This window comes from Anomaloglossus baeobatrachus, chromosome 6 (assembly GCF_048569485.1).
Source record: "Anomaloglossus baeobatrachus isolate aAnoBae1 chromosome 6, aAnoBae1.hap1, whole genome shotgun sequence".
Classification (NCBI taxonomy): domain Eukaryota; kingdom Metazoa; phylum Chordata; class Amphibia; order Anura; family Aromobatidae; genus Anomaloglossus; species Anomaloglossus baeobatrachus.
Window position 1 is genome coordinate 90,136,745 of NC_134358.1, and position 230,538 is coordinate 90,367,282.

The window sequence follows — 230,538 nt, forward strand, 5'->3', positions numbered from 1 at the left end:
AAAAAATACCAACTAGCTCATCTTTATTAATACCCAGCCCATGGCAGTGTCCACCTCCACCTTGCTAGTGTCTGAGTTGAAGTGGAGGTGTGTGCTCATTACTGATCCAGCCACAGGTCCATCTGTTGCATCATGAGTCCCTCTCATCTTATTGGTCCATAAAACCCTTGAAAAATCTGTCTTCGGAAATTTCTTGGTCCAGTTTTGACGTTTCCAACTTGTGTGTCTTGTTCAGTGATGGTCAGTTTCAGAGTTCGGCGTTCTTACCTCAGTGTTTCGGCGTTCTTACCTCGGTGTTTCGGCGTTCTTACCTCGGTGTTTCGGCGTTCTTACCTCAGTGTTTCGGCGTTCTTACCTCGGTGTTTCGGCGTTCTTACCTCGGTGTTTCGGGGTTCTTACCTCGGTGTTTCGGCGTTCTTACCTCGGTGTTTCAGGGTTCTTACCTCGGTGTTACGGCGTTCTTACCTCGGTGTTTCAGGGTTCTTACCTCGGTGTTTCGGCGTTCTTACCTCGGTGTTTCAGGGTTCTTACCTCGGTGTTACGGCGTTCTTACCTCGGTGTTTCAGGGTTCTTACCTTGGTGTTTCGGCGTTCTTACCCATGCTGTGTTTCTGAGCACTGAACACCTTGTACTCTCGGCTCTCCAGGGAGGTCGTAGCTCTGGGATATGACAGCACTGGAGGATAATGGACTCCTGATCGCTTCACGTTTGATTCTTCTCAAATCTTTAGATGATTCTGTGATCACGCCCCAATATCTTTGCAATGTTAATAGTGCTGCATCCCTTTGTAAGACTTACAAAAAAATACTCAGCTCTTGTGCATAAGGGGGTTGAATCAGTAATTTAGGTCCATATGAAAATACCAATACTATTAAAGACCCGTGATATTTAGGGCCCTGTTAGAGACTTTGCATTGGGGCCCACCAGCTTCAAGTTACGGCACTGACAGAAATTTGCTGTGTCCTTGACGGCGGACAGTGGCTATTCTCTGATCATGTGAGATCGCTTGTTTTATGGTATTTAAGGACCTGTGGTTTAAGATTAGCACAATAGTCCCTGAGGAAGCAAGAATATTATCAATGAAACATGTATTGGGGATTATGTATCTCTGGCAACCAGGCTAGGTGCATTATACTATGGGTGACAGTGACTTCTCAGCCACACATGTGAGTTAGCACGTTAGGAATGTAGCTTTGTTTTGATCACTAATATTTTGAATTCCTACCCTCCCTATGGGCTCTTTCAGACGTCTCTGCACCATGATGTATCTAGAGACCAGAATGCACAGACCAGAATGCACAGACCAGAATGCAGAAACCAGAATGCAACTACTGGAATGTAGGGACCGGAGTGTATAGAACAGAATGCAAAGACTGCAATGCAAGGACCAGATTGCAGGGACTGTACTGCATGGGCAGGAATGCAAGGACCGGAATGCACAGACCAGAATGCAGGGACCAGAGTGCATGGACTAGCATGAAGGACCGGAAAGCACGGACCAGATTGCAGGGACTGTACTGCATGGACAGGAATGCAGGGACTGGAATGCTCGGACCAGATTGCAGGGACTGTACTGCATGGACAGGAATGCAAGGACCGGAATGCACAGACCAGAATGCAGGGACCAGAGTGCATGGACTAGCATGAAGGACCGGAATGCACGGACCAGATTGCAGGGACTGTACTGCATGGACAGGAATGCAGGGACCAGAATGCTTGGACCAGAATTGAAAGACCAGAATGCTCGGACCAGAATGTAGGGACTGGAATGCACGGACCCGGCCAGAGCCAGACAGCCCTATATATTTCTGTGGGGCCGTCACACTCAGGTCTGGAGATGCAGCGCTCTGTTGCATGGCGGTTTGTACACGGATGGAGCACTGTCCTGAAAAAAAATCTGGGTTTTCTTGACAGGTATTCTCTATGTATATCTAATATAGCTAATATATAAAGCTGAGTGTATGTGTGTATGTATGTCCGCTAAAGGAATCCGCACTGTTGCATTTACAATCACATTTTCCAAAGACGTCTCATGTGACTCAGAGAGCGTCGTAGACTATGTTTTGACGGGAAAATGTAACCCCGCGCTTTACAGTTACTCTCCAAAATCCTGCCTCCATTAAACTGAATGGAGGTGGGAGCTACAGGCTATTAATGGCAACTGTCAGTGGTTGCTATAGGAACAAAATAAACTGTTAGTATAAGAAGCTTATGTGTGAGGTAATATGATGTCGGTGGGGAGACTGATAGAGACAGGCAGAAAAAGACAAACAGAGACACAGACAGAGACAGACGTGGAAAGAGGCAGAGACAGACGGGCAATGAGGCAGTCCTGGAAAGAGACAGACGACGAAAGAGACAGACAAGGAAAGAGACAGACGGGGAAAGAGACAGACCTGGAAAGAGACAGACCTGGAAAGAGACAGACGGGCAAAGAGACAGACGGGCAAAGAGACAGACGTGGAAAGAGACAGACGTGCAAAGAGACAGACGTGCAAAGAGACAGACCTGGAAAGAGACGAGGAAAGAGACAGACGGGGAAAGAGACAGACGTGCAAAGAGACAGACGAGGAAAGAGACAGACGTGCAAAGAGACAGCCCTGGAAAGAGACAGCCGGGCAAAGAGACAACCGGGCAAAGAGACAGCCAGGCAAAGAGACAGACGTGCAAAGAGACAAACGAGGAAAGAGACAGATGTGGAAAGAGACAGATGTGGAAAGAGACAGATGGGGAAAGAGACAGACAGGGAAAGAGACAGACGGGGAAAGAGACAGACGTGCAAAGAGACAGACGGGGAAAGAGACAGACGAGGAAAGAGACAGACGGGGAAAGAGACAGACGGGGAAAGAGACAGACAGGGAAAGAGACAGACGAGGAAAGAGACAGACGAGGAAAGAGACAGACGAGGAAAGAGACAGACGGGGAAAGAGACAGACGGGGAAAGAGACAGACAGGGAAAGAGACAGACAGGGAAAGAGACAGACGAGGAAAGAGACAGACGAGGAAAGAGACAGACGAGGAAAGAGACAAACGAGCAAAGAGACAGACGTGCAAAGAGACAGACGAGGAAAGAGACAGACGAGGAAAGAGACAGACGGGGAAAGAGACAGACACACACATAGAGACAGACACAGAGATAGAGACGGATAGAATTATACAAATACAGACAGAGACATAGACACAGACAGAGAAAGGGAGAGAGACGGAGACACAGTTACTATCCCGGCAACGCCCAGGTACTACAGCTACTGCTAGTATATATAGCATATATATATATATATATATATATGGAATACTTAGTACACACAGACACACGGAAATAACAAGGAGGACCGCACCACCGGCTGCCTGCAGGGGAGGGCAGGAAACAGAGTGGACGCGTCCAGCTGAAAGGTGATTGGTCCGGACAGTGTAGGGGCGGAGTGTGATAAAGTGCTCCCGTTCCGGGCCGCCAGTCTGTTTCCGTCCTTGCTCGGCTGCGCTCCGCTCCGTCCTCAGAGATGTCGCAGAGTGATGAGCTGGGGAGAATGGCGCGGGAGGCAGAGGGAAAGTCTCCGGAGGACTCCCCCGAGGAGCCCCGGCCTCAGCGCCGCCGCCGCCCGCCCTCCCGCTATAGCCCTAGCCCGCCTCGCCCGCCTGCTCGGAAGAAGAGAGGCGCGGGCCGCTCCACAGGCGCCGGCAGTAGCAGGGTCCTCTTGCCCCTCCGTTATGCCGGGGCGGAGCGTGCAGCGAGCACTCCCCCTGCTGGAGGCAGCGCAGACCGCGGCCGGGTCAGACAGCGGGTGTGTGAGCCCCGGAGGCAGCCCACCGCCTATCAATACAGTATATGGCCCCCTCCCCCCGCTCATGGGCCCACAAGCCACGAGCCAATGGCGGCCACTCCACCCCCGCTGGCCTCGGAGACTGCAGCTGGTGAGTGATTTGTGGGGTGCCACTGCTTTGCTGTTGGGGTTTGTTTTAAAGGGAACCTGTCAGGTCCAATATTCACTCAGAACCACGAGCGGTTCTGGGTGCATATTGCTAATCCCTGCCTAACTGTCCCTGTATACACCAGCATAGATAAAGGGATCTCTAGAAAAAGGATTTCTAAAGATCTTTTATCGTATGCTAATGAGCAAGCGGACTAGTCCACTGGGCGTTGTTTCCCTTGGTAGTCGGCCCCATTTGGATGTTAGTACACCCCTGTGGGCATGCTAACATGCTAATGAATGTGCAGTGTCAGAAGATGGTGTCACTCACCTCTCCGCTGCCTGACGCTGGATTTTGTCCCGGAGTTTCGGTCATGTGCACTACTTCAGTTTGAAGCCAGGACACGTACACCCGGCTTCATAGTGCGCATGACCCAAACTCCGGGGTCATCTGCACCGAGCCGAAATCCAGCATCAGATGCATTGACAGCGGAGAGGTGAGAGATCATCCTGTGACGCTGCGTATTCATTAGCATATTAGGACGTCCATAGGGATGTACTAACATCCAAATGGGGCCGACTAGCCAAGGGAAGCAACGCCCAGTGGACTAGTCCCAGTGCTCTTTAGCATACGATAAAGGATCTTTATCCTTTTTCTAAAGATCCCTTTATCTATGCTAGTGTATACAGGGACGGTTAGGCAGGGATTAGCAATATACACCCAGAACTGCTCGTGGTTCTGGGTGCATATTACACCTGACAGGTTCCCTTTAAGATCTGTGATATAACGTTTTGTGTGTGAGCAGGTGAGGACCCCCGGGGGGCAGTGCTGGACGGGTCAGGGGGCTTTTTATAACTGGCTTTTATTGTGGAGTTGCCCAACTAGGTGTTCGACTATCAAACCCTCCTCTGTATAAGAATCACTCCTAAAACACAGGAATCTACCATAACATTAAAACCACCCACCCCCGTATTATGGAGGTCACGATCTTGGTGGGGATCCCATCATATCTGGGATCGAGAGGATCCTACAAGTCCTGTGGTGTGCAATTATGGCCTCCATGGATCAGACCCACAGATACTCCTTGGAGTCAGGACACAAGGTTTCCTGCAGAGCATTGGGCCGGAGCATCACCCCGCCTCCTCCGTCAGTGGTCCTGGTGCCGTGTGTCCCTGGTGGGCAGTGTGAAGACTCGGCCCCGGCTACAGTGAGCAGCGCTCCTCTGCCATGTGACGCCCTCCACTTCAGGGCAGCCTAAGGTATTGGGCTCAGGGAGGTAAAATAAAATGTAATAAATGCCTCCGAGACCAGAGCCCCCCTCCATACAGCACTGCTTTACTTACCGGTAGAGTGGGTTCAACATGCGGCACGGAGTATCATGCGAGCGCTGCAGACAATCAGTGGCAGCGTTCACATTTTATCCAGAAAGTTGTAAATTATGAATTAGTGTACAGTTATATTATCAAAAGAAAACATAGCCACACTCAAACAAAAGTAACTTAAAAAAGGTACAAATCAAATAATGAACAAGGTACAAATAAAAAAGTCACTATTGTTACTCCAAAAAAATAGAATAATGAATCGGGAGCACTGATTCTATAGGAAGTTTGGGACATCCCCGTTAAAGAGAACCTGTCAGGTCCCATATACGTTCTGACCTACAAGCAGGGTGATGTGTGGCCTAGTAACCCCTTCCTACCCATCCCTGTGTTGTAATATTGTGTAATATGAATGTATAAAATTATGTTTTATAACTTACATGTTCCCTATATAAATGATCAGAGGGTCTAGTCCCCAGGGCGTCGCATCGCCCCATGGGCGTTTGCATGCTTTCTGTGGTATCACGTCCCTGTGGGCATGATACCATTGATTTACATGCGCATCAGCACCTTGAGATCCTGCGCATGCATGCTTGCCAATCCCGCAGCCTTGTTATCCGGGTGCTCACTTCTCAGCTTCAGACGTGCTCTGCGCATGCTCAGAAGACTCCTGCGGTTACGGTCATGCGCAGTGCGCATCTGAATCCGAGAAGCAAGCACCCGGATAAGAAGGCTGCAGGAATGACAAGTGCGCATGCGCGGGATCTGAAGAAGCGGACGGTGACGTCGGTCATGTAAATCCATGGTATCACGCCCATGGTGCAATGATACCACGGAAAGCATGCAAACGCCCATGGGGGGATGCGACGCCCAGGGGACTAGACCCTTTGATCATTTACATAGGGAACATGTAAGTAATAAAACTTTTTTATACATTCGTATTCCACAATATTACAACACAGGGATGGGTACGAAGGGGTTACTAGGCCACACATCACCCTGCTTGTAGGTCAGATCGTATATGGGACCTGACAGGTTCCCTTTTAGGATTCCTGATCCGGCCGTGCTGTTTGCCACTCCTATCTCCGGACCTAACAGGTTGAAGTATCCACCTTACACGTCCTGTATAACGGGGGCGGCTGTTTCTTCTGCCAAAGTCTTCAGTTATTATTGGATAAAGGAATGGACCCTACAATGTGACGGCTCTGCTCCTATCACCAAAGTAAGGCTAAGTTCACATGTCCTGTACTCACCTGTTACAATGCATCTGTTGGGAAACTGATTTCTGACAGATCAGTTTTTTTAACATGGGAGTCTATGACCAACGGATCTGTTAACGAATTGCTATTTAAGGCCGCTTTACACGCTGCGATATCGTTACCGATATCGCTAGCGAGCGTACCTGCTCCCATCGGTTGTGCGATACGGGCAAATCGCTGCCCGTGGCGCACAACATCGCTCAGACCCGTCACACATACTTACCTGCTGAGCGATGTCGCTGTGGCCGGCGAACTGCCTCCTTTCTAAGGGGGCGGTTCATTCGGCGTCACTAAGCGGCCGCCGCGGAGATGAGTGGGACGTAACATCCCGCCCACCTTCTTCCTTCCTCATTGCCGGCGGCCGCAGGTAAGGTGAGGTTCCTCGTTCCTGCGGTGTCACACAGAGCGATGTCTGCTGCCACAGGAACGACGAACTACATCGTATACGCAGCAGCAACGATAATTGGGAATAGGGGGGATGTCACCGATGAGCGATTTTGCACATTTTTACGACAATGCAAAATCGCTCATAGGTGTCACACAAAACGACATCGCTAAAGCGGCCGGATGTGCGTCACAAATTCCGTGACCCCAACGAGATCGTGTGAGCGATGTCGTAGCGTGTAAAGCGGCCTTTAGCCACCTGTTGTAGTTGCATGTGTAACGGATCCGTTTTTTTCTTAATTGATCTGTTACATATTGGTGATAAATAGCAATCCGTTAACAGATCCGTTGCCCGTGGACTCCACATGTTAAAAATGAATCCGGCCGACATCCGTTATTTAACAATGGACAAAAAATTTGTGTTTGCAGAACTTCTTTGCAAACGGATCCGTGATAACAGATGACTGCAAAACGTGATCCCAGCCTAACATTAGGTGCACGAGCACTAATAGGCGACAGTTCTGCTGCGGACCCTCTCCTTTTCTGTTCGGCTCTTTGCTCCCCACCTGTCACCACAAATGTCCGGTCTCGGAGCTCCAGAACTGTGCTTTAATGAAACAGTAAATTATTTTGATTCACCTGATGCCTGACATTTCCCACCCCTGACAGGGGCCATTGTCCCCGGATAATCGGTGTAACCCACCTGTCAGTAATGGCTGATGGTGTATATACAGATATGGGGAACGTTAATTATTGTGTCTGTGATTCCAGGACTAAAAGCCCAGAAATTAGAACTGAAAAACACCATATACTTTAAAAATGGAGACAGCTACAGAGGAGAATGGATGGATGACCGGAGGCACGGTAAGGGGTACTTTGCACGTTGCGATATCGCAGGTGCGATGTCGGTGGGGTCAAATCGAAAGTGACGCCCATCCGGCGTCGCTGTCGACATCGCAGTCTGTTAATCCTTTTACATGCGATTAATGAGCGCAAAAGCGTCGTTATCGTATGATCGGTGTAGGGTCCGACATTTCCATAATTTCGCTGCAGCGACAGTACGATGTTGTTCCTCGTTCCTGCAGGCAGCACACATTGCTGTGTATGAAGCCGCAGGAGCGAGGAACATCACCTTACCTGCATCCCGGCTGCAATGAGGAAGGAAGGAGGTGGGCGGGATGTTTACATCCCGCTCATCTCCGCCCCTCCGCCTTCTATTGGCCGCCTGCCGTGTGACGTCGCTGTGACGCCACACGACCCGCCCCCTTAGGAAGGAGGCGGGTCGCCGGCCAGAGCGACGTCGCAGGGCAGGTAAGTGCATGTGAAGCTGCTGTAGCGATAATGTTCGCTACGGCAGCAATCACAAGATATCGCTGCTGCAACGGGGGCGGGGACTATCGCGCTCGGCATCGCAGCAGAATGGACAAAGCCAAACAAGCCGACATCTCATAAGCTACTGTGCTGGGCTATTTTATTTTCTTACTATGGGGCTAAGATGTGACAAACAGGTAGATGCAAACTACCTGCCTGTTCTGCCCAGCACCGATCATTCTCGGCACAGACCGTTCCTGCCGGTGACTTTGCAGCCTCTGCGGATGTCACATCTACAAAGCAGTAGCTTGTCTTCTGCTCTGCCCTATTGATGGGGCAGGACTGCTGACATGCTGATTGGCCACCAGCTCCACGCTCCCTAACTGCGGACCACTGACTGTCAATAAGCATGATATCACCATTCACACTCCATCAATAGAGCCGGATGAAAGAAGAAGAAGACCTGCTCTGTTAAGCAGCAGAATCACCGGCAGGAGCGGTCCGTGATGATTCTGAGCCAAGCACCAGGTAGATAGTTAGCAACTACCTACCTATTAGTTCTTAGGCCCATAGTAAAAATATTCCTGGACAACCCCTTTAAGGGAATTTTAGCTTAACCACCTCCTTTTAGAACATATAAACCAATTCACACAAAGAAGAATCAGAAACAAGACGTAAAATAAGTAATCTTTATTATGAAAGAATGTTAAAAAACAAGATGAGGTGTAGTAACAAGTAAAGTGCACAAGATGGCGTACCAGAACAGAGGAGAAAAAAAGTGTCCAGTTTTAAAGGAACGTGATACATGCCAAAAGCTATACTATATCACCCAGTCACAGTTCAAATTAACATGTAAATCAGAAAATAGAAAGACCCTGTGACAGGGGAAAAAATCAGAGATGGCACAAGTGAAAACAAGTAAATAAACCAAGGACCACTTACCACTGGTATGGCGCCAGATCCCACCTACGCACGTTTCGGTGCAAGCCCTCGTCAGGAACAGCAGAAGATTCCAGCACTATTGTTTCCCAATCCCTAGGGTTCTTCAGAACTGGGCAATGAATGGAGACCAAGAAAGTTTATATCCTATAATTTACCTCCTTACATGCAATGGGCTTTACCAATCACAGTATCTAAGGTGTTTGATAAAGGCCAAGGCCACCATTCCTCCATGATGTGAACGTGGGGTCTCCATTGCTATGCCGGTTCACCTTGTAAGTTAGGTATTTTGTATAAATGCTGTGTGTACAGTCATGGGCAGACGTTTTGAGACTGACAGATTTTGCCTTTCTGCTTCAGTGTTTTTAGATATTTTAGTCAGATCATGCTGGAAAAAGTATAGTTCATCACCACGTTGCTCTTGGAGGAGGTTTTTATCCCATTCTTTAGTCATTTAGTCATTGTAGTGCTCTTAGGAAAAATTATGAGTGATCCTACTCCATAGATGAAAAGCCTCCACACGTGAATGGTCTCAGAATTAGTGATTAGCCCAGATCAAAATAAAAAAGAAAGCAAAATGGGGATTAAAGGGAATCTGCCACCAGGTTTTTGCCACCTAATCTGAGAATAGCATAACCCAAGGAAAGAGGTCCTGATTCAAGCGATGTGTCACTTACTGGGCTGCTTAGTGTAGTTTTGATAAAATCACTGATTAATCAGCAGTAGTGTAATGTCCTGGATGTGGATTCACTGGACCGTGCACCGGCTCCCCTGGAGAGGCAACCCGGAGCTAACCCCTATACAGGGACTGTCCGATCACCCCACCAGAGGGCCTAGATGCACGGTAGCCGGAACACTAGGGGTACGGGACCAGAGTCCTTCAGGGATCTTGTACGGGATTGTCTCTGAGTCCAACAGGCACCGTAGAACTTGTAGAGCTGTAGGGGGAAAAAGCGCAATAGGGTCTTACCCGGTATAAGGGTAGAGAGACAGAAAGAGGTACACTCACCTGGTAGGGTTGTGCAAGTCACAACTCCTTATGATCGCATGTGAGTGCCTTTTTGTGGTTTAGCAGCAGCCCCGGAAAGCAGTATATAATATATAGGTCAGGTAAAGAGAAAACCAGTTTAAATGCCGCGCTAAAAACCACTGATGCTGTATATGAAAAAGATTTCCTTTATTTCATAATTCTACGCGTTTCAGAGACATCTCTGTCTCCTTCCTCAGGAAAAGAAATCATATTACAAAAAAGGGGGCATCAGAGCCTATATATATATATATATATAAGATATGGGCTCTGTTGCCCCTTTTTTTGTAATATGATTTCTTTTCCTGAGGAAGGAGACGGAGATGTCTCTGAAACGCGTAGAATTATGAAATAAAGGAAATCTTTTTCATCTACAGCATCAGTGGTTTTTAGCGCGGCATTTAAACCGGTTTTGTCTTTACCTGACCTATATATTACAACAGGCACCGTAGGCAGGATGGATGACAGGGACCGGATACAGGTACCGGGAAGGAACAGCAGACGGGGTCCGGGTCCAACGAGACGTGCAGGCTGATGTTTCCCAGGTGAGGTCGGGAATCGGTGACGGGGTCAGGCTGGCGGAATCCTCAGCAGACAGTCACCGGGGAACTTCCTGACAGGACCGGGTTAGAGTGGCAGGCGGGCTCTGCGGAAGAGACAGGGTTAAGCGAAGGCAAGGCACAAAGGGACCTGAACACCTAGCTCTGGGAACACGTTGATCAGGCACCGCCCACATGGAAAGGAAGTCCTAATATACCCTGTACTTGTAAATGACCATATCCTGTTTCCAGGACGCTGGCCCTTTAAGAAGCGGTGAGAGAGCATGCGCCCTAATGCGCATGCGCGAGGCTCGTGTGCCGGAGACCAGAGCAGAAAGCGGTGCAGGATATACAGGGGGACCAGACAGTGTCCTGGGTCGCAGGTGGACGCCGGGACCGGCGTGCAGGAGGCACGGAGGACACAGAGGAGGGAGAGTGAGGAGAGAAGCCGCGGGCAGAGGGACCGGGAACCGGAGCGGTGAGTGACAGACGGCGCCGGGACCCGGGGAGCGTGACAAGTAGATTATCATTACAGGACCACTTGGTGTGCTGCCAGGTAGTCCAGCATATTCTTGAGCTCTGTGTATAACTACTAGATGTACAGCAGAGAAAACATTGATTTTATCAAAATGACAGCAAACAGCTCAGTAAGTGACACATTGCTGGAATCAGAGTCTCTGTCTTTACATTATGTTGCTTTCAAGTAGGGGAGCAAAAACCTGGTGATAAATTCCCTTTAAAACAGGACAATTATTCAATAGGATTTTGAAGGGGAAGAAGATAACGCTATTGCTCAACATGGCAAATATAAAGCTTATACCCAAGGGAGGGAAGAGCCTGAAGGACCCTTCCAACTATTGACCAAATGATTAATAAATCAGGATCTTAAGATACTGTCTAAATTGATGGCTAATAGGCTGGCGAGGGTTCTACCGCACATTATTGATTCTCCCCAAACAGGTTTTGTGAAAGGACGGTCAGTGGTGACAAACGTGAGAAAGGTGATACTGGCGATAGATGCGATTAATGGTGATGGGGTGGGTGGAAGGGGAGATTCAGCCGTGATCACATTAGATGCGGAAAAGGCATTTGACAATGTCAGGTGGTCATGGCTGGAAAGGTTTTAGATCTCATTGCTCTACAGGGGGTCTTTCGCAAATCTGTGAGGGTTCTATATGCTAACCCACAGGCGAGAGTCTGCACTCCGGGATTTCTGTCTAAGGCCTTCCCACTAATGAAGGGGACCAGACAGGGGTGCCCGGTGTCCCCCTTACTGTTTAATTTGGCCATAGAGCTGTTATCGAGATGCCTAAACAAGGGAAGTTGGTTCGATGGGATTGATATTGGAAACAAAAAAATACACACAGCGTTATTCGCGAATGACATCATTTTGTTCATGAGTAACCCTCTAGACCAAATACAGGGAGTCCTTCAGATGATAGAGATATTTTGGACGTTTGTGGGGTTTAAGCTCAATAAAGCTAAATGTGAAATATTGTTTTTGGGAAAGAAGGGGGGCAACAAAAGACAGGAGGGGGGAGATAGACTTCGTGGTATACCAGTAGCAAAGTCGGCCATTAAATACGTGGTGCAGATAGGCAAGAGTACGGAAACAATATATTCTCTCAATTACTCTTCACTAATTGGAAAAATAGACCAGGAACTACACAGGTGGGTCAATCTGCTGCTGACATTGTTGGGTAGAAATCACCTAATAAAAATGATAAGCTTTTTGCAGCTGCTTTTTACCCACTCCAGACGATTCTGTTGCTTCTGAGACTTACCGATATTAAAGGGAACCTGTCACCAGATTTTTCCCTATGAAACCAAAAGAATCACCTTCTGCAGCTCCTGGGCTGCATTCTAGGAAGGTGCACCTCGGCCCTGACTCCCCTTTTAGACCCCAAAAATAACTTTATAAAACTTGGCCCTTAGGTATGCTAATTACCTTTGTGGGCCACAGGGGCTGGCTCATTTTCTGCTCGGTTTCCCCCCTCCTGCCTCTGATTGCCAGCCTCCTTCCTTGATTGACGGGATGATGCCCTCCGTCATCCTCCTCGTCGCATTTTCAAATCTCGCGCCTGTGCAGTTAGGTCTGCTCGCGCAGGCGCAGTTCACCCTGCCATATCTCGGGCAAAGCGCCGGTAAACTAAATGCGCAGGCACGAGATTATGGGCGGGTACTAGGATGACGCTGGTGAGGTCATGCACAGCAAACGCCTCACCAGCGTCATCCTAGTACCCGCCCATAATCACGCGCCTGCGCATTTAGCTCACCGGCGCTTTGCACAAGATATGGCAGAGTGAACTGCGCCTGCGCGAGCAGACCTGAGGCGCGAGATTTGAAAATGCGACGAGGAGGATGACAGAGGGCGTCATCCCGTCAATCAAGGAAGGAGGCCGGCGATCAGAGGCAGGAGGGGGGGAACGGAGCAGAAAATGAGTCAGCCCCTGTGGCCCACAAAGGAATTAGCATACCTAAGGGCCAAGCTTTATAAAGTTATTTTCTCTATCGTTTCATTGGGGGACACAGGACCATGGGTTATGCTGCTGTCACTAGGAGGCTGACACTAAGTAAACATAAAAAAGTTAGCTCCTCCCTAGCAGTATACACCCCGAGCCGGAGGCGGGCTCAGATCAGTTTTTAGCTTAGTGTCGTAGGAGGCTGATGTGGGCCGTCTCGGCCCCCGTCAGCCATGTATGTTTTTGCGCTTTTTTCTTTTATTTCGGCGCCGCTCATCACTCTCATACCTGTCGTCTTTGTCTCTGCAGGTATTCGCTTCACTCATCCTCCGCAGCCCTGTGGGTACCACTCCCCAGGGTCGCAGGGGCTTGAGACTTCGGGCCCTCTCCCCCGTCCGTCCCCGTGGTACCACTCCCGGGGGTGCGCGTGTGGGCAGGTTGTTTTGTGGGCACCCCTGATTCGCCCTGCGGTATCACCCCAAAGGGCGTACAGGGGAGTACAGCAGGGATGGAACCTCCGCAGCGTGTGTAATAGATGGGGCCCTGTCACGCTGCCTTCTCCTGAAAGGGGGCTGCTACCCCCATCATGATGTCCACTACCCTGTCTCAGCACGCTCTCCCCCGGAGCCTTCCTGGACGAGCAGCGCTGTACACAGGCAGGGCAAGGGAGCCCTGCCTGCACCGCATCCATCGCTGGGCCGGCGCCGCCAATTGCAGGTAGGACCGACCTTTCCTGCACTTTCCCCCGGCCCTCTCCATAAATTTAGTCCCCGGTCTCGGCCTAGTCGCTCCTGCGTCCTAGCCACGCCCCCGCTGCAGCGCTATTGGCCGCCGGTCGTCTCCCTCTGTATCCTCCCACTGCTCTGCCTCCTGGCTGATGGTGGGGGCTGTGAATCCTCCGGTTTTTCGCGCCGGAATCCTGCTCCTCCCCCAGCCTCCTCCAGCGTCCCCTCGCCATTTTAGCCTGCCTGTGGTCCCCTGAGGCTGCAGCGCGCCGGCGTTCTGACTCTTCTGGCCAGCTCTCCTGGACTTCCCCTTCTGGACTGGTGGGCAGCACGCAGGACCTGGGTAAGCTCTGCTCCTAAGGAGTAGCCCTCACTAGGCAGCATTCTCTGAGTTTAGGGACGAGTTAACCCTCTCCTGTCTCCTTCCTAGCAGCCACCAGGGAGAGTACCTGTTTTCACCATGCCTAAGGCTAAGCCCACCCAATCCAAGCAGGCCCCCTTTGCACTATTTTTTGCATGCTCCTCCTGCAAGTCCAAGTTTTCCCAGGGTCAGGACGCCCCACTATGCTCCGTCTGTTCTACAGACACGCAGCCTCCGCAGGACTCCGCGGCCGACGCTTCTGATATCGCAGACGCCACAGCGCCATATGCTGCAGGGCCCTGCGTCCCGCCCCCCCCGACTGGCTAGCGTCCCTGTCCCAGTCCGTAGATTCCCTCTCTGAGGCTTCTCGGACCATCGCGCAAGCTCTGCGCCTGCTGCCGTCGCTCGCCCAGATTCCCGCAGACCCGGCGCAATCGCCTCCGGAGCAGGTGAGCCCCGTTACAGGGTCCTCCTCTGCTGCTCAAAAACGGACCCGCCAGGTCTCGTCCTCAGACTCTTCCCAGGTTTCACCTTCATCCCCAGGTCCAGACCGTCAGTCCTCCAGGGAGGTTTCTGACTGCTCCGATGATGATTCCGATGCGGCACCCCTGCAGGACTCAGAGCAGGCGGCTGATATTCGGCGCATGGTGAATAGCCTGATAGAAGCAGTGAACCAGACCTTGAAGGTACAGGTGGACCCCGTCTCCTCCCAGAGCACCCAGGTCTCGTTTAAGCGGGTGAAGCGGGCCCAGAACACATTCAGCGGACATCCAGAATTCGCTGAGTTACTGCGCAGCCACAGGCAACAGCCGGACAGGGTATTTACCAGCGGTAAGTCCATCGATTTGCATTATCCTTTTCCTGAGGGTCTTCGAAAGGATTGGGCAGGCTCCCCTGTGGTCGACCCCCCAATCTCCCGCCTGTCTTCTCACACAGTCCTTCCACTCACTAACGGTACGTCTCTCAAGGACCCTACGGACTGTACTATTGACAGGTTAGCCCGTTCCGCCTTCGAGGCAGCGGGCACATCCCTCTCTCCGGCCTTTGCCTCGGTTTGGGTTGCGAAGGCCCTGATGTCCTGGGCGGACACGCTACGCTGCGGTCTCCGCGCCATTCCGGCCAATCCGGACCTGGTTCCCATTGCCTCGCAGATTTCTCTCGCGGGTGAGTACTTGCTCAATGCAGCCCTGGCGTCTGCAAGTTGCGCGACCCAGGCCGCCAGCAACAATGTGGCCATCCGTCGAGCCCTTTGGCTCCGGTCCTGGAACGCGGATGCGGCCTCTAAGAAGTCACTAACTTCCCTGCCCTTCCTAGGGGAGCGTCTCTTCGGAGATAGGCTGGACCAGTTGATCTCCGATGCTACGGGAGGAAAGAGTACATCTCTCCCCCAATTGCGCCCCAAGCGCTTCCAGAATCGGCGCCCCACCGCTCGTTTCCGGCCCTTTCGCAGCTTCAACTCCAATCCCCAGCCGCGGAAAAGCCGCTCTCCTCCGAGAGACAGGAAGACCCCGTCATTCAAGACCAATCCCGCCTGGCGTTCACGCCCCCGCCAGTCCACGAGATCCTCTTCTGGTTACCACCGACGTTCCTCCAAGTGACTCGCGGTCGGCGCGCAACAGCGCCAGACTTGTGGGAGGGCGTCTGTCTCGTTTTCAGCATGTGTGGATCCCCCTGACCGCCGATGCCTGGGTCAGAGAGATCATCACATCAGGCTACAAAATAGAATTCGAAGCAAAGCCACCGAGACGTTTTTTCCTATCTCGCCCTCCCGAGTCTCCCGCGCGGGCTCGCGCGTTCTTTCACTCCATAGACTCCCTCCTCCGAGCCGGAGTCGTGGTACCAGTCCCTCCCGCAGAGCGTTTCAAGGGGTTCTATTCCAACCTTTTCGTGGTCCCCAAAAAGGACGGCTCTGTCCGTCCCGTCCTCGACCTAAAGCTTCTAAACAGGTCGGTGAGGCCTCGGCCGTTTCGCATGGAGTCACTCCGGTCCGTCATCGCGTCCATGGAGGTAGGCGAATTCCTGGCATCGCTGGATATTCAAGACGCCTATCTTCACGTCCCGATAGCCACCTCTCACCAACAGTTCCTCCGCTTTGCGATAGCGGAAGATCACTTCCAATTCACGGCTCTTCCCTTCGGCCTCGCATCCGCACCCAGGATCCGCACCTTTACGAAGATCATGGCTGCTGCCATGTCCGTTCTGCATTCCAGGGGTGTCATGGTCATCCCGTACTTGGACGATATGTTGATAAAGGGCTCTTCCTTCGAGGACTGTCGTCTTGGGGTTCAGGTCACGATCGACACCCTTTCACGGTTAGGGTGGCTGATAAATCGGAAGAAGTCCTCTCTGACCCCGGCCCGTTGGATCACCTTTTTAGGCATGGTATTCGATACCATCCAAGGGCGAGTTTTCCTCACACAGGAGAAGATGTCCTCCCTACAACGAGGCCTCCGCGCTCTCCGGCGTCAGCGCCAAGTTTCCATCAGGTTCGGCATGCGAGTCCTCGGTCGTATGGTGGCGGCAATGGAAGCGGTACCCTTTGCACAGTTCCATCTCCGGCCCCTCCAGCTGGCCTTGCTGAAGAAGTGGGACAGATCTCCCTTTTCTCTGGACCGCAGGTTTCATCTCTCGCCGGAGACCCGCCACTCCCTCCGTTGGTGGCTCAATCAACGCAACCTCGCATCAGGAAGGTCTTTCCTCCCGCTCCACTGGAAGATAGTGACCACCGACGCCAGTCTCCAGGGCTGGGGAGCAGTGTTTCGGCATCACACAGCGCAGGGCCGATGGTCACCGAGGGAGAGTTGTCTCCAGATCAACATTTTGGAGATAAGAGCCATCCGGCTAGCCTTGCAGCAGTTTCGGCACCTAGTACAGGGTTGCCCGGTCAGGATCCAGTCGGACAATGCGACGGCGGTGGCGTACATCAACCACCAAGGCGGCACAAGAAGTGTCGGGGCGATGCGAGAAGTCAAGAAGATTTTGCACTGGGCCGAGTGTCATCACTCCCTGATCTCAGCGGTACACATCCCAGGCGTGGACAATTGGGCGGCGGACTTCCTCAGCAGGGAAGGTCTCGCCTCCGGAGAATGGTCCCTCAACCGGGAAGTCTTCAACCAGATCTGCGACAGATGGGGAGTTCCGGACGTGGACCTAATGGCCTCCCGGTTCAACCGTCAGGTTCCGCAATTTGTAGCGCGGTGCCGCGACCGCTTGGCTTTAGGAGTCGACGCCCTCACCCTGTCATGGAGCCAGTTCAGTCTCCCGTACATCTTCCCTCCGCTCCCTCTAATTCCGAGGGTCCTCAAGAAGATCAAGGCGGAAGGAATACTGGTCATCCTAGTGGCTCCGGACTGGCCCAGGCGAGCATGGTTCGCGGAACTAACTCAGCTCCTCGCAGACGTTCCGTGGCGCCTTCCAGACTGTCCAGATCTCCTGCAGCAGGGACCTCTTTTCCATCAGAACTCACAGGTCCTAAATTTGACGGCCTGGCCATTGAATCCTGGGTTCTAGCTAAGGCTGGTTTTTCCTCAAGAGTGATTCAGACAATGATTAGGGCCAGGAAGCCATCTTCATCAAAAATTTACTACCGCACGTGGAAGGTTTTCTTCAGGTGGTGTGAAGAGCATAATATTTCTTCTCCTCTCGCCTTCTCCATTCCTTCCCTATTGGCATTCTTGCAGTCAGGCCTAGATGCGGGTCTCTCGCTCGCAACACTAAAGGGCCAGATATCGGCGTTATCAATCCTGTTTCAGAGGCCACTGGCCGCTCGTTCACAGGTTAAGACCTTCATCCAGGGAGTGGCCCACCTGGCACCGCCGTACCGTCGGCCTCTAGAGCCGTGGGACCTTAATCTAGTCCTAGGGTCACTTCAGGGCCCCCCATTCGAGTCCTTGCGAGAATCTTCCCTTTCTCACCTGTCTTGGAAGGTGGTGTTTCTCGTTGCCATCACTTCTATTCGCAGGACGTCAGAGCTGGCAGCTCTCTCTTGTCGTTCCCCTTTTTTGATTTTTCACCAGGACAAAGCGGTTCTCCGGCCAGATCCCGCTTTTCTTCCAAAGGTGGTCTCCCCGTTCCATCTTAACGAAGAAATCGTTCTTCCGTCCTTCTGTCCTGGCCCCTCTCACAGCTTGGAGAGGTCCTTGCACACCCTGGACCTAGTGCGTGCACTTAGAATTTATGTCTCCAGAACCGCGCCGTTCCGTAAGTCAGATGGTCTGTTTGTCCTTCCTTCTGGTCCCAAGAGGGGTGAATCGGCATCCAAGGCCACAATTGCCAGATGGATCCGTTCCGCCATATCAGAGGCCTATCGGATTCGGGACAAGTCTCCGCCGCGGGGGGTAAGGGCGCACTCTATCCGTGCAGTGGGAGCCTCTTGGGCGATTAGGCATCAGGCGTCGGCCGACCAGGTCTGCAAGGCCGCCACCTGGTCTAGCCTGCACACCTTTACTAGGTTCTACCAGGTTCACACCCAAGCATCGGCAGATGCTAGTTTTGGGGGAAAGGTCTTGCAGGCAGCAGTTGCACACCTGTAATAGGGTGGCAGCATTCAATTATAGTGCAAGCCCGCCGAGGGAGGTTGTTGTTTTCTTCCTATCTGCGGGTTTTCGGGATTCCCACCCAGGGACTGCTTTTGGACGTCCCATGGTCCTGTGTCCCCCAATGAAACGATAGAGAAAGTAGGATTTTTGTGTACTCACCGTAAAATCTCTTTCTCTGAGTCTTCATTGGGGGACACAGCACCCACCCTGCTTGGTTTTTTGGTTGTTCAATTGCATTTGCCTGCTATTTTTCAGCGGTCTTATGTTCATAGACCTCTTGTTTGCACGGCTGCATTGTTTTAGTTACAACTTGTTTTTATGTATGGTGATTCTGGTACTCCTCCTACTGCTTGTGCACCAACTGATCTGAGCCCGCCTCCGGCTCGGGGTGTATACTGCTAGGGAGGAGCTAACTTTTTTATGTTTACTTAGTGTCAGCCTCCTAGTGACAGCAGCATAACCCATGGTCCTGTGTCCCCCAATGAAGACTCAGAGAAAGAGATTTTACGGTGAGTACACAAAAATCCTACTTTTTGGGTCTAAAAGGAGAGTCAGGGCCAAGGTGCACCTTCCTAGAATGCAGCCCAGGAGCTGCAGAAGGGGATTCTTTTCGTTTCATAGGGAAAAATCTGGTGACAGGTTCCCTTTAATAGACTGACCAGGGCTTTTTCTTGCTTTCTGTGGAAGGGCGACTGGCCTAGGATAAGGGGCCAAAAAATTGATGCTACTCTTGGAAAAAGGGGGGGGTTAAATTGCCCAACATTAGGGGGTACAATTTGGCATGCATAATGCGACATGTAATAGATTGGTTGAGGAAGACGAACCGACATTCAGATTGGGAATTGGAATCAGAATTTTGTAAACCATGCGATTTGGGATCCATCATGCACTCGTCCATACCGAACCTGCTGACCAAAATAAAGCGGTCACTGGTATGCAGAGACACAGTGAGGAAAAAATGTGGGCTGGCATGGCGAGGCTCTAAATTTCTGAACATTTGGGCTCATCCAGATTCTCCACAAGGACTTGAGAATAAGCTTTTTCAGGAGTGGAGAGAAAAGGGGATAAGGGTACTTAAGGACCTAATGCACGAAACGGAAGTAAAGTGGTTGACATGCGACAAGCTACAAGACAGATATGGCTTGGGATCATTTCAAACCATTAAATTCGGGTAGTTGAAACGGGATAATGCTCAAATTACAGAATATTTCAAAGGAATTTGGGGTCAACCATCTTTGTGAAAACCAAAGTCAGTCTCAAAACTTTTGGCCATGACTGTATATAAGTATAGACAACGGGTCTAAGCCCCTCAGGCGTGCTATCACTGCAGCAATTGACTGTGTTCCACTCAATTTTTTATATATAGAGAAATTCCAAGTTATTTTTTTTTATTGGTATTTTAGGCATAGGCACATACATCTACAAAACACCTCAGGGCATCTACCAAGGAGACTGGATCCATGGGAAGAGGAGCGGATATGGCACATATGATGGAAAATTGCCCGGCTCTGCAACATACATTAGAGTTTATGCTGGGAACTGGAGGAACGACAGGGCAGATGTAAGTTATTTCCTTTTGTCCAGGACACATATGAGTTGACGACAAATTCTCGTAATTCACTTCTGTAACTCAGAGCAGCTTCAATGTGACTGATGGAGATCACTGACTGTGTCTAAAGGCCCACATACACACTAAATCATGGATATACAGACCATAAAGAAAGAAATACAAGGTGGCCATATAATCACTAAGGTGTATGGAGCCGTGCACAGACTGACCCAGTGGACAGAATTAGCTGAAAATTGGTACAGTGCCTTGCGAAAGTATTCGGCTCACTTGAATTTTTCAACCTTTTCCCACATTTCAGGCTTCAACCATAAAGATAAAAATGTTAATGTTATGGTGAAGAATCAACAAGGAGTGGGACTCAATTGTGAAGGTGAACGATATTTATTGCTTATTTTAAACTTTTGTAAAAACTAATAAACTGAAAATTGGGGCGTGCAATATTATTCATCCCCTTTACTTTCAGTGCAGCAAATCACTCCAGAAGTTCATTGAGGATCTCTGGATGATCCAATGTTGTCCTAAATGACTGATGGGGATAAATAGAGATGAGCCACCTCCTGGCGTTCAAGTTCGGTTCGGTTCGTCGAACGGAGGCTCCGTTCGACGAACGTTCAACGAGCTGTTTGACGAACCACTCTAACCCCATTGAAAACAATGGGAGGCAAACACATAAAAACACATCATAAATGTACACATACAGTTAATAAACATTGCCATAACACTTACAGGTCCCCGCGACGCGTCCTGCACTCTGTCTCCCGCCGCTTTTCCTTCCGATAATCACTGCGTCCTCCCGGTAACCAGCACTGATGATAGGACCAATCTTGACGTCAAAATAGCATGTGACCAGTCACGTGTCTATTATCTCATTGGCTACATACTGGTCACATGGCTAGACGTCATGCTAGGTCCTGTCAGTGCATCTCTCCGGTACGCGGTGATCGTTCCAGCATCTCCGTGTACCGGCGAAATGCTTTGGCACATGGTCGGCTTCCCCGTCCATGCATGTGGGCGCTCTTTACAGAGTCAGCCCACATGCAAGGACTAGATGCCACAGCCGGTGAATTGCGGCATCGGGAATCACGTGATCGGAGCACCGTTGCTATGGTAACCCGCCTGTCAGCGGTGATGTCACCGCTTACAGCACACAGCTTCTGCTCACTCACTGAGTGATTAGACTGCACGGGAGCAGCAGCGTCTTCCTCCCATGCAGTGCTGTCTGATGTAGCAGAGCTGCATGGGTTGAAGGAGAAAGAAGACAGAAGAGCAGGATTGTGCAGGGCTGACAGGGAATAATAAACTTGGAGTCTCTAATGTGTCTGTGTATTTATTTCTATTAAAGTATTTTTTCTCTCTGTGGTGTCTTTTTTTTAACCCTTTATTGGAGATTCTTAATAGACGGGTCAAACTTGGCTGACATTAAGAATCTCTGGCTTAATACTAGCTAGTAAAACAAAGCTAGTATTAACCCATTATTACCCAACAAGCCACCCGGCTTCAGGGCTGCTGGAAGAGTTGATACAGTGCCAGATGATAGCGCTTCTATGAAAGCGCCATTTTCTGGGGCGGCTGCGGACTGCAATTCGCAGCAGAGGCGCCCAGAAAGCTCGGGCTAACCTGTGCTGCGGATTCCAATCCCCAGCTGCCTAGTTGTACCTTATATGAAGAGAAGGTATGCACACCAGTGACTATGTAAGGGGAATATATGAAAAGCAGAAACTGCTGTGTGAATACTGACATGAAAAATCCAATAGCTATATGTAAGAGTGAAAATATGAAAAATGGAATCTGCATTACTGCCATGAACATTATGAATAAAGAGAAATTTAGCTATTGAACTGATCAATGCAACAGAGCCCCAACACTACGCCAAAGTATTTCTCTACGTTGGCGTCCCTAGCTAGTGTGTGTCCTCTCATGCGTTTAAAAAACTTACCGTGTATGGGAAGCTGAGACCCAGGCTATATATGCGTATAATGTGGACTGGCAAGGTATGGGTGGGGCCGGGTTCACAAGCGAAAGACTACAAATCAATCAAGAAATAACGTCTGGAACACCATTCTGAGTCTGAACTGGGTGCAAAAACCTAAAAAATCTACAATATATGGAGAGAAGGTATGCACACTAGTGACTATGTAAGGGGAATATATGAAAAGCAGAAACTGCTGTGTGAATACTGACATGAAAAATCCAATAGCTATATGTAAGAATGAAAATATGAAAAATGGACACAAAAATGGGGCGGAGCCTATGTCGATTTTTTTTTTTAATTATTTCATGAAATAATTAAAAAAAAGGGCTTCCCTATTTTTTTAGTTCCCAGCCGGGTACAAATAGGCAGGTGGGGGTTAGGGGCAGCCGTACCTGCCTGCTGTACCTGGCTAACATACAAAAATATGGCGAAGCCCACGTCATTTTTTTTGGGGGGGGGCAAAAAAACTCCTGCATACAGTCCTGGATGGAGTATGCTGAGCCTTGTAGTTCTGCAGCTGCTGTCTGCTCTCCTGCATACACTAGTGAATGGAGCATGCTGAACCTTGTAGTTCTGCAGCTGCTGTCTGCTCTCCTCCATACAGACAGCAGCTGCAAAACTACAAGGCTCAGCATATTCCATCCAGGACTGTATGCAGGAGTTTTTTTGCCCCCCCAAAAAAATTACGTGGGCTTCACCATGTTTTTGAATGCTAGCCAGGTACAGCAGGCAGCTACGGGCTGCCCCCAACCCCCAGCTGCCTATTTGTATCCGGCTGGGAACCAAAAATATAGGGAAGCCCTTTTTTTTTTTTTTTTTTTAATTATTTCATGAATTTCATGAAATAATAAAAAAAAAATGACGTGAGCTTCGCCCAATTTTTGTGTCCAGCCAGGTACAACTAGGCAACTGGGGGTTGGAATCCGCAGATCAAGGTGCCCAAGCTTTCTGGGCACCCCTGCTGTGAATTGCAGTCCGCAGCCAACCCAGAAAATGGCGTTTTCATAGAAGCGCCATCTTCTGGCGCTGTATCCAACTCTTCCAGCTGCCCTGGTGACGGGTGGCTCGCTGGGTAATAATGGGGTTAGGGCTAGCTGTATATTATCAACTGGCCCTAAGCCCGAAATTCATGGTGTCACGCCAATATTAGACATGTCCACCATGAATTTCTAGTACAGATAAAAAAAAAAACACACAGAAAAATATTTTTATTAGAAATAAAACACAACACAATTAGTGACTCCATCTTTATTGAAATAAAGAACCCCCCTCCGCAGTAATCCTGGGTCAAGGGTCCCGCGCCATCCAATCCGGATCCAATATCATCTTATCGGTTTGCTGGAAAGCAAAGCGATCAGATGATGTGTCAGGTTCAAGGGAATGAATCACATGACACAGCAGCTGATTGTATAAACGGCTTTTATACAATCAGCTGATGCATCAGTGCAAAAAAAAGGTCTGAGAGAAAGAAGAGAGAGAGAGAGAAGATAAAGAAAAGAGAGAAAGAGAAGAGAGAGGGAGAGAGAGAAGAGAGAGAGGGAAAAAGAAAGAGAGAGAAGAGAGAGAGAGGAGGAGAAAGAGAGGGGAGAGAGAAAGAGAGAGGTGAGAAAGAAAGAGAGGGAGAGAAAAAGAGAGAGAGTGGGAAAAAGTGAGACTGAGAAAAAGAGATATAGAGAAAAAGAGAGAGAGAGAGCAATGCAGCCTCATTCCGTGAACTGCTCCGATTGTAAAGGTGTGTCCCGTGGCTCACAGCTGATGTCCGGCTCCTCCCCTCAGTACATAATTAAATTAAATTATAAATAAATAATAATTATAATTTAAAATTAATTAAATTTTTTACCGAAAAGGCCAGGACTCGAACTTGTGAACTAATGCTTCTTAGACCGGAGCTCTATCCATTGAGCCACTAGCTCTAATGAGAAACATAGGCAGATTTGGTAATCTTGACGTCTACATTGCAGAGTGCAGTCTGGTGACAGCGCGGCTCACTTCAGGTGCTACGTGGAGAGGACACAGATCGCTCCCTGTCATCTTCATGTAGCAGTGCTGACAGTGTCGTGTGGATTACTCGGACCTGGATTGTTGCTTGGGGATTTTGATAAAAAGGTAAATGAGGTGTTTTTTTGTCTTTTATTCCAAATAAAGGATTTTTCGCTGTGTGTGTTTATTTACTTTCACTTACAGTTTAATCATGGAAGGTGTCTCGGGGAGACGCCTGGCATGATTAACTCCTTATTACCCTGATTGCCACCGCACCAGGGCAATTCGAGATGAGCTGGGTAGAGTCCCGGGACTGCCGCATCTAATGGATGCGGCAATTCTGGGCAGCTGCCTGCTGATATTGTTAGGGTGGTGGGCTGCCCATAATGTGGTGCTCTCCATCCTGACAATACCAGCCTCCAGCCGTGTGGCTTTATCCTGGCTGGTATCAAATATGGGGGGAACCACATTTTTTTTTTATTTTACTGCACGATATAGAGCCGCCCGCCGGCGGCTGTGATTGGTTGCAGTGAGACAGCTGTCACTCATCGTGGGGGCGTGTGTGACTGCAACCAATCATGGGCACCGGTGGGCGGGGAAATAACTAATTGAATAATGAAGTAGCAGCCATTTTCAAAAGAAGAAATGCCGCTGGAGATTTGTGACAGCCGTGCAGCAAGGCGCCCGTGATTGGTGAGTAGGAAAGAGAGAGGGATTGTGCTGGGGACGCAGGACGCATGCAGATACGCAAGGTGCGCACATACTTACTGTGAAAAGCCACGCTTTTGGTGCTCGAACGTAACTCGAACTGCCGAACTTTTAGCAAATCGTTCGAGTTCGTCGAATGACTCGAACACCCCCCAAAATCACTCGAACATGAAATTGGCGAACCTCGAACATCGCTCATCTCTAGTGATAAATGTAATCCACCTGTGTGTAATCTAGTCTCCGTATAAATGCACCTGCTCTGTGATAGTCTCAGTGTTCTGTTTAAAACACAGAGAGCATCATAAAGACCAAGGAACACAACAGGCAGATCCGTGATACTGTTGTGGAGAAGTTTAAAGCCGGATTTGAGTACAAAAAGATTTCCAAAACTTTAAACATCCCAAGAAGCACTGTGCAAGCGCTCATATTGAAATGGAAGGAGTATCATACCACTGCAAATCTAGCGAGACCCGGCCGTCCCTCAAAAATTTCATCTCAGACAAGGAGAAGACTGATCAGAGATGCAGCCAAGAGGCCCATGATCACTCTGGATGAACTGCAGAGATCTACAGCTGAGGTGGGAGAGTCTGTCCATAGGACAACAATCAGTCGTACACTGCACAAATCTGGCCTTTATGGAAGAGTGGCAAGAAGAAAGCCATTTCTCAAAGATATCCATAAAAAGTGTTATTTGAAGTTTGCCACAAGCCACCTGGGAGACACCAAACATGTGGAAGAAGGTGTTCTGGTCAGATGAAACCAAAATCAAACTATTTGGGCACAATTCCAAACGATATGTTTGGCGTAAAAGCAACACATCTCATCACCCTGAACACACCATCCCCACTGTCAAACATGGCAGTGGCAATATCATGGTTTGGGCCTGCATTTCTTCAGCCGGGACAGGGAAGATGGTTAAAATTGATAGGAAGATGGATGGAGCCAAATACAGGACCATTCTTGAAGAAAACCTGTTGGAGTTTGCAAAAGACCTGAGACTGAGACGGAAATCCAAAACATAAAGCAAAATCTACAATGGAATGGTTCACAAACAAACGTATCCAGGTGTTAGAATGGCCAAGTCACAGTCCAGACCTGAATCCAATCGAGAATCTGTGGAAAGAGCTGAAAACTGCTGTTCAAAAACGCTCTCCATCCAACCTCACTCAGCTCCAGCTGTTTGCAAAGGAAGAATGGGCAAGAATTTCAGTCTCTCGATGTGCAAAACTGATAGACACATACCCCAAGCGACTTGCAGCTGTAATCGCCGCAAAAGGTGGCGCTACAAAGTATTAACTTAAAGGGGGCCAAATAATATTGCACGCCCCAATTTTCAGTTTATTACTTTTATAAAAGTTTAAAATAAGCAATACATTTTGTTCAACTTCACAATTATTTCCCACTTGTTGTTGATTCTTCACCAGAACATTAAAATTCTTTATCTTTATGTTTGAAGCCTGAAATGTGGGAAAGGGTTGAAAAATTCAAGGGGGCCGAATACTTTCGCAAGACACACTATGTATGCTATTCAAGGCATGGGGAAACGGAAGGTATCTTAAAAAAATTCTGTATACTAAAACTCCCCACCAGGTGAAAAAATGGTGCTTCCCTATCGCATGGACACCGCGTTCGCCTTATCTTAATCCTTGTGATTTCTGGTTGTGGGGACACTTGTGTTTATCGAGGAAATGTCGACACCGTGGCTGACATCAAAGACCGCATCATTTTGGAAGTGCGCAGCATCCACCAGACATGTTACACGCAAGCGTAGAGCATGTTCTGCATAGGATGAACATGATCACCATGCATAATGGCGGCCATATTGAACAGTTATGCTGGTCGGTGGAACAATTGGGACATCTCCAATTATCGGCACACGGTTTTTGGGACGCTCACTCACTGTACAGCGCCACTTTTTCACCTGGTGGGGAGTTTTGGTATACAATTTTTTAAAGATGCCTTCCATTTCCCCATGCCTTGAATAGCATACATACCAATTTTCAGCCAATTCTGTCTGCTGGGTCAGTCTGCACACGGCTCCAAACACCTCTGTAATAGTGGCCACATCCCTGTAAAACTGATAGGGAAGGCTTTTGTCAAATACCTTGTTCAGCCAATTCTGCCTCTAGGTGGCACTACTGCATGCCACTCATCCAATAACGTGACCCCCCCCACCCCCCCAGGGCTCCGTGATCTCTGAGATACGGGGATGTCACGTCAAGTTCCAGTTGACCCGACATCACCGAGTCAGCCCCAGTCTTCCTGAGTGACTGGACTGTGTGCGGTGTTTCACTGCACTGCAGAACGCTGCAAGCAGGAGAGATGCTGGGCTGTGACGAGCGGTAAAAGGCTAGAGATAGAAGGAAAACAAGCAAGAAGGAAAGTGAATTTCAATGAAAGCCCCGCCATGATGTACAAGCACCTGTTCTTGGTTTGAGCAGTCAGTCTGTGCTGATAGCGTTGATTCAATAACGCTGCCAATTTCCCTCCCCTCTTTCAAATAGCTATACCTTTTTTTTATTGTTCCACTGACATAGACATATGCGAGCTTCTTTTTTTTTTTTTTTGCAGGAGGATTTTTAGTTATAAATGACATGATTTATTATATAAGCTTCTCATGAGCCAGATCAGACACCCCATACTTTGCACTGACGAGGGGCAAGCACCCCGAAACACCGTGTCTGAAGACTGGCTTGCAAAGTCTCCTTAAAGAGAATAGTGTTCCCCCGTGGTCCCCACAAAGCTTCTCATGAGCCAGATCAGACACCCCATACTTTGCACTGACGAGGGGCAAGCACCCCGAAACACTGTGTCTGCAAATTGGGATTCTGATCTGGCTTATATATCCTAGGTCATATGCAAAGGATTGTTAAAAATCCACATTTGACTTTTAGGATCGCTACTTCCAATAGGTGGCGCTGCGCTAGAGTTTGTCTCCATTCCGGGAGAGTGAATGAATGATTTATTTTAACATATAAAATAAGGGAAAATACCAAAAATGTTCCAAGTGCGGTGAAAGAGTGAAAAAAAAAACCTCACAATTGCGTCATTGTTTTTTTGGGTTATAATTTGCGGTGTTGATTGTGTAGTATAAATGACCTGACAATACAATTATCCTGATCAGTATTATTACCATAATACCAAACTTATATTGTTGTTTTTTTTTTTACTATTTTAGTAACTTAAAAAAATTTGATTTGTGTCACTATTTTTCAAGCCCTGTAACTTTATTATTTTTTCATTAATAGATCGGTGTAGGGACTTGGTTTTTCTTTGTCGCTACTAATTGGGAGACCCAGACAATTGGGTGTATAGCTACTGCCTCCGGAGGCCACACAAAGTATTACACTTAAAAGTGTAAGGCCCCTCCCCTTCTGGCTATACACCCTCCCGTGGGATCACGGGCTCCTCAGTTTTCATGCTTTGTGCGAAGGAGGCACACATACATGCATAGCTCCACTGTTTAGTCAGCAGCAGCTGCTGACTATGTCGGATGGAAGAAAAGAGGGCCCATACTTGGGCCCCCAGCATGCTCCCTTCTCACCCCACTCTTTGTCGGCGGTGTTTGTTAAGGTTGAGGTACCCATTGCGGGTACGGAGGCTGGAGCCCACATGCTGCATCCTTCCCCATCCCCCTTCGGGCTCTGGGTGAAGTGGGATTTTACCGGTCTCCAGGCACTGAGACCGAGCTCCATCCACAGCCCCTGGAGACTCTGCTGGATATGGAGCTGAGTATCGTCAGGGACAGGCCCTGCTACGTCAAGGTACTCTGTGTCCCCGTATATATTGCGCCCACACCGCAGCATTGCTGGGTGTGTTAGTGCGCTGGGGACAACAGCGCTGCGCGCTGGTGCCATTCCTATCTACAGCTCTGCTGAGAGGGGACATGTATTGAAACTGCCGCGCGGCCGCTGTTGTCAGTTTTTAGCGCTGCGGCGCGGCTGGGACTTGTGGTGCGCCGGGGACTTCCGCGCTGGCCGTGCATATATGACGGCCGCGCTTATTACTCGAGTCCCCGGCTTTTTGCGGCCTAGTTTCGTTTCGTTCCCGCCCCCAGGCCTGCCAGTCAGGGGAAGGGCGGGACGCTGTACAGAATGTCAGCGCAGAGGGCTGGAGTCTGCTTTGCATACTCCAGCCCTCACACTGGGCACAGTGGGACGCCAGTTTCCCGCACTTTGTTTGAGGCACGCCCACGGTCCGCCCCTCTTCACAGGACGCCGGCAGCCATTCCTGTGTGCAGTCTGAGCTGGAGAGAGGAGACTGGGAGACCCAGACACGGGATTCTGGTGCCCACACACCCGCTTTTTAGCGGGCGGTAAGCTGCCCTCAAGGGCTGACCCCCACTGGTGCCGAAGTGTATATTTGTATTTTATGCTTGCAGCTATACATTGCACTGTACGGTCGCGGTGATTCTCTCCTATATACCCTCCTAGATTACTCAGAGGATACAACAGCATGTCGACCGCAAAAAGCAAAGGTGCCAAGGCACAGGCTTTCTATGCTGCTTGTACCGCATGTGGGGCTGTTCTACCGGCAGGTTCCACTGATCCCCACTGTGTGCAGTGCTCGGCCCCTGTGGCACTTGCTCGGCCGGGGCCTCTGCTGGAGGTGACCCAGGCAGAACCTCCTGTGAATACTGTCCAGGTGACAGGGACGGAGTTTGCAGTTTTCGCTGACAGGTTGTCTGTGACTATGACTAAAATTCTTGAAACATTGCAGTCTAGACCAGTAACTCAGGCCATGGGCACTGTTAACTCATTGCTCACTGGTCCCCCTCAGTTGGAACAGCTCCGGGTTCCGGGGGTGTCACTTACATCCCAGGGTGATGGCTCTGACACGGACGACAGTCCCAGACAGCCTAAACGAGCTCGCTATGAGCGGCCCTCAACTTCATCACACTGGTCAGGGTCCCAGCAGGGCTCTCTGTATGATGAGGCGGAGGTAGCTGATCAGGATTCTGATCCTGAGACCGCTCTCAATTTGGATACACCTGACGGTGACGCCATAGTGAATGATCTCATAGCGTCCATCAATAAAATGTTGGACATTTCTCCCCCTGCTCCTCTTGTGGAGGAGACAGCTTCACAGCAGGAGAAATTCCATTTCAGGTATCCCAAGCGTAAATTAAGTGTATTTCTGGACCACTCTGACTTTAGAGAAGCAATCCAGAAGCACCACGCTTATCCGGATAAGCGTTTTTCCAAAAGGCTTAAGGATACACGTTATCCTTTTCCCCCTGACGTGGTCAAGGGCTGGACCCAGTGTCCCAAAGTGGATCCTCCAATCTCCAGGCTTGCAGCCAGATCCTTCGTTGCAGTGGAAGATGGGGCGGCACTTAAGGATGCCACTGACAGACAGATGGAGCTCTGGTTGAAATCCATCTATGAGGCTATCGGCGCGTCGTTTGCTCCAGCATTCGCAGCCGTATGGGCACTCCAAGCTATTTCAGCTGGTCTTACACAGATTGACACGGTCACACGTACATCTGCTCCGCAGGTGACACCCTTAACCTCTCAAATGTCTGCATTTGCGTCTTACGCGATTAATGCTGTCCTAGACTCTACGAGCCGTACGGCAGTGGCGTCCGCCAACTCCGTGGTTTTACGCAGAGCCTTGTGGTTAAGAGAATGGAAGGCAGATTCTGCTTCCAAAAAGTGTTTAACCAGTTTGCCTTTTTCTCGTGACCGACTGTTTGGTGAGCGCTTGGATGAAATCATTAAACACTCCAAGGGTAAAGATTCATCCTTACCTCAGCCCAGGCAAAACAAACCTCAACAGAGGAGAGGACAGTCGGGGTTTCGGTCCTTTCGAGGCTCAGGCAGGTCCCAATTCTCCTCGTCCAAAAGGACTCAAAAGGATCAGAGGAGCTCAGATTCTTGGCGGACTCAGTCACGCCCAAAAAAGACAGCCGGAAGACCCGCTACCAAGGCGGCTTCCTCATGATTTTCGGCCTCCTCTCTCCGCATCCTCGGTCGGTGGCAGGCTCTCCCGCTTTGGCGACATTTGGCTGCCACAGGTCACAGACCGTTGGGTGAGAGACATTCTGTCTCACGGGTACAGGATAGAGTTCAGCTCTCGTCCTCCAACTCGCTTCTTCAGAACTTCTCCACCTCCCGACCGAGTCGATGCTCTGCTGCTAGCGGTGTCCACTCTAAAAGCGGAAGGAGTGGTGACCCCCGTCCCTCTGCAGGAACAGGGTCACGGTTTTTACTCCAACTTGTTTGTGGTGCCAAAAAAGGACGGGTCATTCCGTCCCGTTCTGGATCTAAAACTGCTCAACAAGCACGTAAAAACCAGGAAGTTCCGAATGGAATCCCTTCGCTCCGTCATCGCCTCAATGTCTCAAGGAGATTTCCTAGCATCTATAGACATCAAGGATGCTTATCTCCACGTGCCGATTGCTCCAGAGCACCAGCGTTTTCTACGCTTCGTTATAGGAGACGAACACCTTCAGTTCGTAGCTCTGCCTTTCGGGCTGGCGACAGCCCCACGTGTCTTCACCAAGGTCATGGCAGCAGTAGTAGCAGTCCTGCACTCGCAAGGTCACTCTGTGATCCCGTATTTGGACGATCTACTTGTCAAGGCACCCTCTCAAGAGGCATGCCAACACAGCCTGAACGTTGCGCTGGAGACTCTCCAGAGTTTCGGGTGGATCATCAACTTTTCAAAGTCAAATCTAACCCCGACCCAATCGCTAACATATCTTGGCATGGAGTTTCATACTCTCTCAGCGATAGTGAAGCTTCCGCTGGACAAACAGCGTTCACTACAGACAGGGGTGCAATCTCTCCTTCAAGGCCAGTCACACCCCTTGAGACGCCTCATGCACTTCCTAGGGAAGATGGTAGCAGCAATGGAAGCAGTCCCTTTCGCGCAGTTTCATCTCCGCCCACTACAATGGGACATTCTCCGCCAATGGGACGGGAAGTCGACGTCCCTCGACAGAGACGTCTCCCTTTCTCAGGCGGCCAAGGAATCTCTTCGGTGGTGGCTTCTTCCCACCGCTTTGTCGAAAGGAAAGTCATTTCTACCACCATCCTGGGAGGTAGTCACGACAGACGCGAGTCTATCGGGGTGGGGAGCAGTGTTTCTCCACCACAGGGCTCAAGGGACGTGGACTCAGGAAGAGTCCACCCTTCAGATCAATGTTCTGGAAATCAGAGCAGTGTATCTTGCCTTACAAGCCTTCCAGCAGTGGCTGGAAGGCAAGCAGATCCGAATTCAGTCGGACAACTCCACAGCGGTAGCATACATCAACCACCAAGGTGGAACACGCAGTCGGCAAGCCTTCCAGGAAGTCCGGCGGATTCTGACGTGGGTGGAAGACACAGCATCCACCATATCCGCAGTTCACATCCCAGGCGTGGAAAACTGGGAAGCAGACTTCCTCAGTCGCCAGGGTATGGACCCAGGGGAATGGTCCCTTCACCAGGACGTGTTTCAGGAGATCTGTTGCCGCTGGGGGATGCCGGACGTCGACCTGATGGCGTCACGGCACAACAACAAGGTCCCGGCTTTCATGGCACGGTCTCACGATCACCGAGCTCTGGCGGCAGACGCCTTAGTTCAAGATTGGTCACAGTTCCGGCTACCTTATGTGTTCCCACCTCTGGCATTGTTACCCAGAGTGCTGCGCAAGATCAGGGCCGACTGCCGCCGCGCCATCCTCGTCGCTCCAGACTGGCCGAGGAGATCGTGGTACCAAGATCTGTGGCACCTCACGGTGGGCCAACCATGGGCACTACCAGAACGACCAGACTTGCTGTCTCAAGGGCCGTTTTTCCATCTGAATTCTGCGGCCCTGAACCTGACTGTGTGGCCATTGAGTCCTGGATCCTAGCGTCTTCAGGATTATCTCGAAAGGTTATTACCACCATGAGACAGGCTAGAAAACCATCCTCCGCCAAGATCTACCACAGGACGTGGAAGATATTCTTATCTTGGTGCGCTGCTCAGGGAGTTTCTCCCTGGCCTTTTGCATTGCCTACTTTTCTTTCCTTCCTGCAATCCGGGTTGGAAAAAGGTTTGTCGCTCAGCTCCCTTAAGGGACAAGTCTCAGCGCTATCTGTATTTTTTCAGAAACGCCTAGCACGACTTACTCAGGTACGAACGTTCCTGCAAGGAGTTTGTCATATCGTCCCTCCTTACAAGCGGCCGTTAGAGCCCTGGGATCTGAACAAGGTTCTAATTGCTCTCCAGAAGCCGCCTTTCGAGCCTATGAAGGATGTTTCCCTTTCTCGTCTTTCACAGAAAGTGGCCTTTCTAGTAGCGGTCACGTCTCTTCGGAGAGTGTCCGAGCTAGCGGCGCTGTCATGCAAATCTCCCTTCCTGGTGTTTCACCAGGACAAGGTGGTTCTACGTCCGATTCCTGAGTTTCTCCCTAAGGTGGTATCCCCCTTTCATCTCAATCAGGATGTCACATTACCTTCCTTGTGTCCTCATCCAGTCCATCAATTTGAGAAAAGTTTGCATTTGTTGGATCTGGTCAGAGCACTCAGGATCTACATTTCCCGCACGGCGCCCTTTCGCCGCTCGGATGCACTCTTTGTCCTTGTCGCTGGTCAGCGTAAAGGGTCGCAAGCTTCCAAATCCACCCTGGCTCGGTGGATCAAGGAACCAATTCTTGAAACCTACCGTTCTGCGGGGCTTCCGGTTCCTTCAGGGCTGAAGGCCCATTCTACCAGAGCCGTGGGTGCGTCCTGGGCATTACGGCACCAGGCTACGGCTCAGCAGGTGTGCCAGGCGGCTACCTGGTCGAGTCTGCACACCTTTACCAAGCATTATCAGGTGCATACCTACGCTTCGGCGGACGCCAGCCTAGGTAGACAAGTCCTTCAGGCGGCGGTTGCCCACCTGTAGGACAGGGCCGTTTGATGGCCCTATCACGAGGTATTCTTTTACCCACCCAGGGACTGCTTTTGGACGTCCCAATTGTCTGGGTCTCCCAATTAGGAGCGACAAAGAAGAAGGGAATTTTGTTTACTTACCGTAAATTCCTTTTCTTCTAGCTCCAATTGGGAGACCCAGCACCCGCCCTGTTTTCTTAGGGATTTTTGGTTTTTTCGGGTACACATGTTGTTCATGTTGAATGGTTTCAGTTCTCCGAGGTTTCTTCGGATTGAATTTGTCTTTAAACCTGTTATTGGCTTTCCTCCTTCTTGCTTTTGCATTAAAACTGAGGAGCCCGTGATCCCACTGGGGGTGTATAGCCAGAAGGGGAGGGGCCTTACACTTTTAAGTGTAATACTTTGTGTGGCCTCCGGAGGCAGTATAGCTATACACCCAATTGTCTGGGTCTCCCAATTGGAGCTAGAAGAAAAGGAATTTACGGTAAGTAAACAAAATTCCCTTCTTTGTCTGGCGAGCTGACTTTTTCTATAAATAATTTTGAGGTACATACTGTATTTTGATCAACTTTTATTGCAATTTTGGCATTTCTAATTTTTTATTTTTTTTTTACCACATGGATTAAACAATCTTGATAAATCTGACTTTTAAGAGACACTGCAATACCAAATACAGTGGGTACGGAAAGTATTCAGACCCCTTTAAATGTTTCACTCTTTGTTTCATTGCAGCCATTTGGTAAATTAAAGAAAGTTCATTTTTTTCTCATCAATGTACACTCTGCACCCCATCTTGTCAGGAAAAATCCAGAAATGTAGAAATTTTAGCAAATTTATAAAACAAGAAAAACTGAAATATCACATGGTCATAAGTATTCACCCCCTTTGCTCAGTATTGAGTAGAAGCACCCTCCCTTTTGAGCTAGTACAGCCATGAACCTTCTTGGGAATGACGCAACAAGTTTTTCACACCTGGATTTGGGGATCCTCTGCCATTCTTCCTTGCAGATCCTCTCCAGTTCTGTCAGGTTGGATGGTGAACGTTGGTGGACAGACCTTTTCAGGTCTCTCCAGAGATGCTCAATTGGGTTTAGGTCAGGGATCTGGCTGGGTCAGTCAAGAATGGTCACAGAGTTGTTTTGAAGCCACTCCTTTGTTATTTTAGCTTTGTGCTTAGGATCATTGTATTGTTGGAAGGTGAACCTTCAGCCACGTCTGAGGTCCAGAGCACTCTGGAAGAGGTTTTCTTCCAGGATATCTATGTACTTGGCCGCATTCATCTTTCCTTCAATTTTAACCAGTCGTCCTGTCTCTGCACTGAAAAACACCCCCATAGCATGATGCTTCCACCACCATGTTTCACTGTTGGGATTGTATTGGGCAGGTGATGAGCAGTGTCTGGTTTTCTCCACACATACCTTTAGAATTATCACCAAAAAGTTCTATCTTCGCCTCATCACACCAGAGAATCTTATTTTTCATAGTCTGGGAGTCCTTCATGTGTTTTTTTACAAACTCTATGCGGGCTTTCATATGTCTTGCACAGAGGAGGGGTTTTCCTCGGGCCACTTTCCCATAAAGGCCCGACTGGTGGAGGCTGCAGTCACAGTTGACTTTGTGGAACTTTCTTCCATCTCCCTACTGCATCTCTGGAGCTTAGCCACAGTGATCTTGGGGTTCTTCTTTACCTCTCTTCTGAAGGCTTTTCCACGATTGTTCAGTTTGGCTGGACGCCCAGGTCTAGTAAGAGTTCTGGTGGTTCCAAACTCTTCTTCCATTTAAGGATAATGGAGGCCACTGTGTTCTTAGGAACCTTGAGTACTGCAGAAATTCTTTTGTAGCCTTGGCTTGATCTGTGCCTTGCCACAATTCTGTCTCTGAGCTCCTTGGGCAATTCCTTTGACCTCATGATTCTCATTTGGTCTGACATACATTGTGAGCTGTGAGGTCTTATATAGACAGGTGTGCGCCTTTACAAATCAAGTCCTATCAGTTTAATTAAACACAGCTGGACTCCAATGAAGGCGTAGAACCATCTCAAGGATGATCACAAGAAATGGACAGCATGTGACTTAAATATGAGTGTTTGAGCAAAAGGTCTGAATACTTATACCATGTGATATTTCACTTTCTCTTGTTTAATAAATTTGCAAAAATGTCTATATTTCTGGGTTTTTTTCTGTCAAGATGGGGTGCAGAGTGTACATTAGGACTCATTCAGACAACCGTTCCGTTTGTCCTGGTCGGTGTCTGTTTCTTCAGCGCTCTATTGGGAGACCCAGACGATTGGGGTATAGCTACTGCCCTCCGGAGGCCACACAAAGCACTACACTAAAAAGTGCAAGGCCCCTCCCCCTCTGGCTATACCCCCCCGTGGTATCACGGGTTCTCCAGTTTTAGCTTTGTGTGCGAAGGAGGTCAGACATCCACGCATAGCTCCACAGATTTTAGTCAGCAGTAGCTGCTGACTATTTCGGATGGAAGAAAAGAGGACACATATAGTGTCCCCAGCATGCTCCCTTCTCACCCCTGGATGGTGTTGTAAGGTTGAGGTACCTATTGCTGGTACGGAGGCTGGAGCCCACATGCTGCTTTCCTTCCACATCCCCCTGAGGGGCTCTGAGGAAGTGGGATCCTGCCGGCCTCAAAGCTCTGACGCCGGGCTCCATCCACAGACCCATTTGAACCTGCTGGATGTGGAGCTGGAGTACCGTTCAGGGACATGGCCCTGCACCATTACAGGTACTCTGTGTCCCCGTACACACAGGCACAGCACACTCCAGACTTGCTGGGTGTGCTAGTGCGCCGGGGACAGTAAAGGGTTACAGTCACTGCAGCTTTGCTGAGTGACTTTGTGTTTTGGGAACTACCGCGCCGGACGCTCCGGGAGCGGCGGCGCGGCTGGGACTTGTAGTTCGCCGGGGACTGGGCGCCGACCGCGCTTTTACGGCGGCGGCGCTTATAACTCCAGTCCCCGGCTTCTGCGGCCTAGTGCCGCTTCGTTCCCGCCCCCTCCCTGTCACTCAGGGAAGGGGACAGGCGCTGAGCAATCAGCAGCGCCGAGGGCTGGAGCCTTTTTACATGCTCCAGCCCTCTCACTGCACTCTGTCGGACGCCGGATTCCCGCTCTGCCTTGGGGGCACGCCCACGGCCCGCCCCTACTCACACGAGCTGGGGAAGAAGCCGGCAGCCATTACTGCAGAGCTCGGGGCACCAAGGCAGGACAGTGGCGATCATACACCCGCTTATAGGCGGGCGGTAAGAGGCACACATAGTGCTGACCACGATATAACTGCAGTGTATACATGTGTTGTTTTTAACTACATAGGTCGCTATATGCCCGCTTGGGGAGCGACACATCAGCAGCAGGAAAGCAGGTGTGCTAGAGCACAGGCTTTCTAGGCTGCTTGTTTTGCACGACTGAGGTGTTCATTTGTGTTTATGCTGATATGCTATACATTGCACTGTACAGTCGCTAGTCTTAGCTATATTCTCCTGGAATGGCTAGACTACAGCAGCAGAAAACCAAGGGTGCTGGGGCACAGGTTTTTTTCTATGCTGCTTGTATTGCATGGGCTGCAGTGTGCATTTGTACTTGTGCTTGTATGCTATACATTGCACTGTATGGTCACTCTTCTGGGCTATATTCCCCTAGATGACCAGTCTACAGCAGCAGAAGAGCAGAGGTGCCAGGGCACAGGCTTCTATGCTGCTTGGATTGCATGTGCTGCAGTGTTCATTTGTACTTGTGCTTGTATGCTATACATTGCACTGTAGGGTCACTCTTCTGGGCTATATTCCCCTAGATGACTAGTATACAGCAGCAGAAGAGCAGGGGTGCCAGGGCACAGGCTTCTATGCTGCTTGTATTGCTTGTGCTGCAGTGGTCATTTGTACTTTATGCCTGTATGCTATACATTGCAATGTACGGTCACCAATCTTGGCTATATACTTCTAGATAGCTAGTCGGCAGCGGCAAAAAAAAAAAAAAAAAAGCAACACAGTTTTCAGTGCTGTTTTTACTACATGGGAGGCTGTTCATGACACCGTCCCATTGTGTGCATGCTCCCCTGTAGCACGTCGTCTGCCGGGGTCTCTAGCACGTCGTCTGCCGGGGCTCTACTAGTTGTGGCCAAAGAAACCTCCTGTCAACCCTGTCCATGGACAGGGACGGAGTAGTCATAATATAGAGACTTGCACCCATGGGCAATCTACTTGAACAAAAGGCAGCTCTTCAGGGCTTTGATACTGACATCGCTCTCAATCCGGATACACCGGGTGGTAACGCCATACGGAATGATCCTATACCGTCCACCAATGGAAGGTTGGATCTTTCTCCCTCAGCTCCCCCAGTGGAGATAGGAGACGAACAGGAGAAGTTCCTTTTCAGTGTCTCACGCAGATATTGAGTATTTTTCTGGCCACGCTGACTTCAGAGAAGCAGTCCAGGAACACCACGCTTACCAGATAAGCGTCTTCTCCAAACGTTTTTAGGATACACGTTATCCCTTTTTTCCCCTGACGTGGTCAGCGCTGGACCCAGGGTCCAAAGGTGGATTCTCCAATCTCCAGGCTTGCATATAGAGCCATAGTTGCACTGGAGATGGGGCTTCACTTCAAGATGCCATTCACAGACAGATGGACTCTGGTTGAAATCTGTCTAGGAGGCTATCGGCGTGTCGGTTGCTCCGGCATCCACAGCCGTATTGGCAACCTAACCTTTTCTGCTGTTCTTGCGCAGCTGACCTTGAGCAGGGACATCTGTACCGCAGAGGCGTCCGTAACCCCGCAATGTCTGCACTGCGACTTACCCTGTTAATGCTGTCCTAAAAGTACAGTCGAGGTTTCGGTCCTTCCCAAGCTCCGGCAGGTCCCAATTGTCCTCGTGCAAAAGGGCTACAAAACCTCAGACGGCCTCAGATTCCGGCCGGGCTCAATCTCGCCCAAGGAAGGCGGTCGGAGGAACCGCTACCAAGGCGGTCTCCTCAGGACTCTCAGCTCTCTCTCTCTCTCTCCGCATCCGCGGCTGATGGCAGACTCCCCCGCCTTTGGCGACATTTAGCTGCCACAGGTCACAGACCGGTGGGTGACGGACATTGTGCTCACGTGCACAGGACAGTGTTCTGTTCTCGTCCTCCGACTCCATTCTTCAGAACGGCCCCACCTCTCCACCGAGCAGATGCCCTGCTGCAGGCGGTGGACGCTCTAAGAGCAGAAGGAGTGGTGATCCCTGTCCCCCCTCAGGAACGAGGGCGAGGGTTTGTACTCCAATCTCTTTGTGGCTCCAAAAATGGACGGTTCCTTCCGTCCTGTTCTGGTTCTGAAACTGCTCAACGAGCATGCGAACGCCAGGCGGTTCCGGATGGGATCCCTCCGATCCGTCATTGCCTCAATGTCTCGAGGAGACTTCCTTGCTTCAACAGACATCAAAGATGCCTATCTCCACGTGCCAATTGCTACGGAGCACCAACGTTTTCTACGTTTTGTGATAGGAGACGAACATCTTCTGTTCGTAGCTCTGCCATTCAGTCTGGCGACAGCCCCACGGGTGGGCACCAAGGTCATGGCAGCAGTGGTAGCAGTCTTGCACTCTCACGGACACCCGGTGATTCCGTACTTGGACGATCTACTCGTCAAAGCAACCTCCCTCGAGGCATGCCAACGTAGCCTGAAGGTTACGCTGGAGACTCTCCAGACTTTCGGGTGGATCATCAATTTGGCAAGGTCAAATCTGTCTCCGACTCAATCACTAACGTATCTCGGCATGGAGTTTCATACTCTATCAGCCATAGTGAAGCTTCCGCTGAACCAGCAGCGTTCACTGCGGACAGAGGTGCAGTCTCTCCTTCAAGGCCAGTCGCACCCCTTAAGGCGCCTCATGCACTTCCTAAGGAAGATGGTGGCAGCCATCGAGGCAGTTCTCTTTGCGCAGTTTCATCTGCGCCAACGGCAATGGGACATTCTCCGCCAATGGGATGGGCAGTCAACCTCCCTGGACGGGAAGTCTCCCTTTCCCTGACGGCCGAGGACTCTCTGCAATAGTGGCTTATTCCCACCTCATTGCCATAGCCCCCATCCTGGGCAGTGGTCACGACAGATACGAGTCTGTCAGGGTGGGGAGCAGTTTGTCTCCGCCACATGGCTCAGGGGACGTGGACTCAGCAGGAGTCCACCCTTCAGTTCGATGTGCTGGAAATCGAGGCAGGGTATCTTACCCTATTAGCTTTCCAAAAGTGGCTAGAAGGGAGCAGATCCGAATCCAGTCGGACATCTCCACAGCGGTGGCATACATCAACCACCAAGGAGGGACACGCAGTCAGCAGCCTTCCAGGAAGTCCGGCGAATCCTCATGTGGGTGGAGGACACAGCATCCACCATATCCGCAGTTCACATCCCGGGCGTAGAAAACTGGGAAGCAGGCTTCCTCAGTCGCCAGGGCATGGACGCGGGGGAATGGTCCCTTCACCCGGACGTGTTTCAGGAAATCTGTTGCCGCTGGGGGGGGGGCCGGACGTCGACCTAATGGCGTCTCGGCACACCAACAAGGTCCCGGCATTTATGGCACGATCGCGCGATCACAGAGCTCTGGCGGCAGACGCCTTAGTGCAAGATTGGTCGCAGTTCCGGCTCACATATGTGCTTCCACCTCTGGCACTCTTGCCCAGAGTACTGCGCAAAAATCAGATCCGATTGCAGCCGCGTCATACTCGTCGCACCAGACTGGCCGAGGAGATCGTGGTACCCGGATCTGTGGCATCTCACGGTCGGCCGACCGGGGTCACTACCAGACCGACCAGACTTACTGTCTCAAGGGCCGTTTTCTCCATCGGAATTCTGCGGCCCTGAACCTGACTGTGTGGCTTGTGTGTCCTGGATACTAGCGTCTTCAGGATTATCCCAAGGGGTCGTTGCCACCATGAGACAGGCTAGGAAGCCCACGTCTGCTAAGATCTACCACAGAACGTGGAAGGTTTTCTTAATCTGGTGCTCTACTCAGGGAGTGTCTCCCTGGCCATTTGCATTGCCTATCTTTCCTTCCTTCCTACAATAGGAGTTAGAAAAGGGCTTGTCGCTAGACTCCCTCAAAGGGCAAGTCTCAGCACTATCCGTGTTTTTTCAGAAGCGTCTAGCACGTCTTTCTAAGGTGCGCACGTTCCCGCAGGGGGTTTGTCATATCGTACCCCCGTACAAGCGGCCGTTGGATCCATGGGATCTGAACAGGGTTCTAGTTGCTCTCCAGAAGCCGCCTTTCGAGCCTCTGAAGGAAGTTTCCTTTTCTCGCCTGTCACAGAAGGTGGCGTTTCTCGTTGCGATCACATCGCTTCGGCGAGTGTCTGAGCTGGCAGCTCTGTCATCCAAGGCTCCCTTCCTGGTGTTTCACCAGGACAAGGTAGTGCTGCGCATCATTCCGGAGTTTCTCCCTAAGGTAGTATCCTCGTTTCATCTTAATCAGGATATCTCCTTACCGTCCTTTTGCACTCATCCGGTTCACCGGTATGAGAATGATTTACGTTTGCTAGATCTGGTGAGAGCACTCAGAATCTACATTTCACGCACGGCGCCCGTACGCCGTTCCGATGCTCTTGTCGCTGGTACGCGCAAGAGGTTGCAGGCTTCTAAAGCCACCCTGGCTCGATGGATCAAAGAACCAATTCTGGAAGCCTACCGTTTTGCAGGGCTTCCGGTTCTTTCAGGGCTGAAAGCCCATTCAACCAGAGCCGTGAGTGCGTCCTGGGCGCTACGACACCAGGCTTCGGCTCAACAGGTGTGCCAGGCAGCTACCTGGTCGAGTCTGCACACTTTCACCAAACATTATCAGGTGCATACCTATGCTTCGGCGGATGCCAGCTTAGGTAGAAGAGTCCTGCAGGCGGCAGTGACATCCCCGTAGGGGAGGGCTGTTTTGCAGCTCTAACATGAGGTATCTCTTTACCCACCCAGGGACAGCTTTTGGACGTCCCAATCGTCTGGGTCTCCCAATAGAGCGCTGAAGAAGAAGGGAATTTTGTTACTTACCGTAAATTCCTTTTCTTCTAGCTCTTATTGGGAGACCCAGCACCCGCCCTGTTGTCCTTCGGGATTTCTTGGTTGTTTGCGGGTACACATGTTGTTCATGTTGAACGGTTTTTCAGTTCTCCGACGTTATTCGGAGTTAATTTGTTTAAACCAGTTATTGGCTTCCTCCTTCTTGCTTTGGCACTAAAACTGGAGAACCCGTGATACCACGGGGGGGTATAGCCAGAGGGGGAGGGGCCTTGCACTTTTTAGTGTAGTGCTTTGTGTGGCCTCCGGAGGGCAGTAGCTATACCCCAATCGTCTGGGTCTCCCAATAAGAGCTAGAAGAAAAGGAATTTACGGTAAGTAACAAAATTCCCTTCTTTTTTGCAGACTTACTGAGAAGGACATCTTTTCAATGTGTTTTGAGTAGGATCGGATGGCACAGGAAAACACTTCCGTGTGCATCAGTGCTTACAAAAAACACATCGGATGCCATATGTCTGTTCCGTTAATATGGAACATGTCCTATTCTGTTCCATAATTGCGGACCGTGACACAATACAAGTCAATGGGTCCGCAAAATCCCCAGAAGCCGCATGGAAGCATTTCTGTCAGGTGCCCCTGCAGTCTGTGTTCCACTCCCGCAGTGGCTCACTGCAGTGCGAGCAGCCGCGAGGATGAGGATCGCTGCCGTCAGGAGGTTAGCTAAGTTCTTTACCTGTGTTGATGGTCTCCGCTGCACTCCTGATGTCAGCGCTCATCACTGACTTCCATTGCTGCTCGCAGCGATATCACCTCAAGTCTCGCGGGAGCTTGTGACGTCATCGCTAGTCACGTTCTCGGGCTGCCCGCGAGCCTTGCGGTGAGATCGCAGTGGTCATTGCGCTGACGTCACTTCATCACCACAGGTAATGTAGCTAGCTAACCTTATCACGTCAGCGCTTGTTATGCCCTGCAGTGACCTGGCCTGACCTAATGATATTAGCTCAGGTCACTGCACTGCTCTCCCAGCCAATGGGGAACATTCTGTTCTTCATTGAGTGGGACAGTGAGTATTGTATGGATCGTCATGGGACCCCCTTATTGAATTATGCCAGACCCAGATTTGTTTGTTTGGGTTTTTTTTGGTTTGTCTTTTCAATAAATTGGTAAAAGAGTGAATGTGTTGGGGAGTGTTTTTTCAAATAAATTTTTTTTTGTTGTCTATGTTTTTTTAATACTGACTGGATTAGTGATGTCGGGTATCTGAGAGACTCTGTGACATCACTAACCCCAGGGCTTGATGCCAGGTTACATTACACAGCTGGTATTAACCCCTTATATTACCCTATTTGACACCACACCAGGGCAATGGGATGAGCTGGTGCGAAGCTCCAGGATTGGCACATCTAATGGATGCGCCACTTCTGGGGCGGCTGTGCCCTGCTATTTTTAGCCTGGAGTGGGTCCATTAACCGTGGACCTCCCTAGTATGAGAATACCAGACCACATCTGTCCGCTTTACTTTAGCTGATGATCCAATTTGGGGGGGGACCCCCACTTTTTTTGTTTTAAATTATTTATTTAATTAATATAACAGCGTGGGGTGCCCTCTGTTTTGGATTACCAGCCAAGGTGAAGCTGCCAGCTGTGGTCTGCAGGCTGCAGCTGTCTGCTTTACCCTAGCTGGCTACAAAAGATAGGGGGGACCCCACGTCATTTATTTTAATTAATTATTTTTTGGCTAAATAGAAGGCTAAACACCCTTTAGTGCCACATGAAAGGCACTAAAGAATGCAAGATTACAAAATGCAGGAGAGTGGAACATTATATATGTCTTTCTCATCTATCTATTATCTATCTATCATCTATCCCTCTCTTTCTTTATCCCTCTATGTCGCTATCTATCCCTCCATCCTTCTATCCATCCCTCTATCTATCTATCTATCCCTCTGTCTATCTATCCCTATCTATCTTTCTAGCTGGTTCTGGGTTTTTTTGCAGTCCGCAAACAAAAACACAAGGCACACAGACCGTATACGGAAAGGAATGGATACAGATATCACATGGATGCATCCATGGAAAAACAGGATCGTTTTTTGGGGACCGCAAAAACAGGACGGTCATGTGAATGTAGCCTAAATGAGAAAAAAAATAACTTTTTTAAATTTACCAAATGGCTGCAGTGAAACAAAGTGTGAAAAATTGAAAGGGGCCTGAATACTTTCCATACCCACTGTATGTATATATTCACTTTTTTCCAGTCTCTATTGGGACCGTTTGTACCATATACAGTAATGCTACAGCCCTAATTCCAAAAAGTTCTAATAATGTGTGAAATGTAAAGAAACCAAGAATGTAAATATTTGGAAATCTCTTACAGCCATGTTTTATTTTTTTTTCAGAACATAGAACAAGTGTCTTGGGTTGAATCCCACTAAGGACAATATCTGAAATAAATCAAAAGAGGGCCACTTGATGAGTAAAGGCAACAACTCTACAATTGAATATAACCAAGAAAAAAGAGTCTTTCAGTTTGCCAAGTAGCAAATATACCCACACAAGCCATATTATGAAAATATATATAAATATTTATTATAGAGGCTGTAGGGGAAAAACAGTACATCCCCGACGAAGCACACGGAGCGAAACACGTGTTGGGACGTTTGGTCCCCACGTGTTACCCGGGCCCTCGGCGTCATATCCTCCTGGTAGGTTTGCTCGGCTTTTGCTAACAACTGGTTGTGCCATTTTGGCCATTTCTACTTTCTTTGAGCTGTGCCTGCCTGGTGTGACTCTACTATGGTATGTCTGCCGTTACTCAGTAGAGACTTGTTCTCCTGAATGAATGCTTGGGACACGTGGGGTTTTCCCCTCCAGCACTAATTCCCTTGGTCCTATGTTCATATATGTATGCCTATGTACTGTTTTTCCCCTACAGCCTCTATAATAAATATTTATATATATTTTCATAATATGGCTTGTGTGGGTATATTTGCTACTTGGCAAACTGAAAGACTCTTTTTTCTTGGTTATAAGGACAATATCTGCAAGAAGTTTATATGCTCTCCCTGTGTTTGCATGGGTTTCCTTCCACACTCCGAATACATTCAGTACTGATTGGAAACTTAGATTGTGAGCCCCAATGGGGACAATCTGTAAAGCGCTATGGAATTAATGGTGCTATATCAATAAATAAATTGATGGTAGCAATACATCTGTCACAAAGAGATTTTTGCAGGCATCGCCAACTGTCATGGCGGCGTCAGGATCTGTAGAAACTACAGATTCCGGCACTCTGCCTACTAACTTCTGTGATTGGGGCAGGGAGAAAATGGCGTCGACCCACAGGCTTAGGCAGGCTTGCAAGAGTTCATCTTTGCTGGCTACTTGTTACTTTCTTTTATCACATGATGTAGGGGAGCCTGTCACGTTCGCTCTCCTATGTATGCTGGCTGGACTATTTTATTAATGTCAGCTATATTGTACCTATACTGGTCTGGTGAGGTGTTGTTCATTATTGCTGTGAGCGGTTGTGGTGTTAACCCATGTTGTCTTTTTGTTGCTGCCTTACTGATCTTGCTTTTCTCTTTTGTCTTATTGTTTTTTTCCTGTGAGTTTGCAATTTGTCTGAGTTTTAGTTTTCCCCGGTCTGTCTTAATCTGTGTTACCATCACACTCCTGCCCCTTCCTTCCCTGTGGGAGGAGGCAATAGATTAGCTCTGGTCAGGAGAATAGCCAGGCACGGGACTGAGGCATCTCCAGCATTAGGGGGTAACCCCGAGGTTAGGAATAGCCTAGGGTCCCCTAGCGTGAGGGACGGCATAGTGTCTCTCGCTATGCTGCAGTCACATTGTGACAGCATCTCAAATAGTTGAGACAGAGCTTAACAAAATTCTCAAAAATAAGTGGGACTAATGAAGAACAGCTGGAGGGTCAGTTTTCAAATAAGTAACATGACTATGTATAAAAAGAGAGCATGTGAGAGAGGCAGAGTCTCTCAACAGCAAAGGTAATCAGAGGTTCACCAAGTTTTAGACACTGGTTCACACATTGGTTAAGAATTTCAGATAAATGTTCCTCAATGTATAAGTGCAAAGGACATGGAGAGGCTTCTGACGTATAAATGTGTGAATTGTGGTTTCTGTCTCTTTGCAGGGATATGGGATTTACTACTACTCGAAGGATGAATACTATGAAGGAGGCTGGGTGTGCGGTCAACGGAGCGGATATGGCAAGATGAATTTTGCCAATGGCGACATCTATGAAGGAGAATGGCGCAAGGACAAGTATTCCGGACGAGGGATGCTTTTTTATGGTATATTATGATATCATACAAACATTATCACAAGCTCACAGGAACAAACCCATTATGATTTCAGAACACAGAATCAAACAAGGGACAACATGAAATGAAGACAAAAGTAGATTTACTTACCTGTTAAAGTCAGTTTGGGTCAGTACAGTTCTGTCTCCTATCATGTTCCTGAGGTCTCTGTCTTATTTGTGGTTCTTTGCGCTGTACAGTAAGGGGAAATTCACATATCTGTGACTGCCCGATCATCTGAGTAGGCCTTGCAGAAAGAAATCTATGTGCCTCCTGCCAAAACAACCCTGTTCAGATGAACGGAATATACCGTATCTTCTGGCGTATAACACGACCCCCAGATTTGTGGAAAAATAAAATGGAGTCCATCTTATACGCCAGTGTTGTCTTACCGTGGGGGGTCAAGGGTTGTGGAGCGGGGTCACAAGAGGCAGTGGCGATGCTGATGGGGTCTGTGCCTGGCAGCGGTGGTGGAGCGGGGTCACAAGAGGCGGTGCTGGTGGGGTCTGTGCCTGGCAACGGTGGGTCTGTGCCTGGCAGCGGTGGTGGAGAGGGGTCACAGGAGGCAGTGCCGGTGCTGGTGGGGTCTGTGCCTGGCAGCAGTGGTGGAGCGGGGTCACAGGAGGCAGTGGCAGTGCTGGTGGGGTCTGTGCCTGGCAGCGGTGGTGGAGTGGGGTCACAGGAGACAGTGGCGGTGCTGGTGGGGTCTGTGCCTGGCAGCGGTGGTGGAGAGGGGTCACAGGAGGCAGTGCCGGTGCTGGTGGGGTCTGTGCCTGGCAGCAGTGGGTCTGTGCCTGTAAGCAGAAGTTGAGCTGGCTGTGTGGAGCAGGCAGATGTCCCAGATGCTCTGACGGTGGTCCGGGCTTCAAAGAAATGTCGTCTGAAGCAGCGCATGTGCAGATGGGCTCTCACCTGAGAGCTCTGTCTGCAGGCGTGCTGACTCCGGGTGGCATGATTTGAAGCCAGAGTGTCTGGGATATCCACCGCACAGTCACCGCAGCTTACGCTACCAGCACAGCTAGCTTGCCGCCCGTACGGTGAGGCAGCCGGCTGCCCACACGCACAGAGAGCCACCTAAACAGAAAGTCAGCCGCGTGCACTCACAGACAGCCACCAGCCAATCGGAAAAATACGGTACGGTACCTAATTATGCGCCCTATAAGACGATACCCGGGATATAAGATGACCCCCGACTTTTGAGAAGATTTTCAGGGGTTGAAAAGTCGACTTATACGCTGGGAAACACGGTACTTTCAGTAAAATTAATTCTATTTTTTGTCTATATCTAGCTAACAAGGATATCTATAAAGGCTTCTGGAGGAAGGGGATGAAGCATGGACCTGGGAGGTTCTACAATGCAGACACAGGCAAAATCTACAAGGAAGTTTGGTCAAAAGTCTTCCCTCCGTCTGGGACTCTGGATTTTGGCCGGAGAAACGCTCCTAATACCAAGAAGCCTATTCCTAAGGTAGTATATACACTTATAATGAGACTGAACCAGCCTGCCAAATATATACTGATGGCGGAGCGTACAGCTACAATTTACCATCTGTAGTACAGGATTAGCACCAGAACTTCCTATAGTCGTCAATTTCATAGCCTAGGATTTTCTTTAAACAAAACTTATATCCCGACCGCTTGTAGGGATACAACAAGTTCTTTGCAGGAGGCGACAATCCTGCTGTAGTGAGCGAAAACCGCAAATCTGAGGCCGGGTTCAGACCACTGTATTTCACGGCCCTATATACAGACCACACCACCCCAACAAACTGCTTGTCAAATGGATTGTAAAATATGGCCATCTGAGCGCAACATAAGGGTAGAGTCACACTAGTGTATGGCATACTGCTATAACCAGGTATGCACTCCCCGTGCTGCGGTGGTCGAATCATAGGATGGACTCCACATAAACCTGGCAAAAAGGATCGGCACTCGCACATATCTTTGCTGCTTCTTTTCTTTTTATTTCAAGCCATAAATATAAAAGGTGCAGTACAGTGACGCGTTTCGATCATAAAGAATGACTTGGTTTGAGAAAGGTCGTTCTTTATGGCCGAAACGCGTCACTGTACTGCACCTTTTATATTTATGGCTTGAAAGAAAAGAAAAGAAGCAGCAAAGATTTGTGCGAGTGACGATCCTTTTTACTAGTGTATGGCGTGATGCAGGAGCATCGGATTTGATACGCTAATGACCCTTGGCTCAGGCTCTGCTGCGAGTGTGAGCCGAGTGTCATGTGACTGTGACCCGATCCTGCAACCGGATCACAGCTACGGAGGAGAGGGAGGGATTAATCTCTCCACCTCCTGCATTGTCAGGCTGTGTGTATATTGGATTGCACTTGGATGACATCCGAGTGCAGTCTGATGTTTCACTTGCACCTTTAGACTTGTATGGGTGCGAGTGATCCGAGACTTGCAGACAATTGGAGCATGATGCGATTTTTTTTTTCCTCAGTCCGATTAGGGCTGAGGAAAAACTCACAGATGTGAGCTGCTGTATTGTCTTAAATGGGGCCCGAGTGCAGTGCGAGATTTTCTCGCATTGTACTCTTGCAAGTCTTATGCCAGCGTGACTCTACCCTAAAGGGTGCTTTACACTCTACGACATCGCTAGCTATAGCTAGCGATGTCGTGCGCGATAGCACCCGCCCTCGTCGCTTGTGCGATATGTGGTGATCGCTGCCGTAGCGAACATTATCGCTACGACAGCGTCACATGCACATACCTTGTCAGTGGCGTCACTGTGACCGACGAACAATCCCTCCCTCAAGGGGGAGGTGCGTTCGGCGTCATAGCGACGTCGATGCCATGTCACTAAGCGGCCGGCCAATAGAAGTGGAGGGGCGGAGATGAGCGGGACGTAACATCCCGCCCACCTCCTTCCTTCCGCATTGCCAGTGGAGGCAGGTAAGGAGATGTTCGTCGTTCCTGTGGTGTCACACACAGCGATGTGTGATGCCGCAGGAACGACAAAACAACATCGTAACTGCAGCAGCAATGATATTAAGGAAATGAGCGACGTGTCAACGAGCAACGTTTTTTCACGTTTTTGTGCTTGTTGATCGTCGCTCATTTGTGTTACACGCTACGATGTCGGTAACGGCGCCGGATGTGCGTCACTAACGACGTGACCCAGACGATATATCGTTACCGATATCACAGCATGTAAAGCCCCCTTAAGGGACAGACTACCTATAGGATCAGCTCACACGGCTGCACACTGCCCTTCCAAGATAACTACAGTAGGTGTAGAGAAGAATGATTTACTTGTAACTGACTCAAATATATTGTATGCTGTAGTGTGTCACTAAGCGCAGTCCCTTCTTTTTTTAAGGGGAAAGCCCATCACCAAAAAGAGTCGTCAAAGAAGCAAGAAGTGCACTTGTCAAAAAGGAACTACCTTTCTTTGTAAAGGAAAATCACAGAACCCTAAAGAAATCTACCTCTCAAAAAAGAAAAATTGTGAAAAACTGTTAGAACTTGGGCTTACTGCCTAGAAAGTGACATTCTGTCCTAAACTGTGATCATCCTGTAGAGTTTATACCAATAGTTTAACAAGGGCGAAAAACAGCAACTTTTCTCTTTCTTCGATCTGCTGCAAGTTAAGAATATTTTAGTCCGTTTACTAACACGTTTCATTATAAAATACTTTTTTTTTTTTTCTCACTAAAAATTACACTGAAAACAAATTAAAAACATAATGTTAAAAAAGAAAAAGAAATGAGTAATAAAATCTGGCTCACACCTTGGGCATGATAATGGCCCCCCGATGTCACCCAATAGAGGTATCCATATCTCAAACATTCATTGCTAAGATGTGTCCATCTCGCTCTGTCCTCACCATAGAAACAACCAAGTGAGCCATGGTGGGTCTGAAAATTTGATAAATAAAGCAGAGCCACCACAGCTACTTCCGAAGTAACCACCGCCTAAGACTGATATTCCGTTCTTTTACCAAAAAAAAACTCAAACCGTTCCCTGATCATTGTAGGGTTAAATTAACTATAAACACGATTTGCCATAAGGCAACTAGAGGTACCCTAACTAAAGATCATTAAAATATAAAGCTTTTAATTACCATTAAAAAGATAGAAAGGGTTGAGGTATTAATAATATCGATTCCTCATATAGATTAAGGTATCAGTTGGCCAACTTATTATATTGTATTCCTATATAATTATTACTTACTACCCATATATATGCTGATTCAAATTCCCAGCTATTAGTCTGCCTGACATGTTTCGCCATGATTGGCTTCATCAGGGACTAAGGCTTAATCTATATGAGGAATCAATAATAATTGTATTACCTTACCTTTTTGGCCACGGACTGATTATATTGTATTCCTATATAATTATTATTTACTACTCTTATATCTGCTAATTAAAATTCCCAGCTATTAGTCTGCCCGACATGTTTCGCCATGTTTGGCTTCTTCAGGGACTAAGGCATAATCTATATGAGGAATCAATAATAATATTATTACCTTTTTGGCCGCGGACTAACTGATTATATTGTATTCCTATATAATTATTACTCACTACCCTTATATCTGCTAATTAAAATTTCCAGCTTTTTAGCCTGCCCGACATGTTTCGCCATGATTGGCTTCATCAGGGACTAAGGCATAATCTATAAGAGTATTCAATATTATTATTACCTTACCTTACCTTTTTCTGTCTTTTTAATGGTAGCCATTAAATTGTGAAATATAAGTTATATTTTAATAATCTTTAGCTAAGGTACCTCTAGTTGCCTTTGAGCAAATCATGTTTATAATGATATTCAGTTCTCAGACATGAATGGCGGAGATTGCAGTACTGCTATAAATGTGTTTTCCTACATGTCCTATCTTTGTGCATCCTGAGTGGACACATAGCTACTAAAAGCAATGATATCGCATTCTTTGGTCATCTGAACACTGAGAACTGTTACCGGTTGACACCGTCAAGTCACTCATCCACAAGAGTAATAATGGGTGAATACGCCTACGTTTATTGTATTAAAAGGATCCATGCAGTTGGCAAGATTTTTTAATGCAACACCTTTAAACAAAGCCATGAATGTACTTATTACTTTACCAACAGCTTAGCTGAGGCCGTGATTATCCTGTACAGCAAATACCAACAATTTAGTAAAGAAAAAAGTGCCAGCACTTTAACGTGAAGCCATGGGCATTCTGTACAATTCCTATAGACAAACCACAGAACCCATGACTGACCAGGCTTCATGGCAAGTAATATCTGAAGCCATAAATATGTTATTGATCTTATATCATCAACTTGTTTGTTTGTAATAATGTTAATAAAGCAAATAAATCCATCCGTGTCCTTGTGTATAAAGTTTTCTACATTGACTGTTACTTTATGGGCCAATTCCTGGGACATTCACATGTTCCTCTTCCAACATGGTGTACTTAATCCTGTGCACTATATGTCCTATTGGGGGCCTCTATGTTGGAGAAATAGGACAGAGACTAAGAGCAAGGATGAGATCTCACCGCCACACAATTACAGACAAAAAAATCCATTTACTTGTGGCCAAATATTTCTGTGCTCCAGGACACAACATAAACCATATGAAAGTTGTCATATTAAAAGGCAACTTCAGATCACAGAGCCATCGCAGGGTCTGGGAATACAAGTTCATCACAATGTTTAGCTCTGTGAACACAGGACTCATCCTGTCAGGAGGATTTATGATACATTACAAAATCTGAGGAGTATGCTCCAGAGACTGATGGCAAAGGCCTTTGATCCTACATGGATATTGGGACAATAAAACTCTCACACCACTAATCAAAGCTAATTAAGGATTCACTTTCTAAGCTCAGTGTTTGTTTATTTAAATTACCTTTTACTATGTATCCCTCTGCTCTGTTTTGTGTATATTTTTGTGTTTCTTCAGATATTTTGTCATACCATGCCTGAGGAAGAGACCTGAGATGTCTCGAAAGCTTGTTTCTTTGTCGCTCCATTGGGAGACCCAGACAATTGGGTGTATAGCTTCTGCCTCCGGAGGCCACACAAAGTATTACACTTTAAAAAGTGTAACCCCCTCCCCTCTGCCTATACACCCTCCCGTGGATCACGGGCTCCTCAGTTTTATGCTTTGTGTGGAAGGAGGCACACATCCACTCATGCATTCTCATATTAGTTATGTTGGTTGGAAGAAAAGAGGGCCCCCACGGGGCCCCCGGCATGTTCCCTTCTCACCCCACTACGTCGGCGGTGTTGTTAAGGTTGAGGTACCCATTGCGGGTACAAAGGCCGGAGCCTCATGCCGTCTCCTTCACCATCCCTTAGCGGCTCTGGGAGAAGTGGGATCCAGAGCGGTCATCCATTTACTGGGACCGTGCTCCCTCCGCAGCCCCTGTGGGAATCTGCCGGACCGGAGTCTATTCAACCTCAGGGACCGGGCCCTGCAACTCAAAGGTACTCTGTGTCCCCATTGGGGACTGTGCAGGGAGCGCACCTTCTTCCCGGACGCTGCGGCAGCTGCTGAATTGAGAAGGCCGGCGGACTTCCGCGCCGACCGTGCCTGCTTGTCGGGCGCGGTCTCAAATTTAGTCCCCGGCTTCATCGCGGCCTAGTCGCAAAAATCCCGCCCCCGGGCCTGCCTGTCAGGGGTAAGGGCGGGACTGCCGACCTGACGTCGGATGTGAGGGCTGGAGTATCCTGCATGTTTCCTCCCCCCTCACTGATCACTGTGGGGACCCCAGATTCCCGCACTTTCCTGGCGCCGCCCACGGCTCCACTCCTCTCCTGAGAGCTCCGGCAGCCATTTTTTGGCATTCTGCCGGTGGAGGATTCTCAGTGAACAGCTCTGCAGCTCCGGGGGACCTAAGGCAGGGAATCTGGAGGACACACACTCCGCTTGTTAGCGGTCGGTAAGCCACACCGGTCACCCGGTGCTGGTCCCCCTAGGGTGCCGGAATAGATACGTATTTATATATATATATTTCTGTTCGGTCGGGCTGTATACCCTTTTTTGCCCATATACCCTCAGTGATCATTCTCCTAGGAGACAACAGCATGTCGTCCACAAGGAGCAAAGCTGTTAAGGCACAGGGTTTTTTTGCGGCCTGTACCTCTTGTGGGGCTATGTTACCTGCGGGTTCCACCTACCCTCACTGTGAGCAATGCTCGACCCCTGTTTTGCTTGCTCAGCCGGAGCCTCGGTCACTAGTGGGCCCCTCGGCTCATGTAGACCCCCCTGCTCCCCCTGTCCAGGCGGCAGGGACAGAGTTCGCCTCTTTTGCTGAGAAACTCTCTGAGTCACTTTCACAATCCATGGCTCAGTCTATGGACAAATGGTCTGCCAAGCTGCTAGAAGCTTTGCAGTCCAGACCGGTCCTTACACAGGCCCCGGCCCCTGTTGGATCGTCGCCTCCAGGCCCCTCTCGGTCCGCGCCGCAGCGCGCTCCCAGGTTGGGCCCTAGGTCTCACGTGGAGGACTCCTGCCCGGACCACAGTCCTAGACCGGCTAAGCGGGCTCGCTGGGAATCTTCCCCGACTTCTTCACGCTGCTCGGGTTCCCAGCTTGAGGACTCTCTGGAGGACGAGGCGGACGTCGCAGCTCAGGGTTCTGACCCTGACGTCGCCCTTAACCTTGATACACCTGAAGGGGACGCCTTAGTGAATGATCTTATCTCGTCCATCAACCAGGTGTTGGATCTCTCTCCCCCGCCTCCTACTGTAGAGGAGTCGGCGTCTCAGCAGGAGAAACACCAGTTTCGGTTCCCCAAACGTACACGTAGTGCGTTTTTCGATCACTCTAACTTCAGAGACGCTGTCCAGAAGCCCAGAGCGGTTCCGGACAAGCGCTTTACTAAGCGCCTCACTGACACGCGTTACCCCTTCCCCTCTGAAGTCGTTAAGGGTTGGGCTCAATGTCCCAAGGTGGATCCTCCAGTCTCTAGATTGGCGGCTAGATCTGTGGTATCGGTTGCAGATGGCTCATCGCTAAAGGATGCCACTGACAGGCAGATAGAGCTCCTGGTGAAGTCCATCTATGAGGCCACGGGCGCGTCTTTTGCCTCGGCCTTTGCAGCCGTGTGGGCACTCCAAGCTATCTCAGCTTGTCTGGCTGAGATTAATGCTGTCACACGTAATTCTGCTCCGCAAGTTGCGTCTTTGACTTCTCAAGCGTCAGCTTTTTCTTCCTACGCCATGAACGCAGTCCTAGACTCTGCTAGCCGTACAGCTGTGGCATCCGCTAACTCTGTGGCAGTCCGCAGGGCCATGTGGTTGCGGGAATGGAAGGCAGACTCGGCCTCCAAGAGGTTCTTAACCGGTTTGCCGTTTTCTGGCGACCGCTTGTTTGGCGAACGATTGGATGAGATTATTAAGGAATCCAAGGGAAAGGACTCCTCCTTACCCCAGTCCAAACCTAAGAGACCTCAGCAACGGAAAATACAATCGAGGTTTCGGTCCTTTCGTCCCTCCGCCAAGCCCCAATCCTCTTCGTCCAGCAGGCCGGAGAAAGGCCAGAGGAACTCCTATGCGTGGCGGTCCAAGTCACGCCCCCAAAAGGCCGCAGGAGGCACTGCCTCCAAGGCGGCCTCCTCATGACTCTCGGCATCTCCTAGCCGCATCCTCGGTCGGTGGCAGGCTCTCCCGCTTTGGCGACGCCTGGTGGCCACATGTTCAAGACCGATGGGTGAGAGACATTCTGTCTCACGGTTACAGGATAGCGTTCAGCTCTCGTCCTGCGGCTCGTTTCTTCAGAACCTCTCCGCCCCCCGCTCAGGCCGACGCACTTTTTCAGGCAGTGGACGCTCTGAAGACAGAAGGAGTTGTGATCCCCGTTCCCCTTCAGGAACGTGGTCGCGGCTTTTACTCCAACTTGTTCGTGGTGCCAAAAAAGGACGGATCATTCCGTCCCGTTCTGGACCTCAAGCTACTCAACAGACATGTGAGAACCAGACGGTTTCGGATGGAATCTCTCCGCTCGGTCATCGCCTCGATGTCACAAGGAGACTTCCTAGCATCGATCGACATCAAGGATGCTTATCTCCACGTGCCGATCGCACCCGAACATCAACGCTTCTTGCGTTTCGCCATCGGGGACGAACACCTTCAGTTCGTGGCATTGCCTTTCGGCCTGGCGACAGCCCCACTGGTTTTCACCAAAGTCATGGCATCCGTCGTGGCGGTCCTACACTCTCAGGGCCACTCGGTGATTCCCTACTTAGACGATCTCCTAGTCAGGGCCCCTTCTCGGGTGGCGTGTCAACACAGCCTTACCGTCGCTCTGGCGACTCTCCAGCAGTTCGGGTGGATCATCAACTTCCCGAAATCCAAGTTGACACCGACCCAATCACTGACTTACCTCGGGATGGAGTTTCATACACAGTCAGCGGTAGTCAAGCTACCGCGGGACAAACAGCTTTCTCTGCAGGCAGGGGTGCAATCACTTCTTCGGAGTCAGTCACACCCCTTAAGGCGCCTCATGCACTTCCTGGGGAAGATGGTGGCAGCGATGGAGGCAGTGCCGTTCGCGCAATTCCATCTACGGCCACTCCAATGGGACATTCTCCGCAAATGGGACAGGAGGTCGGCTTCCCTCGACAGGAATGTCTCTCTTTCCCTTGCAACCAAGACGTCACTTCAGTGGTGGCTCCTTTCCAATTCTCTATCGCAGGGAAAATCCTTCCTACTCCCAACCTGGGCTGTGGTCACCACGGACGCGAGCAACGGACGCGAGCCTGTCAGGGTGGGGAGCGGTTTTTCTCCACCACAGGGCTCAGGGAACCTGGACTCCGATAGAGTCTTCCCTTCAGATCAATGTTCTGGAGATAAGGGCAGTGTATCTAGCCCTATTGGCTTTCCATCGGTGGCTGGAGGGCAGGCAGATCCGTATCCAGTCGGACAACGCCACTGCCGTCGCATACATCAACCACCAAGGCGGCACTCGCAGTCGTCAAGCCTTCCAGGAAGTCCGGCGGATTCTGCAGTGGGTGGAAGCCACAGCCTCCACCATCTCCGCAGTTCACATCCCGGGCGTAGAAAACTGGGAAGCAGATTTTCTCAGTCGTCAGGGCATGGATGCGGGGGAATGGTCTCTGCACCCAGAAGTGTTTCGAGAGATCTGTCGCCGCTGGGGAACGCCGGACGTCGATCTCATGGCGTCACGGCACAACAACAAAGTCCCGGCATTCATGGCACGGTCTCAGGATCACAGAGCTCTGGCGGCGGACGCGTTAGTTTAGGATTGGTCGCAGTTTCGACTGCCTTATGTGTTTCCTCCTCTGGCGATGCTGCCCAGAGTGTTACGCAAGATCAGGTCCGACTGCCGTTGCGCCATTCTCGTCGCTCCAGACTGGCCGAGGCGGTCGTGGTACCCGGATCTGTGGCATCTCACGGTGGGTCAACCGTGGGCGCTTCCAGACCGCCCAGACTTGCTGTCACAAGGCCCGTTTTTCCATCTGAATTCTGTGGCCCTCAACCTGACTGTGTGGCCATTGAGTCCTGGCTCCTAGCGTCTTCAGGGTTATCTCAGGATGTCATTGCCACCATGAGACAGGCCAGGAAGCCAACGTCCGCCAAGATCTATTACAGGTCTTGGCAAATCTTCTTATCCTGGTGCTCTGATAACGGTTTTCCTCCATGGCCGTTTGCCTTACCCACTTTTCTTTCATTCCTTCAATCCGGTATGGACAAGGGTTTGTCACTCGGCTCTCTCAAGGGCCAAGTATCGGCGCTCTCCGTATTTTTTCAAAAGCGCCTAGCCAGGCTTCCGCAGGTCCGCACGTTCCTGCAGGGAGTTTGCCACATAGTCCCACCTTACAAGCGTCCGCTGGAACCCTGGGATCTTAACAGGGTGCTAACGGCTCTTCAGAAACCACCTTTCGAGCCGCTGCGGGATGTCTCTTTATCACGTCTTTCGCAGAAGGTGGCCTTTCTAGTGGCAGTTACATCACTCCGAAGAGTGTCTGAGCTTGCAGCGCTGTCATGCAAAGCCCCCTTCCTGGTGTTTCACCAGGATAAGGTGGTTCTGCGTCCGGTCCCGGAATTTCTCCCTAAGGTGGTATCTCCTTTTCATCTCAATCAGGATATCTCCTTGCCTTCATTTTGCACTAATCCAATTCACCAATGTGAAAAGGATTTGCACTCTTTGGATCTGGTGAGAGCACTCCGGCTCTACGTGTCTCGCACGGCGCCCCTGCGTCGTTCAGATGCGCTCTTTGTCCTTGTCGCTGGCCAGCGTAAGGGTTCGCAGGCTTCCAAGTCAACCTTGGCTCGGTGGATCAAGGAACCGATTCTCGAAGCCTACCGTTCTTCTGGGCTTCCGCTTCCTTCAGGGCTGAAAGCCCATTCTACCAGAGCCGTGGGTGCGTCCTGGGCATTGTGGCACCGGGCTACGGCTCAGCAGGTGTGTCAGGCAGCTACGTGGTCTAGTCTGCACACTTTCACGAAACACTATCAAGTGCATACCTATGCTTCGGCAGACGCCAGTCTAGGTAGGCGAGTCCTTCAGGCAGCGGTTGCCCACCTGTAAGAGGGGGCCGTTTCGGCTCTTTTTATTGAGGTATTCTTTTACCCACCCAGGGATTGCTCTTGGACGTCCCAATTGTCTGGGTCTCCCAATGGAGCGACAAAGAAGGGAATTTTGTTTACTTACCGTAAATTCCTTTTCTTCTAGCTCCTATTGGGAGACCCAGCACCCGCCCCTGTTCCCTTCGGGCTGGTTGTTCTTTTGTGTACACATGTTCATGTTGAATTGTTCTTTTGGTTCATGGTTTTCAGTTCTCCGAACATCCTTCGGATTGAATTTACCCTAGACCAATTTATAAGTTTTCTCCTTCCTGCTTTTGCAGCAAAACTGAGGAGCCCGTGATGCACGGGAGGGTGTATAGGCAGAGGGGAGGGGTTACACTTTTTAAAGTGTAATACTTTGTGTGGCCTCCGGAGGCAGAAGCTATACACCCAATTGTCTGGGTCTCCCAATAGGAGCTAGAAGAAAAGGAATTTACGGTAAGTAAACAAAATTCCCTTCTTTATAACATCATCATATCTTATTTTAGATAGCCATTAAAAGGTATCACAACTACAAAATTTTAATTTTATTTCTCTCACTGAGAGCAATCAATCATTTTTCAACTGGCTAACACGGTACCAAAACCTTTTTCTTTTAACTTTATGGGCCAAGAAACACCAAGGTTTAGAATTGGGATCGAGCAAAAAGATTTGCAGATCTCTGATCCAACGGCTACAACGATAGTCTGTGGCCGCCACACTAGACCCTCCAAGCCTCTTACGTGGCATCCCTGATACTTTGGAATTTGAAGGGTTGACAATAGACTATTTACGATTAGAGATGTGTGGAGCAAAGAAAGTTTGGGTTCGCCAGGTTCAGCCAGACTTTAGATAAAGTCAAGTTCAGGACCCGGGCTTGACCTGAACTTGATCCCAGAGCCCGAACCTCATTGGAAGTCAAACATCGGGCGCTTCGGCCCTCCGTCTACAAACAGCATTTCCGAGGGACAGAGAGGGTTTTTTTGTACACACTACATCTGAAAATGTTATTTTTAACCCCAGTGACAGTCATTCAGAGACTGCAAGCAGCTCGCACTGGGCCAGCTTTCGAGTGTACCCGTGCACTTCGATGCTTGATCGTGTGGTAAGCATGCGTAAAGGATTCGAAATCCAAACTCCAAAATATTATTTTTTTTTCTTCAAAGTCATTGTTAGGTATGAACTCTGAACTTTACAGTTCGGGTTTCCTTATCTCTAGTCACAATGCAACAATGACATTGCACCTGGTCTATAAATTGGATGTCCCAGATAGGAGGACTTGCTTGACTCTGGTCTTGCATCCACAGACTACTGACCAGCTTGTGGACCGGGGTCCTTCAAATCTTTTAGCTGTACTCTAATATTTGTGATTATGTGCTGCCCTGCCTGCTTATTGAATTACAGCTGCACCCTTTGACCAGCACCCCTACTTCTCTGGAGAGCTCTGTTCTCCATGCCTAAAGAGATTTATTACTGCATGTGTGTCACTTTTATGGTGGAAAAGAAATACACGCCCACATAGGGTGAAAAAGCATAGGACAGAGGAGGTTACGAGGAGGTGACTGAACTGATCAGGTTGTGCATGACATAAATCCATTATATGCCAATACAGCTGCTGGAGTCACATCCACGGATAGAAGAAAATCTTCATCTGCAAATATATTGAGGAGTAAAAGAAGATGGACGTTTTTGGGTTGACCGCACTGCTGCTGGATTAGTAGTCGTTCCACGCTGTGGTAGTATTTAATAGTAGAACTGTTGTCTATTTTTTTTAAAAGGAGTTTGGCACGAACTTGAAACACAGGAGGCCTTAAATAAAGGGATAGATTTCCCAGGATATGGTAGATGCACCTCACTGGCGTAACACAAGTTATCAACAGGAGCGCATTCAGCATCTATTACATCCTGGGAAATCTATCCCTTTATTCAAGGCCTCCTGATGAACCTGTGAGGCAGGAGAATTGCGTTGAGGCTACGATATGGCATCAGACTTCTCGAGCATCTCTGTTATTATATGCTGCACATGAATTGCACATCTAAGTTAATAATAATTTGGTGTATTAACACTATTGGAGCAGTCACTGACTATATATAGTCACTGAAGTAGTTGCCAACTTATCAACAGTATCATGTTGAGGTCAGGAACCTGGTTGTTTAGTGGGGGCCAGGAGTATAGAGAGGTTCCTTGTTTTGCTTATTAGGATAAGGCCTAGGACACATGGCGAGAAAAACAGATCAAGTGCAATGCGATAAAAAATCGCATTTCACGTGGACCAATATTATTCTATGGGGCAGCTCCCATGAATGATTATTTTCTCAGCCCTAATCAGACCGAGAAAACAATCACAGCATGCTGCGGGTGCAATGCGATCCTGTTACACTCGCACCCATACAAGTCTATGGGGCAAGAAAAAAATCGCACTGCTCTTGTGTTACACTGGTGTAATGCGAGTGCACTGCAAGAATCGCATCAGCCGGCAACGCAGGAGATAAATCCCTCCCTCTCCTCCACAGCGCTGGCCCTCCCCTCCACAGCACCGGCCCTCACCTCCGCAGCACTGGCCCTCCCCTCCCAGCGCCGCCCCTCCCCTCCGCAGCTGTAGTTTGATCGCACGATTGGACCACAGTCGCATGACCCTCACATGACACACTGCTCCCGCTGTGCTGCGAGCATGAGCTGAGTGTCATGCGAGGACTCGCACATAACCTCGTGTGACCTCAGCCTTAGTGGTGTACTGGTATGCACATGGTGAAATAGAGACCGTTTCAGGGACTCCGAGTCGACAGTGAGTGGGGGCGCCATTTGCACTACCTACTTTAGCTAAAATACACATAAGTAGCAGTCCTCCCCACCTAATACTAACCATTCTTATATGGAGATCAAAGAGTGAATAACAGTGCAGGAAAATATATGGCAACAAGGGGGTTAAGGTACTTAAGTGAAGTTAGGGTATGGTATATAGGGTTAAAGTAAGTATGCAGTGATCTTGGGTAATGCAGGTGTCCCAGTATACAGGGGGATGGAAGATTCAGGGGGATTTAATGCAGGGGATAAAGGTAGTTAATTCAGGGGTTTCAGATACACTTAGCCCATTATGCTCATCATCCGAGGATGATCCCCGCCTGGTGCCGCCGGTGGTCAAAGAGAAATAAGCATGTGACCCAGCAAAAATGGGGGAGTGTTCAGTCCAAGGTGATGCGGACAAAGTTAATATTTATTGTTTTTTCCACCAACCACTGGCCAATACTTATCCCCCCCATCTGGGCTAAGGGCTAAGATGGCTATTGGGGGTGTGTTCACTGCCAGGTGTGGGGGATGCTATGATGTATCTCTGTTAATAGAGCAACTGTCCAAGGAAAAATCCTCCCCCCAGCCTTTGGGGAGAAACTACATATATTGTCATGTCATTGCCATTGTTAACGTATCTGCCTATTCCAAAGTTGTCTTTTTCCAAGTTTGACTGGTCAGACTCTGGAATGGTTTCACCCTCACAGTTTGTAGGTCGGCCCACATCATTATCCTGTGTACAATCCTTACCCTGCTAGTCTTTCTGTTCCTCTCCCACACCTTGCTTCTGCAGGGTTTAAGTATGCCTGGCATGATGGGACTGCCAGGAGCCACAACCTGTTGTTGGGTCTTGCCCCATAATTTCTTTGAGCACCTCCTTCTTTTTTTGGTACCATTGTTAGAGATGAGATGTTCTCTCTCAGGGAGAGTTGATCGACAGGGGTATATCTAAGGTAGTTGAAGATTCAAAGTAAAGACCTACACAGAGGTTGTCTTTTCTAAATGTTTCGTTTATTTTGTTAGGAGCTTACCCTTTTATAAAGTCAATATTATATCGTGGTGTGGCATTCTTTAAGCAGAGGCACGACTTGCATCAGACACTTCTATAATCTTGATTGAAGTATGGAGCGTTGCTGAGGTTCTTCCATGGATAGATATGTAGGTCTTTACTAAGCAGGTCAGAATTTTTTGAGTAGAGAGTGATGTCATCTTGCCTAAGTTGACTGCGGGAAGGAACACTGTCTAACTCTAAAGCGGGCTTTACACGCAATGACATCGCTAACGAGATGTCGTTGGGATCACGGAATTCGTTACGCACATTCCGCCTCATTAGCGACGTCGTTGCGTGTGACACCGCAGGAACGACCGGTAGCGATCAAAAATAGTCACCATATCGCTGATCGTTGTCCAGTCGTTCCTATCCCGATTATCGTTGCTGTTGCAGGTACGATGTTGTTCCTCGTTCTTGCGGTAGCACACTTTGCTATGTGTGACACCGCAGGAACGAGGAACCACATCGTACCTGCAGCCGCACGCAATGAGGAAGGAAGGAGGGGGGCGGGATGTTCGTGCCCATCATCTCCGCCCCTCCGCTTCTATTGGGCGGCCGCTTAGTGACGCCGCTGTGATGCAGCACGAACCGCCCCCTTAGAAAGGAGGCGGTTCGCCGGCCACAGCAACGTCGCTAGGCAGGTAAGTATGTGTGATGGGTGTAAGCGATGTTGTGCGCCACGGGCAGCGATTTACCCGTGACGCACAACTGACGAGGGGCGGGTACGCTCGCTAGCGATATCGCTACCGATATCACTGCGTGTAAAGCCCGCTCAAGGCTAAGGCCACACGGGGATTACTGCGAGTGCTTGCATGACACTCGACACAAGCTTGCATGACACTCGGCACACGCTCGCAGCACAGCAGGAGTCGAGTGTCATGCGAGGGTCATGCGACTGCAGTCCGATTGTGCGATCAGACCACAGTTGCAGAGGGGAGGGTCGGCGCTGCGGAGGGGAAGGTCGGCGCTGCTGAGGGGAGGAAGGGATTTATCTCCCTATCTCCTCCGTTACCGGCTGATGCGAGAATCGTACTGCTCTCGCGTTATACCGATGTAATGCGAGTGCAATGCGATGTTTCACTCGCACCCATAGACTTGAATGGGTGCGAGTGGAACAAGATCGCATTCCACCCGCAGCATGCTGCAACTGTTTTCTCTGTCCGATTAGGGCTGAGAAAATAATCGCTCATGGAAGCTGCTCCATAGAGTAATATTGGTCCGAGTGGAATGTGATTTTTTTATGTGGACAGGAAGGTTAATGATTAATAAGTTATAGAATTAGGTCCGAACCCAGCGCCTTCTCTCTTCTTGCTTCATTTAGATGACGTATCCTACTTCATCCATTCAGTGTCTCTCATTGCACTCCTGTGCATGAGCGGGTGGTATCGGACCTTCCCTCGCACCTGCACTTTACAATACTTCACACTGCTCTAGGCAGGGCACAAAAAAGTGCACGTGTGCAGGAACGCAATGGAGAACACTATATGGATGACGTAGGACAAGTCATCCATATGAAGACAGAAGGCGCCGGATCCAAACCAACAACGCCCATCGTCCCGGAAGCCAAGAGGTGAATATAATAAAAGGTCTTTTCTATATTATGCAGATAGGTTGGGGATTTATATACAGCATTCTAGAACTATTTATAGTTATTTCAAAGATGGGTCCAGCAATATCTTTTCATGACCAGTTCTTTTCTCATTATTGAGAAAACAGTGTTCCAACTTATATGCAAATATGGCTAAAGAGCTATTTGTAGATCTGAAGTCTCTGTCGATCCAGTTTTATTCCCCTCAAAGCGCCGCCTCATGCTTGACTGACAGCCTCTATGCTGTGTGACCTCAGGGGCAAGGAGCAGTCAACCAAGCAGCAGGAGGTCGGCGCTGGATCGGAAATAGAGCTGGAGTGATGGAGGTTTCAGATCTACAAATAGGTCTTCAGCCTCATTTGCATATAAATTCAAACACCAATTCCTCAATAATGGAGGAAGAAGCTGGCCATGTGTATAGGTATTGCTGGACCTACCTTCAAAACAACTAGAAATAGTTTGGTGTGGCAGCGAGTGTGACTATAGTAACTTGATGACATCATAAGTAACAGTGGTGATGTCACTGCTTTTAATTCTAAATGCTTAGCACTGGCAGAGTTCAATACTGATAATTACTGATTGTGACTAATGTGAGAGAAAATAGAGACATGATCCATGACAATCTTTCAAATTTGAGTTATCATTTTCAAGAGACAGCCTCTGAAAAAAAAAACCAACACAGGAGTAAAACTATAGAAAGCCTCATTTGTGGCAAACTAGTCCACTTTGCTCTTTAAATTTCCCCATTTCGCCTTTATTATTTCAAAATGTCATTATATCCGATCCTCATCCTCAATGAATCATGAACTTCTCCATGCACACAATGGAGACGATTTATAAACTTGCCTATCGGTCATTGGTTGCTTATAGTAACCAATCACAGCACAGCTTTCATATTTCAAAAGCACTATTAGAAATAAAAACTGTGCTGTGATTGGTTGCTCTGGACAACAATGTCCGTTTTTTTAGACCATTTCATAAATCATCCTCTTTTTTAGTCGACAGAGTGACTCCTCATACTCACTGTATATGTGACTAGGGACGCTTGGATTGGATGTGACCTATTAGGTAAAAATATTTTACCCTTTCTTGGTAACTAGAGTGGCGAGGAGCGGTAGTCATGGGTGAGGGACTGACTCCGGACTCCATGGCACACTACAAGAAATACCTAGCCCTGGCTGGGTGTGTAGACGTTTGCCATGCAGTCTGGGAACCCGGGTAGGCCTCATACTGCCGCTGTTGTCAGCTGGCCAGGACCGGATGATGACGCATGCACAAGGAGCCAAATTTCACTTTAAACCAGAACTCTTTACTGGACAGTTCAGTTTTATTCACAACCTCACATTCCAGATAGCAGGATAGCAGACACATATTGTCACAATGTTAGTTTGGGAAAGCGAGGGACAGGGGGCTCCTATGCTGTCCCTTATGCTAGGGGACTCTAGGATATCCCCCACCTCCACATTACTCCTAATGGTGAAGATGCCAGAGTCCCATGCCTTTCTATTCCCGTGATAATTACTATTCTAATACTCCCCCCGTCTAGGGAGGGACAGGGCAGGAGTGTGATGATAAACAGATAAGGATAGACAAGAGTACATCAAAACTCTGACACATTTCATACACAGGAATGGACAAAGAGAGACTCAGGAGAAAAATAAGAGCAGGAAGGTAGCAACAAAAAGGACACAAGGGTAAACTCCACAATCGCACACAGCAACATGTATCACACCAGATAGTGTGTCACCACACCTACCCAGACCAACTAAGACAAACAATAGCTGGCACTAATGGAAATGTCCAGCCAGCATACAAAGGAGGAGAGTAGATGTGATTGGTTCCTCCACATGTGACCAAAGATGACTCACAAACAGACCAGGAGAGATTAAAGGCCCCGTTACACGTTACGATTTATTTAACGATATGTCATCGGGGTCACAGTTTCTGTGACGCACTTCCGTCATCGTTAGCGACATCGTTGCGTGTGACACCTACGTGCGACTCTGAACGATCGCAAATAGGTTGAAAATCGTTGATCATTGATACGTCATTCAGTTTCAAAATATTGTTCGTCGTTTGGTACGCAGCAGACATATTGGTACGTTTGACCCCCTGCAAACGACGAATAACATCCACACGACCGCCTTGGTCAAACAATATATTGCTGAATGATGTTGCGTTGTTTGTGAGATGTGTACGTGTGACCGCTACTAAACGACCTATGTGCGATCTCGGCAAATCGTAACTACGATCTGGGCGTGTCACATTGCTACTGAGATCGTCAGATAAATCGTAGCATGTAACGGGGCCTTAACTCTTGCTAGACTGCCTATGAACTACCAATCTGTTGGTTGATGCCAGAGTCAGCCTGCACGGATTAAAGACCGCATAGAAGTTATCAGGCAGAGTGTCAGAATCAGTAGCCTGAACAGATCCCAACGCCGCCATGACAGTCGGTGAAGTTTCTGAAAATCTCCGTGTGACACATCTTCCAGCACGTTATCAGGCACAGTACAACTTCCCTCTGGGTTGTGTTCTATCAAATTCTGCTGGTGAGTCCCAGTGCAACCCAGGCCAGAGTTATGGGGGTGTTACACGCAGCGATATCGCTGGTGAAATCACCCGCCCCCGTCGTTTGTGCGTCACGGGCAAATCGCTGCCTGTGGCGCACAAAATCGTTTGGAGCCGTCACACAGACTTACCTGCCTAGCGACGTCGCTGTTGCCGGCGAACCGCCTCCTTTCTAAGGAGGAGGTTTGTGCGGCGTCACAGCGGCGTCACTAAGCGGCCGCCCAATAGAAGAGAAGGGGCGGAGATGAGCGGGACGTAACATCCCGCCCACCTCCTTCCTTCCGCATTGCCGGCGGCCGCAGGTAAGCTGTTGTTGTTGTTGTTGTGGAACGATGAACAACCTGCGTCCTCCACAATCAACGATTTTTTTTAAAAAGGAACGACGTGTCAACGATGGACGATAAGGTGAGTATTTTCCATCGTTAATGGTCGTTCCTTGCTGTCACACGCAACGGCATCGCTAACGATGCCGAATGTGCGTTACGGAATCCGTGACCTTGGCGATATATCATTAGATACGTCGCTGTGTGTGACAGGGCCTTTACAGTGTACACCTTTCTTGCAGTCCCACATCCAGTCTCTTCAGGGGTCCAATAATGATTGGAGTAAAGTTTTGCACCCCCGAATGTCTATCAGGAAACCACTCCATCAGCTGACTATGTTCACATGTCAGTTAAGGTTAACCCGGCACCTAGACAGTTAACCCCTTCATTACCTATGATGTACCCATACATCATGGTTGGGAAGAGGTTCCCGACCTATGATATATGGATACATCATGGTGATCTTACGGGGCACAGGAGTTGTGGCCGGACGATTGCTCCCAGACATCAGCTTATATTACAGCTGAGACTCAGCTCTCACAGCAAGGAATGGTACCATCACTGACCTTGGTTGCTTAACTCCCTAAATGCTGTGATCTATAGCAATCACAACATTTAGGGGCTTGGAGAGGGTGTGTGCTCCCTCCTCTCCCAACCAATCGGGGCTCCTGCGACATGATCACGGGGGCCTGATCATTGTCATGACAACCTAAGGTCTTCATGACCACCTCCAGGTCATCCAGCTATGGCAAGCCTCTGAGATCCTGCCATGAGCACAATCTCAGAGGCTTGTGCAGCACTGACAAGTATAATGTATTGCACTGCTGCTGCATAGAAATACATTATATTAGCAATCAGAGCAATAAAAGTTGAAGGTTGTTGAAATTAAGCAAATTTTTAACATTCTTATTTATTTTGAGGCGGCAGAATGAAGTAAGGGCTTATAAGAAAGCCGTGGAGACACCATCACGTGTTTCTCAACGCTGCCAGAAAACTAGCCAGGTCTTTCACTGGGAAGGAACAACCACGGGAAGGGCAGTCTCCAGTCAAGGAGACCACCTATGCCAAACATGGTATCCATCCACAGACAGCCGTTTCGGGGTAATTACTGACTGCCCTTCCCGTGGTTGTTCCTTCCCGGTGAAAGACCTGGCTAGTTTTCTGGCAGCGTTGAGAAACACGTGATGGTGTCTCCGCGGCTTTCTTATTTGCATATTACCCAGGAGGCATTGCTCTAGAATCACTGCGTTGAGAAACACGTGATGGTGTCTCCGCAGTGGATATGTTGATCTCCCTAAGGTCAACAATGCTTGCTTATGAAGTAAGGGCTTGGCTGGGTGGTGTCAAGGATAGGGCAGAGTTAAGGGTTACTCCGAGGCAGCGGATTTCGCATACAGGGGAGATTGTCATATCATTTGTAGTGATAAATAAATTGGATAGGGAACAAAGAGGAATGGAATATTCAATTCTCACAGAGAAATCTGTAGATAAAGATGTTGTGTCTGATTCCAGCACCTGCTGACATGCCGCTTCGAAAGACTTTCAGGAGAATTGAAGCCCTATGGAGGGACTGGGATAGAAGAGCTCAAAAGTCAGGACTACGAAGCACTGTGTACAGTGTCAATGGAGACGAGTACACGGGGGAATGGATGGATAACCTAAAGCATGGTAAGGCTGGATATCTCATTCACATATTAGTGAATGATGGACTAAAGCCTGCTTTACACCTTACAATTAAGCATACGATATCGTATGCGATGTGACACGCCTCCATCGTATGTGCGGCACGTTCAATTTGTTGACAGTGTCGCACAAACGATTATTTGCCGTCACACGTACTTACCCTTCCATACGACCTCGATGTGGACGGCGAATATCCACTTCCTGGAGTGGGAGGGACGTTCGGCGTCATATGGCAGCCGGCCAATAGAAGCGGAGGGGCGGAGATGAGCGTGACGTAAACATCCCGCCCACCTCCTTCCTTCCGCATTTCAGGCGGGAGGCAGGTAAGATCTGTTCATCGTTCCCGGGGTGTCACACACTGTGATGTGTGCTACCTCGGGAACATTGAACAACCCGACATACAATTTTTAGCAAATGAACGACGTGTATGCGATGAACGGTTTTACGTTCAATCGCAATCGCACGTACCTGTCACACGCAACTACGTCACTAACGATTCCGGATGTGCGTCACTTACGACGTGACCCCGCCAACACATCATTAGATATGTTATAGCGTGTAAAGCCCGCTTAATAGATTCAAGCAACCATATTTGCCCACATTTACCTTAGGCATCCATGGTTATGACTACGATTAACTAACTAACTGTGACTATATCAGTGGTCGTAACCATGGATACCGAAGGTCCTGCAATGCCCTGAACATGAGGTAAGCGACATAATGAATCAGAAGAACTATACTACATTTCTAATTAGAGGTATTTGCTAATATTACTATAATTACACCTACTACATATTGGGATAGTATCTTGGAAATGGCAATAACCCTTAAGTGTTGGTATTAGCCCACAATGGGAGGGATTAGTTGATAGGGAAAGAAACAGTTCCTTCTAAGAAGTTAGTGCAGACCCAGTAAGTAACAGAAAAGGACATATTGTCTGTCGAGGCCGTATGCAGTGGGTGACTTGTTGCAGACGGAGGAAAGAGACCAGAATGGAGATAGCGTGATCCTCAAGTCTTGGCTGGGACAGCGAGAGGCAACAACAGTAAGGCTAGACTCCGACCCTTGAATGGAGTGGCCCCAGACTGAAGGAGCTGGAGGACAGGACTCTAGTGACCAGGGCATTAACCGTCAAGGTAACAGGTTAATCCCAACTGACGTGTGACTCTAGTCGGCTTACCCTGATGGAATCTCTCCCAAATGTCTGAAGAGCATAGTCGCTGCTCCAACATAGTGACAAAACACTCTTACCCCCCGATTTACGATAAAAACAGACATGGAGCAGTAGAAAGAGAAATGACTTTCATGAACTCTACTGTTGAGGTGGACTGTGTTGCATTGGCACTCACAGGAACAGTAGGAATGGAGGCAACCCAGTGGAAACAGACCGTGCTTGAAACTGTGGTGTACAAATTAAACGATTTGGAAGCGATGTTCGCCCCATCACTTGTGTGAAATTGTGGTATATAGTACAAGCTATCGCAAATTGTAGCTTCAGGTCTCCAAGGAGAACTAAAAGATAAAAGGAAAAAAAAATAAAGGAAAAATAAAATCGAAAACGTTTGTCACCCCCATTTTCTCATATTAAAAAAACCCTTTAAATATACATATATGTGGTATTTCCAAGTCAATAAAAATCTAATTTATCAAAGTCTAAAATTACCATAATTGAAAACCTATACATAATGAGTTTTAAGCAAAGATAAAAATAATCTTTATTTGAATTAAAAAAAAAATGATAAAAACAGATAAAAGAGAAGGGGATAGACACAATGAAATTAATCCCTCCACAGGAAAATTGGTCACATATACAAAGCAAAAGAGACGCAGAAATACACGTGGTATGAAAAAGAAAAAAGAAATAAATGTGGGGAGATACTATATCTCTCAATTAATGAGACCGAAAACAAATGCAATAAAAAAAAAATCAAAAAAAAAAAACAATACACAGTGTTAGCCACTAGAGGACTCTGCAGTAGCTAAAATCCAACTGTAAAAATATACCTGTTGTCTGGCTGCTAGAGTGCAGGGAGCAAAGGACCTGAGGGATTAATGGTCACCCTGAAAATGCTATTTATTTTACCCGCTTCACGGTTTCCGAACCCTGAAACAGTTAGTAGTAACAATAGTATGAACATACGCACGCATTATGTTCATTTTCTATAGCAGTTTCGCAGAGCTTTTTCAGTAGGAAACTGCCTGAAAAAGATATCCTGTGCATTATATGATGAGTGTTTTCTCTTTTCTTCGGATTTATTCTTTGCATTAATTTTGTCTTTTAACTGCCATTTCAGGCAAAGGCGCATGTATCTATAAACAAGTCAATGCCATCTATCAAGGAGACTGGATTTGTGGGAAGAGGTGTGGATACGGCACGTACTCTGTTAAATCCGCCAGTACTGGAGAATACATCAGGGTTTATGCTGGCAACTGGTCTAATGACAAGAAACACGTGAGTTGCTACTTTATGTCCTATCAGATACAGTACAGGCCGCTGCTGTAGTATGATGAGCCGATAGGATCAGTCCAGGATGGCGGCCATATTTAGATCTGATGTCAGCATGAGAGCAGAATACAAGAGAGTATATGAACATAACTACAGGACACAGAGGCTTCCCTATCTGTGACATGCAAATATCACTGAATGTCAATTTCGTCTCTTTGCAGGGATTTGGGACTTACTACTGCTCAGAGGGTGAATACTATGAAGGAGGCTGGGAGTGCGGTCACCGGAGCGGATGGGGAAAGATGATATATGCCAATGGCGACATGTATGAAGGAGAATGGCAGAAAGACAAGTACTGCGGACAAGGGATACTTTTCTCAGGCAATGCATATTAATGTGCTGGCATTATTACAGTTTGCTAGAAAGAAAGTAATTGTGATTTTAGAAGATTGGTGCTAATTGTGGCCCCAGCCCTGCTGGACAGAAACCCAGGTTATCATCACTAACACTTGTGTCTCTGTATGATCAATCGCTGGGACACTGCACCATCTACCAGAAGCGTTCTTCACTGAATGACAGTCGACCTTCAAAAACAACAACAGAGATCAGAGAGATACCTCAGATTTCAGCCACTTAACCCCTCAAATGCAGTGGTCAATAAGGACGATGCATCTAAACATAGCAATTACAATTTTTTTTTTCATTCTTTCTCTCCTGACCAGGCTGGGACTGGCCCACAGGAGAAGCGGAGAATCCTCCAGTGGGCCCATTGGCAGTAGTATGTCACCTATCCTCCCAACATGATTAGTAGTTGGCACAATACACTTGTTTCACTATGTAGAGCAAAACGAAGCATCTCCTCATTAATTTTACAAACTACCCGGTATAATATTATATAGAATCATAGAAAAATTTGTGAATGTAATATATGCATGTAGTTGATCAGTGGGCCCCCAGAGTCACTGTTACTGGTGGGCCCCTGCCGCCCCAGTCTGACACTGCTCCTAACACATCAGCTTTGAATAGAGAGGATAATGTCCCACTTTGCACTATTAACCCCGGGGCGCATATGGAAATAAATGTACGTCTGTGATAAAGTTCTGCATGTATAGAGCAAGTCCATGAGCCGGGCCCACTCGACACACAGGAAACGGAGTCCAATTTCTTACTAACTGATAAGAGAAAAACTGATGAAAATTGTATAGGACACTGATGAAAACCAGATGATACTGACGAAATGCACTGAAACACTGTCTGATACACTAGTGTTCAAAATAATAGCAGTTCAATATGACTAACCAGATTAGTCACTGTTTTTGGTATAAATTATATTACCACACTTCAAACAATTCACCAGTTGGTGCAGTAGATGCTTAGAAAACCGCATTCATTATCTGCAGGATTTTGAGTCTGTGTTTGAATAATTAATGGAAAAAGGGGGTGCTCAAAATAATAGCAGTGTGGAGTTATATTAGCGCGGTCAGTCATTCTGCGAAGAAACCGGTGTAAATCTAGTGGCCCTTATTTAAGAGTGAAGCTGGTACATGTGTACATGCATTTCAGCTCGAAAGCCTGAGAAGTATGGGTCGTTCGAGACATTGTTCAGAAAAACAGTGTACTTTGAGTAAAAAGTTGATTAGAGAGGTTAAAACATATAAAAAAGTGCAGACAATGATCGGTTATTTAGCTAAAATGATCTCCAATGTTTTAAAATGGAAAGCAAAAACAGACATGGAAGAAACCGGAATACGACCATGAATGGAAGAATAGCCAGAATGGCAAAGGCTCAGCCAATGCTCAGCTCCAGGATGATCAAAGATAGTATCAAGTTACCTGTGAGTACTGTGATAGTTAGAAGACGCCTGTGTGAAGCTAAGCTATTAGCAAGAAGTCCCCGCAAAGTCCCACTGTTAAAAAAAAAAAGACATATACTGAAGCGGATACAATTTGCCAAAAAATACATCAATTGGCCTAAAGAGAATGGAGAAACGTTTTGTAGATTGCTGAAAGCAAAATTGTTCTTTTTGGGTCCACAAACTGCAAATGTGACGCCCTGACACCGCTAGGTGGTCAAAGAAGAACATACACCCTCACACAACACCATCCCACACTGGGTTTCATCAGCCACAAAACCCTAGCCACCCCCCTCAGGGTAGGAAGGACACACCAGTGGGCGGGACCAGGCGGATTGGGGGCACCCACCTAGGGGTCTTGAGGTTCCGGGGGAGGGGAACAGTTAGTTCAAGTTGAAGTCAAGTCAGAGTCTAGTGCAAGTCTAAGTCTGAGTCAGACGAGTAGAGTGGAGGTCAAGGCTTAGCCTAGTGAAGGGTAGTCAGGGTAGTGGCCCTGGTTTACTGGCTACGTGGCAAGCAGTGGACCATGTCCAAAAGCAACGGGAGTCCTGTCGCGGAAAATCCAGAGTGGACTGGGACAGGGTTGGAGCCCGCCGCTACCAACAGCGGAGATCCGGTCCAGAACCGTGCACAGGCGGGGTAGCTGGACCCTAGTTAGAAGACGGTTGCAAGCCCCTTCTCTAATTAACCAGGCCGGGAGCAAGATTCCAGACGTTGTTCCAGAGTGTTAGCCCAGATAGAGCAAAACGGCAGCCCACCGTGGGGGATAGGGTATCCGCAACAACCCACTGAGATCCCAAGGGTCAGTTTTCACGGGCACATCTCCCAACCAAAAACAAACCGGGAGTGGACTTCCCCGTTCCATACGAGGTCCTCTAAAATAAAAGGAAAATACAGAGTGTCAGAGGAAGGGACATTGGTACACCAGCCAGGTGTGGGAACCGTATACACCCTGAAGCGGCAGCCGGCCACTGACACCTTCGTTTACCAGCAGACTCGTGTGAATTTATTCAATCGTGAGTACACCAACGCCCCCTGGTCCGGTGCATCACCACCAACTGCCATCACCTCCCGTGATATGGACACTAAGCCCCGGGGCATCCACCACTACCCACGGAGGGGTTAACATTCAGCTGCCATTCCATCGCCCTCGGGTGCTCCCCAACAGCAGCGGTGGTACTTCATCTTACCACACACTGTGGGTGGCATCACGAAATATCTACAACAACTCCCTGTACATATTACACCCCTTTTTATTTGAGTGTCCGCACGACCCCCGGGTCCGAAGACCCCTCGAGCCACTGCGGATCCGGATCAGAGCAGCTCGGCTGCTGGCACGTGAGCAGCACACAGAGAGTTCGTCAAACGACCCCCAAACTCTGAATGTAAGTCACAGGACACTCTGAAGACAGTGATGCATGGTGGTGCAAGCATTATATGGGCATGTTTCACTTGCTATGGTGGTGGGCCTATTTACCACAAACCAGGGATCATGGACCAGTTTGCATATATCAAAATAATTGAAGAGGTCATGCTGCCTTATGCTGAAGAGGAAATGGCCTTGGAATGGGTGTTGCAACAAGACAATAACCCTAAACGCACCAGTAAACAAGCAAAATCTCGGTGCCCCACAAAATTGAGGTTATGGAGTGGCCAGCCCAATCTCCGGACCTTAATCCAATAGAACACTTGTCGGGTGACATAAGAAATGCCGTTTCTGAGGCAAAGCGGACAAATGCAAATACATTGTTGGCTGTAGTCAAAGCATCCTGGCCTGGAATAACAGGTGACAGGAGCCAGAAGCTGGGTGACTCTATGCAACATACTGTAGATGTAAAGCCATTCCAAAAAACTGTGGTCATACAACTAAATATTAGGTGAGTGATTCACAGGAATGCTAAATCCTAAATAAAAAGAGGACAGATTCTGAGTATATAAAGACAAATGCAGACACTGCTATTTATTGGAACAGCCCCATGCTCATTTTGATATTTTCTGTAAAGTAGTTAAAAATTATATACATTTCTCTGCATGTTTTGATTTAGAAAACAGTGTGCAACGTTCCCAATGCATGGAAACTGCAGCTATTATGAAGATTTTGGGCTTAGCTCATGTTTTCATACACACTGCTATTATTTTCAACACAACTGTAAATGAAGAAAAATGAAATGTGAATGAGGCCTTATTTGTAGTTCAGTGTGGATTAGAAATATAGACCAGATTTTGCTATATCAAGTCTGCCAGAAGCAGGAGCGGACACAGAAGACCCAGTACAAGAACAGTATATGGGCCGCAGTCCAATAATACATCTGTGACCGAAGCTGCTTTGGAGATGGAAGTGATCTCCCTTACTTCTACGATCTCTGTGCACCTATGGTTTGCCCGCCCCTGGCCAGAAGCACATGGAACACAAGCCTGTTTGACAATCTTTCTTTCGGATTTCACCTTTTAAAATGCAATGGTGAAAGCTATGGGAAATCTGCATGTAGTGCTTGTAGATTTTGCCCGAGTAAAAAAAAAACAAGTCTTTGTGGCCCTAGCCTTTTATTTTATGTATATTGACAGCTAACAGCCGCTATGAAGGTTCCTGGAAAGAGGGAATGAAGCATGGACCTGGGAAATTCTACTACATGGACACAGGCAGAATCTATGACGGATATTGGATGAAGGACATTGCTAAGTGTGGGACTTTAGAGGACACTGTCGGCACAGAAGCTCCTGACACTGGAAAACTTCCTATTCCAGAGGTAATGTAAGGCTGGGGTCTCACTAGGGTATAGCATCCGGTGCAATGCGCTTGTGAGAATCCAATCACAGAGGGAGGTGTCGTGCAATGTTCAGGTCCACACTCGAGGGGTGCTGCATCGGCATTAGACTTTGTTCACATTGCAGAGTCCACAAGGCAACCTGAGGTCTCCTAGTCGTTTAGCCTTAGCTGAGCTTCGACTGAGTATTTTCTACTCCTTTCCAGTCCTGCAGGAGTTAATTCCTGTGGAGTGGTGTGTGGCTATTGGAGACTCAGGTTGCTAATTCCTATTCAGATGTCTCCTCCCTATTTAAGCCTGAGGTGCCTGTTTGTAGCCGATTATAGCTTCAGCTTATACTCCTGCGATTCCAGTCTTATTGCAAACCTATTTGTGGTGACCTGTAGTTTGCTGTTTGAGTAGTGTGGAAGTTTCCCTGGTGTGCGTTTACTTCATTCCTTATACCTTATTCCCTCCTGTACACGTATCATTTCTTGTTTGTGTGCAGTGTCTACGTGTTTTGTTTTTTCCCGTCTGTATTATTTGTGAGGTTTGTTACAGTGTGCCCAGCCCGCCCTAAGGGTGTGGGAGAGTGGGAGTAAGAACAGGGCTCAGATAAAAGTCATTGTCACACAAGGGCTCAGACCGGGCTACCATCAAGCCTACCTCTGAGATTAGGGTACAGCACAAGGACCCCAGTCTGAGCGCTAGTATAGGTGTCCCTATTTTGTCATTTTATACCCAGTGATAGGAGAAGGAAAGATTAATTTCTGCATCTTCTCCATTGTCAGCCTGTGCATATATCGCACTGCACTTGGATGTCATCAGTGCAATCCAATGTTTCACACGCACCCATAGACTTATATGGGTGTGTAAGATCCAAGATATGCTGCCAATCACAGCATGTTGCAAATATTTTCTCAACCTGATTACAGATGAGAAAAAGAAAAAAAAATCACATATCTGCTCTGCCTCTTTGAATAACATTGGCCCACGTGCAATGTGATTATTTTTCTCGCATTCCACTTGTGCGAGTTATACGCTCATGTAAGCGAGGCCTTAAAGTAAGAAACTGAAAGCAGCATAGCGCACCATATCTGTATTATAGGTTCATCTTTTGTCCCTCAGCAGTCCTACTGACTCCAAGCTGAATCCTATCTTTAAGGATGGGTAGAACCGCACTGGGTCTCTTTATTTTCTATAGGATTTATTCACACAACTGCTGGCCATACTCCGTTAGGAAAGTACAAAAAGAAAAAACCCTAAAGCCCTATTCATTATTTTTGTGCGTGTGTCTGCGTGTGCGTGTGTGTGTGTCTGCGTGTGTGTGAGTGTGTGTGGGGGGTGGTAGTTTAAGTGACTTTTTGTCTTAGCGTATGTTGCACCAAATTCTTGAACAGGTCACAAATACGGTAGTTCATAAATTTTGCAGAAATGCCCTGAGATGCCCCAGAAATGCCTTTTACACTTCTGTGAAATTTTCAACTTTTAGAAATGTTGAAATTGATGAATTATCCAACAACATATAGAAAGCTTTGCACAAACATAAAAAAGAAACAACAAAAAACAAGCAGATAAAATAGGTTAAGGCTAGGGTCACATGATAGTTTAAAGAAATTGGTCCAATTTTCATCCAAAGAAATAGGTCCGATTTTTTTCTCACTTGTCATCTGCGTGCAATCTGTTTTGTTCTTTTCAATTAATTAATTACAGGACTATTTACAGTGTCTAGTGTTGAGCGGACCCGGATCTGAAAAATCGGGATCCGCACGGTTCGAGGTTCCGATCAGAGTCCGACCAGTACCCGGGATCCGGGGTGCACGATCCGGATCCGTTTTTTTTTTGGTTTTTTTTTTTAATCTCTCTCTCTCGTCCCGGATCCGACTCCCCATTCATTTACATAGCCGTGGATTCCGGAACGGATCCGGACTGCGGCGTCAACCCGATCCGAATCCGTAGGACCCGGATTATAGCTGATCCGCTCAACTCTAACAGTGTCCTTTGTTGAAGAATTGTCATTTCAATGACTTGAATGGATACGTTCAGTCCGATTCCCGAGTCAAATCACAGCAAGCTGCAATTTTTATTTTTACACTTGCCGATTAGATATCAGAAAAAAAATATACTATTCTTCTCTGTCTCATTGAATAAGATCGGTGCATACCTGTATTTCTTAGTTTGCACTCGCACAATTTACCGTATTTTTCGGACCATAAGACGCACTTTTTTCCCCCCAATTTTTGGGGGAAAGTGGGGGGTGCGTCTAATGGTATGAATATAGGGTTGCAGGGAATGAGGGTGCTGCGGTGGAGCGGGTCATCGGCGGCACGAGCAGGCTATAGCAGCCTGCGGTGACCACGTGGGCCCGCTCATTACATATGCACACCCATCATCCCGCCCATCATCTCTCAGTGCTGAAGCCGGCGCTGCAGGTGGGCAGGATGATGGGCGGAGGGGAGCGCGCACATTAAACAGCCGGGCGTGATCACCCCTGGCAACTACAGCCTGGAGTGATCATGTGCGGCTGTATTCACTGCTCCCCGTGCATCATCATCAGCGCGGGGTGCAGTGAATCAGTACGGCATACTCACCGTTCCCCTGCAGCACTGCGATGTCCTCCTGTCTGTGCCGGTCAGCTGATATGTGTAGAGAGCGGTGAGCACAGCGATGACGTCATCGCTGTGCGCGCAGCTAGTCATGCAGGTCAGCTGACCTGCAGACGGGAGGACATCGGGATGCTGCAAGGAAGTGACTGGTGACGGCTCCACACTCCAGCGGCGCTGCTGCCACAGAGAGGGGGAGAAGCAATGCTGCGTGGAGCGAGGAACGGTGAGTATAAACGTTTATTTTTTTTTGTGTGTGATACAGAATACATACCACATACCACGATGGGGTTATTTATCAGGATGGGGGTATATAGCAGGATGAATGTATATAGCAGGATGGGGCCATATGGCAGGATGGATGGCGATATATAGCAGAATGGGAATATATAGCAGGATGGATGGCGGTATATAGCAGGATGGGAATATATAGCAGGATGGGAATATATACCAGGATGGGGGCATATAGCAGGATGGCAGTATATAGAAGGATGCCAGTATATAGCAGGATGCCAGTATATAGCAGGATAAGGGCATATACCAGGATGGGGTACATATACAAGGCAGGAGGATCATTACCAGGCTGAGGTACCTTAGTAGAGAATTTGGGTACATTACCCCCATAACAGTGTCAGCAGCAGATCCTCGCCCCATAACAGTGTGTCATGACCACATTTTTTTGCTTAAAATTTTATTTTCCTATTTTTCTCCTCTAAAACCAAGGTGCGTCTTATAGTCCGATGCGTCTTATAGTCCGAAAAATACGGTATATGGTGGTATGAGGGCCCAAGTTTAAAAAAAAACAAAACAAAAAACAAATGAACATCACCAAAAACTAGACAAAAAGAAGGTACAAATGCAATAAAGAATGGCCCACTGAGAATCTACTGTAATTTCAGCCACCAATATTATTATTATTTTTTTTAAGGTGAAAGTGGCTGACCCCAAGAGTGTCCTTGAAGAAGCAACAAGATCACTCACATCTACAGGACAGAATATCCCCATCACTTTGGCTCAAAGTATGGGCACACTATTGGACCACTGTTATCGAGAGTGAACTGAATAAATTTTCGTAGAAGTAATACCAACACCCTCTATGCAAAGAGAAAAAAAAAATGCCTAAGTAACTCAGAAGAAAAATCATACCGACAGCTCGAATGTTTTAAATAACTGCAATAAAAAGGAAAACCATCCATGTCTGTACATAACACTTTCTACACTGACTGTTACATCTCAGCACATCAAGGTTTGCAATGGTCTGCTCCACTTCTCTACAACTAAGATGGAAAGTAATGAAGTAATAGCATATATAAATAACATCGGACAGGGGTGGGCAATTAATTTTCCAGAGGGGCTATTTGAGAGTCAGTGACTCGTGTGGAGGCCCCAACCAATAGGCTGAAATTAATTCTGCTCAATATTAATAAACATATATTGTTTTATATTAATATTAATTGTACTTACTTAATATTGAGGAGAAATAAGTGTGCTGACATCCCCCCAATATACTGTACACTATGAGCCTGTACACAGCACCCCCTATACAGTGTGTCCACCCATATCCTGTCCACCGCCACTAACTTTAGAACGGCAGCAGCTATAGCATAGAAGTGGTGTCTAGGTATAGTAAAGTAGCCATGCGTTACGCAATGAACCACCTATAGCGCCACCTGGTGGAAAACAACGGAGTTAGCATTTTTATTTCGAAAACGGAACGAGATAGAGAAAAAAAAAAGTGAATTACAAAGTTGTAGGGCATCATCAATTCAATACGAATTGCTGCGTTATTAATGTGCATGTCACTTCTTTCCCGCAGGTACCTGCGGTTTTTGACATAGATAATGGTAAAAATCTGCAGGGACCAACTTGCGGAAAATCAGTGGTAAATCCGCAGCAAATCCACACAAAATCTGCGGCAAACCATGGTAAAACCGCATGCGGATTTCGTTGTGGTTTTGGTGCGGTTTTTTTTACTGCAGGTGCAGGATTCTTTAAGAGGGTCCGTTCTAGTGCAAACATAGCCTAACTGTTAGTAAAACACTGTTGAAAAAACCCCCAAAGAGTCTGTGTCTGTAAATCCCCAGCAGAATAATCTTTGCAAGAGGACCTAAGCACAGGGATGGCTTGCACACGCAAAGTCAACACACCCACCGGGAGCACCACCACCAACTCTTCCACCTTGCTTTATGGAGTGGACCAGGAACAGGCCACCAAAGGAGGCCTGCTGAGCTACTGCGATGATGGCCCCACGCCCTCTGCCTCTACACATAAAGGCTATGTGCGCACAGTGCGTTTTTCGCGGCGTTTTTGGGGTGCGTTTTTGGCCTCAAAACTGCAGGTCTTTGCTTCCCCAGCAAAGTCTATGAGTTTTCATTTTTGCTGTCCGCACACATCTGTTTTTTTTACCTGCATTTTTGAGTTAAAAAAAAAAAATGGACATGTCAGTTCTTTCCTGCGTTTTTCTGCGTTTTCCCCCCATGCAATGCATTGGAAAAACGCAGCAAAACGCAGAGATAAAAAACGCACCAAATCGCGGCAAAAACGCATGCGTTTTTTCGACGCAGGTGCGTTTTTGTGCGTTTTTAGCGTCCAAAAACGCACAAAAACGCAGCGTCAAAAAGACGCAGTGTGCGAACCTAGCCTAAGACAACAGAATGTTCATCAGCACACCACTACATCCAGCAGCACCATCTGATACTGTATTAGCAGGAGGCAGCGTTTCCACAGCTTGATGTCCCATGTACTGACTGATGGGTCTTCCACAGTTAACATTTCAGTTGACTCCCTCCCCCCGCTCCCCTCTTAATCATGGCCCCAGTACTGACAACAAAGAATATAGAAACAGAGTCATATTCCATTATTCCTAACTATAGTATTCAGCCGTGGCTGTCTACTTTAACCCCTTCAGCCCCCGGACACTTTCCGTTTTTGCGCTTTTGTTTTTTGCTCCCCTTCTTCCGAGAGCCGTAACTTTTTTATTTTTCCGTCAATCTTGCCATATGAGGGCTTATTTTTTGCGGGACAAGTTGTACTTTTAAATGAAACCATACGTTTTACCATATAGTTTACTGGAAAACAGCAAAAAAATTCCAAGTGTAGAAAAACTGCAAAAAAAAGTGTGATGGCACAATAGTTTTTGGGATGTTTTATTCACGGTATTCACTATATGGTAAAACTGATGTGTCGCTGTGATGCCTGAGGTCGGTGCAAGTTTGTAGACACCAAACACGTATAGGTTTACTTGTATCTAAGGGGTTAAAAAAAATTCACAAGCTTGTCCAATAAAAGTGGCGTACGTTTTGCGCCATTTTCCGAAACCCGTAGTGTTCTCATTTTTTGGGATCTATGGCTCAGTGACGACTTATTTTTTGCGTCTCGAGCGGTCGTTTCTAATGGTACCAGTTTTGCACAGATGCTACGTTTTGATCGCCTGTTATTGCATTTTGCGCAAAACTTGCGGTGACCAAAAAACGTAATTTTAGCATTTGGAATTTTTTTGCCACTACGCCGTTTACCAATCAGATTAATTGATTTTATATTTTGATAGATCGGGCATTTCTGAACGCGGCGATACCAAATGTGTGTATATTTATTTATTTTTTTAAGCCTTTAATTTTCAATGGGGTGAAAGAGGAGTGATTTGAACTTTTAGGTTTTTTGTTTTTTTTTAAAACTTTTTCTTTTTTATTTTACTAGTCCCCCTAGGGGGCTATAGCGATCAGCAATCCGATAGCTCTGCACTATCTGCTAGTCACAGCTATACAGCTGTAAACAGCAGATACGGTCACTTCCTGCTTCACTGGCCTCCGGGCCAAGTGAAAACGGAAGTGACTCGTCATAGCTGATGCCGTCATCACATGACCCTGTGCTACCATAGCAACCACAGAAAGTCACGTGATCACTCACGTGACTTCCGGTGGGGGCGGCGGTAAGTAAAAATCGTGACCGCGCGTATATACATCTCGCTGCCAGACTTTGGCAACGAGATGTAAGGGGTTATTGTTACGGGTGGAATGTGATTCCACTTGTAACATGCAGGCACACATCAGCTGTTGAAAACAACTGATATGTGCGCCGATCGCCGCATCCTGCCCGCGGCAGGGGGCAGGGCTTAACGGCACATGCTCCATGACGGAAAGATCCGTCAAAGGTCGTGAAGGGATTAAACAATAATTCTTTCAAACTAAATGATTCGAGACCCCGGGACACTCCGTTAACAGCATCGGGGGGGTCCCTAAAGTTGATGGGACGGCGGTAGCAAGGCAAGATGGCGGACAGTCAGTTTGATCCCAAATCCAACTACGATCTTTTTAACTGTTGCAGTTGTGGTGTACGCTACCGTAGTTGTCATTTAATCTCAGTAAGGGGATCTGTGAAAACAGGCTATTTAAAAAAAATTGTTGCTCTATGGGGGGAAAACTCTACTAATCTTGGCTGTGTGTTCATGCAGGGGCACAATGATTGTATTGACCAGTCAACTGCCCACACTTACACAACCACCACCAAAGGCCCGTCTGGTGACAGCAGTGACTGATGCATAGCTCTTTCCTTGATGTCTCCAGCATTGTTGGTGGCCATCATTTCTGCTCAGTGTGAAACGACTTTAATCAGTGAACAGAGCTGAGGCCCACTGGTGGCTCGTCCGGCAGGACGATGACGCCTGTGACTGGTGGTGTGGTCAGGTACCTTTGCAGCTTGTCTAGCACACAGACCACGCTGATGTAGATGGTTTTGAATGTCCCTGGAGTTGTGTGGCATTCATCATGCAGTTCTGAAGAGCATTGTTCATAGTGAAGCGGTCAACAGTGTGGGATGTGGAAAAAGGACGGTCACTTCTATGCCTTTTTGTGACTCTTCCAGTTTCTCTGCATCTCTGTTGCAACCTGCTGATGACACTCTTTGACACTAAGCTCAGTGGTCACTTCTGTCTGAGAACATCCTGCATGAAGCCTCACAATTGTGAGGTACTGGTGATCAATTGTTAGGTGTCGTGTTGGTCTCAGGATGTCAAAATGTGTACACCATGATGAGGAGGACTGTTGAATACCAATTGTAATTGAATATATTACATAAATAATTTCCCAAGCAGTATTCGGCTAAAAATGTTGGATACTTTATTAGAAAAATTTGACATACAAAATACACCCATAGACATAATAAAAGACAGATACAGTACTGCTAGAAACCAGGAGGTGGCAGGTTAATTGTACAATTCTACGGACATGACCACGTATGGCAACCAATATAGCACAATAGTTGTATTAGTGTGCAAGAGTAGGTCAATGAGCCTAAGGTTGCAACCCTATTTTGTATAAGTCTAGGGACAAACTGTGGTGATATAAATTAAAAATGTATAGTCATACAAGAATATAGAAGTAATTATGGCACATATATTTGTAAATAGAATGTGGGGTTTTAATTACAAGTAAAATATATCTTTGTACCGTGTTAGCCAGTAGAGATAAAAAAATTGTTTAAAAGAACTGAAGTCCTCAGTGGTTGATACCTTTTAATGGCTAACTGAAAAAATGGTAATAATTGCAAGCTTTCGAGACTACTCAGGTCTCTTCATGCCTGATGAAGAGACCTGAGTAGTCTCGAAAGCTTGCAATTATTACCATCTTTTCAGTTAGCCATTAAAAAGGTATCAGTCACTGAGGACTCTGTGTTTTAATTAGTGTGTTATATAACAATGCATAACCAGTGCTCAACTTGTATGACTATATATTGCAGGTTAAAGTGTGCAAGGCTTAGTATAACTACTTTATAGATATAATATATTTAGCATAGTGCATAAAGAAAGCCATTGCATAAATCACCCTGCAAATATATAATAACAGTTGTCCAATGAAAGGGTTAAAGCAACTTACACAGAGAGTAGTCCTGCCACGTCTGGTCACCTCAACATATGTTTCAACAATGATATCTTCATCAGGAGGTGATATCCTATGCTAAATATATTATATCTATAAAGTAGTTATACTAAAGCCTGCTTAAGGCCTGCGCCACACATCCGTGCCGCCGGCACGTGTTTGTCATTTTTTACACGTACCGGCGGCACGGAGACATGTACAGCAATGCTACCCTATGGTAGCAGGCACACACACGTAAAACCACACGGAACGTGTGTCCGTGTGCGTTTGTACGTGTGTGCGATTTTCAAAGCGCTGACATGTCAGTGTTTTCTCCGGCAGCACGGGTGTTACACGGCCCGCACCCGTACCACACGGGTGTAGTGTGGATGCGGTCCCGTGTGACACGCGCCGGAGTAAACACACATGTCAGGGAAAAAAATAAAAAACATTAACTCACCTTCTCCAGCCCTCCTGTCTCTGCCGCTGCTGCCTCTTGCTGCCGACCGCCGCTCATTATTCTCATTGAATATTCACTTCACTGCCTGGCAGCAGCAGCAGCGGGGAGACGGGAGGGCTGGAGACCGAGGATCAGCACCACGGACAGCAGCGCGGACAGCAGGAAGGACCAGGTGAGTATAATAATTACCGGTTCTACGTGTGCTATCGCGGATAGCACACGTAGAACACACGTGTCACGCACGTACCAGAGACACGTACTTACCTGCACGCAACACGCAGGGGAAATACGTGTCTCTCGGCACGTGCGTGAAATTCACGTGAGTGTGGCAGAGGCCTTACACGGTACGACCGATTGTGAAATTTCACAATCGATCGTACCCGCCCCCGTCCTTTTTGCGTCACGGGCAAATCGCTGCCCGTGTCGCACAAAGTCAGTAACCCCCGTCACACATACTTACCTCTCGTGCGACCTCGCTGTGGGTGGTGAACGTCCACTTCCTGGAGTGGGAGGGACGTTCGGCGTCACAGCGACGTCACACGGCCGCCGGCCAATAGAAGCGGAGGGGCGGAGATGAGCGGGACGTAAACATCCCGCCCACCTCCTTCCTTCCACATAGAGCCGGCGGCGGCCGCGGGAAGCAGGTGAGCTGCTCATCGTTCCCGTGGTGTCACACGGAGCGGCGTGTGCTACCACGGAAACGATGGTCAACTAAATTAAACGATATTATGGAACCTAGCGAGCAGTACACGACTCACGATTTGTGAGCGATACTGCGTCGCTAGGAGGTGTCACACAGGCCGGCATCGCCAGCGATGCCGGATGTGCGTCACAAAAACCGTGACCCCGACGATCTATCGCACGATAGATTGTCTGGTGTAAAGCAGCCTTAAGCCTTGCACACTTTAACCTGCAGTATATAGTCATACAAGTTGAGCACTGGTTATGCATTGTTATATAACACACTAATTAAAACACCACATTCTATTTACAAATATATGTGCCATAATTACTTCTATATTCTTGTATGACTATACATTTTTAATTTATATCACCACAGTTTGTCCCTAGACTTATACAAAACAGGGTTGCAACCTTAGGCTCATTGACCTACTCTTGCACACTAATACAACTATTGTGCTATATTGGTTGCCATACGTGGTCATGTGCGTAGAATTGTACAATTAACCTGCCCCCTCCTGGTTTCTAGCAGTACTGTATCTGTCTTTTATTATGTCTATGGTTGTATTTTGTATGTCAAATTTTTCTAATAAAGTATCCAACATTTTTAGCCGAATACTGCTTGGGAAATTATTTATGTGATATATGCTGTATAAGTTTATAGGCTATTGCTTTTGAATAAGAGGCATTTGTACTCAATTGTAATTGAACCCTGAAACTTATTGCATGATTCATGGGTCCAACACCTGCTGTGAATTTTGTCATTAACCCCTTAACGACCGCGGGCAGTAAAATTACGTCCTAAATGACATAATGTTACTGCCCGCGGTCCTCCGGCGGCAGCATGCCGCGATCAGCACACATCTCAGCTGATTTTCACAGCTGAGATGTGTGCCTGCTAGGCACGAGCAGAATCGTTATCTGCTCGTGCCGATTAACCCCTTATATGGCGCTGTCAATCTGTGACAGCGCCATTATAAGCGCGATCGCGGTAAAGTTATACTTACCGCCCGATACCGGAAGTCACGTGACGCGATCATGTGACTTCCGATAGTTGTCATGGTAGCACAGGGTCATGTGAGGACTCCTGTACTACACCTGACTTGCTTTCACTTTCGCTGTGCCCAGCAAAAGCGAAAGAGAGCGTATCTGCTGTTTACAGCCTTGTAGCTGTGATCAGCAGATACTGCAGAGCGATCGGAATGCTGATCGCAATAGCCCCCTAGGGGGACTAGTAAATTAAAAAAAAAAAAAAAAAGTTAAAAAAAGTTTTAAAAAAAAACAAAAACCTAAAAGTTCAAATCACCCCCCATTCGCCCCATTGAGAATTAAAGGGTTAAAAAATAAAAAATATACACACATTTGGTATCGCCGCGTTCAGAAACGCCCGATCAAAATATAAAATCAATTAATCTGATCAGTGTACGGTGTAGCGTCAAAAAACTTCCAAACGCCAAAACGGCGTTTTGTCGCCACAACTTTTGCGCAAAATGCAATAAGAGGCCATCAAAACGTAGCATTTCTGCAAAAATGGTACCGTTAAACGTCAGCTCGAGACGCAAAAAATAAGCCGTCACTGAGCCATAGATCCCGAAAAATGAGAAAGCAACGGGTCACGGAATATGGCGTAAAACGTGCGCCACTTTTTTCGGACAAACTTCCGATTTTTTTTAACCCCTTATATAAAAGTAAACCTATACATGTTTGGTGTCTACGAACTCGCACTGACCCGAGGCATCACACCCACACATCAGTTTTACCACATAGTGAACACAGTGAATAAAATATCTCAAAAACCATAGTGCTATCACACTTTTTTTGCAATTTTTCTGCATTTGGAATTTTTTTGCCGTTTTCCAGTACACTATATGGTAAAACTGATGGTTTCATTTAAACGTACAGCTCGTTCCGCAAAAAATGAGCCCTTACATGACCATATTGACTGAAAAATAAAAAAGTTACGTCTCTCAGAAAAAGAATGGCGAAAAAAAAAAAAAAGGAAAGCAAAAAAAAAAAAAAAAAAAAAAAAAAAAAAAAAAAAAAAAAATCGGCGGTCGTGAAGGGGTTAAACTCATTAGAGAACAGCAAGTTGTGTAAAAAGTACTGAAACAGTGGACATGTGTATCCAAAAGTTTAGAGAAGGTCACATTAAATTCACCTGAAAAGGTTAGAGGGCATTTTAGGATGTAATTTACTCAACCTCCATGGCCTGTATGCACGCTCAACACGCAAGACTCCATTGCTGAACAAACAGTATGTTCAAGCGTGTATAAAAAATTTGCTCAACAACATTTAGACAAGCCTGTGAAATACTGGGAGAATATAGTCTGGTCGGATGAGACACAAATTGAACTCTTTGGATGCCATAATACACACCATGTTTGGAGGCCAAAAAGCACTGCATATTGAATCACCACCAAAACACCATACCAACAGTGAAGTTTGGAGGTGGGAACATTGTGTGGAATTGATCTTCAGCATACAGCACTGGCAAACTTCATATAATTGAAGACAGGATGAATAGACAAATGTAACAAGACATTATGATAAAAATCTATTGCCATCTACCAGGATGAACATGACACAAGAGTTGACATTTCACCAAGACAATAATCTCAAACACATAGCCAAGGAAACTCAATTGGTTTGAGAGAAAGAAAATGAAAGCCCTCGTTACACGCAACGACGGATCTAACGATATATCACCGGGGTCACGGAATCCGTGACGCACATCCGGCATCGTTAGTGAAGTCGTTGCGTGTGATAGTAAGGAACGACCGTTAACGATGGAAAATACTCACCTTATCGTCCATCGTTGACACGTCGTTCCTTTTTTAAAAAAAAAAATTGTTGATTGTTGAGCACGCAGGTTGTTCGTTGTTCCCGAGGCAGCACACATCGCTACGTGTGACACCTCGGGAACAACGAACTGCAGCTTACCTCCGGCCGCCGGCAATGCGGAAGGAAGGAGGTGGGCGGAATGAAACGGCCGCTCATCTCCGCCCCTCCGCTTCTATTGGGCAGCCGCTTAGTGACGTCGCACGAACCACCCCCTTAGAAAGGAGGCTGTTCGCCGGCACCAGCGACATCGCTATGCAGGTAAGCATGTGTGACGGCTCCAAACGATTTTGTGCGCCACGGGCAGCGATTTGCCCATGACGCACAAATGACGGGCGCGGGTGCTTTCACCAGCGATATCGCTGTGTGTAACACCCCCTTAAAGCTTTTAGAATGGCCCAGCCAATCACCTGACCTGGAGCCAATAGAAAATGTATGGAAGGAACTAAAGCTCATGAGTTCACAGAAGAAGCCCATGGAGCCTTCAGGATCTGAAGAGTGTTTGTGCAGAAGAATGGCCAAAACCACACCTCAGCAATGCACACCACTAGTTTCCCTATACAGAAGGAGTCTTAAAGCTTCATCGCCATCAAAGGCTTTTGTACGAAGTATTAAATAAATTTCAGTAAGCGTGTGCAAAACTTTTAGCATGTACTATAGGAAGCAGACACATGGACTTAGCAGAAAAAAATAATTTATTTTTTTAAGACGACTGACAACTTTTTCATACACATTATTAAAATGGTGGACTGAGGAATTGGCTTGCATTCATCTCGAAGGTGCTCTGGGTCTCTTTACACCAGATTGAGCCGATGCCATTCACCCAAATTCTGCACCAGTGACCCATACATGATGTGACTGATATTGGGGAGGTACTGGGTCTGCTGAGCGCCCCTTCTGTATACTGGAGGCACGGGTTCCTGAACACGAGACAATACATCTGTATGACGCTGAGCAGCACTAGACTTGGCACAGAGCTACTCCGCCGGCGTCACACTCAGTGGTTCCACCGAGTTATAGTGCTCTCCCAGTCCATAAGCGTGGCGCATATATCTGAAAATACATGAAGTTTCCATTATAAATCAAAAAAATTTAATACTACTGAACAATAAACCCCCATGGATTCAACCCACTTTCCTGACCAGAGAGTTTTCACTGCCATTTTTACTTTTCGAGCCATAACTTTTTAATTTTTCTGTTGACCGACATTTTTTTTTTTTCTTTTAATAAGGGACCAGTTGTCCTTTTAACGGACACTATTGAATAAACCGACAGTGTACCACTCATCTACAAGATATGCCATTAAAGGGATCCTGTCACCAGATTTGGGCCCTATAAGCTCCAGCCACCACCAGTGGGCTCATATATATAGTATTCTAACATGAAATAATATAATATAATATATAATAGATATCTATATCTATATATCTCTATCTATTTATCTCTATCTATATATCAATATATATCAGCCCAGGCCGCTGTGTAGAAATTAAAAATCACTTTATAATACTCACCTAGGGGGTCGGTGTGGTGTAGACTGGTCAGATGGGTGTCTCCGTTCTCCGGGACCAGCACCTGCTCTTTTGGCCATCTTCGTCCTCCATCTTCTAATGCCTGGGTGCATGACGCGTCCTACGTCATGCACTTGCGCCAGTATTGAGGTCCTGCGCAGGCGCACTACAATACTTTGATCTGCCCTGAGCAGGGCAGATCAAAGTGTGCCTGCGCAGGACCTCAATGCCGGCGCAAGTGCATGACGTAGGACGCGTCATGCACCCAGGCATTAGAAGATGGAGGACGAAGATGGCCGAAAGAGGGAGGTGCTGGTCCCGGAGAACGGAGACACCCATCTGACCAGTTTGCTTCACACTGACCCCTAGGTGAGTATTCTAAAGTGTTTTTTTACGTTCTGTATATAAGAGCAAACTGGTAATGGCCGCAGCTTAAAGGGCCCAAATCTGGTGACTGGTTCCCTTTAAGGTTTAACATGATACTGCCATATCAAATGGCTATGTATATTTTCTTTCACCCTCTTCTCTTTCCCTTCTTAACCCATTCCTGACAGCCAACTTTTGCTTACTTTCGCTTCACGTGCCATAACCATTTGTCACTCAGCAAAGTCATAAAAGGGCTTGTTTTAACATGGGATGAGATGTTGTCACGCATGCGTAACGAGTTTGGGAGAGTGAGTAGAAAGGGGGGCCCCTGCCGCTTACCCTCAAGCTAGGGAGGGACCCTGAGCTGACCCTCAACCAGGAATTATGCTTGAAGGTAGCAACATCTGAGCCCCCAACCTCTCCCTATCTCCTGTCCTGGCCCTGACAGTAATGCCCCTCCTCGCCCACCACCTAAGAAAACACACCGGGATGGAGAACCCGAAAACCCCCCACCAAAACAAACAGAAAAGGGAAGGGGGGGGGTAATAATTTAAAAAGATACAGCATACAATATATACCCCAATACCTTAGTTCTGAGGTTTATATTGAAATGTAACAATCTCCTTTACAGTTGGGTTTTATAGCAGTACCAAGCTGGTAGTGATGGACGCCTTCACCGGGCCGCAGGCTCATATGGCAAGATTGACGGCTGCATTTAAAAGTCAGTGACAGGCGTCAGCTCCTGAGCACACAATACGCATACACCTGCTATACCTGTATGGCAGACATTAGGAAGGACTTTTTCTATTACACAAGCGCATTTAAAACATAGCGGGTCATAATGGTGATAAGACACTTACAGCACAGTGATTGGACTGTTCGGATACTCTTCCCCAATGATAATAGGCGAGACGTCTGCCTGGATGACTTCTATGGGAGTCTGCAGTATGTGCGACAGCGCCCGAAGCTTCAATAAGGGCAAAGAAAGACACAAATTTCATTTAAATCGTTATAGTAGATTAATATAAGCAACATGATCTGAAATCAAAACACGTCAACCGCTCCGGATATCTAGAGTTATCCTACAGACGAAGCGTGTGAGCGGGTAAACCACGGACAACGGAGGAAATATTGGGCTCCCCATTGTGAAAAGGATAGGAGAGCGATTAAAGGTTGTCAACTACATTATTAAAGGGGATGGAAGGTCTCTGCTTTAAGGAGAAGAGGGAAAAATTTGGGTTTGTTCAGTTTGCATTGGGCACAGGTGTATTTATACCTGCATGACATCTTTTCAAAAGACCCAGGGTAGGAATTATTCCTTCCAAAAAAGGACTTTACTATGGACCTGGGGACATTCATTATATGTGCAGAGGAAGGGAGATTCAGACGTCAGTATAGGAAAAGGATTGTTTAGTTATGGTGCTTTCATATTATGCTAATGGAGATGAGCGGACCCGTGGAATTGCAGTTTGGTGGGTTCAGCCGGACTATAAAATTAAGATTTGTTTGGGACCTGAACCCCCTCACTAGTTGGGCATTTTGAGTCTTCGTCTACATGCAGCCAGCCATAAACAGAAAGCTTTCAGAGACAGGGGTTTTTTTTTTCTGGGGTCTGGTGCACACTACAAGCGATCACGCTGTGGTTACCCCCAGTGCCAACAGTTCAAACACTGTAAGTGGCTCGTTCTGTGCCGAGCACCGAGCGTACCCGAGCACAACAATGCTTACGCAAGTGGTTTGCAAAAGGTACAGCACCCGAACAATGGTTTGCATAAGTAAAGTTTGTGTTTGGTACGAAGACCAAACACTACACCTCAGGTGTTAATGCACTACACTCGAGATGGGATAGTGTGGTGCACTTGTATACCAAGTACAGTGACCCCAATTCATTACGACTAGTAACCTACGAGCTGGTCTTGACGAGGGAGCGTGTTGGAGTCAGACGCTCCCAATTCATTAGGAGGTGCACAACTCTATGGATCAGTAGTGTCCGACAAGTGGCGAGTGCCTCACTACAAGTCTTACTCCAGTCAGGAACTGGCGTAAGATTATGGGCTGAAGGAACACCACAGCTCGTCATGAACTACACATTAATTTTGGCAGAGTTGGGCAAAACTAGAGAGGACATGCCACATTATTTATGCAAAGCTGTTGCACAAAAATTTTGACTTTTCAAAAAGTATTTGACTCCAGAATTATGGTGTAAGTGCTTTGATGAATCACGGCAGCATTTACCCAAAAGGTAACACTTTGGACTTTTTCTTGTTTTCTAGCAGTGTCTGTCTTTCTTTCCTGGGGTAGATCACTGCATTGTCCTAATTTATGGGGCTATTCAATAACCATTACAGATGACCTGTGCAGTCCGTCTGACTTACTGTAGATTGGAGTTTGTATATAACAATTTCTTTATACTAATATAAAATATATACACACACATAAATATATTACAGTATATCCCTCCTTCTCTTTTTGACCAAGAGATGAGGACCTCAAGAACATAGACTAAGGGTGGCTTTGCACACTACGACATCGCAGGTGCGATGTCGGTGGGGTCAAATCGAAAGTGACGCACATACGGCGTCACTTGCGATGTCGTTGTGTGTAAATCCTAGATGATACGATGAACGAGCGCAAAAGCGTCGTTATCGTATCATCGGTGCAGGCTCCGACATTTCCATAATGCCGATGCAGCGACAGGTACGATGTAGTTCCTCGTTCCTGCGGCAGCACACATCGCTGTGTGTGAAGCCGCAGGAGCGAGGAATATCTCCTTACCTGCCGCCGGCGGCTATACAGAAGGAAGGAGGTGGGCGGGATGTTTACATCCTGCTCATCTCCGCCGCCATTGGCCGCCTGCCGTGTGACGTACCTGCAGCAAAGTCCGCGTGCACATTGTCCCGAGGGCACATAACCCAATATTCCTGTACCGCCTGTATGGTGAGGAGGGTTGCTGCTGTGTGTGTGTGTGTGTGTGTGTGTGTGTGTGTGTGTGTGTGTGTGTGTGTTTTTAGGTAAAGCGGGTGGATATGTTACTAGGGAATGGTGGGTTTAATGGTGTATTAGTGGCGTTTTTATGTATTGACATTGTGTATAATTTAGTATATGCATTTCATACTGATTCGTATATGTATTGATGTGCTAGTATTACATTGTGAATTAATCATGGCTTGGTTAGCGAAATAAACTTGTCATATTTTATAACAGTGTTGTGAGTCTGTGCATGTATGGGAGACATCAGGAAGGGCAAAGTAACAGAAATATTAATTTTCTCCCCTTTTACACTTACCTCTAGCTGTCCTCCCCATGCGGGTGTGTTTGCCACTTCAGTGCAATATTTCTCAAATTCATCTGTTTAACAAATAAAAATATAGTTGTAATTTGCTGCACAATCCAACAAATCTCTGTTTCTGTAATAACAGCAGTTTACCCATACACCACCTTATCAATCGTTCTACGAGCAGCAATCTACAGTTTGCATGTGAACTGAGAAACACAAATCAAGCACATACATCAACCACAAATGTTGACATATAATAAGTGAAGTTTGTGTTATACGTTATAATAAGTGCCAAATATCAAGGACTAGTGTATGAAGACCAAATCGGGAAGCAACAAGAATAAATTCACCGGAAAAGAAACCGACATGAGGTCTAATAAAATAAAATCACAACTGTAAATGCAAAAGAAAAACCAGAATAAAAAAGGTAAAAATTCACATGAACAAGATTATATACATGTAGGTGATGCACGAAAATAAATAAATAACACCAGGTAATAATGCACACTTCAAGACATCATAAAGATGAAGAAATTAAGATGGCACGCCGAAACATGCGTCGGGGTCGGTGATGCACGTATACATTGGACATCTACAGGTAACCTGTGTTACTTATGCACATTATCTCTATTTGCATTAGCATTAGTGGAATTACTTTATGATGTCTTGAAGTGTGCATTATTACCTGGTGTTATTTATTTTCGTGCATCACCTACATGTATATAATCGTGTTCATGTGACTTTTTACCTTTACTCTGGTTTTTCTTTTGCATTTATTAATAAACATTTGTGGTTTTATTTATATTAGATTTCATGTCCTTTTCTTTTTCCAGTAAATTTATTCTAGTTTGCATGTGAGCTGAAGTGCTCAAACTGATGCAAACCGACCTCCCCCCTCAAAAAGAATATATAATATATATATATATATATATATATATATATATATCTCCTTTGTCATTTTTGTAGCTGCGCTTTTTAAAATAGTGTTTAACATTATAAATTTAACAATTGATTTCAATTTTTTTTTTTTATTTATTTGAGCCCAAAGGGGGAGTGGGGACTTAAGTGTTATCGCTTGTATGGTGTACTGTCATTGATTGGTACTGCAATTCAGCCTACCTAATTTCTCCCATTTAGAATATTATGATGGAAGACATCGGCCTTCAGTAAGCACCTGGTGAACAGAACAGCCAATGGGTACCCCATGATCTCTTTGTGGGATAACGGTCAGATAGTGATAGGGAAGGGGGGGGTGGAAGAAGACTTCCCTGTGGAATGATAACTGTTTAGATGCTACAACTTAAGGGGTTAAACAGTGGGCAACAGTAATCTCTATGGGTGCAGCAGGTTGCATAATACAGCCCCCTCTTGCCGTGTATGGAGCCAGCACAGATCTCAAAATGCTTCCCTACTGAATTTTCATAGAATCGTAGAATCATAGAATGGTAGAGTTGGAAGGGACCTCAAGGGCCATCGGGTCCAACCCCTTGCGAGTGCAGGCTTTCCTAAATCCTCCCAGCTATATGTTTATCCAGTTTCTGATTTCCATTGATGCAGAGCTCACCACCTCCCATGGCCGCCTGTTCCACTCTCTGACTGCCCTCATTGTCAGAAAGTTTTTCCTAACGTCTAATCTGAATCTCCTTCCTTTAAAGCCCCCGTCACATTTAACGACTTACCAGCGATCCCGAAAACGATGCGACCTGATAAGGATCACTGGTAAGTCGCTGGGAGGTCGCTGGTGAGATGTCACACAGTCAGATCTTATCAATGACGCAGTAACGATCAGCGACCTGCATAACGAAGCATTGGGACTCTGTTAGGAGGTCGTTGGCAGGCGTCAAACACAGCGATGCGTCCTGCCCGGCAGGACATCACCTTTGAACAAAATGGTCAAGAACATTCAGCAACGACTAGCGATCTCACAGCAGGGGCCTGATCACTGGTAGGTGTCACACATAACGAGATCGCTGGCGGGATTGTTGCTGCGTCACAGAAACGACGACGCAGCAACGATCTCGTTAGCGATCTCGTTGTGTGTGACGGGGCCTTAAGGTTCATCCCATTGCTTCTTGTACTTCCTTGTGCTAATGAGAATAGGATAGTTCCCTCTGCACTGTGACTACCTTTCAGATATTTGTAGACCGCTATTGTCTCCTCTCAGCCTTCTCTTTTTAAAACTAAACATCCCTAGTTCTTTTAGCCGGTCTTCATATGACATGGTTTGCAGACCTTCTACTATCTTGGTTGCTCTTCTCTGGACTTGCTCCAATATAACTTTTTCTTGAATTGGGGCGCCCAGAACTGTACACAGTATTCCAGGTGGGTTTCTGTACAGAGGATGCTGAGAAAGGTTTGAGTAGAGTTCTAAAAACGGGTATTATCAAGACAGAATATGTAAGGCACATGCCAGGATATGTCACATGTACAGCAGAAGTGGGTCTCTCCAATGGGACTTGCATCTATCTCATGAATTGGTCCCTGATGCTCATTGCTGTCGGTGAAGACGAAGTCAGAACTTCTTCATTTCTATGGGAATTCCAAAACCTCTTCTCTGTTGTGGGTAAAATGTTTGAAGGGTTTTTAAGGGATACTATTATGGAATGTCTCAATGTTAATAATTGTTTAACTCCATATCAACATGGATTTATGAAGGATCGCTCCTGTCAAACTAACCTGATCAGCTTCTATGAGGATGTAAGCTCTCACATGGACCGAGGAGAATCATTGGATGTCATTTATCTTGACTTCGGTAAAGCATTTGACACTGTCCCACATAAAAGACTGCTAAGTAAAATGAGAAAGCTTGGGCTCGGGGAAAATGTGTGTAGATGGGTAGGTAGCTGGCTTAGTGATAGAAAACAAAGAGTGGTTATTAATGGCGCATACTCAGATTGGGCCAGGGTTACTAGTGGGGTGCCACAGGGGTCTGTATTGGGCCCCCTACTATTTAATATATTTATTATTGATCTGGTGGATGGTTTACAGAGTAAAATATCAGTATTTGCAGATGATACAAAACTATGTAAGGTAGTTAACACAAAGGAGGACAGTTTGCAACTACAGATGGATTTGAGTAAATTGGAGAATTGGGCTGAAAAATGGCAAATGAGGTTTAACACAGATAAGTGTAAGGTTATGCACATGGGAAGGAGAAACAGATGCTACGATTACTTACTAAATGGGAAACTGCTGGGGAAATCAGACATGGAAAAAGACTTAGGCATCTTAGTCAATAAGAAGCTAAATTGGAGTGCCCAGTGTCAGGCAGCAGCCACCAAAGCAAATAGGGTGATGGGATGCATTAGAAGAGGTCTGGGGGCACGAGATGAAAACATCATTCTCCCTCTGTACAAATCACTCGTCAGACCACACTTGGAGTATTGTGTGCAAGTGTGGGCACCGGTGCTCAAGAAAGACAATACTGAACTTGAAAGGGTTCAGAGGCGGGCTACTAAAATAATAAATGGAGTGGGTGCATTACAATACACGGAAAGGTTATCAAAATTAGGTCTATTTACTCTAGAAAAGAGAAGACTTAGGGGAGACCTAATAAATATGTACAAATATATCAGAGGGCCATATAGAGATCTCTCCCATGATCTGTTTGTACCAAGGACTATGACAAGAACAAGGGGGCATTCTCTACGATTGGAGGAAAGAAAATTCCTACATCAGCATAGAAGAGGGTTCTTCACGGTAAGAGCAGTGAGGCTCTGGAACTCTCTTCCTGAGGAAGTGGTGATGGCCAACTCACTGAATGAATTTAAGAGAGGAATTGATGCTTTTCTTGATAGCAAAAGTATAGAAGGTTATAAATAGCATAATCTTACAGGTAGATAGAAGAGCGACCAAGATTATTAGAGGAATGGGTGGGCTGCAATACCAAGACAGGTTATTAAACTTAGGGGTTATTTAGTTTGGAAAAACAAAGGCTTAGGGGGGATCTAATCACAATGTATAAACATATGAGGGTACAGTACAGAGACCTTTCCAAAGATCTCTTTACACCTAGGCCTGCGACTGGAACACGGGGGCATCCGCTACGTCTAGAGGAAAGAGGGTTTAATCATAATCACAGACGAGGATTCTTTACTGTACGAGCAGTGAGACTATGGAACTCTCTGCCGCATGATGTTGTAATGAGTGATTCACTACTAACATTTAAGAAGAGCCTGGATGCCTTTCTTGAAAAATATAATATTACCAGTTATGTATATTAGATTTTATGACAGGGTGTTGATCCAGGGAACTAGTCTGATTGCCGGATGTGGAGTCAGGAAGGAATTTTTTTCCCCCATTGAAGCTTATTTGACACATTGTGGTTTTTTTGCCTTCCTCTGGATCAACATGTGAGGCTACGGGTTGAACTAGATGGACTTAGAGTCTCCCTTCAACCTTAAGAACTATGAAACTATGAAAGCACTGCAGAGGCCCCCCATTTTTGAGACAGATTGCGATCCCATTGTGGAGACCAGGATCTGATCTACCTTCATAGCATGTCATCAGGTTGTATGAGCTGGGAACCAAGTTCTTAGGTTTGCTTTATCTCCTACTGTCTCAGATAAAGGTTTACCGGACCAGCTACATTTTTTGCAACCAGAAAAGACAGCAGGAAAAGCTTAATAAGCAAATACAACTTATTGTACAGTAGTGTATTCCATTTTACTAACAATTCAGTTCTTTAAGCTTTTCTGAAAGCCAGTGGTGGCTGAGATCCAGAAGTTAACCCGGGTGATCTTCGTACATATACCTATGACAAATCACAGGGTCAAAACCTTCTACTCATTACCCTGCCCAATCTCTCACCTGGAGTGTACATTTCCCCTGTGGTTGAATTGGTTAGAAACGGTAAGAAGTCATTGCGGTGGCTCAGCATGTATTCTGCAGTTTGGCGCCTGAGACTTGTCAGCGTGATCATATTATCGCGTTCCTTCAGCTGGTGCTCGATAGCTTTGTACATGCAGTGACCATCCGATGGGATCTCCTTAATCTGCATCTGTCTCTGAGATAAAATATGGGCGAGTTTCTGATTTTCCAGGTGCCGAGCGCCGCTCAGGTTCTCGATTTCAGCCTCAGCGATTCGCTCATCCCGTTCCTTTTCCAGGGCGGCTTTTTTCTCCTATGATAATTGGAAAATAAAAGTGTGAACATTTTAAAGATGCTGCAGAGATCACACACACTTGTGTAGGTTAGACGGTCACATATTAAAGGAGCATTTACATGAAGTATGGGGGAATAATGCCCAGGAAGGATCATTTCAAAATTCCAAATCAGGGGTCTAGAAAATACCTCCCATATCTGCCGTCATTCAGATGTCTCCAATGCAGGGACTTTACTGCTGTGTCTGCAAAGTGCATTAGACGTCTAGTGTTATTTTGCATACATAGTAGTAAAGCCTCATTCAGGTATCCCCGCACAGCAGACATCTGAATGAGGCTTTACACTGACTGAGCAGAATAGAGTCAGTGGTCGGAGCACAGCAGAGGAACGATTACACTGCAGTGACGCCGGTGCTGAGCACAGGTAGGAAACCTAACATTGAACTACCAATACCAGCCTACCGAGCTGTTCTCACGGGTGAAAGAAGTCACTGCCAAAGTCCTGTACTCACTGCTCAGAGCACGACTACAAAGGACTTCCAGTGGAGAGAACACGTAGTGGTGATAGGGGTAAATTTAAAAACTCAGGTCTTGGCTTAAAATAAATAAATGGTGCCTGGCTCTTCCCACCACTTTGAACTTGACAGCCCAGGGAGCAAGAGCAGTTCATAGCGGAGGCCTCATGTTCTGGGCATTGCAGGACCTTAGGGAGACCACACATATAGGGACAGTTAGGTGGATGTTAGTGGTCATAACCATGGATAACCAAGGTTTTGCAATGCCCTGCACATGAGGTAAGAGACACAGTGAACCAAAAGAACAATACTACATTTCTAATTGGAGGTATATAATAAATAATAATAATAATAATAATAAAAATAAAAATAATGTTAAATACCTCCATTTAGAAATGTAGCATTGTTCTTCTGATTCACTATGTCGCTTACCTCATGTGCAGGGCATTGCAGGACCTTAGTTATCCATGGTTATGACCACTAGCATCCACCTAACTGTCCCTATGTGTGTGGTCTACCTAAGGTCCTGCAATGTCCTGAACATGAGGTAAGCGACATAGTGAATCAGAAGAACTATACTACATTTCTAATTGAAGGTATTTGCTAATAATATTATTGTGCCTACTACAGTTTGGGAATAGGATCTTGGAGATGGGACTACCCATTAAAAAGAATCTGATTTGTTACTTCACTACTTTCTTGCATCTGTTACAAAACAAAAATCACATCACCTCTCACATTAGGTGGACAAGCAGCACCAAATATTAATGTATTTATTACATATAGACCCAAAGAAATGTGCAGATCGGACATGTTGCCATCATCTCACCCTTCTCTTCTGGGCTTTGGATACGCGCATCTGCTGACCCGGCACATTGTTTCCCAGATCTAAACCGGAGACTCCATTCGTGACACTGATCACCTGAGACGACAAAGGTTACATGTCTGAGCGTTCATCCACTGCTCCGCATAAAATAGCATACAAACCACTGACTGATGACTGGCAGAGGTATCCACGAGCGATAAAACCTGCACCTCCCCGAATTATCGGTACAGGTAAGATTTACAGAATCTTGGTAAATTTAGCAGCTGGGAAGCCTGAGGGTTAAGACCACTTTATTACATGGTCACCTATTCATCCACGAAGACTCAAACACGGTGTTTGAATGAAGCAATGGCTACGCACTCCGCACCGTTCCACTCACTGTAGGAGACTTCTGTGGCCATCAGCCCCATTCTTGGGGTTAGTGAGGGTCCCTGTGAGGAACATTTAGCGGTCAGACACTTGTCACCTATCCTGTGTGTTGGGGCTCTTTCAGACGTCAGTGATCATCAGTCCAGTCTCGGATCACAGTGCACGGGCAGGTAGCACGTCACCAGATCAGAGCAGGACATCCTCAAATACCGTATATGAAGCTGCCACACTTGGGTCGGGAGATGCACGCCCAGCCGTGCACTATGGTCCGATATTGGACTGATGATCACCAACGTCTGAAAGAGCCCTCAGTGATAACTTAATGTGTTGAGGCTACCACAATGGATGAACATCGCGTGATCCTGCCAACCGTGTAAGGTGACAGCAGATGAAGGACTAGATATCAAACACTGTTCTACAGCCAAATTGGTTTAGAGATGAAACAGTTGATCTCAACTAATTTTGTGGGGCTGAAAAGTAATATGACTCTTAAAATTTGGTGACTGGCTCTAAGTTGCAAGATCCAGACTTGGTTGTAATGACCTGACATCTTTTATGCAGGCTTCTAGAAAAGAAGGGAATTTTGTTACTTACCGTAAATTCCTTTTCTTCTAGCTCCTATTGGGAGACCCAGACGATTGGGTGTATAGCACTGCCCTCCGGAGGCCACACAAAGCAATTACACTAAAAAGTGTAAGGCCCCTCCCCTTCTGGCTATACACCCCCAGTGGGATCACTGGCTCACCAGTTTTAGTGCAAAAGCAAGAAGGAGGAAAGCCAATAACTGGTTTAAACAAATTCACTCCGAAGATACGTCGGAGAACTGAAAACCATTCAACATGAACAACATGTGTACCCGAAAAACAACCAAAAATCCCGAAGGACAACAGGGCGGGTGCTGGGTCTCCCAATAGGAGCTAGAAGAAAAGGAATTTACGGTAAGTAACAAAATTCCCTTCTTCTTCGGCGCTCCATTGGGAGACCCAGACGATTGGGACGTCCAAAAGCTGTCCCTGGGTGGGTAAAGAAATACCTCATGTTAGAGCTGCAAAGACAGCCCTCCCCTACGGGGAGGCAACTGCCGCCTGCAGGACTCTTCTACCTAGGCTGGCGTCCGCCGAAGCATAGGTATGCACCTGATAATGTTTGGTGAAAGTGTGCAGACTCGACCAGGTGGCTGCCTGGCACACCTGTTGAGCCGTAGCCTGGTGTCGTAATGCCCAGGACGCACCCACGGCTCTGGTAGAATGGGCCTTCAGCCCTGATGGAACCGGAAGCCCAGCAGAACGGTAGGCTTCAAGAATTGGTTCTTTGATCCATCGAGCCAGGGTGGCTTTGGAAGCCTGCGACCCTTTGCGCTTACCAGCGACAAGGACAAAGAGTGCATCCGAGCGGCGCAGGGGCGCCGTGCGGGAAATGTAGATTCTGAGTGCTCTCACCAGATCCAACAAATGTAAATCCTTTTCATACCGATGAACTGCATGCGGATAAAAGGAAGGCAAGGAGATATCCTGATTAAGATGAAAAGAGGATACCACCTTAGGGAGAAACTCCTGAATGGGGCGCAGCACTACCTTGTCCTGGTGGAACACCAGGAAAGGAGCCTTGGATGACAGCGCTGCTAGTTCGGACACTCTCCGAAGAGACGTGACCGCTACCAGAAAGGCCACTTTCTGTGAGAGTCGAGAAAGTGACACATCCCTCAGAGGCTCGAAGGGCGGCTTCTGGAGAGCAACAAGGACCTTGTTTAGATCCCACGGATCTAACGGCCGCCTGTACGGAGGTACGATATGACAAACCCCCTGCAGGAACGTGCGCACCTGAGAAAGTCGTGCTAGACGCTTCTGAAAAAACACGGATAGTGCCGAGACTTGCCCTTTAAGGGAGCCGAGCGACAAGCCCTTTTCCAACCCAGATTGCAGGAAGGAAAGAAAGACAGGTAACGCGAATGGCCAGGGAGATACTCCTTGTGCAGAGCACCAGGATAAGAAAATCTTCCACGTTCTGTGGTAGATCTTAGCAGAAGTGGACTTCCTAGCCTGTCTCATGGTGGCCACGACCCCTTGGGATAATCCTGAAGACGCTAGGATCCAGGACTCAATGGCCACACAGTCAGGTTCAGGGCCGCAGAATTCCGATGGAAAAACGGCCCTTGGGACAGTAAGTCTGGACGGTCTGGTAGTGCCCACGGTTGGCCGACCGTGGGATGCCACAGGTCCGGGTACCACGACCACCTCGGCCAGTCTGGGGCGACGAGTATGACGCGGCCGCAATCGGATCTGATCTTGCGTAACACTCTGGGCAAGAGTGCCAGAGGTGGAAACACATAAGGGAGCCGGAACTGCGACCAATCTTGCACTAAGGCGTCTGCCGCCAGAGCTCTTTGATCGCGAGACCGCGCTATGAAGGTCGGGACCTTGTTGTTGTGCCGAGACGCCATTAGGTCGACGTCCGGCACACCCCAGCGGCGGCAGATTTCCTGAAACACGTCCGGGTGAAGGGACCATTCCCCTGCGTCCATGCCCTGGCGACTGAGGAAGTCTGCTTCCCAGTTTTCTACGCCCGGGATGTGAACTGCTGATATGGTGGATGCTCTTTCCTCTACCCACATCAGAATCCGCCTGACTTCCTGGAAGGCTTGCCGACTGCGTGTCCCTCCTTGGTGGTTGATGTATGCCACCGCTGTGAAGTTGTCCGACTGAATTCGGATCTGTTTTCCTTCCAGCCACTGCTGGAAGGCTAATAGGGCAAGATACACTGCCCTGATCTCCAGAACATTGATCTGAAGGGTGGATTCCTGCTGAGTCCACGTCCCTTGAGCCCTGTGGTGGAGAAAAACTGCTCCCCACCCTGACAGACTCGCGTCTGTCGTGACCACTGCCCAGGATGGGGGCAGGAATGATCTTCCCTGCGATAATGAGGTGGGAAGAAGCCACCATAGCAGAGAATCCTTGGCCGTCTGAGAAAGGGAGACTTTCCTGTCTAGGGAAGTTGTCTTCCCGTCCCATTGGCGGAGAATGTCCCATTGAAGTGGACGCAGATGAAACTGCGCGAACGGGACTGCCTCCATTGCTGCCACCATCTTCCCTAGGAAGTGCATGAGGCGCCTTAAGGGGTGCGACTGACCCTGAAGGAGAGACTGCACCCCTGTCTGTAGTGACCGCTGCTTGTCCAGCGGAAGCTTCACTATCGCTGAGAGAGTATGAAACTCCATGCCAAGATACGTTAGTGATTGAGTCGGTGCCAGGGTTGACTTTGAAAAGTTGATGATCCACCCGAAAGTCTGGAGAGTCTCCAGCGCAACATTCAGGCTGTGTTGGCATGCCTCTTGAGAGGGTGCTTTGACAAGTAGATCGTCCAAGTAAGGGATCACCGAGTGTCCCTGAGAATGCAAGACTGCTACCACTGCCGCCATGACCTTGGTGAAAACCCGTGGGGCTGTCGCCAGACCAAATGGCAGAGCTACGAACTGGAGATGGTCGTCTCCTATCACAAAACGTAGGAAACGTTGGTGCTCTGTAGCAATCGGCACGTGGAGATAAGCATCTTTGATGTCTATTGATGCAAGGAAATCTCCTTGAGACATTGAGGCAATGACAGAGCGGAGGGATTCCATCTGGAACCGCCTGGCGTTCACATGCTTGTTGAGCAGCTTTAGGTCCAGAACAGGACGGAACGAGCCGTCCTTTTTTGGAACCACGAAGAGATTGGAGTAAAAACCTTGCCCTTGTTCCTGCAGAGGAACAGGGATCACCACTCCTTCTGCTCTTAGTGAGCACACCGCCTGCAGAAGGGCATTTGCTCGGTCGGGATGTGGGGAGGTTCTGAAGAACCGAGGCGGAGGATGAGAACTGAATTCTATCCTGTACCCGTGAGACAAAATGTCTGCTACCCACCGGTCTTTGACCTGTGGCAGCCAAATGTCGCAAAAGCGGGAGAGCCTGCCACCGACCGAGGATGCGGAGGGATGAGGCCGAAAGTCATGAGGCAGCCGCCTTGGAAGCGGTTCCTCCGGTTGTTTTCTTGGGGCGTGAATGAGCCCGCCAGGAATCTGAGCTCCTTTGCTCCTTCTGAGTCCCTTTGGACGAGGAGAATTGGGTCTTGCTGGAGCCTCGAAAGGACCGAAACCTCGACTGCCACTTCCTCTGTTGAGGTTTGCTCGATCTGGGCTGGGGTAAGGAGGAGTCCTTACCCTTGGACTGTTTAATGATCTCAGCCAATTGCTCACCAAACAGTCTGTCTCCAGATAGTGGCAAGCTGGTTAAACATTTCTTGGAAGCAGAATCTGCTTTCCATTCCTTTAACCACAAGGCTCTGCGCAAAACCACAGAGTTGGCAGACGCCATTGAGGTACGGCTCGTAGAGTCCAGGACAGCGTTGATAGCGTAAGTCGCAAACGCAGACATTTGCGAGGTTAGGGACGCTACTCGCGGCACTGCTGGACGTATGATAGAGTCCACTTGTGCCAGGCCAGCTGAAATAGCTTGGAGTGCCCACACGGCCGCGAATGCTGGAGCAAACGACGCGCCGATAGCTTCATAGACAGACTTTAACCAAAGGTCCATCTGTCTGTCATTGGCATCTTTAAGTGAAGCCCCATCTTCCACTGCAACTAAGGATCTAGCCGCAAGCCTGGAGATTGGGGGGTCCACCTTTGGACACTGGGTCAAGCGTTTGACCACGTCAGGGGGAAAGGGATAACGTGTATCCTTAAGACGTTTGGAGAAACGCTTATCTGGATAAGCATGATGTTTCTGGACTGATTCTCTGAAGTCAGAGTGGTCCAGAAAAGTACTCAATTTACGCTTAGGATACCGGAACTGGAACTTCTCCTGCTGTGCAGTTGCCTCCTCTGCAGAAGGGGCTGGGGGAGAAATATCCAACAGTCTATTGATGGCCGCTATAAGGTCATTTACCATAGCGTCACCATCAGGGGTATCTAGATTGAGAGCGGTGTCAGGAGTAGATTCCTGATCACCCACCTCTGTCTCCTCATACAGAGCCTCGTCTCGCTGAGACCCTGACCAGTGTGATGACGGCGAGGGTCTTTCCCAGCGAGCCCGCTTAGGCTGCCTGGGACTGTCATCCGAGTCAGAGTCTTCAGCCTGTGATGCCTGGGACCCCCGTGAAGTACGGATTAGTTCCAACTGAGGGGGAACCGGGGAGCATAGACACAGCAGTGTCCATGGTCTGAGAAACTGGCCTGGACTGCAAGGTTTCCAGGATTTTTGTCATAGTCACAGACATCTTATCAGCAAAAACTGCAAATTCTGTCCCCGTCACTGGGGCAGGGTTCACAGGCGTCTCTGCCTGGGCCACTACTACCATAGACTCTGGCTGACGAAGTGGCACAGGGATTGAACATTGCACACAATGGGGGTCATTGGAACCTGCCGGTAGATTAGCCCCACATGCGGCACAAGCAGTGCGTACCGCCTGTGCCTTGGCACCCTTGCGTTTTGCGGATGACATGTTGTTGTCTCCTCAGAGCAATGAGGGTATAAGCCAAGAAGCGACTGTACAGTGCAATATAAATATATATGGTACAGAGAAAAAATTGTTGAGACCAAGAGCGGGAAACTTGCGCCCCACTGTGCCCAGTGAGAGGGCTGGAGCATGTAAATAAGGCTCCAGCCCTCGGCGCTGCCTATTGCACAGCGTCTCTCCCTTTCCCTGATTGACAGGGTGGGGGCGGGAACGAACCGTAACTAGGCCGCAAAAGCCGGGGACTAGATTTATGAGCGCTGCCGCCGTAAAAGCGCGGGCAGCGCGAGTCCCCGGCGCACTACAAGTCCCAGCGGCGCCGCCGCTCCCGGAGCGGCCGGCGCGGTAGTTCCCAAGACAAAAAATCACTCAGCTAAGCTGCAGTGACTCTAACCCGAGCGCGCAGCGCTAGTGCCCCCGGCGCACTAGCACACCCAGCAAGCCTGGAGTGTGCGTGGCCTGTCTGTGCGGGGACACAGAGTACCTGAACGGTGCAGGGCCTTGTCCCTGACTGTACTCAGCTCCTCCAGCAGGGTCTCTGGGTCTGTGGATGGAGCTCGGCCTCAGGGTTCGGGGGCCGGTAAGATCCCACTTCCACAGAGCCCCTCAGGGGGATGGGGAAGGAAAGCAGCATGTGGGCTCCAGCCTCCGTACCCGCAATGGGTACCTCAACCTTACAAACCGCAAGTGGGGTGAGAAGGGAGCATGCTGGGGGCCCTATATGGGCTCTCTTTTCTTCCATCCGATAGAGTCAGCAGCTACTGCTGACTAAACAGTGGAGCTATGCGTGGATGTCTGACCTCCTTCGCACAAAGCAGAAAACTGGTGAGCCAGTGATCCCACTGGGGGTGTATAGCCAGAAGGGGAGGGGCCTTACACTTTTTAGTGTAATTGCTTTGTGTGGCCTCCGGAGGGCAGTGCTATACACCCAATCGTCTGGGTCTCCCAATGGAGTGCCGAAGAAATTGCGTATTATTTTATCATCATTATTGCATTGTTAGTAGCTAGTCTATTACATCATCTATTTCGTCTATTGAGCCTTAGGAATTCTATCATCTCAAACAACTTAACTCTGATGACAATCTTAATTACAGTTGAATCACCTACTTTTTTAAATGCTCTCTGTGTAAGGTTTACATTTTTAGGATTTCTTAGCATATTGACATTTTTATATTTGTTTTTTTTCCCATATATGCCTCGTTCTTGCATTAACAAAATGGATCGTTTTTGCTGCATATGTGGAGAAGTCACTTTTACATCACAAAAGGTGAAACTTGACTACCATGACAAGAAAAGGATATAACCTGTATTTTGGCTGCAAAATAAAACATGAGGACGACAGTCGGGCTCCAGTCAATAGCAATAGACATACATCACATCTTATCCAGTTGTTTGCATGGGAGGAGGTAATTTATGCAATTTGGAATCCCAATCTGGAGAGTGACAATCATTCACGCTACCAATTGCTATTTCTGCATGGCGCCCTCCATTAGGAAAGACGACGTGAACAGTATCCAAACATTCCATCTGTAATAATACGCCCAGTACCAAATACAAAAGAACCGCTGGTTCCAAAAGCACAAGAAACATTATCAGTTTAGTCAAGTGAGGAAGAAGGCACTTTATGTCATGAAGTATCTTTCTTTCACGTCCCAGACTTTCTGTCAGCAACCACACCTTTGTGTTATGGTGTGGTTGCTGACAGAAAGTCTGGGACGTGAAAGAAAGATACTTCATCCGAACGATCTTTTTAGAGATTTTGGATCTGCCCAAGAGTAATGCTGAGTGTACCTTCACACATCGCGAGATCGCTGCTGAGTCACAAATTCTGTGACGCAACAACGACATCGCCAGCGATCTCGCTACGTTTGCCACATAGCAGAGACCAGGCCCCAGCTGTGGGATTGATGGTCGTGTCGGATTTATCTGGACCATTTTATGATCATCGAGGCCCTGCTGGACAGGATGCACCGGTGTGTTTGATGCCTTACCAACAACCTCGTTGACGACTCAGATCTCAGAAACGTACAGCCACGTAGGCATGCAACAACCACCGAGATCGTTATACAGGTCACTGTATCGTTGCTGCGTCGTTGGGAAGATCTGACTGTGTGACATCTCACCAGCGACCACGTAGCGACTTACCAGCAATCCTTGTCAGGTCGTATCGTTGTCGGGATCGCTGGAAAGTCGTTAAATGTGACGGGGGCTTTCATTGTTCTGCACCCGTGATAAAGATCTTGGCCAATACTTCTTCACGGAGGGCGATCTTGTGGCATGCAACAACATCAATAGTTTAATGGAAGCTCTGAAGATAAGCCATAATCTAGAGGAATGGAGGCTCTTAATCGGTTCATCCAAAACAAGCCTAGTAGCCATCTTTCTGTATAACGGGAATGCGCTACCTCAAAAGTGAGTATAATCGTTTATCTTGTTCACTGGGTGCGGCGCCCGGGAGCATAATAATATGCACCAGAATGGGGACATAAAACCATTTGGGGCCATTATGGTGCATTTTATACCAAGATGGGGCCATCTATACCAGGATGGGGCCATGATGAGGATATATACCAAGATATAGCCATGATAGGGTCATGCATCAGGATGTTGTGATGATGGAGAGATATACCAGGATGAGGCCATAGATAAAAGGATGGGGTCATGATGGGTACATACATACCAGGATGGGGCCATATATTCCAGGATAGAGCCATGAAGAGGCCATACACCAGGATGGGGGACATTTACCAGGAAGTGGCCCAGGATGGGGGACATTAGTACAGGATACGAGTCAGTACTACAAAATGAAGGGGGGGGGGGGGGGGGGGCGGCAACTCGTATGTCTTTATAGGATTTAGATTGCTACAACGGCCCATACATCTGACCAACATGTGTGGGGGTGCCCAGGCTCAAACTTTGCACAGGGGACTAGCGGACTCTAGTTATGCCACTGAGAGTAGCACAGTATGGATGTCACAAGTTCCGGAGGAGAGTACAGTTTAAGATTTTTATTTTTTTTTAGGCAGTAGAGAACCCCTTTAACCATTCTCAGCCCCATTGACTGAGCAACAGTGCTGGCACATTACTCAGTGAGAGACATATTGCTCTCCCATTTGCTCATCTTATGGGGTTCAACACATTGCTGGCCTAGGCTTCATCAATGTTATGTTTGGACACTGGTGACCATTTCAGCCTCGTGTGATGACGGCTCGTCTTGCAGCAATATGTGCGCTAATAACCCTCTAGTATACAGTGATCATACATAACAGATGTGACCCAGTGTGTCCCGTTCCCTCCTTGCTCACCTCCGTTTCGTCTCCCTGCTTCTCGGACAGATCTGTGACCTCCTGCTTGTGCTTTTCCTCCAATTCAGACTCCATCTTTGCGATGTCTTCAGTCAGCTGTTTTCTTTTCTTCTTGTCATTCTTAGGAACAGAGTTTTTCATGCCCTGAATTTTGGCTGGAGGAGAAAAAAAAATAGTGAATAAATGTACAGAGCCGAGTATACAGAATATATTACAGACAGGATCATTGGCTGAGGTGTTTTTCTGTAGCACTGCACTGAGCCTCGCTCACTTTCTAGGATGTCAGCTTATGTGGATTTAATGCCACAAGGATAGGCCACATTCACATGTTCTGGATTACAAATACTGAGGTAAAAAAGCCCTCAAATACTCAGCGTGTGCACGTGGCCGAAGAATCAGTCAAAAAAAGCACAGAGGACTGATACTAGATAAATTTCTCGGTCATCCACCGCACCATTATTGCTGCACAGACTGGCACACCTGCCAGCCTGAAAATCCCCTCATATTCTACTCCAGCACTGACACTCTGGGGGCTCCTGCTGTTCCCCCTCGCGCTCCACTCCACCACCAATGCTCTGGGGGCTCCTGCTGTTCCCCCTCACGCTCCACTCCAGCACTGACACTCTGGGGGCTCCTGCTGTTCCCCCTCGCGCTCCACTCCACCACCAACGCTCTGGGGGCTCCTGCTGTTCCCCCTCGCGCTCCACTCCAGCACCGACGCTCTGGGGGCTCCTGCTTTTCCCCCTCGCGCTCCACTCCAGCACCGATGCTATGGGGGCTCCTGCTGTTCCCCCTTGCGCTCCACTCCAGCACCGATGCTATGGGGGCTCCTGCTGTTCCCCCTTGCGCTCCACTCCAGCACCGATGCTATGGGGGCTCCTGCTGTTCCCCCTTGCGCTCCACTCCAGCACAGACGCTCTGGGGGCTCCTGCTGTTCCCCCTCACACTCCACTCCAGCACCAACGCTCTGGAGGCTCCTGCTGTTCCCCCTCGCACTCCACTCCACCACTGACGCTCTGGGGGCTCCTGCTGTTCCCCCTCGCACTCCACTCCACCACCGACGCTCTGGGGGCTCCTGCTATTCCCTCTCACGCTCCACTCCAGCAACAATGCGCTGGGGGCTTCTGCTATTCCCCCTTGCGCTCCACTCCAGAACCGACATCCTGGGGGCTCCTGCTTTCTTTGTGTGACCAATGCTATGCATCCTTGTTAACGCCCATTAACAATTGTGAAGAGTCGGGTAAAGTGCCAAAATTGGTGCATCTAATGAATGTGTCACTTCTGGACCATACCAGCCTGATAATACCAGCCCCCAGCTGTCTGCTGTACCTTGGCTGGTTATGAAAAATAGGGGGGACCCCACGGTTTTTAATTTAATTACGGAAATAATTATTAAAAATAAATATATAAAGCATGGGGTCACCACTATTTTTTTTTTATAACTAGTCAAGGTACAGCAGACCATCGGGGGTTGCAGTCCACAGCTGCTACTTTATCTCTGTTGGTTATCAACAAATGGCAGGAGCCCACTTCATTTTGTTTCCTCTATTTATTTGGCTAAATAGCTGTACAAGCTATCTTTGCACATAAAAACCCAAAATAGTAATTTCAGTACCATCCGTTCCCCCCCCCCCACCCCCCGGTACTTGTAACACAGATGCTTCCATGTACTGTATGTATTTCATCCATGCAACCAAAAATAAAAAAACCCGAAATGGACGTCAGTGTCATCCCCACGAAGACACGCATGTGGTTCACACAGACCCACGGATTGTGGGAAGAAACACGGAGGTGTAAAGATCCCCATTGATTTTAATTAGAATCCGCATGAATACAAACACCAACGTACAGGAAACACAGCCGCATCGCACCTAACACGCGGCCGTATTCCACCTAGTACACGGATGTATTTCTCCTAGTACACGGCAGTATTACCCCTATTACATGTATGTATTTCTCCTGGTACACGGCCATATTCCCCCTATTACATGTATGTATTTCTCCTAGTACACGGCCGTATTCCCCCTATTACATGTATGTATTTCTCCTAGTACACGGCCGTATTCCCCCTATTACGTGTATGTATTTCTCCTAGTACACGGCAGTATTCCCCCTATTACATGTATGTATTTCTCCTAGTACACGGCAGTATTCCCCCTATTACATGTATGTATTTCTCCTAGTACACGGCAGTATTCCCCCTATTGCATGTATGCATTTCTCCTAGTACACGGCAGTATTCCCCCTATTACATGTATGCATTTCTCCTAGTACACGGCAGTATTCCCCCTATTACATGTATGTATTTCTCCTAGTACATTGCAGTATTCCCCCTATTACATGTATGTATTTCTCCTAGTACACGGCAGTATTCCCCCTATTACATGTATGTATTTCTCCTAGTACACGGCAGTATTCCCCCTATTACATGTATGTATTTCTCCTAGTACACGGCAGTATTCCCCCTATTACATGTATGCATTTCTCCTAGTACACGGCAGTATTCCCCTATTACATGTATGTATTTCTCCTAGTACACTGCAGTATTCCCCCTATTACATGTATGTATTTCTCCTAGTACTCGGCAGTATTCCCCTATTACATGTATGTATTTCTCCTAGTACACTGCAGTATTCCCCCTATTACATGTATGTATTTCTCCTAGTACTCGGCAGTATTTCCCCTATTACATGTATGTATTTCTCCTAGTACACGGCAGTATTCCCCCTATTACATGTATGTATTTCTCCTAGTACTCGGCAGTATTTCCCCTATTACATGTATGTATGTATTTCTCCTAGTACACGGCAGTATTCCCCCTATTACATGTATGTATTTCTCCTAGTACACGGCCGTATTCCCCCTATTACGTGTATGTATTTCTCCTAGTACACGGCAGTATTCCCCCTATTACATGTATGTATTTCTCCTAGTACTCGGCAGTATTCCCCCTATTACATGTATGTATTTCTCCTAGTACACAGCAGTATTCCCCCTATTACATGTATGTATTTCTCCTAGTACACGGCAGTATTCCCCGTTACATGTATGTATTTCTCCTAGTACACGGCAGTAATTCCCCTATTACATGTATGTATTTCTCCTAGTACACGGCAGTATTCCCCCTATTACATGTATGTACTTCTCCTAGTACACGGCAGTAATTCCCCTATTACATGTATGTATTTCTCCTAGTACACGGCAGTATTCCCCCTATTACATGTATGTACTTCTCCTAGCACACGGCAGTATTCCCCCTATTACATGTATGTATTTCTCCTAGTACACGGCAGTAATTCCCCTATTACATGTATGTATTTCTCCTAGTACACGACAGTAATTCCCCTATTACATGTATGTATTTCTCCTAGTACACGACAGTAATTCCCCTATTACATGTATGTACTTCTCCTAGTACACGGCAGTAATTCCCCTATTACATGTATGTATTTCTCCTAGTACACGGCAGTATTCCCCCTATTACATGTATGTACTTCTCATAGCACACGGCAGTATTCCCCCTATTACATGTATGTATTTCTCCTAGTACACGACAGTAATTCCCCTATTACATGTATGTATTTCTCCTAGTACACGGCAGTATTCCCCCTGTTACATGTATGTATTTCTCCTAGTACACGGCAGTATTCCCATTACATGTATGTATTTCTCCTAATACACGTCACTCAGTATCGCTCCTAGTACACGGCCGTATTTCTCCTAGTACACGGCCGTATTTCTCCTAGTACACGGCCGTTTTGCGCTCACCCTGCAGCTCCTTCTTCTCCTTGCGGTGCCGCCTGACCAGCACTGCCTCCTCCGAGCCGCCGTCCTCGTCCTCCATGCTGGCCGGCACACCGTCACCTTCCGCACATCCCTGCACTGACGATATTTACAGGTATGACATCACCACATGCCTGTCACTGCCCCTCAATGAAACAGCCAATCACCGTTCGTCGCCGAAAAACCTTCCTACTATTGGTCAAACGTGCACAGAACGTTCTGATGACACATGATCACACGTGACCTAGATTCACTCATGGGCAGACCGCTGAGAACGCTACGTAATATGTCAGTGCCGAGTGGAGAGGAATCACCGGCGGCCATTTTTGATGAGGGCATAGCATAACTGCTGAGGTACAAAATGGTAACTAATCTTATCTGTGCACTGCAATCCTCACAAGTCCTGGAGCTCTGAGCAGGAGGTTTATTCACTGCACCTTGTTGCATCCTTGATAAATATATGTGTTTGGCCTCATCTGTGGGTATCAGGATGTCACGACTTGTAAAATAGTGAAGTAGAAAGATTGTTGCGGGTAAAATGCTTGTTCTTGAGCATTTTTAGGGTATTTTTTATATGTTCTTATTGGTGCAGGTCAGTGTGTGCCCCCTGCCTGCCCTTTGTAGGCGACAGTCACATAACTAAGCAAAGCACAACTAATAATAACGTAACTGATGCAAAACCCCCAACTGTGACCCGAAGAATGTGTGGAGCGCCTCACCACCGCAATCCTAATATTACACGAAGCCCCCTCTCTAACCTCGCCTCCGTCCTTTATATTCGTCCGCACAGAAATAATCGTCCCACACAGAATCATGCCTCTATAATACCCACAACAAATAGTATGATACCTCCCACATCACCCCAATGCAGTATGATGCCCCCCACATCACCCCAATGCAGTATGATGCCCCCCCATCACCCCAATGCAGTATGATGTCCCTCACATCACCCCAACACAGTATGATGCCCCCACGTCACCCCAACACAGTATGATGCCCCCACGTCACCCCAACGCAGTATGATGCCCCCACGTCACCCAAACACAGTATGATGCCCCCACGTCAGCCCAACACAGTATGATGCCCCCACGTCACCCCAACACAGTATGATGACCCCACGTCACCCAAACACAGTATGATGCCCCCACGTCAGCCCAACACAGTATGATGCCCCCACGTCACCCCAACACAGTATGATGCCCCCACGTCACCCTGACACAGTATGATGCCCACACGTCACCCCAACACAGTATGATGCCCCCACGTCACCCTGACACAGTATGATGCCCACACGTCACCCCGACACAGAATGATGCCCCCACATCACCCCAACAGAGTATGATGCTCCCACGTCACCCCAACAGACTATGATGCCCCCACATCACCCCAACACAGTATGATGCCCCCACGTCACCCCAACACAGTATGATGCCCCCATGTCACCCCAACACAGTATGATGCCCCCACGTCACCCCAACACAGTATGATGCCCCCACGTCACCCCAACACAGTATGATGCCCCCATGTCACCCCAACACAGTATGATGCCCCCACGTCACCCCAACACAGTATGATGCCCCCACGTCACCCCAACGCAGTATGATGCCCCCACGTCACCCAAACACAGTATGATGCCCCCACGTCACCCTGACACAGTATGATGCCCACACGTCACCCCAACACAGTATGATGCCCCCACGTCACCCTGACACAGTATGATGCCCACACGTCACCCCGACACAAAATGATGCCCCCACATCACCCCAACAGAGTATGATGCCCCCACGTCACCCCAACAGACTATGATGCTCCCATATCACCCCAACACAGTATGATGCCCCCACGTCACCCCAACACAGTATGATGCCCCCATGTCACCCCAACACAGTATGATGCCCCCACGTCACCCCAACACAGTATGATGCCCCCACGTCACCCCAACACAGTATGATGCCCCCATGACACCCCAACATAGTATGATGCCCCACAACACCCCAATACAGTATGATGCTCCCATCACAGTATGATGCCCCACATCACCCCAACACAATATGATGCCCCTCATCACCCCAACACAGTATGATGCCCCCACATCATCCCAGTACTAGTTGACCAGGTGGGAGGGGCAGAGAGTGGAGAGTCAGACAGTTGGTCAGAGAGAGTGAAGGTGGACGTGAGGAGACGCACTGACTTGGAGTGAACAGTAACCTGGTGCCCAGGACGGTAGTTGCCGGTGGAGTAAATCCGGAACTACGCAGCAACAGGGTACAGGACCCTAGGTCAGGCAGAAGCTTCAGGCAGGTCTCACCTGCACAGTGAGGGGACCATCAAGGACCTCGCTGACCCTAAAAATCCGAGATTCAGTATCAAAGAGAGAGCCGGGGACAGGACCAGAGACTCCAACCCCACAGGGTTCACGCTACCGTCATACAGACAGCAGTGGAAAAGACCACCGGATGGGGACCCCCAGTTGCTCTACGCCACGGGGATCCACCAACCAGAGAGAGGTGCAGCGGAAGAAGGCGCCAGATTACTAATTGGCACTGGGACAAAAGGGACCTGAAGGTGAAACCAGCCGGCCTCGGGTGACAAATTACCACCAGTAAGTGAGTAAAGAACCAGTTGCACTGAACCCTTGTGTGGACTACCTTCTTCCGACACCCGTCATTACACCTATCCTCTGGGGCCTGGCCCTGCTTGCGGAGGGTCCAACATCCAGGCTGCCATTAACACCAGCCCCAGTAGTGAACATTGTGCAGCGGCTGCTCCATCTACATAGCCGCAAAACAGCAAGTGGTGTCACGTGTGAACTTTATTCAACAATCCCCTGAAAATATTCCCCTTTTCAAAAAGCACCCAGGGCATGGAACCGGGCAACGGCCACCAAAGTGATATTCCCCAGTTATACGCTGCGCGGGACCGAGTACCCCATAACCCTGGGCGACACATATAGGAAGAAACCTATCACTCCAGGGCAGCGGGTGGGGAGAAGATGCCGGGGACCGAGAAGTCTGCATATATAGGAAGAAACCTATCACTCAAGGGCAGTGAGTGGGGAGGTGAGCGAGTTGGGAGGGCCGCGAGTGGGGAGGGCAGTGAGTGGGGAGGGCAGTGAGTTGGGAGGGCCGCGAGTGGGGAGGGCCGCGAGTGGGGAGGGCAGTGAGTGAGGAGGGCAGTGAGTGGGGAGGGCCGCGAGTGGGAAGGGCCGCGAGTGGGGAGGGCAGTGAGTGGGGAGGGCCGCGAGTGGGGAGGGCAGTGAGTGGGGAGGGCAGTGAGTGGGGAGGACAGCGAGTGGGAAGGGCAGCGAGTGGTGAGGGCAGCGAGTGGGAAGGGCAGCGAGTGAGATTGGCAGCGAATGGGGAGGGCAGCGAGTGGGGAGAAGCCACCAAAGGATCCATTTGTCTAACCAGTCTATAGTGCGGCTCTGTCTCCGAGCGGATTAAACTATGTTTTTTCTCTGAAACATCGCAGAGTTAATCCTACCTGGCTGAAATCATAGTCACGGTCTGATACATGCCGCCTGTGGATTGGGTCTTCCCTTTAATAATAATTTTAAAATCCGCATGGACAGAATTTCTCTCCACCCCCCCACGAATAAAAAAACAATGAGTTATTTTTATTCATTATAAAGCCATCAAAAATAAAACCTGCCAAAGACAAGCCCTCAAAACACTTCTATGTCTTGCGAAATGCAGAGATGAAGAAACAAAAAGGTTTTATGAGGTTAATACCCATCATAATATAAGGAAAATAATTGTGTGGGGCTTCCAGCTTATCACAAACAGATGGAAGATGTTTCTTCTTACTGTTTAGCACGGTATCTGAATTCCTCCCAGACCTCTCCATTGCACATCTGTTAGCAGCCATGACACGCAGCAACCCTAGTCTATACCGAGGCAAGAAAGAATTTCAGCAGTGGGGTCTACTGTAAATAACCCGCCCCCAGTCTACTCAGACACATGTAGTAAATGTACATATAGAAGTAGTAATATGGCTGTATAGGCGCTTGTCCGTCAATAAAAATTATACCTTTTTTGGAGCTATCTGATGTGCCAGTGATGTGAAATCTAGTGTAGAAGCCCTATGTAAATCAGGCTGGAGGTGCATTGAGGGTGTGTGAATAAACGTGAAAGAAACAGACCACACCCCCGGTGCACGCCAACCTGATTTACATTCAGATCGCTATAAAAAAAAATATAATTTTTATTAGGCTACAAGCGCCTAGACAGATATACCGCTACTTCCCTTTACCAAATGTTCCGCATTTACCTTATATCTACTGGTCTCAGTATCCTTAAAGAGCTTGTCCCATACTTTTACATTGATGGTCCATCCTTAGGTTAGGTCATTCATGTCTGATCAGCCGGGGTCCGACAACTCGCACCCCCGCCGATCAGTTGTTATCAGTGGCGGCAGGCAGCCGGAAATGCTCAGTTCCGGAGCTGATCCGTCTTCTGACAGTGGCCGTGGCCGGGTACTGCACATCCGCCTCATATTGATCTGAATGAGAAGCAGATGTCCAGTACCAGAAGACGGAGCAGCTCCGGAACTGAGCATTTATGGCTGCCTGCTGCTGTCGCCAGGACTGAGAACAGCTGATCGGTGGGGATGCGGGTTGTCGGACCCCGGCTGATCAGACATTCATGACCTTTCCTAAGGGGTACTTTGCACACTACGACATTGCAGCTGCGATGTCGGTGGGGTCAAATCGGAAGTGACGCACATCCAGCGTCGCTGTCGATATCGTAGTGTGTAAATTCTTTTTGATACAATTAACGAGAGCAAAAGCGCCGTAGTCGTATCATCGGTGTAGTGTCCGACATTTTCATAATTTCCCTGCAGCGACAGGTACAATGTTGTTCCTCGTTCCTGCGGCAGCACACATCGCTGTGTGAGAAGCCGCAGGAGCGAGGAACATCAGCTTACCTGCGTCACCGTGGCTCACGCCGGCTATGCGGAAGGACGGAGGTGGGCGGGATGTTTACGGCCGCTCATCTCCGCCCCTCCGCTTCTATTGGCCGCCTGCTGTGTGACGTCGTTGTGACGCCGCACGACCCGCCCCCTTAGGAAGGAGGCAGGTCGCCGGCCAGAGCAACGTCGCAGGGCAGGTATGTGCGTGTGAAGCTGCCGTAGCGATAATGTTTGCTACGGCAGCTATCACAAGATATCACTGCTGCGACGGGGGTGGGGACTATCGCGCTCGGCATCGCAAGCATCGGCTTGTGATGTCACAGTGTGCAAAGTACCCCTTAGGTTAGGTCATTCATGTCTGATCAGCCAGGGTCCGACAACTAGCACCCCCGCCGATCAGATGTTATCAGTGGCGGCAGGCAGCCGGAAATGCTCAGTTCCGGAGCTGCTCCGTCTTCTGACAGTGGCCGTGGCCGGGTACTGCACATCCACCTCATATTGATCTGACTGAGAGGCAGATGTCCAGTACCAGAAGACGGAGCAGCTCCGGAGCTGAGCATTTATGGCTGCCTGCTGCTGCCGCCAGGACCAAGAACAGCTGATCAGTGGGGATGCGGATTCTTGGACCCTGGCTGATCAGACATTCATGACCTTTCCTAAGGATAGGCCATCAGTGTAAAAGTAGTGGACAACCCCTTTAAAGGAAATCTGTGAGTAAGAATTTCCATAGGAAAGCAGAGGTAGCGCAGGATGGGGCAGGTTCAAACATCACCAAGCATCGGCAGCAAAGAACGTTATGATTGGAAATATTTTGCCGTGCCCTATCCTGCCATCAAAAAGTAAAAAATATTAATACTTGTGCAAATGTTGGCATAGATGTCATTTCTACTGCGTAAAGAGCCCAAAAAATGCAACAAACTTATTATGAGCCCCCTCCTCCATCCGGCTGTAGGTGTGAGACTGGCACAGGAAACTCCAGTTTTGATAATTCCACTCCCCAAAGGGTTTTGGTTTATGGAATTTTTTGAACCAGTGAAATTTTCTTTAAAATATGGTGATCCCAATTCATCAACGCTTATCCGCCAGGAAAACCAGAAAAGTGATGGCAGTCAGATCATATGAATTTTGGCTTACCCAAAATATTGAAAAAGTGGACGAGCGTCTGATGAGTGGTCTGCGCCTCCGTATGTCCCTGCTGGAGTAGGACTTGTGGCACAGAGAACGCCCCTTATGAATGTGACGAGCATCGCTGTGCCACAAGTCCTACTCCAGCAGGGACACACGGGGGCGCGCACCACTCATCAGACGCTCCTGAGTCACTAAAACGCGTGTGCCCTGGACTCCACTCTGCCCCCTCATCAAGACCAGTGTGAAGAGCGACCTGTGCTGATGACAACCTGCAGTAACCCCCAGTCCATTATACCGCCCCCCAACCCGCTCCCCCTCTACTGATGTACCCTCACCCATCCTTGTAGACTGTGATCCCTCGTGGACAGGGTCCTCTCTCCTCCTGTACCAGTCTGTGCCTTGCATTGTTCACAATTAGGCTGTGTGCCAACACTGCGGGGGGGGGGGGGGGGGTTTTCACATCTTTTTCATGTGTTTTTTCTTGCAGATATTAATTAATACTGCAAGGAAAAACACATCCCAGCAAAGTCTATGAGAATCCTGACTTGCTTTGCATATCTTGTACATTTTTTCCTTGCAAATTTTGGTGCAGAAAAAAGAAGCAGCATGTCAATTGTTTCTGTTTTTTCCTGCGGATATAATCCCTGCAGTGCTGGTGTGCTGCCCCGTGCTCGGCTGCAACCGAGCCGCTCGGGTCCAGACCTTCAGTGGGTGGCTCGAGGGTCTCCGGACCCGGGGGTCCTGCGGTCACTCCGACCAAAAAGGGGTTGGTGGTTTGGGGACGTATGTGTACAGCCAGAGCTGTGTTTTAAGTTTGGAACGCCACCCACTGGATGTGGTGAAGGTGGATACCACCGCTGCAGTTACGGGGTACCCGGGGAAGATGGTAAGCAGCAAGTTGTTAACCCCTCCGTGAGCAGGGATGGTGGCCCCGGGACCCGTTGGGGGTGTTTTGGCGGTGCAGGGAGATGGGCAGCCGGAGGGCACTAGTGTACTCACTATTAGAATGAAACACTCGAGTCTCTCGTAAACCAAGATGATGGTGGTCGGTGCCCGCAGCTGGGATCCCCCACTTGGTTGGTGGTCTCTGCCTTTCTCCTGCACCTGTCTGAACTGTTGGGCTGCCTGCTCTTGCAGCGTCAGGAGTCCGCTCCCCGGCTTGTGGATATCGGGAGAGCCCGTTTGCCCGCAGACGCTGGCCCGTGGGATCTCTGAGCCTTTGCGGTGGCTTTCTATCCCCCTCGTTGGGCTGTTGTCTTCTATGAGGGACTTTGGGTGGGAAAGGACCTAAAGTCCAAACCGCAAACAGTTAATTAACTCAGTCCAGTCGTTTCTAGACCTCGTTTCAGGGTCTGAGTACCCCCTCTTGTGCTCTGGTTTCCGAGTCGGTTCCCCGGGTCGGTACCGGCGGGCCACCACCCTGTCCCAGTCCACCACGGTTCCACCGAGCCGTCTTCCCGGCTCCTGCAGGCAGAGGCCTCCGTATATCTTCTAGCCAAAGGTGCCTGGGCTCCAACCCCGGCACCTGTCAGACTGTCTCTACTTCACCTCCAAAACTAATCAGACGTTTTTCCCACCTCAGGCTCTCTGAACTCCTCGGTGGGTGTGGCCAACCACCTGGCTCCGCCCCCTGGTGTGTTCATCAAGCCCTGAGGGAGGTGACTAGGGTTTAGGCTATGTGCGCACTAGGCCGTTTTACCTGCGGATTTGCTGCGGAAATTTCTTGAGAAATGTCTGCAATCTTTGTGCAGACATTTCCCAGCCAGTCCTATGAGAAAAAAAAATAGCTGTGTGCACACTGCGGATTTTTCTCAAGAAATTTCCTTGAGAAGATTTTCTTGAGAAAATTTCTTGAGAAAATGAGCATGTCAATTCTTTTCCGCAGGTACAGCCTGCAAAATCCGCAGGGAACAACCTGCGGGAAAATCGCGGCAAATCCGCGGCTAATCCGCGACAAATCCACATGCGGATTTACCGCGGATTTGGTGCGGATTTTTTCCGGAGGTCCGGAAATCTTCCACTCCCAGAAGTTTCTCAAGAAATTTTCTTGAGAAACTTCACATTTCTAGTGCGCACAAAGCCTTAATGTGGTTGGCTGGTGTTACCTAGTTAGGGACTGGTGTAATGCGGGGCCCTATCTGTGACTACCTGGCTAGTCCAGGGCGTCACACTCGATCACTACAGTGGGTTATATCTGTCAGTGCTGCACTCACAGCTCTGACACTTCGCCTCACGCATCCGGCATGGTCTGTGAGGCGATCCGTAGCTCAGTATCTCAAGGTCGTCATGGTGATGACCCAGGGTTGCTATGGCAGCGATCGGGACCCTGTGATCGCATTACAGAGACCCCTCTCCATGCCTCCTGAATGCTGCAATCGCATTGATCACAGCAATCAGGGGGTTAAACAGCAGTGCTGGCAGTGAGAGCAGGGTCCCCTGTGATCGCCATGACTAAAAAAAAAAAAAAAAAATGAATGGAGAAATTTCAGAAAAAAAACACTTTAAAAAATCTGCAAAAACGCATTTGATGTTTGTTTGGTGCAATTTGTGGCCATAATCTGCATGCATTTCCTTCCCCAGCAAAGTCTATGAGAAATCAGAAAGGCTGTGCACACGCTGCTTCTTTTTTGTCTGTAGTTTTGGGTGCAGAAAAAAGAAGCACCATGAGTTTTTCCCTGTGTTTTTCCATTGCATATAGTGAAAAAACACACAGGCAAAAACCTTATGGGCAAAAATGCACCGAAACTTGTCAAAAACACATGCGATTTTGCTGAAGAAACAAAACTGCAGTGTGTGCACATAGCCTAAAACTGACTGTTTTTTACTGCTGCGTTTTATCTGCAGAAAATCTGCTACGTGGGCACACACCATTATTGTATTTGTCCATGTATGCCCCCTTTCATATTGGAATAAATGGTGCTATAATAATAAAAAGTATATTCCAGTTGTGGCATTTTTGGCATTTTTTTCATAGACTTCTCCATGGGAGTTGAAAAATGCATGTACAAAATTCTAATAATCAAATAGAAAAAAATAATCCCATTATAAAGTATGCTGCCCATTTTAAAAAATGCCAAAATGCCCTTTTTGTAGCAATGGCCCAGACTGTGGCTAGGAGGTGGTCTGGGGCGAGTGGGGGACGTCTCGCCGGCGTCTCCTCCCCCCTCTCCTTGTGATTGCCAGCCCTGTGACATGCACATCATGAGAAGCAGCCTCTTCCCTCCCCTCTGCTGGAGCTGCTGCAGTCATGGCTGCTGATGGGATTGATGAACGCTCTCCCCTGATCTCTCCACATTCTGGCAATGTCACCCCTACAGCCCCTCCATACAGCCAGGAGAGCAACCTGCGGGGTAAGCCCAGGCTTCATCCATGTGTACCCTGTGTGTGTGTATGTGTCCTCCAATTCCCACAGGAGGGAGGTGGTGCTGGACTGAATCACAGCTCTGGGTCCACACTGCAGAGGCTCAGGATATTGCAGATCTGATGCTTTGTTTCCCTGGGATATAAGTTATACCCCAAAACCATCCATTGGGTCCTATACAGCACCACCCCCCCCCTAATACTAGGGGGACGCAATCTGTACCCTCCATGAAGATGCCCTTTAATCATGGGATACAATGTATTTGCTTCTTGCTATATGTGTGTTACTCAACTAAATCTGCAGAAAGTTAATCCCTGTAACGAGATTTACCAGCCAGGAACAAGTCCCAAACTAGACCCACCAAAGATTAGTCCTATTAGGTCGGCTGATGATTACGGATGGGGATTTTCCCTCAATACTTCAGTCTAGGATAATTGTGTTTTACAAGTTGCTACAAATGAAAAACTATATGATGGAATGTTCTGCAAATATATAGTATCATTGATGGACGTATGATATATAAATATGGCTGAAACAAAGGAGCACATGGGTCGCTCGAACTTTTGTCATGTAGTCCTTGTGGCCGTAACACATGGGGCTGTCCATCTTTTGTCTCACTGTGTATATAAGGCAGCATGGGGCGGCTTGTTGACACACAATTTACACTTGTGTGTGTGTGTATGTATGTATGTATGTGTGTGTATATATATATATATATATATATATATATATATATATATATATATATATATATATATATATATATATATATATATATATATATATATATATATATATATATATATCACACACACCCCATATATTCTGTACAGTGTGTTTGTATATATTTATACAATTTTTTTATGTGTGTATTTTCATGACCCTTTTTTTGTATACTGTTGTGCAACACATAAGATTTTACAACTCTCCTTTGACCTTGTTATTCCTGTGTCTCCTGTCTGGGGCTAAATTCACGTCACAGCAGTACGTTCACACTTGAGTTTTATGATGTGGATTTTTGAGAAGCTTCAACTTCAAAATCCACATTAAAAACCTCTTCAAATACTTCCTGTTCAATTCAGCAAGAAAATCAACCTTTAGTGCACATGGAGCGATTATTTATTTTTTTTGTTTTTTTTTTCTCCATGTGTTTTTATTATTAATAATAATATAATATAATTTATTTATAGAGCACCATTGATTCCATGGGGCTGTACATGAGAAGGGATTACATACAGAATACATATACAAGTTACAATAGACAGACTGGTACAGAGGGAAGAGGACCCTGCCCTTGTGGGCTTACATTCTATAGGATAATGGGGAGGAGACAGTAGGTGGTGTGTTGGTTGGGCGGAAGCTCCGGAACGGTGTTGGTTGGGCGGGAGCTCCGGCACGGTGTTGGTGAAGCAGCGAGGGCATTGGAGATTATAGGCGTTTCTGAACAGATGAGTTTTCAAATTACATTTGAAGCTTGCAAGTGTAGCAGATAGTCTGACGTGTTGAGGCAACGAAATCCAGAAGACAGGGGATGCTCGGGAGAAGTCTTGGAGGCGGTTGCATGAGGAGAGAAGAAGATCTTGGGAGGACCGGAGGTGACGTGTTGGAGTGTAGCGGGAGATCAGTTCGGAGATATACGGAGGAGACAGATTATGGACTCCTTTTGTAGGTCAGTGTTAGTATCGGATACGGTGGAGGATGGGGAGCCAATTGAGGGATTTGCAGAGAGGAGAAGTGGGGTGGTATTGAGGAGAGAGGTGGATCATTCAGGCAGCAGAATTAAGGATGGACTGCAGAGGTGCGAGGGTGTTGGCAGGGAGGCCACAGAGGAGGATGTTGCAATAATCCAGGCGGGAGATTATGAGGGCATGCACTAGCATTTTTGTAGATTGAGGGAAAGACGGATTGTGGAAGTATTTTTGAGTTGAAGACGACAGAGTTTCTGCTTCAAAAATACTCCAAGCAGAAAAAATGGCCCGTACACAAAAACAGGGTCATGCCCTGTGCACACAGTCAGTTTTGGGTTCAGTTTGTAGCCCTAAACTGCATGCATTTCCTTCCCCAGCAAAGTCTATGAGAATTCAGAAAGGCTGTGCGCACTTTGCTTCTTTTTTTTGCCTACAGTTTTGGGTGCAGAAAAGAGAAGCAGCAGCATGTCAATTTTTTTTGTGTTATTTATTGCGTTTTTCCATTGAATATAGTGAAAAAACGCATGGGTAAAAACGCACTGAAAACACACAAAAAAACATGCTTTTTTTTGGCCAGAGGGTGCATTTGTTGCTGAAGAAACAAAACTGCAGTGTGTGCACATAGCCTAAAATACATTTTTTTTTTTTTTTTTTTTTTTTTTTTTTATGGATTTTTCAGCCAGAAAAGTCCCCTATATAACCGAACATAACTTAGGCTAGGTTCACATTTCCGTTGTTTTGCCTCAGTCACATGCGTTGCTTGACGCTTGTGACTGATGCGTTGTACACTGGATGACAAGAATAAGAATTCATTGTCGGATTCCGTTGTAAAAAAATGAGAGAGAGAACGATCAGCTGATCGCTCACAGAAGGCGGCCGCCGGGTGATCAGCTGATCGCTCACAGAAGGCGGCCGCCGGGTGATCAGCTGATCGCTCACAGAAGGCGGCCGCCGGGTGATCAGCTGATCGCTCACAGAAGGCGGCCGCCGGGTGATCAGCTGATCGTTTGGCCGCCGAGAGATAGCATGCGCAGCGGAATCAAAAGGATTCCACTGCTCAAAATAACGCTACTTGCTGCGTTCCTGCCGCCCGACGGGCGGCGGATGCAACGCAGCATCATCAGTCACAATCCGCCGCTCATACAAGTCTATGGGAACAACGGAATCCGCCAAACTGATTGTGTGGTTTATCAGAGCGGCGGATTGTGACTGATCATAAACAACGGAAATGTGAACCTAGCCCAAAGAGTATTTGAGTTAGTTTTTAATGTGAATTATTTAGCAGAATCACCTAAAATTCCATGTAAACCTACCCATACACTGTGTAATTATTACCACTACTGTATCTCTACCGTGTGCTTTCAGGCCTCATTCAGACATCTGTTTTAATAGGAAAGTGAGGGGTTATACATGAAAAAAAAAAGTGCTATGTTTTTTTTTTTGGGGGGGGGGGGGGGGGGGGGTTTGTAATTTTTTTTTATTTTATAAGCAATATTTCTATTTTCAATCAGTGATTTTTCTTGTGTGTAAACGGATAAAATATTTAATAAAAAAAAATTATATATAGCGGCCAATGCGACAGTTGTCACTGTAAGGGCACGAACACATCAGCGGTATAGGTGTACAGGGCAGTACAGTACAATACAGTTCACAGACAGTGTGGCAAGCCCCGGTCACATACTGTCACATGCTCCGGTCACATGACCACATGTGCCCGGAGCTTGCCAGTGAACTTTAATGTACTGTATTGTCCTTGTGCCGGATCTGCGAGTGCGGCAGGAAAACGCTGATGTGAAACCAGCGTAATGATGTTATTTTGGAGCAAGACAGAATAAGGCAATTAGATAGATCTATCTAATTATATTCCAAAGTTTTTCATACCCATCACAGTTTGTAAATAGATGGCAGTCGGGTGCTGGCCGTTATTTTTATAGGCCCAAAGACGTGTCTGGGTGATTGTGATCAGTGACATTAAAAACAGACATATCACGTGAACAGCACTGTATATAATGGGTATATGTTCTATCTGTGAAACACATAGGCTATGTACGTGAAAAATGAAGTCTGAATTTGGCCTTACAGTAGGGCCGCAATGGTCAGATATGCACTGGATTTTCCTGGAGAAAGGAACCGTAGCACAATTGTGTGTGAGCGGTCACAATGTGAGAAATCAGCCGCGTACATTGATGTGTTCGTTCTCCAGCGTGTTTACTTATGCCGCTTATTATCTCTGCATTGATTCCACACCGGCTGGTGCACATATTGCTGCTGTGATAAATCATCGCAGACTCTTCAGTGATTTGTGCACAATGTATGGGGTCAAGCTGCAGATTCAATTCTTTGATTTGCAAAATGTGAAATGTGCGGGGACCCTAGCGGGCTAAATCGACATGCTGCACACTTCAGATCCAGAGTGCTGGTGAGTTTAAGCTGTGAATGTCTTTAAAGGGATTGTCCACTACTTTTTATATTGATGGCCTATCCTTAGGATAAGTCATCAATGTCTGATCAGTTGGGGTGTGATAGTCCGTACCCCCTGCCGATCAGCTGTTCTCGGAGCTGGCAGCCGGAAATGCTCCGTTCCAGAGCTGCTCCGTCAACTAATAGCGGCCTGGTACTGCACATACACTCCTTTTCATATCAATAGGAGGTGGATGTGCAGCGCCCCTGAACCTGTCAGGGCACTACAAGGTACTGCATCCTGTCACAGATGCAGGGCCTACCCCCAGGGACCTGGAAGACCAGTGCCGGTAACATAAACATCCCCAGTTTCCCTCTCCCAATCAATGGTGACTGACTAGTCTGGGACCCAATGGATGGCCACCCAGGGGTGGAGCCGATACAGTCCATTAAACAACAACCGGGGGGTAAGGAGAGAGACGGCAGAGTGAGTAGAGACAGTTGTAAGAGACAGATGTGTCTTCAGACGGGGCCGTATAGCAGTGAGCTAGCTGGTGAAGGAGAGAGGTTAACAGGGAGGGTACGACGAGGTACCCCTGGAACTATAGCACCGACGGGGCACAGGGCCCTAGGTCAGGCGAACGCTTCAGGCTACCTGACAAATACCTGCACAGTGAGGGGACCATCCAGGACCTCACTGACCCAAGAATCCAGGGCATCAGGAGTAACGAGAGAGCCAGGGACCAGAACAGAACACCGACCCTACAGGGTTCACTCTACCCTCCTTACGAATCAGAGACGACAAACAGAAGGGGACCCCTAGACGCTCCAAGCCACGGGGTTCCACCAACCAGTGACAGGTGCAGGGGAAAGAAGCCACCAGGTTACCACACCGGCACTGGGACAAAAAGGACAGGGGTCGAAACCAGCTGTCCTCAGTGAACCAGCATTACCACCACTGTGAGTAAACACGAGTTGCACTGCATTCCCATCGTGTGGTCTCTCTTCTTTCCACCCCAAACTCAATCATTCACTCCCTGGGGCTTGGCCGTACTTGCGGAGAGCCCAACATCCAAGCTGCCATCACCACCATCCCCAGTAGCAATAGACTGTCCAGCGGCGGCTCCATCAACCTAGCCGCAACCTGCAAGTGGTGTCACGACATAAACTTTCTAATCTCCCCTGTATATAACCCCTTTTCAAGCAACCCCCAGGGTCACAGAACCGGGCATCGGCCATTGCACACCCGTGACACAGCATCCCTGTACATATACGGCCCGGGACAGAGTACCCTATAGCCCTGGGGTGAGTCAGATGTACAGTACGTGGCTGCTATAAGTTGACGGTGCAGCTCTGGAGCTGAGCATTTCCTGCTGCGGCCGCCAGCACTGGACACAGCTGATCAGCGGAACGAAGGAGTGATATCGGTCAACAGCCGATCAGCCATGGATGACCTATCCTAAGGATATGCCATCAATGTAAAAGTAGTGGACAAACTCTTTAAATCTCACACCATGCTACTGCAAAATACAGCAGGTTTTCAATCCGGAAATCTAATGCATTTTATGTGGAAATGTACTTAGGCCTTATTCATATTTAAACACACACGTGATAAAAAGGTCCTGGTGTCATCTGTGCCTCCGTTTTTACCATTGGTGTTTTTCATGGATGGATCTATAAAAATATAAAGTTTCTCCTATACTTTTTCACTGGCAAACTTGTACGGCACATGGATGGCGTCCGTGCGCTGTGTCTGTTTGTCACGAAACCATAGACTTGTATTAACCCTTGTCGTCTGTGCTGCTGGGAAAAAAAACAGGCCTGTCTCCATGTGTTTTGCATGGATGCACAGCCCATTTAAAAACGCACATAGTAATATAATGGGTATGTGCTGTATATGTGAAAAAAAACCAAAACAGCACATGTATTGGCAGCACGGATGTGTGAATGAGGCCTAACAGGGCGGGTTACTGTGTGGGAGACTCTTGTTTCAGAAGGTTCTGCAAATGAACCTTCTATTATGTTCATGTGAATGGAGTTATTCTAGCAGCATGTTAATGGATTGTGACATGGCTCTGCAAACAGGATCTTTCACCAAATTTATCATGTCGAGGTCGAACTGGATGTAGGATGTTTACGCCACATGCACACAGCGAGTATTTGGTGAGGGGTTTTTTTACCCGAGTATTTGTGGCCAAAACCAGGAGTGGCATAATCAGAGGAAAAGTTTAAGGCCGGTGTCCCACTTGCGATTGCCTCGCATGTATCTTGCGCAAGTTTCGCGGGGCATCACCCGGCACGCACTCACATTCTACTCACAGGAGCAGGCCGGTTACATGTGTGTCGCCCTGGACAAGCCAGGGGCCACAGGTAACACCACCACCACACCCCACACTCCCTGTAGGCACATCGAAGTCAGAACACAAAATCCTTGTTGCCTTCCCCAGGGGCTGTTGTCCACACCAGGGGGTGGAGCCAGGTGGTTGGTCTCCACCCACCAAGGAGTTCACAGTCCTGGAGGAGGGAAAACACAGGCAGTTAGAGTTTGGAGGAGGAAGTGAGAGGAGAGTTAGAGTTAAGCTAGGGAAGTGGAAGGAGTGAAAGTGAGCAGGAGTGAAGTGGCAAGAGAGCAGACTGAAGTGAGTCCGGGTGTGTGGCCCGGACAGAGCAGCAAGGTTGGCAGACGGTGGTGACCGTCTGCAGTGGAGGCCGATTGGAGTCTGTCATAAGGACCGTGGACGGGTGGTGACCCGGCGGTACCGGACCGGCATACAAAGAGAAGCCAGCACCATTGGCAGGGGCCTTTCGGATCCCGGCAAGGCTTGGAGTCGCCGTGAATTTGCCAAATCCGTTAGTGAAGGGGACCTCCGGGTTTCCAAACAGCCAAGTCCCGATAGAAGGCAACCGTCCAACCGTGAAGGGGAGACACCGCCAAGGGCAACCGTTTCCCAGGGCCAGCGCCTGCGGGCAAAAGGGGCTCCTCCGGCCTATATCCAAGTCGGGGAGCGGGTTACCGGTGGGAACCCATCGCTACCAACATTGAACTTAGGTGCTGGGAGAGACAGTCATCACCAACCTACAGGGAAGAAGCAACCGCAGCCGTCCGAGGGACCCGTCCATCCAGCCGCTTGTTTTACTGTGAACTGTGTCATCATCATTGGGCTGAGTGAGTACCTCTGTGCCGTGCGGCACAGCGCTGCCCCTGCGACCCTGCACCTCATCAGGCCCCGCAACCCGCCTGCTGTCCCCCCTACCCACGGAGGGGAGAAATAACAACTCAGCTGCTCCCTGTCACCGCTCCCGGGATCCCCGTTCAGAGCAGCGGTGGTGTCCACACAATCACCACAACCGTGGGTGGCGTCACGGACAATAAATCCTTAAAACCATTCCCCTTTTCACTCACGGGCGAGGAGCGCCGCTCGAGTCCCCGGGATCCGGCCCATCGCTCGAGCCACCGAGCAGCAGCAGCCGGACCCGAGCAGTGGGAGAGCGCAGCGTCCCCTCCTCCGCCCGCGACACATGCATCTCTATGCAGCCGACCCGCTCCTGTGAGCAGAGTGTGAGTCCGTGCCGGGTGATGCCCCGCGAAACTTGCGCAAGATACATGCGAGGCAATCGCAAGTGGGACACTGGCCTAATAGAAACACAGGCATTTTTTGGCTTAAAAATATTGAGGTAAAAAACTCACCAAATACTCATGTGTAATAATCACTGCAAAGCAAAATAAGTTTTTAGGTTTGTTTTTTTTTTTTTTTTTTTTTTTTAAATTTCCCCTCTCTGATGCAGAGATATTAACTATCAACTTAGGAGGTGACAAATACTTAATGTCCAAGTGGATGTTATTAGATATTTTTCAATTTGGTGTGTACTTCTTCTCTCTGTATGAGTTGCCCAATCATAAACAAACAGTAGAAAAATAAAAGCACGCCTCACATTAGCTTGGAGCAGGCTTCCCAGTGTGTAAAGGCCACTTCACACATAACGAGATCGCTAACGACATCGTTGCTACGTCACAGTTTTTGTGACGAAACAACGACTTCACCAGCGATCTCGTTATGTTTGACACATACCAAGGATCCGCCCCCTGCTGTGAGATCATTGGTCGTTGCTGACTGTCCTGGGCCATTTTTGGCTCATTGGAGTCCTGCTGAGCAGGATGGATCTGTATGTTTGACAACTACCATCAATCTCGTTAACGACCTAGATGAGAACTTAGTGTGACACGTAGGCGTGTAGTTGCGTCACCTTTTCCGCACCAATTGGTTGGCGCTGAGAACAATACTGTGTTCTGATTGGGTATCGCTTCATGCTTTGTTCTTTTTTGAGCCTTGCTTTGAGGATAGAATCTGCAACTACACCCGGATTAATTTGTACTTTGATCCGAAAAGCAAGCAAGCAACCGGGAACAAAGTTGCCTTCTAGGCCAGCCACCCAATCAGAACGCAGTATTGGCCACCAATCGGAGCGGAGGGGTGTGGAAAACGCAACGCATCTGCACGCCTACGTGGCTTACAGCATCAAACACTACGCCCCTATTTGAGGCCTGAATTGTTACATACATGCTGTGTGACAGGGTCCCAATGACCAACGAGATCGTTATACAGGTCGCTGCATTGTTACTAAAGTCGTTGGGAAAACTATGTACCGCCCCGCGGCCTCGGCTGCGACCGCCGAGCCGCTCGGATCCGTGCTCGTTCTGCGGGCCGTGGCTCGAGCCTTTCACGGACCCGGGGGTCACGTCGCTCTGCAAGGGAAGTTGGCGCCACGCGTGAGGGAATGCGGGGATTTGGCCTTGGGATGGTTATTCGTGACGCCACCCACGGGTTGTGGTGACGCGGGCACCACCGCTGCGGTAAAGGGGAGGGACTCCCAGGAGCGGTGTAAGGGGCGCAGCTTTGGGTGTTAACCCCTCCGTGGGTAGGGGCGGTGTGTCCCGGGGCCCGGTTCCGGGGAGATGATGCAGGGCTGCGGTGCGGTGCCAGATGGCACTGTCGTACGCACGATTAAGTCACCAGTAAACCAAACGTGGTGATAGACGGGAGGCCCGCAGCTGGCTGCAGTTCACTAGACGGGTTGGCAGAGTCCACCGTTCTCCTGCACCTAAGTGTAAGTGGACCACGGTGCCTTGGCACGGGTGCTCCGCTCCCCGGCGGGTATGTCGAAGGAGCTCCTTTGCCCGCAGGCGCTGGCCATCGGATCTATGGCCTATGGCGGTGGCTACTATCCAGTCGGGTTGGGCTGTTGCCTTCAATCGGGACTTTGGTGGGAAAGGACCCCAGGAGGTCCAGACCTCAATCAGTTAATTCGACTATGGTGGTGGCCTATAGCCTAGTCAGGGTCTGAGTACCCTTCCTGGTGCTCCGGTATACTGTTGGCTCCCTGGTTCGGTTCCGGCGGGCTCCAACCCAGTCCTGGTCCCTACGGTTCCACCGGTCGTGTTCCCGGTCTCCTGCAGGCGGCCCCTGCCGTCTGCCTGCCTGACTGTTTGGGGCTCCGACCCAGGCCCCGCGCAGAACTGTACTCGACTGCACTCTCCACTGTACTGTACTGAACTGTTACTGTGACACTTCTGTCTGGTTTTTCCTGCCTCAGGCCAGCAGACTCCTCAGAGGGAGTGTCTTTCCGCCTGACTCCGCCCACCTGGTGTGCCTGTCTAACACTAAGGGAGGCAATCACTACTTGTGATTGGCGGGTGTTACCTTCCTAGTGTGGGGGTGGGGGTGGTGTATGTAGTGACCTGTGACCCCTGGGGTGTCCAGGGCATCACAATGACTGTGTGACACCTCAGCAACGATTTAACAACAATTCGGAAACTGTGACGTAGTAATGATCTCGTTATGTGTGACTGGACCTTAAGATATGATACAGCTCTGATCTCCTGGTCTAACCTCCTGCATGATTAGAAAAGTGCTGGGAGATTAGAGCAGATGACTCGCAAGTTTCCTAGAAGGTCACTTAGAGTACATTCACACGATCAGGAATAGCAGTGTTTTGGACGCATAGTGTTTTCGCTGTGTCCAAAACGCTGCGTGGTACAGTACAAGCACAGTGGATAGAATTTATAGAAGTCTCCTGTCCACTGTGCTTCTTTTTTTTTACGCAGTGTAAACTGACATCCGGCGCATCTTCCTGAACTAAAGCATGTCAACTTATTCTTGCAGAGAGGCGAGTGTTCTCAGCGGGGAGAACACAGGGAAAGCCTGCAGCGCCCAGTATCCTAATCGTGGGCACGGACTGCTGCGCTCTTCTGCGGAGAAAACTCGCTTCTCTGCAGGAGAAGACACGCTGCATCCAGAATGCAGTGTGTGTGGATCGTGGGAATGTAGCCTTAAAGAAGTGGTTCACCCATATGGTTCACCAATATGATACTATTGTATATTAGATTTTATGACAGGGTATTGATCCAGGGAACTAATCTGATTGCCGGATGTGGAGTCAGGAAGGAAATTTTTTCCCCATTGGAACTTGTTTGCCACATTGGGTTTTTTTTTGCCTTCCTCTGGATCAACATGTTAGGCTACGGGTTGAACTAGATGGACTTAGAGTCTCCCTTCAACCTTAAAAACTATGATACTATGATGATATTTATTATTGGCCAGATCAATATTCTGTTGAGAAACAAGGTTTCTCTCAAGTACCTTGTGTTGCCAATAGTGCCTGTGGTGTGATCGGCGCTATTGTGCTCCCCTCATCCCTATTGTGACCACCCCCCCCCCCCCTTCCCCCATGCAACGTGACCTCAGAGATCCAGTGATGTGATGTCACGTCAATTCCTGCTCCCCCGGCATCACGTTACTGGGCTGTATGTGGAGTTTCACCAGTCCTCACAGCCCAGTGTGTCTCCTGATTGCGCGCTCTGCAGCGAATGTGGAGGGAGGTGCTGCGCCGTGATGCTGGGCTGTGATGAGCCGTGAAAGGCCGCCTACAGCCAATCACTCGCAGAGACTGGAGCCGGCTGCGGTGATGTTCTGCGGTGACATCACCAGATCCTCGAGGTCACGGAGCCCGTAGGTCAGGGGATGGGGAAGAGCGGAGTCCATTAGCTCCGCTCACAGGCATTATTGCCAATATAAGGTATTTGAGAGAAATATTGTTTCTCAACATAATATCGTTGTGGTCAGTAATGAATATGGGTGAACCACCCCTTTAAGGCTTGCTCTCACTTGTGTATAAAATAAATAAATCAGTCCCATTGTCATCCAAAAGAGTAGGATGAGTGAAATTCATTTGGTATTTCATGTCATACCAGTTTTTACATCCGTATCACATGTTGTTTTGTTTGGGTTTTTTTTTCTGTATTCTTCTCTCAGCAACTATTATTCTACAATAATTTACAGGACCATTCCAATGTTTTATACTACACAATGGTAATGCATCCTTAAAGGGAACCTGTCACCGGATGTTTATAATACTCAAGTCAGTGCGGAGCAGGCTGGTCGGTTGGGTGTCTCCGTTCTCTGGGTCCGCGGCTCCTCTTTCAGCCATCTTTGTCCTCCTTCTTCTGAAGCTAGTGTGGATGACGCGTTTTACGTCATCTACATTAGCTGACATTGCGGTCCTGAGTAGGGCAGATCAAAATATTGTAGTGCGCCTGCGCAGGACCTCAATGTCTGCTTGTGTGTAAGATTTAGAATGCGTCATCCACACTAACTTCAGAAGGAGGACAAAGATGGCCATAACAGGAGACGCAGTCCCGGAGAACGGAGACGCCCATCTGACCAGTCTGCTCTGCACTGACCGTTAGGTGAGTATTATAAACATCCGGTGACAGGTTCCCTTTTTAACAAAAAAAAAAAAAAAATGGCATACAGTTTGTGTGCCATCGTTTTTTTTGTTTTTTTTCTCTCCTCACACCCATTGTTTTCTATTGGCGAGTCTGGACCAATATATGCAACAGTATGCTGCAGTTTTTTTTATGACAATTACAGTTAGGGAAAAACTCGCAGATCAGCACAGACACTGAGTCTGAATAACGTTGGTCCGAGTGCAATGCAATTTTTTTTTTTTTTCCTTCCTCCTCACGTTGCACTTTTCAAGTCTAAGGGTACCGTCACACTTTAGCGACGCTCCAGCGATCCTACCAGCGATATGACCTGGTCAGGATCACTGGTGCGTTGCTACATGGTTGCTGGTGAGCTGTCAATCAAGCAGATCTCACCAGCGACCAGTGAACAGCCCCCAGCTAGCAGCGACGTGCAAGCGACGCTGCACTTGGTAACTAAGGTAAATATCGGGTAACCATGCGCTTGGTTACCCGATATTTACCTTTGCTACCAGCGCACACCGCTTAGCGCTGGCTCCCTTCACTCCTAGCCAGGGGACACATCGGGTTAATAAGCAAACCGCTGTGCTTATTTACCCGATGTGTAGTCTGGCTACGTGAGCAAGGAGCCGGCACTGGCAGCGTGAGAGCGGCGGACGCTGGTAACAAAAGTAAATATCGGGTAACCAAGAAAGGGCTTCTTGGTTACCCGATATTTACCTTGGTTACAGCTTACCGCAGGCTGCCAGACGCCGGCTCCCTGCACATTCAGATCGTTGCTCTCTCGCTGTCACACACAGCAATGTGTGCTTCACAGCGGGAGAGCAACGTCCAAAAAATGAACCAGCACTGTGTGTAATGAGCAGCGATTTCACAGCAGGGGCCAGATCGCTGCTCAGTGTCACACACAGCGAGATCACTGATGAGGTCACTGCTGCGTCACAAAAACCGTGACTCAGCAGCGATATCGCTAGCAATGTCGCTATGTGATAAGTACCCCTTATACACAAGTGTCAGTGAACACTTATGCTGAGTTTAGCTGTGTCATACTACAAACCCTTCTATTGGCTCTCCTCCTCTTAGCACTGCCAGCTTTGCTGTATTACCCCTCCCCCACACACTGCCTGTCTGGAGATGATTCACACTTATGTCTTTTGTTCTCACATCAATTTGTAGTCTCTCTGCAGTGAGATCAGAGTATGCTACTCCTGTGTGAGATATAACAGCCTGCTCTGCTCTATAATGGCTTTATCTGAAAGGTGTGAATCATCTGTGCTCTCCTCCCAGCACTTTCTAATCATGCAGGAGGTTAGACCAGGATATCAGGGCTGTATGATTATTTTGATTGCACAAATCTACCAAAATAAGAAGCAAAATAATTCAACAACAAAATGTTTTATGTTTCACTCTGTGGCAGCTGTTACATCTTGTGTCCTGTTCAATATGAAAAATTTGGTAAATATCCTTTTTAAGGACAATTACAGTAACAAATCTGTCAAATGTTATTTCAGCCAAATAAGCAAAACGGATATCTTTCTGGCAGTTATGTTTCACGGACCCAACTGTATTGAAAAGAGTAGTCAGCTGCACTCTTCAATACAACTGTACACAAAACATATATGCTATACACATGGATCTATATATCCAATGTATCAGGATAATCAATGCAATGTTCCTCAAGCAAAGACTGTAAGATTGTTAGAAACGATTAAACTATACTTTTTGTAGCTTTAATTCTGAAATTACAATTTCGCTGTGATTGCTCAGCTTGGAGAAAGTTAAACTTGTTGGTTTTGTCTGAATTCAGGCTTCTTTTTCTGTCTTTCTAGAAATTCCCATAAAAAAATTAGGTTGTGCTCACACATAATGGTCAATTCACATCTTCTGCATAGCTTTCCTCAGGAATACTAATAAAACGGCAACCTGTTCCACAACTTTGCATGATTTGCAGGTAAAACCCTAAGGGCATGTGCCCACGGGACTATTTACCCACGGATTTTGCCGCGGAAAACCTGTGGATTTTTCTGGATTTTCCCGAAAAATCCGCAGGTTTTAGCATGTACAGACACTCCCCATGTTACCCTATGGGACATGGGGAGTGTCTGTGTCCACGATGCGGATAGTGCGGCTGCGGAATCTCCTGCGGATGTCCCGCACCCGCACATAACTGCATGTCAATTATTCCTGTGGAATTACCTGCGGAAATCCCGGCCCTCCACTATGGAGATAGAGGCCGGGATGTCCGCAGGTAATTCGCATGCAAGTCCGCAGGTTTACCGCTGCTAGATCGCTGGCATCCCGCAGCTAAAAATAGCTGCGGATCGCCGGCGTGCAGCTGCGGGAAACGTGGCCGTACCTGCGGATACATCTGCAGGTGCGATCGCCCGTGGTCACATAGCCTTACTGAGCCACAACTTGTGTACACCTGAAAGTATTTGCACATGTTTAAAGAGGACCAACCACCAGGATTTTGCTATATGAGGTAAAGGCAGTGCCACAGAGACACTAGGATGCTGATTGCAGGCATACCTGTTATAGAAAGATGTGATGCTTGGTTGAGGAAATATCTTTAATCAGAGTTGCAGAAAAGCATTGCGTTGATTGATGGGTGCAACATGGGTGGTTGTTTGTGGGTCGGGTCCTCACGTTCATTCCTCCTCCTCCGGCGTCCTCCTGGATTGCCCCCTTTCTTTTCTTTATTTGAATATCGCACCGCCATTGCTGTTGTTGGTAGCGCGTGTGCATTGACACATTACTCAAGTCTTCATTAAAATGGCGCTGGAGTTTGCGTATATATGTGTGTACCACGATCTCCAGCGCCATGTTATTGAACACAATGTGGTGAAGATTGAGAAGAATCGCGCGTGCACAGATTTCTTTATTTTCCATCTGTGCACGCGTCTGATGTAAGTGAATGGAGGTCTTCATACACCATTTATATTTTCCAGTAAAAGGGCATTTAGCAATCAGTAAGAAATACAGCATCTTAAATTTTTTTAGTGAATCCCGCATTGTAAAGCCTTGATGACCCCCCACCGCCCCATCCTTCCCGGCATATTTGTGGTGGATATCAGAGTGTCTGCCTTTAATTTCTGGAGTGAGCCCTTAGATTTGCCTTGGGCTGTGTTCACATGCTGCGTTACTGCATGCCGATGAAGCCAGATCCACGTGCTGGGACAAAGTGACACATGAATTGGCAAGTAAGGCTGTAGGCATCCTTCAGAGTTGATGAGATTTTCTTCTGTGTTTAATCAGGGTCTGTTTTCATAATTGTGATATTTCTTGTATGTAGGAAAAAAAACAAACGAAAACTAACCCATCTATTACAATGTTAAATACAGACAGCACATGGATGGCATTGTTGGATGGGCGGTGGGGTGAGGCGGCAGTGGTGGCAGGTACTGCTGTCCAGCTGTGATGCAGCCCTAGAACACCTCTTCACACTGCATCTGCCTCTCCAACGTAGGGGAAGGGTTGCTGGGACTTGTGGTGCAGGGGACTTGCTTTCAGGCCGGAGGCCAGGGTTCGATCATTCTTTAGGACCTCCTTCCGGCTGCAGCAGGTCCCTTTACCCCCAAGACACCACACAGACTGAATTCTTCTTAACCAACAACATTACTTTACTTAACAGATTGTTATACAGCTTCTCATCACACCAGCGGCGGTCACATCTCTCTTCGGTTACAGTGGTCACAACAGTACCTTGAATCATTGCTTCAGTCATGCGCTCCAGTACCCCGATGGGGTTGTTGATAGCAGCCGGAGTCGCACTTAAATTGCCGGCCAGCCACTTCCCCGGTACTCGGGCCTCCGAGCCCCTCATCCCCCTCACCCATGTTCGTGCTGCTGAGCAGGATCATCTAGTCCTTCAGGTCACCCATCGTCCCACCCACAGGGATTTAGCTGTTAGCTATAATGGGGCCTTCTTGATCAGAACTCTTCTGCCTGGCTCTGTCAGGACCTACTCCCGTCACTGGAGACCACTGACCTTCCGTTGTTGAGGGGGTTCTTCGCGTATTCGCCAGAAGGTGGCCCCATCCCAGTGGTCCAGACTTCACGTGCTCGGGACGTGGTTACACCAGCCCAACTCTCACTTGGGCCCCACGGGTCCAGTACCAGGATCTTTCCTCACACCTCTCTCCGATATGGGCTCTCTCTCCTATTTGGATTCTCCTGACTCCTACTGTGTGTTCCCCCTTTTTGTGCACAATGCTCCTCCACACTAACCCTTTACTGCTTAGCAAGCACCAGGGAAGTGGCTGAGCACACCATGGCCGTTTACCCATAACACAAACACACATATGCAGAACATTACAATACACAATGGATTTGCAGGTCTGGGGGGTGGGCCGAACCTGCACCCCCTCACACCATGAAAATGAAAATCATGGACCTATAGAATTGTATGAGTGATTTTGATCCATGATTTGGATAAAAAAAAAAATATGGACATTTCCATGTTTTTACGCAGACACACGGACATGTGAACAGCTCCATACACTATAATGTATAAAAACAAAAAAATAATTGAACCCTTAGACCTAAGCCACACAGCATGAAAATCGTTATGAAAATCGGTGCAAGTGAAGTGTGATAATAAAAAAAAAAAAAAAAAAAAAACGCATTCCACTCAGACCAATATTAGCCTGTGTGTCAGCACATATGTGCGATTATTTTCTCAGCCCTAATGGGACCGAGAAAACAATCACAGCATGCTGCGGCTGTAATGCGATCATTGTTTCTCTCGCACCCATTCAAGTCAATGGGGCGAGAAAAAAATCGCACTCAGTGTACCGCGAGTGCAGGGCGAGAATGGCAATAGCCGGCAACGGAGGAGAGGGGGAGATAAAGACCTCCCCTCCTCAGAGCCGGCCCTCCCCTCCTCAGAGCCGGCCCTCCCCTCCTCCTCAGAGCCGGCCCTCCCCTCCTCCTCAGAGCCAGCCCTCCCCTCCTCAGAGCCGGCCCTCCCCTCCTCAGAGCCGGCCCACCCTCTGCAGCTGTGGTCTGATCACATGATCGGACCTGAGTCGCAGGGACACTCGCATGACACTCGGCTCTGCTGTGCTGCCAGTGCGAGCCGAGTGTCATTCGAGGGGATTGCAGTAATCCCCGTGTGGCCCCAGCCTTATATGAAAATTGGTGTTTGAATAAGGCCTTAGTGTCCCTGCAAACTCCCGACGGGTTACATGCAGCAGCCTCCCAGTGGGATCCCAGCCATAGACAAATCCTGAATGTGTAAACTTTCCTCAAGGCAACGTTGACAGACTTGTTTCAGAAATGTTTGAAGCATAAAACTAGGCCAGTCATCTAAATGGGGTTGTACTGGCAGAAAGCGCATGGTTTGCCAAGAACGTATCCTTATTATTACCCAAACTCTCAGCAATTATGCAGCATGTGAATTTACTAAATATTGAAGTTACATACCAACAAAGTTATGAAATTCTGGAATTCACAGGATAGATAGACATAATAATGAAAAAATGGAAACACAATTTTCAAAACATCTTGATTTATTTAACATCTAGTATGAACATCACACGGAGAAATCCACCTCACTTCCACTCATTGGCTGCGATCAGTGAGGTTATTAATGGCTGTCTGAGGACTATTCTGCCACACTAAATGCACTTGGGCATGAAAATCATCAAGATCCGCTGCTGGCAGCTCCCTTTGCAGTTGCCGGTCAATGATGTGCTTGATAGGAGACAAGTCTTAAGACCCTGCAGAATATTTTATCATGTTTAGGGCACCCAGGCTGTTCACAGTAACATGAGCTACATGCAGCCTGGAGTTAGTCACCCTTAAAAAGCCGTTTCTAGGACTCTGCAGAAACTGCCAAACCACTGACCCCACAATTGATCCATTCTGTATTGTGAGTGAAATTAGATGGTGCTTACCAAGCCAAAGTTGTCAAACCGTGTCTACACACCACATGCCATCAGAACATATTTACATGATATTCGGCTTCAAGCCAGACATCCGGATACTGGTGTTCCTTCACCTCATGCCGCTGTTCTGAAAGGGGTTTCCCCACGAACAAAGTATATTTTGATTAAAAAAACTTGGAATAATTTCACAACTGGATGTGTACCGCCCAGGGCTATGGGGTACGCTGTCCCTGGCCGAATACGGGGATGCTGTGTCACGGGTGTACTGTGGCCGTTGCCCGGTTCCGTGACCCTGGTGCTTTTGAATAGGGAGATATTTATAGGGGATTTGAAAGTTTGTATATCGTGACGCCACTTGCGGGTTGCAGCTAAGTAGAGGCACAATTTATGGCCGCTGGTGGTGATGGCAGCTGGGATGTTGGGCCCTCCGCAAGTAGGGCTGAGCCCCAGGGTGTAGATTACGGGGTGTGGCGTGGAAGAACGGAGACCACACGACCACATGGTTTTTTACTCACTGAGATAGGCTACGCTGGACGGCTGGTTCAGACCTCTGGTCCCTGTAGCCCCAATGCTGGAGTGGTACCCTGATGGCTTCTTTCCCTGCACCTCTTTGTTACTTGTGTGGAATCCCGTAGCTTGGAGTGTCTGGGGGTCCCCTCCTGTTTGTTGTCAGGCTCTCGTCCGGACGGCGGGCAGTGTGAACCCTGTCGGGTCGGAGTTATGCTCCGGTCCCTGGCTCAATTGTTACTGCTGGTGCCCTCGGATTCTTGGGTCAGTGAGGTCCGTGAAGGTTCCCTTTCTGTGCAGGTATTTGTTAGGCTGCTTAGATCATCCACCTAACCTAGGGCCCTGTGCCTCGTCGGTGCTTTGGTTCCAGGGGGACGCCTTTGTAACCTCTCTGGCAACCACTCTCCTGTACTCGTCAGGTCACCATTACACAACCCCATTTTTAGACACGTCAGTCTCTTTCACTGGTCTCCACCAACTGACTACTCTCTGTCTCCTCCCCCCCAGTGTGTTGGCTAGTGGACTAGATCGGCTCCACACCTAGGTGACCATCCATTGGGTCCCTGACTAGTCAGTCATCCCTATCTGGGTGAGGGAACTGGGGATGTTATGTGTGTAGAATGGTACCGGCATTGAGTTTTCAGGTCCCTGGGGGTAGACCCTGCATTGGTGACAGGATGCAGTACCTAGTAGTGGTCTGAAGGGTTCAGGGGTGCTACAGATGTGTTTAAACAAATGTTCCTGTGCTGAGATAATTTGTATAAATCTGCCCCTGATATTTACTGTGTAATTGCTGTGTCTGACCGTACAGTGACATCGTCTGATCATACCACATCTCCTGGGCATGGGAGGAAGCAGGAGTATACAAACAGGAAAACATGGGATCACTGCTGATTTCTTCCTGTGGTGCAAAACATTTCACTTCCTGTTTTTAAATATGTTTTACCTCACAGAAAGCAGCAGCTGTAATCCCACAGTCCTTTACTCTTTTGCCACTGATCAGACCATGTTCCTGTATGGTCAGAGACGAAAATTAGGGTATGTGCGCACGTTGCGTTCTGGCTTGACAAATAATCTGCAGCGTTTTGTCACTGCATGTGCATTTCAAAAAACATCCAAAATGCTGCGTTTTGGATGCATTTTGAATGCAGATTTGATGCGTTCTGGATGCTTGCTCTCCCACAGACAGAGAGGGAAAAGCATCCAAAACGCACAAACGAAGTGACATGTTGCTTTTTAGAATCCATCGATTTTTGTCAGTCAGTCTAAGTTTGAAATTCAAGTTAACTGGAGTCAGTCAGTGACAGTGACACGCCGTGGAGAGAGTTGAAGTCTGTGCGTAGTGCAGGTAGCCAGGGTAGTGGCCCTACCCTGGCTAGGTGGCAAGCAGTGGACCGTGTCCAAAGGCGATGGGAGTCCGGTCGCGGGAGATCCCAGAGTGGATTGGGACAGGGTTGGAGCCCGCCGGTACCGACAGCGGAGATCCGGTCCGGAAACTGTGCACAGGCGGGGTACCTGGACCCTAGTTAGAAGAGGGTTGCAAGCCCCTTCTCGAATTAACCAGGCCGGGAGCGAGGTTCCAGACGTTGCTTCAAAGTGTTAGCCCAGATAGAGTGAAACGGCAGCCCACCGCGGGGAATAGGGTATCCGCAACAACCCACTGAGATCCCAAGGGTCAGTTTTCGCGGGCACATCTCCCAACCAAAATCAAAGCGGGAGTGGACTTTCCCGTTCCAGACGAGGTCGTCCAAAATAGAAGGAAAATACAGAGTGCCGGAGGAAGGGACATTAGTACACCAGCCGGGTGTGGGAACCGCATACACCCGGAAGCAGCAGCCGGCCACTGACACCTTGGTTTACCAGCAGACTCGTGTGCATTTATTCAACTGTGAGTACACCAACACCCTCCGATCTGGCCCGATGCATCACCACCAACAGCCATCACCTCCCGTGTTCTGGACACTGAGCCCCGGGGCTCATTCACCCCTACCCACAGAGGGGTTAACATACAGCTGCCATTCCATCGCCCCCGGGTGCTCCCCAACAGCAGCGGTGGTACTCCACCTTACCACACACCGTGGGTGGCGTCACAAAGTATTTACAACAAATCCCCTGCACATACATCGCCCCTTTTTTATTTGAGTGTCCGCACGACCCCCGGGTCCGGAGACCCCTCGAGCCACTGCAGATCCGGATCCTAGCAGCTTGGCTGCTGGCACGGGGGCGGCACACATACAATGGTACCTAGCTAGGGTCGGACCAATAGATGGTCGCCTAGAGGTGGAGCCAGTCAAGTCCACTAGTTGACCAGGTGGGAAAGGCAGGCTGCGGTAAGGATGGAGAAAGACAGTAATGGAGTAGGAGTAAGCTTGCGAAGGTGTGGAGATGGACTGTCCTGTAGTGAGCAGTAACCTGGTGCCCAGGAGGGTAGTTGCCGGTGGAGTACTCCCAGAAGTACGCACTGACTGGGTACAGGACCCTAGGACAAGCTCCAGGCAGGCCTGTTAACACCTGCACAGCGAGGGGACCATCAAGGACCTTGCTGACCCTAAGAATCCGAAGACTAAGTAGCAAAGGGAGAGCCGGGACCGGACCAGAGACTCCTACCCCACAGGTTCACGCTACCGTCAGGCGAACAGAAGTGGAGAAACCACCGGACGGGGACCTCAGTTGCTCTACGCCATGGGGACCCACTAACCAGAGACAGGTGCAGAGGAAGAAGGCACCAGATTACTAACTGGCACTGGGTACAAGGGAACCTGGAGGTGAAACCAGCCGGCCTCGGGTAACCAGTTACCATCACTGGACAGTGAGTAAAACCAGTAGCACTGAACTTTTGTGTGGACTCCATTCTTCCAGCATTTGTCATAACACCTACCCTCTGGGGCCCGGCCCTGCTTGCGGAGCGCCTACCATCCAGGCTGCTATCAACACCAGCCCCAGCAGCGGACATTGTGCAGTGGCGGCTCCATTCACATAGCCACAACACCACAATGGTGTCACATGTGAACATTAGAATCCCCTGTAAATATACCCCCTTTACACAAAAGGGCCCAGGGCAGGGAACCGGGCAACAGCCACCACCGTGACACCCTCCAGATGTGCACCGCCTGGGCCCAAGTACCCCGTATCCCTGGGCAACACAAATACACCAATAAAATCCCCTTGAAATTAAAACTATATAAAAAAAAATAGCAAAACCCCATATGCTAGTATTACATAATGATATTTAGCAGCCGCAGCGTGCAGCATGTAACCACCACAGGTAATCACTGGCCCCCTAGAGTGCTTAACCAGCAAAATAAACCATGTCACGTACGCTAATCCCCCCTGAACACTCGTAATCTGGAGGAAATGCTGACTTGGAGGAGGACGGCTAGCTGATTCATAAATGTGACATGTATAGGTTTTCTTTTACCCCCCCGATCGTCCCTGCAGGGGGATCAATGAGTCACGTGAAACCCAAGCCATCTCCAAATCATGACTGCATCAACATGTCACTTTTTACATGATGGCTTTATTTACACAGTGAGGTTTTTTTTTTTTGCTTCAAGATGGCTTGGAACAGCAAAGTTTTGTGATGAACTGTCCCACAATAAGACACTACACTTTTCTGTTAGATCACAAAAAGCAGAACTTTTTTTTTTTTTTTTTTCCCAATTAAAGGGAATCTGTTTGCAGGATTTTGCTATTGAATCTGAGAGCAGCATAATGTAGAGACAGAGACCCTGATTCCAGCAATGTGTCACTAAAGGGGGCTTTACACGGTAGCGATATCGCTAGCAATTTCTAGCAATATCGAGCGTGTAAGTACCCGCCCCCGTCGCGCATGCGATTGTTTGTGATCGCTGCCGTAGCGAACATTATCGCTACGGCAGCATCACACATACTTACCTGGTCGTCGTCGTCGCTGTGACTGCCGAACAATCCCTCCTTCAAGGGGGAGGGACGTTTGGCATCACAGCGACGTCACCTCAACGTCACTAAGTGGCCGGCCAATCAAAGCGGAGGGGCGGAGATGAGCAGGACGTAACATCCCGCCCACCTTCTTCCTTCTGCATTGGGGCCGGCGGCAGGTAAGGAGACGTTCCTCGCTCCTGCGGTGTCACACATAGCGATTTTTGTGTTTGGGACAACCTCTCCATGGTGAACGATTTTCACCATTTTTGAGGTCGCTTAAGGTCGCTGGTCAGTGTCAAACGCTGCGATGTCGTTAATGACGCCGGATGTGCGTCACTAACAATGTGACCCCGACGATAAAACATTAACGATATCGTAGCGTGTAAAGCCCCCCTTTACTTGACTGCTTGATGCAGTTTTGATAGAATCCCTGTTTTTCCTGTTGCAGGTGTAGAAGAGCTAAAAATGCTGAGTTGTATGTAACCTCGCCCACACCACTGATTTGGGAGCTACCTGTGCATTGTCAACAAGCTGCTAATCAGTGGCGGGGATGAGGTTACACAGATTATCTGGACTGTGCTGCACAAGATATGTAGTCCAGCAGTGATATTCTGCTGATAAAAAAAACCCCACCATATTAAAACAGTACACAGTTTAATAAGTGACACATCCCTGTAATCTGGCTCTCTCCCTCCTACATTATGCTGCTCTCAGATTAAATGGCAAAAACCTGCTGACAGATTCCCTTTTTTTAAATATTTTTCCCTCTTTCAGATACTAATGTTACGGTGCCCCAGGCGTGCTTTTGATTCTCCAGTTGTGTTCAGTGCTGGTGGTCATAGATGCCAAGTACCGTACGTCAGTCCCACAGTTCAGATCTTCTACATGGGCAGTGGAGTCATCCCTGGTAATGTGGTCTTTTATCAGATTTGTCTTAAAGGGATTTTCCCACAAAGTTACTTTTTAAAGTTCATTTTAATAAATACATCTTGGAATATGTTTCCACAATTGGATGTGACTAAAAAAATTGTTCCTGTGCTGAGATAATCTTATATATGTTCCCCTGCTCTGTACTGTGTAATGTCCGTGTCTGACCATACAGGGACATGGTCTAATCATACCACAGCTCCTGGGATGGGGAGGATGCAAGAGTATACAGACATTACAGCACAGGCTCACAGCTGATTCTTTTTGTGAGGTAAAACCTTTCCCTACTTGTTTTTTAAAAATGATTTACCTTATAAAAAAAAAAAAGAGTAATTTCCGATCCTGTGCTGTCCTGTCGGTTTGTCCTTTTTTCTTTTTTTTTTTTTTTTTTTTGGTTTGACCTTCCTGCCCAGGAGCTGTGGTATGATCACAGCATGTTCCTCCTGTACGGTTAGACATGGCCATTACACAGCACATAGCCGGAGTTCAGGTGAGCGTACCGGAGATCAGCCCGGCCTGCAGCTGTCATTAACTGAACCACAATCGCCAGGAAATCAATCACTTGGCACTCGTGGTTCAGCAAGTTCCTTCTAACTTCATGATTTATAGCCACAACCATTGGTAAAACGCCTCTATAGTGGAATTAGTATAAATAACGGGGAAGAACAAGAGGGAGGGGGGCGGGAATCACTATCAGAACCCAGCCCAGCTATTAGCTGCTGCCAATCAAAAAACTGTTCATTTTACAAGCTTTACTTGCTTGTGTTTCAAAACCTATACATCCAAGCTGACAACTAAAGGTATGTATAGAATCTGCCTGATAGTGCCAGTATAGCACTGGCTTTCGGTTATATAGGAAAATCCTGGTGGGTGGTGCGCTTTAAGCTTCATGCACTTTCCAGAAGACTTTTTCATCAGACATCTGTGCAAAACACTGCTATTCGTGTGACATCTGGATAGCAGTCTGACAGCATGAGCTGGTATACTTACCTGTCTCCGGTGCTGCTCTTACTTCCGCACTGAGTGCAGTGAATATTCATGAGTATAATGAGCGAGACCCAGAAGTACCAGCAGTACTGGAGACAGGTGAGTATAATTTTTTTTTAATTTTATGTGACCTGTGTTTGCTCCTCTATATGTCACCCTGATGTCACACGGATCATTTCAGTGTGCGGTCTGTGTGACACCCGTGCTGCAGGCAGAAAACTGACATGTCTCCGTGTGGAGCACACGGACACATGAGTGCTCCATACAGTCCATGTCAAAACACAGACGTGTTCGCAGGACCATTAATTTTAATGAGTCTACGTGGGTACGTGTGAAACTGGATGTGTGAAAGAAGCCTCACAGACTGGATTACAAGGCAATGCTTATGTAACTGATATCACAGGATCCATCTTTCCAAATAGGTAATGTCACAGCTCCTCCCCCTACCTGCAAAGCGATGTTTGGTCAGATGATGTTTCTATTCAAATAAGGCCTGAGCCATCAATTGCTGTTAATGTCCATGTGCCCAAGTGGGAAGTAGGAGCCTAATATTAAGACGAGTGAATAGTTTGAAAATTGCAAGAGAAAATATATATTGTGCCATGAATATGTTTGCAAAAAAACCCTAAAACATTAGCAAAGGTCCTGTTTGTATCCAATAGGTAGTTTTCTATCGAACGTCTTCCATTAAGCAGGGCAGCCATTTTTTCTTTCCTTAGTTGGTCTCTCTGTAACTACTTTCTCTGGAGGAGTATTTGCGGCTGATTGTAAGGGGGTGCAGGGCTCAGCCCACCCCAGAATTGCAGACTGATTGTATTTCCTGTGTGGTATAATTTTTTTCTGTAAAACGTGTTATGGTAAACTGCCACAAGATGGCCACGGTGTGCTTGGCCACTTCCCTGGTGCTGCTAGGCAGGAAGGCGTTAGTGGGGTGGAGCACAGGGCATAAGAAGCACAAGCAGACAGGAAATGACCGTGTCCCCCAGAGTAGCAGAGAGATGCCACACCTGTAGGAGGTGAAGCCCCTAGGAGAAGAAATTGGGACCCTCAGGGTCATTTCCCGGCACCGGACACGTGGGGCCCTGGTTAGAGTTGGGCTGACCGAACTACGTCCCAAAAGGGTGAAGTCCAGACAGCCTGGATGGTGGCTGCCACCTGGCATATACCCAACTAATCCCCTCTCCAGGCTGAAGGTCAGTGAGCTCCACAGGAGGAGTAGGTACTGACAAACTGGGACAGAAGATAACCGTCCCCAGGGACCCCCCTCACGGCTTATAGCTAATCCCTGTGGGTGGGAGACGGACCCCCGAGTGGACTAGATGACTCTACCTGACAGGATAAAGATGAGGGGATGGGAGAGGGGGCTCTAGGAACGGCGTACCAGGGACGTGGCTGGCTGGTGAATTGTATGTGGCTCCGGTTGCTAAGGGCAAGAGTCGCAGTGGAGCGGATGTCCGAAGGACTGTATATGCTGAAGTTGGTATTCTCTGTAACGTTGAATATCGGTGCCCGCCATTGGTGTGATACAAGCATTTGGAACTGTTTGATAGTAAAGAAACGGTTAAAAAGAATACAGCTTCTGTGTGGTGGTTGGGGACACTGAGGCATGCTGCAGTTGTAGCGCCCCATGGGGCAGGTACTTAACCTACTCGGTGCCGGGCCGTTGTGGCGATGTCATGGGTGGCCTTGCCCGGTTCTGTTGCCCTGAGGCGTACAGTAAATGGAGGGGAAATCTGGGTGTGTGGGGAAAGTTTGTCCTGACGCCACCTGTGGTATACGGCCAGTGAGTAGCAGCCGCTGCAGAATTCCTGGCAGCCGGGATGGTGTCGCTCCCCACAGGCAAAGCGGGCTCCGGGTGGATAATGGGGGTTGCCAGTCCCTTGAAAGCGCCATAGCGTGGGGTGACTGTGTTGCTAATCAGAGTCTGAGTCAGCAAATGCGGTTCCAGGTTCCTTTTTTACTCACTGATTTAAAGCTGTGCCCAGGTGCTTGTCTCTGCCGTTGTGGGCACCGGTCAATCCCAAGCAAGTGAGGGGCCACCACCGGTGTTAGAGAAGAAAGAGAGTGAGAGTCCTATTTCTAGGGTGTCCCCCTTGGAAGTTAAAAACCCCGGCTGAGCTCCCGCTCCAAGCACTGGGCCCTGTGTAGATCAAAGAGTTCCAGAGGTGTCTTGTCAGAACTATGGTCCCGACTCGTCTGTTTGTGCGATTGTGTTGCACCTACTTCTACCCCCAATGGTGCCCGCCCGCCCCCTGGCGGTTGCCCTAGAGACTAGAAATTCCCTTGTCTCTGAATGGCCACCCCCCCGTCTGCCCCAAAACTGCTCCCCAGTGGGAAGCACCTGATTGTATGTAAGGTGAAATGTGAAAACACCGATGATTAACCCCCCTTACCTGAGATGGATACCGCACCTTAACTGAGGTGCAGTACCTTGTGGCGACCAGAGCCTCAGGGGCGCCACACAATCAGCAGTTGGGAAGTGGCCCAGAAGGAGAGTAAGGAAGTCCTGGCTTACAGCCCGCAAGAGTGTCCCGCACCACAAATCCCAGCACCCCTTCCCCCTTCATTAGATCTGCATCACCGCCGCTGAACACTAACCCAGGGCTGCGCTGCAGCCTGAAGGCAATATCTGCCACGACTCCTGGAGCACCCCGCTGCCCATCTAACATGATGCTCTCGTCTCCTAAGACTACAGAATAATAAGCCGTCTCACACCACTGACTGCAGATACTACATTTACACAGTGGATCAGTATTTGGCCATTTATCCGCTGTACTGATGGTGCGGTGTCACTTTTTGGCTAAATGCCTTGTTGATCGCTGTGAAAATTGCAGACTGTAAGTAATTGTGCGTCAATCAATCTCTGTCTGGGTTTCTGTCACTGATTTCTTTGTCGCTGAGTTAATTTTCTGGCTGAACGTCTCCGCCATGCAGAGGCAGCTGACTACACTGGATTGTCTATTCCAGCTTATGCGGCTGCATTTTGCTATGAAAGTAAAGATTCAATCCTGGCACCGTGATCACAAGAAATTATTTAATGAGCCCTGAGGATAATGCTGAAGTTTATTCTCCCTTGGGGGGGGGGGGGTGTCACATGGCGGATAAGCTTTCTCTCGGGGTCCAGCGGCGGCGGCGAGGAATAACACAGCAGATGTATTCATCCTCCATATCCTATTTTATGTCCGACTGGAGATATAAGAGCAGAATGCCTGACATCCTGAACGTTTAGTCTCTGCCCCTGCTGAGGCTTCTTAGAAGACATAAGTCTAAAGGGGGCTTTACACGCTGCGACATCGCTAATGCGGAGTTGTTGGGGTCACGGAATTTGTGACGCACATCCGGCCGCATTAGCGATGCTGTTGCATTTGACACCGATAAGCGATTTTGCATCGTTGCAAAAACGTGCACAATCGCTAATCGGCGACATGGGGGTCCATTCTTAAAAATCGTTACTGCAGCAGTAACGAAGTTGTTCCTCGTTCCTGTGGCAGCACACATCGCTGCGTGTAACGCCGCAGGAACGAGGAAGCTCTCCTTACCTGCCTCCCGGCTGCTATGCAGAAGGAAGGAGGTGGGCGAGATGTTACGTCCCGCTCATCTCCGCCCCTCCGCTGCTATTGGGCGGCGGTTCAGTGACGTCGCTGTGACGCCGCACGGACTGCCCCCTTAGAAAGGAGGCGGTTCGCCGGTCACAGCGACGTCGCCGGACAGGTAAGTATGTGTGACGGCTCTGGGCGATGTTGTGCGGCACGGGCAGCGATATGCCCGTGTCGCGCAACAGATGGAGGCGGGTACCCACACTAGCGATATCGGGACCGATATCGCAGTGTGTAAAGTAGCCTTTAGTAAAGGATCTTTTATGCAGCTGTTTTATGGATTTCTAGTACAACGGCCATAGAGATCAACAGGTTTACTCTGTACCTTCATAGATCAAGTTTTACATGTTGCCCATTAGACTTGTAGCATGCCCGGTTAGTTGCCGCAGGTCGGTAAGTGTGGACCCATTGTAAGTCATTGCAGAAGAGCAGATCTTGATGAAATTGTCAAATTCATTATTAAAGTGGGTTTTCTTTTTTAGAAAACTTCTTCCCAGGCACACTTCTGTAGAAAAATAAACTGCTTCCTCACTCTACCCAGGTCCAGTTTTGTGTCTCCACTACTGCTCTTGGTCTGTTATTTGGCTGGCAATTAAGTCACTGACAATTCTGCATCTAGTAACTGAGGCCAGTGAGTCGGGCCTTCTAGTTTACCAGAACCACTGGGTTCTCTGACTGACTGCAGCGCTATTGTCACACTGGGTACTGGGATGTACCAAGCGAAAGGAGAGGGAAACCATGTGTCTAGGGAAGGGAGATGGAGACCCTCTGACCAAACCTACCGCTGGCCCCTGCCTTCCCTCACCACCCTAGATAGGTTCTGCACCTATGCCCCAAGCCGGAAACCTGCCCCTGGTTGAGCCTGAAGTAGGCCCTAGGTAGGAAACAGCTGGAATGAGTGCTAGTCAACCCCACTAAGCTCTAATAGAATGCAAAGAGAATACACGCAGGGGAGAGTAAACAAATACCTTATCCCCAGATGACTCTGGGAGAGGAAATGCAACAAGTTTCTCCAGATGAATACGGGCTGACTGCTTGCACTGAAGACTTGCTAAGGGTATTAGACCTCTCACCAGCACAGAGTAAGGAGGAATGAGGGTATTTAAAGACACAAAGGGAAGTGCTAAAGATTAACAGCTGCGAAGGTCCTAAAGAGAAAGGGATAAACCCCAAGCTGGGAAAAGTCTAAGAGCAGCTTGTGTATCCAAACCCTGCAATCCTCTACAGCCAGAAACTACAGGAGCGTGTGTCAAGCGTGACTCACCTGCGACAGATGTTGACATGTTTTAGTCAAACAGCAGAGAATGGTGCGTGTGCTGCCGAGCTCAGTCATTGGCTGTAGTGCTGTCAATGTGACGTTGTAGCCAAGCAAAAGACTGGCGGAGACTTGGCACACACACGGGGAGGATGTTTTTGCATCTTCGGGCAAATGTTTCCTGGAAACCCCACTTAAAGATTAAAAACGGAAACCATCATGTTGGTATGAACAGGGCCTAACAGATGTGAGAATAATGGTGAGAGCTGTGCCCATGGAGATTGGACTTCTCCTAATACTTCACCTCACAAAGTGCAGCACACTTTACAGTATGTAGATGCCATAGATGGGACAGTGTGTAGATGCCATAGATGGGACAGTGTGTAGATGCCATAGATGGGACAGTATGTAGATGCCATAGATGGGACAGTGTGTAGATGCCATAGATGGGACAGTGTGTAGATGCCATAGATGGGACAGTGTGTAGATGCCATAGATGGGACAGTATGTAGATGCCATAGATGGGACAGTATGTAGATGCCATAGATGGGACAGTATGTAGATGCCATAGATGGGACAGTATGTAGATGCCATAGATGGGACAGTATGTAGATGCCATAGATGGGACAGTATGTAGATGCCATAGATGGGACAGTGTGTAGATGCCATAGATGGGACAGTGTGTAGATGCCATAGATGGGACAGTGTGTAGATGCCATAGATGGGACAGTGTGTAGATGCCATAGATGGGACAGTATGTAGATGCCATAGATGGGACAGTATGTAGATGCCATAGATGGGACAGTATGTAGATGCCATAGATGGGACGGTGTGTAGATGCCATGAATAGCTACATAGTGTTCTACTATATGATCCGTCCTGTCACTGAGATTATGTGCAATGTAAACAGTGCAGCTTCTTTGCGCTTTGTTTTTTTTTTTTTTTCTACAGTATGTTTTTCTGGCATTATTAGTGGGGGACATTTTGTGAAGGCAATTCTGCCGGTTTTGTGCCATTTGCATTTTGCCAGATTTTCGCTCTTTTTCTGAAATGTATTGTTTAGGATAAAATGGGGTAGTGGCTTTTATTTAGCCCTCAAGGCAATTGATTGTTAAAATGTTTTTCTGCATAAATGGGATTTAGATTTTCCTTTTTAAAGGAGTTGTTCACTACTAGGACTACCCCTTCATATTCCACGTTTGTCCCTGGTAAAATTAAGCCTAAACTCTCTGTGGACGCTGCACCGGGATTCATGTTCCAGGGGCTCGTGAGACGTCACATGAGCCTCTGTCCAATTAGCGCTGGCTTCTGTCTCTCCACCTTCAGACAAAATGATTCAATAGGAAGTGGCGCTGTGACTGCTGTTCACTTCCTGTTGATTCCCCACCTTCAGACACTGGAGCAATCAACAGGAAGTGAACAGCAGTCACAGCGCCACTTCCTATTGATTCATTTTGTCTGAAGGTGGAGAGACCGAAGCCGACCCTGATTAGTCCTGGGGCTTGCGTGACATCACAACCTCACGAGAGTGTCGGGAACGTGAACCTGGGCACCACTGGAAGGGCATTGATACGGTAGATGAGTATAGACTTCATTATTTTACCTGGGGAAGTGTGAAATAAGAAGGGGTTGACCTAGTAGTGGACAACCTTAAGAAAAATTAACTGACTTGACCCAACTGGGACATCTTGGTGCAATACCCAACCTCATGTAGGAGGATTATTGCCGCCGTACAGCAGTAAGATCACAGATGATGTTTGGGTGTCCCAATATGTGGGCCCAACTTGTTATAAAACGACACCCTCTGGCTCAGGTGGAGCGGCTTTGGCCATGAGGGCATAGTACATATGAGGCTGGATTCATTATTGAACTGGCTGGTTGGTTTTTTTTTTTTTTTTTTTTTTTTTTTTTTGCTCCTTGTGCTTTTAGGTATGCTAGTGTGACGCCCTGGACTAGCCAGGTAGTCACAGGTAGGCCCCCTGCACAAACACCAGCCCCTAAAAAGGTATCAACAGCCAACCTAAAAACCCTGAGTCGCCCCTCTCAGGTCTTAACGTTCACACCTGGGGCGGAGCCAGGCAGTTGGCCACGCCCTCCGAGGAGTTTGGCTAGCCTGAGGCGGGAAAAACACACTGATCTCTTAGGGAAGCAGAGTAGAGAGGAGTAACGTCTGTCAGGGATCTGGGTAGGAGCCCGGAAACCCTGTGGCCAGGAGGCAGACTGTGGAACCGTCAGGGACCGGGACAGGGTACTGGCCCGCCGGTACCGAACCGGGGAACCGAACGGAAACCGGAGCACCATGAGGGGTACTCAGACCCAGTACGAGGCCCAGAAGCCACTGGACAGAGTCGAATTCACTGATTGGCATCTGGACTTTTAGGTTCTTTCCCATCCAAGTCCCGACAGAAGGCAACAGCCCAACTAGGGGAGAAAGAAAGCTACCGCCCAGGCATAGAGATCCCTCGGGCCAGCGTCTGTGGGCAAACGGGCTCCCCCGGCATCCACTAGCCGGGGAGCGGACTCCCGTCGCTGAAGCGAAGGAAGTCAGCATTCTACTAAAAAGGTGCAGGAGAAAGGCGTGGACCACCAACCTGAGGGGCAAAGCGCAACCGGCTGCGGGCACCGACCACCATCCTTTTGGTTTACCAGAGACTCCGGTGTATTTATAATAGTGAGTACAACAGTGCCCTCGGGCAGCGCATCGCACCGCACCATCCCGCCCGCACCTTCACGCCCAATCGGGCCCCCGGGGCCACCAACCCCTGCCCACGGAGGGGATCAACACCAAGCTGCATAACACCGTCCCCGGGAGCCTAGTCAACGGCAGCGATGGTGCCCACTCACTCACCACAACCCGTGGGTGGCGTCACGAACTTAACCCCCCAAACAACCGCGGCCCCCGGCCGTGAACCTCCCCACCGAACACCACCCCTCACGTAACGCCAGCGTCCCTTCAGAGCGATGTGACCCCCGGGTCCAGGAGGAGCTCGAGCCACCCACCGACGAGCACGGATCCGAGCGGCTCGGCAGCCGGCCGAGCCCCGGGGCGGTACACTGACACTAGCACAACGCAAGGAAAAAATGGAATGTACTCAGACCCATGTTGTTCTATCAGACAGGGCAGATCTGCGATGCGGTGTGAGAAACTTTTTTTTGGATGAAAATCAGATATTATATATTTTTTTTTTTTTTTTTTTTTATGCACTAGTGTGAGTGTGCCGCCCCCATGTCAGCAGCCGAGCTGCTCGAGGGGCGTCCGGATCCGGGGTCTCGCGGCCACTCGAATGAAGGGGGGTATTTACAGGGGGGAATGGTATATTGAGAGTACGTGACGCCACCCGTGGTGTGTGGTAAGGTGGAGTACCCGGTGGTGATGTAGTGGACAGCTAGGTGTTTAACCTCTCCACGTGTTGGGGGGGGATGCCCCGGGACTCGGTGATGGTGATGGGGACGTGCCGTTGGGGAGGTAAGGGTCACTTGTGTACTCACTCAGTCCAATAACGCTGACACCGACAACTTCAGTAAACCAAAGTTCTGGACACCGCTGCCACTGAGGGGGAGCACGCCTGGGTCCCGTTTCTGTTGGTGTTGCCTGTTGATCTGTGACCTTTTCCTTGGAACCTTGTTTCTTTCTAGTTGGTACCTGTAGCTTGAAACTAGTCGGGTCCCGCTCCCCAGTATGGCTGAGGGAGCTTGCTCTCGGGGTTCACGCTTGCGATTTCTTGGACCGTATTTGTAGAAAGTCCTATCCCTCTCGTTGCGCTAGTACCCCGATTTTTGGAGCGGGTGGAGAGTGGATCTTGAAGGCTACGTTCTCGTCGGGTGAATTGTCAGGTTGCCTGAAGCTACTCCCTGACCTAGGGTCCACGTACCCCGTTGTGCCCTGGTGCCAGCTCGGTGATGGTACAAGGCCACTGGCTGTCCTTCACGACAGTGCCGTGCCCCTTGTCATGATCCCCTACGACCGGAGGTCCAGCTCTTACCAGGCCCAGACCAACGTCTGCCACCTAGTAGTTCCAAGGAGCCCAGCTCCTAACCTCCTCTCTCCTTCACTTCCAACACTGCACTGGCCTACTTCTGACACTCTCTTGACCTCCCCTTAACCAACCCCCCCCCCCAAGTGGGCGACCCTATTCCACTCAGGTCGTCTACTGGTGTGTCTGGTGGGTGTGGTGCAGAGTGTTCCTAGGATTTTGACTAGCTGGTTTTGGTAACACCAATTGTTAGGGACCCGTAACAAAGGAGCAGGTGGATATTGCACAGAAGGGCAGATTGCAAGGGCAATTACAATGCCCTATGACGACCTGATAGGCAAGTTTTCTTGTGCACATAGTTCATGAACTACTTGTGCCGTATTTGAGAACTTGACAAGAAAACTTCAACGAATATAGAACAAAAAAAGTGATTAAAAAACAAAAGACCAACCTGTGGATCTGGTGTATGGTTTTGGAGCACATAGAAAGCCATGGATTGGCGATCATTGTCTACACAGGCTGTGATATGGGGACAGATAAGATTTCCTGCATTGTTATTGCCTCAGGTCATGTTCACGTATTTAGTATTTGAGTTTTTTTTACCTCAGTATTTGTAGCCAAAACCAGGAGGGGGTGATAAATACAGCAGTGGTCCCATGTTTCTATTATATTTTTCCTCTGATTGTTCCACTCCTGGTTTTGGCTACAAATACTGAGGTAAAAAACTGAAGGTGGCCTTACGTGTACCCTCACACCATGCTCCAGTGTATGTATAGTGCTGTTAAATAGAGATAAAACTGTGCAAAATCCAAACGTATAGTCAAGCAAAGGCTGTGGTAAAAGCATTGGCTGACACAGACAGAAAAGGGCCCCTGTGCAAAAACTGTATAGGGGCCCTTTTCAGTCCAATAATGCATCAAAATCCACAATTCCACCTGTTTTGGAAGTACAAATGGGGGCCCCCAACCTCTTGGTTGCACCAATGAGAAGTCTGTGCTTGGGTGACGGATATTATCCCAAGCAGCATATAGATGATAAATGTGTGATCATATTAACTGCTGACACCCGCTCTGATCATAAGTGGGCCCAAAGTTGTCTGTGATAGCGCATTGGGCAACTGACCATCTCTATGGACATCAAAAAAGTCTGTGGAGCCTCTGTTAGGAGTCTCAACACAGAAACCAGCCAGATATCCCTCCGGGAAGGACCCAGCCAAGGGGTGGCTCTTTTTAGGAGACCACCATAACCACCATATTAAGTGGCCCTTTTAGTCAATATCCAACTTTTTGACAAGTTTAAAGATATGACAAGGGAAATACCAAGGCCAGGTATCCATCCACAGACAGCTGTTACGGAGTATTGCCCCTCATCAGTGTGGAGCAGGATTCTGGAGTAGGATTCTTGTCATATCTTTAAACTTGTCAAAAAGTTGGATATTGACTACAAGGGCCACTTAATATGGTGGTTTTGGTAGTCTAAAAAGAGCCGCCCCTTGGCTGGGTCCTTCCCGGAGGGATATCTGGCTGGTTTCTGTGTTGAGACTCCTAACAGAGGCTCCACGGATTTTTTTTCATTTGCATATTTCCCAGAGGGCAATGTACCTAGGATTTCACTGTCTTGAGCGCCCTCGCTGGCTGCCGGCAGTGTTTTCTCTGGCTGGTCTCCTCGAGATCAGTGATTGTTTGATCTCTATGGACAGTGATGTATGGCGCCCCTGAGGCTTCAATCACCAAAGAGTATTGCACCTGCCTTAAGGTGCAGTACTTATCCCGGGTAAGAAGAGGTTAATCGCTGGTGTCCATAGCTTACACAACATCCTGTGCTCATGGCTTGCACAACACAGTCAGCCAGCAGTTACACAACACAGGTGGTCACCATAGCAATAGGTTTTTCCCGGGCAGGCTGAGTTATTTGGAAGGTGGGGGCTGACTGGAGAAGTTACAGAACACACAGGAAATCCCTTCAGATCAGTCTTAGACGCAGGAGAAGCCAGGCCGCTGAGGGGTGTGCTTTACAGCTCCCCTCAGAAAGACCGCCTGGGATGAGTGCTTCAGAGCTATCCTGGAGAAGGAGAGTGCCAGGACATCATGGTCTCGTAGGACCATGGCAGTGGAGGGGCGTGATTCAGAGCTCCCCTCGTTAGGACCGGGCAGACTGGGAGAAACAAGAGAAGACTGGGTGGAGCTGGTGAGAAAAAGGAGCAACATGGTAACAGGAGGGTGGGCCCCAACAGCCCCTTCGGGACCGCTGCAGTCAGGGTGCAGAGCCTTAGGGTAGAATATACTCCACATTGGACTAGCAGAATCTTCAGGGAAGGGGAATTTCATGTCCCATTGCCCACCACCACAGAGATCCCGGGGCACAGCAGCATATAGAGACAGGAATCAAGACCATGATCGGGCCCATAATTGTTTCTCTCTGCCTGCGAACGAGATGGTAACTAAAGCCAAGGACACTGGGGTCCCCAAGTAGCTTCACGCTATGGGGATCCACACTACAAGGCGCAATGAGGAAGGTCTCACACGCTCCACAACACCAGTGGTGACCTGTGAGTAACAGACCTGGACCTGCAACCGCTGCCTCATCCTTTTTATTACCGTCGCCCCGCGCTTCGGCGCCAACGACCCCCCCCCCTCCCCTACCTGTCGCCACTGTCCTCCCTGGGGCTCGCTCCACCTGTGGAGAGCTGGACTATCTGAGCTGCGGTAACATCAGTCCTGGAGGGGAGCAACATCTTGCAGCGGTGTCTAATCCCTGACCATGCACCGTGCAAAGCAAAACCCCCCATCCCCCTTGCACCCTCTTTTCATGGAACCGACGGGACCACGGAGCCGGGACAGGCCAGTCACCGCAACTCCAAAATGCCACTGGCCCTGTGAAGAGTAGCCCTGCAGACCCCGTGGGGCACTACAGATTGAACAGGGGTTAATAATAATAATAATAATAATAATAAATGAATTCATTTATATAGCGCCAGGGGCGTAACTACCGCGGTCGCAGAGGTCGCGACTGCGACCAGGCCTGACAGCTTTTAGGGGCCCGCTCTGCAGATCAGCAAGCAGCTACTTTTTGTGAGAGGAGCTGCGCTGATATGGTGCAGACCACACGGCTGCTGTATGACCCGGCCCTCTTCCCCGTCATCACACACGGCAACAATGAAGAAGCGTTGAGTTGCATGTGCAGCTCCACGCTTCTTCATTCTCCCTCTGTGCCTGCGCACATTTTTTTTTTTTTTTTTTTTTTTTGTAAATCCGTGCATACCCGGTGGAGCTGCCAGCAGTATACAGGGAGCATGGGGGAGCTGCCAGCAGTATACAGGGAGCATGGGGGAGCTGCCAGCAGTATACAGGGAGCATGGGGGAGCTGCCGGCAGTATACAGGGAGCATGGGGGAGCTGCCAGCAGTATACAGGGAGCATGGGGGACTGGCTGCATTATACATGTGAGGCCTGGGGGGCTGGCTGCATTATACATGTGAGGCCTGGGGTGAATTATAATATATGGGAGACTATGCGGTGAATTATAATATATGGGAGACTATAGGGTGAATTATAATATATGGAGAACTATGGAAGTGTATTCTAATATATGAAAGGTTATGTGGGACCCTTTATACTATATGGAAGGCTATGTGGGTGCCATTATAGTATTTGTAGAACTATATACAAGGGGGGACAAAGATACAAGCAGGGGATGGGAACGTCTTGTGCTGAGGAAAAAGGGCTCTTTCCCTCAGCACCCGGCTTTCCCATGCTCTGCTGTACATCTCTCAGCACCCGGCTTTCCCATGCTCTGCTATACATCTCTCAGCACCCGGCTTTCCCATGCTCTGCTATACATCTCTCAGCACCCGGCTTTCCCATGCTCTGCTATACATCTCTCAGCACCCGGCTTTCCCATGCTCTGCTGTACATCTCTCAGCACCCGGCTTTCCCATGCTCTGCTATACATCTCTCAGCACCCGGCTTTCCCATGCTCTGCTGTACATCTCTCAGCACCCGGCTTTCCCATGCTCTGCTGTACATCTCTCAGCACCCGGCTTTCCCATGCTCTGCTGTACATCTCTCAGCACCCGGCTTTCCCATGCTCTGCTATACATCTCTCAGCACCCGGCTTTCCCATGCTCTGATGTGCATATAGCAGAACATAGGGAAGCTGGGTGCCGATGACAAGATGGATATCAAAACATAGGGAAATTGGGTGCTGAGGGAAAGAGCCAAGTGTCAACATCATTATCCCATACCCCAAGTGTCGGTGTACGTAGAGGGGGGGCCCAGGTCCGAACTTTGCACCGGGGCCCATCAAACTCTAGTTACGCCACTGTATAGCGCTATTAATTCCACAGCGCTTTACATACATTGGTCATACTGTCCCTATTGGGGCTCACAATCTAGAGTCCCTATCTGTATGTCTTTGGAGTGTGGGAGGAAGCTGGAGACCCCGGTGGAAACCCACGCAAACACGGGGAGAACATACAAACCCCTTGCAGATGTTGTCCTTGGTGGGAATTGAACCCAGGACCCCAGCGCTACAAGACTGCAATGCTAACCACTGAGCCACCGTGCCGGGTTGCCCACAGATCATGGATCTTGTGATCTTTTGGGCTCCAATAGGTCAGAATTTCAGCTATTATGTATTCATCCATCTTGGGGTGAGGAAATATAGATCTTTATAGCACAACTCCAATCTATTTGTCTGAATGTGTGGGTAGATTACAGTATAAGGCAAAATGTAGCAGCAATAGATGTTATCCAATCATTGAAAACCCATGTAATGCATTTCGGGCTCACGAGATGCATTTATGAAATATATTTGTATCTTTTACAGTGAATTTATTCCGAAAAAGTATTTAGGAAAAGGACCTCCAAATGTTAGCCCGAGTAAGGCTGCAGGCCGAACAGCAATGTAAGAGGATGCCGTCTCCTCACATGTGGGGTTAATAAAGTTAAAGCTTCCCTGACATTCACTGGCGTCCAGCTGTGGGCTACTTTTCTGCCTAGCTGCCTTTGTCAGACTAGGAATGATTTAGGGCTGGACAGACAAGCTAATGTGTTCAGAAGAAACCCATAGCCTGCTCAATATTTGTGCAGAATATCCCTATTCATCCATTTATCTATCTAATATAATTTTTTTTTTTTTTTTTTTGGGGGGCGCAGTGGAGTACCACTAATAGACCATTTGGCGACTACGACTACTGAATTTTGAGAAGGGGGGAGAGAGGCAAACAAAGAGGACACCCACAATCCGTTTTGTCATGGGTGACAGTCATGTGGTTTCCGGCAATAGAAGGTCACAGCATCTGGCTTGCAAACTGCTCTTTGACTTTCTATTGTTCCTGCTGTTAGTATTCATTGTACTAGATAGCTTTCCTGCTGGATTTTCATCTATTCCCCTTTAGGACCCAGGGGAGCTAAACTTACACCATTTTTCTTTATGGCAATTTAGGATCCACGTTTCCAGTAAATTCCTCCATTTTTGGATCTATCTTGTGATTGTGAAATCAGAAATAAATTTCAGTACAGGACCTATTCATCTGAATGGTAACAGAAAGGTCATTTTAACATTTCTTTAGCCTCCTTTCTGTCCGCTATTAGTTTTTAAGGCTGCTTTCACACTACGTTTTGTTTTAGCATGCGTCATGAACGTTTTTTTTTTTTTTTTTTTTTTTTTTGCTGCAAAAGCGGATTCTGTTTTTGCAGAGAAAAACGCATGTGTTATTTTGCAGGATCCTGTCACTTGAAGTTTATGGGCGGGCATTAGAGTCATGTGATCGGGAGTGAGGGGAACTGAACGAGAGACTGGGAGCCGGCATCTGACAGCTGCGGAGGCTCGCAACCAAGGTAAACATCGGGTATACTTGCTTGGATACCCGATATTTACCTTGGTTACGAGCGTCTGCAGCTGCTAGGAGCCGGGCTCCCTGCACACGTAACCAAGGTAAACATCGGGTATCTAAGCAAATTACCCGATGTTTACCTTAGTTATGAGCCGCCACAGCTCTCAGGCGGGGGAGAGAGGGAGAGAGGGAAGGGGGAGAGAGCTGATCACGCCAGGCTGGTTTCTGGGCATGCTCAGTAGAGCAAGCAGGATCCTGTCTATCAGCACGCCAGCGTTCACATACGTTTACGTGCAGTATAGTCAGGATCCAGCAATTTGCAGTATTTGAACGCAGCTCAAAAACGCTACAAGTAGCGTTTTTGAAAAAGTTAAACTGCAAGTCGCTGGATCCTCACTATAACGCACGCAAACGCAGGTGAACGCATGTTGACGCGAGTCCATTGCAAATGTATTGAAATGAAAACGCATTTGCACTGGATCCGTTTTTGCGTTTAAAAAAACGTTCAGGACGCATGTTAAAAAGACGTAGTGTGAAACCAGCCTAAGCTGTAACAAAAAAAAATCTTCTGCACAATTTTTTATGGGAAAAAAAACAGATAGCAAATGGATTCAATATAATTATTGATTTATTATTTTTTATTTTTTAACATTGATTACTATCCAAAAAGGATAATCACTGATTCGATTATCCATCATCTGATAGTTGTTTTTTTTTTTTTTTTTGTTTTTGTTTTTTGTTGTTTTTAATCGGTGTGCATGCTCATAACACTACAGGAGTTCAGAGGTACTACTAGAAAAAATAAAAACACAAAAAAACAGATTAATTTTAAATAGAACAAAAATGGATGCAAATTGTAATCCTAAAGTGTTTTGTTTTGATAACTGATCCGCTTTTGTCCTAAAAGGGTAGAGAACTGGCAAAAAGATTGTGCTGGATTATGTTGTTAAACAGAAAACAGCCATACACATTGGTGAACCATGTAAGAAGTCAGGGAGTGTTGTGTGTTTTTGGTCTTTTTTTTTTTTTTTTTGTGTACCCCTCCCTCCTTACTGGGTTAGTAATGGGGGTGTCTGACGCCTCTCAATTACTAACACCAGGGCTTAATGCTGTTTTGTGTTTTTGAACAATTCACAACCGACAAACTCCAAATACATTTCCCCGATTGCCAACGCACCAGCACAATCTGGAAGAGTGGAGGCGAAGTGCCAGAATTGGAGCATCTAAGCAGGGGTCGGGAACCTATGGCTCGCGAGCCAGATGTGGCTCTTTTGATGGCTGCATCTGGCATGCACACAAAAATCTTTCAATAACAAAAATCCCGTATTTTCTGGTGCATCTTACAAACTACATATGGCTTACCGGACAGTGGTGGTGGCGTAGGTTTGGCGATACTGTGGGGTGTCGCAGCGGCGAGCCTATAGTAGCCGGCGGGCTGCTTTGAATCTCCCGCAGTTGATGAGATTGACTTTAAGAAATTGGCCGCTGAGGCAGCGCATGCTCAGATAGGACTCTGCAGCCATTTTCTTTAAGTCCATTGCGTCGATCTGCGCATGTGCCGCAGCCATTTTCTTGAAGTCGATTTCATCAGCTGCAGGAGGTTCAAAGCAGCCTGTCTGCAGATCAATGGCGCCCGCCGCAGCCGTGACAACCCACGAGCCCACAGCAGTATTGTCGACCCTCTGCACACTGACCCTCTATGAGCTGCGACACCCCCTCCTCCGTGACCGCAATTTTGCCTACCCTGCCTCCTGGGACCTTCTGAGCCGATCCACCACCGCCGCATCCCCCTGGGGAGTTTGGCTCTCACAAAATTACATTTTAAAATTTGTGGCGTTCATGGCTCTCTCAGCCAAAAAGGTTCCTGAACCCTGATCTAATGTGATGTGCTACTTCTGGTAAAGCTGTGGGCTGGTATATTTAGGCTGAGAAGGGCCCAATAATCATGGACCTTCCCAGCATGATATACCTTTTGCTGCTTATAAAGAAAAAAAAAAAAGGGGAATAGTATTTCTACTGATCTTTTATCGTATGCTAATGAGATCGAGGACTAGTCCCAAGGGTGTTGCTTCCCTTGCTAGTCGGCCACATTTACATGTTAGCACTTCCATAGGGGTATACTAACATGCTAATGAATGTGCAGCGTCAGAGTATGATCTCATTCACCTCTCCGCTGCCATCGCCACCAGACGCTGGATTTCGACTTCAGTTTGAAGCCAGGATGCGTACACCCAGCTTCATAGTGCGCATGACCAGAACTCAGGGGTCATCTGCACTGAGCCAAAATCCAGTGAGGGGCGGCCATGGCAGCGGAGAGGTGAGTGAGATCATCCTCTGCCGCTGCCCATTCATTAGCACGTTAGCACACCCACAGGGGCGTGCTTACATGCTAATAGGGCTGACTAGCAAGGGAAGCAACGCCCTTGGGACTAGTCCCCGTGCTCATTAGCATATTATATGGGATCTTTAGAAATCCTTTTTCTAAAGATCTCTTTATCTATGCTAGTGTATACAGGGACAGTTAGGCAGGGATTAGCAATATACACCCAGAACTGCTCGTGGTACTGGGTGCATAATTGACCTGACAGGTTCCCTTTTAATGAGTGAGTTTGAACCTTGACTATGATCAGATGGACATGTCCCATGGTCTGTTTTCTCCATGAAGAACACTGATGGAGCAAGTACCTGAAACGCCGACATCTAAACCAGGCCTTAGATGTATAAAAAGTAGTTTTCATTCAAAACTCATTGTCACGTTATTTAGAATGATTACAGGGATCTTGTATAGAGACTCGTCCCCAAAAGAGCGATCGCACTTACGGAGTGACATCTATCAGCTTGGGGCCATTTTTTAGGCATCGGTTGGTTGCTGCTGTGCTTCTGTTAATTAACACTTCCCTTCCATTATTACAAATTAAGAGACTTCACCAAGGATTTAAGAAAATTAAAAGATTAATTAGTGAAATTCTTTCGTTTGTTTGATTTTCACGCCCTCCTCGGAGGAAAAAAAAATGTAATGCTATGGAAAGCTGTTATTGATTGATTTAGGGGTTTGAGCTATGGACCCCTGCACCTCTTTAGTTCGTGGAGTGGATGGAGAGCTGCCTTTTTCTTAGATTTATTACAAGAAGTAAATGCAAACCTCTTTTAAACCACATCCATTTATGACTTTGGGCTTGGGTTTTAAAGGGAGTTTGTCAGCAGGTTTTTGTCATGTATTCTGAGAGCAGCGTGATGTAGGGGCTGAGACACTGATTCTAGCTTTGTCACTTAATTAGGTTTGTGTTTCAATAAATAGTATTTTCTCCAATCACCCTCCACGATAGCACAACAGAATCCATGCTGTCGTGGAGGGTTCTTAGAAACCGAATTAACGGTAAGAATAATTCTATTTTATCAGCAGGATATCATCATGACAGGACTAGGTGTCTCGTGCCTCCTAGTTAGCTGCTCTGTGTAACCTCACCTCTACCACTAATGAGCAGTTTGCTGATAATATACAGTGTACACAGCTGCCAATAAGAAATGTGGGCGGGGTTATACGCAGCTCAGCATTCAGAGCAATGCTAGATTTGTAGCAGAGAAAGTAATTTGTATCAAAATGACAGCATGAAGGCAAGCGTCACCTCTTCGAAATCAGGGTCTCTGCCCCTATTTTATGGTGCTCTCAGATTACATAGAAAAGACTGGTGACAGATTCCCCTCTAAAACAGTAAAATTAAAGGTTGTTGTGGCTTAGTTACACCATTATTGCTTTGTGTCCATCTATCTGAAATGCCTAAATTGAATATACGTCCCGACACACTGAGGTTGCAGCCACATTGTGGCCAAGGTGCAACACAATGCGTCTGAAAATGACAGCAGCTAAAAGCATGTCAGGTTTTTTCATACTTTGCGGGCTCAGTCTTGACCATAACGTCTGAATACAACCTGACGCTGTCAGCACCTAGTTGATGTTTCAAGGGGTCTTCCACCCCAGGGCAATGTTTCAATACTAACTCAATGTTCCCCCTTAGGGTAAATGCTGGACTTTTTTTTTTCTTTGTGCCGAAAATCTACTGCTTTTGATAATTCGAGTAAATTCTCTGTGATTTTTTCATGAAAACATACTAAATGTGTGTTTTTAAAGATGCTGTTTAACTCTTCCCTATATGTTTTTAAAAGGAGTGTGTAAAAATGCAGTCAAATGTGCATCCAGACCGCATAAAAACGGAAAACTTAAAGGGAACCTGTCAGGTCCAATATGCACCCAGAACCAAGAGTAGTTCTGGGTGCATATTGCTAATCCCTGGCTAATGGTTGATTTCTAAAGCTCGTTAATCATATGCTAATGAGCGAGGGGACTAGTCCCTTGGGCATTAGTTTCCCTAGCTAGTCTGCCCCATTAGCCTGTAGTCGTGCTAACATGCTAATGAATACGCAGCGTCAGAGGATGATTTCGCTCACTTTGCCGCCCGACATTGGATTCCAGCTCAGTGCATATGACCCCTGAGTTTGGGTCATGCGCACAATGAAGCCGGGTGTACTCGTCCTGGCTTCAAACTGAAGTAGTGCGCATGACCCAAACTCTGAGGTTTTGCACACTGAGCCGAAATCCAGTGTCAGACATGATGGCAGCGGAGAGGTGAGTGAGATCATTCTGTGACGCTGCACATTCATTACGGCTAAGTTCACATTTCCGCTAAAATCTATCAGTCACAATCCGCTGCTCTTGTAAACAGCGGAATCCGTTTAGCGGATTCCGCTGCTCCCATAGACTTGTATGAGCAGCGGATTGTGACTGATGATGCTGCGTTGCACCCTCCGCCCGACTGATCAGTCGTGGAACGACTGACCGCCGGGCGGGGGGAACGCAGCATGTAACGTTTTTTGAGCAGCGAGATCCGTCGGATTTCGCTGCGCATGCTCTCTGGCTCCCTGCACACGTCACCAGCTTTGGTTGGTTACCCGATATTTACCCTGGTTACGGTGCAAGGAGCCAGTGCTAAGCGGTGTAGGCCCGTAACCAAGGTAAATATCGGGTAACCAAGGTAAACATCGGGTGCTTTGCTGTTACCCGATATTTAGGCTGGTTACGTGTGCAGGGAGGCCGACACTTCCCCGCTCGGCCCCGCCCCCTCCCGCACTCCGCACATGTATGTACACACACACACACACACACACCTGTCCCCAGCCATGCAGACAAGCACTGACACCCTCGTCTGGCCCCGCCCCCTGCTCGGCTCCGCCCCCTCCCGCACTTTGCATGTGCACACACACACATACATACATACATACATGCACATACACACACTCACTCACACATACACTCACCTGTCCCCAGCCATGCAGACCGCAGCACTTCTACTGACATCCTCAGCGCCTGGCCCCGCCCCCCGCTCGGCTCCGCTCCCTCCCGCACTTTGCATGTGTACATACACACATACATACATACATACATGCACATACACACACTCACTCACACATACACTCACCTGTCCCCAGCCATGCAGACCGCAGCACTTCCACTGACATCCTCAGCGCCTGGCCCCGCCCCCCGCACACAACGGAATCCGACAAAGAATTCTGTTCTTTGTCATCCGTTGTACAGCGTTGAACAGCGCATCAGTCACATGCGTCAAGCGACGCATGTGACTGATACAAATCAACGGAAATGTGAACTTAGCCTACCATGTTAGCACACCCACTCGGGCCCACAGGGGTGTACTAACATGCTAAGGGAGCAGACTTGCCAGGGGAACTAACGCCAAGGGGACTAGTCCCCTCACTCATTAGCATACGATAAAAGATCTTTAGAAATACTTTTTCTAAAGATCTCTTTATCTATGCTAGTGTATACAGGGACAGTTAGGCAGGGATTAGCAATATGCACCCAGAACTGCTTGTGGTCCTGGGTGCATACTGGCCCTGACAGGTTTCCTTTAAAACAAACAAACAAAACAGTGAAAACGCAACATTCAGAGGTACATTCTATTACTTTAGTGTAGACGCCTTCAGAAAAAGAGCAGCATTTTTGCATGTGGAAATGTGGCCTAGCAGTGTGTGCTATACAGACTATTAGGATTTGTCTTTGGTAGCCGGTTAGAGCTATTGTCATGTGACCACTCATGCGATTTCCCTAGTTGTGGTCATGTGCCGACTGGATTTTCTCAATGTTCTAGGTTGTGATCTGCTTCTGTCAATAGAGCATGCAGAGAAGAGGATGAGATGCTAAACCACACATGACCACAAATGTGCAAATCAAATTAAGGCTATGTTCACACACTGCGGTTTTTTACCTGCGTTTTTGGTCCGTTTTTGCTGCAAAAATTTCTTGAGAAATTCTTGTAACCTTTCTGCAGACATTCCCCAGCAAAACCTATGGCAAAAAAAATTAGCTGTGCGCACACTGCGTTTTTTTCTTAAGAAAATTCTTTCAGTAGATTTTCTTAAGAAAAAGAATGAGCATGTCACTTCTTTTCTGCAGCTAACTGCGTTATTTGCCATAGATAATTGGCACAATAACGCAGGGAGCAACCAGCGGTAAAAACGCACCGAAAACGCGTCAAAAACACAGGTGCGTTTTTGGTGCGTTTTTTTAACGCAGGTGCACTAATCCTTCACTCTTAAGAAATTTCTTAAGAAAAATCATTTTTCTAGTGTGAACATAGCCTAAAGCACTGGAACCAGCTGGCTGTCACGGGTGACACAGTTCCGTGGTGTCCAGCTGTAGAAGGTCACAGCATTTGGTTACACAAACTGCTCCCTGACATTCCATTCTTCCTGCTGTGGTGTAAATGGCATCCTATGGATCTTCTCTGCTTTGGATTAATCCCTTTCCTTTAAGGATTCCGCGGATATCCTCACCTTTCAGCTGCTAATCATCATCACTTCTCCGTGTGTCCTTAAATACCCACATTTCCCCTTGGTGTTTGCTGATAGTTATATTCCTATACAGGCCTTGGATGCAATATTCCTATACAGGCCTTGGATGCAATATTCCTATACAGGCCTTGGATGCAATATTCCTATACAGGCCTTGGATGCAAGAAGTCTGCTTGTATTAATCTGAAGAAACGTTGTTTGTTGCTGTTCTTCTCCCTGAGTCGTCTTGGAGAAAAGTTATTCTTTCACTTCCCCCTGTTTGTGCTCCCTGTGTCTTTTTTTAGAGCATAGTGGGGTTGACTAAGTGCTCATCCCATCTGTTCTTTACCTGGGACCTAGGTCAGGGTAAGTCAGGTTCAGCTCTCCTGATTGGGACATAGGTTTCCCAGCTATCTAGGGTGGTCAGGGGTCACCATCTCCCCCTACCCTAGACACAGGGTTTACCTTCCCTGTTGCCGTACGCGTGGCACTTCCCCATACATAGTGTGATACTCACAGAGGCGAATCCTACCAGTGTGTATGTTACACAAACTGCTAAAAATTTGCTCTAGTTTGGAAATTACATTTTAAGTATTGAAAACCAATGCATTAGGCTGGGGTTGAGGCACTTGTCTGGAGTGATTTTCACACTACTCCAATGCATTCTTAAAGGGAACCTCTCACCACGTTCTCGGCCTATAAGCTGCGGCCACCACCACCGAACATGCTGTATATAAGAGCTCAGGCGGGGGGGGTATAACATAAAAAACACTTTATAATACTTGCCTAACGGTCGCGCTGTGGGCTTTATGGGCGTCTCCATTGTCCGGTGCCGGCGCAGCCTCTGTTGGCTTTCTTTTCTCTGCCTCTCTGTTCCAAAATGATGCCCCTCAGCAGATTTGTTTCACTTGAACACTCGGAGAACCGTGCATCGTCCTCGTCACTTTCTGTTATTGAAGCACTGGAGCTCTGGGAAGCAGAAGTTCATCGCCTGTAACAGTTGGGTCTGATGCTTCGGCTCTCCAGCGCTGCGGCTCTCCTATGCTCCCAGGCTCCAATATTAGGAAGGAACGTCGCGACTGCAGAGTGAGACTGTGCAGAGCCGGGCTGCAGCTGTCACATTTTCTGTGGGAACTTACTTTTATGGTGCAGCCATGTTATAATTGGCCAGCATCATAGAGTAGAAAAAGCACACGCCCACAGAGAGGTCATGCGGTATACTCCCCAGCTAGTTGAGGGAAAATTTGCAAAATTTATATAATCAGGGGCCATAACTTTAGAATGGAGAAAATGTGTTCCTAGATCAGTGGTAATTGGAGGAGGTACTGAGTAGAGATGAGCGAACCGGTCGCGGTTCGGCTCGCCGAACGGAGCTCCCGTTTTTGAGTTCGGTTCGTCGAACGTTCGACGAACCGAACTCGAACTGCATAGGAAACAATGGCAGGCAATCACAAACACAGAAAAACACCTAGAAAACACCCTCAAAGGTGTCCAAAAGGTGACAAACAACTCACAACACAACACAAACACATGGGAAAGTGACAAGGACAAATTCTCATGTGAAAACAAAACAGCGTTACGAGGAAAAAGAGGACGAGACACAGATATAGGCATGGCACGCCCTTCTAAAATCATGTAAAACACCGCAAGGTGACTCCAAGCGGAGTCTCCCTTTTTTCAAAAAATTGGGCCACACACACACACACCCACCCCTTCAGTGGCAGCAGTTGTGCCCCAGTTGTACACTTCACAGCTAGATTTGCATCAAGCAAATTCAAAAATACGCCATACTTAAAGGAGTTATCCGACATACACTCCAAAAAAAATTGTAAGCTAATCTATGCTGTATTGTCATGTAAATCACCCCTACATTGTTATTTTTAGTTTTCTAACTTTTGTTCCTCTTGAATTCAACCTTTATTCTCTGCAGCTCTTGTTTACATTCAGCTCCAACAAACATGACAATTTCCTGTATTCTTGGTTGCCAAACCTCAGTCAGAGCTGACACCGCCCAGCCTCAGTGTCCAGAAACGCCCCCTGCCCGGCCTCAGTGTACAGGAACGCCCCCTGCCCGGCCTCAGTGTACAGGAACGCCCCCTGCCCGGCCTCAGTGTACAGGAACGCCCCCTGCCCGGCCTCAGTGTACAGGAACGCCCCCTGCCCGGCCTCAGTGTACAGGAACGCCCCCTGCCCGGCCTCAGTGTACAGGAACGCCCCCTGCCCGGCCTCAGTGTACAGGAACGCCCCCTGCCCGGCCTCAGTGTACAGGAACGCCCCCTGCCCGGCCTCAGTGTACAGGAACGCCCCCTGCCCGGCCTCAGTGTACAGGAACGCCCCCTGCCCGGCCTCAGTGTACAGGAACGCCCCCTGCCCTCCCTCTGCACACTCATTGGCTGTCAGTATTCTGCCCAGCACCTGACCTCTCTGCATGTGACAGAGCAGAGATCCAGCTTCTCTCATCTGTGACACAGCAATCAGCTCACATCCCATCCACAATGGTAACAGAAAGAGTTGTTACATGTTCCTCACCCCTTATGGATAAATGAATACTGTGTTAGGCTATGTGCGCACGTTGCATAAATACATGCAGTTACGCTGCGCTTTGTAGCGCAGCGTAACTGCATGCGTCCTGCGTCCCCTGCACAGTCTATGGAGATTGTGCAGGGGCCGTGCGCATGTGGCGTTTTAGAGCGCAGCGCTTCGGCTACTGCCCGAAGCGCTGCGTTCAAGAAGTGACATGTCACTTCTTCCGTGCGCTTTGCCGGCAGCCCCTGCTCTGTCTATGGGAGGAGCTGCAGGCAGAGCGCATGGAATCTGTTTTTTTTTTTTTTTTTTTTTTTGACTACGGACATTTCTGCAGCGATTTAAAGCGCACATGTGCTCTTCAGATCGCTGCAGAAATTTCTGCAGGGCTAGTACGCAACGTGCGCACATAGCCTAAGGCCCCTTTCACACGTCAGTGATTCTGGTACGTTTGTGCTTTTTTTTAAACTTACCAGAATCACTGACATACGCAGACCCATTATAATGAATGGGTCTGCTCACACGTCAGTGATTTGTCACTGCACGTGTCTCCGTGCAGCGTACCCGCATGTGCGTGATTGCTGCACGGAGACATGTCCATTTTTTTCTGGCATCACTGATGTTCCACGGACCACGCAGTGGTGTGATCCGTGAAACACGTGCCAGAAAAAAACATGCTTTTAAAACAAAAAACATTTTAACTCACCCGGCGTCCAGCGATGTCCTCTGCAGCCCGTGCTGCTTGCTGCTTCTGAGCTGGCTCATTATTGTCGCGCATATTCATGATGCGCGACACAGCCGACCCGGAAGCAGCTGCTGCGGGGGTCACCGCCGGCCGGATGCTGCACCGCGGGAGTGATCAGCACCATGGAGAGCGGGAGCGCGCACAGGTGAGTTGTTTTCTAAGTGCAATCACGGGCCACGGAGAACGGAGCCCGGATTGCACTTAGACAACCCACGTGTGCCGTGATTCACGGCACACGCAGGGACATGTGCGTGTTTTACACGCCAGTGAAAAACGTCACTGTTTTTCACTGACGTGTGAAACGGGCCTAAGGCAGACTATATATAGCACCCAATGTGAGTCTATAGTAGATGTATGGTACGTGTGTGTGTGTGTGTGTGTGTAGATAGATAGATAGATATATAGTCTCCAGGCTTATCCCTCTGTGTCACTATATGAATTGACACATAGGGCTCCGAAGGTGGAGTGTGCAGATTGCATACGAGTGGTCACATGACCATTCATTCTGACTGTCGACAACTGTGTCTGCTGCATGTGATGTGAGGATTCACATATCTACACTGTGTAGCAGCAAGCAAGATATAGTGCGATAATAATAATAATCATCATCCTCTACAATAAAATATAGTTACTGCAGATTTTTGTGAAAAATCTTGACCACTATTTTTTCCTTGGGCTACATGATATTTTGGTCATGCTGTCATACATCACAGCATGGCTATGTCACTACTAGCATGATGCAGGTCTGTGAGGTGGCTTTCATTTCCGCACTGTCTCGTTCACCGTCTGTCTCGTTCACCGTCTGTCTCGTTCACCGTCTGTCTCGTTCACCGTCTGTCTCGTTCACCGTCTGTCTCGTTCACCGTCTGTCTCTAGCTTTCCGTCTGTTTTCTTTCCCCGTCTGTCTCTCTCTATCCGTCTCCCCGCTGACATCTTATTACCTCTTATACTAACACTGTCCTTTTGTTACTATAGTAACCAATCACAGCTGAGATTAATAAACTGTAGTTCCAGGCTCCATTCACTTTAATGGAGTCATGTTTTTTGGAGAGTAACTGTAAAGCGCAGGGTTAAATTTTCCTGTGAAACCGTAGTCTACGACGTTCCCTGGGTCACTTGGGTCATCTGTGCAAAAAAAGTTATTGTAAATGAGAGTGCGGATTCCTTTAGCGGACACACACACATATATATATATATATATATATAATCTCTATTTATATATTAATTTTGTATTTATTTACTTAAAATTGAAAGATATATACAGTTGTGTACCGCTCATGGCGGCAGACCGCGTTGCTACTAAGAGACCTGTGAGTCAGGGGCCCAGTTCCAGGGCCTGCACTGGACCCTCCTCCGTCCTGTATTGCACGTTCAACTGAACGATAAATGCCAATATAATTGAAAGCAATGATCTGACGGCTCCCTCCTCCATTATTCTCCCTGTGCTTATGAGCTTTGATGTCTCAGTGCAGAGGGCACAATGATGTCACTTCAACGCACCCTCTGCAGACCAGTGCCGAACATTCAGGACACCTGCTGCGAAGATTGGAGCAGCGGGAGAATGGGGAGAGATGAGTAATTTTTTTTAATCATTAGCTGGGGCAGCCATTATACTGTTTTGATCTGTATAGGGGCCAAAATATAGTTTGCTGGGCTGTATGAGGGGGACATTATAGTATTTGGATGTCTATGTGAAGCGCATTATACCATGTGTGAGCCATTATAAAATGTGGTGGGTTGTGTCGGGGCTATCATACTGTGTTGATGAAACTGTACTTTGTGGGTTGTTGAAAATGGAGGTTCACGAAACTTTGCGTCATCTTTTCAATCAGTCAGTGTAGGGGTAAACAGCCCTCTTTTCAGAGTATCAGAGGCTATTGTTGGGCAGAACCAGGCCCTGGATTCCGGATGTGTGATCAGGATCAGGCACTTGTGAAATTAAAAATTATTAGTAAAGTAAAAAAAAAAAAAAAAAAAAGAAAGCGCTTCATACTGACCGAGGCTCCGTTGCAGCTGTACACTGCTCCCGTGGCTTCTCCTTCACTTGCTGGGCTGCTAATTACTGCTCATTCATATGCACTGCTTTCCCCGTCCTCCGGCTGTCCTGTCTCCTGTGATTGGTTGCAGTCAGACGCACCCTTAGCGTATGTGACAGCATCTGCCTACAACCAATCACGGGCGCCAAGACGGTTGATGAGCGGGAAAGCAATTCAACTCTGCGGATCATTATTGTGGTATAAAACGCATAAAATTTTTCACTGTGTTTTTCTCCCATATTATGACACCAAGAACAGAAAAAGCATATGGCTACAGTATGCAGCCCCCAGCCATGCGCTTATCTAGCCTGTGTATCCAAATAAGAGGAACTGCATGCGGCTTTTTCCTTGATTTACAAAAATAATTTAAAAATAAACGAAATTCAGTCCCCCCGAATTTTGGTACCCTGGCATGATAAACCACAAAAGCTGGGGGCTGGTATTGTCAGGCTGGGGAGACCCCTATTTATTGAGCCGCCCCGTGCCTAAAAATAGCAGCCTGCAGCCACTCAGGATTGTCACATCCATTAGATGTGACAATCCCAGCACTTTGCCACCGCCCCATAGCAACCAGGAAGAGCCAGGTAATCAGGCTAATATGAAGTTAATCACAGCCCACAGCTGCCTCTAAGCCAGATATTAATCGTCAGGGTCTATGAGACACCCCCCCCCCCCCTTAGTAATCTGTAAGTGACAGTAAATAAACACATACACCAAGAAAAAACAGTTTTTTGTAATTAAATACATCACCCCCATAAGCCTCTTGATTAGGCTATATTCACAGGACTGCCCCGTTTTTGCGGTCTGCAAAAAAATGGTCATGTTTTTTCACGGATGCAACTGTGTGGCATCCGTTCCGTTCTGTATATGGTCCGTGTGTCATCTGCGTACCTTCCTATTTTTTTTTCATACTGCAAAAAAACGGAAGCAGCTAGATAGAGGGATAGATAGAGACAGATAGCTAGAGGGATAAATAGAGGGATGGATGAATGAATCAAGGGATAGATAGAGGGATAGATAATAGATGAGAAAGACCAATATAATGTCCTACCCCCCCCCCCCCGCATATTCTAAGCTGGCACCCTGTAGTGCATTTCATGTGGCACTAAAGGGTGCTTAGCCTTGTATTTAGCCAATAAATAAATAATTAAAAAAAAACGACGTGAGGTCCCCCCTATCTTTTGTAGCCAGCTAGGGTAAAGCAGACGGCTGCAGCCTGCAGACCACAGCTGGCAGCTTCACCTTGGCTGGTAATCCAAAACAGAGGGCACCCCACGCTATTTAAAATTAAATAAATAATTTAAAACAAAAAACGTGGGGTCCCCCCCAAATTGCATCACCAGCCAAGGTAAAGCGGACAGCTGTGGTCTGGTATTCTCAGACTAGGGAGGTCCACCATTATTGGACACTCCCCAGCCTAAAAATAGGCTACAGCTGTCCCAGAAGTGGCGCATGCATTGGATGTGCCAATCCTGGCGCTTTGCCCCAACTCATCCTGTTGCCCTGGTGCGTTGGCAAACGGGGTAATATATGGGGTTGATGCCATATGTGTAATGTCACCTGGCATCAAGCCCTGGGGTTGGTGAGGTCAGGCGTCTATCAGATACCCGACATCACCAACCCAGTCAGTAAGAAATAAAAAATAGACAACAAAAAAAGTTTTATTTGAAAAAACACTCCCCACATTCCCTCTTTCAACAATTTATTGACAAGAACAATCCAATCCGGGTCCGGCGTAATCCAATAAGGGGGTCGCACGGCGATCCATACCATAGTCAATGAGACTCCCAGTCAATGAAGAACAAAATGTTCCCCATTGGCTGGGAGAGCTGTGCAGTGACCTGAGCTAACATCAATAGGTCAGCCCAGGTCACTGCAGGGGATGCCGAGCGCTGCCATCAGGAGGTTAGATGAGATCATTACCTGCAGTAACGATCTCCTGCTCTCCTGACGTCAGCGCTGTCACTGACTTCTATGCCTGCCGCGTTCTACGCAGTATCGCGAGAGCCCGTGACGTCACTGCTAGTGACAGTCTCGGGCCGCCCGCGAGACGGGCAGAGAAGGCAGTGACCGCGGTGACGTCAGGAGGCAGGAGATCGTCACAGCAGGTAATTATCTCATCTAATCTAACCTGCAGCTACATGTGCAGAGAGCAGGGAGCCACGCACACTGTTTAGCGCTGGCTCCCTGCTCTCCTAGCTACAGTACACATCGGGTTAATTAACCCAATGTGTACTGCAGCTACATGTCACAGTGCACAGAGCAGGGAGCCGCGCACACTGCTTAGCGCTGGCTCCTTGCTCTCCTAGCTACAGTACACATCGGGTTAATTACACGATGTGTACTGCAGCTACATGTGCAGAGAGCAGGAGCCGGCGCTGGCAGCGTGAGCGGCGGAGGCTGGTAACTAAGGTAAATATTGGGTAACCACCTTGGTTACCCGATGTTCACCTTGGTTACAGCTTACCGCAGCTGCCAGATGCCGGCTCCTGCTCCCTGCTCGCTTAATTTCGTCGCTGTCACACACAGCGATCTGTGCGTCACAGCGGGAGAGCGCCGACCAAAAAATGAAGCTGGACATTCAGCAACGAGCGGCGACCTCACAGCAGGGTCCAGCTCGTTGCTGGATGTCACACACAGCGACGGGACGTCGCTGCAACGTCACAGAAAATGGTGACGAAACAGCGACGTCGTTGTCGCTGTGTGTGACACCACCTTTAGCAGTCAGTGTCCCGCTCCCTGCCAGCCCCGCGGTGTGAGAAGCTGCTGATACTGCGGGCAGACACTGACATTGTAGTGCGGGCAGCTGCGGGGCTGGCAGGGAGCGGGACACAGACTGCACGGGCAGTGATGACAAGCAGCGCTAGTCATCCCCGCGGCTGCACGCACTGCAGGGTGAGAAGCAGCTTATACTGCAGAGGGGGGCAAACACTGACACGCTGCAGTGCGGGCATCTGCGGGGCTGGCGCGGGACACCGACTGATGCGCACACACACAGGTGACCCATGATGACACAGACAGCGCGCACGGGGGAGGTGGGGGAGACAGTTCCCAGGGCGTCAGGCAGTAAACATGATAAAGCGCTGGGGACACAGCGCTGACAGTGTATCTGACAGCAAGTGTTCCTTGCCTTATTGAACTGGACACTAAATCGGCTGGAATTCAGGGCGCACGTAGCTGGGCACAGGAGGCGGGGGAGGGAGACTACGGAGTGTGTGCGAGGTTGTGGCCAGAGTACGGGGTGCAGGGGAATGGGTGGGAGGGTGCAGGGAACGGGGGCGGTTACTCCACGCACTGTACAGCCCAGCAGGGAGGCGACATGCTGTTCCAGATTTGCATGTCAACATGGCCCTGCCCATGTAGACATGAAATGACCGGAAGCAGCAAAATCGCGGCAGGAGCGGTCACATGACCACTCTGAGAGGGGCTGACAGCAGGGCAGGTAAGTGCTCTTTATCTACTTACCTGCCCCAATGTAGCCCAATAGTGTAATAATGAAAAAAAGTCAAAAGAAGCCGGATAACCCCTTTAACCGTCCCCAGGATGACACCGGGGTAGGTAGCAGTGTCTTTCCTGATCCCAGCTCTGTTCATCTTGGATCATTTTTAAAAAACACAGCAAGCAAGGGTTACTCCAAGCGGAGTCTCCTTTTTTTCCAAAAATTGTGCCCCACACACACCCACCCATTCAGTGGCAGCACTTGTCCCCTAGTTGTACACTTCACAGCTAGATTTGCATCAAGCACATTCCAAATCCACAAGCATTTACTCTCCCCAGGATGATACAGGGGTAGTAAATTCCTGGTGGATCCATGACTTGTTCATTTTGATGAACGTCAGTCTGTCCACATTGTCACTGGACAGACGCGTGCGCTTATCTGTCAGCACACACCCAGCAGCACTGAAGACACGTTCAGAGACAACGCTGGTAGCTGGACACGACAAAATCTCCAAGGCGTAACTGGAGAGCTCTGGCCATTTTTCTAGATTTGAAGCCCAAAATGAGCAAGGCTCCATTTGCAAAGTCATGGCATCGATGTTCATTTGGAGATACTCCTGTATCATCCTCTCCAGCCGTTGACTATGTGTCAGACTTGTTGTCTCTGGTGGCCTTGCAAAGGAGGGTCTAAAAAAATTATGAAAAGATTCCATAAAATTGCTGTTACCAGCACCAGATATGGTGCTACTGGTATGGGTAGACTGTTGAAGATGACGAGACCGTCCCATGTTTGTCAAGTTACAACTGGGAGAATCACTCCCTGCACCTGCACGGTTGTTTGGTGGAAAAGCGGATCTAAGATCGAGTAACAGCTTCTGCTGATACTCCTGCATACGTGCGTCCCTTTCTATGGCTGGAATTATGTCACAAAATTTGGACTTGTACCGGGGATCTAATAGTGTGGCAATCCAGTAGTCATCATCACTTCTAATTTTGACAATACGAGGGTCATGTTGGAGGTAGTGCAACAAGAAGGCACTCATGTGTCTTGCGCAGCCATGCGGACCAAGTCCACGCTGTGTTTGTGGCATAGAGGTGCTACCCGTTCTTTCTTCCTCTGACATCTCCCCCCAACCTCTTTCAACTGAAATTTGACCAAGGTCTCCCTCATCCGCTGAGTCTTCCATGTCCATGGACAGTTCGTCCTCCATTTCTTCATGTTCTCCTGCACCTTCCTCAACATTTAGCCTGCTACTATGCGCCCTTGTTGATCCCTGTCCCCCATGGTCCCATGCCTGCCGCGTTGGTGATGATGAACGTCTGGACCTTGGTGATGTTGTTGTCCCTTGCGCATATGAATCCTCCAGTAGTTCCTCCCCCTTCCTGTTGTCCCACCCCCTGACTCCGAATAGTGTTTAGCGTGTGCTCCAGCATGTAAATGACTGGAATTGTCATGCTGATAATGGCATTGTCAGCGCTAAACATATTCGTCGCCATGTCGAAACTGTGCAGAAGGGTGCATAGGTCCTTGATCTGAGACCACTCCATCAGGGTGATCTTCCCCACCTCTGCATCTCGTTGGCCCAGGCTATACGTCATGACGTATTGCACCAGGGCTCGGCGGTGCTGCCACAGTCGCTGTAACATGTGGCGAGTTGAATTCCAGCGTGTCGGCACATCGCATTTCAGGCGATGAACCGGCAGACCGAAAGACTTCTGGAGCGATGCAAGTCGCTCAGCTGCGGCGGTTGAACGGCGGAAGTGAGCAGACAGTTTTCGTGCCCTGGTCAGAAGGCCATCTAGGCCGGGATAGTGTGTTAAGAATTGCTGGACAACGAGGTTCAACACGTGAGCCATACAAGGCACGTGTGTCTCCTTGCCCAGGCGAAGGGCCGCACCCAGGTTTGCAGCATTGTCGCACACGGCCTTACCAGGCTGCAGGTTGAGTGGAGACAACCATTTATTAAACTCGGACCGCAGAGCTGACCACAACTCCTCAGCTGTGTGACTCTTATTCCCAAGACATGTCAAGCTAAAGACCGCCTGATGACGTTGCGCTCTGCTGCCAGCATAGTAATGAGGGGTGCGTGATTCCTTCTGCGCAGTGAGAACGCTGGTGGCCTGACCAGGCAGGCTTGGGGCGGAGGTGGAGGACACAGATGAGGTGGAGGAGGCAGAAGCAGTGGCGGAACTTGGACAGACAGAGGATTGACACACAAGTCGTGGGGACGGCAAGACTTGTGCAGCAGACCCTTCACCATCTATCACCATAGTTACCCAGTGTCCAGTCAGCGACATGTAACGTCCCTGTCCATGCTTACTGGTCCAAGTATCGGTGGTGAAATGCACCCGTTCACACACAGAGTTTCTCAAGGAAGCAGTGATGTTGTGTGCGACATGCTGGTGTAGCGCGGGCACGCCTTTCTTAGAGAAGTAGTGGCGACTAGGCATCTGGTACTGGGGCACAGCGACAGACATAAGGTCTCTAAAATCCTGTGTGTCCACCAGGCGGAAAGGCAGCATTTCGGTAGCCAAGAGCTTACAGAGGGATAGAGTCAACCTCTTAGCTTTGTCATGGGTCGCAGGAAATGGCCTTTTATTTGACCACATCTGAGGGACAGAGATCTGGCTGCTTTGTGTAGACGGTGTTGAGTAGGGTGTCCCTGGAAAAATGCAGGTTTGTGAGGAAAGTGCAGGCGGAGACATGATGTTGCCTTCATCCAACGTTGGTGCTATCGATGTCTGAGACAGCTGTACACACTCACTTGTTTCCCCTTCCAAACCAACTGACTACCTACCAAGCAAACTGCCTGTTGCGGTTACAGTGGTGGAAGTTGTGCGTGGAAAACCAGGTGTGACAGCTGTCCCCACAGTCCTAGAAGATGAAGAGCGCGCGGATGCACTGGAAGGGGCAGGCCGTGGATAGTTCGCTCCGCTAGGCCGCATTGCAGCACGGTGAACTTCCCACTGGGACCTATGATATTTATTCATGTGACGATTCATGGAAGAAGTTGTCAAACTGCTGAGGTTTTGACCTCTACTAACAGAATCACGACAAATTTTACACATCACATAATTTGGGCGATCTTTTTCTATGTCAAAAAAGGACCAGGCTAGGCAAGGCTTAGAGGGCATGCGACCTGCTGAGCCCCCCCGACTAGTGCTCAGAGGCAGAGTGGTGGCTGATGATGCAGTTGTAGACGTGCTACCAGTGCTCCGACTCTGTCCAGGAAGGCGCAAGGTAACTTCGTCGTCGGTTGCATCCTCCTCCTCCACCGCCTCTGTTGACCTCCTCGAGTGCCTGACTGGGGGTTGACAGTAGGTGGGATTTAGAACTTCATCATCAATTGTTGTGTTTGCACTCCCCTCCCCCTCAGACCGAGCCTCTTCTTGCCCTGACCGAATATTTAAGTTGTCATCCCAATCTGGTATCTGCGTCTCATCTTCATCAGTATGTTCCTCATTGTCTATAACCACAGGTGTTACAGTTGGTGAAAAAGGGTCAACATTATGCTCAGAAACTTGGTCCTCACGGCCTGAATCAGAGTCACAAAGGTTCTGGGCATCACTGCAGACCATTTCCTGGTCTGTACTCACTGTAGCTTGGGAGCAGACCTCTGATTCCCAGGCTATAGTGTGACTGAACAGCTCTGCAGACTCAGCCATCTCAGTTCCACCATACTGTGCAGGGCTGATGGAGACTTCAGAGCTGGGAGAAAGCAAGTTTGATTGGGATGACAACTCAGAGGACTGGTGTTTTTTGGATGCGGTATTTGAAGTGGCTGAGAGGGCACTTGTTGGACCACTTGAGATCCATTCAAGCATTTTCCTTTTTTGGCCATCATCTACCTTTTGTTCCTGTTGTTCGTGTCCGTAAAAAAGGGAGCACATCGGATTCTCCATGGTAAGTAGTAGACATCTTACTTTTGCTGGTAGATGGTCTATCTTCAGCAGATGATAATGGAGCTTTGCCACCTTCCCCACGGACAAACCCTTTTTTTCCTTTTCCACCACGCCTCTTCCCCTTTCCACCAGCATCTGTCATTTTGCCACTCATGTTGATTGCGACAAGATTGTGCACTGAAAATGTGGTAGTAAAAATTGAGAGGTGGTGTAGATTGCAGTGGTGGTCTAGCTTTATTAACAGCAGAATAATAAAGAATAAATATCCCTGACAATGCAACTATGGCCCTTAAACTGGCAGCATAAATTGCTAGTATAATGGCTTAGTAACAATGAGTTGGAGTGTGCAATGCAGGCAGACGTGCTGCAAATATCTTTGCACTAGTGGGACTATACAGAAGTCCAATAGCCACGTTTATGATGCCACTAAGTTCACTCAGTGTTTGCTAGTATAATGGCTTAGTAACAATGAGTTTGAGTGTGCAAAGGGCAGGAGGGTACAGTGGCAGGGTTGTGGGTCTCTGGGTAGAGGAAAGGAAGCCTGCCTTTCTATCCCTCCTAATGGGGAAATGCAGCGAGGAAATCCCTGACCTTAGCTACACAGACGCTGTCATCTTGTGTAGCTGTTAAACTCTGTTTTCAGGACCTGTCACCTATGGCTCTGACCCTGCCGGTATGAGCCCTTAAAAGGACTGCTAGCAAGTGCTATCCCTATGCTTTCCAGCGCTGTGTATGGAGCGTATACAGCTGTATCGGCGATAGGAGCTGCGCCAGTGATGACTGACACCAAGGACGCAGAAGAGATAATGGCGTCCGGACGGGCAGATACTCGTTTTTATAATGCAGGGACATGTGACATGGACATCCTATCACACATGCCGTTGCTTCTCTGGCTAAAAGTCCACTTAGCTGTGTGTGTGTCTGGGATTGGCTGACATGCTGGCCCTCCCCACTACACGCGCGCGCTTAGGGAAGGAAGACAAGGGAAAAAAAAAAAAAAGGCGATCGCCATTATCCAAACAGCAGTGATCTGAATGTGCTGTTCCCGCACACTATACGCTGAAATGTCATAATAGTGTGAGTCACAGAGTGACTTACACTATTACAGCGAAAAGCCAGCTAGGCATTAGCTGGGTTTTTTGCTGCTAGAACCGTTCTTGAACGTATCTAGAACTATTGAGCTTTTGCAAAAAAGCTCGAGTTCTAGTTCGATCTAGAACAGCCCCCAAAATCACTCGAGCCGCGAACTGGAGAACCACGAACCGCGCTCAACTCTATTACTGAGTTATAGTAAATGAAAAAATTACAGTGAAAAGTCCCCTTTCAAATTGATTGCTAACTGTAATTCTAAGTTTGCCAAAAAGAAAATCTGTCTCCCCAGAAATACACACGACAATTTGGGTATGCGCCCATGATCTGGCTTTCACACGTTGAGGATGAGGACACAGTATAATTTCCTTGCAGAGACACTAGTGTCCTTTGCAGGAGAACACCGCATCCAATCCGTACCCACAATCGGGATTACTGACGCAGTGCATTTTCACTGTGTTCTCCCGCTCATATGTGGTGTGACCACCATTTTCCTCACACAGTGCAACACATCTCTTTCACATAGAGTTGATCAGGTTGTAGATTGTGGTCTGTGGATTGTTGCTCCACTCCTCCTTAAATGCCTGTGCGAAGTTGCTGGATATTGGTGTGATGCCCCTGGACTATCGGGTCGTCACAGGGTATTGCACAATCTGCCCTCCCGTGCAGTATCCACCTCCTTCTTGGTTTAGCATCCCTAACTACATGGTGTTGCCTACATCAGCTAATCAAATCCTAGATACACTCTGCACCATACCCACCAAACACCCCAGTGGACGGCTTGAGTGGAATAGTTGCCCACCTGGGGGGTTGGGGAGGGAGGTCAGGAGTGTCCTAGAGGAGAGAGTTGAGTCTGAAAAGTGAAAGTGAGAGGAAGTCAGGAGTGGGGCTCTTGGGAAGCAATCTAGGTGGCAGACTGTGGACTGGGCCTAGAGGAGCTGGACCCCCAGTCGCAGGGGATCGTGACAAAGGGCACGGATCTGTTGAGGACAGCCAGCGGCCTTGCATCACCACCGGGCTGGGTCAAAGCCACGACTGGGTACGTGGACCCTAGGTCGGGGAGTAGCTTCAGGCAACCCGATAATTTACCCGAGGAGAACTGAGCCTTCAAGATCCGTTACCACCCGCTCCAAAATCGAGGCATTAGCGCAACGAGGGGGATAGGACTTTCCAATTCAAAACGGTCCAGAAAATACCAAGCATGAGCTCTGAGAGCAGGCTCCCACACTTAGCCATAGTAGGGAGCGGGACCCAGCAAGTTTCATACTACCGGGACCACCAAAGAAGTAGACTTAGTGCCAGGAGGCAGGTCACTGATCACCAGGCAGCACCATTGGGGACGGGACCCAGACTAAGCTCCCCTCAGCGGCAGCGATATCCAGAGACTTGTTTGACCAGTTGTCGGCGTCAGCTTAATGGACTGAGTACCAAAGTGACCCTCTTGCATCCTACGGCACTCCCCTACCATCACTGAGCGCCGGGGTATTTCACATACCACGGGTGGCATCACAAACTCTATAATTCCCCTTGTATATAAATCCCTCCTTCATTTGAGTGGCTGCACGACCCCCAGGTCCGGAGACCCGCGAGCCCTGCGACTCTGGATCCGAGCAGCTCGGCTGCTGGCACGGGGGCGGCACATTGGCAGGAACTTGAACATGCGGTCATATATGCCACTGCAGAGCATCAAAAACATGCACAATGCATGACATGTCCAGTGATTATGATGGATATACAAGTACTGGAATGTTTTCAGCCTCCTTGAATTGTGTACAGATCCTTGCAGCATGGGGCCGTGCATTATCAGCTGCAACATGAGGTGGTGGATGAGGCACAACAATGGCCTCAGGATCTTGTCACAGCATGTAATGTGCATTCAAAATGGCATCAATTAAATACACCTGTGTTTGTTGCTCATGACCGCACCACCACCATAGGCTCGATTCACAATGTTGACCTCAGCAAACCGCTCCCCCACATGATCCCATACACGCAGTCTGCCATCTGCCCTTTAGAGCGAAAACTGGGATTTATCTGTGACGAGATCTCCTCTCCATTGTGCCAGATGCCATTGAATCTGAGCATTTTCCCACTCTGGTCGGGTACGACAATGATCTGCACTCAGGAGGAGACCCCGATGGGGACAACAAGCAGCAGACGAGCTTCCCTGAGACGGGTTCTGACAGTGTGCAGAAATTCTTTTGGTTATGTGCTGATTGTTGCAGCAGCTGTCCGGGTGGGCGGTCTTGGAGGTGACTATGCTGGATATCGAGGTCCCGGGCTGCTGTGGTCACACGTGGTCTGCAGTTGTGAGGTGTGTTAAATGGACTGTACTGTCAAATTCTCTGAAACGCCTTTGGATGCGGCTTATTATAGAGAAATGAACATTCATGTGCCGCCCCCACGTCAGTAGCCGAGCTGCTCAGATCCGGATCCGCGGTGGCTCGAGGGGCGTCCGGACCCGGGGGTCGTGCGGCCACTCAAATGAAGGGGATATTTACAGGGGATGGAGTATCTACAGTTCGTGACGCCACCCGTGGTGTGTGGTAAGGTGGATTACCACCGCTGCAGCTGGGAGTACCCGGTGGCGATGGATTGGACAGCCAGGTGTTTAACCCCTCCACTGGTAGGGGGGATGCCCCGGGACTCTGTGATGGTGACAAGGACGTGCCGTTGGGGAGGTAAGGGTCACTTGCATACTCACTCAGTCCATAAAGCTGACACCGACAACTTAATAAACCAAAGTTCTGGACACCGCTGTTGTTGAGAGGGAGCACGTTTGGGTCCCGTTCCTGCTGGTGTTGCCTGATGATCTGTGACCTTTCCCTTGGCACCTTGTTCTTCTTAGCTGGCCCCTATAGCTTGAAACTAGTCGGGTCCCGCTCCCCAGTATGGCTGAGGGAGCTTGCTCTCAGGGTTCACGCTTGAGATTTCCTAGACCATTTTAGTGAAAAGTCCTACCCCCCTCGTTGCGCTAGTACCCCGATTTTTGGAGCGGGTGGAGAACGGATCTTGAAGGCTCCGTTCTCGTTGGGTAAATTGTCAGGTTGCCTGAAGCTACTCCCTGACCTAGGGTGCACATACCCCGTCGTGCCCTGGTCCCAGCCCGGTGATTGTACTAGGCCGCCGGCTGTCCTCCACGACAATACCGCGCTCCTTGTCACGATCCCCTGCGATCGGGGTCCAGCTCCTACTAGGCCCAGACCACCGTCTGCTACCTAGTACTTCCAAGGAGCCCGGCTCCTGACCTCTGCTCTCCTTCACTTCCAACACTACACTGGCCTACTCCTGACTTCCCCTTACCAACCCCCCCCAAGTGGGCGACCCTATTCCACTCAGGCTATCCACTGGTGTGTCTGGTGGGTGTGGTGCAGAGCGTTCCTAGGATTTTGATTAGCTGGTTTTGGCAACACCATTGGTTGGGGACACGTAACCAAGGAGGAGATGGATATTGCGCAGAAGGGCAGATTGCACAATACCCTGTGATGACCTAATAGGCAGGGCGTCACACAGTCAGCAGCCAATTGCTGCTCCCTCAAAATTGCAATGTCTGTGGCATTGTGCTGTATGATGAAACACATTTTAGAGTGGCCTTTTATTGTGGCCAGCCTAAGGCACACCAGTGCAATAATCATTCTGTCTAATCAGCAGCTGTGAGGTGGATGGATTTTTTTTCGGCAAAGGATCAGTGCTTACTAACGCAGATTTACACAAATTTGTGAACATAGAAAAGTCTTAGATCTTTTGAGTTCTGCTCGTGAAAAATGAAAGCAAAAACAAGTGTTGTGTTTTTGTTCAGTGTAAATAAAATGTGTATTTAAAGAGTGAGCGCTTATTAGTCAAAGTGTTATCAGTGTCTGCCCACACAGCCCTGCAGCTTGTACTGAGCAGTGAGAGATCTCAGCAGCAGCAGGGAGGAATGACACTGATGAACTGCGTCAGAATGGGAGGAAGGTATTGATCTTTCATAAAGGATTTTACAGCTATTTTGATGTTTTCAGAGTAAAATATCATCCTGGGGTCTAGGGGATGTGAGTATTATAGTATGCAACTTGTATTGTGAAGTCAGGTGATGGATGTGGTCTAATATAATAATACATCACCTCTAAACCAGTCCTTTAGTATAATAAGATGACTGCTGCAGGGAGAAGTCTCTATATTTGATCTCCCTTTCCTTGTACTCCAGTCACTGCGTTCTTCTATTCCTCCCTCCGAGCTGCCGGGTTCATCACCTTCCTCTCTTATGTCACAAAATTCTAAAATGATTTTAGCAGATGATCGCCCGAGTCTCTATTGTCTGCCTTCCACCCCCGCTGACGATAATGGCATGTGAATTCTTGTCAGTTTAATAGACAGGCGGCAATGTGATTTATATTCAGAGAGGAGGGAAGGACACAATGGAGATCCAAATTTATTTTTTACTACAAATGCAGCAAAGGGTTTTTGTTCCCTGTTTTTGATGAAAATGAAGTTATCACTTTAAATGTTTTTTTTTTTTTAATAAACTTTTTTTTTTTTTTAAATTTTATTTTTTTACTCTTTTGAGATCTCTGCTTGTTGTGGGTAAATGGAAATATTCTAGCTCCTCTTCAAAACATTTCAAAAAATGTCCAAAGATATTTCCACTCTCTTGTGTTCTGAATGCTAGCTCTTAGGGGTACTTTGCACGCTGCGACATCGCTAGCTGATGATAGCGATGCCGAGCGCGATAGTCCCCGCCCCCGTCGCAGCTGCGATATCTTGTGATAGCTGCCGTAGCGAACATTATCGCTACGACAGCTTCACATGCACTTACCTGCCCTGCGACCGTCGCTCTGGCCGGCGACCCGCCTCCTTCCTAAGGGGGTGAGTCATTCGGCGTCACAGCGACATCACACGGCAGGCGGCCAATAGAAGCGGAGGGGAGCAGGACGTAAACATCCTGCCCATTTCCTTCCTTCCTTCCTTCCGCATTGGCGGTGGACGCAGGTAAGGAGATGTTCCTCGCCCCTGCGGCTTCACACACAGCAATGTGTGGTGCCGCAGGAACGAGGAACAACATCGTATCTCCTATTGGTGCGACATTATGGAAATGACCGACCCTACACAGATCGCTGATTTACGACGCTTTTGCGATCGTTTATCGGCGCATCTAGGCTTTACACGTTGTGACGTCGTTACCGGCGCCGGATGTGCGTCACTTTCACTTTCATCGCAGTAGCGATGTCGCAACATGCAAAGTACCCCTTAGGCTATAATTGCATCCAGTTTTGTATTCTCTTGTATTTTCAGCTTGTAAATGCAGAGGTTAAGTGGGGTTTACAGCCTGGGAAGATTAGAAGGATGACAAAGTGCATTGGGTGGTGCATTCATAACGGATATCACAACAATGTTCTAGATTTGGAGTATATTATTATTGTTGTTGTCATCACAGACGACCATTCTTTACTGTAAGAGCAGTGGTACGAATTATTATTTGCTATATGGGTAGTGAGACTAAGGATTTACTGTATGAGCAGTGTGACCAGGCGTTCTCTACCGTAGGAGCAGTGTGGCCAGGCGTTCTCTACCGTAGGAGCAGTGTGGCCAGGCGTTCATACAGTAGAGAACGCCTGGCCACACTGCTCCTACAGTAGAGACCGCCTGGCGACACTGTTCATACAGTAGAGAACAGTGTGTCCAGGCGGTCTCTACTGTATGAACAGTGTGTCCAGGCGGTCTCTATTGTATGAACAGTGTGTCCAGGCGGTCTCTACTGTATGAGCAGTGTGGCCAGGCGTTCACTACTGTAGGAGCAGTGTGGCTAGGCGGCCTCTACCGTAGGAGCAGTGTGTCCAGGCGGTCTCTACTGTATGAGCAGTGTGGCCAGGCATTCACTACCGTAGGAGCAGTGTGGCCAGGCGGTCTCTACCGTATGAATAGTGTGGCCAGGCGGTCTCTACTGAACTCCTGGTCACACTGCTCGTACAGTAGAGAACTCTTGGTCACACTGCTCTTACTCTACTGTACAAGCAGTGGGACTATAGAATTCTGTACCACACGATGCTATAATGGATAATTCACTGAAGAAATTACACGGCCTGCTTTAGGCCTCTCTTAATAAATAAAATATTGCGCATTATTAGTACAAGATTCTTGGGATGTGGTGTTGATCCAGGGAATTAAACAAATTGTAATATCTAGAGTCACCAAACAATTTTTTTTCTTTAACGTGGGACAATTGGCATCTGCTTCATGTGGTTTTTTACTTCCCCTGGATCAACATCCGCCCGGTTATTATTGACACTATATCACAGCTGTGCAGATCCTTGCACCCTATACACTGCCCCTACGGCTACATCTCCTTTCTCACTGTGTTAGGTCTTACTATATTTTAGTGGCCCACAGGAACCTTCATTTTCCCAAGTGTCCACCAAAAGATACCACTCACTAAATGTAAAAGGCTTCATGTAGTTCACTATTTTATGATCTGTGGTGGCACAACAGAAATTCTTTCCATTTTCAATATGAATGGCTTTTTTTCCCCTTATCCTTATTTCGTTCTGCCTCTATCCAGTCCAAGTTAAGCATTGCCTTGAGTTGAGTCACAATCACGCCCACTCTGGAAACTTTCCAGTGCAATTTTAAACATGGGCTTGATAGGGTTGTCCATTAATTGCACAACTCCTTCTGAATTGCAATATTCCCCTTTTATAAAATAACGAACCTATACTCTCCTCCAGTGTCGTTCCTTTTAGAGCACTGACTGTATTGGCTCTCCTGGGGCTCACATGACATTATTATGCAATGTGAGTTGGTCACTGGTCGCTTCACTTACTTCAGAACAGACACCCGGTATAAATGAGCAGTGCTGCAGCTCTTAGACTTTTTCCAAGTGTACAGTCATATGAAAAAGTTTGGGCACCCCTATTAATGTTAACCTTTTTTCTTTATAACAATTTTGGTTTTTGCAACAGCTATTTCAGTTTATTATATCTAATAACTGATGGACTGAGTAATATTTCTGGATTGAAACGAGGTTTATTGTACTAACAGAAAATGTGCAATCTGCATTTAAAGAAAATTTGACCGTTGCAAAAGTATGGGCACCTCAACATAACAGTGACATTAATATTTTGTAGATCCTCCTTTTGCAAAAATAACAGCCTCTAGTCGCTTCCTGTAGCTTTTAATGAGTTCCTGGATCCTGGATGAAGGTATATTTGACCATTCCTGTTTTACAAAACAATTCCAGTTCAGTTAAGTTTGATGGTCGCTGAGCAAGGACAGCACGCTTCAAATCATCCCACAGATTTTCAATGATATTCAGGTCTGAGGACTGGGATGGCCATTCCAGAACATTGTAATTGTTCCTCTGCATGAATGCCTGAGTAGATTTAGAGCGGTGTTTTGGATCATTGTCTTGCTGAAATATCCATCCCCTGCATAACTTCAACTTCGTCACTGATTCTTGCACATTATTGTCAAGAATCTGCTGATAGCGAGTTGAATCCATGCGACCCTCAACTTTAACAAGATTCCCGATGCCGGCATTGGCCACACAGCCCCAAAGCATGATGGAACTTCCACCAAATTTTACTGTGGGTAGCAAGTGCTTTTCTTGGAATGCCGTGTTTTTTTGCCTCCATGCATAACGGCTTTTTGTATGACCAAACAACTCAATCTTTGTTTCATCAGTCCACAGGATCTTCTTCCAAAATGTAACTGGCTTGTCCAAATGTGCTTTTGCATACCTCAGGCGACTCTGTTTGTGGCGTGCTTGCAGAAACTGCTTCTTTCACATCATTCTCCGATATCGCTTCTCCTTGTGCAACGTGCGCTGTATTGTTGACCGATGCACATTGACACCATCTGCAGCAAGATGATGCTGCAGGTCTTTGGAAGTGGTCTGTGGATTGTCCTTGACTGTTCTCACCATTCTTCTTCTCTGCCTTTCTGATATTTTTCATGGCCTGCCACTTCTGGGCTTAACAAGAACTGTACCTGTGTTCTTCCATTTCCTTACTATGTTCCTCACAGTGGAAACTGACAGTTTAAATCTCTTAGACAACTTATTGTATCCTTCCCCTGAACAACTATGTTGAATAATCTTTGTTTTCAGATCATTTGAGAGTTGTTTTGAGGAGCCCATGATGCCACTCTTCATAGGAGATTCATGTAGGAGAACAACTTGCAAGTGGCCACCTTAAATACCTTTTCTCATGATTGGATACACCTGCCTATGAAGTTCAAAGCTCAATGAGGTTACAAAACCAATTTAGTGCTTTAGTAAGTCAGTAAAAAGTAGTTAGGAGTGTTCAAATCAAGAAATTGATAAGGGTGCCCATACTTTTGCACTGATCAAATTTTGTTTAAATCTGGATTGCACATTTTCTGTTAGTGCAATAAACCTCATTTCAATCCAGAAATATTACTGAGTCCATCAGTTATTAGATATATGAAACTGAAATATCTGTTGCAAAAACCCAAATTGTTTATAAAGAAAAAAGGTTAACATTAATAGGGGTGCCCAAACTTTTTCATATGACTGTATGTTATGTCTGAAGAAAGTGAAGGTGAAGCGGACGTTAATTAGCTGCAGGGTTCATGTGATATAATAGCGTGAGGCGACCCCCGGGAGAGTCCGTGCTGAAATCCCCAAAAGCACCGGAGGGGAGTACCAGCTGTTATTTTATATGGGAAATATAGAGATTGCAAACTTTTTCTGTGTAGTGGTTAACCCCTTTAAAGTGCTTCATCTACGATGATTGTTGACATTGTATTATTAATAGTTGGTGTAATTCCAGAACAAATCGGTAATTCTTGTTGCTGCTTATTTTTTACCAAATATTGACAGTCCCTTTCCTCCAAATGTTTCTTTGCAGCTGAATTGCCGCCTCCGTATACAGCAATCGTCAGTCCAGATGCCAGTGGTGTTCCCGTAATCAACTGCCGTGTGTGCCAGTCCCTCATTAATCTGGACGGAAAGCTCCATCAGCACGTAGTGAAGTGCACGGTCTGCAATGAAGCTACGGTAAGAGGAATGCTACATCGGGGGGGAGCTAATTTTTTTCAAATTTTATTCACTAATTGACATTTTTGCTTTTCTCTTGTATCTGTCTTATAAACATTTCCAAGAACTACTTAATAAAAAACAAGCCGCACCAAATTGGATGGCATGATTTTATGTTCATTACCATTGTTTCTGGCAAGTGGTAGCAGTACTGCATCACAAAGCAATGTTTGAGCTGAGCCATTGAATTTCTGTGAAAAGAGTAGTTAAAATTCCTGTATGCCACTTAGAGGTTCTCTACTACTAGCACATCCCCTTCTAATTCCACAAGTTTCGCCCATATAATATAAAAAAGCCTATAAACACCTCCGTGGCCAGCGTGGTTCCAGAGGTGCTGGGGTCATGTGATGTTGACATGTCACTGGAGCCCCATGTGTGGCGCCCCTGAGGCTTCAGTCGCCACAGGGTACTGCGGCTAATCAACCCGAGTACGGAGGAGGTCGTTGCCGGTAAACCACCCATAAAACACAGTTAGTTGCGCTTACACTGGGACTGGGTTAGGGTAGGGTCATTTGGATGGTCACCACAAGGTATGGGACGTCCCACCCACTAGTTCAGCAACACTGAGGAGATAGACACGGACACTTGGAGAGTGTCAGAAGGGAAACCAGTGAGGAGAGAAGAGAACACTGTCGCTGGGGAGAGAGCTGCGCCATAGCTCCCTCAGGACCGAGCGCACAGAACAGGGTGCGGAACCCTAGGCTGGGTGGGTATGTCAGGTCCCTCCAGCAGAATCCGCCGGGCAGAGGATTTCAAGTCTTCTAATGCACACAAAGTGCCCTGGACACTTCAGCATATAGAGAGAGGAGTCGTGACAAAAGAGCGGCACCAGTAACGGACTCGCGCTGCCATACGGGACAGGAATGGAGTCAATCCAAGGACTTTGGTCCCAGCGTAGCTTCAAGTCTCAGTGACTCGCACAACACAGCGCAAGGAGCAAGGACTCAAACAGAAAAACACCGGTTCTGACCTCCGAACTATCCAGGATCGGCTGTAGCCCATGACAACCGAGTCTGGCAGTCCAAATGCGGTGACATCTCAGTTAGTAAAGAACTTTGATTGCAACCCCTGTGTCACTCCCTTTCTTCATCACCTGCAACCCTGCTCTCCGCTGAAAGAATACTACTACTACCAACCTCGCTGTGGGCCTGAGCTCTGACTGTGGAGATCTATACCAACCTAGCTGCGCTACCATCTACCCCCAGAGGAAAACCCTTTGCATCGGCGGCTCCTATGTTAGCCACAAACCACAGGTGTCGTCACGAAAACAAACTCTATCCTCCTCTGTAAATAACCCCTCCGTCTTTATTGACCCCACCGGGGTCACAGAACCGGGCCTGGCCGCTGTGTGATCCCACCCTGCTACATCGGCTCAGTGACGAGTAACCTGCCCCAGTCCCGTGGGCGCGTCACATGTCCAATCAGTGCCGGCTTCTGTCTCCCCGCCTTTGGACAAACAAGTCAATCAACAGGAAATGAGCACTGCGGCTGTACCTGCAGAGTTTATTTTGGGTATCTTACACATTTTGCGTCCACCTTCCTGAACCCCTTAAAGCGCCTAACCCTCAATTCTGAAAATCAAAATTTCTGCTGCAAGTCAAATCCTGGTCAATTTAGCTGATTAATAGTGAATGAGTTATTTTAGGTTTATTAACAGTAAAAAAAAAAAATATAAATAAAGCTGCTTTCCACCAGAAACAGTGCCACACGTGCTCACAGGTTGTGTATGGTATTACAGCTCAGCCCCATTCACTTCAGTAGAGTTAAGCTTCAAAGCTCTGCCACAACATATCTCGCCTACCTTGACAAGCTTCAAAAGGAACCTGAAGACCCGCCTCTTCCGACAAGCCTACAACCTGCGTAACCCTCAGTCTGATATAATGCCGCACAACCAGCTGTACCTTTTTTCCTACTGTATCCTCACCTATCCCTTGTAGACTGTGAGCCCTCGCGGGCAGGGACCTCTCTCCTCCTGTACTGGTCTGTGCCTCGTATTGTGTATGATTATTGTACTTGTCCCTATTATGTATACCCCTTTCACATGTAAAGTGCCATGGAATAAATGGCGCTATAATAATAAATAATAATAATAATAAAAGCCACACATACATTATGGATAAAGTGGGATTGTGTCTAGAAGGAAGTAGTCAGACCTATAACTGCTGAAAAGTCTAAGAAAACCCTCTGTACTTGCCACAGTAGAGATTTGATTCCTGATATGGATCTGTCATCTGTCTTGCTATTGTTTAATTATGTAAGCAGGATGAAGAACAATTTTGTGTGACCGTGCACCAGATTTAGGCTGGGGCGACACGGCGGCTCGGCGTGCGACACAAGTAGTGTGGCAAAAGATTGCTGCATGTGAGTGCTACATTACAGCAAAGTGCAAGTGAAAGTCGCTAGTTCTGACTTTTTGTGACTAATAGTAATTATTGTACCATGCAGATCACAATGCGTCTCCATATAATTGCATTCTGCTGTGATGTATCAGAGGCATACAGTGATGTCTGACAGTGTGATCTGTGTCACTGCTAAAGTTGCTGTTTGCTTCAGTCTTATTCTGCTTACAGACCACCCTAAGGCTATGTGCGCCTGTTGCAGATTTGGTGCAGAAATTTTCTGCATCAAATCTGCACAGTTGGGTAGAAAAACGCACCAAAAAACACACGGTTTTTTTCTTTACGAAGTAAATGTGAGGAAGAGCTAAAAAATGCAGGCAAAAACACACCAGGAATTGACAGATTATTTTCTGCACCAAATCTGCAAGGAAAAAAATAAGCAGCGTGCTACACACATACAGTGCCTTGCGAAAGTACTCGGCCCCCTTGAATTTTTCAACCTTTTCCCACATTTCAGGCATCAATCATAAAGATAAAAAAATGTTAATGTTATGGTGAAGAATCAACAAGTGGGGCACAATTGTGAAGGTGAACAAAATGTATTGCTTATTTTAAACTTTTGTTAAAATTTAAAAAACTGAAAATTGGGTCGTGCAATATTATTCGGCCCCTTTACTTTCAGTGCAGCAAACTTGCACCTGAAGTTCATTGAGGATCTCTGAATGATCCAATGTTGTCCTAAATGACTGATGATGGTAAATATAAGCCACCTGTGTGTAATGAAGTCTCTGTATAAATGCACCTGCTCTGTGATAGTCTCAGTGTTCTGTTCAAAGCGCAGATAGCATCATGAAGACCAAGGAACACAACAGGCAGGTCCGTGATACTGTTGTGGAGAATTATAAAGCAGGATTTGGTTACAAAAAGATTTCCAAAACTTTAAACCTCCCAAGAAGCACTGTGCAAGCAATCATATTGAAATGGAAGGAGTATCATACCACTGCAAATCTACCAAGACCCGGCTGTCCCTCAAAAATTTCATCTCAAACAAGGAGAAGACTGATCAGAGATGCAGCCAAGAGGCCCATGATCACTCTGGATGAACTGCAGAGATCTACAGCTGAGGTGGGAGAGGCTGTCCATAGGACAACAATCAGTCGTACGCTGCACAAATCTGGCCTTTATGGAAGAGTGGCAAGAAGAAAGCCCTTTCTCAAAGATATCCATAAAATGTGTTGTTTAAAGTTTGCCACAAGCCACCTGGGAGACACACCAAACATGTGGAAGAAGGTGCTCTGGTCAGATGAAACCAAAATCGAACTTTTTGGGCACAATGCCAAACGATATGTTTGGCGTAAAAGCAACACCGCTCATCACCCTGAACACACCATCCCCACTGTCAAACATGGTGGTGACAGCATCATTGTTTGTGCCTGCTTTGCTTCAGCAGGGAAAGGGAAGATGGTTAAAATTGTTGGGAAGATGGATGGAGCCAAATACAGAACCATTCTTGATGAAAACCTATTGGAGTCTGCAAAAGACCTGAGACTGGGACAGAGATTTGTTTACCAAGAAGACAATGATCCAAAACATAAAGCAAAATCTACCATGTAATGGTTCACAAATAAACATCCAGGTGTTAAGGCCACTTTACACACAGAGATAAATCTGCGGGAGATCTGTGGTTACAGTGAAATTGTGGACAATCAGTGCCAGGTTTGTGGCTGTGTACAGATGGATCACTATGTCCATGATTTCACTGCAGCTACAGATCTGCCAAAGATTTATCTCTGCGTGTAAAATGGCCTTTAAAATGGCCAAGTCAAAGTCCAGACCTGAATCCAATCGAGAATCTGTGGAAAGAGCTGAAAACTGCTGTTCGCAAACGCTCTCCATCCAACCTCACTCAGCTCCAGGTGTTTGCAAAGGAAGAATGGGCAAGAATCTCAGTCTCTCAATGTACAAAACTGATAGACGCATACCCCAAGCGACTGCAGCTGTAATCGCAGTAAAAGGTGGCTGTTACGTCCCCACCGGAGTCTGCTCCAGCGACTTCTACTCCGATCACCAGGAGACGCCTTGTTCCTGCCGTGGATAGTGCTAGTGATGAGAGAGGAGTCGATGCCAGCGGCGCTGGTGGGCGCAGGCTCCGCTCATCCACTGTGCTGGGTTTCCTTGGGATCAGCAGTACCACTGGCTGACTGTAGGCGGCGTGTGTCTTCCAGCTGAAGTACAATCATTGCTACAACCAATGGGAAGACACCACACCCTTCTTATTTCCCCTCCTGTCTGCTGAGATAGTTCTGATTTCCTGGCTCCTGTCCCGCCCTGTTCTGTTTAGTGATTCTGGTGTTCTGACTTCTTCTTGTTACCTGATTACCCTTCTGCCTGCTGTTTATGTACCTAGCTGCCCAATCCGGATTTGACCTCTGCTTTGTGTTCTGTTTACGTCCTTGCCTGCCGATTCTGTCCCTGTTCTGCAATTCCTGGTTTGACCCTGCCTGACGATTACTCTTATCAGACTGCAGCCTTCCACAGGTAGTGATCTCCTTGGGCCCTGTGTAATTCCAAATCCCTGTATAGGGGTTAAAGGGTTTCAGGGTTCTGGGGGTCCTGCTTGGTGAGTGGCTTCCCTCTAGTCTGCCCATTACATCCCACCTGAGTGTGTGGTTCCAGGCAGGCGTTACAGTGGCGCTACAAACTATTAACTTAAAGGGGCTGAATAATATTGCACGCCCCAATTTTCAGGTTTTTTTTAATTTTAACAAAAGTTTAAAATAAGCGATAGATTTCGTTCAACTTCACAATTGTGTCGTCCTTGTTGTTGATTCTTCACCATAACATTAAAAGTTGTTATCTTTGTTTGAAGCCTCAGATGTGGGAAACGTTTAAAAAATTCAAGGGGGCCGAATACTTTTGCAAGGCACTGTAGCTGCCATAAAGATCAACATGCAGATTTGTGACAAATCTGTAATAAAAAGGCATCAAAAACGCACTGTGCGCACACAGACTAATTGTTCTGAAAAGCGTCTAGAAAGAGTTAAAATAGAGAAAAGTTGCTTATTTTCAAAAACGGAAACCAATGGCAATGTTGGTGTAAGTACACTCCTCAATACTGAAAATGCAACACACGGATGGTAAAGTAGTGGAATTATGGAAATCACAAGATGGATAAACATGTTCATGATATGAAAATGATGGGGGAGGGGGAAAGGAAACTAAATTTTCAAAACCTCTCAGTTTATTCAGTAAGGTGAAGGTGACCATGTGCGATCAGAAACTTTGGGATTCAGTGCAAAACCAGACTTTTATTTTTTAATGAGGAATAAGTTTATATGTGCAGAAATCCTCACAATGTTGAATACACTTGGGCAGCACAATATATAATCATCAAGATCTGCTTCTGGCAGCTACCTTTTACTTCTCAACCAAATATGCCCCAGACTTGCTTGATGGGAGATAAGTCTAGAGACCCTGCAGGTCACGGTAGCACATGTAGACCACGCAGGCGGCTCACGGTAACACGGGTCTGTGACGTAATGATAGGATTGTTCTACCACAATGAATGAACTTCGTTCAGGTAACCATTTGATAACCTTATTGATAACAGCCACGGTCTGTAAGTGCGGGGATTTCTGGGTGCGGAACTCCTATTCCATAGTGAATAAATTTTAATCTTTTTTGAAAAATGTGTTTTCCTCTTTTTTCATCATTTGCAGACAATAATATGTCTTTCCATCATTCCTTAAGTTTTCCTAAAATGGATACAACACGTCCATGGAAACCTGTTTTTCATGTGAATTGAGGCCTAAGACTGTAGCCATAAGGGCCACAGCTGCCATAACCATTGCTTTGAGCACTTGTTCTCAGTCTCTACTAGTTATTACCTCTTTATTGTCATTTTCTCATCAATTAATGTTGAATGTGATTATGTTTTAAAAAATTTTTTTTTTTTAGCCCATCCTATTCCACTATTTTATTCCTGTGGCATTCTCTTTGTGAATGTTAGACCACACAGAACCAGCCTTATGTATTATACGGCATTGTGTGATTTATGTATTGCTATACATTTATAATGTAGATGTATTCTTGTGTTTTTTTTCTTGTGTTTTTTAAAGCCAATCAAAACCCCTCCCTCAGGGAAGAAATACGTCCGATGTCCTTGTAACTGTCTTCTCATCTGTAAGGATACCTCACGGCGAATAGGATGCCCACGACCTAACTGGTACGTACAACTTCAGTCATCCATATGCTCAGTCTCCAAAAAAACAGATATGACCAAGAGCACCAACCCAATGATAGGAGATGGTGTGTGTGCAGGATAGGGGCCGCCGTTCACTGGGAGTAATGTGGATTTCTCTCTATAGCAGACGTATTATTAATCTGGGTCCGGTGATGTTGATTCCGGAAGAGCAGCCGGCCCAGCCCGCACTACCGGTTCAGCCAGAGGGCACCAGAGTGGTTTGTGGTCACTGTGGAAATACCTTTCTGGTAAGTTGAGGACCCCTGTGTATGATATGAAATGCCAAGTTTACACCTCACAATTTTAGTAGATTTAGTTATTCAGATTGAGAATTTCCACTATAAACATAAAAATATTAATAAATCAGAACATAACATTGGTAGGGAGCTTTATTTTGGTTAGAGATATTTGTAATTTTCTTTTGGCAGTTTTATAGTTTTGCTTTTCCTGTTATTTTTTTTAAAAAATTACCAAGTTTACTTGTCAATAATGATGGGCGAGCATGCTCAGCACTGCCCTTTAGTCAATTGTGCATCAGGGTGCTCAGGTACTCGTGGTGCTCAGCCGAGTATCAAGGGTGCTCAGATGTATCTGTGTCGCCCATGTGTAGCAGTCGCCTCAGGGACGTCACTCCACCTTCTGGGACGCTACAGGGGCTCCACTTGATTACCGCTGGCAACAGGTATGTCTGGTTATTTACATCTGAGTCGTGCCGCCACTCTGTTTGCGATCAGGGCTGTAGGTGATCGCCACTGCAGTTTAACGAGCGTCTGGGGCTGATGGAATCTGCAGTCAGGTGGTGTGGCCTCCCGAGAGTGAGGCTGGCCCTCGGGGCTCGGGTGTATGTGTGTAGAACAGGTCGCAAAATAATTCAGGCTCAGTCCGAAGTGTCTTGCAACTGGTTTTTACTCACTTTCAAATGCCAGGTATCCTTCAGGCTGGCATAAGAGTAACTGTTAGCTCGCCTTCCTAGCACTTCTTGTTTCGAATAGCCCCTGACTTGAAGTACCATGGGACTCATCCAGGGAAATCGCTACTGCCTTTTCTCCCCATTTTTGGCCCATTTTCTGGCAGCGTGGACCAAGGAAGATGGCTCCAGGCTCGATCCTCCTTATGGGCTCCCTCGTTGCTGCTGATGCTCTGACTCTAGTTGGTTGGTGTGGGACTTGTGGTCCCCACACCGGTAGGTTTAGTAGGTAGTTAAACTTGAGCCTACTTCGGGAACCTGTTTCCCCTGCGTGCCTAGCTACCAGGAGTCTCTGTACACGACCAGCTGACTTCCTCAGTGTCTTTCTGACTAACTGGCTTCTTCAGCGTCTTTCTGTCCAACTACTGGTAACCGTTCTCCCCCGCCAACAGCCACTACACATGCAGGGTCTAACTAGCGTGTCTGCTCTCCGCTTCAGACTGGCTCCCTCCAGTTCCTCTTTCTCACTGCCACTGCAATCTAGCTCCTAGCTTCTCTACCGCACCACTAGCTGAGCCCCATCTTGGGTCTGCCCAAGGGTCCCCTCTATGGTGTGTGAGACCTGGTTACTATGTGTCTGTGTGTACACACCCTATTTCAGCCTTTGGATTACCTGAAGGTACTGACCCAGCATGGGTGCAGTACCCAGTGGTGCCTGACCAGGTCAGGGGCGCCACATATAGTTCATGAAACATTGAACACAAAGCACAGGCTCGCTTCACAGAATGTGTGTAGTTTCCCCAGGGCCACTTGCAGTCTCTGGTTCTCACTGGGGGTAAAAATATATTTTTGGATTATTTTTTTTTTTATGTACTTTCCGGTGAGTTCTACTTCAATGTACAGTAGAACCTTGGTTTACGAGAACAATCCGATCTGGGAGTGTGCTCGTAAACCAAGTTACTCGTCTATCAAAGCAAAATTTCCCATAGGAAATAATTGAAACCCAGACAATTTGTTCCACAACTTGTGCAATGTCCCATCCTGGTCCCCTATTGTGCCATTCTACCTACACACACACACACACACACACACACACACACACACACACACACACACACACATATATACATATATACATATATACACATACATACATACATACATACATTATGCTCACCTTACCCTCTGTTCCCTTGGCGGCCTACTGGTTCTTGTAGTCCGCAGATATGTGTATCCGGTAACCATCACAATGATGCAGGATCTTCCGCTGTCAGCATCAACATCATACGCATGAGCCGCTTGCCTCAGATTTGTCAGCGCGCTGCCTTTTGAGAAGTGCTGACAGCGGAAGTTCCTCCATTATTGCGATTGGTTACCAGATGCACATACTGTACCTGCGGACTACAAGAACCAGGAGGCCAGCGAGGGAACTGAGTGTAAGGTGAGCATAACATGTGTGCGTTTGTGTGGACTGCAAGAGCGGGTCAGAGTGCGGTGAAAGTATGGAAGCTAAAGTGTGTGCGGTGAGTATTTGCTCTTAAAGCAAAGATTGCTTGTAAACAGTTACAAATTTACAGCAAGCTTTGCTCATATAGCGAAATACTCGCACACCAAGTTAGGCTAGTTTCACACTTGCGTTGTGCAGCATCCGTCGCATTGGGTTGTGTAACGGATGTAACGGATGCGTTGCATATAGTGGCACAACTGATGCGACGGATCCTGCAAAACAACGTAACCCGTTGAACCTTTTTTTTTTTTTCAGCAATTTACTCAACTGAGCATGCGCAGTTGTGTAAAGACTGTTCCATCACAGGAATCCGTCAAATGGCGGATTCCGCTGGATTCCGCCACCATAGGCTTCCATTATAAAAATAACGGACGCCGACGGAATCCAGCACATTGCGGTTTTTTTTTTACGCTCTGGGAAGCGCAGAAAAACGCTACATGCTGCGTTCTTTCCACCCGGCGGATGCAACGCAGTGTCGGCCAGCGGATGCAACGCAGGGCCATCAGTCGCAATGCGTCGTCCATACAAGTCTATGGGAAGCAGCGGAATCTGTTAACGGATTCCGCTGTTTTCCAAAACGGCGGATTGCGACTGAAGGAAAAAAACGCAAGTGTGAAACTAGCCTTTCCATTGTATCTTTTAAAAGAAAGAGAACAAAAAAAAAGCAAACATCAATGTTTATGGTGTGAGATGCATGACCCACATGTATATGAAGAGCAGGGGTCCCACAACCTGCCGGTTACCACATCCGGTGGTAGAATATTTGTGGTTACAGAAACAGTCGAGCACAAGTGAGGCTCTTGCCTATCAGACATTGGTGGCATGTCTTTTCAATATGCTATAGACCTCCAAGTTGGGACATGCCTTTAACTACAAGGTAAAATTAATTCCTTAAAGAACTTGTCCTTATTCAACAAACGTTTTGTCATATGCTCGGTTATATGTAAAAAAACAAACAAACAACCCAAACCAACAGTTTTACTCGCTCTCCCAGGGTCCAGCGCTGCCGCCATGGTCACTGATCGGCTGTAGCGGTGACATCAGTTGTAGCCATCAGTTGTAGCCAATCACTGAGCTCAATGACTGCTAATATAAAGGACATGAAGCACTGAGCTCAGTAATTGGCTGCAGAGCTGATCATGTGACATCAGCACTGCAGCCAATCAACAGAGACCAAGGTGTAGCACTAAACCCAGGGAGGGGGAAGTAAAGATCAATTTGTATAGTTTTTTTTTGTTGTTTGTTTTTTTTTGTTCTACACATAACTAAGGATATGGCAAACATTTTGAAAAAGTATAAACCCTGTAATTCTGTCATTGATAAGTTTTCTAAATGGGACTTTCCTTTAAAATGCTAGGCCATGATGTGTGATGGGTAGTGGAGGTCTGAACGCCTGGGGAAGGTGCTGTGACTAGATCTCCCATCACACATAGAATGGGCGATCCCAAGCGGGAGACTTCCCTCTCTATAGGGCTTATGTACCCGAGTCGTCATCGGATATTGAGATGCTTCACGAATAGTAAACTAGATGAGGCTAACGTCTTCACCATATCCCAAGTAGTAGTGTGCAGAGCGTTCGGTGGGTGCTGTTTCCACCTTAGTGTAGTTTTTGTGAATCTCATACATGCAAATTCTAATCTGAAGAGCTTTTTATTATCTAAAAATAATTAAAACAAGCTCAGAGACCTCCCTGTAATCTATGGGGAAACCAGCAATAAGGCCTTAATTTCCCTGCAGCACAACCAGAAGGGAATGTACTCATTACTTGGTGCCCATGTAAATCAATGAGTTGTCTGTGCAATGCAGATAGCATAGGACGGTCAGAGACAGGGGGATGGTGTCTGTACCTGCTGTCCGCTCTGGCCAAGGCATGAGATATCTTCTATTATTTCAGAGTCTTTTAACCCCTTGCATCAAGAGTATTTTCGCACAACCTATTTGGGTTAGTTGCACGTACACCAAGTGCTGGCTGTGCTACACAGATGCCACCCACCCATGACTGCTGCAGTTAGGCCTATTCTGAACTAATAAAAAAAAAAAAAAGTCAAAATTGATGTCTTCTTTGCCCCGCACTTCCCCAAAATAAAGGACATTAAAAGCTAATTTTTTTTTTTATCTGCCTCAAAATCGTCCCAATAAAAACTACAGTAAGGCCTCAAATAGGTCTATTAAGGAAAAATTTAAAAAATTTGGCAACACAAACTAAATTATTTATATATATATATATATATATATATATATATACACCATATATATATATATATATATATATATATATATATATATATATATATATATATATATATATATATATATATATATATATATATATATATATATAATATTTTATATTTTTTTAAGTAGTAAAACCTAAAACCTTGTAAATTTTGCATTATCGAAATTAAATCAGCACCTCAATAACAAAATTCAGGCCAGATTTGCTGTACTCAAACTTTCTAAAGACACCACTCCCACTCAAAAAATAGCATTTTTTTTTCTTTCTCCCCTTAGATAGATAGATAGATAGATATATGTATGTATATGTATGTATATGTGTGTATATATATATATATATATATATATATATATATATATATATATATATATATATATATATATATATATATATATATATATATATATATATATATATATATATATTTATAAATTTTTACATTTATCTGTATATGTGGTAAGCAGCATTGAGTAGGCCTGCACCCTCTTAGTTCCTGAAAGGGTGTTATTAGGCTGGTTTAATTTAGTTAACTGTAAAAAAAAAAAAAAAAAAAATTGGCATGGGTTCCCCATATTCTCCCATTATTGGTAAGCAGACAAGGTGAAGCAGACAGCTGCACCCTGGTTTAATCAGGCTGGGAAGGTCCATGGTTATTGTGCCCTTCCCAGGCTAAAAATAGCAGTCTGCAGTCACCTCACAGTTGGTGCTTTCATTAATTGAGCCACTTCTGGCGCTTTCCCCTTCTCTTCCTGATTTGCTCTGGTGCAGTGGCAATCGGGGTAATGTTTTATTTTGGTTGATGTCAGCTGTGTAATGTCAGCTGGTACAAAGCCAAAGGGTTAGTAGTAGAGAGGGGTCTATCAGACACCCCATTACTAACCCGGTAAATGTAAAGTTAAAAAATTACACACAAGAAAAAAGTTTATTTGAATAAAGACTCCCCCACACTATATCTGTCCCTATCACAAATTTATTTAAAGCAAATAAAACAAAACTGGAAAATCCGGAGTAATCCATTGTATAGTCATCCCACAAACTCCCCAAATCCAACAAAATGGGGAGGGACCCCACAGCTTTTTTTTTTCTCTTTACTTCCAGCAGCAACCTGGGAGTCGGAGATGTGTCCAGGCGTCCTACCCATGCAGTTTTCCGGCCTGCCCTTTAGCGGGGTCTGCTGGAAAAATGCTCAAGTTCCCCACTTTCATTATACTCTTTACTATAATCTAGCCCATCTGAACATTGGACCTGCTCCATTCGAGTAACGAGCACTTTAGTGCTCACTCATCACTATTGCTAGGTTAAATTAAATGGTACCAATAAAAAATTCAGTTTGTCCCCCCCAAAAAAAGCCCTTTATAGATCCATGTTAATAGAAAAATAATAGATTCTGCAGATAAAAAAAATATAAATAAAAGGAAAAATGCATCTAGTGGGATGGAGTAAGTAGGGATTTGGAGATGGACGACCCATATCTGTACAGGTATTTTTATGTCCATAGTGTTTGGATCGTATTCGAACTGGATGATTTGAGATGTCCCTTCTATCACAAGATCACTTTCTCATCCAGAGATAGTTTTCACCTCTAAACTCAACAAGAAGTTGAGCTCTAGTAGAGGAGGGTGGTGCGGTATTATTATAACACCGGACTGTTAGATGGGACAAGATTTATAAAAGTGCCAACTTCTTCTGTCTTTTTTGTCCACCAGTCATTGACCCACTTTCTCCAAAGCATGGGAAATGTAAGCTGCTCATTAAACTTTGGGAAATAAATTATTTTTGTCTACAATCCTCCTTTTGATGTTGAGATGAAAAATAAACCAACTTTCTGTATTTTCTCGATTGCAGTGGATGGAGCTGAGGTTCAACACTTTGGCAAAGTGCCCGCACTGCAAGAGAATGTGAGTATGATGGAGCAGCGTGCCTTGTGGGCTATGGGGAGAAATCCAGACGTATGGAGACTGTCACTAATGTGCGAGCAATTCTCAGTATTAATGCGGTCACAATGCAGTCATATGAGCGGTTTCATCATTAGCTTTATTCATACTGTTTGCCTTTTTTTTAACTCCTAATCTTCTTATGAATGTGGGTCAAAATTTAAGAAGTTCATGTAATCCAAACTGAAGAAACAAGTGAATGAACCTAGACGGCAAGACCTATTGTGTAGCCGAGGTTATAGCTTTTACCCATAGGAAATCAGTGAGTTGATCTCCACTTTAAAGTTATACGTTCGAGATTGATGACTTTCTAAAATATACTGTGGCTTTCATACATCTTAAAATGAAAAGTTATGTACCACATTACAATGACACCTGTGAAGAAGTGGGATATAATGTAAAACTGTGCCACATCCCAGCTGGGTGGCTGTGGGGTTGCAGGGCAGCAGATCCGTCAGAATGCCCAGGCTGATATTGTCCACCATCAAAATGCTCCAAAAAGTGTGTGTGATGTGCACACTGTCATGATTCTCCTGTATTCCCCGTGAGCCAGGGTGGCCTAGTGACTTCACGTATGAGATTTCCATAGTTGCAGTCATTTGCCAAATAGATTCTCCTACGCTTCTGGACATTGACAGAAGCAGAGGAGAGACAAGTCAGCACATAACTGCAACTATGCAAAATCATATACATACCGTCGTGTGACCGCCCACTCTGACGGGGAATACAGGAGAATCCTCACAGTGTGCATATCACAGAGACATAGTAGTAGGACAGTCCACAGTCACATAGAGTGACTGCAGCCTTTTCTTCTCAGCCAAAAAGAACTTTTAACATGCAACCCCCTGGCATGGCACCCCAAATGTTAACCTTTTTTCTTTTATAACAATTTTGGGTTTTTGCAACAGCTATTTCAGTTTCATATATCTAATAACTGATGGACTGAGTAATATTTCTGGATTGAAATGAGGTTTATTGTACTAACAAAAAATGTGCAATCCGCATTTAAACATAATTTGACCGGTGCAAAAGTATGGGCACCCTTATCAATTTCTTGATTTGAACACCCCTAACTACTGTTTTACTGACTTACTAAAGCACTAAATTGGTTTTGTAACCTCATTGAGCTTTGAACTTCATAGGCATGTGTATCCAATCATGAGAAAAGGTATTTAAGGTGGCCACTTGCAAGTTGTTCTCCTATTTGAATCTCCTATGAAGAGTGGCATCATGGGCTCCTCAAAACAACTCTCAAATGATCCGAAAACAAAGATTATTCAACATAGTTGTTCAGGGGAAGGCTACAAAAAGATGTCTCAGAGATTTAAACTGTCAGTTTCCACTGTGAGGAACATAGTAAGGAAATGGAAGAACACAGGTACAGTTCTTGTTACGCCCAGAAGTGGCAGGCCAAGAAAAATATCAGAAAGGCAGAGAAGAAGAATGGTGAGAACAGTCAAGGACAATCCACAGACCACCTCCAAAGACCTGCAGCTTCATCTTGCTGCAGATGGTGTCAATGTGCATCGGTCAACAATACAGCGCACGTTGCACAAGGAGAAGCTATATGGGAGAATGATGTGAAAGAAGCCGTTTCTGCAAGCACCCCACAAACAGAGTCACCTGAAGTATGCAAAAGCACATTTGGACAAGCCAGTTACATTTTGGAAGAAGGTCCTGTGGACTGATGAAACAAAGATTGTTGTTTGGTCATACATAAAGTCGTTATGCTTGGAGGCAAAAAAACACGGCACTCCAAGAAAAGCACTTGCTACCCACAGTAAAATTTATTGGAGGTTCCATGATGCTTTGGGGCTGTGTGGCCAATGGCGGCACCGGGAATCTTGTTAAAGTTGAGGGTCGCATGGATTCAACTCAGTATCAGCAGATTCTTGACAATAATGAGCAAGAATCAGTGACGAAGTTGAAGTTACGCAGGGGATGGATATTTCAGCAAGACAATGATCCAAAACACCGCTCCAAATCTACTCAGGCATTCATGCAGAGGAACAATTACAATGTTCTGGAATGGCCATCCCAGTCCCCAGACCTGAATATCATTGAAAATCTGTGGGATGATTTGAAGCGTGCTGTCCTTGCTCAGCGACCATCAAACTTAACTGAACTGGAATTGTTTTGTAAACAGGAATGGTCAAATATACCTTCATCCAGGATCCAGGAACTCATTAAAAGCTACAGGAAGCGACTAGAGGCTGTTATTTTTGCAAAAGGAGGATCTACAAAATATTAATGTCACTTTTATGTTGAGGTGCCCTTACTTTTGCACTGGTCAAATTTTGTTTAAATGCGGATTGCACACAAGTTTGGACACACCTCATTCAAAGGGTTTTCTTTATTTTCATGACTCTAAAAATTGTAGATTCACATTGAAGACATCAAAACTATGAATAAAAACATGTGGAATGAAAATACTTAAAGTGTGAAACAGCTGAAAATATGTTTTATATTCTAGGTTCTTCAAAGTAGCCACCTTTTTGCTTTCATTACTACTTTGCACACTCTTGGCATTCTCTTGATGAGCTTCAAGAGGTAGTCACCGGAAATGGTTTTCCAACAGTCTTGACTGAGTTCCCAGAGATGCTTAGCACTTGTTGGCCCTTTTGCCTTCACTCTTCGGTCCAGCTCACCCCAAACCATCTGGATTGGGTTCAGGCCTGGTGACTGTGGTGGCCATGTCATCTGGCGTAGCACCCCATAACTCTTCTTGTTAGTCAAATAGCCCTTACACAGCCTGGAGGTGTGTTTGGGGTCATTTTCCTGTTGAAAAAATAAATGATGGTCCAACTAAACGCAAACCGGATGGAATAGCATGCCGCTGCAAGATGCTGTGATAGGCATGCTGGTTCAGTATGCCTCAAATTTTCAATAAATCCCCAACAGTGTCACCAGAAAAGCACCCCCACACCATCACACCTCCTCCTCCATGCTTCACGGTGGGAATGAGCCATGTAGAGTCCATCCGTTCACCTTTTCTACAAAGACACGGTGGTTGGATCCAAAGATCTCAAATTTGGACTCATCAGACCAAAGCACAGATTTCCACTGGTCTAATGTCCATTCCTTGTGTTCTGTAGCCCAAACAAGTCTCTTCTGCTTGTTGCCTGTCCTTAGCAGTGGTTTCCTAGCAGCTATTTTACCATGAAGGCCTGCTGCACAAAGTCTCCTCTTAACAGTTGTTCTAGAAATGAGAAGGTGTGTCCAAACTTTTGGTCTGTACTGTATATATCTATTTATATCTATATAGATAGAGAGAGAGAGAGAGAGATTTATACAGTGCTGGCCAAAAGTATTGGCACCCCTGCAATTCTGTCAGATAATACTCAGTTTCGTCTTGAAAATGATTGCAATCACAAATTGTTTGGTATTATGACCTTCATTTAATTTGTTTTCAATGAAGAAAAAAAAAATTTGTCATAAAGCCAAATTGGATATAATTCCACACCAAACATAAAAAGGGGGTGGACAAAAGTATTGGCACTGTTTGAAAAATCATGTGATGCTTCTCTAATTTGTGTAATTAACAGCCCCTGTAACTTACCTGTGGCACCTAACAGGTGTTGGCAATAACTAAATCACACTTGCAGCCAGTTGACATGGATTAAAGTTGACACAACCTCTATTCTGTGTCCTTGTGTGTACCACATTGAGCATGGAGAAAAGAAAGAAGACCAAAGAACTGTCTGAGGACTTGAGAATCCAAATTGTGAGGAAGCATGAGCAATCTCAAGGCTACAAGTCTATCTCCAAAGACCTGAAAGTTCCTGTATCTATGGTGCGCCGTGTCATCAAGAAGTTTAAAGCCCATGGCACTGTGGCTAACCTCCCTAGATGTGGAAGGAAAAGAAAAATTGACGAGAGATTTCAACGCAAGATTGTGCGGATGGTGGATAAAGAACCTCGACTAACATCCAAACAAATTCAAGCTGCCCTGCAGTCCGAGGGTACAACAGTGTCAACCCATACTATCCGTTGGCGTCTGAATGAAAAGGGACTGTATGGTAGGATACCCAGGAAGACCCTACTTCTTACCCCGAGACATAAAAAAGCCAGGCTGGAGTTTGCCAAAACTTACCTGAAAAAGCCTAAAACATTTTGGAAGAATGTTCTCTGGTCAGATGAGACAAAAGTAGAGCTTTTTGAGAAAAGCCATCAACATAGAGTTTACAGGGAAAAAAGAGGCATTCAAAGAAAAGAGCACGGTCCTTACAGTCAAACATGGCGGAGGTTCCCTGATGTCTTGGAGTTGCTTTGCTGCCTCTGGTACTAGACTGCTTGACCGTGGGCATGGCATTATGAAGTCTGAAGACTACCAACAAATTTTGCAGATATATATATAATATATATATATATATATATATATATATATATATATATATATATATAATATATATATATATATATATATATATATATATATATATATATAATTATATGTTATGGTGGTGGACAGGATATGGGTGGACTCACTGTATATATATTTGTTGTTTTTTTCTAAACTCAACACAGATTTGACTTCTGGTTTGTTCCTTAGTGTGTGGGGGTCTAAGATGGCAGAAATGGATTGTGGGTTCTGTTGGAAACACCGATTGATCAGAGATCACCTCTGTACCACGCTGCAGAATGTTACCGCTATTCATTGTTCGTTCATCTAATGCATTTTTGCTGTGCCTATATTATGCGTGTTAATCTCTTGAGTCTATTAGGATTATATTAGATTGGTGAGATAAGTTGATGGATTTACTGTATATAATTGTTTTCTTATTTCTAGATCATCTGTAGGAAGCGCATTACCCCGCAGACGCTGCTGTGCCTACATCACTATGGGAATGATCTGCATTTTTATAGGCGTTGGTTTAACTGTAAGTCCTATACATCCAGTGTGTGCACACATTACTGTATGACGAGATGCAAAGCTGATTTGATGGAAATTTTGAACATTCTGAAACCTTTACATTATCAATGAGTCTATCCCATCAGATGTTCTGCAGACCCATCGAGGAACATTGTTTTTTTTTTTGTTTTTTGTTTTTTTTTGTTCTTTTTCTTTTTTGCAGCCTTGGCACCAGATTTTCAGAACTGATGTGATCTCATCTGGTTCTGTTGCTGGTTACATAACTGTTCCCACTGCTTTATAGAGTATTTCTAATTACATATCGGAAAATTCTTTATTTCTTTGAAAAATACAGCTCCTGACCAAGACCAGATTCTTCTGGAACAAAACCCTAATATCCTCCGTATAGTGACACAAACTTTTTCCACTACAGTTTTTGCTACATGTCTCAAAAGGATATTTCATACAACACATTTCAATTTATTAAGCAATTGCTATTTTTCCCTGATTTTCCAAAACGGTCGATGCAAATATGTCAGTATACTGTTCACAATGTCTCACGCAACGAGTGTGTCGAGCGTCTTCTGACCAACCGAGGTCTGATACACAACGAAAAAAACACACCTAAACACCACAGACAATGGGGAACACCGCGGAAACAATAACATGGGTCCTAGCACTAGTGAGAGGGTAGGTGGGCACCTTCTAACTTCGCTTGCAGCTGTCCCTGCCCTGCTAGCCAGTTCCTTTACATTCTCTGCAACTGTCGGCAAGCAGCACCTGGAGTTCCTGAGAAACCCTATAGAGGCCCTAACTAGTGAGAGGAGGGTGAGGTTCACTAGACCCACCACTGCACTAAAGAGACAAAAGGGTAGGGGAGACAAACAAGGAATAAAGAAAAACATGGAGAAGATACAACTTCTGGAATATCCACAGCAGCTCCTTCCACCAAGGCGGCTTTCATAGAAATGGTTTGTATAGTCAGCAAAGCTTGCTGGGAGACCTGGCTATTTAAGCACGAAGGGTGTGTGTCTACAAAACAGGTGCAACAGACTGCTGGAGAAACTGCCAGCAGAAAACTGACATTAACCATTTAGGTACTGAAGGAAACAAAACCACATTTAAATGTGGATAACCCGATAAAGGTGAGAGGTTGTCACTAGAGACTAGTGACAAAAACAGGGAGACAACTGTGACACAATGACAACCAATAAGAGTATAAATCACATTTTATCTGGCAAAACCTCCCGATAACAGTATTTTTTTTTCTTCAAAACTAAAAGAAACTCAAACTGCACTGTTCCAAATTATTATGCACATCAGAGTTTCCAAACATTTTTATAGGTTGTACAGAAATGAAAATGGACATTTTTTTTGAAATTGCAGCATTCAGAGGTCACATTTACTGAAATCAAAAGTTTTCCCAATTAAAAACATTTTAACAACCCAAGTTACATGCTAACATAGGACCTCTTCTTCTTTGATATCACATTCACAATTCTTGCATCCATTGAACTTGTGAGTTTTTGGTTAGTTTATGCTTGAATTTCTTTGTTGGGTGTCAGATTTGCCTCTTAGAGCTGTTGCTTTGATGTGAACTTACTCCCACCCACATAGATCCTTTACCTGAGGATACTCCAAAGGTTCTCAATAGGGTTGAGGTTGGGGAAGGCAGGTGGCCACACCAAAAATGTATCTCCTTTTATGTTTACAGCAGCCAATAACTGGGAGGTTTTCTTTGCATCATGAGATGGTGCATTGTCATGCATGAAGACTTTGCTGCTGATGGCATGGTTCTTCTTTGTATATCCAGGAGCAAAGTGGTCAGTCAGAAACTCTATGAACTTTGCCAATATCATTTCCACATCTTCACTGACCCCAAATGGCCCTTCCAGCTCTTTCTCCATGATTCTGGCCCAAAACATAATGCCACCACCTTCTTGCTAAAGTCATAGCCTTGTTGGGATATGGTGGCCATCCACTAACCATCCACTACTCCATACATCTGGAACCTGCAGGATTTCATGGCACTCATCAGTAAAAAAAAAAAATGTTTAAATAGTTTTCATGTATGTCTGGGCCCAGTGCAACTGTATCTGCTTTTGAGCACTGTTTTGGGGTGGCCAAACAGTAGGTTTCTGCACAACTGCAAGCTTCTGGAGAATTCTACACCTTGAGGTTTGCTGGACTCAGGAGACACCAGCATCTTCAGATACTGGTTTGCTGCTTTATAATGGTATTTTAGCAGCTGCTCTCTTAATCCAAAGAATTTGTCTGGCAGAAACCTTCCTCATTATGCCTTTATCTGCACAAATCCGTTTGTGTTGTGTATCGGCCACAAATGTCCTCTCAGTACGATGATCATGCTTAAGTTTTTGGGAATTATCTAATGTTTTCATAACTTTTCCAAGGGAATGCACAATTTGATGCTTTTCGGCAGCAGAGAGATCCTTTTTCTTTCCCATATTGCTTGAAATTTTCTGAAGTAGTCTTCCTTTAACTGGACTCATCTTGCAAACTAATTATCACAGGTGTTTGACATTGAGATTGATTTCAGTGATCCAAAGAACCCTGAGACACCATACCATCCATGAGTTTTTATTTGAAAAAAACCCCACAAATTATAGCTTTGACACTTAAATTTAATTTACATAATAATTTGGAAAGTGGTGTATTAGTGGTTGGCACTAGGGAAACCCCCGAGAGGGCTGTATTATTTCTGTGCCTAGCCGGTCTAGCATAGTGAATGGTGCGGTTTCTGTATCCGTGCACCAGACAGAACAAAGTCCAGGTTGATTTCCGGGTTTCCAAATGGCTGAGATGACATAGACCTATAAATTGTCACATTGACTGAATATATGATGATAAATTATATTACCATAAAGAATTTATGCTGGCGCTGACAACAGGTTTATTCCAAATTAATAAACATAGGTTCCTATATTTTGGACTATGTACCATCGGCAATCCCTGTACAGTCACAAACCGGGTTTTGCTTTTACTTAGCAGCGTTTTGCTTTGGTTTCTAGATGCTGACATGCACTAATAAGACCTATATAGAGAGATTGTCTCATAAAGACCCGTAAACTGTACCACATGGAAAAAATAGAGAATGCTGCATTGTATCTGAATGACCAAACATGAGCCAGAGTATAAGGCCTCGGTTCCACTTGCGTACAGCTTCCAATGCGAGCGCATCAGAAGCGATATGCTAATGACCCTCTGCTGCGTGCGTCAGCCGAGGGACATGCAACTGTGGTCCGATCTTGCGATCATATCACAGCTGTGGAGAAGAGGGAGGGAGCACTTTCTACCAATCTCCTCTGTGGCCTTTTTTTGCGCACATCATACTGCACTTGGATGACATGTGAATGCACTGCGATGTTTCAAATGCTCCCATAGACTTGTATGGGGGTACGTGAGCCGACACTCTGTGCAAAACGCAGCATGCTGCGATTCTTTTCTCATGCCGGTATGGCATAAGAAATCAATAGCAGATGGACACTGCCGCGTAGTTTTGCACTGGTGCGAGTGCCATCTGATATTTTATTGGATTGCACTCGTCTGTGCAAAACGCAAGTGGAACAGAGACCTAAGGCTGTGTGCCTACAATTAGCGAAAATGCACTGCATCCAAAATGCTGCAAACCCTGAGTCCAAAACGCTGTGTTGTACAATACAAGTACAGTGGATGGATTTATAGAAATCTCCTGTCCACTGTGCCTGTAGCGTAAATTGACATGTAGCACGACTTTACGAGCTGCAGTATTGTCAATTTATGCTGTGGAGACGCCAGAGTTCTCCGCAGGGAGAACAAAGCTAAAATCCATAGTGGCCCAAACCCTGATCGTGGGCACAGGCTACTGTAGTCTCCTTTGGAGAACACTTGCATGTGCGCAGTTGAAGACACACACTGTCCAGGATGCAGCGTGCCCAGATCATGTACACCCACCCTAAGTTGGTACATTTGCACTGCATAGAGGCATGTTCACACTGTGGCCATTTCACAGACAAAACCTAAGAAACAAAATAAGCACATACCCTGCTGTAAAAAGTAATAGCACATATAAATAACATAGGGTTCTTAGTACATACTGTTTCTTTTAACGAAAAGTGTAAAGCCATTCTTCTCAATGCAACAAGGTGTACCCCAATCGGGATGGTCCCTAATCTAATTTTAAAACATCAACTTGGGTCAAATGAGATTAATATGGATGGGGGGGCAGAGCAGGACCGGGGCCTTACTATATGGATACCCCACCATAGGAAGCTACATAAATTTAAATAGGAGGGGGACATGCTCCTGTTTGTACATAGGAATGGACTAATATATATGTGGATTCATCTGTGTGTTGTGCAGAGACCTGAATAATATACCTTTTTTATATGCTGTAAACCAGATTTTTTTTGCATTGGGTTTGTGCATTGACGACACAAGCAATGCGCAACATATTCAGAGATTTTATGGAAAGAGAAAAATAATTTGGGGATAATTTTAATCTAAAATCTCCAATTGGTGTATAATAAAGGATAGAGGCTGATGGTCACTGTCAGGTTTAGTACATTGATTAGTTACATATAGGACTTTGCACTACATGGACTGATATGGATTTACAAGACCGCTTCCAGTAATCACAGGGCTGCACTGACTATGTACTGGGAATCCTCCAAAGATTGACACCAGTTATGGAGAAGGCTGTAGAAAGGGGGGAGGCTGCCCTGCGATATACTGGAATAAGAATCTGGAGGCTCTTTGGGGACGTATACGTCTAGTGGAGGCCTCAGATGTCACAGTGGTATCGGACACCCAAAGGCCTACTGTAAAAACCAAAACGGTACATTACATACAATTTTCGTTTTATTGCTGGATCTACCTGGTCAGATGAAGGCCAAAATTACATTTATTACCTCTGGGCTAATGTAACCCCCAGACAGAAAATTGCTCCTGTGCAAGGACAATATATGGGCCTGTTGCTGCACAAAAGCTCATCAAAATGTACAATTCCTCCAGCTTTGGGGGTAGACATGGACCCCCATCCTCTTGGGCTCCTGTGCGGCTTCACCAATGATGTGTCCGCCCCTGATGTAACCCCATCGGCACCTTTTTATAGTGTTACACGTTTAATATACAGCTCTAGCAAAAATTAATAGACCACTGCAAAATTGTCAGTTTTTCTGATTTTTCTCTTTTATAGGTATATTTCTCTGACGCCTCATTGGGGGACACAGGACCATGGGTGTTATGCTGCCTATCCATAGGAGGACACTAAGTAGATGCAAAAGCATAGCTCCTCAACTGCAGTATACACCCCCTGGCCGGGCCAGGCAACCTCAGTTTTGGCTTAGTGTCTGTAGGAGGCACATCTTTCAAGGTTTTATTTTTTGAGGGCGACTGTTTCCTTTTGGGACCGATCTCCCAATACCATCAACGGGCGGGAACGCGGAGTGTTGCCTCCACGTACCCCCTCCTGCGACGCTGGATCCTGGGCTGCCTTTTACTGGACGACGGGTCTCACAGACACCGATTTTCCAGAGCCCAGGGCTGAGGCACAATTCCTCAGCCCCTCTTTGCAGGCTCTGAGTTGAACATGGCACCTGTGTGGCCGGACACAGCAAGCTGACTGCTATTTCCACTGCCTGGACTGAGGCAGTGTTGAGGTGAGATCCCCCCTGACTGGTTTCCCAGACAAAAGGAGAAAAGACGGTGCAGGGAAGGCTCCAAGGACTACTGAATTTACAGTATTTGAGAATGTCCCTTGCTGATTGCAAGGAGGAGAGCCCCAGGGATCCTGAACACACAGTGTTAATTTTTCTCTAACTGCGTGCTGGCTGTAGGAGGGGGGAGGGGGGGGGGGGAAGTCACACTGTTTATTTGCTCTGCTTATTTGCTCTAGCTGAGTGCTCTGATTGCAAGAAAGCCGGCAGATATAATCCACCGGCGACAAGCTGTGTGCTGACTGGAGGGAGGGGGAGAAAAACTCACAGATGCTCCCTTCCCGCCGTTTTTTGCTACTGACAGCAGGGGGGCACACTGACTTCTTGGCGCTCTTTTAGCGCTAAGCCCCGCCCCCTGTGGGCCGCGATAAGCCTCGCCCCCAGGAAAGCGTGCCAAGTTCTCCACAGAGCTTACTCCTTCCTGAGGACGCAGGGCCATCGACTGATTCTGGTGAGGTACCTGCTTCACTTGTAGCTCTGCTGAGCATTGCTCCCCCTCCTGGCATACTCCTGTTAGGAACATGCAGAATTCTAAGGGTACTAAGAGATTATTCAGCCTGCACTGCCTGCCACGCTGAGCTAGCTCTTCTCTCTGTGAGTCCTGTGCCCCTATAGCCCCCCAAGACCCCCCCGCCACCACTGCCGCAACAGTCAGTCCAGTTACTAGGGCTCCCAGCTCACCGGAATGGGCACAGTTTCTGTCCCAATCCATCGAAAAACTGTCACAGAACCTGGTGCTGGCTATGCAATGTCGTCCTCTACACCCTTCTGGGTCCGTGGACGGAACGCAGCCTGAGGATACCCCTATGGAGGATCCTTCTGAGGTAATCCGGGCACATGCTTCACCGGTTGCAGGGATCAGGAAAAGAGCACATGGCCGGGTATCTCTAGCACTCTCTCATGGCCCCCATGGCTCTCCTTTGGGAGCACACAGGGCAGGCCCTCCCACACACTCCACGGCTTCTGAAGAGCTGGAGGAGGGAGAATGCTGTTTGTACCAGGAGGATTCCTTGGTTTCATCCTCCCCAGATGATCAAACTGCAATAGACTCCCTTATAGCAGCAGTCAACCAAACTCTGCATGTGGAGGATCCCCCATCCACTACCACTGACAATGCGGTCTCCTTTAAGAGGGCAAAGAAACCCCAAAAAAGTTTTCGCTGATAACCCAGTTTCAGGATATCCTCACCGAAAACTCATGGATGCCCGGTACCCTTTTGCCTCACCTGCCCCTAAGGGCTGGCCCGATCCGCCCTCGGTCGACCCCCCCCCCCCCCGGTCTCCCGCCTTGCCACAAGTCAGGTCTCACGCTCCTGTCTTTACCTGATGGTTCCTCCATCAAGGACCCGACAGACAGACAGGTGGAGCACCTCGCCCGCTCTGCCTTTTGAGGCTGCGGGTTCCTCCCTCCCGCCCTCCTTTGCCTCTGTGTGGGTCGCAAAGGCGATCTCGGTCTGGGCAGAATCCCTTAAGACTTCGCTTGAGGAATCCCAGTTCACTCATACCTTCACAGAGGTAACAGCTCAAATTGCCGCTGCGGCGGAGTACCTCATGCAGGCCTCCATGGACGCTGCTACCTGCGCAGCGTTTGCCGCCTCAAATACCATAGCCATCCGTAGAGCTCTCTGGCTCCGACAATGGCGAGCGGACTCTGCCTCCAAGAAGTCTCTCACGGGCCTTCCCTTTTTTCCAGACCGATTTTGTTTGGCGAAAGTCTGGACAAGCTCATTTCTGACGCCACGGGAGGAAAGAGTACCTCCCTCCCCCAGCTGAAGTCCAGGACGACCTTCACCAGACGTCCACCGTCCTCGTTCCGCTCCTTCGGTACTCATTGGTTGGTCGACATCCCGTGCTGTCCCCGCCACCAGCCGCGGACTACGCAGGGACCGACCTTCTCAGCTCTCCCCGAATCCCACTTCGTCATGGCAGCCTAGACCGAAACAGTCCAGGACTAGGGAGACTCGTCCACGACGTTTAACCCCCTCATGACTCCTTCGGCGCCCCGGAAGACACACTCATTGTAGGAGGTCGACTGCGGCTCTTTCAACACATCTGGGCTGCCGCCTCAGACGACAAATGTACGTACGGAGATTCAGAATGGAGTCCCTAAGGTCCATTATTGCATCCATGGTTGAAGGGGAATTCCTCACCTCCATAGACATCGACTCGTACCTGCACATACCCATCGCCCCAGATCACCAAAAGTTCCTCCGCTTCGCAGTTCAGGACTCCCACATTCAATTCGTAGCTCTACCCTTCGGCCTTGCCACCGCACCAAGGGTCTTCACCAAAGTCATGGCGGCCGCCATGAGCGTCCTTCACGCCAGGGGAGTAGTCGTTCTCCCTTACTTGGGAGGCCCCCTCCTTCCACGACTGCTCAACCAGCGTACAGATCACTGTGGACACCCTATCCCGCTTAGGGTGGCTAGTGAATCTAGACCAATCATCCCCGATCCCATCACGATCCATCACCTTCCTGGGCATGTCCCTGGACATCCGTCGGGGGTTGATCTATCTCCCCCTGGACAAGGCGGTCGCTCTTCAACGAGCGGTATGCTGCCTTCTACGTCCTCCGTCTTGTTCCATTCGATTCAGCATGAAGGTGCTCGGCAGGATGGTGGCGGCTATGAAAGCAGTACCCTTTGCTCAACTGCACCTCCGCCCACTGCAGCTAGCCCTTCTAGCGGCCTGGGACAAGAGCCTCTTCTCCCCGGACAGACATCTTCACCTGACTCCTTCAGTCAGGTACGCACTCCGCTGGTGGCTTCGGTCCTCATCCCTATCAAAGGGGAGATCTTTTCTCCCAGTGAACTGGCTGATCCTGACCACGGACGCCAGCCTCCTAGGCTGGGGAGCAGTGTACCGGCACCACACTGCTCAAGGACGTTGGACGCCCCAGGAGTCTTCCCTACCCATAAACATCCTGGAAATCTGCGCGATCTTCCTCGTGCTCAGGGCGTTCTGCCCTCTGCTAGCGGGTCGTCAGATTCGAGTCCAATCGGACAATGCGACAGCTGGGGGACACCTGCAACAAGGCAATTTATCTAGAGGCCCACAGGATCTTCAGCTGGGCCGAATCGACGGGGTCAGTGATATCAGCGGTACACATACCGGGAGTAGAGGACTTGTCAGCAGACTTCTAAGTCGCCAAGGCCTGGCCGCCAGAGAGTGGTCTCTCCACCCAGAAGTGTTCCTACACATCTGCACTCGCTGGGGTACACCAGACGTGAATCTAATGGCCTCAAGGTTGAACGCAAAGGTACCCGCGTTCATAGCCAGATCACGCGATCCGCAGTCCATCGGCGCGGATGCTCTAGTCTGCTCCTGGCACCACTTCCGCCTACCTTACATTTTTCCAGCTCTACCTCTGCTGCCACGGGTAATCAGAAAAATCAAGGCAGAGGGAGTCCCGGTGATACTGATAGCACCGGAACGGGCCCAGGCGCGCCTGGTACACCAAATTAGTACAAATGCTCGTAGACTTACCGTGGCGCCTTCCAGACATCCTAGACTCGCTGACCCAAGGGCCCATTTCCCATCAGAACTCCAGAGCCCTGAAGCTAACGGCATGGCCATTGAGACCTGGGTATTAACAAGAGCAGGATTCTCCCCCACTGTTATCTCCACCATGATCAGTGCCCGAAAGCCTGCTTCATCCCGCATTTACCACCGTACGTGGAAAATCTTCCTTTCATGGTGCAGGGAAACTAAAGTCCAGCCTCTGCCTCTGGCCATCCCCAGAATTCTCTATTTTCTACAAATTGGCTCTCAGTTCCCTTAAAGGGCAGGTCTCAGCGCTCTCAATCTTCTACCAATGCCGCCTGGCTCAAAAACCGCAGGTCAAGACCTTCCTCCAGGGCGTTTCCCATCTAGTTTCCCCGTACAAACGGCCGCTGGACCCATGGGACCTCAATCTCGTTCTGGACGGTCTCCAGAGGTCCCCCTTTGAACCTCTCAAGGAATCCTCCCTGGCTCTTCAGTCCTGCAAGGTGACGTTCCTGGTGGCAATTACGTCCATCAGACTGGTTTCGGAGCTAGCAGCACTCTATTGCCGCGAGCCTTTTCTGATTTTTCACCAGGACAAGGTGGTTCTGCGCCCCCTTCCAGATTTTCTTCCAAAGGTTCCTACCCCGTTTCATTTGAACGAGGACATTGTTCTGCTTTTCTTTTGTCCACACCCAGTTCATAGGGTGGAATGGTCTCTGCATTTGTTAGACCTCGTCAGAGCTCTCACATATTACATATCCAGGACAGCCCCCTTTAGGAAAACAGACTCTTTGTTCATCATTCCTGAGGGGCCTAAGAAGGGACAAGCAGCTTCAAAGGCTACTCTGGCTCGCTGGATTCGCTCTGCGATCCAGGAAGTCTACCGCTTGCAACTCAAGCCCATTCCTAATGGGCTGCGGGCTCATTCCACACGAGCAGTTGGCGCTTCGTGGGCCATTCGGCATAAGGCTTCAGTGGAACAGGTGTGTAAGGCTGCGACCTGGTCTAGCCTACATACGTTTTCAAAGCATTACAGAGTCCATTCCCAGGTTTCAGCTGAGGCAAATCTGGGTAGGGCAATTCTGCAAACGGCAGTAGAGCACCTTCTCTCAGTAGGTGCTCCAGGCTGTCTGGGACTGGTTCCTAGTCCTTGGATTGCGTTGTCTTGTTTTTATTTTTCCCACCCATGGACTGCTTTAGGATGTCCCATGGTCCTGTGTCCCCCAATGAGGAGTCAGAGAAAAACGGATTTTTGTGTACTCACCGTAAAATCGTTTTCTCTTAGCCATCCTTGGGGGACACAGCACCCACCCTGTTGGGCCTTGGTTCTCTCAGTACCTTATTTGGTTATGACACTTTTTTTTTTTTTTTTCTCATGTTCCTCTGTTGAGAAGTTTTTACTGGCTTTTTCTCCTACTGCTTGTGTACTAAAACTGAGGTTACCTGGCCCAGCCAGGGGGTGTATACTGCAGGGGACGAGCTATGCTTTTGCATCTTAGTGTCCTCCTATGGATAGGCAGCATAACACCCATGGTCCTGTGTCCCCCCAATGATGGCTAAGAGAAAACAATTTTACGGTGTTTTTGAGTGAAATGTAAATTGTTCTTTTATTCTATAAACTACTGACATCACGTCTCCGAATTTCCAAGTAAAATATTTTGTATTTTCTGAAAATGAGAAATGGTCAAAATAACAAAACAATGCATTGCTTTCAGACCTCAAATAATGCAAAGAAAACAAGTTCATAATCATTTAGAAACAACAATACTAATAATGTTTTAACTCGAATAGTTCAGAAATCAAAATTTTGTGGAATAACCACAGCTTTCATGCATATTGGCTGCTTTCCACCAATCTTTCACATTGCTTTTGGGTGACCTTATGCCACTCCTGGTGCAAAAATTTAATCAGTTCTTTGTTTGATGGCTTGTGACTATCCATCTTCCTCTTGATTACATTCCCGAGGTTTTCAATGGGGTTCAGGTCTGGAGATTGGGCTAGCCATGACAGGGTTTTGATGTGGTGGTTCTTCATCCACACATTAATTGACCTAGCTGTGTGGCATGGCGAATTGTCCTGCTGGAAAAAAACAGTCCACAGAGTTGGGGAACATTGCCTGAGCAGAAGGAAGCAACTGTTTTTCCAGGATAAAATTGTATGCGGCTTGATTCATACGTCCTTCACAAAGTTTAATCTGCCCAAATCCAGCCTTGCTGAAACCTCTCCAGATCATCACCGATCCTCCACCAAATTTCACAGTGGGTGCAAGACACACTGGCTTGTACGCCTCTCCAGATCTCCGTCTAACCATTAGACAATCAGGTGTTGGGAAAAGCTGAAATTTAGACTCATCCGAGAAGATTACCGTACTCCAGTCCTCTATGGTCCAATCCTTATGGTCTTTGCCAAACTTCAGCCTGGCTCTCCTATGCTTCTCATTGATAAAAAGCTTTTTTCTAGCTTTACATGACGAGCCCTGCCTCTAGGAGCCTGTTAACGACTTTTCTTGCCGTGCACTGTACCCCAGCTGCCATTTGTAGGTCACTTGATGTCCTCCTGCAGTTACTGAATGACATTCGAATAACATGACGTTCATCCCGATCAGTGGAGAGTCGCTTTCGCCCTCTGCTGGTCTGTAGCTTTGTTGTCCCCAATGTCTGCTGCCTGACCTTGTTGTAATGGACTGCCATCTTAGACATTTTAAGAATGGAAGCAACATGACGCTTACTGTATCCCTCTGCTAGTAAGGCCAGATTTGAACCCTTCTTTTCCTCACTCAAGACTTTTTTTTTTTTTCTTTTTAACTCCTTTTGGCATGGTTTTTTTTTTTTCATTTCATATTTTTTCATTCCCATTATTTTTGGGATATTACTAACACTTGTTTTGCCATCCAGCTTAACCTAATGCAAGAGGATTGGGAAGACCACAGAAGTGGTCTTTATACTTTCCCTCGTTACATAAGATTTGGTTCAGGTGATCACCTAATTATGAGGTGTAATCTGGATGGAATCAACTGACACTGGAATGGAATGGCTGTCAGACATGCAGAGAAGCTGTTTTTTGTAAAACCGGGTAGTGGTCTCTTAATTGTTGCCAGACATAGATATATATAAGTGATGAAACGTGGACATTAAGGACGTGTGTGTGTGTGTGTGTGTGTGTGTGTACGAGTATTGAGTATTACGAGTATCGTATTGCAACGCATTTTTAAAGCTGCCAGACTATTAATTTTTTTTTATCATAACTATGTTTTCTGTTGCTTTCAGGTCGGCACACAAGACTTCGCCAGACGCTTCCACGCCACATACGTCTCCTGGGCGGTCGCTTACCTCTTAGGCCTAGTTTGTCTTGTCCGGGCTTGCTACTGGGGAGCCATAAGAGTCAGCTATCCAGAACACACATTTGCATAAAGTTGTCTAGTTTGTAGCTTCATGCGATTTGTCATCGAAACATTCTGGGTATTATCTTTATTTTTAACCACTATACTGCTGGATTTACCTCAGAACAGGACCCTGAGCGTTTTCTGCCTGGAAAAGGGAATGTCCTCCCTGGTGTGTGGGGTGTTGTCATCATGCCTGACTTGTAGACCAGGGGCAGTGCCCGTTTGCACTCGTGCCGTCAGCTGCTTCCACCACAGCTTGTTTTTCGGGTGTGGGATGTGCCGGTGCTATGGGTGCAGGTATATGAGACACACATAGGCCATAGGTCGACATTCCATTGTCATCTCTCCCATTATAACCCTTTGGCTGTGGACCTGCAGGCTGGTGTATGTCGGCCGCTGCGGCTGGAGCTTACAAGGACTTGTCCTTCATCATAGCTGCTGGGAAATCTAGGCCAATGTGAAGGTTTACTCCATATTCATGATGTCTCCTGACAGGAGGTAGTTGTACATGAGCTGAATACCATTGCACTACGTAATATGCAACTTAGTTTTGTCCGCGCTGCTAGATTTTGAAGCTTTGAATATCTCGCCTGTGTACACGTTCCAGCATCCGTCCATTGTCCTGTTATTTGCTTCCTGTGTGTTATATTTTAAGCCGTTGTTTTCCCCTGTTATGTTCCATCTGTGCCATGAGTATTGTACGGCCATACAAGAATAATTCCACATTTCTACCTGTTTACACTGCGACTCTAACTCTATGGTTGGGCTCGGAGTCTGTGACCGATTGGGGGGGGGATACATGCTCCAGTTAGGTATACAGCCCAGAGCGGAGATAGCTTCTGTATAGATCGGTGATCCCTGTGGTATCTGTTAGCAATGGTCATAGGAGTAAATTTAACTATTAAATGTGTATTCTGAGGCCTTACTGTTTAGAAGTAGTTTTTTTTTTTAAATAATCATTATAGGGTTATTCCCAAAATATTAAGTTGATAAATTACTGATTGTTTGTAATCTGACTTCTGGGACCCCCTCCCGTGCAATCTGAAGATCCGGTGTCCTATAATGAATGGATTGGAGGTATGCATGCTGATCGCCACCAGTCCCAGACAATGAAGAGTGTAAAGTCGAGCATGCGCACCTCCACTTAATTAATTGTCTACAGGACTGCTGGAGCAAGAGTGCAGAGTCGAACATGTGCACCTCCACTCCATTCATTGTGTATGGGACTGAGGAAGAAAGCTAAGCATGCACACCTCCACTCCATTCATTGTCTACAGGACTGCTCAAGAAACCAGAGCTCAGAGTCAAGCATATGCACCTCTACTCAATTCATTGTATATGGTACTAACACATGGCAAAGTCGAACATACACATCTTCATTCCATTCATTGCCTACAGGACTGCTAGAGAAAGCAGAGTTGAGCACCTCCACTCAATTCATTGTTTATGGAACTGACCAAGAAAGCCAAGCACAGGACTGCGTTGAGCATGCACATTTCTACTCCTTTCATTGTCTACAGTACCACTGGAGAAAGAGAACACAGGGTTCAGCATGTGCACCTTTTGCTCCAGTTAAAACTGCTCCGCAGACCCCAGTCCCAGAGTCACAGTGGGTCCCCGTGATCAGAACCTCAGGCAATCACATGTCTTGTGGATAGGGAAAACATAATATTTTGAGAATAACCCTTTGAAAGTGCAATTTTGTTTTACTAGTTCCAGGACATAATTGCTGCTACTGAGGATGACAAATTCATCTAACTTTGCGCATTTGGATCAGGCGTGGACAGAGGATTTTCTGGACCCTGGGTAGTTACTCTTATGTGCTCTATACCATTAATAATACTTTAAATGAAAACCGAGCATTAAAAAATAAAACGTGTTCTAGTTTTTGGAAACCTATTTGTACAGCTCTCATAAATTCTAATGGGGATAATATATCTGCCTGCAGTGAGTGCCCACACCCCCCCTTTAGCGGTGGTTTTACGCAGCCTGCTTTTTACAGTTTATGACAAAAAGCACTAATGGAGCTCGAATCCACCCCCATTAATCTATGGTGTAGTTCTTACATTTGCTGTCGGAGCCGTAAGCAATACCTAAATACATGAGTGGTCAGTCTGCTCCTGCTCTGGACGGTTTTTAGATTAGGATCTTCTGATGCCAGTCATTGCATTTTGCTATTGCTGAAAATATCACTGCACCAGATCTGTATAATAAGGTATACTTCCATAAAAAAAAGTGTAATTACTAATATGGAAATCAGGCAACCCCTATTGTGTACAAACTGAAGGAGACAATTAACATTTAATGTCGATTTTCCTGACATTTATTTTAAGGCATATCTGCAATCAATATAATTTACCGATCGTGGAGCATCACATTTGATAACTGTTATCCTGTTCCTCTGTTATTCATCCTAGAAACTTCTGAATAAATTGATAAATGGGTGTCACCATTTACTTTATCAGTCTGTGTCCTAACCCAGTTAAAGCTGTGTCTGTGCACTGAGCCTACAGTATAAAGCGGGATCCTACAGTGTTCTGCATACTGTTTTGTTTTTTGTTTTTTTTTCTTTCTAAAGGGGTTGGACAACCCCTTCTCAATCTTTGTTTTCTCCCCAGTAAAGTAACGCCTATTCACGTCTCCGGTACCATTCCAGCTGTGTGGACACCGGCCCTCCCAGGGATTGTGTGATATTACCTGCAGGGATCAGGTGACTTAATAATCAATGCTGACTTCACTCTCCCCGCCTTCAGACAAATCAGACATTTGAAGGAAGTGAGAGCTGCAGCTGTCATCACCTCCTCTGGATGTCCATTATGTCCGAAAGAGAGGAGAGTATAGCCAGTAATGATTGGCCCCAGAGATCGCATAACCTAATGTCACACAATCCCTTGAGAGCCAGTTCAGACATTGTTGGAATGGTACTGGAGGCGTGAATAGTTATTATTTTACTGAGGGGAAGTATAGGGATTGGGAAGGGGTTGTCCGAATAGTGGACAACTACTTTAATCTATCTCGAAGTTCAGCAGAATAGACTTTCCTACATAGAAGACCACTGCAAAGAAACATATCTTCACAGTGGATCCCTATGGTGGGGACACCTTCGGCATACCTCCTGAGGATACTTGCCCGATAGGGTGCACAGACTTAGGGGTACTTTACACGTTGCAACATTGCTAGCATCAGCTAGCGATGCCGAGCGCGATAGTACCCGCCCCCGTCGCACATGCGATATGTGGTGATTGCTGCCGTAGCGAACATAATCGCTATGGCAGATTCACACGCACATACCTGCTCGGCGACGTCGCTGTGACTGCCGAAATATCCCTCCTTCAAGGGGGAGGTGTGTTTGGCGTCACCGCGACGTCGCTAATCGGCCGGCCAATAGAAGCGGAGATGAGCGGGACATAACATCCCGCCCACCTTCTCCCTTCCGCATTGCCTTCTGGACACAGGTAAGGAGATGTTTGTCGCTCCTGCGGGTTTACACACAGCAATGTGTGGAGCTGCAGGAACAACAAACAACATCGCACCTGTGGTCGACTCGACATTATGAAAATGACCGACGCTACACAGATCACCGATGTTCGACGCATTTGCGATCGTTTTATCGTCGCACCTAGGATTTACACGTTGCAATGTCGTTACCGGCGCCGGATGTTCGTCACTAACGACATGACCTCGACGATATTTCGGATGCGATGTCGCAGCGTGTAAAGTACCCCTTAGTATGGACCGAATACTAATTTTAGAGAATCAGCGTGAAGGCACATAGCCCTAATAATAATACACTATTGGTTATTTTCTAAATTTCTTGGAGGAATAACAAGGGAATTTCACAATGCATAGTTATATTACAAGATGGTCTGTAATTGTTAAGTCATGAGAAATAGAAGTCTTTATCAAAACATATCAGGAGAGGAGACAGATCTTCTGCCACCGTTCTTGTATTGGATATCCCTGCCTGACTGGTTGGTCTTTTGACCCATGCTAACTGCTTCATGAGCAAAAATTAAAGTAGTTGACTCAGTTCGGGAGAGCCCTGCTCTACAAACAACGGGCAGCATGAAGCGGACACTGGCTGTGTGTGTGTTATTCTGAAAGCCTTGGCGTTCCAGAGTAAGCCAACTCTGAAAAGATGCGCAGGGACACATCCTCTGACTAGTCCCAAGAGGCTGGTCCCTAGCAGCTACTCCCAGCCTCTCTGCCCATGACTGACAGGTCTTTCCTTATACACCCATAGTGTGACACCTGTCAGTCTATGAACAGGGATCAGGAAGAAGCCACGGCGATCGGCCTCTTGGTCTAGTCATCTGAGATGTATGGTCCCCAGCCGGCATCTCCTAGTATATGTTCTCTGAAATGCCACAGTTTCAGTGTAAAACTTACATGGCTGCAATAATGCAACTAGTGCTGTCTATGTGCTGCCTGTGGTTTGGTTAGCGTGAATCTCATGACAGGTTCACTCTAACATCTCGATTACATAATTTTATTACTATCCTTAGTTTGGCATCAATGTTATTTTCAGCTCATTGAACCGTAGTAGATGCCACTTATGGCTTCTGGTATCTAACAGGAGCTTTAAAAAATGTTTGAGACCCAAACCCCTGTTTTTGTTTTTTTTTTTGTTTTTTTTTGTGCTATTGTTGCATATCGAAAACTAACCTCACAAGAGGAAGAGCTAAAAAAACACTACTTCCCTCCTGACTTAAGTCAACCAATAAACTGTTGTCCACAAATTGAGAAAAGCACCTTGCAGCTACCTTTTTTAAAGAGGTTGTCCCCTACTTTTACATTGATTGCTTATCCTTAGGATAGGTCATCAATGTCTTATTGGCCGGGGTCCGACACCCCCCATCCCCACCGATCAGCTGTTCCCGGTCCCGGCAGCAGCCTTAATGCTCAGCTCTGGAGCTGCCTTGCCTTCTGTGGTACTGCACATCCGCCTCCCATTCAGATCACTAGGAGGCGGATGTGCAGTGCCCCGGTCGCTATTGGAAGACAGAGCACCTCCCAGAACTGAGCATTTCCAGCTGCTGCTGCCGTCGCCAAGAACAGCTGATCGGTAGGGATGCCAGGTGTCAGACCCTGGCCGATCAAACATTGATGGACCTATCTTAAGGATAGGCCATTAATGTAAAGGTAGTGGACAACCCCTTTAAAGGAGGTGTATTACCAAAGGTCACAACACAAACTGTATACATTTCTTAGATCTTAGACCTGTTAGAATAGTAATAAAATCTTGATGTATAATCCTCCATTAAAATGTTCATCTTAACAACCATACTGACAGAGATTGTCAAAGTAAGTACACCTCTCATCAGATCTCTTACCTCTTTTTGATAATGTATGCAGTTTTTCTTGTCAAATTTGGGGACAGACCCATACTAAGACCTCTAGGCAGGTTATATTACATGCAGGTTTAAGTTGGCTGAACCTCCTCAATATCTGGTTTGCATCGGAGACTCTCGATTATCCCTGAATGTTGGCTGATGAATTCAAATACGGATCCTCGTGCATTCAGGGGAGCTGAGCTGCCGGGCAGCGGCTTTCTCCTTTGTTGAAAACGCATAAATGCTGACCCGAGAAACATTCCTGTGAATGTGGTAGTTGTGAGAGAAAGTTGACGGCTGAATGAAGTTTCTGTTGACGGCTACCCGAGGGTATATGAGCACCTTTTAGCTATCTGGTGCTTTTGGACTGCCATTCCTCACTACTTAAAGGGAACCTGTCAGGTCCAATAAGAAAATATAAAACTGTACATCTAGGTTAATAGCATTATGTAACCTCCACAGTACTGAAACTGCGGCACCCGGGAGAAAATGAACTTCATTTCTCTCTGGAGCCGCCAATTTTAGTTAAATAGGCATGCCTGGAGGAATTACGGCCACAATTGAGAGTGGCAGCTGTTACACCCTGGCACTAATACAGTACACTCGGTCAGTACTGGGGCCAGTCGGTCAGTACTGGGGCCAGTCGGTCAGTACTGGAGCATGGTTACAGCTGCTGTTCTTAAATTGAACCTGTCACTGGATGTTTATAATACTCACCTACTGGTCGGTGCAGAGCAGACTGGTCGGGTGAGCGTCTCCGGGTCCGCGCCTCCTCTTTCGGCCATCTTTGTCCTCCTTCTGAAGCTAGTGTGGATAACGCGTCATACACACAAGCCGACACTGAGGTCCTGCGCAGGTGCACTTTGATCTGCCCTAAGTAGGGCAGATTAAAGTATTGTAGTATTGTGCTCCTGCGCAGGACATCAGTGTGGGCTAGTGTAGATGACGTAGAACGCATCATCCACACTAGCTTCAGAAGGACGACAAAAATGGCCGAAAGAGGAGGCGTGGACGCGGAGAATGGAGACTCCATCTGACCAGTCTCCACCGAACTAACCATTAGGTGATTATTACAAGCATCTGGTGATAGGTTAGGTTCCCTTTAATGCAGGGAGCAGCGACTCTAATTTTTCCAGGTAGATCTGCATGACTGAAAGCTGGCAGCTACTAGGAGAAATTAAGGTAATTTTCACCCTGGTGCTGCACTTTACGCACAACGGCTGGGCACCTTCATAACACTATATTAATCTGCAGAATAACCCTATTTCTACAGGTTAATAGCATTATCTGACCAAACAGTTCCCTTTAATCTGCTCCCAGTGGGTATGTGTTTCCAGGAATATTAATTCGCCCTGCAGTATATCCTGTTACACATGCATATCCTTCTTTTTAATCAAAGCCATTTCTTTTCTCGTTACAATGACTTTTGCACTTTTTTGCCTCTTTGTCGTCCTCAGCCATTATGCAGCCACACGGAACAAAATGTAAACAGAGCGCGCACTAGTAAAGTAATAACCACTTACACATTGTCCATCCTCTGCATCTAGTGCCCATCTCATTGTGTGTGTTAGTATGTGTACCTTTCCGGATATCACAATTTCAGGTTAATGTGTCAGTTCTTCCCTTTTGCGATGTGTGGGAGGGCTGAAGTATTTGCGCTTTCCATGCGTTGATCTCCAGCAGGATTATATCATATATGTACCAGCCGTAGGATGGCTCTTTTCTTGCGTGGTACCACTTTACTCAAGGATCTTAGTTTGTTTTTCTACTAATGTGAGAAGCCATTGTTTTCAATGTATAGGATGTTCCAATTCCAGTTTGTATAATTTCCTAACGAGTTGGCGGATGTGTCTTCTTTTTATCTGATTTTTGTTATGTGGCGGCACATAGCATCCTGGCAGACTGGGTGGGGGTTTTACAGTCTACGCTTTGTCTGGATGCGGTGGAGGTGGCTACTTCATGCCTATTGCTGTTCTTGCACCTTGGATAAGCCTGGTGGTCTCCATTGTACATAGGCAATGGTTAGGCTTTAGATATATGTTGGCCTAAAGAATCAAACGTTGTCCAGTATTAATGCCTGTGAATTCTTGAACACTAGAAAATCCATATGTAACATCACAAATAGCTTAATGTATATTGTACATTGCATCTAGGTGGAGCCGCCTTGTTCAAGAATCATAGAGCTTTGGCAAAGATCCTATAGCTAACTTATTCACTACATGTCAGCCTGTTTCTTTCTTTATTTTTTCAAAATTTAGGCAAAATGTAACCTTGTTAGCGAAATAAAGAAATTTAAGCAACGTGGCTATTTTATCCAGACACCTGAGCACAATATTCTGTATTTCCTAAATTCTGTTACTTGTTTGTATGATGTATATTACTATTAGCTTCTTTAGGAATCTCTTGTATCTTTTAAATAATACTAATAAAGATTATTATACAAATGGAGTTAAATATCGTTTCATTGTGATTTCCCACCCCCCCCCCCCCCAAAAAAAAAAATCACCTGTGAGGCTGGCGATACCAGTATGGCACCATTAAAGGTCCCACAGAAGTTGCCGCTCCACTTTCCTGGTTGGTAAATCCGCTAAGTGTGTCTGCATTCACCCAGTGTCACGTCCCCACCAGAGTTAACTCTGGCGACTTCTGCTTCAATTACCTGGCACCACCGTATTCCCGCCGTGGGCGGTGCTGGTGATAGGGGAGGAGTCAGTGCCAGTAGCTCTGTTGGGCACAGTCTCCGCCCATCCACTAAGCTGGGTTTCCCTGGAACCGGCAGTACCACTAGCTGACTGTGGTGGTGTGTGCCTTCCAGCTGAAGTTATCACCTTTCAGCCACAGCCAATGGGAAGGCACCACACCATTCTTATTCCTCCTGTCTGCTGGTCACCGCCAGATATTCTCTTACAGTATTTTGCTCCTGAATTCTGATCCCTGTGTTTTGAGCTCTGCCTGTTCACTGACGACTCTCCTGCCTGCCGTATTTTGTACTTCCCTCCCATCTCTGGTTTGACCTTGGCTTGGTTTCCTGACTAAGCTCTTGCTTGCTATGTGTTTTTTTTTTTTTTTGTTTTTTTTTGTACCTCCTGGACCATTCTTCCCTGGATTGCAGCCTTCCATAGGCAGTGATCTCCTGGACCTTGTGTAATTCCAGATCCCTGTACAGGGGTTAAAGGGTTTCAGGGTTCAGTGGATCCTGCTGAGGGGACAGCTTACCTCTTGCCTGTCTGTGACAGCCATTTTGTGTATGTGGTTCCGGGCAGTCGTCACACCCAGCAGCATTGACTACTTTTAAAGGTGCAATAACATCTGCGTGGTCCGTTCTGGGTTTTTGGTTTTTTTTTCTGTGGCAGTTTTGTCATGGCGGAGAAGAGTGGTGCAGGATCGATCGCATTGACTTTTATAAAGGATTCCATTGTCTAGACAAAATGCTGCTGTTCTAGATGTGAAATGTCAGATTTTGTGAATGACATTACTGACTGAGGTTCTCCTGAATAGCTAATAAATGCCACTACTGCCATAATGTTGCAGCCTATAAATCCCTCAAATAGTAGGACACACAGAGCTGCAATACTAAATAAACCAAATACCCCTTGTGGCTTCTGTTTATAGGAGCCACAACACTGTAGAGGGTGTTAACACAACTGGATGCACTTCATTGATCATGAGGACTCAGGGGTCCATGGAAGTTCTTATGCCAAGAATGATGCCACGCTAAGAATAATGCTGTATGATGCATTAATTCTAATAGAAGAAATGATGTTGCAGCAGATAAGGCCCCAAGGAGCAGTGGAAATAGTCCACTGTTGCCAACCAGGCAACGCATCATAGGGCAGCGGTGTAGAAGCTGCCCGCTATACTGACGAAATTTGATTCATTTCTGCAGTGACCAGGAAACTGATAAATCTGGTTCTGTGCCGGTGAATCAGGGCACTCTTCTACTTAACAAATAAATTTGGACTCAAAAGTTACATTGGAGATACCTGAAACCCAAAATGTGTAAGAGGATAGTACCCAGGTGGGAATGTTGCAGACACTTTTGGCACAGAGCATCTTAATAAGTACTCGCTTTATGTGATATGAAGTGTAATGGTTACTGTGTGTTAATGTACAAAGCATTAAGGCAGGGGTTGGGAACCTTTTACTGCCGGGGGCCATTTGTGAAATTCTACCAACCTTCGGGGGCCGCAGTACAGAATTATCAATGTGAAAATGACCCTGCTATAGTTGGTGAAACAATTAACTCGCCCCTATTGTGGTGGCCGGTGCGGCTTCTCTTTGGTGCAGCTGTGATGTTTGGGGATACTAATCATGTTTCTTCTCACAACTAATTTTCCAGGTTTGTCTCGGTCTGGAGCGCATTCAACTGTTTGTGATAATAAGATTGGTAAATCCTATACATCACATTACAGACGCTGTATATACATCACAGGAGATGCTGGAAACACACACATCACATAGGAGACACTGGACTGCTGTATATACATCACAGGAGATTCTGAAGGCACACACATCACATAGGAGACACAGGGACTGCTGTATATACATCACAGGAGACACATGGGGCACATACATCACTGGAGAGGCTGGGGGCATATACATCACATAGGAGATACTGGGAATGCTGTATATACATCACAGGAGAACCTGTGGGCACACCTCACAGGAGGGGTTGGGGACATATATATTATATGCCCCAGCTTCTACTGTGATGTATATGCCCCCAGCACTTTCTGTGATGTATATATGCCCCCAGCTTCTCCAATGTGATGTAGATGTAAAATTCACAGGAGACGCTGGGGGCGTACATATCACAAGAGGGGCTGGGAGGGGAGTACACATCACAAGAGGGACTAGGGGGCACACACACATCACTGGGGGCACGGACAGCACTTGCAGAGCACAGACATCACTAGGGGGCTAGAATATCACTGGGGGGGTTGCACACAGCACTTGCAGATCCCTGACATCACTGGGGGGGGGGGGGCACACAAACCTGGAGTGATATATAGCATGGAAAGGGGAGCACAGCACTGAGGGTTCCACACAACTGTGGTGTGGGGGGTGGTACACAGAACTGGGGGGCCAAAAGCACTGGAGGGGGAACAAAACGCCGAAGGGCAGGCGACGGACTCACAGCGTCGGAGGTGCAGAGGGGCTGGCACACATAGCTCCGGAGGACAGAG

General features: G+C 47.5%; 4 protein-coding genes across 4 annotated transcripts; 3 read left to right on the forward strand and 1 right to left on the reverse strand.

Annotated features, from left to right (window-relative positions):
* The first annotated feature begins 3,501 nt into the window (after window positions 1–3,501).
* LOC142244072 (MORN repeat-containing protein 3-like) lies at window positions 3,502–51,424 on the forward strand. The gene is made up of 6 exons (XM_075316264.1): window positions 3,502–3,912; window positions 7,643–7,735; window positions 20,177–20,334; window positions 45,985–46,144; window positions 47,443–47,621; window positions 49,490–51,424. The coding sequence occupies exons 1-6, from the start codon at window positions 3,528–3,530 to the stop codon at window positions 49,565–49,567; spliced, it is 1,053 nt and encodes a 350-aa protein (XP_075172379.1). The 5' UTR covers window positions 3,502–3,527; the 3' UTR covers window positions 49,568–51,424.
* A 12,656-nt stretch (window positions 51,425–64,080) lies between these two features.
* Window positions 64,081–78,471, forward strand: LOC142244073 (MORN repeat-containing protein 3-like). The gene is made up of 6 exons (XM_075316265.1): window positions 64,081–64,169; window positions 67,508–67,663; window positions 69,973–70,130; window positions 70,346–70,505; window positions 74,543–74,724; window positions 78,253–78,471. The coding sequence occupies exons 2-6, from the start codon at window positions 67,519–67,521 to the stop codon at window positions 78,379–78,381; spliced, it is 774 nt and encodes a 257-aa protein (XP_075172380.1). The 5' UTR covers window positions 64,081–64,169; window positions 67,508–67,518; the 3' UTR covers window positions 78,382–78,471.
* A 9,361-nt stretch (window positions 78,472–87,832) lies between these two features.
* Window positions 87,833–111,841, reverse strand: OTUD6B (OTU deubiquitinase 6B). Its single transcript, XM_075316266.1, has 7 exons — window positions 111,679–111,841; window positions 107,911–108,065; window positions 98,756–98,848; window positions 97,119–97,431; window positions 92,319–92,380; window positions 89,893–89,999; window positions 87,833–88,208 (listed from the first exon to the last, which is right to left on the reverse strand). Exons 1-7 carry the CDS (start codon window positions 111,752–111,754, stop codon window positions 88,133–88,135), a joined length of 882 nt encoding a protein of 293 aa, XP_075172381.1. The 5' UTR covers window positions 111,755–111,841; the 3' UTR covers window positions 87,833–88,132.
* Window positions 111,842–120,920: 9,079 nt separating this feature from the next.
* PIP4P2 (phosphatidylinositol-4,5-bisphosphate 4-phosphatase 2) lies at window positions 120,921–225,081 on the forward strand. Its single transcript, XM_075353099.1, has 7 exons — window positions 120,921–121,082; window positions 189,233–189,381; window positions 195,878–195,984; window positions 196,127–196,250; window positions 202,498–202,550; window positions 207,376–207,466; window positions 219,904–225,081. Exons 1-7 carry the CDS (start codon window positions 120,980–120,982, stop codon window positions 220,045–220,047), a joined length of 771 nt encoding a protein of 256 aa, XP_075209214.1. The 5' UTR covers window positions 120,921–120,979; the 3' UTR covers window positions 220,048–225,081.
* The last annotated feature ends 5,457 nt before the right edge of the window (window positions 225,082–230,538 follow it).

Coding starts and splice junctions, on each gene's coding strand:
- PIP4P2 (XM_075353099.1), top strand. CDS start 120,980: ATGGCTGCTGATGGGATTGATGAACGCTCTCCCCTGATCTCTCCACAT. Junction 121,083..189,232: donor CCAGGAGAGCAACCTGCGGG/GTAAGCCCAGGC, acceptor GTTTCTTTGCAG/CTGAATTGCCGCCTCCGTAT. Junction 202,551..207,375: donor TGCCCGCACTGCAAGAGAAT/GTGAGTATGATG, acceptor TCTTATTTCTAG/ATCATCTGTAGGAAGCGCAT.
- LOC142244073 (XM_075316265.1), top strand. CDS start 67,519: ATGCCGCTTCGAAAGACTTTCAGGAGAATTGAAGCCCTATGGAGGGAC. Junction 67,664..69,972: donor GATGGATAACCTAAAGCATG/GTAAGGCTGGAT, acceptor CTGCCATTTCAG/GCAAAGGCGCATGTATCTAT. Junction 74,725..78,252: donor GAAAACTTCCTATTCCAGAG/GTAATGTAAGGC, acceptor ATTTTTTTTAAG/GTGAAAGTGGCTGACCCCAA.
- OTUD6B (XM_075316266.1), bottom strand. CDS start 111,754: ATGGAGGACGAGGACGGCGGCTCGGAGGAGGCAGTGCTGGTCAGGCGG. Junction 98,849..107,910: donor AGCAGGGAGACGAAACGGAG/GTGAGCAAGGAG, acceptor TTGTCGTCTCAG/GTGATCAGTGTCACGAATGG. Junction 97,432..98,755: donor CCAAAGCCCAGAAGAGAAGG/GTGAGATGATGG, acceptor CAATTATCATAG/GAGAAAAAAGCCGCCCTGGA.
- LOC142244072 (XM_075316264.1), top strand. CDS start 3,528: ATGGCGCGGGAGGCAGAGGGAAAGTCTCCGGAGGACTCCCCCGAGGAG. Junction 20,335..45,984: donor GGAGGAACGACAGGGCAGAT/GTAAGTTATTTC, acceptor GTCTCTTTGCAG/GGATATGGGATTTACTACTA. Junction 46,145..47,442: donor ACGAGGGATGCTTTTTTATG/GTATATTATGAT, acceptor GTCTATATCTAG/CTAACAAGGATATCTATAAA.